Source organism: Lepus europaeus, chromosome 7 (assembly GCF_033115175.1).
Source record: "Lepus europaeus isolate LE1 chromosome 7, mLepTim1.pri, whole genome shotgun sequence".
Taxonomy (NCBI): Eukaryota; Metazoa; Chordata; class Mammalia; order Lagomorpha; family Leporidae; genus Lepus; species Lepus europaeus.
The window spans coordinates 109,543,408-109,825,042 of NC_084833.1; the positions used below are offsets into that span (position 1 = coordinate 109,543,408).

General features: G+C 48.6%; 1 protein-coding gene and 1 pseudogene across 1 annotated transcript; one reads left to right on the forward strand and one right to left on the reverse strand.

Annotated features, from left to right (window-relative positions):
* Positions 1-14,375: 14,375 nt before the first annotated feature.
* Positions 14,376-189,680, forward strand: SORL1 (sortilin related receptor 1). Its single transcript, XM_062197223.1, has 48 exons — positions 14,376-14,660; positions 31,130-31,246; positions 36,613-36,738; positions 44,448-44,609; positions 48,162-48,229; positions 56,017-56,197; positions 69,143-69,244; positions 70,018-70,187; positions 76,100-76,292; positions 78,690-78,807; positions 79,285-79,358; positions 87,354-87,442; positions 96,980-97,158; positions 98,384-98,570; positions 103,611-103,736; positions 104,198-104,283; positions 108,521-108,693; positions 109,683-109,814; positions 112,036-112,127; positions 113,330-113,576; positions 114,599-114,737; positions 120,390-120,563; positions 122,685-122,798; positions 127,246-127,368; positions 129,868-129,987; positions 137,579-137,704; positions 140,552-140,659; positions 142,153-142,284; positions 143,181-143,312; positions 143,945-144,079; positions 145,517-145,672; positions 148,985-149,134; positions 156,774-156,905; positions 157,507-157,633; positions 157,796-157,965; positions 162,198-162,310; positions 162,505-162,609; positions 163,402-163,474; positions 166,228-166,310; positions 168,063-168,159; positions 170,063-170,247; positions 174,235-174,354; positions 175,149-175,313; positions 177,000-177,174; positions 178,306-178,412; positions 181,148-181,340; positions 183,378-183,590; positions 185,560-189,680. Exons 1-48 carry the CDS (start codon positions 14,376-14,378, stop codon positions 185,625-185,627), a joined length of 6,642 nt encoding a protein of 2,213 aa, XP_062053207.1. The 3' UTR covers positions 185,628-189,680.
* An 18,019-nt stretch (positions 189,681-207,699) lies between these two features.
* Positions 207,700-215,875, reverse strand: LOC133763930 (large ribosomal subunit protein eL8-like; annotated as a pseudogene).
* Positions 215,876-281,635: the final 65,760 nt, after the last annotated feature.

The window sequence follows — 281,635 nt, forward strand, 5'->3', positions numbered from 1 at the left end:
CACTGCAATGTTTTTGAGATTCATCTGTGTCACTGCATGTGTTAGTAGTTTATGCTTTTTTTTGCAGCTGGGCAGTATCTCACTGTATGAATGCAACTCAATTTGTTTACCCATTCTCTTATGAATGGACATTTGCATTGTTTCAAAATCTGGCTTTTAGAAATAAAGCCACAGAGAACAGTCTTATACAAGGTTTTTGGTAGACATATGGTTTCTTTCGGGACTCCTAAATTATAAGGTAAGTGAATAGTTATAAGAAAATGACAGTTTTCTAAATGGCTGAACATTTTATGTTTTCTACCAGCAATGTATTAAAAATTCAATCACTCCTCAGCCTCACCAACATGTGGTATTGTTAGAATTTGTATTTCTATTTTTTAAAGTTCATTTATTTGAAAGGCAGGGTATCAGAGAGAGGTGGGCAAATAAGAGAGGTCTTCCATCTGCTAGTTCACTCCCTAATGGCTGAAACAGCTGGGGCTGGGCCAGGCTGAAGCCTGTAGCCAGGAGCTCCATTCAGGACTCCCATGTGGGAGGCAGGGGCCCACGTACTTGGGCCATCCATCCACTGCCTTCCCAGGCACATTGCAGAGAGCTGGGTTGGAAGCTGAGCAGCCTGGATTTGAATCAGCTTTCAAATGCCAGTGTTGCAAGTTAGTAGTAGCTTAACCTACTGTACCGCAATGCTGGCCTCAGATTTTTAAAATTATAGTCATTCTAGTGGGTATGTAGAAGTATCCTCTTGCAATTTTCATTTGGCCAAAAATACTGAGCATCATTTTGTATGTGTTTATTGGCCATGCCTTCTTTTTTGCATTTACCTAATTCTTTTGCCTGTTTTAAAAATATTGTCTTTATAATACTGATCTGTGTGGTTCTTTGTGCATCCTGCTTATGAATCTTTGGCACAGTGGAGAATATTTCCACTTGGAGCCAAATACCCAGGTGTTTGAATCTTGACTCAGTGTTGATGTCTGTGATCTTCAGTGCCTTTGCCAGTAAAATGAAAACAGTTCTCACCATACAGGATTGCTCTGAGAACTTGAGAGCGTGCATAAAAAGCACGAGTCCAGTTCAGGTCTTGGCATATATTAGACATTCAAAATAAAACTTTAAGGTAGCAATTTTTATTATAAATGTTTAAAGATAATGGCTGGATTCTCCCCCTTTCAAATCTCCTCTGTGTAGGCTGGATGCCTCTACTTCTTCAACTTCTTCATAAAATGATTGCCAGATATTGATGTCATGACTTATATTTGAAATATTTGAAAAATCATTAAGACAGGGGCACTGATCAATGAGGATGGACACAGGCTTGTGGGCTGGATTAGGATCTGGAAGACTCTTGATGGTCTAGGCATTAATTAATCTTTATTAGATCCTGGCAGATTTCCATTGCATCCAAGGGGAGGGGCCTGGGAGGCTGGGACAGTGGGGGTGCAGAAGTGACTACTTATTAATGAATGCACAAGTCTTCCAGTGTCATTAGAACTTACCTATTGTTTCCTAGCCATCAATACTGGACGCTGCCTTTTGATTCCAGGAGTATCCACTGGTTGTTCCCCAGTATTTTCCACTCCAAAAGGGAAGAGAGCTCTTGCTTTGTGGGTGACATGTATGTCCTCGGAATTATGCCTCTATTTCCCAGCATCCCTTGCAGGCAGGTATGACCAGGTAACAATGTTCTGGCCAATGGGACGTGAGCAGAAGTGATGCATCCACATTGGTTTGTGCCCTTTCTCCTTCCTGCTGGCTGGATGAAGGATGTGCTAGTAGGCCTGTGGACCATGCAGACAAGGAGGTATTCTGGGATGGCAGAGCAATGGGGTGAATGTTCGGGACATCTGAATCCCTTAGAGTACCAGCATTGCTCCAGATTCCAGCTTCCTGCTAATACATATCCTGGGAGGCAGCAGATGATGGTCAAGCAATTGGGATCCTACCATCCAGGTGGGAGACCCAGGCTGAGTTCCCGGCTCCTGACTTCTGCCCAGCATTTGGGGAGGGAACCAGTAAATGGGAGATTCCTGTCTATCTCTGTCTCATTTGACTTGCAAATACATTTAAATTTGTGTGAGTTAAAAATTACCTACAATCCGTCTGTTCCTGCACAGTCATTGTTTTTTGATGGATGCAGGCACTGCCAAGTTAGAGCAGGTGAAGGTAAGTGACTCTCCCCAGAGCTTCACCAGCAGATTTTAATGATAGCAAATCTCACAGCAGATTCTGCTCCATCTCTATACGTGCATTAAATAAACACTAATATCAACAGGGCATATGAAGTCCCTGCTGTCTTCCAAATGCCTCCATCACATCTGACTTGAATGCACTTTACTCGAAACAGACACTACATTCCAGAGGCAGTGTTAGTTAGACCTACGGTCGGCCCCCAGAGTCTCCAGACTCCAAGAAGGACACGGAGCGAGCTAGGGATCAAGACTTGGTTGTCATCTGTGAGACTAGAGGACTTGTTGCACTCTTTTTTTTTTTTAAGATTTGATTTGTTTACTTGAAAATCAGAGAGGCAGAGGCAGAGACAGAGAGGTCTTCTATCCACTGGTTTACTCCCCAGTTGGTTCCAACTGCCTGAGCTGTGCTGATCTGAAGCCAGGAGCCAAGAGGTTCTTCCAGGTCTCCCACATGGATACAGGGGCCCAAGGACTTGGGCCATCTTCTACTGCTTTCCCAGGCCACAGCAGAGAGCTGGATCGGAAATGGAGCAGCTGGGTCTTGAACTGGCACCCATATGGGATGCCGGCACTGCAGGCAGCAGCTTCACCTGCTATGTGACAGCGCTGGCCCCTGTTGCATTCTTATCCCTATTCATGCGCTGGGAAGGTACATCTAAAAAATATTTTTGACAAGCTGTATATCTTGAATACTTCTGAATTGACTGATGATAGCCCACTTCTAATACTCCTTAAGCTAATTAATGAGCCACTAATGAAAATCCATTCTCTACATTTGTTATGCTAATCAGTAAAGAATCACTCATATTGATTGAAATTAAGATAAACTAAACACTCTTAGTATATACCTTTGAGTGTGGGCTTTCTTTTTTGTTAAATATTTATTTATTTATTTGAGAGGCAGAGTTACAGACAGAGATCTTCCATCTTCTGGTTCACTCCCCAAATAGCCACAAAGGTCAGCGCTGGGCCGATCTGAAGCCAGGGGTTTCTTCCAGGTCTCCTATGTCGGAGCAGGGGCCCAAGCACTTGGGTCATCCTCCACTGCTTTCCCAGGCCATAGCAGAGAGCTGGATCAGAAGAGGAGCAGGTGGGACTCAAACCAGCACTTCTTATTGATGCCAGAGCCACAGAGCTGGCCCCAAGTTGGGTTTTCTAATGCTAGAGCCTACTGGGCCTACTTTTGAGCCTACTTGGAGCAAATGACTAACCCAGGCCTACAGATAGCAAGTATAGCTGTCTATGCTGGGAGTATCTGAAACAAATTCTAGACATCATAATACCACCTCAGACATGAACCTAAGGTACAAATATTCCCACTGAAAGATAATCCACAGTTTATACAACATTCCTGTTCCACTGTGTAGAAGCTTTTCCTTCTTCATAGTGGTGCTATTGTCTGTAATTGACGTTTAAATACCTTAATATAAATGGTATCATGAACATGTGTATAACTTAACTTTCAGCCATGCTGGGGGTAGACAGTTGACATTGACCAGTGCTTGAAGTGTGCTCAGCACCCTGGAAAGGCCCTCGAGCTGGACAGGTGGCTCCACCAAGAACACCAGATATCAGTATCTAAATTGGAATCAGATGGTATGCTAATCAGCATTGGGGATATGAGATATTATTTTTCCTCATGAAATTAATGCCGCTTAAGAAAGGTAGTCAGCTGGAGTGGGGCCTTGGTTAGACAAATATAAGAATCCAGGGGCCGGTGCTGTGGCATGGTAAGCTAAGCTTCTGCCTGCAGTGCCGGCATCCCACATGGGTGCTGGTTCGAGTCTCGGCTGCTCCTCTTCTGATCCAGCTCTCTACTATGGCTTGGGAAAGCAGCAGAAGTTGGCCCAAATGCCTGGGCCCCTGCACCCACATGGGAGACTGGGAAGAATCTCCTGGCTCCTGGCTTTGGATCAGCCCAGCTCCAGACATTGTGGCCATTTGGGATGGAAGATCTTTCTCTCTATTTATGTCTGTAACTCTACTTCACAAATAAATAAATAAAACCTTAAAAAAAAAAAAGAATCCAGCAAACCACCCTCCAGAGCCAGGTCCAAGGTATGGAGTTGGCTCTTTTGCGCCTCTGCTTCATGGGAATCTACTGTATCATTCGATCAGGAAGTGGTGGGTCACGGGCCTTCCGGACACTGCTCCACCTGCCTGGGGTCCAGATGTTTCTGCAACGGACGTGGGGAAGAGAGAAAAACCTGAGAGCTCCGTCTGCCCTGAGCCTCCTGGGACAGCTTGTCTGTTTGCTCAGAGATCTGTGTGTGTGTCTGTGTGTGTGTGCACCAGACCTGGGTCTGAGAATGGCGGTTGTTTTAAAAACTTTTTATTTATTTATTTAAAAGGCAGAGTGACAGAAAGAGGAGGAGAAAGAGAATATTTTCATCTGCTGGTTCACTCCCCAAATAGCCACAACAGCCAGGTCTGGGCCAGGCTGAAGCCAGGAGCCAGGAACTTCATCTGGGTCTCCCACAAGGGTGGAGGAACCAAAGCATTTGAACCATCCTCTGCTGCCTTCCCAGGCACATTAGCAGGAAGCTGGATCAGAAGCAGAGTGGCTGGGACTCAAACCAGTACTCCATTATGGGCTGTGAGCATCACAAGCAGTGGCTCAACCCACCGCGCCACACCTGCCAGCCCCTGAGACGGGTTCTGGTAGTAATATGTTGCCTGGCGGTGAGGCTGAAGAGATACATGCAAACCTGAATGAAACCCTGACAACTGCTAAGTGGCCAAATCCATGCAGCAACAGTGTTTAACCTGAGGTTTCCTCAATAACAATAGAGATCATTTGGCGACCAAGTCCTGTGTGCAGGCTTTGATCTAAACCAGTGAGGGGAGGGTTATTCACTTCGCAGGGAAGAACCCTGGGCTCTGAGAAGGTGCCGGAGATGACTGAGCTGGCTGGTGACAGAGCCGGAATACAAGCCCATGAGCGCCAGTGCAGAAATGCCCTTCCTCTAGTTCCCCTCCACGCGATTGCCTCCTGGCGTGCGGCAAGCCAGTTCCCACTTGCACGCTGTTTCAGGTGATTAAATGATCCTGGCAAGATTAAATTATGAGGAGGAAGAGGAGTGAAAGGGCAGATCAGCTCTGATTCTAGTTGGCAGGAATGAAAAAAAAAATAACGAGGACATAGTGGGTGTCCCCCCGCTGGGAGACTTACAAGGCAGATGGGGGAGCAGCAACCACACACCGTGCTTGGCGGACTGTGAAGTATTCCATGGCGTCATTATCACAGAATAGCAGCCTTTTAGAATTAAGAATAGTCTTCATTTGCACTTCGTTGGGTTTTTCATTTACATAATGTTAGAATGGAAAGAAAATTCATACACAAGAGCCACTGCTAATTTAGCCCTGAAGTTCTTGTTCCAATCACCCCTCAGAGTGAAAGGATTTTTTCACTCCCCCTCTCAACTTAGCTGGTTGGGCAGAATTCTGACTCTGGCGGGCGTCAAGCCCTAAATGAGATTGTATATGCCTCTGAGCAGGTCTCGTTCCGATCCAAACCTAATCGCTGTTTCAATAATTTATTTGGTGTGAAGGTTTTAATACAATTTGTTTAAGGGCTCGGAGAAAATCTATTCCTTTACGCCGAGTCTCATTAAAGAGGGCTTGCCATTTTGAGTCTGGTGGGAATGATGAGTTTAACAGGTTAATTCAGCTGATGACACCGTGTAAAATTTCCAGAGTGACAGATTTAGGGACAGCAAACAGCAGGAGGCCTACCTCTTGTGCTCTGTAGAAAATGATCCCCATGATCTGTGGGCGCTGCTTGGTGTTGTAGCAGGAGGGGATGGGCGTGGTATCATGCAGTGGGGGCAGAGGGGCACAGGCTATGGTCCTGATGAAATGGCTGCTCAAAGCAGCACTTACCTTTTTTATGTTGTATTTATTTATTTTGAAAGGTGGAGGGAGAAAAGAGAGAGAGAGAGAGAGAGAGAGAGAGAGAGAGAGAGGTTTTCCACCTGCTGTTCATTCTCCAAATGGCTGCAATGGCCAGGACTGGTCCAAGGCAAAGCCAGGTGACTGGAGCTCCGTCCGGGTCTCCCATGTGGGTGTCAGGGGCCCACATACTTGGGTCATCTTCTGCTGCCTTTCCAGATGTATTAGCAGGGAGCTGGATTGGAAGCACAGCAGCCAGGACTCAACTGGTGCTCTGATATGGGATACTGTTGTTGCAAGTGGCTGCTTAACCCACTGTACCACAACACTGGCCCCCCCAAAGCAGCACTTGCCAGGATTCCCTGGCTGCACAGTGCCTGGAAGTCCCCCTGCACACAGCACTGAGGTGCAGTAGATGGATGCTCCACTCCAAACCCCGCTGTCCCCAAATCTCTCTGGTTTCAGTCACCATTGCCCCTTCCCAGCTTCCGACAGTGGACACCTACCTGTTTGCTCCCCACCCCTTGTGGCCATCACCCTTGGTCCTCGAAGCCTTTCTTTGCTCTCTTGAGTTGCCTAAAATAATTTCTTTCTTCCTCCTGGACACGGAATTTCTGCCTTCCCCACTTACTGGCCCCACTTACACACACACACACACACACCTGAAACCTTGGCTCAAAAGGTCTTGTTTTCCTGAAGCTCACTTTCCCAAATGCCATTGATCTTTTTTTCAAAGCAGAACACTTTCTGTATGCACACACCTCTGTTAGCTTTCCCTTATCTGTCTGCTCTCTCTGCACGTTCCTTGCAGGGAATGGCTGCATTCTGTACGCACTCTTAGGTGCTGTTAACAGAGAGCTGATAATGACCAGGACATACATGAAAGTATGCTGCAACAGAAGGACTTGCTTCTTGGGCAGGTGGGCTCGCCTGGTGCTGTCTTCCCAGCCTCTTTTGAAGTGGAGGCCAGGAGAGGAAATTCTGCCTCCTAGGAGCATTCATTCACTATTGCTCTTCTTCAAAGAACCAACTGCCAAGGGGAGTAGATAGCAAAGTAGAGGTTATGCCTCCTCACCTGTCTCTATTGAGTGCAAAGCAAAGGAATAGGTCCAAAGATATAATTACAATTCAGAAAGAGCAGTTGGGGTTGGCATTCGGCACAGCAGTTAGGATGCTGTTTGGGACACCTGCACCCATGTCAGGCAGCCTGGGTTTGAGTCCTGGCTCCACTGTTCATCCCAGCTCCCTGTTAACATGAGCCCTGGGAGGCAGCAGGTGATGGCTCAAGTAGTGAGGCTCTTGACTGTGGCCTGGCTCAGGCTATTGTGGGCACTTGGGGGAGTGAAGTGAACCAGTGGATGGAGGATTTCTGTCTGTTCTTATGCCTTGTCTTTCAAATAAATTAAAAAAATTAAAAAGAAAAAGAGGCAAAATACCAAAATAGTTGTAATAATGGAAGGCAGAGCTTGATTGGTGTCAAGAGAGGCATCAAGCAAGGCTTTAGGGTTTCCTGGATGGGGCTGGGGGGAAGCTGGGAAGAGATCAAGAAGTGACTTGAGAAATTGATAGCAATTATATACTGCTACAGTAGTAAGATTGTGTGACTATTTTAAAATTTACTTGAAGTTGAACATCTTTTTTTTTGATTATTGTTTATGGCCCTTCCCAATTTTCCTGATGGACTCTGGTATTTTTACTTTTTATTCATTGAACTCTTTATCTAGTTGAGCCATTAAACCTTTGACTATAGAGATAAAAAATATGTTATCAAAAAAACACATTAAGTTAAAACAAAAGAAGAGGCCTTTTAATGAATAAACAATGGTCAGTGGCTGGGGCATTTTGATTTGCTTTGATGGGTGCAGAACAAGAACAGGGGTCTGGGGGACCCTAGGTGTCTGTTAGAATGTATCTGGGGGAGATGTGGGCCCAAAAACTCGCCAGAGCAACCATGGTTCCTGCCTTGCCAGCCCAAGGCAGCACCGGGCCTGGTAAAGTGAAGCATCATACTTTGAAACCAGGTTCTGTCCCAGCTGATTGGTGGCTTCCCCTAACACTTTCTTACACAAAGCAAGGCCCACCCACGTAATGCATTGCAAGGGCCCTAAGGTAAGGGCAGTCCTGGGTTTCATATTTCATTATTTGAGGATTTTCAAAGAATCCTCAGCTTAAATTCTTCCCATTCACTTGGAACCCAGGAGGGGGAGTCCTCCTCTTCTGTATTCACAGGGAAGCAGATCACTTCCCAGCCTCCCACAGTGAAACACTGTCTTACGTTCCGAGGTTTCGTCCTGTGTCTACATAGTAATAGCGATGGATTTCCCACGTTTTCACTCAACACACTTTATGAGAAAGGTCTAAATGCTTTCTTGTTACAGAAGTTCAAGAAGTTGAGCTGCTGAGAGATCAAGACCAGGCAAGAGCAAGCAATGGTGGCCAGCATCATGGCACAGTAGGTTAAGCTGATGCCCAGAAGCCAGCAGCCCATCTGGGAGCACTGGTTTGAGTCCCAGCTACTCTGCTTTGGATCCAGCACCCTGAAAATGCACCTGGGAAAGTAGTGCAAGATGGCCCGAGTACTTGGTTCCCTGCTGTCCATGTTGGACACCTGGATGGAGTTCCTGGCTCCTGGCTTTGACCTAGTATAGACCTCTCTGTTGTGGCCATCTGGGGAATGAACCAGCAGATGGAAGATCTCTCTCTGTCTCTCCCTCTCTCTCTCTGCTGCTCTGCCTTTCAAATGAATAAATAAATCTTAAAAAAAAAAAAAAGTGAGCAACAGACTCCAAACCTGAGGACAGTTTCTAAAACCTGTGCTCCTGGATAGGTTTGAATCACACAGGGAACCATATCCCTATTAAATGTATCTGCTAGAAAAGTACAGAAAACATTCTTGCCCTCTTGGCCCAATTAGGGTCTGAGGCCAGAGCAAGGTCAATGTCACATCGAAGCTTGCCTAGGTACCTAGGCCCCTGCAAAGGTATTGGTTTGCAGCGTGTCAAAGCAGGGGTGAGTAGGACAAAGAGGTGAGGACTTTCCCTTCTCCTTTCTTTCCTGGTTCTCACTGTTCCTCTCTACCCAGGACTTGAAATACCAGTTCTTGTCTTCCCAAGGAAATATCACGTAGCAGAAAATGTCAGAAGACCTAGATTTGAATCCATTCCGTCCTAATTATAAGTTAGCAAACCTGTAAGAGAAAATTAAGTGATCTTCCTTTCTAAGCCTCAAGTCTTAAACATTTGTGAAAAATGGAGGTGGCAATAATGCCCACTTGTGAGCTCTGGCCTATTTCAAAGAGTTGCTATGAGATGAAATGAGGAGATAGATAATGCTGTTATAATCCTATGCAAATGTAAATCACTGCTATGCAAAGCAAGTTACTGCTATTTCCAGAACCTCCTCTTTAAATTTAATTTATTCAAGAATGAGAATATAAGTTACTCTTCCATGTTCTCAGTTCGTTTGTATTTTAAACCTCATCAATTATCATGGACTTTGCCTTCAGTAAAGCGGTTGTTGGCACTGGTGGGAGAAAGATTTCCGTGGGGCGGGAGGGTGTTTCTGTGTTACCTTGGTTAGTGAGGTAAATGGTAATTATTTGGCTGAAGTTAGACACAAGAGGGTATCAAAGTTACTGCCCCAGTGCTGGGGGGGTCCCCTCTTCTGCTCTCAAGACTGGTCCAATTGAGACTCACAGCGGGCAGCTGTGGGATCAAGAAGTAGTGGGGAGCAGGAGGGGCTAAGAAAAGATCTGAGAGTCAACTCTATGGGTCCCTGAACCAACGCCAGTCCCCAGGGCGGAGGGGGCACCCCGCTTCTTCATGCATGTGCCTGCACTCATTGAGGCTTAAAGCACCTCGGAATATGGTCTTCGGCACGCTGAGCACTTTGAACTGAAAGATCAACAGGCCTCAGAAACAGCTCTCTCTCCTTTTCCTGCCCTCCCCACCTTCTCTGGGAAGCACAGAGGGACTTCCCAGGAAGAATGCAATTGGCCTAAGCCCCCTCCCTACCGTGTCATGAGATAACAGAAAAGACTAACTCCCAGGGAAGGGGAACAGCGGGACTCTCTGTGAGTAAGAGCCTTGCCATTTAGCTCCTCCTCTCACACTTCCATAACCTGTCACCATCTACCCCCAGCAACCCAAGCCCCTATTCCTTTCTATAGCTTGGGATGCTGTAACAACTTCAGCCATCTGGTCTTTCTTTTCCTTTCTTTTTTTTTTAAAGATTTTATTTATTTATTTATTTTATAGGCAGAGTTACAGACAGTGTGTGAGAGAGAGAGAGAGACAGAGACAGAGAGAAAGGTTTTCCTTCCATTGGTTCTCTCCCCAAATGGCTGCTACAGCCGGAGCTGCGCCGACCTGAAGCCAGGAGCCAGGTGCTTCCTCCCAGTCTCCCATGAGAGTGCGGAGACCCAAGCACTTGGGCCATCCTCCATTGCCTTACCCAGGCCACAGCAGAGAGCTGGACTGGAAGAGGAGCAACTGGGACTAGAATCGGCGCCCATATTGGATGCCAGTGCTGTAGGCGGAGGTTAACCTAGTGCGCCACGGTGCCGGCCCCTGGTCTTTCTTTAAGTCTCATTTTGTGTGGCTTCTGGATGCACATCCATGAAATAAATTTGTATACATTTTCTCTTGTTAATCTGCCTACTGTCGGTGTATTTCATGGACTCCAACACTGAACCTTCGGAGAGCAGGAGGAAGCTTCCCTCCGCCCCTGCACATTCTACCAACATCATGGAGTACCTACTGTGCACCTGCAATATGCCGGGTACTGGAAACACAGGCATGATTAATGATTAATCAACACGACTTGTCCTCTTGCTGCTTGTCATTTAAGAGGAAGTTGGAGTTAATTAATAAAACCAGAGAAGAGTACCAAAGGCTGCCCACAGTGGGGCTAAGAGCCTGACAGTGGGGGAGGTAAGCTAGCCTAGGTGCTGAAACCTCAAGGATGAATAGAGGTTGGCCAGCCATGGGTGGGGGTAGGGGTGAGCTTGTGGGAAGGCCACAAGAAGAAAGAAAGAAGTCAAATTAGGCTTTTGAGTTTTTCCCCTCTCTTCTTCTTGTGGATGTCCTTGTTGCTAGTTTAAATGTGATTCCACCTGGATAAAAATGCAAATCACTGTGACTTGTGTGTGGCTTTCTCCTGGCCCACCCGAAATGGCCTAGGACAGGCAGAAGGGCAGTGGAGGGTTGTAGGAAGTCACAGGCTCAATGCTTTTTGTGTTTTTTGATACACACCTGTGAGTCTGTCACTCAATTATCATGTTGATTTTCATCATGATGCAAGGGTAGAGGAGATCGGAGACCACCTCCCCCACCCCCCACCCCGTGCCTGCATCCCTCACCCCAGCTTTGGTGTTATTTTGGAGGGGTGGAGGAAGTGCTGGCTTGTTGACAACCCAGTGCAGGTTCGTGATACGGGGAGGAACTGCCCGCTCACGTGGCACATCCAGCTCCGACTCACGTCGTGGGTGACCTGACCTCTGGCCATTCCTTGCCATGCCCCTATGGAGAAGGGGAATGGTTAGGGATTCAAAATCTCTTCTTCACCATTTCATATGGGAATAAACCAATTTCCAGAGAGGTGAGATGACCAGGACAAAATAAGTTGATGGCAAAGCCAAGCATCATTGTCTCTCGTGCCACCTGCACATGATTTCCCTATCTGTGGGCCGTCACAATTTGCCCAGCTGTTTTACATGCGTATTCTCATCTGGTGCACTCAGTAGTACTGTGAGATTGCTAGGGATTCAGACTCTTATTTCACAGATGATAAAGTGAAAACTCTGGGGAGGTTCCTTGGCCAACTCCCCCTAGCTCACAAGTGGACATTCTGGCGGAGAATGCTGTGTGCTTCCCACCATGCCCTGTAATCACACAGCCCATCCATCTCCAGGGGTGCTGATTATCTGCCTGAGAATGGCCTGGGATAGAGATAAATGATGGCAGAGCCATGCTGGAGTGGTCTCGCCAGTTCCCCAGCTTCTGAGCTGCCAACCACGATCAACATGAGCAAGTAGCTAGCCCTGCCCTATTCGTCCTTCTGTGCAAATTGCCAACTGAACCTCAAGCCAGCCGTCTGCCTGAGCGCACCTGTCCCTTGTCTTCAAATCCACACTTTGGAGACACGTGTCGCTGTCTTCTCCTGGGACCTTGACAATGCTTCTTGCAGAGAAGAAGGTTCTCATTAAATACGTGTAGTTTGAAAAGCCAGTCATTGAGTCATCCACAGGGTGTTCTGTCTCTAGCCACGGTCCTTGCATTTTCCCCGGGGGACTACCCACGGTAGCAAAGTCTTTGCTGCTGGTCTCAGGCAACTATGGGACATCCACTCCTAAGAAGGCAGCATTGGCCTGAATGGGCTGTTCCAGGTGGGCAACGGGAGGTGAGAGTGGTCCAGCGGTTCTCCTAGAGGGTCTGCGACTGCTTGGTGGGGAAAACTGGGTGCTTTTGTAGCTGTGGGGCACGGACAGCAAAACACCATCTGATCAGGGGCGAAAAGTAAGGGTGGAGGAGATGGGAGGCTCTCCTGAATTTCAGGCTGAGGTCCCCAGCAAGTGCAGCACACGGTGGGGTAGGGTGGCTGCCTGCTGGACTTAGTGAGGCGAGGAAAGGTCGGCCCTCTGTCTTAGTTCATTTTCTATTGCTCTAACAATACTTGAGACTGGATGGCTGCTTTATGAGAAGAGGCTTTGGCTCCCGGTTCTGGAGGCTGCGAAGTCTAAGAGTAAAGCTTGGGCAGCACTGGCTCAGCTTCTGGCAAGGGTCTAAGACTGCCTCAACTCGTGGTGGGGAGCGGAAGGGCCAGCAGGTGCACGCAGAAGAGAAGAAACACAAGGGGTGGCCCTGCTTGGGAAGCAGCTCTGCGGAACAAGCTACTCCCGTGAGAAACGGAGTAATCCCTCCTAACATCTCACCAACCTCGGCAAGGCCCCACCTCCCAACACCACCGCAATGGAGTTCAGTTGCAACACAGATTCAGAGGGTTCACAAGCATTCGAACCCTTGCACCCTCCTTTGGCAGGGCCCAGGAGGTGTGAGGAAGGGGGAAGCCGTTGAGCTGGGCACGGGAAGGAGCCACACTGCTGTGCCTTGTTGAGGATGACAAGGGCTTTGGGGGAACTGGGCTGACCACCCCTTCCTTCCTCTAAAGCAACGGCTCTTACACCACTATGGAAGCGGTCTCTCTCTGAGCCCTGCTCTATGCTCTTTAGTCCTATCAACAAGGAGGATCTGAGTCCAGAGCCCAGGAGAACATACACTACCTAAACCTTAGTTGCTCCCTCCAGCCTGCAAAAGCCCGGTTTTCCCTCGACGTGCCGCGGTTTAACCTCCTAGTGGTTCTGATAGGCTCTGGATTAGAGCTCCCTGAAATGGTCCTTGCCCTTCGGGTGTCTGCCCCCTGCTGCAGCCAGCAGGTGCCTCTGAGCCGTGTTGGCTGCTGGCTGAAGGGACTGGTGAACATGCCATGGCGCTTAGTGCTTGGTCACCTTGGAGGGGTCACAGGCAAGCCACCGCGCTGCCCGGTGTGGTGCAGAGGAATTCAGGCGTGCGGGGCACGCATGCTGGGAGGGCGTGCTTGTCCAGGGCTGGCCAGTTCCTCCTCAGGCACTCTTGTTCCTGTTGGCTCTGATGCAGATGGATATTTACTGTGCATTGGGGCGCGGGGGGCAGGGCGGGAGCAGATAAGTTGATCAAGAGTAGTTTTGGGCTGTGGTCACTCCAAATACGTTTAGATGCTTGGTGTAGTTGAAACCATGCGGGTTCCACAACGGGTTCCACAACGGGCAGGCTCGGATCTGGACTCTGGTGGCATCCTGGGAGCTAATTCTGCTGTTCCTTGGAGGTGGAGATAGGGCCAGGGCCCAGGGAGGTGGTCGTGGGACGCACAGCGTGTGTGTGTGTGTGTGTAGCCAGGAAAGGGAATGGTCACGGGAGCCGCGGTTTAGGGTCACCTCGACACGACACGGGGCAACTAACTCCGGAGAGAGCGAGCGAGCGAGCTCCCCAGCGGGCGTCTTCCCCGCGGGGAGGGGGGCCCACGAGGCGTGCCCGCCGGGGGAGGGGCCGGAGCCGCGGCAGGGGCGGCCGAGCGGAGAAAGTGCGCGAAGGGGCCGCGCCGCGAGCCGCACACGTGACGGCGCCGCGCCGAGCGGGACCCAGCGGCGGCCCGGAGCCCCGGGAGCGGCGCGCGCGCGGCCCCGGCCCCGGCGCTCGGCCGGCGGCGCGCTGCACATTCTCTCCTGGCGGCGGCGCCACCTGCAGCCGCGTTCGCCCGAACATGGCGACACGGAGCAGCAGGAGGGAGTCGCGACTCCCCTTCCTATTCACCCTGGTCGCGCTGCTGCCGCCCGGGGCTCTCTGCGAGGTGTGGACGCGGACACTGCACGGCGGCCGCGCGCCCTTACCCCAGGAGCGGGGCTTCCGCGTGGTGCAGGGCGACCCGCGCGAGCTGCGGCTGTGGGAGCGCAGGGATGCCAGGGGGCCGAGCCGGGCGGACGAGAAGCCGCTCCGGAGGAGACGGAGCGCTGCCCTGCAGCCCGAGCCCATCAAGGTGTACGGACAGGTGAGCCGTTTTGCAACCCGCCCGCCTCCAGCTCTTCCCTCTCCCCGCACTTCCTCACCCCCTCATCCATCCTTTGCGGTCGCCTCCCAGGTGCAGGCACCGCTGGGGACTTTCCGGCTTGCATTTTTTTTTTTCCCTCCTCTTCAAATGAGTACAACCGACCGCGCTTGAATTGCATTGACCTTTCCTGCTTCCTGCCCCTTTGGACACACGTATTCCCCGTAACTCTTGGGGAGCCGTGCGTATTTCCCCCGGGCGTGTGCACGCCGGTGTAGTTTACGGCAGGTATGGGAGGCGGGCAGCTCCGGTCTGGATCCGGATGGCCAGCGGGCGTTCTCTGGTGGATGGCGAGGCGGCGGCGGCGGCGGCGGCGGGCGCCCTGCGGTTGGGGCACACGCAAGCCGGCGGCGGGAGCAGGGGGTTTCCGCGCTGAGCCGCCGGGAAGGTGGGCAAGCCTTGCCGCCTGCCTCCTGGAGGCAGCACCGGACGGGTGTGCGCGCCAAGTGGAAGGGCCCGATTTTCTTTTCCTTTTTTTTTTTTTACTTTGTAGGGTCCTCAACACCCCCTTCAGCATCCTGACTTTCTTTTGGACAAGAATGTCCCCCCTCCCGGCACTTGGGGATGTAAGGGGGGGGGGATAAAACTACAAGAAATTTGGTGGGCATGTATTACAGAATAAGTGATCTGTTCCTATCCAGGCAATGGGTTGATCAGGTCATAAGTCCTATGAATTTTCGCTTTCATGGCCAGACTTACTGCTAGGAATTGCAGGCTGGGTTCCTAGGTTAGTATCAGCTCTGGCAAAATTCATTTGACTGTGTATTGGCTCATGAGACTCCCAGTCGTGAGGTTAAGATTAACATCGGTGAAAGTGGAAGGTGATGGTGTGTGTGTGTGTGTGTGAGAGAGAGAGAGAGAGAGAGAGATGGGGAGATGGGACTAGAGGGTGGGGTGGTGGCATACAGGCACGTTTCTGAGACGCCTTTAAAACAGCAGTGGGGAAGATTCCCCTGAGCTCTGGCTGCCTTCACTGACTTAGCTTCAGCCAATCCTTCAGGACATCTGCAGAGTTAAATGTTCCACCCTTGGAGCAGGAAGAACCTTGTGAACCGTGTCACCTTATGGTTCGCTTTGCTGGAGAAGGCACCGCCAGTCTCCTCAAGGTGCAGTGACTAGTCCAAGGTCACACCGGGAAGAGTATCCCGCATTGTCCCTGGGGCCCTTGGGGGACCATTGTCACCCTGTCTTTATACAGTGCTTCTTAAATACCTCCTCGCTAAAGTATTTACACATTTAAATATTACATATTTACATCTGGCTACAGAGGGAGGAGGGGGATGGTGAGTGGGTGGGAGTGGGTGGGAGCGTGTGCTTTCCACCCACCCTCATCCTGGACCAGAGCTGGTGCCAGGGAGCCGGTAGCTGCTGGGGGTGGGGGTGGGGGGTGCAGGCTGCCTGAGCCCCTGTGCTCTGTGCCTCTGGCGCCCACATCCTAGTCCCCTCCCCACTCCCCTCTGAAACTTCTTTTTTGTGTGTTGTTGAAAAGAAGTCAGCAAGGTCCCTGCTCTCAACAGGGATGCCAGCCTGGGACGCTTGGAGGCTGGGGGAGGGGAGAAGAGAAGCTCCCTTGTTCCCTGCCTCTCCCCTAGCCCGGCACCACTGGGGCCTGGCCGTGGGGAAGGGTGGGACACAGGACCCCTGAAGCTGTCTTCTGGGGCGAGGCAAGGGCTTTCTGGTTCCAGAATTACGTGCACAGGTGCCCTTTCTTCTTTGGGTTTGGTTTGTGAAAGTCTCCCGGGGAACTGGGGCAAGCGAGAGATGAACTCTGTTCTCATTGGGAGAGACTCCAAAACCGTCTGCTTTTATGTTTCTGGACCAACCAGACAGTTGGGTTCTGCGGAGGAAGGAGAACTAGCTGTGGGCCTCATAATTTTCTTCCCTGTGGCTGTCTTCCTTCGCCATTGTTCTCTCTTGCCCTGAGGCTGATACAAAGTGGGATTAATTTAAATCATTAAGGATTTGAGTGAGCTAGAAGGAAGAACTTTCTGCGTGGCACAGCCCCTGCGACCTGCAGGCACCGAGGGGCCCCTTGGGGCCCCGGAGCGGCTCACCTCCATTTGCCATGGCCCGTTTTTCCCTGGGACAGACCTGGTTTCTACAAATAGCGCCCCCTTCACTCTGGAGAGTATCAGGGTGAGAGCTCTCAGTCATGGGCGTTTGACTTCCAGCCCTAAGCCGAGCTCCACTTTAAACTCTCCACTCTCCCCCTTCCAGTTGTAAACCCAAGGAGTTGCATTGTTTTCCAGTCGTACTGCTGGAATGGAGTGTGGTCCTATGGAGGTGCACATGCGGTGAGCAATAAACGTTCATCCCTGCTTTCAAAAACCTTAACATTTAAGGTGATGAAGATGCAGGTCCGGGCACACAGAGGGAGCCAGTAAGTGTAGGCACAGGACACCAAGGAGGGAGACTGGTGTCTGCCACGACTACTTAGGACCATGTTTGTAATGATAGCGTATGGCCATAGTGGTGAAAAGCAGGTATTAGAACTTCCTGCCCAAGTTCAGACTTTGGAAGTTGAGCCCTTTCTAGGAAAAGGCCAGGCTGAGAGGGGGTTTCCGTACTCCATGCTTCCCTGAATCTCATCCTGCGTGCCTCTGTGCTTGCGTTGTCATCTACCTTCCCAACTCTTGTCCTTGCCTAGAAAACCCCTGTTTCGTTCTTTAGCATCCAAGCAGTAGCTGCCAGGCTCCGGTGGGAAGAGTTCCTTGGCACGTGCTTGTATCCCCTACTGCTGGTGTTACGATTACTCTGATGGCCCCGTTTGCTTCTTGAGGGCCTGGATCTGTCCGTCCCCGCTTCCCTGGCACTGAGGAGGCCCTTAACTGGGTAACTATGGACCAGCTGCCCACCTGGAAGAAGAGAGGCCTTGAGCTCTTTTTCATTCTGGAGGAGGGTGGCGAGCCCACAAGTGGAGAGGGGCAGTGTGAGTTGGGTCCCTCAGTGGTGAGGATGCAGATGGCGGGGCTCATGGTAGTGGAGCCCCAATGTCCCTGTGCTCTCTGGGGGTCATCTGGAATGAAGAGCTAGGATTCTGTCTGATAGACCCGGCCCTATCCGGGCTATCATATTGGTTTGTCCTAAGGGTGTTGTTTCGGGGAAAAAAATCCTTTGGATGACGTGCACAGAGCTGGACGGGATTTCCAGGTCTATTTTCCTTCCAACAAGCTCTCTCTTCATAATTCCTGCATCTTGGTGGCCGGGGAGTATTCAGTGTCCTGATTGGAGACTGAAAATACAGTGTCTGTTACAGCACGAGGCCGCAGGACAAAGGGCCTCCTTAGGGGCTGGGCCTTTGGATCTCCCCTGAGCAGATTCTCGCAGGATACACTTGCTGGGCAAGGAACCGGCTGGTTGATTCTGAAGTTAGGATGTTTGACCTGGACGCTTCCTGAGGAAGACAAGAAGGCAAAGCCGTCCCCATGTCGGGTTGGCTCCGGCGTGGGTTAGCTTGAGAAGGGACGTGACCTTGGGGACAACGCCTCCTGGTTGCACCTGGCATGTCTTACAGAGCTCTGCTGAGTCTCTGGCCACTCTTTAGGGACCTGGAGACCTGGAGGGTGAGGCTCCGAGAAGTGGAAGGAGAGGAGGCAAAGGGCACAAGGAGAGAGTGAGCAGGTGAGAGGGAAGGGAGGAAAAGGGAAGCCTTCCGGTTTGTTTACTTAGCCTTCTGTGGGGAGTGCGTGGTCACCTAGGCAAGAAGGTGCACAGAAAAAGTGTGCGGGCCCTGCAACAGGTTCCTGGGAAATGGGTACTATGACAAAACTAGGCATGATTCCAAGTTTTTTTTTTTTTTTTGCACCAAGGCCAACTTAGCTTTTTGTTCCGTTTTCCATGAACTTTTTGAAGCCCCTCATAGTAGTGGTGAGTAAAATCGTTTCTTCTTGTGCCTTCCACTTGCCCAGAGGCCTTTCCCCATTGGCATCCGCTGTCATTCATTTTTTGTATGTCCTTCTGGAAATGTTTTATGCGTGGACAACATGTATATAGACAAGATTTGGAACTTCAATTATCAGTGACTTTCTGTTGTCTGTAGCCCCTGGTATCATGAGTCATGAGATTAACTTGAGCTGCACAATGCGTTTGTGGCATCAGGGAGTTACCAGAAGTTTCATAAGCTAGAATGGATGGCTGTGTTTTCTCCAGGCCAAGTGAAAGAAAACCCATTCTCATTCTCTCCTAACTTGGGGAGATGCTGAGAGCAGTCCTCTGGATTTGTGAGACTGTCAGCCTGTGGAGCTCACAGATCTTGGGTTCTATATTATGTCTCTGCAAAATGAAGTTAATAGTGTGCTTAAGAAGTGGCTCTGAGACCAAAGATCCAGGAGGTAGATCCTAGCAGGAGCAAACATCCCAGAGCAAAAGATGAATTTTGTAGGAGTATTTCATTGTCAGGTCTTTGTCTGTTTCTCCTTGGAGGTGACAGCCATCCTTGTAGTGTCATTGTTTAATCCCAGGGTAGAGATGGAGGGAGCCAGCCCGGTGCTGTCCACGGTAACCGAGGGACACAAGGGCATGCTAACAATCTGGAGAGCAGGAAATCTAAAAACATAATCTCTTTGCCTTTGCTATATATTTAGTCATTTTTTTCTTTAAGACTTATTTATTTATTTGAAAGGCAGAGTGACACAGAGAGAGAGAGAGAGAGAGAGAGCGATCCCATGCTCTGGTTCACTCCCCAAATGGCCCCAGTGGCCAGGGCTGGGCCGGGCTGAAGCAAGGAGTCAGGACTCCAAACAGGACTCCCATGTGAGTGGCAGGGACCCAAGGACTCCTGCTTCCCCGGGTGCATCAGCAAGGAAGTGGATGGAAATATAGCAGATGGGCCTGGAATCAGCACGCCCACATGGCTGCCAGTGTTGCATGCGTGCTGTGCCACAACACCAGCCCCTTCTAAAGCTTTCTTGTAAAGCATCAGTGTACCTGAATTAAATTTTGCTTAGCTGGGTATTAAAATAAGGTAGCATTCTCTGAGCTATTGATAGGAAACTGGCTGGCATAAATGTGTTAGGGAGTGCCAGTTGGAGTTTAGAATTTTTGACAATCATTCGGGAGGAAAGCTGACCCCTAGAAATGTATTAAAACCGGGGTATTCTGTTGTTTAGAAAGCAAAGGAGAGCCCACCGCCTCTGATTTGAATATTTGGGGATTAGTATTTCTCCAGGCGTGGTTTGGTGGGGCACTCTGTTTATAAGAGAGGGATCTTCCCATGCTTTCTCGTTTGCCAGAATCCATTGGCAGGTGGCATATTCAGTCCAGCCACGTACATGCAAAAATCAATTTCCCTCCGTTTAAAATGAGCCGCAGTTAATTTCGACCTAATTTATTGGTTTATCGACCTGTGAACCTTGGGCCTTCAGAGAGGTGGCCTGAGTGGCCTTCGGGTGTTGAAGGGGCTGATGACGCTGAGACCCAGACAAGCCGGGGTGGCTGCTCATCACCGCCATGATTCAGGTTTCATTTTGTCTTACTGCGGGAAGCTCAAGTGTTAAACGGTAACACGAGGAATGCGTTTTGGGCTGGATTCCATAAAAGTAGGACTTCATAGCAATTACAGCCACAGTAGTGAGTTACAAAATAATCACAAAATTCCGTTATCTGCCAGCTAATGGATATTATATTGGTAACATCCGTGCCCATATCTCCGCTCCCAGCCAAGAGCTGGAATCTCTCTTCTTCCTGGATCTTTCTGCAGGAACGCTGGTTTGCATCTGTGCTGTCCAGTAAGTCCACTAGCTCTATGTGGCCGCTGACCACTTGAAATACGGCTAGCGTGACTGAAGAATTTTTTTCATTTGGTTTTAATGGATTCAGATAGCCACGTGGGACTCTCGGCTGATATATGGACCGTGTGGCTTTGTCAGGTTGTAGGAAGCCTCCTTTGACCAGCTGTGGGCAGCCCCTGCTTCACCCAAGACAGCAGGCTTGCACTGTGCCTGTCACACACGGGCGTGGCAGGAAGAGGGGAGGGCTCTGCTCTAAACCAGCCTACCGACAGCTAAGTTAGGGCGTGGAAGACAGGGGCCCCTCCTCCCTGGGCAGGGCAGGGGACTGTGGAGGCAGACTGGGCACCGTGGTCATCTTTAGGGGATGCCTCTGCACAGGTACCGCCTTCTGTCAGTCACTCCACTGTTGCAAGCCGACCGTTCGCAGGGGCTAACCCACCCTCACTGCCTTCACTTCCGATCTGGCCCCGCACGAACAGCCCGCTTGCATCCGGCTGTGCTGAGGTCGTGTGCAGATCAGATTGTGCAGGTTGAGTACCGCAACGAAAGGTGTAAACAGCGCCTTAACAGCGGGGCCATCTCCCCGCCCTGCCCTTCGCTTCCTGTGCTCTTGTTGACTTACCTTGACGTCGCTGGGTCTGTCATTCGTCCCCTCACCTCTTCGGGCTGGCACGAAGATAAACAGTTGCAGGCGTGTGGTCTTTGTCATTGCATGTGAAGCGCCCCCCAGCCCGCCGGCCCTTTAACTTAGCATGCCGTAGCCGTTGCTGCCGCTGCAGGCTCTTGGCTTGGGAAATCGGGACCCTTCACAATGATTTATCTCCGGTCCCCTGAATTAGATTAAAAACACAGCTCCGCATTCTCAGAAAGGCAGGCTGATGTGATTATATCCCAAAGCTGAGTGGCAGACAAGGGCAATAAAAAGATGTACGTATATCGAATGTGTTTTGTGCTGTGTAGGGGCCAGTGTACTGTTACCCCTCCCCTCTGATATAGCTTCGGCTATTTAGAAAAGAGACTAGGGGCCGACGCTGTGGCGCAGTGGGTTAATACCCTGGCCTGACGCGCCGGCATCCCATATGGGCGCCGGTTCTAGTCCCGGCTGCTCTACTTCCCATCCAGCTCTCTGCTATGGCCTGGGAAAGCAGTAGAAGATGGCCCAAGCCCTTGGGCCCCTGCACCCACGTGGGAGACCTGGAAGAAGCTCCTGGCTCCTGGCTTCAGATCGGCACAGTTCCGGCCGTTGCGGCCAATTGGGGAATGAACCAACGGATGGAAGACCTCTTTCTCTCTCTCTGCCTCTCCTTCTCTCTGTGTAACTCTGACTTTCAAATAAATAAATAAATCTTCTAAAAAAAAGGAAAAGAAAAGAGACTAGCCTATTGAGTACAAACTTTCTTTCCCCAATAGCTTTGTTGCAGGGGGTCCTAGGAGAAGACCACTTATGTGATTAAAACTTTTTACAATTGATTTCAGAATGAGAGAGAGATAGAGAGAGAACAAGAAGCTCGCATCTGCTGGTTCATTCCCCAAACACTCACAGTACAGCCAGGAGCAGGGAACTTAATGCAGGTTTCCCAACTTGTATGGCAGGGGCCCAACCACTTGAACCATCCCAGCTGCCTCCCCGAGTTGGCATTAGGAAAAAGCTGGAGTCAGGAGCTGAGAATTGAACCAGACACTGGAATATGGGATGTCGGTATCTGAACTAACAGGAGTGATTCGTATGTGAAATAAAGCTGGGCGTGCACTGAGGAGTGGGGCCTCAGTTGGGTTTTAATCTGCTAGGCTGCTGGGGTGAGTTCCATCCTGCTTTGGTGGGCTGGCCAGCTGAGGGAGGGTGTCCTGCTGAACTTGTTTTTTTTAAATATTTTTTTGATTTATTTATTTATTTAGAAAGAATTACAGAGAGAGGGGGGAGAGAGAGAGAGAGATCTTTCATCCACTGGTTCACTCCCCAGATGGCTGCAATGGCCAGTGCTGGACTAGGCTGAAACCAGGAGCCGGGAGTTTCTTCTGGGTCTCCCACATGGGTGGCAGGGGCCCAAACACTTGGGTCATCATCCACTGCTTTCTCAGGCACATTAGCAGGGAGCTGGATCAGAAGAGGAGCAGCTGGGACTCGAACCGGTGCCCATATGGGATGCTGGCGTCACAGGTGGCGGATTTGCCCGTTAGACCACAGTGTCGGCCCTTGATGAAGCCTTTAGCTCTTAGGAAAGCTCTGTGCCCAGAAGAACTGGGAAAAGCTGGGATGATCTGGTTGTGCCTGGAAGGCTTGAGTTAAAAGCCACTTGGGGAGAAGCGCTGGTTCAGGGCCTGTTGCTAGGGGGCTCTAGTGGATGCTGTGGAGTGAGGGACCAAGATGTGGAAGACCCTGTTTCTCTGTGAACCTGAAGGACACATGCAGGACACGTCTGTGTGGGCCTGCCCCGGGGACCCAGCAGGAAAGGCCAGTGCAAATCAGGGCATGCATGTGGGCAGGTGGGTAGAAGCCGGGGGGTCAGCCGGCAGACGCACGCCCCTGAGGATGCCCTGAGGGTGCTCCGAGGGTACCTGTTGCCCAAGGACATTTCCTGTTATCCAGAAGTCTCTGTCCCCCTTCCCCCTTAGTCTCTGTACATGTGGGAGGGAAGCCCCAGGTGATGCCTTTAAAGACTTTGGTTCCAGACCTCAGGACCCTGAGGTTGGGTGGCCCCCAGGGTTCTGAGCTGGGCTGCGGAGCGAGGGGAAGAGTCCCGTGAGTTCCGAGCTGGACTCCAGCGTGTGGGCTCTTGGGCGTGGTGGAGATCTCGATGGCTCGCTGCGAGACCTCCGCGTGCCACCCCTGGTGACGCAGTTGCTATTTGGAAAAGTGGAGCCATTTTGTGCGGGGCGGCTTGTTTTGGCAGCGAGCCGTTTGGCCGTGGAAAGCAAGGATGTTGTAGCGCAGTGGAGTTTCTGGAACACATTCATGGGCGGATGCCATCTGGATCTGGTTCCGACAAGGGTCCTGAGGATCGGGAGGGATGGCCCTTCATCTCCCTTCACAGACGAGTACGCCGGGCTCGGCAGTGACTGCCCCGAAGTTAGGCCACCGGTAAACCCCGGAGATCCACTCAAACTGAGCCTCTGACGGGTTTCCAGTTGACTGGGGCTTGTTCCGTCGCAGTCTCTGAGACCCTGGCTCTCCGGCAGGGAGGCACAGCTTTGTGGCTGTGGACTCTTTTTTTGTTCCTCCCCACTGAAAACCTTGAGATCTCCTATCATTCCACCCCCTCCCAGCCCCTCCCCACTCTCCTTAGGTCTGGATCTCCCTTCTTTGCCCACTTGTGCGTCTTCGTCCTTGCACTGTGGGCACAGCCTAGGCCTTGTCTTCAGTGAGGCCTCCCTCGCCACCACTCCCCTGTCCCCCATGAGGTCAGGGCCCCTGCGGAACGCCGGGAATGCAGTCCTCAAGCATGGCGTTAGTCCATTCCTCTACTGATGTAAGAGCCGGAAGGCAGGACCTGGATTTCTGCTGTTTGCTTCCCCTAACACCTTGCGTGGCATCTGCTCAATAGGAGGTGCTCCGTAAATATTCATTAAATGAAGGAGTGGGGGGCTGCTTAAGGGAAAGCTGCAGAGCCTGGCAAAGTTGGGAGAGGGGTCTGGAACCACGCTAAAGAGCTTGTGGCAATGGCTTTGGGTTCCCGGGGGAAGCGTCTTAGAAGGCGAGCCCTAGCTTAGGTGCTCAGCAGTCGCTTAACTCTGGGGAAGGGGTGCCTGCTCTTCCCGCCCTGCCCCCGGGCCGGAAGGCTCTGCGGATGGACAACTGCCTCGAATTCCTTCCCCCTGCTTGATTTCCCCCCACCAGCTAGCACGCGGTTTCCATAGCCTGGCTCTGATAGCTCCTGTATCATACACACTGGTAGATTAAGGGGTGGTCATGTCGCTTGTTATGGGAGTAAAAGTCATTGCTGAGTGGAAGAGTGAGTTCACCAGTGGCCCAGAGATGGGTGCTGCCTGCCGTGCAAACCCTCGGGAGTGAGAGGTCTCTGGGATGACAGCTGGAAGTCAGAATATGAGTGTGGCTAGTACCCTTTTGGTAAAAAGAAAGGAAAAGGCCCCTCTCTCTGTCTCCCTCCCTCCTTCCCTCCCTCCGTGTGTGTGTGTGTGTGTGTGTATTAATCTAAAGAGACCTCATGGATCTACGGTAAAAAGCCAAGTTTTAGCCCAAGTCGTCCTCCCTTTGTTTCCTCATCCGTAAAATGGGCAGCTGAGTTCCAGCAGCGGAGTGGTCCACGTGAGTTGTGTGGGTGCAGGGAACGAGTTGAGCCCAGGCAGGTGCAGATGGCAGGGCAGTGAGCGGAGGTTCCGTGGGCAGGGGCTCTGGCTTCGGGGCCTCACGAACTAGATCGTGCTCTCCTCCTGGGGCGAGAGTCCACGAAGGGTAATGAGCTGCCTAAATATAGTGAGGACACCACCTTGACAGGGGACGCCGGGGGCGGGGCGGTCTGCATCCCTAGCATTTAGGTCGGACGAACACCTTGAGATTCCGGGGCCTCCGGAGGCCGGCTCTGGTTTCAGCAAGCCTGTGGCAGAGTTTCGGGGAGCTGAAGGGCCCGGGATTTGTTGTAGCCGTTGCTGTGGAATCGGCAGAGCGCCTCTTTGTCTTTCACTGCGGGTGAAGCAGAGAAAGGAAGCCGACTGCCTTCTGTCCTCCCGGGCTGTGTTCTGGAAGGCAGCTAACTGCAGCAGGCTGGGGGTGCCTGGGACAGCCCAAGCCAGGGCCAGGCCAGCTGGCAAGAAGGTGCGAATGGAGAGAGCAGCGAGACCCATTCTGTGACGGGGCCCCGTGTGCCCCAATAGGCTTCAGGGGCTGCACAGGCTTTGGGGGTTTTCCTGGAAACTTCTTGTGGGTTCACACTTGCAACCCTCATTTCCCCCATGCATGCTCTGTGCACTGGAACAAGGAACAATTAAAGTGCCTACAGGGTGCCGGCCCCTGGCGGCCTCAGTGCAGACTTCTCGGTTGGGGCCTGCGTGAGTGCTCAGCGGGTTCGCAGGTCATGCAACGAGCACTTTCTCTGCCCCACCTCTTCCCTCTGTAAAGACCTAGAGCGTGCGGGGTGGGGGCAGCAGGTTCTTCCTTGCACCCTGAGCCAGGTGAGGCAGATCACACACACACACACACACAGACACAGGGTCTGGGCCTCCCTGAGGGTGGTGTTTGATCCAGACTCGGGGTGTGCCCAGCTGTGCCTGGTGAGGGTGGCGGCGAGCCGCCAGTGGCCCCTGGCCCCCAGCCTGGGACCTGTTCTCCAGCCTGAGTCCTGGAGGCTTGTGGGGACGCTGCGGCTCTGCAGAAGCCGCTGACAGCGCTTTGAAGGATTGCCTTGGCTGGAGACCCAATCCCCAGCCTGCCTCCTCTGTGACTCATGCCAGCTGCGTGTTTGGAGGGCATAGGGCCCACAAGGAGATGAAATGCAAGAAACCCTGCTTGCGTATGGGAGCTGCTATTTGCCGGCTCCTGCTTGTAAGTGTAGTGCTTCACACAGGTAAGAGAGGCTGCTTTTTTTTTTTTTTTTTTTTTTACCCAGGTGAAATTCACCTAACATTCACCATTTTCTTTTTTTTTTTTTTTTTTTAGATTTATTTTTATTTGAAAGACAGAGTTACAGAGAGGTAGAGACAGAGAGAGAGGTTTTCCATCCACTGGTTCACTCCCCAGATGGCTGCAGCTGTGCCGATCTGAAGCCAGGTACCAGGAGCTTCTTCCAGGTCTCCCACGTGGGTGCAGGGGCACAAGGACTTGGGCCATCTTCTACTGCTTTCCCAGGCCATAGCAGAGAGCTGGATGGGAAGAGGAGCAGCTGGGACTAGAACCGGCGCCCATATGGGATGCCAGCGCTTCAGGTCAGGGCTTTAACCCGCTGCGCCACAGTGCTGGCTCCAGCATTCACCATTTTCAAGTGAGCAAATCAGTGACACCAGGTACATTCACATGTGGTGCAAGCACTGGCTCAGTCTAGTTCCATCAGTCCCCCCTGTCCCTGGCAACTCATCTACTTTTTGTCTCTGTGTGTTTGCCTCTCCTGGATATTTCGTACACAGGGAATCGTGCAACATGGGACCTTTCCTGTTTGGCTTTCAGATCGCTCATCCACACTGTAGCCTGTATCAGTTCATTCCAGAGGTTTGTTTTTTTAAAGAATTATTTATGAGAGAGAGAGAGAACTGCCATCTGCTGGTTCACTCCCCAGGTAGCCCGCCAGGAGCCAAGACAGCCAGGCTGAAGCCAGGAGCCAAGAGCTCCATCTGATCTCCCACCCAGATGGCAGGGGCCCAAGTATTTAAGCCATTACCTGCTGCTTCCTGGAATGGGGAGCGGAGCCGGCACTGAAACCCAGGTGCTCTGAGATGGGATGGATGCGGCTGTCCCAAGTGGCGTCTTAGTCCTTGTGCCCAGCGTCCGCCCCTCATTCTAGAGTCTTAGTAACCACTCAAGATTACTGAACACCACCTCTCTCCCCCGAAGGCTGAGATTCTCTGTCCACCGTGAATTAGCCCCAGGTCTTACCCGAGGGGCAGGGGAATGGATTGGAATCATGAGAAACCCCTGGGCCCCATCAGCGGGCTTCTGAACCGGAGTCCTCACAGGTGATTCTGATTGGTAACCCCTCAACCAGGTGACCTCCCAGCCTTATCTTGACTCCTAACAACCTGCCTGGGAGCCTGGCCGAGGCCTGGGGCCCCTCCCCGCGGCTGCGCACCGTTTAGGCTGCGGTTTCTGCATCCAGCGGTCTCTGGGGCATGGGATCCTTCTCTGTTTGCCTTCTGCGGTGAGACGTCCGACCCGCTCCCTTGCTGCCTTTACAGCTTTGATGAATCGGGTCTCATTTATCAAGCCGCAGCTGTGCCCTGTGAGCTAGAGATGGGAGAGGGAAGGTTGTTCACGCACCGGGTCTTGGGTTTAACTGGTTGTGTCTCAAGGTTATGTTCTTGGAAAAGCTACCCTCCCACCCCATCCTGGCCCTTCCCAGGCCACAGTCTCCTGGGTCTGTGGGACCTGGGTGAGACAAGAGTGACCTGGAAGCCTGCAGCTGCTTAGAGAGCCAGGGATGGGGAAGACTCCTGGGGATGCGAGAGGAACCAAACGCACTGGAAACCACTAATTAAGTCCAGGGACCTAGACCTGGGGACCCGTGGGTTGATGGTGATTACGGGGAGCTGCCCTGGGCTGCTGGTTTCTCGGGCACACATTCCCTGGGGAGCTAGTGGGAGGAGCCTGCTTTGCTGAGATCCCTGCGGAGGCGGGGGATGGAGAGAGGGGGAGGTAGGTGAGACCAGAGTGCAGAATGCATGTCTTGGCCTTAATGAAATTTATGGCCCGCCCGCCGCCTGCCTGCTGGCTCCCCGGGTCCTGTGGACGCATCGATTCCGGCTGCTGCCTCTGGGCCTGTGCTGTTGCGGGGGATGGGCACCTGGGCCGCCTCCGGGATCAGCCATGACTCACCAGGGAGTTATTCTCATGACCAGGATGTGCCTGACATCTCGCCAAGCCACGGAGAGGAACTGTTTGTGTGAGCGCCCGCCTGGTGGCCCTCGTACAAGCCGTTTCTTGCCAACGGTATTTTTTTTCCCCTCCACTGGGCTGCCCTTTGACAGTCTGCTCTTGGGAACCAGAGGAACCAGAGGACCAGCTGAAGGAAAAGGCTGCCTTTTCGTAGTGGGCGGGACACTGAGCCTGCCTTGGTGACCGGCCTCTTACAGGTTCTGATGCCTGTCCTTCGTCCCTTCCCTCTTAGGGTCTCAGGAGTCTCTTGTCGTCTGAGAAGGTGGGCTTCAGCCTGTTGTTTGCAGACCCCTTTCCCCTCTGCTTGCTGAAAGCTGTGTCCTGCTCGGAGCATCAGCTGATGGCTGCCTGCCCGAGGGAACATGTTCCCAGGGCAGCTTTGAGAATGCCCAGGTTGGACGGTGGAGGGCTTTTTCATGCCACACGGAGTGAACTTGCACCTTTCTGCTAGGTTCCTAATCCTTTGTTGTACCCGTAGTGACATTTGGATGGTTCTGTTCATTCCCTTCTGGTTCCAAGGGTAAGGGGAGGGAGGGGAGAAGACTTTGGGCTGGAATTCTCCCCGGTATCTGTGCTGGTGGGCTTTGCATCTGAGGGTGCCTCCGGATTCTTCCCAGAACCTTGGGCCGGAAGCAGAGAGGCAGAAAAGGGAAGGCAGGCTGCAGGGACCTGTAGAAGCCCTGAGCTGCTTTCTCACTGTGGCGTCCTGGGTGAAGTAATGTATTTATTTGTTTGTTATTTGCCCTTTGCTGTTGATACTTGCCTGGACTTACTCATCTGGGAATGAGAAGGGACATTTTAGAATGACAGCTTTCCCAAAAAAAAAAAAAAAAAAAAAAATCTCTTCCTTCCCAATGCTTTGCACAGGAGAGTTTGGCTCCTGGATCAAATTAGAAGCAGGTGCTTACAAACCAAAGCAGCGTCGTTACGCATTAGCTCCTTTGTCAATCTGTCTGCCAAGTTTGTGGTACAGGTGTTTCTCTTCTCCCTCGTGACATCTGAGCACCTCCAGGAGTGGGTGGGGAAAGTCAGGGCGTGGGGGTGGGGAAGGAAGGGAAGCCAAAGAGAAAGGAGCTATGGGCGGGGAGGCTTTTCTGCTGCAGAACGTTGCTAATACGGCTCAGAGGCAAGGTGGACTTGAACTTGCATCAGGGCAAAAGCTGGTGGTGGGGTGGATGTGGAGGCTCCTGGAGCCCCAGAACTGACTGCCTGAAACAGCAGAGGTCGAGGAGGCTGTCAGAATGGGCTTCTCTCTGGCATGGCTTGGCACTTGCTTCTCATTTGGGGGACTTTTTCCTGTTTCTGAAGGTTGCACCAGCTCTCAGAAATTTTGTTAGAACAGATTGAGTGTGTCCCTTATCCAAAATGCTTGGGACCAGAGTGTTTTGGGTTTTGTATTTTGGAAGATTTGCATAAACCTAATGAGCCATCTTGGGGATGGGGAGGCGAGTCTAAACACGATGACCTCGTACACATAGCCCGAAGGTAACTTTATAGAAATAATTTTGTGCATGAAGCAGGGTTTTGCAGTGTGGAATTTCCCACTTGTAGTGTCATGTCAGTGCTCCCAGTTTTGCATTTTGGACTTTCGGATTTTCAGATGAGGGATGCTCAGCCTGAGTTGCCATCAGTTTGGTGATCACACTGAGTGGGTGAAAGGCGTGACTCGGGTGTTCTTCAACTAGGGTCCTTCAGTGAACGGAGAGATAAGAAAAATAAAAGCAATGTAGGTTGTTATCATAAAGCAAGAGAATTGATTTTTTTAGGTTATTTCCTTTCTCAATATCAGATGTACAAATACAGTTTCTTTAAAAGATGGCATTGAGGCCTAGTGGTTAAACATTTGCCCATGCCCCGCATTGGAGCACCTGGTCACAGTTTCTGGCTGTGGCTCTTGACTCCAGTTTCCTGCTCTTCAGAGTTGGGGAGGCAGCAGTGATGGGGTCAGTTGGCTGGGTTCCTGCCATCCATGCGGAGAGACCTCGGATTGAGTTCCTGACTCCCAGCTTTGGCTCTGGCCTTGCCCCAGCTCTGCCTGCTGCGGGCATTTTGGGGAATGAGTCAGCAGATGCGAGCTGTGTCATGGCCTTGCTCTCTCTGTGTTTCTCAAATAAGTAACTGAATTAAAAAAATTGAAAAAGAGATGCTGGTCGCCATATGCAGTGGTCCTATTGCTCAGCAAGGTGAGCTACATAAGAGACGCATGCCGAATCGGTGGTGCAAATGTCCAAGTGCCCTCCATGGTCACAAGTTCAAGGTGAGTGGAGGGCCTCCTCAGGAGCATAGGCTCCCACCCTCCTGGGACTCTGCTGTCCTCTGGGACTTTGTAGTCTCCCAACTGCAGCCTGTGGATGGAGAAAGAGAATAGAGGCCTGTTTGGGACTAGGCCGTCATGGCCCCATGACCCTGTGTCACAGTCCAGTCATTGCACTAGGGGCCCAGGGCCACACCTTGCTACCTGCAGCCTGGGGAGGAGTCTCCCAGGTCCTCAGGGGGCCGAGGAGGCAGACAGAGATTCCGTGATCAGACTCCCATGGACGGGGTGTTTTTGTCCGTGTCCTTACTTGGCACATAGGTAGGTACTAAGTAACCTTTCTGCTTACTGGTTTTGATGGGAAGTACTGTTAGCAATAGTTCAGGTCATTTCTATGAGTTCTGGAAAGTGTTTTCCTACTCAAGATGCCTTCAAAAATAAAAATCTAAAAGAAGCAAAAAAAAGGTGCTGTGTGCCTTCCTTTCCTTTCTCATTATGAGTTAAAAGTGAAGACAGGTGCATCTGCTAGTTTGGACAAGAGTCTTGTTGAGGGAGGTATTTCAGTGGGTTTAAAACCTCAGAAGTGCATGCTGTCCTTACGTATGGAGTAAGGATCCGAGTCATCAGACTGGTGTCACAAATATTGACAATGCTTTGTGGGTGTGCCAGTGAGGGCGGGAGGAGGTTTCCTGCAGTCCAGTTATCCCCAAGTTAGTGGGAGGCTTGTGTTCGTGTGTGGGGAGGCGAGTCAGGTGGGGGAGCCTGGACCACCCTGGCCCAGGTGTGAGCTTCTTAGGCATTCCTGAGTGATGGATAACGGGCGCGTCTTGTTTCGAATGTGTGTGGCCATTGCTTCTTTGGCCTCTAATTTTCCTCTGCTGGTGTCTTTCAGGTCAGTCTCAATGATTCCCACAATCAGATGGTGGTGCACTGGGCCGGAGAGAAAAGCAACGTGATCGTGGCCTTGGCCCGGGACAGCCTGGCATTGGCCAGGCCCAGGAGCAGTGATGTGAGTATCTGTGTGGCTCTGGGTGCTCCTCGGTGCTGTTGACATGCCCTTTCCTGATTCTCTGGGATTCTTGTGCCAGGAAAAATAATGGGATGAATCTGATGTCTCAGGTGGCGACCTAACACCGGCCCTGATAGTTGGCTATAGAGATGTTTATCAGGGTAGGTGCTTTGCAGAGAAAAGGGTTACAAACTCAAAGGCCTGGGAGAGGCCAGGCAGGTAAAGCACAGGAGGGAGGCTACCTCTACCAAGGAAATTGGTCTCTCCCAATTTTTTCTAGAACTGGATTCTAGAAATAGTCACCTGATCTTAATTTGAATGTGGCGATTAACACTTGGTCTCTGGGTGGGAGAGGCGCTAGGGAGGGCAGGGGACTTTGACAAACTGTAGAAGCAATACTTTTAAGGGTGCTGTAGCTATTCTAGGTTGTTCTAGGCTGTTCTAGGCTCTGGTTGCCATGCTCATTGCAGGGCCTGGTGTTTTTCCAGATCTTCTGATTTATTTATTTTTAAGAGAAGTCCCGAGGTCTGGATTTTTATGTGAAAATTGCTGAGTCTTACAAGTTGGCAGCTAACGTATAGTTTTTGCAAACACCGTGGGAGCCAAGTAAAACATGTGTAGGCCAAAGCTGGCCCTTGGGTCCAAAGTCTGTGGCATCTGCCCCAGCACTCTTACGCGGAAGAGGCACAGCCCCTGCCTTGCATCGGGGGGCAGGGTGGGGCTGTGGACAGAACAACTTGCTGTAGCCCCTTGGTCATCTGTGTGATAGGAGAGGAAACCCCCTGCTGAGCTTCCTAGCACTTTCACATCAGCCTAAGGTTATACTTGTAGTTCTTAGCTCCCTGAGACCCTCCTCTGTCTGTCCACTGCTGGGGGTGGATGTGTTCGGAGGTGAGCGCTGGAGGGAGCCCCAGGGGTTGTTTTCTAGTGAGTTGGCTGAGGGCAGCCACGGAGAGGGAGGACGGAGGGGCTGGATGTGGGGTTGCGCAGGTGTTGGGGGGGCAGCCACGGCAGCTGATGGGCAGCCACAGGGCAGTGCTCCAGAGCAGCACAAGACTTGTTTGGGCAATGCCTTTGGCCCTCTTATCGATGTGACCCGAGTCTGCAGTCAGCAGCTGTGGCCGCAGCCAGCCACGTAGGACTCTGGTGGCCCTGTGAGGCTCTCTGTAGGCGCCTGTGCTTGGACTGGTTGCTGCCTGGAGTTCACTCTGTACTACCTGTGTTGAGGAGTCTTCATGGATTTTAGGCATTTAAAAAACTCGCTGCCATGGGGCGGGCATTTGGCCTAGCTGTGGGGACACCCACGACCCATATCTGAGTGCCTAGGTTTGAGTTCTAGCCCTTCCCATCCTGGAGTGCATCCTGGGAGAAAGCAGCTGATGGCTCAAGTGCTTGGGCCCCTGCCATGCACATGGGACACCTAGACTGAGTGCCTGGCCCCTGGCTGCTGCCTGGCCCGGCCTTGTCTGTCAGGAGCATTTGAGGAGCAAACCAGTAGATGGGAACGCTGTCTGTCTTCCTCTCAAATGAACACTTAAGATCTTTATCTTGGCAAAGTTGTTTCTAACGGTTGCCTTCTGGTGTTGTGGGCATACAGGAGCTCCGAGGCGCAGAGGATCTTGTGTGAGGGCATCCAGTGTGTCAGTGGGGGTGTTGGGGTTGCCGAGTGGGTGACGATGTGGCATGATCAGAAGGGCCTTGGAACTGAACGCCGCACCTCCTGGATCCCCCTGCATCCCAGATAAACCAGGGTTGCTGTTCCTCCTCAGTGCTGCCAGCCTGTCGAAACCGTCCTCTGTCTGGAGGTCTGGATATGGTGCACTGAGAGCCCGTTGGGCATCTGAAGTGATAAACTGTTCTGGAATAAAATGGAAAGCACACTTCATGGCCAGAGTTAATAAATCGGGTGGCAGACATTTCCTCCATGTGTACACAAATGGCACTGGAGAACTGGCAGAGGCAGCCAGGGAGCTCTGATGTGAAAAGTTAATGCAAAAATAAATGATGACTCAGAGGCAGGAGGAGGTGGTGCTGGAGCTGTCGCCATCCCAGCCTGCTTTAAAGAAGACCGAGAACCTGGGCCTCAGCCCAGAAGGGAGAGAACCTATGCTGGGAGGGCCTGTGTGAGTGCTGGAGAGTGGCCAAGGCCACGCGTATGCAGTGTAGGAAAGGGAGGGATGTGGAGGCTGGAATCCCGGAGGGTTTGTTCTTAAACAGAGGGGGAAGTAAAAAGAATAATCCTCACCTGATGAGCTTGTAGCCAGTGTGATCCTGTGAACAGTTCCTGTGTTAAGTCTATGAAAGGAAACAATAGATGTTGCTTATCTTGACTCTTCCCAGTGTCCTGCTGGGTCATTTGTTGCATATTAAGCCAGTGAGAGGCAGAGCCTGAGCACCCGGAACAGTGCCGGATGTGGAAGTGTTTCCTGTACCTTTTAGGCCTCCCCCCACACCTGCCCTCGCCCTGGGGGAGTCTGTGTATCTGAAAATTCCACTAAGCATGGATTGAAAATAACTGGGAAAAATTGCTTTGTGCTGAACATATATAGACACACCCATATATGTACACTTTAGCAACTATTTATGTAGTGTTTGCATTGTTTAGATATTATAAGTAATCTAGAGGTGATTTAAAGTATATGGGAGAATGTGCCCAGGTTCAATGTAAATACTTGGCCGTTTCTATAAAGGATTTGCTCATTCATGGATTTTGGTGTCTGGGGATGGGGGTCCCTGCACGCAGTTCCTGCAGCGTGGGGAATGCCTGTGTCTCAGTCACTCGTGAATCATTCAGCCCACTCATAGTCATGGAACACAGTCACTTACCCTTTGGTTTAAAATGGTACTTACTCCTTCCAGAAAGCCTTGATAAGTACCTGTGTTGTTGCTGGTCAACTGAGGGTGAGACTAATTCGTAGGGGTTTTATTGTCTATTTATTTGAGAGGCAGAGAGCCAGGGAGACGCCTGCCAGGGAGCCAGGGAGCCAAGGAGAGGGAGAGGGAGAGGGCCGGGGGAGGGGGCGGAGAGGAGGGAGGCGAGAGTCCTTCATCTGCTGGTTCACTCTCCAAGTGCCCACACATCTGTGTGGTTTGGGGTTGGGGGGGCTTAAAGCTGGGAGCTGGGAATTCAGTTCAGGTGTCCCACATGGGTGGCAGGAACCCAATTACTTGAGCTGTCATCACTGGCTCCTGGGTCCATGTTACCAGGAAGGCGGAATTGGGAACCAGAGCCAGGCATCAAACTCAAGTACTCTGCTGTGGAGCAGGGTGTCCTAACCTGGATCCTAACCTGGATCCACTTGCTGGGTCTTAAAGATGAAGAGAGAGAGTGTGTACAAAGGAGTACTGTGTACTGCAGAATGCTGTTGTCAATGTATCCTCACACTTGTGCTCTCAAAAGGAACGCATCGATTGTTCAGTTGGGAGGTGTTGGAGCTGGAGGGCGTCTTAGTTCCCTTCTTGAGAGGCCGTCAGCTTGCTCCACACAACGCCTGGACCAAACCAGGGCTGTTCCTGTCCCAGCACGGTCAGGAGAGTGGAAGTGAGACAGTGCACTCGGTCTTTTCCCCACGTGGATTCTCTCGGCTTCCACACTGCTGGATCCCTGCAGCTGCTTGTGTGGCAGCCCTGATCTGTGTGTTTCAAGGTCAGGAAGCTTGGCTGTGTGTCCCTCCCCATTCCTCCCACCGAGACCCTCATGAAGGCAGAGTGTCTTGCTGTTTCCGACTTGACACCTGTTAAATACATGTGGCCTCGGTTCCCTTCGTTCAGACCTGCTGTCCTGTGTTTTCATCGGGTCGTGTTTACAAACACAGGTTGACATGCCCAGCGTGCATGGCACGCTACCAGGCTCGCCGGAAACCCTCAAAACGTGGGCGCTGTTGACGCTAGGGGGGATGGCTGGAGACGCACCTCCTGAGATCAGTCTAATAGTTCCCATTGTTCCAGGGATTCTGCCACTTCCCCTTACTGCTTACCTCAATTCTCTCTTCTGTAAACCATTTGAGAAATGACCAGGTTGTTACTATATTCATCCACCAGGCTTGTTTTTAGCCTGCTGAGGATATTAATTATGTTCCTGTCTCACAGGCGGTCAAGTGTGGGTCCAGAATCTCTGACAACTGCCCATCGCACCATCCCGACCCAAGGTGGATTAGTGGCTTTGCACTGCTGATGTTGAAGGCAGGCAGCCTGGGCTGGGCCCGTGGCAGGTGACTGATCTCACCTGCCCCTATTGTCATAGCTGTAAAGGGATTTTTTTTTAAAGATTTATTTATTTGAAAGTCAGAATTATACCGAGAGAGAAGGAGAAGAAGAGATAGGTCTTCCATCTGATGGTTCACTCCCCAGATGGCCGCAATGGCTGGAGATGTGCCGATCGGAAGGCAAGAGCCAGGAACTCCTTCTGGGTCTCCCATGCAGGTGCAGGGGCCCAAGGAGTTGGGCCGTCCTCTTTTGCTTTCCCAGGCCATAGCAGAGAGCAGGATTGGAAGTAGAGCAGCTAGGATTCAAACTGGCGTCCATATGGGATGCTGTCACTGCAGGCAGCGGGTTTACCTGCTACACCAAGCACTGGCCCCTGCAAAGGGATTTTAATCACGGCATTTGCCACACAAGGTTGTAGGGAGAGTTGCTTGCCTGCCTGCCTGTCTTTGAAGAGGTTAGTTCTGCATCTGCACACAGCCAGCAGCAATGAGTGACGGTTGTGTCATTGCTGCTTTCTGCAGCAACCCGGGAAGCAAGGGAGCAGCCGGGTGTGTTGGCACTGGTCCTCCGGAGTCTTCACCCCTCCTCCCCGCGCGGGAGAAGGGATTCCGGCATGACATCTCATCACGCTGTATCTCATCTCCTGGACTGAGTGGTGGGGACACGGGAGGGTTTTCCTTTTGTGGGTAAGGACAAGCCTTCCCAGATGTAGGATGAAGGATTGGATTACCTTTTGGCGACATTTCAACAGATGGCAAAACAAATTCCCAACCCTTTTTCCCTTGGACGACCACACTCTCTCTGCCTCTGGTTGTCATTTGTTAAACAGTTAAGCGAGCGTGGTGAGGTTATTATCACTGTTTCTCTCCTTGGCCTCCTGCCCTGGGGACTCGCCTTGGCCTTGGAAAAGGGGCAAGTGTATCCCAGGCGGCGGTGGCTGTGGCGCTCCCCGCATGCCTGGGGCCAGCTGAGGAGGCGCGTGCTTCTTCTTGGGGGGGTTTCTGGTGATTTCTGTAATTTCAGGACATCAGGGACTAGTATCGCGGAAGCCACATTCAGAGTCCCAGGGTGTGGGACGTTTGGGAGTGGAGGCAGCGAGAGAGCTATTCTCCTGCTAGATTTTTCACCAACCCTTTTCTTTGCCTTCCCTTCTCTGCCAGGTGTACGTGTCTTATGACTATGGAAAATCATTCAATAAGATTTCAGAGAAATTGAACTTCGGCGCGGGAAATAACACAGAGGCTGTGGTGGCCCAGTTCTACCACAGTCCTGCGGACAACAAGAGGGTAAGGACGCGACTGTCCCCAGGGCCCTGTCTCCCCAGGGCGGGGCTTGGGACGCTCGCGCTGCTGGAGTGGGCGCTGGGAGATGCAGTCCTCGAGGTCTTCCTGGCGTCACTGCCTCCCAGAACTTTTTTGTTGTTGTTGCTAACCCGAGTGTGTGTGACAGCACTTTCTCGGGGTGGGTCTGTACAGAATCAGACCTGGTTGGGCTGGATTTCTAGACAAACAGTGACAGGTTGGACCCCAGAAAATCTTCCAGCTATTAAATTGCCTGACCCACAGGTGGCGAAAATGATGCCCAGATACAGTCAAATGTGTGTCTTCCGCGAGCAGCTGCTGCATGCCTGGTTGTGCGTGTGCACAGGTGTGCACGCGTGCACTGCTCCTCTCCTGCTCTCTGAACCTCAGTCAGTGCAGAAAAGAAAGGCAGGATGGCAGTGATTGCAGCGCCCCCTGCGTTGTGTTCCCAGCCCACTGCCCTGGGTGCTTCCTCTCCAGGGTTAGAACCTCCCGCCTGAGACGGTTGGAGCTGGAGGAGGCATTGACCTTGGACCCCAGGCAGGGGACAGAGGAGGCAGGCACTGGGCAGTCTTGGTCCAGTAGCTGTTAGGTCTGAGAGTTGTAAGGGGGAGCTTTGAAAGGTCATGGGTAATGCATGCTCAGAAAAGAATGATTTCAACATTGCTTTTGCGCCCAGATGAACTTACCTTCTAATTCCATTCTCTGTGAACTTTTTGAAGTATGCAGATGTTTGGCTGCTTTCTTCCCCAGTCTGTGTGGCCTAGCTCGTTTCCAGGGTTCCACGTCTGCTGCTGGTCGAGGTGGGGAGCCTTTTGTCTGCCAAGGGCCAATGGGATATTTGTAACATCATTAGCGATGCATATGAAATCACCAGTGTAAAAATTTGCCTCTGCAGACTGGTTGAATTTCGAGTCCCACCTACAGTTGCCTTGACAGGGCCAGAGCAAATGATTTCACAGGCCGGATAGGGCCCGTGGGCTGGACTATTGCTCACCCCTGTTAGGGAAAGACCCTTTGTAGAAAACCAGAAAAACACCTGAGTAGTTTAAGCTATCTGCATTGAGTGTTCCCCCAGAAAGGAACCAGCCAGCGAGACCCACAGGGTCTCTGTTGCAGGTCCTCCCGCTTGCTGGTGGTCTCCTAGCTGGGACTGCCTGCAGAATACAGCAGCCCCTGTCTGCAGGGAGCAGACATCCAGAGGTCCCCTGCTGGGCTGTCCAGGCTTAAACCTTCCAGTTGCGAGATTAGAGGACCTTCTGAGATGGGCCAAGCCTCTGTAGCTTTAGGAGGGGCTGCTCCCAGATTTCCGGGCAGCGCTGTGTACCATCTGGTCAGAACGATTATTTTGTAAGGATGGGGATAGTCATTAACCAGTCTGTGCCGATAAGTATCAGCCCTGCTTGGTGATCTCTGTGGAGCGGCGAGGAGGAGCAAATGCACTCTTGCCCAACTCTGTCATGAGCACTTTCTCTTCTGAGATGAAAGCAAGGAGACTGTGTTGGAGGGAACTGGGTCAGCAGACCAGAGGGCTAGTGTCTCCCCTCCCTGGCCCTGGGGCCAGCCAGGGATGGTCCTGGGGGGGGCTCCCAGAGGGGGTCATGCTGCTGGTGTGGGGGCTGCCTTGCCCACCGGCCTCTGGGCTTGGGAGAGGTGAGAGCCGTGTCCTGGTTCCAGCTGGCAGGCTGCTTCTCCTGTGCGTAGATTTTCTTGTCCCTTGCCTCTCAAGAGTCGGATCACACTTGTGTTACTCGCTGTATCAGGTTGTTCTTATCTCTGTTATCATCCCCCCCCCCCCCCCCCCCCCCGCTGAACCCTTGTTGACACTGTGGCCTTGAGTCTGCCTGGTTGTTTCTCTGCAAAGCGCCCCTTTCAGCTCCACCAGCCCTGGCCTCCCCTCCCAGCTCAGCGCACAGCTGTCTACATGCAGGTGCCCCTTCCTTCCTGCCGTTGTGCGTTGTGGTGAGTGGTGGCTGAGGAGAAGATGCAACAGATGGTGTTGGACCTCCAGGAGGAGGCTCGGGGCGGGCAGGGAGTCAGGGGCTTTGGCAGCAGCGGGCCTGAGAAGGTGCAGAGTTGTTGGAATGAGAGGGAAGCACCCAGGGATGAGTGCACCCAGGGAGCTCGGGGGTTGCATGAGGTATAGGCCAAGCAAGTGCTGTCTGTCTCGTAGAGGGGTACAGCTGGGATCTCCCCTCCTGGGGGAGAGGGAGAGGCCCCGGAGTGGGAGTGGGTGGAGGGTCAGGAGGACAAAGAGAAGCTGCTGTCTGGGAGAGCTTACTGACAGTTGGAGCTGGGGCGCAGAGCAGGCCGAGCGAACAGGGAGGTGGCCTCCTCTGGAGAGTTCTGATTCCCCAGAGATGGCTGTGACCCTCCCCGATGGCTCAGGAAGGAAGTGATGACTCTTACTGTGCTGATTGCTTTTGTGACTTTTACCTTTGTCCTCTGCAAGGCAAATTGCCCTACCAGACCTACCACTTCCTGAGAGAGCTCACCCGAGGCCGGGCGCCTTGCTGTCGGCAGCAGGGTGCTGGCCTCACGCGAGGCCCCTGGGTGCAAATGCTAGGAGCTGTCAAGGAGCCTTGGGAATGGTTGAAATGAGAGTTGGCAGCTGCTCTGAGTGGATCGGGTGTTAGGAAAGGGCAGTGTGGACATCCTAGGGGAACAAGTGTCTGTGGACAGGGAGAGAAGGTGGGAGGCGGACAGCCTGCTCCAGTCCCGAGGCCCTGCCTGGCGAGGGTATTGGCGTGCTTGGGTCTGTTTTCACGCTAGCCAGCAGTCCCACTTCCTTCTTCTCGTGCCCGCTGGGTGCTCTTCCCTGAACCAGAGTGCAGCTCTGGCCATGTAGCAGTTGTCCCAGTCTCGTGGAAGGACGCCCATGCTCAGTGAGGCAGTGTGGAGAGTTGTCTGGGGCTCTGGGGAAGAGCTGCTGCACGTGCAGTTGGGCTTCAGGGCCTTGACCGCTGCAGATGTGCGAGCCGATCCTGCCCTTTCCCAGGCAGAGTTTAGGCCTGGGTAAAGTGGTGAAGCTCTTCTCTTTCCCCTGCCCCCTACCCCAGTCCCTTCCTGGAGGGCTCTTCCCTGGGGCGCCTCCATCCTCCTCCTGGTCTCTCCACTCTTAGCTGGGAGAAATCCTGTCATTACCTCCTGTAGCTTCGATTGCTACCTTCTCTCAGCTATTTGTATTTTCAGAGGAAACACAGCTTTCAGCCAAAGGAGGAAGCTCCTCTGGAATACTGAGTGGCTGCACACAGGGTTGGGGAGGTTGGGGAGCGTGAGGATGCTCCTGCGGTTGCAGTTAGGAGGCACGTAGTAGACCAGCTCTGTTGGCAAACCTGTGGGCTTGGCCCTCAGGAAACTTGGCAGCCAGGACGTATGGGGCCTTACAAGCGGACTGAACATCCCGTGCCTTCCTCGTGTGCATGCTACATAACAGCATGAAGCATCAACGATGAAGCGAGCTTGCAGCTAATGAGAGCTGAGCGATGGGCACTCACATCCCACATCCCAGATCCCACATCCCACATCCAGATCTCACGCTGGAAAGCCTGGCTTTGATTCCGGGCTCTGGCTCCTGATTCAAGCTTTCTGCTCCTGCAGACTCTGGGAGGCTCCAGTGACTGCCTGCCTGCCACCCACGTGGGAGGCATGGACTGAGCTCCCCACTTCTGGTATTGGCTCAACCAAGCCTTAGTCGATGTGGCTTTCTGGGGAGTAAACCAGGGTGTGGGAGCTCGCGCTCTCATTGTCTCTCTGAAGAAACAAGGGAAAAATGAAACAATCAGAGCTGGCAGGTGGTGAAGTGAGGTTGGATCAGAGAGGCGAAGCCTCTGTGGGTACTTGTGAGTAGGAGTGGTGCCTCCAGGATGGGCACGTGAGTGCTGTAGGTGGAGCAGAGTTGGTGGGGCTCTTGAACAGGAGAAGGGTCTGGGCAGAGACTTCCAGGCACATCCAGGATGTGTGGTTTCCATGCAGGAAAGTGAGGAGACTGACTGCCCACTGGTACAGAGTTTGCACTGAGCTACTTTGCAAGGTTCATGGGGTCTATCTCAACAGGGAATAGCTTGTCTTACCTTGAGGGTCATGGGGAGCCATGGAAGAATGATTAGGGAGTGATGGAATAGTGTCTTGTTCAGAAATGTGTCTCCCAGCAATATGCATGATGGGATGGAGGGGGGAGACGAGAACGATCTAGAAAGGGGACTATGTGGCAGCGAAGTTGTTCAATCAGTCCATCAAACCTAATACCACCCTCCGAGTATTTCATAGCCTGAAATATATTCACTGCCTCGCTGGTAGCCCTGGAATAAAAAGGAAGGGGCCAATTTTGAAAATGAGTTTTGCAAAGACATTATTATTTAGCTGAAAGCAGAGTTAGAGAGAGAGAAAGAGAGAGAAAGAAAAAGCTTTCATCTGCTGGTTTACTTCCCAAATGGCTGCAATGGTTGGGGTTAGGCTAGACCAAAGCCAGGAGCCAGGGGTTTCATCCAGGTCTCCCAACTGGGTGCAGGGGCCCAAGCAGTTGGGCCATCTTCCACTGCTTTCCCTGGTGTGTTAACAGGGAGCTGGATTGGAAGTGGAGCAGCTGGGACTTGAACTGGTGCCTGTAAGGGATGCTGGCATGCAGGGCGGTGGCTTAACCTGCTGTACCACAACGCCGGCCCCTGAAAATGGTTTTAAAGGAAAACATGGCAGGGAAGGCGGCTGATTGAAAGGGAAGGCTGAAGGGAGGGAATGGAGTACAAACCCGACCTCAGTCACCAGTCACGGGGCTAGGAGAAGGTGCAGCATCGGTGGAACGTGGCACCAGGGAGGCAGTGTTGGGCCCTGGCGGGGAGGCGTTGGAGACTGCAGTTTTAGACATGGTGAAGTGTTGGGGGCCATCAAAGGGGAGACGCTGAGATCAGGAAGGTAAGAAGTAGACTTCTCACATGACGGGGGAGCTTGCAGATTTGAAAGTCAACACGGTGGTCTTTTCTGTTGCTGCAACAAACCCGCCGAGGCTGTGTGCTTTATGAAGAGGAGAGGCTCGCTGAGCTCACTCGCTGTTACGGAGGCTGAGGTCCAGGGCGAGGTGACTCCGCTGATTCAGCCTCTGCTGAGGGCCCTCTTGCCTAAATCAGTCCCTGGTGGATGGTGCTCTGCTGAAGCATGTGTAGCTGGAGACAGCTTATGGCAAGATGGGAGCCAGAGAGCAGGGAGCGGCTGCTCTTGCACTTTTAGGGCAACCTTCTCGAGAGAACTAATGTGAGCTCTTGAGAATGACATTAATCCTTCCAGCTGCAGAGCCCCCAGTGAGCCAGACCCAGTTACCTCCCAGTAGGCCCATCCCACCGCCTCCTGACAAGGGGGACAGACCACATCCCAACTACAGCTGTCATTGCAATGCTTGTTCTTAGAGGCGATGGGTGAAGCTGCGTGGAAGGATCAACCGAGTTATCAGCAGGGAATAGAAGAGCCAGGAGGCTACACCAGGGCAGGGAGATGGTGACAAAGGAACTGGCAAGGGAGACCCAGGACTGAGATAGAGGCGCTCAGGGTGAGTGATGGAGAGTTGAGGTGGGGTGGGTGGGGGGGGGGAGTGTTGGGGAAGGGAAGGAAGAGAGAATTTTCAGTACAAACACGTAGAGTAGGTAAGGAGAAGAGGCATGTAAATGAGTCAGATAGTCCCTATGAGACTCTCCCATAGGAGACCTATGAATTCAACAAATGCTGCCTTTTGGTTAGGAGAGGAGAGGTGGCACTGATGGGTGGTTCTGAAAAGGTGCCTGACCCAGCCAGCCACGGGTGTAAATGCTGCCTGTCCAGCATCACCCTAGGCACTGAGACCCTCTGGGCGTCGGGGCCCTCGGGTGTTAACAATAGTATCCCCAGCATCCAGTCACCGGGAGTCCTGAATGAACTAACCGAGGTAAGGCATGCAAAGCACTGAGCTCAGCGCTCGGCACAGACCAGATGCTCCTGCACAGATCGAGCCATTATCATAAATAACAGTAGGTTCTATGGCTGGCTGTGTGATTTTTAGATTCTTGAATGTGCTGCAGAAAACCATGGAATACATTTTTTGAGAAGTCTTTTTTCAAACAGAGTGCTCCATTTCCCAGTAACCAAGATGGTTTGGGAGCAGGAAAATGGGGCTGTGATATTTCTAGGGAGTATTATGATAGAGATCCTGAGAGGATCATCGTTGTTTTATAACCTTGCATTTGCATACAGTAGTGTTTGCTTTCAGAACATCGAGCACCTCTTCCAGTCAGACTTAATTAGGCTTCTGTAGAGTGCGGCGATTTACATTAGAGGCTAGGGAGGAAACACAGGAGAAAACGCACACCACACGTCCCTGGGAAGTTCACGGTCTGCGTGTGGGGAGAGAGTGCGCACACAAAAGGGAGTGAGAGCCTGTGGAAGCCACACGGGAACAAGTGCAGCGTTATTTGCCCACGTCAGGGCTGTGGGTGCTGAAAGGGTTCCAAGCTGGATCAGGTGGCGCCCACTAGGGGAAGTGTTCTTAGACAGACTCCATTGGATGGGTTCACTCCTGGGGTGGGAGCGGCTGCTTGTGGGAGGAGCTGGATCCCCCTTGCTCTAGTTTGGGATGCATGCCGAGTGTCCCCGGAGCCACCCTCCTCCTTGAACCCCCATGGTCTGGCCTTCAGGTCTCTGTGTGCACTCAGGGCTGTCCATCTGCATTTCTCAGCCCTGTTTTCTAATCTTTTCTTCAGGCCCTTGAGCCTGGCACGGACCCATGCTGTGTGCCCCCCTACCTCTTTCTTTGTGCCCAAACTCAAAATTACCCTAGACTTGGGATGTCCTTTGCATAGGGAAGTCTTGCCTGTCCCTCGAGGCCTGCCTCGTCCACGCAGTCCTTTCTGATGTCTCACGCTGGATAGGCCTTCACAGGACTCACCGAGTTCTCTCACTTAACCTTGCATCACCATTAGCCAGGGGCTTGTCTGTGCCCCTCGTGAGGTGCGAGCTCTGGGGGAAAGGATTCTGGCTTTCAGCGTGGCAGCCTCCAGCCCGTGGTGTGTCTGCAGTGCACATTTGGGAAACCAGATCACCTTGATCCCTGCTGCAGAGAATTCTCTAGACCGTGGCCAGTTTCCAGCCGAACTTGTTTAAAGCCACTCACCCATGCGAAGCAAAATAAGGTGAGGCCGCCGCTCGCCAGAGCCACTTCCTGCTGTGCCCCACAAGGCGTGTGGCAGCCCTGGTGGCAGCTGGTTCCCCAGAACCGCACAGGCTCCTGGCAGGGTAGCCGGAAGGAGAAGCTGTGACCTGGTGACTTTCCTGGGAGGGCGTGTCCTGTGGCTGGGTACGGGGTGCAGGGAGAGACAGCAGCCCAGTCTGCAGGCGGCCGGTTTGAGGCCGAGGTGCCTCTGTCCCAGCTGCTGCTTGCCTCCTTATGATTGGAACTGAGTGACTCTCCATGGAGTGAGAATGACCATGTTAAAAGAAAACACTGGAAAACTTCATTGCATGTTGAAATGTGCCCACTCCGTGGCTTCCCCTTGTCCCTTCTCCCTGCACTCGACTGGTTTGGCGTGCACGCGTCTTTTGATTGCTAGGAGATGGGGTGGAAGCCCCATGAGGCTGTGGCTGCACGGTTGGTGCTGCTCAGCCACTGCACGTGTGTGCACCTGCGCGTGGTTCAGGAAGGGCCTGGCCCTGAGCTCACCTGTTCTCTCCCACAGTACATCTTCGCAGATGCCTACGCCCAGTATCTCTGGATCACGTTTGACTTCTGCAACACCATCCATGGCTTTTCCATCCCATTCCGGGCAGCTGATCTCCTACTCCACAGTAAGGCCTCCAACCTTCTCCTGGGCTTCGACAGGTCTCACCCCAACAAGCAGGTAAGGAGCCACTGGAGCACAGCCGTGGCGGGCGGGCGGGAGGGCGCCACTCTGCCTGCGCGGACTGTGTGTCCTTTGAATGACCTTGCCTCCCCCGCCCCTCCCTTCTCCTCTCTGAGGCTCTGCCTTTGTAGCTAGAATTTCACCTACACACAGGTAAGGAACACAGATCCCCGGCACTCTGTCTCCCCAGCCGGCCATCAGCAGGCCCTGTTTGTGAAACATCACACCTTTCCCGGGGCGGGCACACCTCTGTCAGCCCTTGGGGTGAACCAAGGCTCTGGCGTTTCATCAGAGAGCCTGGTAGAGGTGTCTGGAGTCTTGGCCCTTCAGGAGCCTCTTGTCAGCTTTCTCTTCCCCTTGTCCATCCTCCACCTGAAACACTGGCTTGCTGTTTTCCTTGAAGGTACCATGGATTTAACACTCTGGCTTTGTGTATGGGTAGGTCTGCCTGCGTGTGTGTGCGACAGGAAAGTCTACATTTTCCTCCCTGAGTCCAGGTTCGAAGGAAAGCTAACGGAGGGAGGAGGGAGCTGAACAGAATTTAAAACGTGCCACCTCAAAAATATGGGCTGGGCCTGGTGCCGCGGCTCACTAGGCTAATCCTCCGCCTTGCGGCGCCGGCACACCGGGTTCTAGTCCCGGTCGGGGCACCGATCCTGTCCCGGTTGCCCCTCTTCCAGGCCAGCTCTCTGCTGCGGCCAGGGAGTGCAGTGGAGGATGGCCCAAGTCCTTGGGCCCTGCACCCCATGGGAGACCAGGAGAAGCACCTGGCTCCTGCCATCGGATCAGCGTGGTGCGCTGGCCGCAGCTCACCAACCGCGGCGGCCATTGGAGGGTGAACCAACGGCAAAAGGAAGACCTTTCTCTCTCTCTCTCTCTCTCTATCCACTCTGCCTGTCAAAAAAAAAAAAAAAAAAAAAATGGGCTAGGCAAAAACCAATGAAACTTGTAGGTGATGTGTGATTGGATGAGCGAAGGCCTGAATGTTTTGGCTTGGAGGAGCCTTGGCCTGGTTTTTTTTTTTGCAGGTTGTTTAACCAAAACACAGATCTGTTTACCTTTTGCCTGCTTTAGGGAATAACCCAAGAATGAGCTGGGTCAGTTTACCAGTGGAGGTGGATTTTTGTTATTTTTGGTCTCATGCTTCTTAATACCTGTTTGCTTCGGTGAGAGAAGCCCCCAGGCCTCTGTGGAAGTTGAAGGGCTTTTGCAAAGCTCAGCAGCAGATTAATTACCGATGGTCACGTCCAAATGTCCCACTGATTCCCTGTGGTGCTTTGGATGTTGCCAGCATCCTCGGCATTTAGTTTCAATGATCAAGTTCCGTTGTAGTCCCCCCCCCCCCATCTATGTATGTATGTATGTATGTATATATCTGTCTATTTTTAGGTTGTAGTAAGATAGATGTAACTAATTTGCTAAATTGCCCATTTTTTTTGAAATGATTTTTACTTATTTGAAAATCAGAGACAGAGAGATCTTTTTCTTTTCTTTTTTTTTTTTTTTTTGACAGGCAGAGTGGACAGTGAGAGAGAGACAGAGAGAAAGGTCTTCCTTTTGCCGTTGGTTCACCCTCCAATGGCCGCCGCGGTAGCGCGCTGCGGCCGGCGCACCGCGCTGATCCGATGGCAGGAGCCAGGTGCTTCTCCTGGTCTTCCATGGGGTGCAGGGCCCAAGCACTTGGGCCATCCTCCACTGCACTCCCTGGCCACAGCAGAGAGCTGGCCTGGAAGAGGGGCAACCGGGACAGAATCGGTGCCCCGACCGGGACTAGAACCCGGTGTGCCGGCGCCGCAAGGCGGAGGATTAGCCTAGTGAGCCACGGCGCCGGCCATGAGACAGAGAGATCTTTGATCCACTGGTCCACTCACCAAGTGGCTGCAGTGGCCAAGACTGAGCCAGGCTGAAGCCAGGAGCTGGGAGCTCCATCTGGGTTTCCCTCATGGATGGCAGGGGCCCACATACCTGGGCCATCCTTGGCTGCTTTTCCCAGCCCCTTCGAGGGGAGCTGGGTAGGAAGCGGAGTAGCTGGGACGTGAACCAGCACCTGTATGAGATGCCAGCTTTACCTGCTATGCTGCAACACCAGGTCCCACCTGACCCATTTGTTTTTAAAGCATATGGTTCAGTGGTGTGCGGTTCATTTGCAGAGTTGTGTGGCCATTGCCACCTCCCAAGTGGAGACTTCTCATCTGTGCAACTGAGACTCTGTACCCTTTCAACGCTAACTGCCCATCCCTCCCTCCCTCCCTCCCTCCCTCCCCACTCCCTCCGGCCTCAGACAGCCACTGTTCCACTTCCTGTCTGTGATGTCGACCGCTTTTGCTACCTTGTAGGAGTTGAATCATTGAGTATTTGTCTTGCTGTGACTGACTCAGTGTCATGTAGGATAATGTTCTCAAGGTTCATCCGTATTGTATTCTTTCCATCTTGTTGAACTTCCTTCATTTTTAAGGCAAATAGTATTCCATTGTGTGCATGCACTGCGTTTTGCTTATCCATTCACTCATCAATGCACACTTGACTTCCACCTGTTGGCTATTTTGAATAATGCTGCTATTGCAAGTTTTTTTTTTTTTTAATTAAAAAATCATCTATTTGAGAGAGGGATAGAGAGTGCTCCCACCTGCTGTTGCATTCCCAGATGCCCTCCCTGGCTAGGGCAGGGCTGGGACTGCCTGAAGCTGGAAACAGAATCCAGTTCCCCCCATGGTGTGTCAGGAACTCAGGCTATTACCGCTGCCTCCCGGGGTCTGCGTCAGGAAGCTGGGGTTGGGAGCCTGAGGCAAGCTCAAACCCAGGCACTTGGATAAGGACCGTGGGTGTCTTAACTGCTAAACCAAATCCCCACCCCACTGCAAGTTTAAGTACATTTTGCCGCCATCAGCAGTGCCATTACCTGGGGGCTCTTCTTGGTTGAGTACATTGATTTCTGATAATCCGTAAGTGGAAGGCAACTCACACTCAGCTCTCTTTCCAGCCACTGTTGAGAGCCTCAGGGCCTTCCGGGAGGAATGCGCAGGTGCAGGAGGGTGTTTCCTTGCTGCTCCTGTTCATTATTATTATTTTTTTAAGATTTACTTATTTATTTGAAAGGCAGAGTTACAGAGAGGCAGAGAGACAGAAGTCTTTCATCCTCTGGTTCACTCCCCAAATGGCTGCAATGTCTGGAGCTGTGCCAATCCGAAGCCAGGAGCCAGGAGCTTCTTCCGGGTCTCCCACATGGGTGCAGGGGCCCAAGGACTTGGGCCATCCTCCACTGCTCTCCCAGGCCATAGCAGAGAGCGGGATCGGAAGTGGAGCAGCGGGGACTGAACCGGCACTCATGTGGGATGCTGTAACTGCAGGTGGCAGCTTTACCCACCACGCCACAGCACCAGCCCCTGTTCCTATTCATTTTTGCAAGAACTGAGCTGGCTCTGGGGACCTCTGTGCCTGTCCTCCCAGATAACGTGCAGTGGAAGGCGGGATTTCGCTGTCAGGGGTGATGATGCCGGTTGGATTATATACACCTGTGATATCGTGATCACTCTTGTTTTATCTTTGCAGCTGTGGAAGTCAGATGATTTTGGCCAGACCTGGATCATGATTCAAGAGCACGTGAAGTCCTTTTATTGGTAAGAAATCTCCACGGACATAAGCTTCTGTCTCCTGTTTTGGCCTTTTCATAGTTGGACAGATGTATTCTCACCTGAAATGTGAAGCATTTGTGTAAGGAAATACATTTTCCAAATTGAGAGTTAGACAACACTGGAGATGAAAAAGGGGGCAATGAAAAAGGAAGGTAATATATGAAAAGAATGATGGTGATTTTGCATTTTTTTAAAGATTTATTTTTGGGGCTGGTGTTGTGGTGTGGCAGGTTAAACTATTGCATGCAATGCCGACATCCCATATGGGCACCAGTTCATGTCCCAGCTGTTCCACTTCTCATCCAGCTTCCTACTAATGCACCTGGGAAAGCAGTAGAAGATGACCCAAGTATTTGAGTCCCTGTACTCACATGGGGAAGATTTATTTTAATTTATTTGAGAGTAAGAGTGACAGAGAGAGAGAAAGACGGAGTAAGAGATCTTTCACTCTCTGGTTCATTCCCCAAATGGCTGTGATGATGAGGACTGAGCCAGGCTGAGGCCTGGAGCCTGGAACTCCATCTGGTTCTCTCCTGTGGATGACAGTGGCCCAAATACTTGGGCCATCTTCTGTTCCCAGGCACGTCAGCAGGGAGCCAGATTGGAAGCAGAGGAGCTAGGACTTGAACTGGGACTCTTGATATGAGATGCTGCCGTGCCACAATGCCAACCTTGGGGCTTTTGCATTTTTCAGTCCATTAGGGAAGCCCTGGGAGTCTTGAAGCTTTTGTACGAGTTCCTAAACACCTTCATCTTCAGAGCACTGAATCGGAAGTGGGGATTTTTCTCTATGTAAAATTCAGGCATTTGTTCATTTGTAACACATTTAAAAAAAAAGATTTCTGTTAAACCACTTAGGAGGTTTTATGTTTAGGATATAAGAAGTTGCGTGTTTATGGATGTAAATATTAAGGAGATTGCAGTTTGGTGGTAAGAAAACATATTCCGGGTACTAACACACATTGTGAAAGAAGCCCAAGAGTAGCAGTGTGAGAAGCCAGAGGAAGGACCCGTTCCTTCTGATGGAGGAGGGTGCGCTGGATGCAGGATGTGCACAACCAGTAGGAAGTAGCTGTGTGAGGTGTGCAGACAGGTGTTCTGCCCAGGGACAGGTAGCTGGAGGCAGAGACGTGAGCCGCTGTAGGACAGGAGCCCTGTGTTTGAACAGTGTATTGGGCACAGTGTGGAGAGGGAAGTTGCTATCAGTCTCTGGAGAATTTGGATGAATTCTGAAAGCAATGGGGAGCTCTTATAGGCTTTTCCGAATGGCAGTGAAATAACCGGTCCGCCTGTCAAGAAGTACGGTTGTTTTTGACCTTGTCCTGTTACAGTGCTGCACTCTTGGACCTTGAGTGTATGAATTTGCACGTGTGCAGGTGACATGTGGGACATTTCCGGGGGCAGGAGTGCGGGGCAGTGGGTTTCTCTAACTGCTCTCCCGCCCTTTCTCATGCACATTGGGGACTTGGTGCCTCCTAAACTCGCTCTCCATCCTCACTGCCCCAATCCAGCTCCACCACTTCAGTTTCTGGTTGCTCAGGCCAAAAACTGCAGTCATTGCTGATTCCGTGTTTGTTTTATTGTCACATTCAGTCTAGCAGGGACTCCTGCCAGTGCCGTCCTCGGTTTATGGCCAGAATCTACTGCTCAGCTCCTCGTCGGCTACAAGCCGCCACTGTCGCTTTCCAGCCTCCCGACTGGTCTTTCCACCTGTACTCTTGTCCTTCTGCAATTAATTCCGGGTTCACGGTCAGGTTGATCCCATTAAAAACAGGACGGGTCGTGTTGTTCCTCTGCTTTGAACTCTTTAATGCATTGTCATTTCTCTCAGATTGAATGCCAGGCGCCCAGGGCCTTTGCACTTGATATTTTCTCTGCCTGGAATACTTATACCCATGGTGTCCTTATTGATCACTGCCTCGCCTTGTTCAAGTGTTTGCTCAAATAACACCTTGGCAATGAAAATTTTAAGATACATTCTTTGTATTTAAGCTACACAGCATGATGGAACTTGATAACAAATACATACAGAGATAGGCAAATGCATACAGTAGTGAAGCTCATTAACATATCCATCATCTCACATGGTTACCAAAATGGTATGTGTGTGTCTGTATGTCTGTGTGTGTGAGGGAGGGAGGGAGAGAGGGAGAAAAGAGTAGCTACAGTCTAGCCATTTAGAAAATATCTTGAACAAAATATGCTGCTAATTGGGATGGGCGTTTGGCACAGTGATTATAATGCTCATGTCTGGGGCTGGCGCTGAGGCATAGTGAGTAAAACCGCTGCCTGCAATGCCAGCATCCCCATATGGGCACTGGTTTGTGTCCTGGATGCTTCCCTTCCAATCCAGCTCCCTGCTAATGGCCTGGGAAAAGCAGCAGAAGATGGCCCAAGTGTTTGGGCCCCTGTGCCCACGTGGGAGACCTGGAAGAGGCTCCTGGCTCCTGGCTTCAGCCTGGCCCAATGCTGGCTATAGAGGCCCTCTGGGGGTTGACCAGTGGATGGAAGATTCCTCTGTGTGTGTGTGTGTGTGCGCGCGCGCGTGCATATAGATGGAAGTATATGTCTCTCCTTCTCTTGCTGTCTCTATCACTAACTTTCAAAAATAAATAAATCCTACAAAAAAGATGCCTGTGTCCCACATCAAAACGCCCGATTTGAGTCTTGGCTGCTGTGCTTCCAATTCCAGCTTCCTGCAGATGCACACCCTCAGAGCAGCAGCTGATGGCTCACCGAGTTGGATCCCTGCCACCCATGTGGGAGGTCTGGATGAATTCCTGCCTTCTGGCTTTGGCCTGGCCTAGCCCGAGCTGCTATGGCCAAGTGGGGAGTGAGCCAATAGATGGAAGATCCATCTCCTTCTGTCTCTCAAATAAAATGGGAGAAAACCCTATTAATTATAGTCCTCAGGGCTGGTGCCATGGCTCACTTGGTTAATCCTCTGCCTGTGGCGCTGGCATCCCATATGGGCACCAGGTTCTAGTTACGGCTGCTCCTCTTCCAGTCCAGCTCTCTGCTGTGGCCCAGGAGGGCAGTGGAGGATGGCCCAAGTGTTTGGGCTCCTGCACCCGCATGGGAGACCAGGAGGAAGCACCTGGCTCCTGGCTTCTGGCTCTTGGCTTTGGATCGGCACAGCGCCGGCCATAGCGGCCATTTGGGGAGTGAATCAATGGAAGGAAGACCTTTCTCTCTCTCTCTCTCTCTCTCTCTCTCTCTCACTGTCTATAACTCTGTCAAATAAAAAAAAATTATAGTCCTCATGTTGTACCTTATATCTCCAGACTTATCAGTCCTATGTATCTGCTACGTTGTGTCCTTTGTCTTTTCTAACCCCATCCCTTTAACCAGTATTTGATTACATATATTTGACTTTGGCTTTAAATTCCAGGTATAAGTGAGACTGTAGACTATTTTTCTTTCTGGGTCTGGCTCATTTCACTCAGTATAATGTCCTCTGGCTTCCTCCACATTTTTGCAGATGGCAGGATCTCCTTTTTAGTGTACACACACACCCACACACACACCCACACACACACCCACACACACACACACTCACACACACTGCGGTTTATCCGTTTGCCCGTCAGTGGAGGCCTAGGTGGCTTCCATCTCTTGGCTGTTGTGAATAAAGCTGCAGTGCCCGTGGGAGTGCAGTATCTTGATGAGGTGCTGATTTCACTCCCTTTGGGGATGTACCCAGAATAAAGACTGCTGGGTCCTCGGGTCTATTTTTAACTTCTTGGGGAACATCCATGCCATCTTCCATAATGGCTGTGCCAGCCTGCTTTCCCGCTGACAGCGTGCGAGGGCTCCCTGTTCTCCACACCCTTGCTCCCTGTGTTACCTTTGGTCCTGATGGCTGGGAGGTGGTGTCTTCTAGTCGTTGTGGTTTTTATTACTAAGGATCCTATTTAAAATCCAAGCTATTTCCCTGTTATTCCGAATCTTCTCTACGCTGCTCTTCTTTTCTCTATAGCACTTTATCGCCTTCTGATACTGTTATTGTGTTTATTAATAATCTTTCTCTTTTCAACATAGCGAAGGTTCCCCACCACTCCTCTGCCGGGGGCAGGGACTTTGGCTACTTTTGTGCACTGATGAAATTGTAACTTTGGTAGAGGTTCCCAGATTTTCTGTAGAAAGTGTCAAGTTTGCACTCCTCTTAGAAGAATGGTGTCTCTCTGCAGCCAGTTTTCAGTATTGAAAAGTCTCAGTGTAGCTTTAATTTGTGTTTTTCTCATTAGGAATGAGTTTGAAAATCTTTTAAAAAAGTACTTTGATTTTCTTGAAAGGCAGAATGACAGAGAGAGGGAGACAGATTGACTGGCTTACTCTTCAAATGGCTGTAACAGCCAGGGCTGGGCCAGGCTGAAGCCAGGAGCCCAGAACTCCATCTGGGTCTCCCACATGAGTGGCAGGGTCCAAGCACTTGAGCCATCATTAGCTGCCTCCCAGGATGCATTAGCAGCTGGAATGGAAGTGAAATAGCTGGGACTCAAATGGGCACTCCAGTATGGTATGTAGGCATCCCAGGCAGTGCCGGAATGCCTGCCCTGACCATCTTTTCTTGAGAGTTTTATCTATTTAGTTATTGAAAGTCAGAGTGCAGGAGATGGAGGGAGAGAAGAGAGACAGAGAAAGGTGTTGATTTTCCATCTGCTGGTTCATTCTTCAAATGCCTGCTATATAGCTGGGGCCAGGCCAGGCTGAAACCAGGAGCCAGCAACTCAGTCTGGGTTGCCCACATGGTTGGCAGGGACCCTAGCACTTGGGCCATCATCTGCTGCCTCCCAGGAGCATAAGCAGGAAGCTGGATCAGAAGTGGAATGAATAAATGGGACTTGAACCAGGCACTGATACAGGATGCAGGTATCCTAAGTAGTGGCTTAGACTATGCATGCCAACACCTATCCCTCTGATTTTTATTATTATCCTCAGGCATAGTCCTCGGGTCTTAGTGAAATTATAAGCACAGTGTCATCTAAGGATAACTGTAAAACATACTTATGTGTTTGAAGTCAGAGTTACAGAGAGATAAGAAGAGATGGAGAGAGAGATCTTCCATCTGCTGACTCACTCCCCCGATGACTGTAGCGACCAGGGCTGGGCCAGGCCCAAGCCACGAGCTTCTTCCAGGTCTCCCACATGGGTGCAGGGGCCCAAGCACTTGGGCCATTTCCCACTGCTTTTTCCAGGCCATCAGCAGGGAGCTGGATCAGAAGTGGAGAAGCTGGGACACAAACTGGCACCTATATGGGATCCTGGGATGGAAGGCAGCCCCGTAAGGATAACTTCTACCCAAGGAATACTTCTGTAACTTTCTTTTACTTTATTTGAATTTTAGAGCAACAAACTTTTCATCTGTTTAAACAACTGTATATTAAGAGGACAAACCAGCAGGGGCTCCTAAACAAAGGAACTCCAAGTTTAGGAATTTGCATATTATACCTCTGCCTCCATGCAGAAATAGGGAAAGGACTAGCCTATGTTCTCTCAGATGGTTACATTTCTGGTGTTGGGATTTCGGGCCATTTGGGGGATTTTGCTGTAGGATTGTGCATAATAAATGAGAGTTAGAATCTAAATACTAGGAGAATAACATGCATTTATCTAAGAATGCTTGGCAGCCTGGGAGCAGCAGGAGTGAGGAAAGCCAGGAATCTGTGTTGTCCAGGGCTGGAGATTGTTGAGACAGGACAACAGAAAACCTGTGGGGAGGGGGACATGAGGAAGCCCCATGGAGCGTCCCCAAGGGGCTGTAGGTACGATAGGAGAGGCCCGGTGAGAACAGATGCCAGGGATTGGAGATTGAGCAAGGATTGGAACTCCCAAATGAAGGCAAAGAGAACAGGAAGTAAAATCTCAGAGGGCTAGGTAACTGCAAAGCATGGAACCTGCAGGTGGAGCAGCCTGCAGAAATGGGAGACCCAGATGTGGAGGATGAAAGAGAACTGGGATAAAAGACACAGTTGTTGCTATCTCTAGATGTTGGGGGCTGTGGCTGCCTTTGGCGAGGAAGAAATAATAGAGGTGAGCTTGGCCTCAAAATATCTCAATAGAAGTTTCTTCCTCTTTGCCTTTATAAAAATACCAAACAGCCTCGTTTTAATTTGCATATCCTCTAGGCTGGAGGAAGTACTTTAATCAGTACTTCTAATTGTGGAAAAGAAGAGAACATGCCACCAACCTCCCACGTGGGCACACGGTGCCCTTGACATTGAAGAACAGTGTTCTGCCACGTTAGGGCCATGGCCAATGGTTTCTCCGCTGCCTGCTGAGACTCCAGACGGTGGGGCACAAGTCAGGTCCTCCTCACTGTCCACAGAGACTCTGTTTCTTATCTTCCTCCTTCCTTCTCCCCCTTTTTTATCTTTTGCCTGAACAAGCAAAAGTCCATCTTTGAAGGGATTGGTGACGATCGTCGTGATTCCAGAGCTGTCCTGATTCTGAGAAGCGTGTAAAGGCAGTCACAGAAGCCGTGAGGCCTTCTGTCTTTCCTTGAGTCATCCTTTGCCTCCTCACTGGGAATCTCTTTTTTTACCTCCCCAGTTAGTTTTCCCATTTGCAGAGTGGTCTGCCTGGCCTTGGGCAGTGGGAGTGTTTTTTGAGTTCTTGTTCGTGTTGAGAGATCTGGGGTAGGTTAGCCATCGCCTCTCCCCCGGCTGCTGTGTGGGTCCCCCTCTGGACAGCACTAGTAGAGAGATCCTTCTCCAAGAGTTTGACCTAGCCGTTCTACTGTTTTCAGTTTGGTGCGGCTCTTGGATCTATTGCAGCAAACAGTACTTCAGCTAGGAACCCTGCAGGATAAAGAAATGCAAGATGTGGCCTTTCAGAGCGTCTGTACTCTGGCAGGGAAGCTTGGATAAACCCCCAATGGTGGGCAAAATGATATGGGGCACAAAACGTGTTCTTGTGCAAAGTCATGAGACTGATCCCCAAATCCACCCAACAAAAGTGGTCTTGTGCCTTCGCTTGGAGTTAACATTTTTTGTAAAAGGCTTGAAATTGAGTGCTGCAGAGACAGGTTGTTAGTGTTGGGAGAAGGGAGGAAGGCATTGGGGGAGGGCTTTTTGAAAGTCTGGGACTTGAACTTGACTTCAGAGGGAAGTAGGATGCAGATGGGAGATCAGTGTGTGTATAGAGGCATCTCTGCCTTGAGGCCTAGTGTGTGCAGAAGCACAAGGGGGACAGCGGCACGTGTGTTCTGGTGGGAAAGAGTTTGTGAAGGAGAGAAGAGGAAATGCACTCGCAGGGCCACTCCTGGCTGCGTGCACGGTGCGGTGGGCAGGGGACAGACAAGCAGGGTGGGACCTGCAGGGCAGACAAGCCTCAGCGGCTCCCTCCTGTGCTGCTCGTCTGAGGACACGGCACCTGGGCAAAGCGCCTCCATTTCTCTGAGATGCACGGCTGGAGGCCTGAAGCTGGCTGACAGCCTCAAGCAATCCATGACTTACTTATTTGGGAACTCTGCACCTTGTACGTTTTCTAGTTTTTGCGCTTTGCCAAGTAGGGCCAGAGCTTGCCTTGAGCTATACTCAAGATGCTTTGAAATAGCAGTGACAACAGAAAAACCTTACAAATGGCAATTCCTCCCCGCCCCCGCACTCAGCCAAGGAACAACCAAAGAGATGTTGGAGGTGCCAAGAGCATTGTTTGTGGGTCACACGGTGGTGGCCCTGAACTCTAGGTGATCGTCTGTATGGGAAAATCTTCCGTGCCTCTGATGATTAAGTATGGAAATGACGACACCCACTTCTCTCATCTCTTAGGGGAATTGATCCCTACGACAAACCAAACACCATCTACATCGAACGGCACGAACCTTCCGGCTACTCCACGGTTTTCCGAAGTACAGACTTCTTCCAGTCCCGGGAAAACCAGGAAGTGATCCTGGAGGAAGTGAGAGACTTTCAGCTTCGGGACAAGTACATGTTTGCTACAAAGGTGGTGGTAAGTTGAACGTACTAGACAATAAGCTGCTTTTGGGTCTCTTGTGAAGCTTAGCATCCTGTGCTCCAGTAGTTGTTTGCTTGACAGAGATTGGGTTGAGGAGCATGGGGTCAACTTCCAGAGGATTTTGCACATTGATGACTCTTCCCAAAAGGCGTGGAAGGTGCTGGGAGGTTGCAGGTGTGGAGAAACTCCGGACAAGCACCTGGAGTATCTCTAGGCTCCAGGAATCCAATTGTTGCATGGTAGCCAAGCATCCTTGACAAAAACATGTTTCCTTGAGATCCCAATGAAAAGAACACAGAAAGGCGAGTGGTGCTCAGTGGCTTTTCTTTTTTTTAATCTTTTTTATCCACTGCCTGATTTCCTTTAAACTTGGGCCGATTTCTTTAAGATTTTTCGACACATGTTAATTTACATGGCTAATAGGATGTGTAGTCATTGGCTAGTGGGAGTTAATGCTCTCTGAAAAGCAGTAATTAAGCCTCCAGCTGTCAGTAAGTGGCTTCACTCTCAGCCTTTGGGAAAATCTTCCCCTTGATTTGATGTGTTGGAGCCAGATGCGGAAATGGAGGGCTTACTCATTTTTTAACTGGAGTTGATTATTTTACGGGGCTTGCCTTGCATCTGTGTGGAGTTCTTCATCGCCCTGCTGTAAAGGGGAAAACCAGGCCTGGCTGCGTGCAGGCTGGGCTGCTGTTCCCGGGGGCCGTGGGCTCGCTTGCCTGATGGCGGCCACTCCCTCGCTGACGCAGGCCTCCCTCTGGGTACTGGGAATCTGCTCTGCTTTCTGTCACTGTTGACACTGGAGGCTGACATCCATTGCAAGGTTTTCTTCCAGGTCTTCGTGTATAATTTGTAGCACGCTGGGCAAAAGCAGGGCAGCTCTTGGTCGGAGTGTAGAGTAGAGAGAGGACTTCCCTACAGGGAAGATAGGGAGTAAGATTGGAACGGAAAGAGAAGATGTGGGAGCTAAAGGCAAGAGTGTCCCACTAACCCCGGGAAGGCTTTATTCTGCCAGGCCATCTGCAGTGACCCACACACGTCGGGTCACTGCCTTCCTGCTTTGCTTGTCTCCTTGCCGCCTTCTTACACCCTCACCCATACCTACCCACCCACCCACATGACAGCCCAAGAACACACGGGACTTTAAATCGCCTTGCTCAAGGATGGGGTGGGAGGGACAAACACTGGGCAGGAAATCAGGCCCAGGCGTTGGTGCTCTGTGACCACAAGTCCCTTGTCTTCTGTTCTCCAGTGGTCACAGGCCTTTATTGTTTGGGTTCTTTGGGCCAGGATTTGTTGTAAGATGTTAATTTCTGAATTCTCAGGCTCAGGGACTGATCCCTAGGCTTGTCCTACTTTTTGCCTGAGTTGGGGCTGAACGTAAGTAGCTGTGTGCATTTCTCTTAACCCTGTTATATTTGTATTTCACATGCAAAGGTTTCAGTTACATCCTGGTGAGAGCTTTCGGTGCTCACCGTTCTAATCTCACAGTAATGGCTGTTCGACAGACAGCTGATTGACAGAATCCACTGCACCAGACATCCACCCTTCATATTAGATCATCACTGGTATAGTACCCAGCGTCTTGCACAAGGCTTCATATTTACAAATGTGCACTAGAGTTGAATGAATGCCATCTTTGCCTATCTAATTTTATAAGCATAGATTAGTAGGTTTTTTTAAAAAACTGGGGATATGAAATCATTGGTAGTTTTTTAGTCAGCTTTCAGCTGACTGATTTATTTACCTGCTGTTGGAGGCAGAACTGTAGTTATATCTTGGCTTCTCCCTCCTGCATGCGGACAGGCCACCAGATTGCCAGGTCAGTGATGTCGGCCAGGGTTCTCAGGACATTGAACTAGAGCACCACCAGAAAGCATTCCCCACACTGTGGCCTTCACAGAACCTGCAGTGGTGCCATATCAGCACAGCTGGTACAAATGCAGAAAACAGGGCCCAATTGTACTTTTTGCCTGAGCATCCATCCCCAGAGTGTCTAAAAATCTGAAGTCTCAGAGACTCTGCCCTGAACCTGAGCATGTGGCTGCTTCTCCGAATGGCCAACTACACTGTCAGGGAAACACATGTCAAGGGTTGGGTTTTTGATAAGAAGAAACACAACTGTCAGTTGTCTATGCTTTTTTTTTTTTTAAAAAAAAAAAAAAAGATTTATTTATTTATTTGAAAGTTAGAATTACACAGAGAAGAGAGGCAGAGAGAGAGAGGTCTTCCATCCACTGGTTCACTCCCCAATTGGCCACAACAGCTGGAGCTGCACCGATCCAAAGCTGGGAGCCAGGAGCTTCCTCCTGGTCTCCCACATGGGTGCAGGGGCCCAAGGACTTGGGCCATCTTCTACTGCTTTTCCAGGCCATAACGGAGAGCTGGATCGGAAGAGGAGCAGCCAGGTCTTGAACTGGCACCCATATGGGATGCCGGTGCTTCAGGCCAGGGTGTTAACTCACTGCACCACAGCGCCAGCCCCTGTCTGTGACTTTTAATTCCCTTTCCCTCTGACTTACTTAGGTGCTCTCATTTTAAGATCAGCTTGTTCATTTTTGTAAAAATAGGAAGATGGGTTATTAAGACTGCTGGAGAGTATTGCCATTTTTTTAAAGATTTATTTATTTATTTGAAAGGCACAGTTACGGAGAGGAGAGGCAGAGAGAGAGAGAGAGGTCTTCCATCCGCTGGTTCATTCCCCAGATGGCCACAACAACTGAAGCTGAGCCGATCTGAAGCCAGGAGCCAGGAGCTTCTTCCAGGTCTCCCACGTGGGTGTAGGGGCCCAAGGACTTGGGCCATCTTCAACTACTTTCCCAGGCCATAGCAGAGAGCTGGATTGGACGTGGAATAGCTGGGGTTCAAAATAGCACCCATATGGGATGCTGGCACTGCAGGTGGCAGCTTTACCCACTACACCACAGCGCCAGCCAAATATTGCCATCTTACCAGAATTGTGTCTTCTGTGGCATGGAAAAGGGATATCTTTCTTTATTTTTGCTTTCTTTGGTTTCTTCACCATGTTTTCTGGTTTCCAGTGTACAAATCTTAGACTTCAGAATTATTTTTTAACTCCATTGCAACTGATTCTTAACTTCATTTTTATTGCTATTGTATAGAACTACAATTGATTTGTGTATGTTGACCTTGTTTTCTGCTAACTTGCTGAACTTCTTTATTCATTTGTTTTGCTTTTTGATGAATTCCTTAGGATTTTCTTTATACAAGACCATGTTTTCTACAAATGGATGGAGTTTGAATTCTTCCTTCCCAGTCTGCAGGTCTTCTATCTACTTTTGTTGCTTAACTGCCTTGGCTTGAGCCTGAGTAAGATGTGGCATCGAAATGAAGAGAGCGGCCTTCCTGCTCTTGCTCTTGATCTTAGGGGAAAAGCAAAAATGATTTACAATAATTTTTATCCTTTAATCTCTTTGGCAGGATTTATCACTGTCTGGACTTCTGGGCCTGGGCTTATCTTTGTGGGAAGTTTTTTGATGACTCATTCAATCTCTTTAGATTTTTACATTTCTTTGCGATTCAGTTTTTCTCTTTAGGAATTTGTTCAGTGAATTTAGTTGTGAATGTTTAGCCGTTCATAGTTCTTACTTTAATCCTTTTTATTTCTGTGAGGTCCCTGGTGATGTTAACTCTTTCTTTCCTGATTTTGGTAAATTGCATCTTTTTTCTTTGCAGTCTGGCTAAAGGTTTGTCAGTTTTGTTAATCTTTTCAAAGAAGCAGCTTGTTGCTGGGTGATTTTCTGTATTGTTTTCTATTGTATTCCCGTTCATCATTTTCTTTCATTCTGCTTGCCTTGGGCTTAGTTTGCCTTTAATTATCTAGGTCCTTAATGTGGAATGACAGGTTATTGATTTGAGATTTTTCCTTTTTTTAATATGAGGGGACTTCCAAAAGTTCATGGAAAAATGTAATTTAAAGATAAAGCAAGGGGCTGGCACTGTGGCCTGCCACTCCAGCATCCTATATGGGTACTGGTTTGAGTCTTGGTTGCTCCACTTCCAAGTCATGCCCTTGCTGATGCACCTGGGAAAAGCAGTGGAAGATGGCCCAAGTCCTTGGGCCCCTGCACTCACATGGGAGACCCAGATGAAGCTCCTGGCTCCTGACTTCTGCCCGGCCTAGTTCTGGCCTGTTTTGGCCATTTAAGGAGCGAGTCAGAAGATGGAAGACTTTTCTCTCTGTCTCTCTGCCTCTGTCTTTCGCTCTCTATAACTCTGAGTTTCAAATCAATCAGTCTTTTTTTTTAAAAAAATAAGGTGAATTTTGCTGTGGGCTTATTTGAAGCTCCCCGCCCCCATAGTGATTATAGGTATAAATTTCCCTCTAAGCATTGGCTTCCTGCGTCCCATATGCTTGATATGTTGTGTTTTTATTTTTCATTTTCTTGAAGTATTTTCTGGTGACTCTTGTGATTTCTTTTTGACTCATTGACAATTTTGGAATGTGTTGTTTAATTCCCACATATTTATGAGTTTTTCACATTCCTTTTTCTTATTGATTAGCTCCTTTAAATTTATTGAGGCTTGCCTGGCAACTTAACATGGATTTTTTAAAGATAGATTTTTATTTATTTATTTATTTAATATATGTGAAAGGTAGAGTGACAGAGAAGGTGAGAGAAGGGGGGGGGGGAGAGAGAGAGAAAGAGAGAGAATGAATCTTGCATCTGCTGGTTTACTTCCCAAATGCCCACAACAACATCCAGGCCTGGACCAAGCCAAAGTCAGAAGCCGAGAACTCCATTTGATCTCCCACATGAGTGGCATAGACCCTGGGCCATGATCCACTGCCTTCCCATGCGCATTAGCAGGAAACTGGATCAGAAGTGGAGCAGCTAGGATTTGAAACTATCACTTGGATATAGGATGTGGGTGTCCCAGGCAGCAGTGGCTTAACCTGCTACACCACAATGACCACCCAACAGGGTCTACTTTTGAGAATGTTTCATATACTTTGAGAGGATTGTGTAGTTGTATTTTGTTGTTTTGGAATGTTATGTTCTGTAGATGTTTAATGAATCTACTTAGTTGATAGTGGTGTTCAAATTTTCTTTTTCATTTCTGCCTGTTCTATTCCTATTGAAGGTAGGGTGTTGGGATCTCTACTATCGTTGAAGAATCCCTACCTCCCCTTTGTTTCTGACAGTTTTCCGTCGTGTGCTTTGGAGTTCTGTTGTCAGGTGCCTATATGTTTACAGTATTAACTCTTCCAGATTGGCGCTTAGGTCATTGTCAAAGTCCTTCTTTAACTGCAGTAATTATTTTTGTCTTAAAGTCTGCTTTGCTGCCATTGTTTCTTTACTTTTCTTCTGGGTACTGTTCAACTGGTATATAATTTTCCGTCCTTTTAGCTTCAACCTATATGTGTATTTGAACTCATAGATAGCCTAGAGTTGTGTGATGTATATTATGCCTTCTCTGAATTCCTGCCTTTTGATTAGAGTGCTTAGTGTACTCCTAGTCAACTTAATTACGAGTGGTAGGCTGCACATCTGCCATCATACTGTTTGCTTTCCACCTGTCTCGTGACTGCTGTTGCCTTCCTTTGTATTAGATACATGTTTTCTAGGGTATTAATTTTAATTCCTTTTTACCTCCTTTCTCAATGCTTGCTGTTGGGGTTATAATACACATTGAATTTATAAAATCTAGTATGGATTAATAACAGCTTAGTTTTAATAGTATACAGAATCCTTGTTTCCATAGACCTTTCCTGCACCTGACCCCTTGTGCCACTCTTGTTACATGATTGTACACTTTAAGTCCATCAACATATTTTTTTTTAATTGAATAGCTCTTGTATGCGCTGTCACTTTTATTTTATGCTTCAAGATTCTTAGTTTATCTTTGGCTTTCAACAGCTTTGCTATGAAATATCTAGGTGTGAGTCTCCCAGGTTTATTGTCCTGGGAGTTCATTATGCTTAATTGATGTGTGGGTTTAGTTCTTCATCAAAATTTGGTGAGTTTTGGTCATTGTTTCTTCGAGTATTCTTTCTCTTTTCTCTCTCACCAGTGACTTCTTAATGCATGTGTTGGGACACTTAATGGTTTCCCCTGGGTCTCTTAGTCTCTGTTAATGTTTAAAATTCTTTTCTTCCCTCTTTTCTTTGGACTGAGTCATCACAGTTGACACGTTTTTTTTTTTTTTTTTAAGATTTATTTTATTTATTTGAAAGAGTTACAGAGAGAGGTAGAGCCAGAGAGAGAGAGAGAGGTCTTCCATCCACTGCTTCACTCCCCAAATAGCTGCAACAGCCAGAGCTGAGCTGATTTGAAGCCAGGAGCCAGCAGTGTCTTCTGAGTATCCAAGCGAGTACAGGGACCCAAGGACTTGGGCCATCTTCTACTGCTTTCCCAGGCCATAGCAGAGAGCTAGATTGCAAGTGGAGCAGCCGGGACTTGAACTGGTGCACCTATGGGATGCTGGTGCTGCAGGCCAGGGCTTTAACCTGCTGTGCCACAGCGGCAGCTCCTTGACATGTCTTAAATTCACTGCTTCTTTTTCATGTTCATCTCTGTGTTAAACCCCTGTATTATTTTTTTATTTTCAACTCCAGGATTTCTATTTCTGTTATTTTTTTTTTTTTTGATTCCTGTTTCTTTATTGATGATCTCTACTAGATGAGACTTTGTGCTCATAATTTCCTTTAATTCTTTAGCCATGACTCCCTTTAGTTCTTTGAATGTATTCATGATAGCTGACTGTTCTGGTCTTTATCAGGGACACTTATTATTAATTGCTTCCCCCCACCACACCCTTGGTGTGGCCATATTTTGCTTGCCTTGTAAATTTTTGTTGAAAGTTGGGCATTGTAAATGGAGTGGCAGCTATTTGTATCAGGATACTCCTTAGGGTTTATTATGTTTTCTTGTTCAGTGAGTTTCTTGTACAACTCTGAAGTTTATATTCTTTAGCATATATGGTTATTACACATCTTAGTGATCAGCTAGTGTTTTGACAAGATTTCCTTAGATGCTTTGGGCCCATGAGTTTTAGCCTTTGCTGATAGCCTCTGGGTGTCAGTGCCTTCACAGGCAGTTTGAAGCTCTGCCCTAGCCCTCATTTCCTGCTTGTGCAGTGCCTTCAAGTCAGCTGGATGTGAGAGATTGGACCCTCTTCAGTTCTCACTGAGCATACTCCTAGTTCTTATGTGCTGACCTTGTAGATTCCCAGGAATATGGCAGAGCTTGTCCAGGGCTCTTATGGACATCTTCTTCCTCCAACTTTTCCTTTTAAGCCTTTTAGTTAGTTCCTTGTGAAACCCAACAGATAATGCCATGTCCAGCACCTACAACATGAACTCTTTGCCGATTGTCACTCTCTGTGTCCTATAAGTGCCCTGTCTGGCTGTGGAGCTGTTTGTCCAGTGAGCTGAGTCAGGTTGCACACAGATGGGGTCTGAGAGCGCAGCTTCCTTGTGAAGCACGAAGCAGGTAGCAGCAGTGACTTGTGTTCTTCTGAGTGGTCTGCTCCCTGACTATGCTGCTCGGGAGCTTTGGGCCTGTTTGGTTTTTGCAGTGTCACCAGGCTCCTGGTGTTGAGAGGCCATTGCAGTTGTGAGGCTGTGAATTTGCAAGGTTATTGCAGGGCCAGGGAAGGGGATGGGATCGGGGCGTGAAGACAGTACAGCGTTGGATACCCTTGCTGACATTCAGCCATTGTTCTTGATTTGGTGCTTTGTGGGTTTTTGCAAACTTCTCTTTAACTTCCAGAATTCTGACTAAGTAGATTTGGAGAAATCTTACTTTCATAGATGAGTGGAGTTTTAGAGTTTCCTACTCTGCCATTCCAAAAGTGCTTCCAGTTAATATTAATTGCATAAATTTTATTGGAAACATTTCCCCAGGAACCTAAAGGAACCCTTGGTACTGCTAGTCTACCTGGGCCTTGTGCTCCCTTATCCAGCTTCAATGTTACCAACAGCTGCTGATACCTCTGCTGATCTCCTTTCAACTGTTTGTCTACCACCTAATTTTTCTCTTGGAGCATTTTAAAGCTAATCCCAGGTGTCACGTTGCACCTGTATTTTATGTAAGGTGCCCACTGTGGACAGCATTGAAGTGAGTGAGTGAGTCTGCCGAAGCTTTGCTGCTGCCGCCGAAGGGCACGTGGCAGAGGTGCCCTGAGTCAAATGCTTCTGCGTGGCCACAGGCCTTGGGTGCCTCGGCTCTCCACCTGCTTTCTCTCACTTCTATGTGCAACCTTGACCTGAGGAACCCATCACACGATGAGAAGGTGTCATGTGTTTAGTTTCATTTGCTGTTGACAATTTCAGTTATAAATTGAAATTCAGGTTCTTTAGATATGTATGTTATTTTAGTTTTAATTCTCATAAGAGAAACACAAAATTAAAAAAGCATTGTCAGACCCTGTAAGAGTGACACAGATTAAAACATGTAAATAATTCCTAATTGTTGATGACACTATGTGTCACAGGTGGATATATTAATTGTCACAACCTTTCAGGAAGCCATTTCCTGATATCTATCAAAAATAAGAGTTTTTGGGGGCTGGTGTTGTGGCACAGCATGTTAAGCTGGCACCGGCAGTGCCGGCATCCCATATGGGTGCCAGTTTGAGTCCTGGCTGCTCCACTTCCGATCCAGCTCCCTGCTAATGTGCCTGGGAAAGCAGTGGAAGATGGTCCAGGTATCTGGGTTCCTGATACCCACATGGGAGACCTGGAGAAGCTCCTGGCTTCAGCTTGGCCCCGTCCTGGCTTCAGCTTGGCCCAGTCCTGGCTATTGCACCCATTTAAAGAGTGAACTAGTAATAGGAGATATTTCTTTTTCTCTCTGTAACTATGCCCTTAAAGTAAATAAATAAAATATTTTAAAAAATTTAAATCTTGGAAGCCTTGTAAAAATGTATCTTACAAATAGTGTTGCACAGGTCTGAGAAGAGTACCACCTACCATTAAAGAGTGCCTCTGAAAAGAACCTAAATGCCCCTGGTTAGCTCTTTTTTTTTTTTTTTTTTTTTTTTGACAGGCAGAGTGGATAGCGAGAGAGAGAGACAGAGAGGAAGGTCTTCCTTTTTGCCATTGGTTCACCCTCCAATGGCCGCTACGGACGGCGTATCTCGCTGATCCGAAGCCAGGAGCCAGGTGCTTCTCCTGGTTTCCCTTGCGGGTGCAGGGCCCAAGCACTTGGGCCATCCTCCACTGCCTTCCCGGGCCATAGCAGAGAGCTGCCCTGGAAGAGGGGCAACCGGGATAGAGTCCGGCGCCCCAACCGGGACTAGAACCCGGTGTGCCGGTGCCGCAAGGTGGAGGATTAGCCTGTTAAGCCACGGCGCCGGCCCCTGGTTAGCTCTTAAGTGGAAAGATGACTTGGATCCACTGTTAATGCAAAAAGTTATATTGTAGAGTAGAAAGATACACTGTTAAAATATCTTTCATGACCCAATTTGTCCATGAAAAATTAAATCACCCACATGAATTTGGAATGGTGTTAGGCTACGGATGATAGATTGCTGTTGTATAATCCCCACTAGTGGCTTGCGTTCTCTGGGTTGCCTTGTGGTCCGAGATGCCCACTTAGCCTTTGAGCCCTTACCCCAGTCAGGAAGAGTAAGGAAAGGCAGAAGGGTTGAACGAGGAGCTCCTCCAGCTAACCCGGTCCCTCAAGCAGCTCTCCCAGAAGCCCAGCACAACACTTCTGTTTGTCTCTCATCTCTCACTGCCTCATACTTAGTTGCAAGATCACACAAAGCAGCCAAGCCAGTGAGACCCTTTCTTCCTCTGCGTGGCTGTGAGGCTTCTTTTGCTCAGGGGGCCAGGGCTTGGGTCATTTGGCAATGTCTGTTATAGAAATAGGCTTGTGAGTGGTGGCACAGGAAATCCCTGAGAAAGTGCACGTGAGCTGTCACCCAGCGGGCATTCTAGGGGGCAGCAGCATGGAAGGTCTTTAGAATTATACCTGTCTGTACCTGGAGTCTTTCAAAAGTTTCTGGAAATTGTATATTATGGAAAAAACTATGCATGGGGTTCAGAACTTTTTATTATTGCTGGTTTATTACCTAACGGTCCGCAGTAGCTGGGGCTGGGTCAGGCTGAAGGAGTCCGCTCAGGTCTCCCATGTGGGTGGCAAGGGTCCAATTATTTGAGCCGTCGCTGCTGCCTCCCAGGATGCACATTGGCAGGACGCTGGGATCCGGAGCAGAGCCTGGAGCTCTGATGTGGGCTTGGGCATCCCAAGTTGTGCGTTAATTGCTAGGCCCAAGGCCTTCCCTCAAAACCCTTTTGCACAGAAATAAACTTATCTTTTAGTTCTGTTTCTCCATGAAGTTTTTAAAGTGATGTTTTCCATGAGCATAGTTTATTTTTAAAAGAATAGTTAAACACACACAAAGACTCAAAAACCAATTAGCAAAAAATCCACAATTTATTAAGAAAAGCAGAATCCGAAGTGTTATTGTTCTTTTTGGTGGCAGGAAAACAATATAAGAGCTTTTTATGAGTTACTGCACTTAGGAGCAAAAACCTGAATTGTCCAGTTTAGGAATAATATTCCTAGAAAGTAGTGGAATGGATACACTTTGAGATTTTTTTTTTTTTTTTTTTTTTTGATGACCATGGTATTCTGTGATTTTTGCATTTGTGGAATAAGACTGGCTTTGATATGCATTCTTAACACTAAGGCCTCTCAGTAGTAATTGTTAGGAATTTTAACCAATTATGGGCCTGGGCCTGACTTTACAAAGAATAAATCTTTCATTTTAAGCTGTACTTAGAAGTAAACAAAAGTCTGGGCCGGCGCTGCAGCTCACTTGGTTAATCCACCTGTGGTGCCGGCATCCCATATGGGCACTGGGTTCTAGTCCCGGCTGCTCTTCTTCCAGACCAGCTCTCTGCTGTGGCCCGGGAGGGCAGTGGAGGATGGCCCAGGTGCTTGGGCTCCTGCACCCATGTGGGAGACCAGGAGGAAGCACCTGGCTCCTGGCTTCGAATTGGCACAGCGCGCCGGCCGTAGCGGCCATTTGGTGCGTGAATCAATGGAAGAAAGACCTTTCTCTCTGTCTCTCTCACTGTCTAACTCTACCTGTCAAATAAAAAAAAGTAAACAAGTCACAAAAATGGATATTTTATCGATACTTGTATATTCATATATATTCATAAAGATTGAGTTGTGTGTAGGTGACAGACTAATTATCCAGCATAAAATTTTATTGACTTAGTGAGAGCTTTTGGAAGTTATTTGTAACAATGTATTTTTGCTGGGAACTGTTTTCTCATTCAGACAATACGTTTTCACATTTTTAATAAATCCGTCATGTCCTATGACCCTATCCTGAATACGAGCTATTGACGTAGTTTGCAGGGAATCATTTTGGAAAGTCAGGCTGGCTTTCTTCTCTGTCTGACTTCCTTAAAACAAACTACTCCTCACCATTTGGTCAGTGTGGTTTGATTGTGTGTACTCTGCCGGTGAATCACAAGTCACTTTGTATCTACTATTCACCAGCTTGTTCCTCTCCTAGGAATTCTCTGTGTGTCATCTATCTATTGATCAATGGATCTATCTGTTGATCTATCTGAGATCTGCTACACTTGTTCCCTTCCCGGATGCCTGCAGTGGTATGAACTGGTCAGACAGAAATGAGGAGCCAGGAATGCAGTCCAGGTCTCCTTGCCTCACGTGGTATCTGTGGAGCCTACAAGGGCACAGGGTACTCAGGTGTTATATGAACGGTCTTTTAAAAGTTCATGAAAATGCATATTATGCAAAAGTTATGCATGGATTTAAAAAACTTTCTGCACTAAAATAAACTTTTCGTTCCATTTCTACAAAACGTTTGATGTACTCTTATTTATTTCAGATAAAATTAATTTGTATGTTCTTACTCTATAGGAAGTTAACTAGTCAAGGATAGTGTTAAGTTAACCTTTGCTGGCTGCAGAATTCCAGAATCCCAGTAGGTTTGGTAGTCATTTGTGTGATTGTGTTCACATTGTCTTTCTTGTTGGCCTTGCACCATTGCCTTCAATCCCCGGTCATACACATTCAGAGCTGCGAAAGACCGCACGGAGCTCTTACTCTTTTAGGAGTCCTAGACCCCTTTGAGAATCTCATAAAAGGCTTGGACCCTCCATCACAAAATGAGTGAAAATTTACATACATATTTATGGGGCTCCGGGACTGGTTAAACCTATGCACAGGGGGATCCTGATCTAAATAAGTTTCTGATTTTATGGGTGAATTAACTGAGGGCTGGGAAGATTTCCTGATTTTCTCAGGTGATGGAGCTATGGTTTATACATATTTTCAAGATTCTAGCTGCGGCATAAAATCTCTAAAATGGGATGCGATGTGGCCGGCGTCATGTTGAATACTCTACCAATGTATGTGTATTCCAGCAGAAGACATTAGTCGGTAAGGAGTGTTCACAGGTCGGACTGTACAGTCAGTGAGGATGCCTGCAAGTCTGGGTGCAAACTAAAACCTGTGATTTGAGCATTTGATCTAAAGGCAGGAGTGGAAAGGAGAAGAGAACGTGTCGTGTGTGCGGAGTGCGTGGCCGATTTCCCCCGTGGTGGCGTGGAGGCTGTGGGCTCTGCTCTGCCTGCTTTCGCCCTCACCGCCCAATCCCCTTCCTCTCGCTCTGCTTGAGTGTGGGCAACCTCCATTGCCCTCCCCAAGGCCACGTTTTTCCCTCATGCCGTCATCCTTCCTCATCTAACATCCATGGACCTTCCAGGATGCATTCCAGTATCTAGTATCTGTTGTATCCAGGACGAAGCAGCGCAGCCAGTGATGGCAGATGCTGCGAAAGTAAGAATTCACTGGCCCGGTCTCTATTTTGTATGTGCAGTAGCATTGGATGGGTCTGACTTTTGCTTCCTTTTTCCACTAGTTTTGAGTGGCTGTTATCCTGCACATTTAATGAATTATTTTTCTTTCTCTTCCTTGGCAGCATCTCTTGGGCAGTCCACTGCAGTCCTCTGTCCAGCTCTGGGTCTCCTTTGGCCGGAAGCCCATGCGGGCCGCCCAGTTTGTTACAAGACATCCTATTAACGTGAGTGCGGTGTGCTTGAGGGTGGGAAGACGTGTGGTCTCCGTGTGGAGGTCATGGGGAGGGCGTTGGTGGCATGTCCTACTGGGGTACGGGTGGGATGGAAGTCCCTTGAAGTCGCTTTCCAGAGAGATCAGTCTCTCTCCAGCCATGATCTTGTTCTGTTATTGGCCACTTCAGTGTTTGAAGTGGAGCTGAACAGGAGCCTGAATTTGCTTTAAGAGCAACAGAATTGGCAGGGAGGTTGGAGCCAGAGTCGGTGACCTCATACGCCGGTACCAAAGCAGTGGGAAGTGTGTGCACATCGGCGGTGATTCATGATTGCTGCCAGCAGTGAGGTTCTATAAGGATGCGAGACTTGGGTCTCACCCTGTGAAAGGAGACAGATTAGAGGGACCAAGGACTCAGCAGAGGAGGAAACCGTGCCGTGGGAAGTGCTTGAGTGTGCAGAGCCATCACGTAGACGTCCACAGGGAAGAGTGGCAGGACTGGGCTGTGAGAAGACACGGTATTGGCAGGCTTCGGCGTTAGCCATTGGTTTGCTGGCAGGTAGTAGCTCAGAGGGTGGGTGGTGAGAACAGTCTTGCAAGTTCTTTGCTTCTTTCCTCATCTCGGGGGGAATAAAGGAAATGCATGTTCCTCTGCGTTGTACTTTGTACTACTGTGTCCTGGGGAAAGGAGGAGACATGATTAACCAGAGAGAGGCTTTCCGGTCATTTCTGGAGTGCAGTGGCCCAGCGTGCCCTTGTGCCTCACAGCCGGGTGTTGACTTGCAGGAATATTACATCGCGGATGCCTCGGAGGACCAGGTGTTTGTGTGTGTCAGTCACAGCAACAACCGCACCAACCTGTACATCTCGGAGGCAGAGGGCTTGAAGTTCTCCCTGTCCTTGGAGAACGTGCTCTATTACAGTCCGGGAGGGGCCGGCAGTGACACCTTGGTGAGGTAAGGACGCTGAGCCACACCCCTGCCTTCTTGGGTCCTCGCAACCCTCAACCTCTCTCTGGGCCCCTGGATTCCGGTCTCGGCTGCGTGCATGGACTCACCTGAGGCACGTTCAGAGGCTTCAGGGCTCGGCTCTCATGCCCAGAGGTGACAGTTGAATTGGGTTGGGGTGCGGCCCTGGTGTGAAGATTTTATTTATTTTGAATGTAATCATTCATTTTCAAGGTTCTTATTTATTTGAGAGGCAGAGAGAGAAAGAGATCCCACAAAATGCCCACAGCAACCCAGCAGGTGCTGAAGCTGGAAACTGGGAACCCAATCCAGCTCTTCCATGTGGGTGGCAGGAACCCAACTGCTTGAGTCATTGCCACTGCTTCCCAGGTTCTGCATCAGCACGAAGCTGGAGTCAGGAGCTGGAGCTGGGATTTGAACCCAGTTCTCCTGGTGGGAGATGCAGCCGTCCTAATTGACGTCTTAACCTGCCGTGGGGATTGTGAAAAGCCCTCTAGGTGATTCTTACTGCTTTAGCTAACACAGGATCACAGCCACTCCGTTATGCCCTCCCTTCATTTAGTTATCTGATTTTGTGGTCCTTGAGCCCGTGGGAAACTTGGAAAATATCAATGGGTCAAGGAGAGCAGGGAAAAGTGGCCCAAGGGCCCTGTCCCCAAGCGGCTCAGGTTAATTGATTGCCTTACTCTTAAAGGCATTGATGCTTTATCTGTAAATCCCATGCTTGGAGCTGTTCTGCTGGTCCAGTGAGGGGTGTTTCTCTGAGCACTGCAAGCATCCAGGGGATCCGGGATGGCTGAGCAGGTTCTTTCCCAAACCCTCCTGTTCTCATTTGTTGTCTGGCCAGACTGTGATCAGGAACACTCTGTGCTCTGGAAGGAGCCCTGTGTGAAGGTGGTGGGCTTGTGGGGTGAAGTCTGCTTTGGGGCTGTGACCCCCAGGCCACACCCCTGCTGTCCATGTCTCTCTTCGTGCTGGCAAGGCATTCCATCATTGATCGATTCAACGAGTGTGTTGCTGCTCCTTGCAGATAATATGTGGGGTGCAGCAACCAAACAGTAATGAAAAAACCCAAGCAAGTCCTTCATTTTCCATGGAAGTGCGTAAGACATACATGGGTATTAGGAAAGTGCATAAGACATACATGGATAGTGTTAATAAAATTAAAAAAATATATCTCTTGTTCATTTATTTGGGATGCAGTAAGACTGAGAGAGAGAGAGATAGAAAGAGATCCCCCATCTGCCGGTTCACTACTCACATGCCCAGTGGCCGCGGAGCCAAAGCTGGAAACTCAAACTTGGTCTCTTGCCTGGGTGACAGGAACATAATTAGTCGAGCCATTGCTGCTGCCTCCTAGGGTCTGCATTAGTGGGAAGCTGGAATCAGAAGCAGATCAGAGACTTGAACCTCAGCATTCTGATATGGGATGTGAGCGTCTTAACCACAAACACTTGCTCTGCAGTATTACGAATAATTTTGCAGGAACACCCGTGTAACTTGCCTTCCACAGCAATTACCATCAGTGCTGTGTGGAAATTGTAGAGGACAAAGGGAGGAACAGGGAGCCTGGTTGGGAAAGTATTGCAGGAACCTAGGCCAGTGGAGATTGGTGCTGGCTGGACCCGGGGTGGTTAACAGTGGAAATGACAGAAATGGTCAGATTCTAAATATATTTTGAAGGTGGGCTCCACAGGATCTACTGCTGAATTGGCTGAGGGGTATGGGAGATGGAGGGGCCAAGGGACCACTGCCTGGCCTAAACAGCTGTAAGAATTTGACTTTGGGGCCGGCACTGTGGTGCAGTGGTTTAAGCCACTGCTTAGGACCCTGGCATCCCAGGTCAGAGTGCTGGTTGGAGTTCTGGCTATTCGACTTCCAATCCATATTCCTGTTGATGCACCTGGGAAGACAGAGGGGGAGAGAGGCCCAAGTGATTGGGTCAATGCACGTGGGAAACCCAGATGGAGTTCTTGTCTCTTGGCTTCTGCCTAGCCCAGACCTGGCTGTTGTGGCTATCTGGGGAGTGAAACAGTAGATGGAAGATCTCTCTCTCTCTCTCTCTCTCTCTCTTTCTCTCTCTCTGTTTCTCTGTTTCCCTATCTCTGACATTCTGCCTTTCAAATAAGTAAATAAATGTTAAAAACAACAAAAAAAGAGCTTCACTATATAAAAAAGTGAGCAGGAATAATTCAAAAGTCATGAATTTGCTTTTGGACTTTCGGATTGGATTGTTAGACTTTCAAGGGTTGTACTTTTTATCTGGTCTCCAGTAGTGGTTTTCTACTTCCTGTGTCTTTTCCTTGGGAGACATTGTTGTCTTTTATTCCTTTTTCCCCTACTATAGACTCATGAGTTACTTACTGTTTAAAGTGTTGTAAACCATGCCTGCCTTGATTTATGCTGGGGCTCACTTCTCCTGGTTTGGTATGTGGCAATTCCTGGCTCCTTCGGGCTGATTTTTTAAAAAATAATTTATTGAGGTAAAATAAAATCCACGAAACATAAACTTAGTCATTTTAAAGGGAATAATTCAGGGGCATTGAGTCACCGAGTACCTTCGCAATGTTGGGCTACTGCAACCTCTATATAACCCCAAAACATGTTCATTTCTTAACAAATAAAAGTCCATACTGGGTCAGTAGTTTTTCTGCTCCCAGCCCCTGACAGCTACTGATTTCCATTCCATCCCTGTGCACATGGGTGTTCATATACCTGGAAACATACAGTTAATATGACCTTCTGTTTCTGGCTTCTTTCACTTAGGGAAATATTTCACTTAGTGTAGTATAAGGTTTATCCATGTGTAGTGAATATGAATGCCTCTTTGATTTCCTGGGTGACTATTACTCTCCTTACTATTAGTTTTTAATAATTAAAATTGTGAACCAGTATCCCTTGGGCCTTTCACTGACTTTTTTTTTTTTTGTTAAGATTTATTTATTTTTGAAAGTCACAGTTACAGAGAGAAAAGGAGAGACAGAGAGTGAGCTCTTCAATCTGCTGGTTCACTCCTCAGATGGTCACAATGGCCAGTTGCTGGACTAGGCCAAAGCCAGGAGCCAGGCGCTTCATCCAGGTCTCTCACATGGGCTCAGGGGCCCAAATGCTTGGGCCATCCTCTGCTGCTTTCTCCAGGTCATCAGCAGGGGAGCTGGATCAGAAAGGAGCAGCTAAAACACAAACTGGTACCCATACAGGATGGCAGTGTCACAAAGGCGTGGCTTTACCCCCTACACCACAGTGCCAGCCTCCTCACTGCCTCTTGTTTTCCTGTCTCTGAGAGCCTGCGACTCAGGTCACAACTTCTAGCAGTTCTTTGTCCTCATTTCTCAGATATTCAGGATGAATATCTCACGGTGGGCCAGAAGCTAAAGAGTGCAGGCTCCGCAGGACGTGGTGAGGTCAGTGATGTGACCTCAAGTGCACCTCTCACACCCCGACAGCCCTTATGTAACTGTGAAGACCTCTCCCACCCTGCCAGAGCACAGAGGCCTGTCTGGAAAATTCACATCAAGAGTCAGACCAACGTTGCGCTTGGCCTTTTTATTCTCTGATTTTTTTCCCAGCACTCTGGTGGTCCAGATGTACACAGTTGAGTGGCCTTGATTTGTCATCTGCGTCTCCAGCTCAGACAGATGAAATGGGTTAGGGGTCAATCAGCAGATGATGTGGACAGCAGGTTTGGAATAAAATTCTATGGTGTTTGAAATAATCTACCCTTTAAACTAAGTAGGAAAGTGTGAGAACTAGAAACTGGCTCTGATTTACTTAGAGGAATTGAGAAAGAGCTCCTTCTCTCTCTCTTTCTCTCTCTCTCTCTTTCTTTCTCTCTTTCTCTAAGATTTTATTTGAGAGGCAGAGCAACAAAGAGGAAGAGACAGAGAGGTCTTCCATCTGTTGCTTCATTCCCCAAATGTCCACAGTGCCCGGAGCTGGGCTGATCCGATACCAGGAGCCCAGAGCCGCCTCTGGGTCTCCCATTGCTGGTGCGGGGGCCCAAACACTTGGGCCATCCTCTGCTGCTTTCCCAGGCCATGAGCAGAGAGCTGGATCAGAAGAGGAGCAGCCAGGACATGAAGCAGTACCCACATGGGATGCTGGTGCTGTGGGTGGAGGTTTAACCTACCATGCCACAGGACCACCCGGAGAAAGAACTCTTAATAGGGCCTGGCCCTGGCATTGGTGAGATGTGGAAAGCAGTAGCTAGGTGTGGGAACCAAGGTGTCGATGTCATGCCAGGCCTATGGAGACACCTTACAGAGGAGCACAGGCCATGGATTCTGCGGAGTGTGGCTGAAGAGACCTGGTGAGCTGCCTGGCAGGTCTTGGCCCAGAGGACTCTGGGAAGAAAGGGAAGAGTGTTCTGTTGGGGGCCAGTGAGGGTGAGACTGGAGGAAATGGACTTGGACAGCGCACTGGGCAACGCGCATTGTTACCGGGCAAGTGAGGGAGCACCGGAAGTAAAAGATTGAACTCCAGTGGAGAGGGGAGGAAGCACCGGAAGTGAAAGATTGAAGTCCGGCGGAGAGGCCTCCCCGGTCTGTGGAGGAAGCGAGGGGACCCGGGACTGGCAGATTTCCTGCTGCTAGAACCCATAGCAGTAGAGCTGAGGTGGGTGGGAGCAGGAGGGTGACAGAGCTGATCCCCGAGGCCCCCAGGAAGTGCCTGGAGGATCACTAAGTAGACCCAAGCCGCCTCGTTCCACAGTTTGGTCTCCACTTAGGCGTTTCACGTAGGATTTTTCTCAGTCCCTCCATCCGAAGCGGCTCTGTCGGGGCCGCCCATCTCCCTCCTCCTGCCCCCCCCCCCCCCCCCGGAGGCTGTCCCGTGCGTCTCTGCCTGAGGGGGCTCGAGGCATTTCTGCAGCGGGCACCGGGGCAAAGCAGATCTGTTGTGTAGACCGCTGGCTCAGGACCCCTCAACCAGGACACATTTCCAGTTGTGTCGGCTGTGTGTGAAGCCCAGGTGTCTCGGTGATTGGCAGTGCATGTGCCCTTTAGTGCAAAGTTACTGTCCGGTGAAATGCAGCATTCGAAGCCAGGAGGGCTTTCTCCTCTGTGTCCCTGTTTGCGTGCATAACCTCACGCTTTCTAGAGCCGTGCTAACCTTTGTGCTGCTTTCCTGGGGGTGGCATTGACAGATTCCGCTGGGCTCCTTCACAGAACACCCTATGGGCTTCTACGGGATCAGGGTGTTGCGTAATTCGGTTGTGAGTACCTGGACAGGGCCCGTGTCACCCTGAGCTGTGTTCCTGCAGGTGCGGTTAGGTTGTAGGCCTCACCGGTGTTATGAGTCTGTCACTAGTGGTGTTTCCTGTTTCTCAGTGCTTTCTGGAGGATTCAAGGTCAACTTCAAGAGTGAAGGAACGGATGGGACTCCTACATCAGCTTTTCTGTTACTGCTGTTAGTCTAATCATCCTAAACCCCACTAGGAGTTGATGATCAGTTAAACATCTTGGCTTTCAGAGTTAAAAAAACAATGATCAGTTTTTTAAACAAGAGCAGATTATTTAGCCATAAACAGGAATTAAGTTTGGTACATCCTGTAACACGATAAATCCTGAAGGCAGGGCTCCAAGTGAGAGAAACGGGATACAATGGGCCATATATCACAGGCTTCCACTTGTCTGGAATGTCCAGAACTCAGGAACCTGGAGAGACAGAAGGCAGATCTGTGGTTGCCAGGGCCTGGGCAGAGAAGGGGGCCTGGAGAGAGGCTGCCTAGGGGGGCACAGGTTTCTTGTTGGGATGAAGAACTGGAACTAGACAGTAATGATGCTTGTAGAGCACTGTGAATGTATTTAGTGCCCCCAAAGAGTGTATTTTAAAGTGGTTTAAGTTTTCTTTATAATAAAAATATCTCAATTCGTGTTCATAACTGTTTTCTCTCATCATAGGTACTTTGCAAATGAACCATTTGCTGACTTCCATCGTGTGGAAGGGTTGCAAGGAGTCTACATTGCTACTCTGATTAATGGTTCTATGAATGAGGAGAACATGAGATCTGTCATCACCTTTGACAAAGGGGGCACCTGGGAATTTCTGCAGGCTCCAGCCTTCACGGGGTATGGAGAGAAAATCAACTGTGAGGTATAGACGCTTTCATCTTGTTTGGCTCTTTAGTGTAAAGAAAAGAACCCTGACCTGTAGTTGATATTCCCTATATCTAATATTTACTGGGAAAAGGCACAATCATAATGCTCCATTAATATTATATGGAATAAATTTTATCTGTGTTTCTACCCTTTCAGGTTCCCAACCTCTGTGCCAAGGTACCCTGGGTCACAATTGTGAATTCCATGGGGTGCTCTGGGTTATGTTAAGTTTTTAAGGGAAATGTCATGATCCTTGACATCTGTTAGGCTCTGTATTAACTTCTCTAGTAATGAGCTTGAGTTAGTTCACAGTTTTAGCATTAGGTCATGCTATATTTATTTTGATGATAACATCTTTGAGAAGCTGGAAACAGGTATGATTAAAAAAAAAAGGTGAGGAAAATCAGGGTTGAATAGGGACTGAGGGTGGTGGTATTTGATAGGATTCTAATGTTTGAGAAGTTGTGCCGTGCTCAACAGGTGCACACATTCCATTGGTAGGTAATTGTAGTTATTTGTAAGTAAAATTTTCAGCATTTTTTTCCAGCTTACTTATATATATTACTGTTTCAAACTGCTACTGAATTATTAGGACATGTATGCTCACTAACTAGGTATAAAATACACGTTGGCATTTCTTATGACCTGAAGCTGCTAGAAAACAAGTTAATGAAACATCAGTTCCATTTCGAATCAAGATTGTTTGGGAACCTCTGGCAAAAGCTGTTACCTCTCTGAACGTAATGAGGATTGTCCAGTTACCCCTGCCCATAGGCCCAGTGGGAAAGCTAAGAATACTGCATGCGTGCATTGTTTGGTCCTGTGAAGGGTCCTTCTGAGCCTAGGCCGCTGCTTCCTTTCCCTTCAGAGGAGTGGTGCCTTTATGTGGCACCCATGCCTTGATTTCTGCTTCCCCTTAAGGAGTCCAGAGGGGTGTCAGTAGGTGGGTAGAAGGAACTCGGGAGGTGGGGTGGGAACCTGTAATACTCAGCTTTGGAAAAACTGTAACATTTTAGTTCCACAATTTTCTAGTCTCTTGGATTTTTGAATTTTGTTTGTGTGTGGCTAATGATATTGACTTCTGCACATGTTGTGCCTGCAGCCCCGGGTAACATTCTTCTGGGAACTTTTCCCCTAGGTTGTACTTTTTGGGTTTTCTTTCCTTTGTGACAACTGGTGTTGATTTACTAGATTTTCATCTAGATACAGACAAATGCCTGTGGGCCCCTCCTTCCTAGTAGTGACTCGGACCCCGACAGATCCCACCTGGCCCTGGTGTGGAAGGGGCCATAGCGTTTTTGTGCATGCAGTGTGGATCGGAGCCCTGGGTAAATAGAATTAGTGATATCGTTAAAAGTCAGCTTTTTATTCCCCTGATTGGCCAATTTCCCTTTGAACCACAGGACGGTTTATCAACTTTCAGTTTCTACTTCTGAGTTTAGGCGACGAAAAGAACAGATAGGAATAGTAAAGTCCGACTGTCTGAGGCTATGGAAACACTTCTGTGAATAGGACTTCCTTGTGTGCAAAGAAGCATGTTTTTCAAAAGGGGAGTGGACAAACATATACATATTTCTTTGAGATTCAGCCTAATTTGTACCAGATTTTGGCCAAACTAGCAAGCTGGGTATTTGTTAGAGAGTCCCACTTGTGACAAGAACAAAAGACCCTGCAGACATTGTCACCGTTTTCCCCTATGCCATAGCACACGGAGTGCCTCTGTGCAGAACACTGGACCCCTCTGAGTGCCATTGAGCAATCACTTTCTCACCAGGCGTGTGGGGTGTGGCGGCCCGGCAGAGGCCTTGATCTGATTGTTTGCTGAGCTGTTGAAGCCTGAACATAGGGCACAGAGTTCAATGTGTGGGGCTTGTGGCCTTGCTTGGTACACATACATCTTCGCACAATTGTAGAACCGCTTCACAACAATCCAGGCGAATCCTTTTGTGTTCATTTCTTGTATGTCACCCTTCTGAGTGAGGCTTTCTGATGTCTCCTTGATTTGTCTCCACTGACTCAGAAAATAATGATCATTGTCTCACTTTGTTACGCCTGAGCTCTGACTCACTTGCAAGGTCTCTGGGTGATGCAGCCAGAGGGTACCTTTCCCATCTCCACACATCGATGCTGATTTCCAGTTGTTATGCCCTTAAAGTCCCAGAAGGTGTTTTGAAGTTACTTTTCCCTTTTCTTCGATGAGCACTATTTAGGTGGGTCCGGGCGACCCTCTCAGCCTGGGCAGAGGGCCAACAGCCAGCTGCGACTCTTCCCTCCTCTAGGCCAGGCCTCCTGGCTCTGTGTCTTGCTGCTGGGTCCCCACAGCCACTTCAAGGTTTAAGGACACCCCTAGGCTTGGTATCATGTGCTGACACCTGCAACTTGCATTCCGTAGCTGTCCGAGGGCTGTTCCCTCCACCTGGCCCAGCGCCTTAGCCAGTTGCTCAACCTCCAGCTCCGGAGGATGCCCATCCTGTCCAAGGAGTCGGCGCCCGGCCTCATCATTGCCACGGGTGAGTGTGCTTTCAGCTGTGGGGTGGTGTGCAGCCTCCAGCAGTCACCACGTGGTATGGTTTTCAGATGTTCTTAGTTCCTGCATTTTACTTAGAGTTTCTGGTTGAATGAGGTGATTATATGACTCATTCTTTCTTGTTTTAACTAACGTGTTAGAGAGGCAGAGAGATAGTCGAATCAGAGAGAGAGAGAACCTGCTAGTTTACTCCCCAAGTGCCTGCAGTGCCCTGGGCTGGGCTGAAGCCAGGAACCAGGAACTCAATCCAGGTTTCCCACAAGGGTGGCAGGAACCCCGTGACGTGAGCCATCGCTGCTGCCTCCCAGGGTCTGCATTTGCAGGAAGCTGGAACCGGGAGCAGAGCTGGGATTCAGACCTAGGCACTCTGATGTGGGATGTGGTTGTCTTAGCCGTGAGGCTAAGGGCCTACTCTTGACAATTCTGGAGATGAAAAATAATTGCTCCTTTTGTATTTTAGGCTCGGTGGGAAAGAACTTGGCTAGCAAGACAAACGTGTACATCTCTAGCAGTGCTGGAGCCAGGTGGCGAGAGGTGAGCCCCCCGACCTTGATTTTTGTTGGTGTGAGAGTGTGGACTGTGTGGTGATAATACTGCAGGGACACACCTGGTCACTGGTGGAGGCCCTGCCTGCCGGGTGTGCACCCCAAGTACCGAGAGATGCCCAGAGCCACACACAGGACATTACTGATTTGTACAAGGGAGCTCCAGATGGGTCATTGACCGTTCATGAAATCTTTTGATTCCTTTTTCCATGAACATTTTGGAGCACCCTGTTAATCACACCGAGTAATGTAGACTCCAGATTTTGCCCAAAATGGTACTTTAAATAAGACAGGCTCAAATTTTAATTTGCCAAGGTTGGCCAACTCCATGAGTGCAAAGACAGTGTCTGGCCTGCTTTGTATCCCCAGGACCTAATGTGTCTAGCCTGGAGCCAGCCACTCAGTCAGTATTTGCTGAATGTGTGAGCAAGTTAAAATGTAGTTGAATGTACTTGTGGTGTTCTTCAGGTGTGAGGCTGCTTATTTTAATTTTCTTTAAACAGTTTTGAAATTTTTTATGTAACTGGAGGTGAGAGTGATGAGGTGGCGGGGGAGGGGGAGGTGGGGAGAGAGAAAGAGAGAGAGGGATAGGGATCATCCATCTGCTGGTTTGCTCCCCACACACCCGCATAGGCCAGGCTGAAACCAGGAGCCAGGAACTCTGTCTGGGTCCCACATGTGGGTGGCAGGGACCCAAGTCTAATGCTGCCTCTCGGGATGCACATTAGCAGGGAGTTGGATCAGAAGTGGAGGTAACGCTCCATCCCAGGCTCTCTGATTCGGGATGTGGACACCCAGAGCAGAGGCTTCACCTGCTCGGCCACAGCACCCACCCATATTTTTTTTTACTTTGTTTTCTGTGCTATGGAAGCATAGACCACTTTTGCCTAAAGGATGTATAACCCATGTGGATCTGTGGGCACTGATCATACCGATTCCATTGTCAGGGATGGTCCTCTAGTCCCAAAGAGCTAACTAAGCTTTAACTTTGGACGTTAAAGATTCCCAAACTTGTAAAAATATTTTTCAACAGCCTCCCGTGACTCATGAAGGCCCAGCAAAGCACATGGGTCTCATTTGTAGGGGTTGCTGTCAGTTGTGCTTGTGTATGCCAGGAGCCACCAGGGTAAACCCAGCAGATCACTGAAGAAGAATGGGTGGAACACACGGCAGACTAAGCACCATGTCAGGGGCAATGCAGGCTGTCCAGAAGAGCTGGCAGATGTGGTCCCCATCCCCATCACGCCTCCGAGGGCCTGCAGTGTGGACACGTTCATATTTCCACCTGTAATGTGTAAAGCAGCCAAGCACCAGCGCTTGTGTGACTCTTTGCAGCTCACAGAGACTTGTCTCATGACCTTGGCTCGTTTGTGGGTGGGCTTCCCATCCCTCCAGCTGAGGATGGGAGCCAGACGCTGTGTGTGTGTGTGTGTGTAACTAAGGGCTGTACGGTATGGTAGACAGCAGAGCAGATCCCCACATGTAGGAGGTCAGTAAGGCCAAAATAGCCAAAAAGAGGGAATAGTTTGGAATTTTTTTAAAGATTTATTTATTTGAAAGACAGAGTTACAGAGAGAGGGAGAGAGGTCTTCCATCCACTGGTTTACTCCCCAAATGGCAGCAATGGCTGGAGCTGAGCTGATCCGAAGCCAGGAGCCAGGAGCTTCTTCCGAGTCTCCAACATGGCTGCAGGGGCACAGGACTTGGGCCATCTTCCACTGCTTTCTCGGGGACTTTAGCTGATAGCTGGAATGGAAGAGGAGTAGCCAGGACTCAAACCGGCGCCCATATGGGATCTCAGCGCTGTAGGCCAGCGCTTTAACTCACTGTGCCACAGCACCAGCCCCTAGTTTGGATTTTTTGAGTCATCCTTATGCTGCTCTCCTAGGAGAGATTCTGCAGCTGCTTTTGGAACTGGCCATGCCTATGGGAGTTGGGTGTTCTCCGCTCTGTGGGTGGCCCCGTGCCGTGTTTGTACCTTCTGCCATTGGTGTGATCTGTGATTTGAACATCTGCGAGTGAGTTCCTTCGCAGAAAGCAGTGTCTTGTCCTCCTCCAGTGGCAATTGCTGGGGCAGCTGTCTCGGCCCCCTCCTTGCATGTTTAATGCCTGCCAAGATGCAGCCAGTGCACAGGGGACCTTATTTTGGGAACCAGCAGAGAACTGACTAGGCGGTGACTAGGCGGAGACTGTCCCGAGTGAGTGAGCCTCTGTGTCCCCGAGGGCAGCCTCCCTTCAGAGGCACAGTCTGGAGTGTGTCACAGGTTTTGCAGAGCACGAGGGGGTGGGGCACAGGCCTGGAATGCTGGTGACTGTAACTCCGGTTCTCTTCTGTTGCTAATGAGCTGTGCAAATCCTCTGATCTCAGACTTACTGTCTTGTGCTTTCTTTTCCTTTAATGATTTTTATCGAGTGTGCCAACTAAGTAAACTGGACATATTTAAGGTGTTGAGTTTGATCAGAATTGATCTTCACCACAATTAAGGTAACAGTTTCATCACCCCTTCCCTAAATATCTGTATCTCCTTTTATAGCGTGTCCCTTTCTCCACCCTGGTCTCTGTTTGCTTCTGTCACTATGTTTTCAGTAGGTGGCGTGTCAAGTTCTGCGTGATTGGCCTCATGCCGTATCTACTCTTTTCCTGGCTTCTGTTGCCCATCACGAGGACTTTGGGTTCATCCATGTTGTTTTATACAACAACAGTTCCTTCTCTTTTTATTACTGATGTGTGTCCGCTTGTAGGGATGTAGCACAATTCGTTCATACATTCATCTTTGGATAGACATTCCGATTTTCTTTATAGTTTTAAATTTTATGATGTGTTAGAGAGAAAATATGACTGAATGAGAATGAGAATGGTTTATTTCCCAAATGTCTGCAGCAGCTGGGGCTGGGCCAGGCTGACACCAGAAGCCAGGAACTAAATCCAGATCTCCTGGTGGCAGGACCGAACTACTTGAGCCTTCACCTGCTGCCTCTCGGGGTCTGTGTTAGCAGGAAGCTGGAGTCAGAAGCTGGAGCCGGGTGTATTCTGATGTGGGATGCCAGCGTCTTAACCATTAGGCCCAATGCTGGCCCTGTCCTTGTGTTTTTTATTCCTGTAATTTCCTTTCCTGTCTTGATTTGTATTGATGCTTTTAATATTCCAGTTTTATTTATATACTGTGTTTATATATATGTATGTGTGTGTATACATAGATGTGTGTGGTTGCTGTAAAGAAAATTGCGACATACATATCAAATCTTTCAGTCTTTATTATTACTGCACTTAACCTAAAATGTTGAAACCTTGCAATGATATAAGTTTCTGTCTTCTCTGCCACCTTTGTGGACGTGCCATACATACCACTTCAACATACAGTGAGCAAACTCTCAAAATGATGTTTATTTTTGCCTTGAGTGATCACGTGCGTTTTAAGAACATAAGAGGATAAAGGCGGGTTTTAACATTTACCCAGATATGTGCCATTCCTGTTGTTCTTCCTTCCTTCCTGAGGACCCCTGTGTACTACTGGGGAATTTTCCTTCAACCTGAAGAAATCTCTTTAGGATTTCCTACAGTGCAGGTGCACTGGGTGGTACATCGCTTGCTTTGGTTTGCCCTCAGTTGAGCCTCTTTATTTCAGCTGCATTCCTGGAGGATATGTGTGTAGGATAAGGAATTCTGGGTTGACATTTTCTCCCAGTCTTAATGATACCCTGCAGTCCTGTTGTTTCCCTGGGTTCTGATGAGACGCGTGGGGTTATTTGTTACCACGAAGGTGTGTGATATGCCTTTTTCTGTTGATGTTCTTGATGTTCTCAAGACTTTTTCCTTCTCTTTGGAGTTTTGTGGTAATGTGTTTAGGATAAGTTTTCTTTGAGTTTATCCTGTTTGGGGATGTTGATCTTTTATTTTCCTGTTTTTTTCCCCTTTTTAAATTTTATTTTAAAATAGTTCAGATAACACAAAAGAGCATAAAGACTAGTTCCATAAACATACAGATTTAACAACTTTTGACATTCGCCATATTGACTTCATATGTAAACATATACACACATACATACTGTTTTCTTAAAAGCAGGGGTGGCTATGTTAGCAGCACATAACATGGCATTCCTAACAGAGATGATCAAGAGAGGAGAGAAGAGACATTACAAGTCATGTAAGGGCTGTAATTCAGTGAAGATGACATTTATAAATACCCATGTAGCAGATGAAATGGCATCCTATACGTATAAGCTTCCACACAGGAGAAAAACCATGGTATTTGTCTTTCTGTATCTGGCTTATTTCACTTAGCAAAATTATCTCTAATTGTGTCATTTATTTTGTTACCAGTGTCAGGTTTTCATTCTTTTTTTGGCTGAGTAATATTCCAGTATGTATCTATGCCATTTTTTAAATCCAGTCATCCATTGATGAGCATCTGTATTGATTCTATGTCTTTGCTATTGTGAAGAGGGCTGCAGTAAATGTGGGAGTGCAGGTATTTCATATGCCGATGTCATTTCCTCTGGGTATATTCCCAGAAGTGGAATAGCTGGGTCATTTGATAGATCTATTTTTAGTTTTCTGAGCAATCTTCGTACTGTTTTCCATAATGGCTATACTAATTTGCATTCCTACCAACAGTGTACCCTTTCTCCACATCCTCACTAGTATTTATTTTCTATCTTTTTTTATAATAGCCATTCTATCTGGAGTGAGATATCTTATTGTGATTTTTATTTGCATTTCTCTGAAGACCAGTGATACTAGGTATTTTTTTCATGTGTTCATTGACCATTTCTTTTACTTTATCTTTTTTTTTTTTTTTTTTTTTTTTTTTTTTTTTTTTTGGGACAGGCAGAGTTAGACAGTGAGAGAGACAGACAGAGAAAAAGGTCTTCCTTCCAACGGTTCACCCCCAAATGGCTGCTATGGCCAGCGCACTGTGCCGATCTGAAGCCAGGAGCCAGGTGCTTCCTTCTGGTCTCCCATGCAGGTGCAGGGCCCAAGCACTTGGGCCATCCTCCACTGCACTCCTGGGCCACAGCAGAGAGCCGGACTGGAAGAGGAGCAACCGAGACAGAACCAGCACCCCAACTGGGACTAGAACCCAGGGTGCCGGCACCGCAGGCGGAGGATTAGCCTAGTGAGCCGTGGCACCAGCCAGCTATTTCTTTTTCTTCTTTTGAAAAATGTGTATTCATATCCAGTTATTTCTTGACTGGAATGTTTGTTTTGTTGAATTTCTTGGGCTCCTTATATATTCTGGATATTAATCCTCTATCAGATGCATAGTCTGAAAGTAATTCTTGCATTTTGTCAGTTGTGTGTTCACTCTGTTGATTGTTTTCTTTGCTCTGCAGAGGCTTCTTAGTTTGATATAATCCCATTTGTATATATTTACTTTAATTGCCTGTGCTTTTGAGGTCTCATCCAAAAAATTGTTGCCCTTGTCAGTGTCTTGGATGTTTCCCCTGTTTTCCTCTAGTAGTTTTATGCCTTACATTTATATCTGATTCATTTTGGGTGGATTTTTGTATAGGATATAAGATAGGAACCTTTTTTTCAAGTTTCTGCATGTGAAATCCAATTTCCCCAATCCAGTTTTCCCAAAGAGATTGTCTTTTCTCTGGGAAATGTTTTTAGCCTTTTTTTCCAGCACAAGTTGGTTGTTTATGCATGGATTTATGTCTATGTGTCTGTCTTTATGCCAGTACCATGCTGTTTTGGTTGTAGTAACCCTGTAGTATGTCTGAAATTTTGTATTCTGATGGTTCCAGTTTGTGTTTATTGTTCAGGATCGCTTTATTTGGAGTCTTTTGTGTTTTCACATGAATTTTTTAAAAAGATTTTTATTATTTATTTGAGAGAGAGTTACAGAGAGAGAAAGGTCTTCCATCTGCCACTCCCCAAATGGCCTCAATGGCTGGAGCTGAGTCTTTCCAAAGCCAGTAGCCTGGAGCTTCTTCAGATATTCCATGTGGGTGCAGGGGCCCAAGGACTTGGGCCATCTTCCACTGCCTCCCCAGGCCACAGCAGAGAGCTGGATCCGAAGTGGAGCAGCCAGGACTCAAAGTGGTGCCCATATGGAATGCCGGCCTGCTATGCCCCAGCAGCAGCCCCCCTCCATGAATTTTGAGATTGATTTTCTAATTCTCTGAAGAAAGTCCTTGGTATTTTGATAGGGGTTCCATTGAGTCGGTAAACTGCTTTGGGTACTAGGACATTTTGATGTTAATTCTTCCAATCTGTGAACTTTTTGTCATCTTCAATTTCATCTTTGTTTTAGAGGAAGAACTAGCACCAATTTTCAAACTATCTCAAACAACTGAAAGAGAAGGGATGCTGATCTTGAATCCATAAATTTTGGTTTTCCAAATTTGGGAAAGTTCCAGCCATTATTTTCTCAGATATTTTTTTCTGCTTCACAGGTTTTTGGCACTTTCAGAAAAAGCACATTGTTCCTTTAGAATAGATAATTCTACTGATCTATATTTATTTTCCAGTTCACTAGCACCTCTGTCATTTCTGTGCTGATGTTGAGACTGTCAGTGAATTTCTTATTTCAGACATTGTGATTTTCCATTCGAAAATTTGTATTGAGTTCCATTTTATTTTCCCCAAAACATTTGCAGCTATCTGGGGGATAGCTTTTGTCTTTGGTTCATTCCACATGTGGTTCCCTCCCTACCCCATGGAATATGGTTAGCGTAGGTATTTCAGCATTCCAGTAGACATGTTGTCTTGGGATTTGTGCCCATCAATTGTCTTTTTCCTTGAGATGAACTTGTTTTCTAAGTGCATCTGCATATTGCATGGCGAATACTTGGTTCATAGTCTGGACACACCAGTGAAATGCATGGGGTGAACTCTTCTGGAGGTTGTGGGATTGTGTTTTAGGAGAATCAGCCAGTTTTAGCTCTGTCTGTATGCATAGTCTTGCTTCCTGTGGGTGGTAGCTCAAATGCCAGTTCAGTCTGCTAAGCCTTTGCTCTGCTGTTTGGTTCTGATTCATCCATGTATAGTTGAGGGATCAGGCTGTGAATTATGTAAATTCATACACAGAATTAGGGGGTTTATTTGTTTGCCACCCACCCTGCTTCTGGGACGCCATCCACACTCCCCCCAGCCTGCACGGCCTCCTTTTCCTGGTTCCTTTGGCGGAAGTGGTTTTTATAGAAGTTGGAGCTGCCTGGCTGTGCCTGAAACTCCATGACTGGGACCTTCTTTTGGGGCCAGGCTGCTCCAGGAAGCCCGTAACTGTGTGGGTGGCTTCCCTAGGATTTATGTCCTCTCTACCCACTGCCTGCCTCTGTGTACTTTTTAGCATCCTCTGGCAGCGGTTTTCTGTATTCTGTCCAGAATTTTCTGTTGTAATTAGGTACAGGGAGGTTTTACTCTTACAGTAGGTTGAGAACTCCAAAGTTAATTTATATTTATTTATTTATTGTCTGTCTATTTATGAGAGTACACACTCCCATCTGCCCCTTCACCCCCCAGATCTGCTTAGCAGCTGGACTGAGCTGATGGCCAGGAGCTGCAGATGCAGTCTCCATGAGTGGCAGGACCCATTTACTTGAGCCGTTACCACTGCCTCCCAGGGCCCACATGAGCAGGAAGCCAGGGTCAGGAGCTGGAGCTGGGTACACCGGTGTGGGAGGTGGGTATTTTAACCACTAGGCTAAATGCTCTCCCACAAAGTTAACTTTTAATCCTTGGTTGTTGTGAGTCAAGAGATTTGGGTGTGAGCCCAGCTTCTGCTGTTTAGAGTATTAACCCCTTGTTTCTGCATTTGGGAATAAAATTGGAATCCAAGAACTGGCTCTGCCTGTACCCAGGATTGTGTGGGCAGCTGAGATAGTAATGGAGGTGAACATGTGCTAAATTGAAGAATTGTATCCAGGTGGTGGCCCTGGCGCCGTGTCTGAGTGTGCATGAGTGTGGCTTTGCGCGTGTGTGTCTGCTGCACCGTGTGCTCGTACAGTGGCGTCACCAGCAGCTCTTCCCCTCCAGGCACTTCCTGGACCTCACTACTACACATGGGGAGACCATGGCGGCGTCATCATGGCCATTGCCCAAGGCATGGAAACCAACGAACTGAAGTAAGTGTTCCTGCTTTTCTGGTTCGAGCTTTTCTTTTGAGCAGCAGACTGTTCCCAGACGTTTCTGTCCATGATTACAAGTGGATTATCATGCACAGCCCTGCGTTGTGGGGTTTGTGACCTCTGGATAGGACAGAAGTTGTCTGTAAGATGGGAATAATAACATGCCCTTCCCGTCTCCAGGAAGCATAAGGAACAAGTGAAATCGTTCTATTGATCTGAAAAAGTATATTCTGTGTAAAGAATTAACCATGACTAAGACATTAACCAGTGACTCTTTAACTTGCCTTTTTATTTTTGCTTTGCACAAGTTGACATCCAGAGATACACCCATGGAAGGGTCATAATAAATCGTGATAAATATTCATAACACTTGAATGATATCAGTTACAGAGTGCGTATAACTTGACAGCTAAGTGCTTCTGCTGTTTGGTTTTGGGGGTTCTCAGAGCGGGAGGGGACATTGAACACTGAGGGTTAACCGCTTCATTTTACAGGTGAGCAGTCAGAGGCTCAGCAAGGTGAGGTAGCGTGCCTGAAGCCAGGGCTGGCTCTCAGGTCTGTAGATTGCGTCCTGGACTCCTCGCTGTCTGTTATTCTGCAAAGCAACACTATCAAGGGTTAGTAGCCTTGGTGCCCTTGAGTCCTGATTTTCTGAGAACCACCCCGTCTTCTGATTCCTTTTGCCTGAGTTACTGGATGATTAGTGAAAGGTCAGGGCAGACCGGACCTCACTGAGCTCAACCCATCTGATGGATGCTGGACAGAGTGGCAAGAACTGCCGTAATCTTACTGCGAGGACGGAACCTTTCTCTCCCTTGGCTTCCTTCGGAGTGAGGAGCAGCAGCAGGGGAGAGGTGGGCGGTTCAAAGAAGGTGATCTCAGCAGCCGACTTTCCCCCGATGGTTCATCAGCGTGCGCTGAGCTGCCTGGTCTCCAGGAAGCAGAGAGAAGCACATTGCTGGTGTGTGGCTGCTCTCAGTTCCATGTGGCACTGCGCAGGCGAGGCAGCAGCGCAACCCTCTGTCTGTATTTCAATTGACATCTGCTCAGCTGAGGACAGTCACCAAGCATGATGCTTCCCAATTGATACAGTGATTTATATATCTGTCCATTCAATTCCCTTCTTGCACAGTTAGCCAGCACTCGCTGTGCCTGGGGCCGTGTGTCTGAACAGGAAGCAGCACTCCGCCCTCTAGGTGTAAGATAGAGGAGGCAGAGGCTGTGGTGTGTGAGACGTGCAGGCCACGTGGTTTGCCTTCCTAGGAGTACATTTCATTCTTTGTGTGGCTTTCAGGTCTCGGAGTGGGCTCTTGATTTCCCTTGTTTAACTTCACTGCAGATTACATTAGCATTCCAGGCTGGCTCCCCTGAAGGACTTCGTGTGATTCTAGTCCTCTCACACCATCTGTCGGTGCGCCCGTGCTCCGGGAACACAGCGTCACTCTGTGCTAGCCGGAGCAAAACACGATCAGGAAAATAAAGCCGCTGCCAGGAGACCCCAGCGCCCTCCCCAGCCATTTCCGAAAGGACTCTGGGGTGGTAGCCGTTGGGGGTCACACACACTGCAGCCTTCCTCTCTGTACCGCTCCTTGGGAGATGTCTGGACGAAGCAATTGCACATATGAAGCTGGAGACGGGCTTCCTGCTGACAGGTGCCCGTGTCCCAAATACCACCTGAGCTTGGCCTACATCTGCTTAGCCACCACCTGGCGTTTCCCCAGTTTGTTGCCCACGGAGGTGTTTTGCTTCTCCTCCGGCTGCTCTGAGACACAGGAGGTAATATTCCTATCACCAGGCCATGGTGGGGATTACTGTGATTCCCCTGCCTGGGCAGAGGCTGCTCGTGATGGCAAAACTGGGTTTCTGTTGCTGGGTCTCGGGGCCATCGGCCTCCCTAGCCATGGCAATGTCTCTCCTTTGAGTCTCACAGCACTTCTCTGCTGTCTGATTAGTTAGCATTGATCACATTCTTCCTCGGTTCTTTTAATTACATGCTTGAGCTCTTCTATTCGTTAGCAAAGTCTTTGTAGACAAGTATTTCTGTTCTATACAGGTTAGCAGGCCTTTAGAAATATTTGGTCAATAAATAGATCATTCACACTTAGTCTTCTGAGATTGCTTGTAATTTTTTTTTTTTTTTTACTGATTTATAAAATTGGGAGGGATCAAGGTCATGGGCCAGTTGCATATCCCCCAGCAGGGACCACTGCTGTTGTGTTTTGTGTAAATGGAAACCCCTGGGGCACAAATGGGAGTGGCCACTCCCTGGAGGTGTGAAGTCTGGTGATTGGCACCTGAAGTGGCCCAAACCACCTTTCTGTTTTCACACAGGAAATTGCATGATTTAGTTATATGAGTTAGTGCCCAGGCTGGAGCTTAAGCTTCTCTCTCTTGGGAATCATTTCAGTTCCATTATGCAAACATTTCTTGCACATCTACAGTGAAGCCCACGTGCCAAATACCAAGGAGACAGTAGGAGTGAGGCCTTCCCCCCAGTTCTGTGGCCATGCTGGGGCTCTGTGATGTCTCCCAGCCAGGAGAGGCTGAGAGGAGGGGCTTGCTCTGAGGGGAACTCTGACCTGACACTTACTGGTCTTTGGAGAGGAGAACCTGATAGGACTGAGCCTGCCCCAGGAGAGTCAAGAGGTACTGGGGACAGAGCTTCTGTTGGAACGTGGTTTAATAAGTAAGAGCCAGGCACTTGTGTCCCTGGGTGGCTGTTTTTAAAAAAATTATTCACGTCTTTCTGTCCCTGATTAGCACCGATAACTAAGAGTTGACTGTTATTTGTTTCCGCTTCTGCCTTGGTTCTCTTCTGAGACCGGTCCCTTTGTTACTGATAATTGAAATTGAGAGCAAGAAGCAGAACGCTTTGTTTTGCTGTTGTGTCTGCATGTCGGAAATGAGTAAATCAGGGCCCGAGAGGGGGATGCGCGCAGGCCTTCATCCGGCTCGCTGCCGCGGAGCCTGCCTGCACAGGGCGCGTGTGCGTAATCCGTGCTCTTGTGTTTTGCTCCCTGACCGAAACAGTGCCAACACCGGTGAGTCTACCTGATCACAGCAGACATGCAGCCGTGTCTGTTCTTCTCGCCAGTCTGCTTGTCAGCAGGATGATACTGTTGGTGGACACGGATGATATTTTTGGGCTTGCCCCAGTTCATCTGACCTCTAAGGAGATTTTATTTTTTTATTTCACTGGGCTTCCCTCTGGGAAACCTGAGAAGCGCCTACAAAGGCTGCGTGCAGCAGAGCAGCTGTCTGGTCTGGACATGCGTTCTGGAAGAAGCTGTGCGGGGGACAGTTCCAGAATGCAGGGGACAGCAGTTAAGCTCTGCACTTGATGGCAGCACTAGGGTTCGTGTTGTCAGCGCTCCTAGTATCAGCACTGGTGGCTAACACTTAGTGGAGCACTTGCACAGTCGGCCATCCCTACTCCAGTCCGGCCTCTTAAGGTGTACAGGAACAGGTGTTTTGCTCACCTTTAAACTGTTGAGAAATTGAGCGACAGGGTGAAGAGAAACAAGAGGAAAGTCCAGTAGTGCTTATCTCATTTCCTCCCACAAGCAGTAATTAATGCTCCTTTGGTATGCCAGGAAAGATGCCAGGGACAGAAGTCGGTAAGAGGCCTTGTTCCCGATGAATGGCAGTCCTGTAGAACACGCTCACGAAGTTGGGTCATTTAAATATGAGAGGGTATGAGACGGAGGTGAGCATGGGGTGCAGTGGGAGCCAGAGCGAGGGCAGCCCGGTGGTGCTGTCTGGGACAGGAAGGCTTCTGGGAGGAGGTGAGACTTTGAGCTGAGACTGAAATGTAACAACCAAGGTCAGAATGGCACTGGAGAGCTAGAAAGGGTTTGCACCAATGTGGCAGCGTGACTCTGTGGAATCTTTAATGTTAATGGAATGCAAGTTAGGAGATGGGGAGAAGTGAGAAATGAGGCTTGGTGTGGGGATGTAGCCAGCAGCCAGGTCCTGGGAACCTTAGCAAAGAGATGAAACCATGCTTTTGAGGCAAGGGTCCCTCTGAGGGTTTTAACTAGGGGCATGAAAGGGCCAGCTTTGCATTGTAGGAAGACGGCTTTGGCAGAGTGAGGAGGATGAATTTAACAGGAGCAAGACTTGGGGTGAGTGGTGATGCTGGAGGTGTGTTTGAGGCCTCAGGCTGCAGGGGGCATGGGGGAAGGTGACCCTGGCACTCCTAGCAAAGCAGGGGTAGAGGAGTAGGCTTGCAGGGCCCTGTGATCAGCGCAGACTCGGGCACTGTGCATTGAAGTGGCTGTGGCGTGTCCAAGGGAGAGGTCCAGCAGGCTTCTGGATGCATTACGTCTGCTGGTTCAGCCTTCCACGCATCTTTGCAAGATATTTCTCTGCCCTAATTGATGGACCATCATCTAGTCTCTTCTTTGTCCCTGGAATGGGGGATTTGCCAGACTGAAAGGTGCTTCAGTTTCATTTTGAAACAATTTGTTGTTCATATGCTCATTGATTTATCCACTCATTTTATGAATGAACATTTTCTGGTGAGAGAGAGCCCAGATCCTCTGCACGCTGGCTTCTGTGCAGTGGGCGTGGCCCTGCTCCCTGGACACACACAGGCTGCAGAAAGCTTCCCAGGTATTTGAGGAGCCTGTCCGTGTCCTCCTGAACATGTGCTGTTCTGTGGAAAACATCCCCCGTTCCTTTCCTCATGATCTGTAGCATGCAGAATCCCCACCTCTGGGCTGCCACTTCCGCCCTGCATCGCCACGGCAGTGCCTTGTGTATGGGCCCTGGGTCTGCCTCCGAATGTGTGGAACACGCAGAAGACGTTGGGACCTATCCCTATGATTGGGACAGGAAGATAAGCACCCAAGTCTGCACCTGACATTTTTGATAACCCCCGCAACAGTGGCGGGTCCTGGAAAGTTTTATTCAAATCGCATAAGCAGTTCTAAAGGATGCATGTAAGTTGTGTAGAGCTTTCCCATTACTCTGGAAGATACCCACCTGTGCCTTCCCAGGCAGTGTACCCTACCCCCGCCCTCCCGCCCCAGTCTGCGGCACCCACTGAGCCGATTTCATTGTCATCCCTACAGGCCAGTGCTGCCTATTCCAGAATTCTGTATGTTTGTGTCTATTTGATGTCTGACTTTTGTTCAGCATATAATATTTTGGGATTTAGCCATCTTATATCGTGTATTAGTAGGCTGAGTTCAAGTTAACTTAAAAATTCAGAGATCTCTTTCTCTTGTGGATCTTAGTCAAGAGCGGAGGTTCCCCATCTAACACTTGAGCAGGTGGGGTTTGGAACTACATATGGAACTTTGTTTTCAGTCTCCTGTTTGCTTACTCTTTTGCTGTCAGAAAGCACTCTCAGTCCCGCGATTGACCGCTGTTATCTGTGCGAGTTGCCCAATACCCCTTCCAGATTTGGTACACTCACTGTCCAAATTGCTGTCCAGATCCCTGACAGATGTGCTGAGCTCTGTGAGACAGGGAGGCTTGCTGTGGGCTGAGATCAGACCATCTCGCAGCATGCTGGGGATTTGTTGGACGAGCTGTGAGTTTTATCTGTGTGGTCCACAAAGATTATCATAAAAAGAAAAATCTTCTGTGTCATCATCCTGTTCTTTAAGCATTTCCAGGAGAAAAGGGTATAGGGTTGCTCTGTTGTGACTTGTGTGTATGGAACCATTTAGGTCCCCATCCCTGGCTTCCTCCTTTAACGTAAGTGCTATCAAATCACCTGACTTGTAACCGTGCCAGAAATCACCTTTTCTTCTTTAGGAAAATACAATTATTTTCCCTCTTCTAATCTTTTTTTTTTTTACAAAAAGATTTATTTGTGTGTTTGAAAGGCAGAGTGACAGACATGGTGTGGTGGTGGTGGGGGGGGGACAGAGAGGCAAAGAGAGAGAGAGATGGATATATCTTCCTAATGTTTGTTTACTTTCCAAATGCCCACAACAGCCTGGCCTAGGCCAGGATGCAACCAGGAGCCCAGACCTCCAGCCGAGTCTCCCACGAGGGTGGCAAGGGTGGCAGGAACCCAAGTACTTGGGCTATCACCTGTTGCCTCCCAGGTACCTTAGCAGGAAGCTGGAAGAGAAGTGCAGAGTGGCGGGACTTAAATGAGGCACTCTGATATGGGTGCAGGTATCATGGCCATGGCTTAACCTACTGTGCCACAATGGGACCCCTCTTCTGGTCTTCTCTATGATTTTTCTAAAGATCGTTAAAAGATCTATCTTTAAGACTTTCCAGTCTCTAAAATTTATTTTGTAATAGTTTCCCTTTAATTCATATATATATATATATATATATATATATATATATATATTTTTTTTTTTTTTTGGTCTTGTCTAGTTTGACCATTCTCCTTGATAAAGATAAAAGCAAAATGGAAATTCCTTTGTGATTATTGATACCACTGGCTCTCAGAACAGTACTCGTATTTCTTTCTAATCCTTTTAGAACTTTCTAGAACACCATCCCATCCCTGTACCAGTTGTTTTGGTAATTTGCAACACATTCCTTGACTCATTTTGAACTGTGTCATAGGGCTACTGTTCCAACAGACTCCCAGCTGGAAGAATTACAGCTGGAATGAGTAATGAATAATTAGCAGATTACTGCTGCCCTGTAATTTTTTTTTTTTTTTGCTCCGTATCATATGACTTTTATCTTGAATGTATTCTTGAAAACTCTGGGCTCATTAGGGACCTTTCTATGCAGCCTCATGTTAGCCCCCTGAGTTGCACATCCACCGCTCTTTCTCCATTTTACAATATCTGTTGTTACATTGTGATATTGTGAGTATTGGTATCTGACCTTCCATCTTCTTGGGAGTTTTTGACCATGGGATTATGTCTATAATTTTACTTCAACAGTTTGAATTCTCTATTTTTAAAAGCTGGAATGTTTTATATTCCATGATTTATGAATAAAAAGGTGGCGTGATTTTTTTTGAAAGATTTGTTGCTTTCACTTCACCAACACAGTCTCTCCTTTAGGTTTCAGAATTCAGTCCAAAATAGATGTTCCCTTAACTGCTATGTCTGGGAATGTGACCATCCATTCCCCCACAATTCTGTTTTCTAAATGAGAATTCTATCCTAAGACATAAGGCTGTGCGTGACTGTGCACCTGCTGGTTAGTCTCATGAATGAGCTATTTTCAGAGTCCTCTGGAAACCTCTTGAGAATTGGGGTGATTCATTTCCTGAAGTTGTCTTGGGTTTGTGGAGCTCTTAAATGGAATTAACTTGGCGATGTACAAATAAATGGACTTTCAACATTATCGGAGAGCAGGAGGGTTGCTGCCATTATGTCTGGTTAATAGGCCAACACTGCACATCCAGTTTGCATTGAAAGTGGTACTAAGCTTTTGGCTCCTCACACTGGGCAAGGAAGAAATTGAGCAAGGTCACTTATCCAGATACCTGCTTCCAAATTCACAGAACTCCAAAGTCTACAAACAGATGAGAACTTGTTGTAGAACACCTCCCTTAGCCTCCTGGTGAGGTTCGTCACCTTGCTGCATAACTCTGCCGCTTGATGTAACTCCTGGCCTGCTCGTAGAGGTGTCAGTCATCTCAGTGTGAGAGGAAGTGTTTAGATTGAATGATGTCATGAAAAAGCTTTCCGTCAGTCCTAGAATCCAGAGGGAATAAAAGTAAAATTGCAAAAATAATGAGGAAAGTGAGAAAAAAAGTTTGTATATGATTAGAGAGAGCCCCAGAGGTCCTGTGATTTTAAAGAGAGCTCCGAGTGACTTCTCCTGGGTTTGTATCAAGCGGATTCCTCCCGCCCCCAGGCCCCTCAAGGGTCTCCTCTTATTCCTCCCCTTCTTCTTCTTCCTCTTCTTCAATACAAAAGGGAATTTAAAATTAGTTCACTTGCTTAAATGCTGCTTATTTTTTCAAGAGCTTGCTTCCTTACCTTCAGACTTTTCCCAGGATATTTTTCCTCTAACTTTTTACTTTCCTTTTTTTAAAGATTGTATTTATTTTTTTGAGAGGTAGAGTTACAGACAGAGGGAGAGATAGAAAGGTCTTCCATCCGCTGGTTCACTCCCCAGTTGGCCACAACGGCCAGTGCTTCACTGATCTGAAGCCAGAGGCCAGGTGCTTCTTCCCGGTCTCCCACGTGGGTGCAGGCACCCCAAGCACTTGGGCCATCTTCTACTTTCCCAGGCCACAGCAGAGAGCTGGATCGAAAGAGAAGCTGCCGGGACTAGAATCGGCGCCCATATGGGATGCTGGCGCCACAGGAGGAGGATTAACCTACTGCGCCACAGTGCCAGCCCCGCTTTTTACTTTCCTGATTTTTAAGATCACACAAAGTAGGAAGAATACCTGTGTAATCTTCATCCAGAGTCATCAGTTAATTTTTTGCCAGTTTGCCTTGATTCTATCATCAGTCTTTTCCCTCTTTTCTTTCCTTTTCTTCCTTTGTTCTTCTCCCCCCTCCCCCGCTCTATTTCTCTTTCTTCCTCTCTCCCTCTTTCCTTCCTCCTGTCCTTCCTAGCTTAATCATTTGAACAATAAGTTGCCTACATCATGTCTCTTCACAACTTAATATTTAAACTTGTATCTCTACTAAGGACATTTTCCTATATAATCATAATGTCATATCATGCTTAAGAAAATTAACGTGAGCTCAGTATTATTTATAGACTCTATTTTCTTAGTTGTCCTGTGACGTCTGGTTCCCTTTCTTCCCTCATTCAGGATTTGGTCAATCTCGAAGAAACCTGTATTGAATTTATGTATTATGAATGCATTTACGCCTTTCCTTCCTCTGTTAACCAACCGAACCTCTTCCTTTTTATCCGTTTGCTTCTCATGCCCTTGGTGTCGTCGAAGAGTCCAGAGCAGTGATCATAGAGAATGCCTTTCCTCGTGCATCTGCCCAGAGTTGGAGAATAGTGCCCCTCTGGTGCGGTGGTCCTCAGCCCTTTATTCAGGAGACACGTAACGTCAGGTTGTGCTGACGCTGCTGTTACGTTCGGTGAAGTTTACGACTCTGAGTGTCCACTGGAAAACTGCATTTCCCCAGTGTCGTGAATGAGTCTTGTATGAATAAGACTGTGAACATCCGAGTCCCTGACACTTCCAACAGGTGGTTTTAGCATCCAATGATGCACCTGAAGTTTCCTCATTCCTTTATTGTTTTTAATTTTTATTAGGTGGTATTCTCTGTTAATATAAGAACAAAAAAACCCTCCCTTCTTCAGTTCTCTCGCTTGCCATCATTAAAGACCCATGCCCTGTTTTCTTCAGTGGTTAATCTGTTACCATTTTTCTCTTTTGTGTTCAAATTTTTCTAAATTTGGCCAGCTGGAGCGCCCAGGAGGCTGGTCCCCGAGTCCTTTGGGGCTGGCTGTGCGAGTCTCTTGGGCTTCCTTTGTTTCTGGCGCAAACATCCTTGTGCTAGCCTAGCTCAGCCGTTTCTCCAAGCAGTCCTGCTTCCTGGTCCTGGTGAACGTGGTCTGGAGCCGAGTGCCTGCCTTGGAGACTTTCCTCACCAGGATGCTCTCACTTGCCTTGGGCAGGTACAGTACCAACGAAGGGGAGACCTGGAAAGCCTTCACCTTCTCCGAGAAGCCCGTGTTTGTGTACGGGCTCCTCACGGAACCCGGAGAGAAGAGCACGGTCTTCACCATCTTCGGCTCCAACCAGGAGAACGCTCACAGCTGGCTCATCCTCCAGGTCAATGCCACAGACGCTCTGGGTAAGCCGTTGTCTCTCTGCCCTTTGCCCGGAGACATTTACTGACCTCTTGTTATGGGCAAAGCTCCAGCTTGGACATCAGGTACTTGGATGAGTTCATGATCCATTGGAGGAGAAGGGCACGTGCAAGTTGGTGACAAAGCCAGGGAGGTACATGAGGATGCACTGTGTTATTCTTCATGCCTTCATGTCCTTACGCAGTCCCTGGCACACAGCAGGCACGTGTATGTCTGTTGATGAATGAATGAAAAGCACTCTCCCATATCAGTAATTCCAAGGGGACACAGTCCGTGAGTGCGCTTGACTGTCTGTGAAGCAGGGTGCTGGTGATGCAGAGGCCTCTCCAAGCCATCGAGGGTACAGCCACGACCTGCCCTTTCCTAACTCTGCCCTGGCTGGCGTCATCCCGGCTGCCTGCTCATCCCTTCTCCACTGGTTGAAATCCCTTTGTTGTTTCAGGGTCCATTCTGATGTCCCAGCTAAAAGACACCCCCTCTGCTCTGTACCCAGACCTAAGTACACTCATCACAGCTTGAATGACACAGCTGAATGATGTGTGTACCTTACAAACAAGAACGTGTGCATATCTTTGTTTTATCTGCTGGATAGCCGGATAGCCTTTCAGTAGGGATTTCATGAAGACTTGTGGATTTGAATTGCATTCCACTGGTAGCTGTGCTTCAGCTTCAGGGTGGTATTTGATCGTACTACAGAAACATAAGAAAAGACATGAAACACCCATGTAAACATAGGCACACTTTGCCCTTGGGGTAGTAAGCACACACTGCTTATGTTTCTAAGTTGAGTGACCATGCAAGTTGTCTTGCCGTGTCTCACCTTCCTGCTGTGAAAGTCCTGTCCCTTCAAGTGGGGCAGGTGAATTCTCCATTGTTCTGGGACCATGCTGCCAGGTGGAAGCAGGCAGGGAACAGTGCCCCTGACAAGGGATTCAAGCTTCCCCTGATGACTGTGGAAAGAAACACCCCAGGTTCGTGTTTCAAAAGAGAACTTCTGAGTGTCCTAAAGTAATTCCGAAGTTTGCATGGTGCCCAAAGGTGGCTCTCCTCTTCCCAGCTTTCTCAGGCTGACTCAAGTCCATTAGGGCCTTGGGACAGCTCCTGAGGTCTGTGGCTTGCTGGTGGCAACAGGATGGACAGGAAGTGATGAGCAGGGAAACCCTGCATGGGCCTGCCTCTCACGCTCTGTACTGTACTTCTCTCCCCCAGGGGTTCCTTGCACAGAGAATGACTACAAGCTCTGGTCACCATCTGATGAGCGAGGGAATGAGTGTTTGCTTGGACACAAGACTGTCTTCAAACGGAGGACCCCGCACGCCACATGCTTTAACGGAGAAGACTTTGACAGGCCAGTGGTTGTGTCCAACTGCTCCTGCACCCGGGAGGACTATGAGTGGTGAGCTCTTCTGCCATGGCTGGGGAATCACCGTGTGTTTTATTCATTTAGCAGTATAGGGGGAGAAGACTAAGGCATGGGCACTCTGTTAAGTAAGGCAAGGAATAGAAAGGAGCAAGTACCGAGTAAGCAACACGAGGCGCTTCTTACACAGGTTGTCCTTGGTACAGCCACGTACTGCGTGTTGTACGGCCACCCAGGGAGGCCGCAGCAACTTATTCAGGAGCAAATAGCTCTGGAGTGTCTGTCCATGAGCGGAACTGAGGGACGGAAATGTCTGAATTTTCCGTCGTGGGTAATTCTTTTTCCTTTGGACCCCTTTTCTAAGAGGATTTATGTCCTTGTCTGAAATGAGGGAGTGTTAGTATGTGTATTTTTGGCATCATTCATTATTTCTTGAGCAAAACATGCCAGGCACTGCTGAGAATGCTTAAAGTGGAAGTAGTGACATGGGAGGAAGTAACTGACAGGTGATGGAAAGCAGCAGGTGCCTTGAAGGGGCGTCGGTTTCTTCCCCTGTGATTAATGACAGGAAGAGGAGGGCTGTGATTTGCCGTTTGGGAACCGGGAAATTTCTAGATGAAGCACGTGGGTGTACAGAGAGGTTGCCCTGCAGCCATGTGGCAAGGGTGTGCAGGCTTGGAGCCAGGAAAGTGTGGCAGGGTACGAGAAGTGGGGCAGAGTGGAGAGGAGGCTGAAAGAGGGCCTACGGTCAGAGAAGCAACCCTGGAGGGTGTGCGCCTTATCCCGTCAGCCCCGTCGGCACAGTCAGCCTTGGAGGGCGTTTGAGGCAGGCCGATGGTCAGAAGAGAGCTGTGCTGTGGGCAGACAATTGTGGCAGTGGAGGATCTGGGGTCCCAGAGCCCCCGACTGTCTCAGCGATAATAACTCAGGAGATGGTTGTTGCAGGTTGGTCAGCGGTATCAGCAGAGCACAGGCACTGAACAGAGACACAGAACTCAATTTCAGTGGGAGCCGAGGCACAGAGGCAGCCATGCATACTGTTTCTGGCTGAAGCCAGAAACTACTCATGTGTTCTAGGTGAGAGGTTGGAACAGGGACTCGGAGTCAGTCTTTCAGGCTTCCTAGGCTGTGTGGTTTCTGTGGTCTCTTGTTGTAACCACTGAGCTGTGTCCGTGGAAGCTCCAGTAGTTGAGTGACGTCTGTTGTGGATAAATGGTCCTGGCTGTGATCCACTGAAACCTTATTTACAGAAGCAGCCAGCCAGGGGCAGCCATTTAGCCTAGTGGTTAAGGTGCCTGCATCCCACATCAGAGTGTGTGTTTGATTCTTGGCCATGGCTCCTGACTTTGACCTTGACTTTCTGTCAGACCCTGGGAGGCAACAGTGCTGGTTCAGGTAGATCCCTGTCCCTCAAATGGGAGACTTGGATTGAGTTCCTGGCTTCTGGCTTCAGCCTCAACCTGGCCCTGGCCATTGCAGGCTCTGGAAGTGAATCAGCACATGGGGGCTTATTTCTCTCTCCCTCTCTCTCTCTCTCTCTGAAATAAATGTATAAAAAAATTGTACAAACAAAAAGCCACCCAGATTTGGCCTCTGTCCCACACCAATGTTTCTGGAACTTCCATGTGCCTATCATTCGCTTGGGGTCTTAAAATGCAAGCGCTGCCTTGGGGATGCTGGATTGTGCAGTTCTGCCAAGCTTCATGCAGGTGCAGCTTCTGCCTGCCCTGTGAGCAGCAAGGCTTAATCCAGACGGGACAGTCCTTCCCTTCCAAGGTCACAGCACAGATGAGCCCTGGGGATGTCAGCCCAGTGCTGTTTGCCTTCCTATATTCTGCTGTAGACACCCTGGAGTTGTCATTGTCATCTGGGACTTCTTGGCCTCAGGTTGTCCTCCCTGCGCTGATGGACACTGTAGAGGCCCTGGTCCTGGAACAGGTATTTGTTCCCTTTTGCTCCCATTCTCCAACCCAATGAATACAGGTAGCCTCCACCCATAGGTTTTGCTTCCCTTAAAGCAGCCATCCAGGATGGAACAGATTAGAAAAAAAAAAAACAAAAACAAACAAACCTGCTACAGGCCACATGAGAGGGTGAGGCTGATAGCCCCCAGGAAGTTCATTTCAGGCCATCCTGCAGTTGATGTAGCTGCTAGAAAGAAGCCAGCCTGAGTGTGTGGTCTTGGTGGGGTTGGACTGGGCGGGGGGGTGGGGTTGGGAATGGAAGTGGTCCCCGGATGGAAGACAGGAACTGAGATGAAGACGAGTGAGCTTAAGAGTGTCTGCCTGTAGGCCGGCACTGCGGCTCACTAGGCTAATCCTCCGCCTGCGGCGCTGGCACACCGGGTTCTAGTCCCAGTCGGGGCATTGGATTCTGTCCCGGTTGCCCCTCTTCCAGGCCAGCTCTCTGCTATGGCCTGGGAAGGCAGTGGAGGATGGCCCAAGTCCTTGGGCCCTGCACCCGCATGGGAGACCGGGAGAAGCACCTGGCTCCTGGCTTCGGATCAGCGTGAAGCACCGGCTGCAGCGCGGTGGCCATTGGAGGGTGAACCAACAGCAAAAAGGAAGACCTTTCTCTCTGTCTCTCTCTCTCACTATCCACTCTGTCAATCTGTCTCTCTCTCTCACTATCCACTCTGTCAATCTGTCTCTCTCTCTCACTATCCACTCTGTCAAAAAAAAAAAAAAAGTGTCTACCTGTGACTGCAGCTTCTACTGACTGAAAACTGACTTGAAAATCAGGTTCTGTCCAATAGTCTTTCAAACCTCGCAGGGAAGCCCAGCTCTTGACCTGTGCAGTCCCAGATCTCAGTCCCTTATGTCCTTGTACCTCCCCACGTTGCCAGGAAGTGCGTGGCTTTCCGAGTCTTGACAGCGCCTCCTAAAAAGTGGTGTATTTTATATTCCATCCCTGTGCCTATGCACATAATGTGTGTGTCGATACGTACCCACCTGTCATTAGGACAGTGTTTTTATGGGACAGCATTTCCTTTGACATGTGGACTGCCTTGGGTAATCTCTTTGCGGGGAGGGGAGGGAGCTGGTCTTGGTGCTTCTCAGTCTGTGGGGTCATGACTTCCCAGGAGAGAGAGTTGCCTGAGAAGGGTGCTTTGCTCTTGGAGGAAAAGGAGTATTTAGCTAAAGCTCCACCCTGTCCCTGAAAAGATCAAAGTGGCTATTCAGCAGACGTGAACCGATTTCATGAAGGGGACCTGTTGGATGCAGTAGTAAAAGCCAGAGCATTTTGAACAGTGCTCTACAAATTGCTAAGTGTTGATTATGGTGTGCTACACACAAACCACTTTGCTCTGTGTCTAGTTCTTTCATTGAGGAAATGTTTGTTGAATTGCATAAAGTAAGCTTTTTCTGGTGGAGCACATGAACATAGAAAAAAATCCCTTTGGGTTGTAGAATTTATAGCTTGAACAGGGTTTGGGGAAATATGTGACACAGTTGCATTTTATTTTTTTTAAATGTTTATTTCTTTAATTTGAAAGAGCACGCACATGAGAGCGTGCTCCCATCTGCTGGTTTACTCCCCAAATGACCACAATATGGTCAGCAATGGGTCGGGCTGAAGCCAGGCCAGGGACAGAGACCCAAGCATCTGAGCCATCACCTGCTGCCTTCCGGGGTGAGCGATAGCAGGAAGCTGGAATGGAGATTGGAGCTGAAGCCTCCACCCAGGCACTCGAGCGTGGGATGCAGGCATCTTCCGTGGCATCTTAGCTGCTGACCGCACACCAGCCCCCTCTCCCTGCCTCGTGTCAGAGTTGTCAAGTGGGCCCAGAGAGGTCACGCAGTTGAGAACAGAGCTGAGATGCCACTGGGGTCTCCTCCTTCCCACTCCAAGCTGCTGCCCATTGAGCTGGAAGATGTGGCAGCTGTGACTCCCAAATCACAGGAAGTCTTAGGGTGAACCAAGCTGCTGGTTTGCAGTGTGTAGGATGAGGAACTTAAAATGATGTAAATGGCTTATGGACAGTCTGAAACAATGTTGAATCCTTAGTCAAAATACATTGTTTTTAAAAATATTACTCTTGGGGACTGGCACCTGCAGTGCCGGCATCCCATGTGGGTGCCGATTTGAGTCCCAGCTGCTCCACTTCCAATCCAGCTCTCTGCTATGGCCTGGGAAAGCAGTAGAAGATAGCCCAGAGCCTTGGGCCCCTGCACCCATGTAGGAGACCTGGAAGAAGCTCCTAGCTTCGGATTGGCACAGCTATGTCCATTGCAGCCAGGGGAGTGAACCAGCAGGCAGAAAACCTTTCTCTCTCTGCCTCTCCTTCTCTCTCTGTGTGTAACGCTTTCAAAGGAGTAAATAAATCTTTTAAAAAAAACATGTTACTCTTTAAAAATTTATTTTTTAATTAGACTGATTATGCTAAGCCGTGTCACTGGGTGCTTGTAACTCTTTAATATTTGCTGCTAATTTTTTTCAACAAAGAGAGGGCAGGCCCAGAATCTTTGGGTGGGGAATTGGACCTATCTAACATTTAGAAGTATTTGGGGGGCCGGCCACGTAGCATAACATTTAAGCTGTTGCCTGCATCGCCAGCATCCTATCTGGGCACTGATTTGAGTTCTGGCTGCTCCACTTTCAATCCAGCTCCCTGCTAATAGCCTCAGAAAAGTAGCAGAAATGAACTGAGTGCTTGGGCTCCCTGCACCCACGTGAGAAGCTCCTGGCTTTGGCCTGGCCCAGCTCAGGCTGTTGTGGCCATTTGGGGAGTAAACCAGCAGATGGAAGATCTTTCTCTTTTGCTCTCACTCTATCTTTTCCTCTCTCTCTCTGTATCTCTGCCTTTCAATTAAATAAATAATTTTTTTAAAAAGTAGTGTTTGGTTTTTGCATGATTTGTGTCATTTTTGTATATTTATAGCATATCATAGTGACTTTCCACTTGGGATTCTGATGGAAAGCTGCTTCTGAAGATGTATTTTAGTGCAATAAAGTGAGTGTTCTTTAAATGGCCATGTTAATAACTAACACAAGTGATAGGAAGGATGTTCTGTAAAAGTCAAGAGTTGTTATGAAGTGCCTGGAATCGTAAATGACGTCCAGTTGCCTTTTCAGTGACTTCGGCTTCAGGATGAGTGAAGACTTGTCATTAGAGGTGTGTGTTCCAGATCCAGGATTTTCTGGAAAATCCTCCCCTCCAGTGCCTTGTCCCGTGGGCTCTACGTACAGGCGATCAAGAGGGTACGTATCAGGCTCACAGGGGTTTCCAGGTAGTCAGGGAAGAGAGAACCACTGGGGATCCATGCATATCCCACATTCTAGAATTCCATGTTGGCGGGTTGCAAGTAGTTTGGGCAACATTTAGTGTTTCCTACCTGCAGTGTCCAAAAAGTTCTGAGTCTGTAAGCTTCCCGGTGACTCTGGGAGCGTCTGCAGTCCTGACTTGCATGGGGAGACCTCTTCAGGGGCATTTACTGAAGAGATGTGTGTCAAAGTCTAGCCCAGGCTACTGCTCTCGCTAGTCTGGGCCTGCTGATTTATCAACCCAGCTGATTCAGGAAGACTGCAGGGCCTCCCTCTGGGTCTCTTGGAAGGTGGATGGATGGAATGTGTTCTCCACAAGCAGGAAGTACCTCCCCAGTTGGGCTGCCTTTCTGACTGTTCTCTGATGTTTCTGACTTCTTGCTTTGGTGGGGTGACAGCTACCGGAAGATTTCTGGGGACACCTGTAGTGGAGGAGATGTTGAGGCACGGCTGGAAGGAGAGCTGGTCCCCTGTCCCCTGGCAGGTAAGAGAGGTGGTTTCTCCTCTTTGACTTAATTCACCACTGTAGCCCGGATGCAGGCTTGTAGCTCTAACCCAGCAGGGAACATGATGGAAATGACAAGCATCATGGAGATTCCTTTTCCCTAACCTGAGTATCCAAAGTCAACTTGCGCATAGCTTTCCACTTCTGCGGGAATGGAAACTAGTTCGCATTGGTTCAGTTTTTCCAGGGCAGTTCCTTGTTGAGGAATATTTGCTTAGTGTGTGTGGTATGGTAGGTGTGGGGGACTACGGGGTGCCCCCAGGCTTTTGTGTCTTCCTTGATTCCTTTGTCAAAGTTGAATATAAAGACACTTGTGCCTTCTTAGGAAGTAGCTAAGTAGTCTGTTTCAGTTTTAACATAATGATACCTTAATGGAATTTTACAGATTTTCATGTACTTTTCAGTATGTTGCCAATCCTATTCACAGCCCAGTGAAGTAGATATTATCAGCCCCAACTTTATTTTTTTTAATATAAGGAAGTAGGCATTTTCAGAGGACAAGGTTAAAGGACTTAGCTAAGGTGTCACCCATCTAGAAAGCGACAAAGTGAAGATTTAGGTTCTGAGCCCCACACTTGTCACTGGACTTCACCCAAATGGCAAACGAGTCATTCTCATTATTTTAGATGAGCACGATGCCTGCTTATTAAGAAACAGCTTCATTAGAGTGATTACACGTGCTCTGAAGATGGAGTGTGTTCCAAAACGTGTTTTAAGTTGATGTAGTGGTGATGGAACGCATTCAGGTATTTGTAACGTAGACGTGAAATTACTCTGCCTACAGGAGAGCTTGGGGCTCAGCTTCCGCTCCGTCTTCTCTGGGTTTCTACTTCTTATTCCGTGAGAGCCCTGTGTTCACAGCCCTTCCGCCCACTCACGTGGCTCCTGCCTCTCCATGGAGGCAGGAGATTGGCGCTGCCCTCCCGCCGCGGCGTGCTGTGGAATGGAGCAGCCACGGCGCCCAGCGGGTCACGGGGGACGTGCGTTGTCTTCCAGAGGCAGGGCCCAGCAGCCCTCTGCTTTGCTCACTGCTTGCCAGCTTGCCTTGGTGTTTTTCATGCTAAGCTCGTTAGTCCCTTAATTTAATCTTCCATCATTACCAGGGTAATTAACATACCTCACTGCGGAGGCTCCCAGAGAACCACGGCTCCCGCAGATTCCTTCAAATGAGCAGATGATACTCAAATCTCCTCCTCACAAGAGCCATTAGCCACGAGGGCTTGGGCTAGGATGCTGTGAGCGATTGCACCGAAGGGGCTAGAGTGCATCCTCTGTAATAAATATTTTTAAAGGTAATTAGCGAGGAACAAAAAAATTTTTTCTAAGCCATCTAAACTGGCAGCAAAGGGAAACTGACAGGAGAAACAGAACAGAGGATGAAGTGGAGAAGTCTCCCTTTCAGTGTAGGCTACCTCCTAAAGGTCAAAGAAAAAAAAAGGACATGGAATCGCAGGCAGGATTTACAGAGGAGGGAAAAGCTGGTTTCCTAGGACTACCAGGAATCATCACATCTGTGCAGGGGTGAAGTTATCTCAGCAACTGGAAGGATTTGAAAAATACAGTCATTTTTCTTCCCTTTTAATTACTGTAAAAACACGCATGTCCAGGCTGTGCTGTGCCTGGCCAGGGTTGGCCAAGAATTCTGTAGCTTCTCTAGGGTAAATGCTGAGACACGTGCATGCTCCTCTGTGCCCAGCCTTAAGTGGAGTATTTCTGGACGTAGGCTCTGCGATGGGGCATTAGTTTCTTAGAAGATACAGAGTTCACAGGGTGGGGTTTCTAGTTGCTGGAGAGAGATGGGGGCATAAGGCTGGCTTCTGTGGACGGAGCCCTCACGGGCCCTGCCTCTTGACTCCCCCTCCCTCCCTGGGAATGGCAGTGGGAAGGTTTTCTGGAAAACAAAAAGGAGAGATTGGTTATCATGTGGAGGTACCTTAGATGGCTTTGAAGTGAAGTGAGACCAAAGAAAAATGGCAAACTTTCACCATATTAAACATTTTAGGTGGATTTATTTATTTGTACATTTTGTTTATTAAGGAGAGAGAGGCAGAGAAAGAGAGAGCCCCTATCTGCTGGCTCGCCCCTACAAATGCCACCATGGCTGGGTTGGGCCGTGCTGAGGCTGGGAAGCAGGAGTCGATCCAGGGCGCAGGGGACCTACGCACTTGCACCATCGCCAGCTGCCGCCCAGGATGTGTGTTGGCAGGAATCTGGAGTCAGGAGCAGGAATCTGGAGTCAGGAGCAGGGCTCTGGGTGGAATCTGGTGACTCTGATGCAGGCCCTGACCAAATGCCCACCCCGGGCTTACCTTTTGGTGCATAATCTTTGTAATGCAGGTGACTCCTATTGCTTTCACTGAATGCATGGAGTGGGGGCAGGGGCGCCTAACCAGCCATGCAGATTTGCATCTTGGTCCCATGTGCAGCGTCCTGTCAAAATAGATGCTCTTTTGAAAAAACTTTTTTTTTTTTCTAATATCTTTTTACTGTGAGTCTCTCTAGGGAGATGACCCAAGTATCAAACATTTGGTTAGGAACACAGGCTCATACCAGCAGAGTGTTGCCCTGAGTTGTGCCCTGAGGCATGATGGGCCCAGCTGCTTCTAATCCTCCTTCCCCTGAAGCCCTGTCCTCTGTGATGGGATGGCGTTTCTCTAAGTCTTGCTTGTGTGTTCTCTGCCGGTTTCTCTGGGTCAGTGCTTGTTTATCCACTCATTGTAAACGATTTTGCCTAGGTAGGCATACATGAGGCGCCTAATAATGATAGACAAGCACAGGAGCGCAAGGGCTGGGAGAGGCGGGTGGAGGCAGCCACCCCCAGGCGTCTCCCCACATTCACGGTCTGCAGGCTTTAGAGTGGGTGCCCAACACACAGACGCTTGGGAAGGATCTGGGTGTCGGCCCAGCTGCGTCCTTGGTGTCCAAGGGAGAGCACTTCCTGTAGCCAGCTGGCTGTCTGACATCAGAGCAGGTGCTCTGGGCTTGTATTCCTGAATCCTGCAAGATGGTGGTGGCAGGATAATGCTGTGACTGAAACATAGCCTGTGGACCCAGACCGCCTGGGTTCCGATCTTCGTCTGCCACTGACTGGTTTTGTGACCTTGGCTGAGTTACTTCACCTCTCTGGTCTCAGTTTTTCTCATTTGTCAAATTGAATTCCATCACACAGCTGTTAGAGCATCAAGCCGTGCCCTTACTCACCCTAAGTATATTGCATGAGAATCTGTTGAGACAGGAAGTCTTTGTGAAGCTGATGTTGTGGAACATTTTGTAAAGAGTTGAGAAGAGATGTCTGATTACCGACTCGAGTATCTCTTTTTTTTTAACTTTTATTTAATGAATATAAATTTCCAAAGTACAGCTTATGGATTACAATGGCTCCCCACCCCCATAACTTCCCTCCCACCTGCAACCCTCCCCTTTCCCGCTCCCTCTCCCCTTCCATTCACATCAAGATTCATTTTCAATTCTCTTTATATACAGAAGATCAGTTCAGTATATATTAAGTAAAGATTTCAACAGTTTGCACCCATATAGCAACACAAAGTGAAAAATACTGTTGGAGTACTAGTTATAGCATTAAATAACAGTGTACAGCACATTAAAAACAGAGATCCTACATGATATTTTTTAAAAATTAATTAATTTTCTATGCAATTTCTAATTTAACACCAGGTTTTTAAAGGAAATTAATTTGACAAACAAAAAAGCCGACTCGAGTATCTTAATAGGTTGGAAGAATAGCCATGTGTCCTTGTGAACAACACGAGTGAGGGAGCCAGTTGGTTGGAAAAGTTCGTTATGAGTCTTCAGCCTCTAATGGTCTCCGGTCAGCCAGATTGTGGAGTTGCGGGGTGTGGGCATCACAAGGGAGTGTGGTGGTTGGTGTCGCCAACCACCTGACAACTTGAGGCTGAGCTCAGCAAGGTGCATGTTGAAGCGTGCGTTCTGCAGGGTCTTGATCTCTAAGAAGATGTACCAAGTGAGACACTTTCAGATGAAGAGAGGGATCCCCTGGAGCAAGTCACTTGCTCAAGGCTGGAATGTGGTTCCCCTGCACACCTTCCGACTCTGGATTCCTTGGCTCTGCCACGCGATCCCCACCACCAGTGGGCTCGAGGAGTTTGCGTGGGAGAAAAGAGTAGCTCAGAGGTGCTAGGATCTCAGTGGCATCCCCTGGGCCCAACCTCCCGGGTGTGTTATGTGTCTCTGGCAGAAGAGAACGAGTTCATCCTGTACGCCACCCGCAAGTCCATCCACCGCTATGACCTGGCTTCCGGAACCACGGAGCAGTTGCCCCTCACTGGGTTGCGGGCAGCAGTGGCCCTGGACTTTGACTACGAGCACAACTGCCTATATTGGTCTGACCTGGCCTTGGACGTCATCCAGGTGAGTCAGCCCTTGGTCTGTGCTGGGGGCTGGGCCTTGCTAGTACCCAGTACTGATGAGCTTTAAGCAGAAAGGCCGAAGGAAATGGGTGAGTGAGGGTTTGTGTGTGGTAACTCATCTCAGGGCTGGCAGTTTTCTGTCGTATTTTTCTTTCCCTGCTACCTCTGTCTAAATAGGAAGAATAAAGGAAGCCACGTGGCACTGGCCAGCTTGTAAATGAGGTCTCACTTTTCCTGCTGGAGAGGCTTGGGATTAGCAATGTAGGATTTATAGTCATTCCCTATTGTGCCTGCTGCCTCATCAGCGTCTCTTGCCAAGCCATGGCCTAGTAACACTTGCCCAAACTAGAGTTCATGCCATTATCTACTTGAGTGTTCTGAATTCAGACCAGAACCAGGAAGTCAGCATTTGAGATCCCTGGACAGGCCAGGGTAGAGAGACATAAACTGAAACCCAGGCGTTTCAAAGGAGGGCTGCCTGATCGTTATTGCTTGTCTGTGTCACCCTTCTGAGAAGCAGTTCCAACCTGCCTTATCTAGATTCCCCGCCCAGCAGACACGTTTACAGTGCCTGGGTGTTTAGGGGTGAGGTCGGGGTGGGGCTGTCGCAGCAAAAGCACCTGACAGCTGAGCGTCTCTCGAGGGAGGACGATAAAAGCAGACACAAGAACTTAAAATTCACAGCATCAGTTGCATGTATTAAGAGCAGACCCATGCCTGAGTCTGGCATTCTTGCCTCGCAGCTCCTAGTTGAGCAGTCAGTGTTCCTAATGACACTGCAGAGGAGTATCCATGAGTAAATTCTGTTTCAAGCAGGAAGTCGTAATGCATTCTGGAAATGCTTTTGTTCAAACGCAGCTCCGTGACCAGGAGGGCCCCATCCGTTGCCAGTCCAGCCGCTTGAATAAAGGGTTGCTGCCCCAGGACTGATTTGGCAGGAGGTCATTTGAGCATTTCCTACTGTGTTTTTTAAACTTTTTGTCTCTTTAGCGCCTCTGTTTGAACGGGAGTACAGGACAAGAGGTGATCATCAACTCTGACCTGGAGACGGTAGAAGCTTTGGCTTTTGAACCCCTCAGCCAATTACTTTACTGGGTGGACGCAGGCTTTAAAAAGATCGAGGTATGTGGATTCCCGGGCTATTCTTAATGAAGCAAGCAGGTGGAGTGTCTGGGCTTAGAGCCAGGCTGATGCAGAGCTGGGAGCCAGAGGGTCAGAAGAGGCTGGACATTTCCAGAGAGTGGCCCCGGTCGTCTTCTGGAAAAGCAGGGATGGTGTCAGATGATGGGCTGCCACAAAGGGCCCACGTGAGAGAGGGTGCCCGGATCCATTAGGGATGTCATTGCGACACCTGAGAGTTTCTGTTTTTGGCTGGCAGGAACATAGAGTAATAATGGTAATGATAATGCCATATGATGCTGTAACAAGAAGAGTCTAGTGCCCCTGTCTTCACTCAGAGCAGTGATGGTGATCTCTTCATCACCATGATTGTCAGTCCACACTTCACCTGTCTGCAACCTTGCGACTCAGGAACTCCCGCTCTATGTACCCATGGCGACACCAGGGAAATAAATGGGTCCAACCCAGCAAAATCATTGTCTCGAGGAACAAAAGGACTTTCAATTGCCATAAGTCACTGCTGGGGCCCTGGGCACGGCCACAGTGCGTCTTTGTAATGCTCCCCTTGGAGATAGGGTGCTGAGGCGGGGGTGGGAGGACGGAGCCGCACAATGGGAGCCAGGAGACACAGGGTGCCAGGAGGAGTTGTAAGATACCACACTCAGCCTTTCGAGGGAGACTGGGGTTGGGCTTTACTGTGCAGGCTACAGTAGCAGGGGCCAGGGGTTCATTCCGTCCAAGCTTTGGATTTTACGTCCAAGAGGAAGGTTCATTTGTTCACTCAGCCGTACCACCAGGGCTCGCTGAGTATGTGATCCGTGCCAGGTCTGTCCTCACGTTCTGATGCTGCAAGACGCGCCAGCTCCTGGTCAGAGTGCGGACCTCAGCCGAGGAAGTAGAAAACTTCGGAAATAAAGAATGGGGCTCAGCGCTACAGAGAACATGGAGCAGACTGTTATGGCCATGTGCTTGGGGAGTGGGCAGCGCTAGGAAACGTGGGCGGGGAAGCCTCCTGAGGAGGTGGCCCCTGAGCTGAGCCTGACCCAGGGAGGATAAGCACAGCCTCTGCTGGCGGGGACGTTGCACAGCTGCCTGAGATGCACGGTGCCTGGCACCCACTAAACACTGCCTTAGGGGTCTTGCTATTGCTAGTCTCTCCTTTCTTTTTAAAGTTTTTATTCATTTTCTTTATTTGAAAAGCAGAGAGAGAGAGAGGTTGATTTTCCAACTGCTGGTTCCTTCCCTATATGATCACAAAGGCTGGCTAGGGCTGGGTTGAAGCCAGGGGCCCAGAACCATATCTGAGCTTTCCCTCCATGGCAAGGATCCAAGCACTTGAGTCATCATCTGCTGCTTCCCGGGGTGCATATTAGCAGGAAGCTGGATTGGAAGCGGAGGCAGGACTTTAACCTAGGCACTGCGATATGGGATGCAGGCATCCACAACGATGTCTTAATTGCTGCACCAAACACCTGCCCCTCTCCTTGCTTGTAACTGCTTGAGGCCAGGGCTTTGCTAGGCGCTAGAAAAGGTGCACAGGAGGCCTGAGGCCTGTGGGGTGACCACTGTAAAACCCAAGTACGGCTTGTGCCAAGTGCTCTAAGATGTCTGTGAGCAGAGCTGCTGCTGCGCTTTGATCCAGTGGCTCAGAAAGCTAGGAAAGGATGTGGGCCTATGGGGAGTTGGGAAGGAAAGTTACCATTGATTTGATTGGGCAGTGGCTAGGGCAGGTCTGGCATGGGATATGGCAGGAGCTGTGGGGAGAGAACGTGTGTCAGGCTTGGAGAATCACGAGATGGCCCCCAAGTTGAAGCAGGGGAGAGAGAGTAGGGACTCTGCAGTGCAAGGCTGGGGCATGGAGACTTTGTTTTGTGGCCAGTGTGGAGTCCTTGGTGGCTGTGAGCATGGAGTGACATGGGCTGGATAAGTAAGTTCATGCGGACTGAGCACTTACCGGCCTTGGTGCAGTTCCGATTGCACCTCGGACTGGGGCTCCCGTCTCTCCTGTGCTTTGTGGTAAGGTGGGGAAATTGTCACCTGAGCCAGAGAAGGGAAGAGCCCTCCCAGACTGGAAGCAGGGACAGTTTCTGGCTGCGTCTGGCCAGGGATCGGACAGGTGCAGAGGGAGTTTGTCCACAGGCAGGCTGTGTGCAGGAGCCTTTGGCCGTGCCGGTCTCCTGGGAGCTCGGATCCGTCTTACCCTTTTGGCTTCTCTCTGTGCCAGGTGGCCAATCCAGATGGTGACTTCCGACTCACCATTGTCAATTCCTCGGTGCTGGATCGGCCCCGGGCCCTGGTCCTTGTGCCCCAAGAAGGGTAAGTGTGCCCACCCTCAGAGGGAACCAATCTGTGACTGACACTGCAACAAAGGATTCTCACCAGATAGGAACTGAAGCATGGAAACCTTGTTTCTCCTGAGGTGTGGTCGGAATAATCCGCTAACTGAGAGTTTTTGAAGTCCTTGCTTAGTCATCGCAGTCTGGTGACGCCATTCATTTTTGTTAACAAACCGCGGAAGCCCTTTGGCATCCCTGTGTGTTGCATCTGTAGGATGGTTCCGTAGAAAAGGTGCTGCCTGAAGAGCATCTCCGGAGACACAGAGAGCCACCTGGGTATTGGAAGGCCTCGTTATCTTGAGCTTCTGTGCAGTGCAAACATCGCAACGGCTCCATCTTTCCCAGCCACCCCTTCTCCGTCTTACTCACAATTAGGACCTAGTCACAATTCAGTGACTGAGGGAAGCGTAGCGAAGAGGGAGATTCTGGACTAGCTTTCCTGGCCTGGCCCCTCTCATAGCAGTTCTGACTGAGCATCAGCGCTGCTTTTGAACTCTGAAATTACCACGTATACCTGATTGAAGGATTAGAACAGGAGTTTTTGAAAATGTTTCCTCCGTTTTCCTTCCTCATGTTTCATGCTTAATGCTTCCTGGAGGGAATCATTTCCATAGTTTCCTGTGTGTCATTCAGAATTGTTTTTACCCATTTTGAGGGGACATCAAAGTTCATGGAAAGTAGAATTAAATGGCGTTTGTTTTGGTGCAAATAATTTTGAAGTCCATGCATAGTTTTTCCAAAATACGCATTTTCCGTGAACTCTTTGAAGACCCCAGTAGGAGCATTATCCTTAAAACACACACGTGACTGTCGGCATCATAGTGTGTTTACAGTCTGTACTTTTACAAAAACACGTCCATGTTTGTCTCATGTGAGCACCAGGAGATTCCATAACAAAATCACTTTCTCTACCGAGGAGCGTGGAAATGAATACACACATGTACATTTCTTTGCACATTATCGTTGCATAATTAGATTTTGTCCATCCATAGATGAATTCCAGTCGTGGAATTTCTAGGTCAGGGGATTAAGTTGTTTCAGGCCTTACAGCTACAGATTATAATAATCATGCTGTGCTAACTGGTCTGATTGCTCGGGAGGGCTCTCTTCCCCGGGGGTTGGTATTTGAGCCCCCACGTCTCTAGCTTTGATGGGACGTATGTTAATCCCTGTCTTGACCAGGATCATGTTTTGGACCGACTGGGGAGACCTGAAGCCTGGGATCTATCGGAGCAACATGGACGGATCTGCTGCCCATCGTCTCGTGTCAGAGGATGTGAAGTGGCCCAATGGCATTTCCGTGGACGATCAGTGGATCTACTGGACGGATGCCTACCTGGACTGCATTGAGCGCATCACGTTCAGCGGCCAGCAGCGCTCCGTCATCCTGGACAAACTCCCGCACCCCTACGCCATTGCTGTCTTTAAGGTGAGTCCGTGTCCCTCCCCACCTGGCCGTCTGCCAGGCAGGTGAAGAGTATGCTGGCCTCCAGAGCCCACTACCCCTGGGTTTTTACAGAGATGCTGCCTAGCTTCCAGAAAATTAGCTACTTTCTGAATTTGAGGTCATATACTCAGCCCATGTGGAGGGGTGCCAAGGGTTCAGGTTCCCACCACTGTTCACGGCTCAAAAGGTTAAGGTTATTTCCCATGAATGTTCTGGGTTCACCCTTCAATGTTGGCAGCCTCGTTCTTAAACAGTATCTTCAGGGGCCAGCGCCGTGGCTTACTAGGTTAATCCTCCACCTGCAGCACCAGCATCCCATATGGCACCAGGTTCTAGTCCCGTTTGCTCCTCTTCTAGTCCAGCTCTCTGCTGTGGCCTGGGAAGGCACTGGAGGATGGCCCAAGTGCTTGGGCCCCTGCACCTGCATGGGAGACCAGGGGGAAACACCTGGCTACTGTCTTTGGATCGGCGCAGCGCCGGCCATAGTAGCCATTTGGGGAGTGAACCAACGGAAGGAAGACCTTTCTCTCTGTCTCTCTCTCTCACTGTCTATAACTCTACCTGTCAAATAAAAACAACGACAATAAACAAACAAGAAAACGGTATCTTCATCTCCTGTGAGGTGCGATTCACTCATTTCTTTGTGTCCTGATGGCTTAACTTGAACTCTGTGCCATCTGCATTGCCTTTCAGTTCTAACAAAACAGATCCGTTTGGCAAAATGCACCTCCCCCATATTGGAAAGCAGGTGGTGAACTGGGGGGCCGGGCTTGTGGTCAGGCTCCAGTGCTTATCAGATAGCATAGTTAGGGGTGGTTCCTTCCATGTGGACACTTGGTGAGGTTTGGAGAAAGCCACCGCCTCTTGGATTTAAGAGGGACCTTGATCAGGCCGGCCATGGAGCTGCTAAATGAAAATTGTCTCCTGCTTGGGGGAACTCTCATTCTTACAGACGGTGCAGATGCAGAACTAAAGAGCTGGGCTAATGGAGGTCTTCTTTCTAGAATGAGATTTACTGGGATGACTGGTCACAGCTCAGCATATTCCGAGCTTCTAAGTACAGCGGGTCCCAGATGGAGATTCTGGCCAGCCAGCTCACGGGGCTGATGGACATGAAGATCTTCTACAAGGGGAAGAACACGGGTAAGGCGGAGCCCCTCCTCGGTCTCTGCAGAGTTGATCCCGGGGAATGGGCTGCGTGTGGGCAGTCTCCGTTTGCAGCAGGCCCTGGCAGCCTGCGTCTGTGTTGTCGCGACAACATGCACATTATTTAATTTCTTCCTAATGACATCTTAATTTCTTTTCTAATGATACACAAACAGCTGGAAAACAGCATGTTTTTGCCTGCCGAGAGTGTTGGTGCTTGGTGGGTAATTACAGCCTCCTCCTGCCCTTGGCCCCTTGCTGATGGGTGCTGTGGCTGCTCTTGCAGCTGGGAGAACCCCAGCCTGTGCCTCATGCCTGCTTGGCATCCTCGCTGTGCGTGGTGCTTGGACGGTCGGTGCTGCCTCGCAGGGCTCCTTTCTTGTCCCCAGGTTGCCCGGATGACCCATGGTTCTTTTATCTTACCTCCCTCTGTTGCAATGCTGTGTGTCTTTGTGTGTTGCTTTAATTAACCCCATGAAGGAGGAGGTTGCCTTTTATTCCCCCTCAGCTTTACCAGCAGCTAACACTCAGTAAATACTCAATTCATGTGCTTGTTCAGAGGAAGAGAGGATAAGGCAAGGGAGGACTTGCCGTGGGTGTGGACAGTCGCTGTCTTAAAGTTCTGCTGCGTATGGCTTCAAGAACTCCAGGTCAGGACTTTGAGCTGCAGGCCCTGGAGGCTGGGACTGTCCATCAGAAAGCCACCTTCCTTCCTGGACTGCCCTTATGCTGCGCTCCCAGCCGGGCCGTGAACTCGGGAGGGCAGCGATCCGGGTATTCCCAAGAAGAACCGTTCCTGTAAGAGTCGCCCTCTGTATCTCAGCAGGATTAACTGGCAGCCTGGGAGGCCGACACTCCTTTGCTGATGAACTGCTAGGCTTCTGTTTTGAACTAGAATGTTGATGTTCTTTCTTGGTTCTTGGCCGAACGTGTGCCAAGAGAAAACAAGGGAAATAATCCAGTTTCAGATAACACTGTGATCCTTTTGGGACCCATAATGGTGAGTCTGTGGACCCACAGATGTGAGTCTGTGTTCTTGTCCATTGCCCTAGCGCCCGGTGAGGTAGGGCTGACTTGTTAGGAAGCATGGTTTGCAGATTAGGGGAGGAAATCCTGGGGATTAGTTAGCTTTCCCACAGTGCTCTCACTAGTAGAGGATCTGGGCTGTTGTTCCAGTTGTGCCACTATGTGGTGAAGTCCAAGTTCTCTCTTAGAGGAGATGCCTGCTTTAAAACAGGGAGAGATGGAGGAAGCGCACTTCGCGGCTCCAGGGTCTGAAATCTGGTTCTGTTTGCAGGAAGTGACGCATCCTTGCTGATCTGCCTTGCTAGGGTGCAGAGTGGATTTGCAGCATTTCTCTAAGTTATCACCAGTCCAGAAGAATGGGTACTTGTAAGGAAGTGTGTGCTGTGCGCATGGCAGCTCCTAAAACACTGTGACCAGGGAAGCTGGTGCTCCCCGGGCTCTGTGCTCCTGGTCTTGGCCTGCTGCTCCTGCAGCAGTGCCAGCACAGCTGATGGGCATCACACCTAGGCCCCTGGAGCTGGACAGGAGGGACTGCGTGCTCTGAGCACGCGCAGGTGTGGTGTCCTTGTGCCAGACGACAGGGCTGCGATTCTCCAGCTTAGCTGGGATTTCTCCTCCACGCCTCAAAGATCCCTTGCGATTAAACCAGCCAGAGGAGTTGTGGGTTGAGGTGGGGTCTGTGTAGAGGAAAGGCTGTCTCATAGGTGACATGTGTGCTGGCAGGTGCAACAGACTTGTGGCTGTGCAGGATCAGCTGTGGCCACCCCTTTGGTCCAGTTGTTGCCTTTACTCCTTTTGGTTGTGAACAGGGTACTTCCAGGAGACAACCTGCCACAGATACAGGGCCAGAGAGGAAAGTGTATAATCCCAGACAGGCCAGTTTGGCATTGGGGTGTCAGCTCCGCCTGTGTGCACTGTGAGACTCTTGGCCTTGAACTTATCTACTTTAACCTGGCTTCCTTTTTAGAACACTGAGAGGGTGTTGCAAATTCATATTGTGTATTGGCAACCCCTGGTGTCAGCTATTTTTTTCTGCTCCTAACACATACAGGAGTTTATATTTTCCAAGTACAAAATAATGATGATGATAATGTCTACCTTTATGAAAGGGTTATTCTGATGTAAGCACCACTAATATACTTCATGGGCTTGGGTGACCTCCATCTTCCCCAATCCATGTATACTATGAATACTCCTATTTTTATAGATGAGAGTGTGAAAGGTTCAGTAACTTGTCTACATCACACATTTATTAAAAAAGATTTCTTTATTTATTTGATAGTCGGAGTTGCACAGAGGAGAGGCAGAGAGATAGAAAGAGTTCTTTCATCCATTGGTTCACTCCCCAGATGGCTGCAATGGCTGGAGCTGCGCCCAATCTGAAGCCAGGGAACAGGAGCTTCTTCCAGGTCTCCCACATGGGTTCAGGGGCTCAAGGACTTGGGCCATCTTCTACTGCTTTCCCAGGCCTTAGCAGAGAGCTGGAGCGGAAGTGGAGCAGCCAGGATTTGAACTAGTGCCCATATGGGATGTCGGCACTGCAAGCACTGGCTTTACCTGCTACTCCACAGCTCTGGCCCCTACATCACTTGTTCAGTGAGTGCTAAGGATTTGAACCATAGCTGAGTTGGTTTGAAAGTTTGAACCTCTAACACCTTTAGGCTGCCTTTCTTTCATCTCTTGTTGTACTAATAGTGCCTTGGTCATATGACAGCTTTTGATTGATGCTGCTTTGTGATAAAAAAATTTTGTTCATTTGTAACAGTTATCAGTTTGTGGTGTTTGGTTATAAGTGAATCAATCAATCTCTCTCTCTCTCTCTCAATTTATTTTCATCTGCTTGAAAGGCAGTGCAACAGCAAGAGAGACAGAGGAAAAACATCCTCCACCCACTGGTTGAATTTCAATCAGAGCTAAGCCAAATTGAAGCCAGAAGCCTCGGACTCCATGTGAGTCTCCCAGATGGGTGGCAGGGCCCAAGCACTTGGGCCGTCTTCTGCCGTCTCCCAGGGGCAACAGCAGGAAGCTGGGTCAGAAGCTGAGTAGCCAGGACTTGAACCAGCGCTCCAGTGTGGAATGCAGTCTTTCCGAGAGGCAGTGTAACTTGCTGTGCTACAACACCACGTGGCTGATTTTTAAGCAGTGCTGTGGGATTTATTCTTCGGGAAGTGTGTTTTTTCTTCAGCGAGGTTGCTTTGCACAGTGATTGATATCTTCAGTCAGTGGTGTTTTGGAGCTCTTGAAATTCTCCTGCGGAGCCTGCAGTAAGCGTGTGCTTTATGATCAAGCACAGTGAGGGCAGACGTCATTTGGGGTGGATTTGATTTTGACAGCTGCTGTGTGTATAGATCCTTCAGTGATACACTAGCAAGTTTGGCTCCCAGTGTGCTTCTGGAGGAATTTTCCAGAGAGGAAATCTGAGAGTGTTCAGACTTCCGAGAGAAGGGAGACCCCATGGGGCTGTTTGGTCTTCCCAGGGAGGACTCTCACATGTCCATTCTTCACGGTGGGGATGACCTGGTTCATGTTGCTCACGTTCCCTGGCAAGGCAGATGGCATGTCGGTGGCTCCTGTAGGAACTCTGCTGAGTTTTCCTTCCATCTTCTTCCAGGTTCTCTCTGAGGTCACCCTCCTGTTTTCCATATTGTGTCTTTCTACCAACCAGGACACTCCGGCCCTCCCCGCCTGTTGCCCTCAGTGGCTCGGTTGGCTTGGTCTGTGCTTGGCTCCTGGATGGCACTTCTCTCAGTTTCTGCCTCTCTGCCTGGATCACCCTCCTGAAATAGGACACCCCGTTTTGGATGCTGTGCCCTTAGCTCTTGCTTGTTTTGGTAGGAACACTTGTGCTGTGTGTGACAGTGTTATTCATGGTACTTTAGACACAATCTCTATGAAAATATCATCCTGTAATTGAGCATATTTAAATAACCTCCTTTTCTGTTATTGCTCCATTTCTTGGAACATCCAGTGATACATTGTCCTTGGAAAACAAGAAACATGTTCCACACCTCTCCGAAAGGGCTGTCATTCATGGCAGCTCCTTGTCGGCTCTGCTTCCCCTCTTCATAGCCAGTGCCTTGTGTATTTGAGCCAAAGGAGCAGTCTGTACCCAGTAGATTGATCAGGGTGAACCGATGCCTGGAACTCCTGCTCAGGCCAAGGTTGTTTCACTGATGTGATTCAGCTGTTGAGTTCTTTGTGGGCACTTTTTCCATGTTCATTGTGTGAGTGTGTCTTTTTGGGTGTGCATCTTTTATCTGTTTGGCAGTGGCTCGTACTCCCTTTTTTAAAATTATCAAAATGACTGTTGCTGTCACATTGTATCTTCGTGTTTTGTTGTAAGACCACTTAAAAGCTGAGGAGGCACCAACTCCTCCACTGCTACAGAGCACACATGTTAACCCCCTGTCAATGCTGGTTTTCATCAGTGGACCCAACTTTCAAACAAGCTGGCCAGCGTAGACATGGCTTAGCTGAGAGCTTGGCTTCATGGAAGCCAATGACTTTGGAAAGAAGTTTCTGTCCATGAGATGGCACAGCTGAGGTTGAGCAGCTGAGTTTCATCAAAGTTCTTTTTGGTTATTTTCCCCATTTTCATGATTAGTAGCCACAAGCAAAAGAATATAACATATTTTACCATTTTTATGGCTCTTGTGTTACTCTAGAGTTGTTCTGAGTTGCCTTTTGGTTGTTATGAAATAGCACATGCATCCTCTCCCTCCCGTCCCTGGGAAGATGTAGGGGCTGGAAAAACACCTTGCCACCTGTGCCCGTGAGGCTCTCAGAAGCACAGTGGTGAGTTTATGACTGCCGCCATTAAGAAAAAATGGGAAGTATGAGTGGGACTGATGGACATGACCCAGCCCTTACGTAGGGTTATAGCAGCTGATGAGCCGTATGGTTGGCCCCACAGTTAGTTCCTCGGCTGTGCTCTGCCACAGAGGAGTTGAGAAGGGGGCACCTGGAGTTTTGTCCCAGCCGCAGCATTACAAGCGTGCATTCTGATTAAGGGCTTTTGAGTCTGAAGGAACAGGAACCCACTCGGGCTGGCCCACGTGAAGAGAGCTGCTGAGAGAATGAGGAGTAGTGAGGAGGTCAAGGTCAGGATGGGCTTCTGGGTGAGACTTATGTCAACTGGAGCTCGGAGTGGCCCAGCCTGCCTTCCCCGCGCCCGGTGCCGGCCTCTCCTCTCTCTGCAGACGGACCTTGTCTGTGTGCTCAGAATTTGTTTCTCTGTAGCTTTGAGTTGCACAGGTTCTGGCTCACCGTGTACTACCTTTGACACCCATGCTCTGTAACCCTTCTCCTGGCTCCTGCTCTCTCACCCTCCAGGAACCAAGGCCCACATTCCAGAAGGCACCTCTGTGGCCCAGTTTCTCCTCAGGGCAGTCCCAGGGAGGCAAGTCTGGGAGGCGAGTCACTGGTTAAACCATGGCTGTGTGTGTTCAGCTCCTGGCTCTGAGCCGAGGCTGTGGGCACAGGCAGGATGCCAGGGTGTGCCATGTGATCTTTGTGAGCTTCTCAGAAAGAGACACATTTGCTGAGGTCTGCACCTGGGGTGCCTCCCTTATGGCTCCTACTCGTCCAGATGCTGTGGAATTAACCTGCATGTCTTCTCTCCAGGAAGCAATGCATGTGTGCCTAGGCCGTGCAACCTGCTGTGCCTGCCCAGAGCCAACAACAGCAAAAGCTGCAGGTGTCCAGATGGCGTGGCCAGCAGTGTCCTCCCTTCCGGGGACCTGATGTGTGACTGCCCTAAGGGCTATGAGCTGAAGAACAACACGTGTGTCAAAGAAGGTGCGTCCCTTTTCCCTCTGCCTTTGGCTCTCACAGTGTTCCATGTTCCCTAACCTGGTTGAGTTCACTGGGCAGAGTCCAAGATAAAAACCAAACCCCCTTGATAGTTGAGGGCTGCAGCCCTTCATTCAGAACAGGACTGAGCTGTGCATATCAAGTGAAAACAGTGCCTTTTGGTTTAATGCCAGGTGACACAGGTTTTCTTCGGGTTCACCTGTCGTCTTCTCCTATCCTGCCCCTCCCAACTGTGTTCTCCACATTCTGCTTCCAAGTGGGACTCGCCTGACTTTGGAAACGAGTTTGACTCCTTCAGACTTGACTTACTATCCATTCACATCCGCCAGCCCTAAATGTCCCAGACTCGCAGACCCATGCTTACAAGAGGTTTTGAGCCGTGACTTCCAAGCTGTGAGCAGGTGGCTCCTGCAGTCTCATCCCCCTCCCTATTTGAGTTGGAGTACGTAGATCTTGGATGCTGGCTGTTGAAAACCTGTTTTGTTTGTCCTTTGTCTCCAGTTTTTCCCCTCATCCCCTCCCAGTCCCAGCCTCCTGCTTGCGCCAGTGAGGTGAGCCCCTGGAAGGGGAGCTTGCCAGGAACTACCTCCACCCAGGGCCAGAACCCTTGCTTTTCTTTCTTCCCAAGGCCATATTTGCTTTGTAATCCTAGCCTGGCTTCTCACAGCAGACTCCGAGTCCGGGACGGGGCAGTGCACAATAGAAGCCCTGTAGTCTATCTTTCTTAAGAAACACAAGTGGAAAGCGATGAGCCTTCCTTTCTGAGACACGGAGTGCTTTCTTTCAGGCCCTGGATATCATCTTGAAGCTGTTTGGGAAGCAGTGGCGTCAACAGTGAATTCCAAGAGGAGGGGAAAGGCTTCTCGTACTCTGTCAGAATCCTTTATCCAAAGCAGAAGCCAGTCATGTGTCCTTGACCCAGTTTGCTAAGCAGTGCATTTTGTTTCGGTATAAATACTTGCTTTGAAGAAGTCATAAGGCAGAAAAGAGTCTCATAATAAAATCTTTTAAAAAAAGATTTATGTATCTGAAAGGCAGAGTTACAGAGAGAGAGAGAGAGAGAGAGAGAGAGAGATCTTTCATCTGCTGACTCACTCCCCAAATTGCCACAATGGCTGGAGCTTGGCCAGACCGAAGCCAGGAGCCTGGAACTCCATCCAGGTCTCCCACATGGGTGGCAGGAGCCCAAGTACTTGGGCCATCATTTGTTGCCTTCGCAGTCAGTCACTTAAGCAGGGAGTTGGCTCAGAAGTGGAGCAGCTGGGACTCCAACCGGGATTAATACAGAGTGCCAGCAATACAGGCAGCAGCTTAACCTGCTGCGCCACAGTGCTGGCCCGCCTTAATAAAATCCTTGTTACCCACTCGATTGAATACTTATGGCTATATAAAACTGTACATGGTTGTCACTTAGTGTCCTAGGAGATTAGGGATTTGTTCCAAGCACCTGTCCCCACCAGTGGACATTAAAAGCTGTGGATGCTCAAGTCCCTTACATTACATGACATGGTATTTGAGCGTAAGCCATACCCATCCTCCTCTGTTTCAGATCATCTCTAGGTTTCTTACCATACCTGTTGCAGTACAAGTAGTAGTCATGCTATGTTGTCTAGGAAACATAGACCACACAGTCTATGTGTGTACAGTAGAAGTGCAGTTTTTGTTTTCCCTGCAGTGTCTGATGTGTAGTTATTGAGTCCATGGATGTGAAATCCACAGATGCAGAGAACTGACTGTTGATAGGGCATTGCCATAGATATATTGAATGTCTATGTTTTAGTACTGTGGGGTTCGCTTGGAGCCCCCCATGTTAGTGCATTTTATAATGTGGATGCACTCTGTTCGCTACCCAGTAGACCCAACAGCTGTCCTCATCATAGGTTCTCATTGCTGTAACCACCTCGTGAGTCCTCGGTCCAGCCTGTCCCAGGAGAGGAAGGGGGAGGCTGCTGGGGCCCCCTCCTCCCCTGTGTGCAGGCGCGCCTGGCAGCCCCGCCTCGGATGTCTCATTTGAGGAAGGGACACGGAGACTGTGAGGAGCGCATGCTGTGGTCCAGCCATCAGTAATTCTGGCTTTGTTTCCTCCCCCGCCCGTCGCGTGGGCAGAAGACACCTGTCTGCGCAACCAGTACCGCTGCAGCAACGGAAACTGCATCAACAGCATCTGGTGGTGCGATTTCGACAACGACTGCGGAGACATGAGCGACGAGAAGAACTGCCGTGAGTTGGCTGCCTCGGCCCAGTTAGCAGCACGCCTCGCACTGGCCGTGACCCAGGAGCCCGCAGCCCGGCTCTGGCCTCCATCGTTGGTGTTGCGTATCTGAGTTGATGTGGCTTGGATAGCGGAGAAGGCACACCACACTTCTTTATGTTAGACTGGATATTATCATTGTTTTCCACAAACCACATGAGCTAGATGACTGCTTGTTCCCAGGGGTTTCTAAATACTCATTCTGTGGCTGAAACTAAGCTGATTTGCCAGCCCAGACTCTGGTCTTGGCTTTCTCACTGTGGGAGAGCAGCTGACTTGGGACGAGTGACCAGGTGACATTCTTGGAGTTGTAAACTCAGAGATGGGAAACGGGTGTTATTTTGTGTGCTGCTCCCGTTGGTTGATGTCCTGTGCCTGGCAGGCTCAAGAGAGGGAGTTCTGATTGATGAGCAAGGCATAGTTTAACCTGGAAAGTGGAGCTCTAGGTAGGGATGGACTGTATGGATTCTAAGTAGACTAACTAGAACTTCTAAATTGAAAAGCATGTGACTTTGTTTAGGAAGCTTTTTTTAAAAAGTAACCACAGATCTTAGCTATCTTAGTTTTCCTAGAAATTTTTATTTACTAATTTTCACTTTACTTGAAAGGCAAGGAAGGAGTAAGAGAGGGAGAGGGAGAGGGAGAGGGAGGGGGAGGGGGGAAGAAAAAGAGAATATCTTCCATTTGCTGGTTCATTTCTCAAATGCCCACAATAGCTGGTGCTGGACCAGGCCACGGCCAGGAGCTTGGAACTCAGTCCAGGTCTTCCATGTGGGTGGCAGGGACTCAAGTACTTGAGCCATCATGTTTGTCTCCCAGAGTACGCAATAACAGGGAGCTGGAATTGTTAGTGGAGCTGGGACTCAAACCCAGGCACCGTGGTATGGGATGTGGGCATCCCAAATAGCTTCTTAGCTGCCAAGTCAAATGCTTACCTGTGTCTTTACTTAATGTGTGAAGCTTTGACATCATCTTCTAAGGAGACGCTCTGCCCTTCTGACAGTCACACATTCACTCGACAAGTGTGCATTGAGCACCTGCTGTTGAGGCTGTGTGCCAGGCCTGGGCCTACACTGGTGGTCCAGGCAGGAACAGTGTTTGCATAGTCTGTAGGGCATGGGGGCGGGGGGTGGCAGAAGAGTAAATAGGCAGTTTCAGTACAGTGCAGAGTCCATAAGAGGGGGTGCTATGTGCCTCTAGGAAGCACACCCACATCAGACTCGAGGAGGCATTGATGAAGATCTCTGAAGGGTGCATAGGGCTACACGGAGTGGAAGCAGAGAACAGAGTGCATGTGGCACGGTCAGGACTTGAGTGGCTCATAGAGAACGTGGGCACAGTGGGGCATGGGAAGATTGGGTGGGCAAGTAGGCTCTGATCAGCAGGGTCCATGGGAACTTGACCAGAGCAGTTGAGGGCCAGCGTTGTGATTCAGTGGGTTAAACCACATCCTGCAATGCCAGCATCCCATAAGAGCACTAGTTCGAGTCCTGGCTGTTCTCCTTACAATCCAGCTTCCCGCTAATGTGCCAAGGAAAGCAGTGAAAGGCAGACCATGGCCTTGGGCACCTGCCTCCCACGTGGGAAACTTGGTTGATATTCCTGGCTCTTGACTTTGGCTTGGCCGAGCCCTGGCCTTTGTGGCCATTTTGGGAGTGAACCAGAGGATGGAAGATCTCTCTCTCTCTTTCTCTTTGCCTTTCACATAATATGTCTTAAAAAAAAAGAGAGAGAGAGAGAGCTACTGGGGACTGCTAAGTCATGTGGAAAGACATTGCATTGGGAAAGAGAGTGCAGCAGAATTAAGGGCAAAATGAATTGGGTGGGAGAAGGACCAGAATCGGGGAAGCCAGATACCAAGTCAGAAGGCCTCTTGTTCAGCTGTCACTTTTGGCAACCGAGAGCCTTGTTTGCAATTTGTACTGTAAGGACAGATTCATGGGCAGCCCTGGATACTCACCTGGTCCCTGGCAGAGGGACTTAGCCAGTCTCTTGCAGCCTGTGCCAGGTTCCCATGACACTTTACCCAGAAAGCAACTGTAGAAATATCCGCTCATTGTGTTCGTCTAGGCCCAACAATACCCTGCACTGCCCTTATTGGCCTATAGGACGTAGTTATGAAACCCTGGCCTGACCATTTTTCCCCTGGCTTCCATGGGTGCCTTTCATGTTTCTTGAATGGCAGGTTTGGAGAGGTCCTAGCCTCCTTTGTCTCTTCCGAAGAGAGGAAACTGATAAGCCTTCTGTGCCTACCCGAGTCTCAGGAAGTTAGGATATTTAAAGTTCTTTAAAAACATTAATGAATATCATCAACAGCATTGACTCGGACAGTGGAAAGGAGTTTATTTCATACTGAGGTCGGGAAGGAGATGCTTCTTGGAATTAACATGTTGCAAGAAAATTGCCAGACATAACTAGGCGTGGTGGAAGTAGAGAAATACAAATTAAATGACCTCATGTCCAGTAGCTAGGGATACCGGCAGCAGTGTGTTGTTTCCTTGTGCCCCTGGGCTCAGTTTCAACTAGATGGATACACTGGATTTCATGTTGGCTCTGCATTTTGAGAAAAATGAAGACATTCATCTTTTTGGAGGAACTATCTCCCCCCAAAGCCCCTGAGCCCCGGCTGACCTACAGCTTTCCCTGCAGAGTCCAAGAGCCTGCCCTGGGTGAAGTGTGGCGCTGGCTTGGCCCCTCCTCCTGGGCTGCTGTGGATGTAGCTGGGGTTGGCTTTCCCCAGACCCCAAGGGTTGCTGTCTGCTCTGTATCAGTTCCACGTGCTGGGGTCTGTGCACCTGGGATGTGGCCGAGGCTCGGGACTACAGTGAGGTGGCTGCCTCTCTGCCCTCACACCTGTCTCTCTTTTCAGAGAGGGGGAGGTGGAGGAGAGTGGTGCTTAGCAAGATGGCAATGGGCAGGGCTGCGGGCCTGGCTGGGGCCAGGCTGTGACTGACACTGCTGTGGGGGTTCAGCCAGACGCGCTGTCAGATGCCAGGCAGAGAGGAGGAGCTGAGAAGGCTGTTGTCAGTCGATTTCCGTGCCTCCGAGGCAGACTCCTGCAGCTGGGCGGTTGTCAGGCCCTGGGGTTTCTACATGAATCCCCTGCAGCCTTGTCATTGTGCGTTCATCCCCTGCCTCCCCCGGGAGCTCAATTACAGAGAAGAAATGGAGCCTCCAATAAGAGCTGCCGGCTGCCGACCAGCCAGGTTGCCCGCTGGTGTTTGTTCCGTCCCACCCTCTGTGCCAGGAGTCAGGGCTGCCATGCTCCACCTCCCACCAGCCCCCCAGCCACTCGCGGGAGCTGCCTGCCTTCGCCACACCTCCCCCGATGCTCTGTCCTGGGTCCAAGGGAGACCATGCGTAGCCCAGGAAATTTCATTTGGGGAGAGGGAGAAAATCGAATTCCGTCCTCATTCTGACTCCAAGTGACATGAGCCGTGATGAGGAGGGGAAGTGACATCTGTTTGGAGCCCGTTATATTTTTCACCATATTTAACAGGCTCTGTTGCTGAGCTTGTTTTATTATTTAACTTCATAACAATGCTACCAGGTATGAATTCTTTTTATTTTATGGTAGAGGGAATGGAAACACAAAAAGTTTCGTTTATTTATTTATTTATTTATTTGAAAGGCAGAGCCCGAAAGAGAGAGGAAGAAATTTTCCATTGGCTAGTTTAATCCCCACATAGCCACAATAGCCAGGGCTACTCCAGACCTGAATCAAGAGTCAGGAACTCCATCTGGGCCCAAGCACCCGGGGCATCCTCCACTGCCTTCCTAGGCGCAGTAGCAGAGAACTGGATTGAAGCAGGGCCGCTGGGACTCGAACCAGCACTCTGAGGTGGGATGCCCATGTCGAAGGTGACAGCGTAACCCACTGTGCCACAACCCCAGCCCCCCAAATCTAATGTGTTTGACTGCAGTCCCAAGTGTCTGCCCACATCAGCTTACCCTGAGATTGCCGTTAAGGAGGCTGAGACTCAGGGAGGGTAAAACCAGTTGCCCCAGGAAGAGGGAGAACCGGTGTCAGAAAGCCAGTCTGTGTTCCCGCTATGGAGTCCTCCCCCTGCCCTGCCATTCTCATCCAGACAGTGTGGTGCCGGCTGCTTGGGTGGATGTGGGCTTCCCTGATGGCAGCTTTGTGGATAAGGGCATTTGGAAGATCAGAGCCTAGCCCTCCATTCTCCCTCTCAGCCAGACAGCCCTTGCTCGCCTCTCCCAGCCCTGTGCTGACCTGGAGATGCCCCATCCCCCTTGGCTGTAACTTTCAGCTTCTCACGCAGTTTATTTCTTCCAGAAGCCTAGCTTTCATTTCCATGCCATCCGTGGAATCTGCTCCCTTCTGCTTGCTAATTGGCTTTCCGATGGGGCATTTGTGTCGGAGGGGATTAATTAATTCGTGCTTTCCCATTCTAGCTACCACCATCTGCGACCTGGACACCCAGTTCCGTTGCCAGGAGTCTGGGACGTGCATCCCGCTCTCCTACAAATGTGACCTCGAGGATGACTGTGGGGACAACAGTGATGAAAGGCACTGTGGTAAGCGGAAGCCATGGGCAGAGGCTGCGTTGTGGAGATGGGGGTCACCACGCATGCTCACTGGGCTGTAAGAGCGGGTTGGCTGGGCTGGAGATGGAGGCTTTCTGATGCCTCTTGGGGATTTGTGATAGGCCAGCTGAGCTGCCACCTCCGTGCACACGGTGGGATTGACTCACTTCCCTCTCCATGCCATTCCAAGAGCACCTGCCTGCTGTTTCTTCAGGATTCTTTTCCACCGGAAACATTTGCTCTAGAGCTAATGGTCAGAAAACGTGGAGCCTGGGCTCTGCTCCCCTGCTGCATCTATGCTTTGGTTAGCCTGTGTGTTGCCTTTGTTTCCTAATCTGTGAAATGGGGAAATGGGCCCTGCGTCCCCTTGCAGAGGTGCTGCTGTAAGCGTGAACTATGAGTAAGGAAGTCAGATTTCTGAATGAATGCCCAGCTGTACAGACTCGACCCACCCCCTGTGAGCAAGTGTGACATTAGCTGCCTAAGGATATGGACCTGTACCTTTATGAGCCGTTATTTTTTTTAACCATTCTAATTGAATAAGCTGTTAGAATTTAGCAGGTGGTATAGGCGCTGGCTAGCATTTGTCTTCCTAATGGGAATTTTTACATTGAGAAAAGTAATGTGTTGTGATTACGGGAACTGGTAGGGCTTCTCCTGGCCAGAGCCTCACCAGTGTCCACATTAAGTGGCGCAGGTCCGGACAGGTCAGGGAGCTCGTTCAGGGTGGCACAGTTAGCTTGAGTTGGAATGAGGAACTGGAACCCTTGCCTCCCTCTTCTAATTCCGTGCCCCTTCTCTTGCATAATGCCACCCTGTCAGTTTCATGAAGACCTCTCTTAGTCTGTCGGCTCTGGCCCCTAACTGAGGGTTGTAGGTCATCCAGGGAGACAGTTGGCAATACGCATAGTGCACTACGTTGCAGGAGCCGCAGGCATGAAAGGGAAGTGAGAATGGTGGCCAGACACTGACCCAGACATGGTAATGAGTGGGGTGGCCCTGCTGAGACCTCCCTCCCTGTCTGGGGGGCAAGTCCAATGCCAGCCAGGGTGATTTGACTCATAGGCACTGAAATAAGGGGGGCAGGTGCTGCACACAAATCATTTTGGTACGAGGAAACTCAGGGAGCAGATGCATGGCCACCTTCCCACGGAGGATACCCCTGCCCTGGCTCATGCAGAGCGGTTTTATAATTCCATAATAAATCTTTGGGATTCACAACTTCTTTTTTTCCCCCATTCCCCCTGGTTTCACCCCTTGGAAAGCTGAGGTGTACTTCTGGCTTCACTCTAGTTGGAAGGAAACCCCACATGGCTTCTTATTTCCAGCTCGCTCACTGGGCTCACGTTTGGCCATTCAGCAATATCAGTCTCCCCAGATTCTCCGTTCATGGCCGGCTTCAGCTAATTCATCCTGAATCCCCTCCAAGATGCCAGTCAGTCCCTGCTGGGACAGGTCCTTTTCCTGCCTCTGCAGGCTTTCTCCTCGTGAGTCTCCCACTCTCCAGCTTTACCACCAACGTGTCTTCTCGGTAGAGTGCCCAGGATAGGGACGCCGGGTCCCAGCTGTGGCTATTTCGGTGTCCAGCAGCTCTAGAGAGTTCCATGTGAAGGCTGCATGTCTTGTTCTGTTTAGTAGTTCAGTCTGGATCATTTATATACAACAGAGCTGTGTTGCTGGCCGTTCTGGAGACTGGGCAGGCCAGCATCAGGGTGCCGGTGGCTTTGGTGTCTCGTGAGGGCCCGTTCCCCTTGGCAGGGCCTTCTCTGCGTTCTCCCACGCCTGAAGGAGAGAGCAGCTTCCTGACACCTTTCGGAGGTCACTCATCTCATTCTTAATCCCCTCCTAAAGTCGCCACCTCTTGGTGCCATCACGTTGGCAACTCAAGTTTGAGTGTCGGATGTCTGGGGGACACATTAGCCCCAGGACTGGGGAGAGGCGCTGCTGGGCAGCCTCCCTTCATGGCCTCGGTGAAGCTGCCCTCCCTGGGGCCTTTGTCCCGGCTCTCATCCTTCCAGAAACTGTGCATCCCCCAAGCACCCCGGGGGTTCCACGCACAAAAAGTCCCTGGCTGTTTCCTCCGTTGTAGGAGCTGCACTCGACATCTCACAGTGATCAGCACTCCCAGGCCCTCGTCTCTCCTTTCCCCAGACTACAGCTCTGTCTGCAGGAGTCCTGTGTGTGTTGAAAGGCCTGCTGGTGCTTCATCACCTTCCTGCCGTCACAGCCAAGTGACAGTGTTTGGGGAGAACGTTGGGACGGGGCAAGGGACCACCTGCTGAAAGTCTGAGGGTGCCAGGGTCTCGGTATCACACGCATTGGCAACTATCCCAGATGACCGATAGTCCTGGTTTTAAAGGTCTCTTCCTCCACCCTGTCTACAGATAATCAGTGATATGGACCCATCACGAACTCTTTAGAGCTTTGGCACCAGAGACAGGATTCTGAGCAGGGATTTGTCCTCACATCTCTCTTGTTCCTACCTTGCAGAAATGCACCAGTGCCGGAGCGACGAATACAACTGCAGCTCGGGCATGTGCATCCGCTCCTCCTGGGTGTGCGACGGGGACAACGACTGCAGGGACTGGTCCGATGAGGCCAACTGCACAGGTCAGTTCTCCCTGGACGCGGCCGGCGACACTGCTCTCTTCCTTCTAGCCCTCGCTGCCCACACCAGAGAAGTCTGCCCGGCCAGTGCTTCTCAAAGGGCTGCCCTGGGATGAGATAAGGAGCTTGTGCCCCCTTCGCTGAGAAAGGCTCAGTAAGAACAGATGAGAACTGCTAAGCAGTGTTGAGTGATGGCTTACGCTGGGGCTCAAGCTCCTCCTTTCTTCAGGACCAGTAGCCTGTAGTTTGCGGCGCAGTCCCTGATCTGGGGAACTGCTCCTAGCAGCACTAAACTACTTCATGTTGCTCAAATGGAGCCCCAGAGGGTTCCCCGAACAAGGAAAATGTAAACTGTGCTTGTGCCTGTTTTTGTAAGATTTCTTTAAACATGAGCTTGGAAACAAGTCAACCCATTGTGGATGGTTACTTGTGACCGTTATGATATTATATTTTTATGAAGGGTTGAATGGTTGTCGTGTATGTTATAGTGGGTGGCAGCGGGTAGACCAAGGAGTCGGGAAGCTTATAGAGGAATAAAGCCGAATTCTGTTTAATGATCATTGCTGTGTATCCCATAATTATACAGTATTATAGTATGTCAAAAACTGAAAAACAAAGCCAAATCCTATTACATGAGAAATACGTCTGCCCGCAGCTCTGGCTGTCTTCACTGGGTTCAGCCTGCCAGGGAGGGAGGTGGTAGCATCCAGATGTTTCATTCTAGCAGAGCAGGTCTGTTTTCAGGTCTCCATCATTCAGGCTTCGTTTTGCAGTTCATAGTTGAGTCCACGTCTCGGTCGTCTGGAGGCAGTCACTCATGTTGAGAATGATGGGAGTGATGCCTGATCCTGTGTCTCAGCCCTCGTGCCCCTGCTGTCTCCTGGCCTATCCTACACTGCTAGTGTCTGGTGGTTCACACATGCCTGCCGATTGCAGAGAGCCACGTCCAAGCAGGCAGATCTCTTCTCTGCCGGGCCTCAGTCTGAATGACTGTGTGTTGGGCTGGGGGTTCGATTTGGTTCCCAAAGGGCGGAGATGTCTTGTCTCTTGGCCTGTTGGAGTGCCCGCGTGGCCATCACACAGGTTCCCCCTGCCCAGGGAACCTCTGTGGCTCGGGTAGGCATACACAGCGGGCTCCACTCTGTTCATTTTCCTTTATGGGTGACTGTGTGGCCTTAAGGAAGTGAGTGGGCCTCCTGGAATGCCCTGTGCATCGCAGAGGACATGCTGTGCTGCTCGCACGTTCTGCCCCGGTACAGTTTGTCCAAATCCTTCCGGCACAGACGCCATTGTCTGTGCCCATGCTTCCAGAAAGGCCAAAGGAAAATGCTTCCATTGTAAGGTGGGCCTGCAGAAGCAGGGAAATCTGGGGTCGGCGAAGGAGCCACCCGCCGCCCAGGAGATGCGTGACTGCTGTTTGGAGGCTTGGGGTCTGGGTGGATGACCAGTTAGTGACTTGAAGGATGCACTGGGCGTTTCTGCCTGTTGATTGCAGCATGATTGAACCTCTTGTTGGCGCAGTGGTGTTCGCCAGGCTCGTGTGTCAGCAGCACTAAAGGAGTTCGTAGCTTCATTTCTGGGAATGGCCTTGTCACAGGTCTGGGTTTTATCTCTGGTTTTCTTCTGGCAGGGCCAGCTAGGGGAAACAGAGCAGCTTCTGCTCAGCGGCGGCCTCGCTCTGATGGCTGCCCCTTCCAGGCCTCGCAAGGATGCTTCTCCCTCTGTGTCCTTGTGCAGGGGTCAGAGGTCAGATGTGAGCTCATTTTGATGTGGGGCATGCTGCTCCGTTTCTTGATCTCTTAAATTAAGCCACCTACACCGCCAAAGAAAATAGGTCAGTGCAAGCTGGCCTCCCGTTGCCCTTACACTTCACCCTCTGTGCTGTGTGCGCGCCTTACTCTTCTCTTGTGCTTGCTTTCCAGGGCGCTGTTTCCTTTATTCCCTTCAACCCACCCCACACACTTTTGGTTTTGAATTTATGGATTGGATTTCCTTTCTTTTAGCTCTTCCCATTAGGCATTTTGTGCATATTCCTCATAACTGCCTCCTCTCTTCCATGTGCAGGGACTTTGCTGTGATTCCAATCGGCCCACAGTTCCAATACTAAAATATTAGAAAAATACTTAGTGTTTTGAAACACTAAATAGTTAGCATTTTAGTTTTACACTTCAAAAATCCTAAAATGAGCCCTTGTTTTTTAATTGCCAAACTTTTTCATAGGTCTGTAACTCTTGACTTTATAAATGTTTTATTTTTATTTGAAAGGGGGAGAGAAAGTGTGTGTGTGACACTCACTGTTTTATCTACTATTTCACCTCCCAAATGCCTGCAATAACTGGGGCTGGGCCACGCTGAAGCCAGGAGCCCAGATCACCTGGGTCTCTCTTGTGAGTGGCAGAGATCCCAGCACTTGAGCCCTCCAGGGTGTGCATTGGCAGGAAGCTGGGACACAAACCAGGCCCTCCGACATGGGATGCAGGCATCCCCAGCAGAATCTTTTTTTTTTTTTTTTTTTTTGACAGGCAGAGTGAACAGTGAGAGAGAGAGACAGAGAGAAAGGTCTTCCTTTTTGCCGTTGGTTCACCCTCCAATGGCCGCCGCGGTTGGCGCGCTGCGGCCGGCGCACTGCGCTGATCCAATGGCAGGAGCCAGGTGCTTCTCCTGGTCTCCCATGGGGTGCAGGGCCCAAGTACTTGGGCCATCCTCCACTGCACTCCCTGGCCACAGCAGAGAGCTGGCCTGGAAGAGGGGCAACCGGGACAGAATCCGGTGCCCTGACCGGGACTAGAACCTGGTGTGCCAGTGCCGCTAGGCGGAGGATTAGCCTAGTGAGCCACGGCGCTGGCAGAATCTTAATTATTGTGCCAAATTCCCGCCTCTTACTAGCAACTTTTGCTTCCTTGTCTCATGCCTCCTCTCCATGTGTGTCTTTCAGTGGAAGTGTGGGAGTGGTAAAGTCTTCCCAGGTGTTATTAGTACAAACTTATATTTAACCTTCAATCTTTTTTTTTTTAAAGATTTTTTATTTATTTATTTGACAGGTAGAGTTACAGACAGTGAGAGACAGAGACAGAGAAAAAGGTCTTCCTTCTGTTGGTTCACTCCCCAAATGGCCACGAAGGCTGGTGCTGCGCTGATCCGAAGCCAGGAGCTTCTTCCTGGTCTCCCATGCGAGTACCGGGACCCAAGCACTTGGGCCATCCTCCACTGCCCTCCCCGGCCACAGCAGAGAGCTGGACTGGAAGAAGAGCAACCAGGACTAGAACCCAGCACCCATATGGGATGCTGGTGCCGCAGGCGGAGGATTAACCTAGTGTGCCACCGCGCTGCCCCCTAACCTTCAATCTTAAACTCAGATGGGTCTGAGTTTCTAGGTTCATAGTAATTTTCCATTAGAATTTTGATAGAATTGTATCATTTCCTTCTGGTTTCATTTGTGCCGATTTGAATTCTGTTCTGTCAGATTATCTGTTCAGTTAGCAACAGGTGTTCTTTTCCCTTTAGTTGTCTTCATTTTTGTTCTTATGCAATTTCACCCATGTAGGTATGGGATTATTTTTATTTACGTTGCTTGATTTTTTTAAAAAAAATATTTATTTGAAAGGATGAATGGCAGAGAGAGAGAGAGAGAGAGAGAGAGAGAGAGAGATATCTTACATCCACTGATTCATTCTCCCAATGGCTGCAACGACCAGGTCTGGGTTAGGTCTAGTCAGGAGCCAGGAGCTCCATCCTGGACTCCCACATGGTGGCAGGGGCCCATGTACCTCCCAGGCACATCCACAAGAAGCTGTATTTGAAGCAGAGCACCTGGGACTTGAATGGACACTCTGATATGGGATGTTGGCATTGCAGGCGGTGACCTAACCTACCCTGTGCTACAATGCTGGCCTCTGTTTTCTTTTTCAAACCAAAGGGTTTATATTTTTCATCAGTCCTGGGAAATTATCGCTATTATCATTCAGCTTTCTCTGTTAGCTACTTTCTGTGTTCTGGTCTTCAGCAATTAACCATTTATTGACTACATCATTCTGTTGTTATTTATGTTTCCTGTTTTTGTATTTGCTGTTTCTTTATAACTGTGTTAGAAGCTGAGTTACTCTTCAGACTTACCTTCTACTTCAATAATTCTCTTTTCAACTGAATCTAATCTACTGTTTCTTATGTATGCATTGAGGAATTTTATTTCTGTGACTATATTTTTGGTATGTAAAATTTTTATTTGGTACTTTTTCAAGTCTGCCGTTTATTTTTTTAGTGCTCTTTCTTTATGCTTTACACTTTTTTTCTTTTGTATCATTCAGATTGTGTTTATAGTTGCATTTCTTTTCCCTCATGCACCTCATAGCGGTCCATGCTTTGTAAGAAATGAAGCAAAACTTTACTCCCAAGGTACTGATCCTTTTTGCCCCACTCATGTTTGGATAATGCATGTGGTCAGGTGTTGCAACAGGTCCTGATGAGTGAGGAAAGACCTGTCTAGGACAGTGACACAGATTAGGAACTGATGGGATAAACAATTATGGAGCAGACCATTACCCCACCATTCTTAGCAGTTTCAATGAACCCTATTACATGAAGGAGTCTCTAGACTGCATGAAAGGCAATCTCTTTCATCAAATGTTAGCATTTCATTCATGCTTGGCCACTTGGTTGAAAAGCCTTCAAAATGAACCCAGCTTCTGTGGTGGAGACTGGCGGCCTCAGACACGCCTCCCAGCTTCTGTGGTGGAGACTGGCGGTCTTGGACGTGTCTCCCAACACTGTCATTTGGAAGCTCCACTAGCACGCTGGAATTATTTTCCATTAACTGTTGTTCTCAATTAAATTCAACATAGGCTGATTAATAACAAGTAGGTTAGTATGATAATCAGTGTAGGTTACTTTAGATTTTATATATATGAGCAAGGCTCTGATGAGAATTTCCTAAAAAGGCCGTCAAACTTGTGACACCAATAAATCAAAAGGATTCCAGGTGATGGCTGTTACTGGAGCAGAAACTCATGTAACATGCATGATCCACTCCTCCTGCTGCCAGGGGTCAGTATATTTTCGAAAGCTCTTTAATGGACTCTGCATGCCAAATGCCATACATATTGGAACTTCTTGTACACTTACTTACATGTTACCGTAGATAGCCTTGGTCTCGGGAGATGTGAGGGAAGACACAGGTGATGGACCAGTGCTTGTTTGAAAGTGGGCTGAAGAGTCAGGTACTTTGTATTTCCAACCATTGCAGCAACATTTAACCTCACATGCAGTAGCAATTCTAGAGGACATTGCAAGCCAATTTCCCCAGCCCTTGAGCAGCTTCCTGCTAACTGTCACATTTGAATAAAAACTATAGTTTGCTCACAACAACCCAGTTTCGTTTGTTTTACCTCCTTCTGTTGTGAGGACCTCTGGTCCTCACAGTGAAACTCCGTGGTCGATCATAGCCGGATAATATTAGATGGAAAATTCCAGAGATAAGCAGTTCAAAAGTCGTAAATAATTTTTTACTGCAGTGCATGGTTGCAGCGTTTCTGTTGGATTACTAGTTGCTGTTCCCCTCTCTCTGTTGGATTACTAGTTGCTGTTCCCTTCTCTCTGTTGTCTTACTAGTTGCTGTTCCCCTCTCTCTGTTGGATTACTAGTTGCTGTTCCCCTCTCTTGGTTGGATTACTAGTTGCTGTTCCCCTCTCTCTGTTGTCTTACTAGTTGCTGTTCCCCTCTCTTGGTTGGATTACTAGTTGCTGTTCCTCTCTCTGTTGGATTACTAGTTGCTATTCCTCTCTCTCTGTTGTCTTACTAGTTGCTGTTCCCCTCTCTCGGTTGGATTACTAGTTGCTGTTCCTCTCTCTGTTGGATTACTAGTTGCTATTCCTCTCTCTGTTGTATTACTAGTTGCTGTTCCCCTCTCACTGTTGGATTACTAGTCGCTGTTCCCCTCTCTCTGTTGGATTACTAGTTGCTGCTCCCCTCTCACTGTTGGATTACTAGTTGCTGTTCCTCTCTCACTGTTGGATTACTAGTTGCTGTTCCTCTCTCACTGTTGGATTACTAGTTGCTGTTCCCCTCTTTCTGTTGGATTACTAGTTGCTATTCCTCTCTCTCTGTTGGATTACTAGTTGCTGTTCCCCTCTCACTGTTGGATTACTAGTTGCTGTTCCTCTCTCTGTTGGATTACTAGTTGCTGTTCCCCTCTCTCTGTTGGATTACTAGTTGCTGTTCCCCTCTCACTGTTGGATTACTAGTTGCTGTTCCTCTCTCTGTTGGATTACTAGTTGCTGTTCCCCTCTCTGTTGGATTACTAGTTGCTGTTCCCCTCTCTCTGTTGGATTACTAGTTGCTGTTCCTCTCTCACTGTTGGATTACTAGTCGCTGTTCCTCTCTCACTGTTGGATTACTAGTTGCTGTTCCCTTCTCTCTGTTGGATTACTAGTTGCTGTTCCCCTCTCACTGTTGTCTTACTAGTTGCTGTTCCCCTCTCTCTGTTGGATTACTAGTTGCTGTTCCCCTCTCTCTGTTGGATTACTAGTTGCTGTTCCTCTCTCACTGTTGGATTACTAGTTGCTGTTCCTCTCTCACTGTTGGATTACTAGTTGCTGTTCCTCTCTCCCTGTGCCTGTGACTTAAATGCATCGTAGGTATACATACTTGGATGTTTGGCTCTGACGCTGTTCACCATTGCAGGTGTCTGTGAAGCATCTTGAAAGGAGTCTCCTGTAGAAAGGGGAGGGACCACCGTGTGTTGCCAACAGGACAAGCCTGCTGTCACTCAGCAGTGCACGGAGCCGCTTGCTGCCTCCGAGGAGGAAGGGCAAAGCCGGTGGAGGAGGCAGCCAGTAGTGCTGGTCGGACTTCAGGCAGGTACCGGGTATCTGAATGAGTCTTGGACCGAGATGTTGAGAAATGTCTCGGTGACTTCCGGGTGCAGCGGTCATGTGTGCCGGTGAGGCTGCCCAGTGACTGATTAGCTTGTTTGTCCCTTGTAGTGACTGTAAGGGACACGAAGTGTTATTAGCGGTGGGTGGCTCCTGACTGTACAGAAAGTTAGTTCCATTTAATGGGGCCTGGCTTCTTTGCAGTTTAGGATACATCTTGTATGTTCTTTGGGTCTGAGGTGCTTTTGGTTTTTGTTTTAAACAAGGATGAGGTCATGACCTTTCAGAGTGGAGAAGACTCATTAGATAGCATTGGCTGTCCAGGTCCAGAACGCCGTGTGCTGAGCACTCGCCACCCCTCCTTACTGCACGCCCTCTGCATGAGTCAGGATTTACGGGAGACCAGGAAGCAGCATGTGCTGTAGGGAAACAGCAGGTGTGGGCTCAGCCTGGTGCTGTTAATTATAACTTTCCTAATCTCTCTCAGCCTGGTTCTAGTGGTGAGAGGTAAGTAACCCTCAGCTCGTGGGTCGTGGAGAGCGAGTGGTTTCTCAGCAGGGTGCCTGTGCGTGGCTCCTGTGACGCCACATCACCCACTGACCCGAGTCGCTGCCCTCCACGCTAAGATCAGCAGCCCCAGCAGAGCAGGAGCAGCAGCCGGCACCAAGCTGCTCTGGGGCTGGTGATGACCGAGGGGTCACGGTGTCCCCCTTCTCTGTCGTTGGCAGCCATCTATCACACCTGTGAGGCCTCCAACTTCCAGTGCCGCAACGGGCACTGCATCCCCCAGCGGTGGGCGTGTGATGGCGACGCCGACTGCCAGGATGGCTCTGATGAGGATCCAGCCAACTGTGGTAAATGCACTCGCCCCAGCTCCCACGTGGAGCCGCCCCAATGTCTTCTGTTCAGGAAAAGGAGCAGCAGATGGACCAGGAAATGAAGCCCCATCCCACTGTGCCCGTGTGTCCTCCCTGGCAGCCAGCACAGCCACTGTCTGCGCTGTGTTGCCCTAGGACGTGCCGGGGCGAGCTCCGGGGTCTGGCTTCTCGGGCAGGCAAGCTGTGACCCCGCAAACAGAACACACAAAGCACCCTCCCACGACCAGATATCTTTGAGAATTTCTGTCCGTGTCCTTCGGCCACACATTCCAGATTCCCGTGGGATTGCACCGGTTGTCTGCGTGTTGTCACGCATTCTGCTCCTTTCCTGTCGCAGTATCAAGCGTGTTTCCCTATCTCTGTGTGTTCCTGTAGTTGGGGTTTTTATGGAGACGCGTGTTCATGCTGCCTGGTTAGGCACTCGAGTGCTTTTCGTGTTACTCTGCCATGGCACTGCAGCCGTTCACATCCTTGCACCTGACGGCTTGTGTTTCTTTTGAGATGTTTCCTGGGGTGCACTCTTCCATCTGGAGTGGTGTGGGGTCAGAGGCTCTGATCACTTTCCATGATGCAATCTGTTTCCAGATCGCTTTTCCAAAGGAATGTGCCCAATAGGTCTCCACCAGCGATAAATTGCATGTTCCCCACATCTCCCTTGATACCAAGCTTTATCTTTTTGGTTGTTTTCACTAATTAAATGAGTGTGTCTGTCTCATGTCATTTTTGTTATACCTTTTTTTTAGAAAAATTATTTATTTGAAATACAGTTACACATAGAGAGAGATCGTCCATCTGCTGGTTCACTTCCCAAATGTCCACAATAGCCAGGGCTGGGCCAGGCTGAAGTCGAGCCTGGGACTCCATCTGGGACTCCCATACACATGGGTGCAGGGGCCCAGGTACTTGGGCCATCTTCTACTGCCTTCCCAGGCTCATCCCTAGGGAGCTGGATCAGAAGCAGAGTAGCGGGGACTCAAACCAGTGCTCAGATACGGAATGCCAGCATCTCAGGCAGCAACTGTACCCACTGCGCCACACCACCAGCCTCCTGATTTGTATGTTTTTAAAAGCAACTTAGTATTCCTTAGAGGCATTAATCATTTCTTTTGAGTCACGTTACTAATTTGCTATGTGACTCTGTGTTTAATGTCTTCTCACTAATTTCTTAGGAATGATGGCTTTTCACAGCACTAATACCCGTTGTGTAGCCTTATACCTGATTCACCAGGAGCTGGGCTTGCAAAGGCTAAGCCTGTGCTGTTGGCACAGATTTTTAAATCTGATGTCTGGCATAACTCTGCCCGGGAGAGGGGTGACCTGGCCCTGAGGATTCAGAGCTGAGCATCGTGTCATCTCGCTTCTGGTTTAATCTGTCCTGGAACTGGTTGTGAAACCTCAGGCTTTTAGCACTTGTAGGCAAGCTTTCTCCAAAAGGGCTTTGCTTTACAGTTTCTGAAGAAATAAAGTGGCGAGTGATTTAAAGAGCTTTAAGAAAGTAGGATTTCATAGTCAGGATTCATGTCCTGCTTTTTTCTGTTCACTAGAGCTTTTTCTTCTAAGATAAAATCCTGTTTTGAATAGGTAATTCACAGGGTTCACAATGAAAAAAAAATACAATAAAAATAGGTTTAGGAGCTGATTCTGTGGCACAGCAGGTTAAGCCATGGCCTGCGGGACTGGCAACCCATATGGGCACTGGTTTGAGTCCTGGCTGCCTCACTTCTGATCCAGCTCCCTGCTAATGGCCTGGGGAAAGCATTCTCCTTATCTCTGGTTGCATTATGTTTGAAGTCCCTGGGGTCCTGCCACCCATGTAGAAGACCATGAAGAAGCTCCTGGCTTCGGCCTGGCCCTTCAGTGCAGCCACCTGGGGATGAACCAGCAGATGGAAGATCTTGCTCTTTGTCTCTCCTTCTCTAACTCTGCCTTTCAAATAAATAAATATTTTTTTAAAGAGAGAGAAGGAGAGACAGAAAGGTCTTCCATCTGCTGGCTCACTCCCCAAATGGCCACAACGGCCGAAGCTGGGCTGATCTGAAGCCAGGAGCTTCCTCCCGGTCTCCCAAGTGGGTACAGGAGCCCAAGCACTTGGATCATCCTCCACTGCCCTCCCAGGCCACCAGCAGAGAGCCAGATGAGAAGAGAAGAAGCCAGGACATGAATCAGTGCCTGTACAGGATGCCTGCACCACAGACAGAGGCTTAGCCTACAACACCACAGCGCTGGCCCCCAATAAATAAATCTTGGAAAAAAAAAAAGTTCAGTGAAGGTTTTTCTTCCTTCCTGCCCAGTTCCCACTCTGTCCTCATAGTAAACTATGATTGTATGTTCTTCAGAATATTTTTGTACATACATAAACATTTAAACTTACCTATAGTCTTGTCCTATTTTACCTACATCATATGCTATGCATGTTTCTTTGTGTCATGTTTTCTCACATAACTCTATCTCTGGGACCTAAGTTTTTGTAGAACACTTCTTCAGTCTCTTTGGACTTGCCTGGTGGTCCAGTGTACAGAAACTAATTAAGCCCCTAGAGATGGACATGTGGGTGGTTTTCAATCTGTCACCCTGTTACAGTGTAGCGAATGCACTCCCACTGAGTACAGGTTGTGGCCTGGTACTGAGATGATTTATTTGTAGACCTGTAAGTAGACAGTATCTCTGCAGGTGGTATTGCTGGGCCCCAGGTATCTACATTTGTCATGTTGCTAGCTATTGCCAGACTGCCCTGGGCGTGTACCCATGTATTCCCCATCACCAGTGTACATGAGCACCTGCTGTTTCCACTTCATCCTTCTCTCTGACCGCACTGTGTTTCAGAGAAGAAGTGCAATGGCTTCCGCTGTCCGAACGGCACCTGCATCCCCTCCACCAAGCACTGTGACGGTCTGCACGATTGCTCGGATGGCTCCGACGAGCAGCACTGTGGTGAGTCTGCTCCCAGCTCCCCGTGCGCTGGGGCCCTGCTGGTTGTGAGTGAAGAGCAGTGTATTAGTCTAACTCTCTCCAGTTCCAAGTTGAGCCCCGAGTTCCCGGCCAGGGCTCCTGGGGGCTGATCATGGCTGGGAGATGTGGTTTGGGCAGAGCAGATGGTGGGGGACAGGTTGGGGTGACTGTGTGGTTACTTGGCACTTTGGTGAGTGTTCCTGTGTACTTGCTGTGTGTCCTGGGAGTTGACCAGCTGCTTGGACTGGGAGGCGTCCCCTGCCCGCCAGGTTTTGCTGGTGCTGCCAAGTGCCACTCAGGAAAGCGGGGGATGGGGGACAGGTGACTTCTTGATCCTGTTTTCTTTGGATCCAGAATGAGTGTCTTGGATGTACATCCACGTCACCCAGGGAGTGTGAGGGCTGCTGTTGCCCAGGAGTCTGAGTTAGCTCGAGTGCCCTTGGGCGTTGGGAGTGTGTCCGGCGCTCCAGGATGACAGTGAATTTACTGGCAGGGGTGGTCAGCTGACCTGTGGGTGAAACCGAGCCTGTGACCAGCTCTGAGATGCAGTGGGCTCACTTCTGGTGGCAGGATCTGCCTTCTGTGCCTGGCCTACCCGGCGGCTCGCGTGCTCTCGTGGTGGAGTTGAGTAGTGCCGAGGCTGTGCTCTTTGCTTGTGTTAGTTGGGGTTCTCCAGAGAAAGAGAGCCAACTGTGTGTGTGTGTGTGTGTGTGTGAGAGAGAGAGAGAGAGAGAGAGAGAGACAGAGAGAGAGAGAGAGAGACAGAGAGAGACTAACTGTGACTCACGATTATGGAGCTGGCAGGTGCAAACTCTGCTGGTGAGTCAGCAGGCTGGAGATCCAGGGATAAGGTCAAGGTTCAAGTCTGAAGACGGTCAGGCTGGACACTCAGGCGGGAGCCGATTGCAGCTCCGACCCCAGGGTTGTCTTCCCGCTGTGCCTTCGCCCGGCCTTTTGTCTGCACATGCATCCCGAGTGTCCCTTCCTCTTCCTATGAGGACACCAGACCTGTTGGATTAGGGCCTCACCCTTGTGACCTCATTTATCCCTCATGAGCTCCTTAACGTCCGTACCCCAAGTACAGTCACGTTAGGGGTTGGGGCTTCAGCAGGTGAATTTGGGGGAGATGCAGTTCTGTCCACAGCACTGGTCCCTTACAGGAAAGGGTTTATCAGAGAGCCAGTGTCGTGTCGGTCGTGGCTGGGGTCATGGGCTTTGGTATGGGGCAGCTCTGAATTTCAGTCTTACTTCACCCTCCCCATCTGCTGTGTGCTCTTGGAAAACTGCTGAAGGCGTCATTTTCTGTCTTCTCACTCAGAACACGGGGACACTGGGGGCTCTGATGAGAGTCCAACCGTGCGCTTCACGTCCCGGGCCTCAGCTCTGGGCTTGGCACAGAACACGTGCCTGGGAGTGGCGGCCAGGGCTGCCGTGCGAGTGCTCACAGCCCTCTCCCCTCTCCTGCCCCCTTGCAGAGCCCCTGTGTACACGGTTCATGGACTTCGTGTGTAAGAACCGCCAGCAGTGCCTCTTCCACTCCATGGTGTGTGATGGGATCATCCAGTGCCGTGATGGCTCCGACGAGGACCCAGCCTTTGCAGGATGCTGTGAGTGGGGCGGCTGTGTGTGGAAGGGTCACCCATGGTCACGGCCGTTTGGCTGCCGTCACGTTGCAGGTCTCAATTGGATGGCTGAGCCCGCCTTATCTATTACAGACCTAACTTGGTTGCTCTTCATTGGTAGTGTTTGGGAAAGATGGAGAAGGACCAAGGCCTTGGCTTACGTGTCACTGATGCAAGAGGCCTTCTTGGTAGTGCTGTAGTAAATACCCTGCCCCCCATGCCCGAGACCCCCCTTCCTGGTCCCAGTGGTCCTCCAGTGCTTATTTCACCATCAGCCTCCCCCGCCAGACGTGAGCCTCACAGGAGCAAGGCTTCATGGAGTTCATGGCCACGGCCCTGTTTCGGAAACACTGCTCTGCTGGAGCAGGAGTGTGGAGTTGCCCCCTGAGGCTGCCGCAGCAAGACACAGCACAGGCCTGTTCTTTCTGCCAGTTCTGGAGGCTGCAAACCCACGATCAAGGCGTCGGCAGGGCTGGTTCCCTCGGAGGCCTCCCCTTGGCCTGCGCACGGTCGCCTCTCCCTTGTCCACCCACGGGCTTTCCTCTCCCATCAGCCAGATTAGATTACAGCCCATCATGATGGCCTCATTTTAACTTTAATCTCCTCTTAAAAGACCTTATCTCCAAGTTCAGCCACGTTCCTGAAGTCCTGGGGTTAGGACTTCAACGACAGAGTCTGGGGAGGGGGGTAGAGATCTGTGGACTGAATCACTTAGCACCCATGGGCTCCGTGCTGCAGCGCTTGGCTTTTGCTTTGAGGAGTCTTTCAGCCAGGCGACCTCTGAGCAGAGGGCATTTGCACATCCCCCTCGCTACGGAGCAGCCCCATCTCCAGCAGGGACGGAAGCCGTCTGGCCTGACCAATGTCTGTTCCCTGTGTAGCCCAAGACCCCGAGTTCCACAAGGTGTGCGATGAGTTCGGCTTCCAGTGTCAGAACGGCGTGTGCATCAGCTTGATCTGGAAGTGTGACGGGATGGATGACTGCGGGGACTACTCCGACGAGGCCAACTGTGGTAAGGAGAGCTCAGATCTGCTTCCTCCTGTCCCGGGCTGCAGGGACAGTGACACCGGCAGTTAGGCAGGGGCGCCAGCCGGCGCTCCCCTGAGCAGGCGTGGCCTGCTTTCCTCAGCAGCAGTGGCCGCCAGCCCTTGCGTGCCCACAGGAGGGCCCGAGTCGTGAAGTGGGAGCCTGGTGCCTGCAGGTGCTAAGCAAGGGCTTTTCCCGTCTCCTCCTCTTTGCTCAGTTGGGAAGACATCATGTGTAGGAGCCACATTGGGGAAGGAATCCTGGGAAATGTGATGGAGGGTGCCCTTGCCCCACCAGAAGTTACAGAGCGCCCTGTTGGAGAGCTGTTGGCACCATCAGATTGTCATCAGCAGTTAGGGCGTCCCTCTGATAAAATGTCACAGTTCAAACTCACATGATCACTCTCAGGATGTGGAAGCGTAGGTCAGAATGAACGGGCAGTTGGGGCCTTTTGGACTTTGTGGGTGTATTTTTGATGCCCACGGTCCGTGATGCTGCCTTGGGGAAGGTGCTGCAGGTCGTCCTGGGCCTTGGGTCCTGAGCAGGACACATACAGCTGCAGCTTTGTGTTCGGGCTGGTGCAGGGGAAATGACTGATTGTGTGCTCGATCTCCCCAGAAAACCCCACAGAAGCCCCCAACTGCTCCCGCTACTTCCAGTTCCGGTGTGACAATGGCCACTGCATCCCCAACAGGTGGAAGTGTGACAGGGAGAATGACTGTGGGGACTGGTCCGACGAGAAGGACTGTGGAGGTAAGAGGCATCAGCATGTATGCTGGGCCAGCAGATGGCAGGCTGGCGAAGCCAGGGCACAGCCGGGCAGTCCCTCCTCTGTCCCCATAAAGTCCTACATTGTCTCTGTAGTATCTAGCTCATTCCATATGGTCTTGGATTTGGGGGCAGGTGATCCTGTGGGGTTTTTTTTCCCATCTACCTCCCCCATTTTGGAGTCAGTGTTGGTTTCTTCCGTTTCTAAGGTTACTCATTCCACTTTTTTTTTTTTTCCAAAAAAATGTATTTATTTGAAAGAGTTACAGAGAGAGAAGGAGATCCAGAGAGAGCTTTCCATCTGCTGGTTCACTCCTCAAGTGACCACAACACCTGGGGCTGGGCCAGGCCAAAGCCAGGAGCCAGGAGCTTCTTCTGGATCTCCTACATGGGTGCAGAAGCCCAAACACTTGGGCCATTGTCTGTTGTTTACCCAGACCATCAGCAGGGAGCTGGATTGGAAGTGGAGTAGCTGAGACTTGAACTGTTGCCTATATGGGAGGCCAGCACTGCAGACTATGGCTTAACCTGCTGCACCACGGTGCTGGCCCCAACTCATTCCATATTTTGCAGGCACAACGATAAGTCTAGAACCTTGCAGGCTGGCAAGAACATGTTAGAAATGCAGTTTCTGACCCTCCCCACACCCACTGAGTCAGAATCTGCAGTATAGCAAGGTGCCCAGGTCCCAGATCCGCCTAATACATTTCAGAAGCACCAATGTGCTTGTCCCTTTCCTTTTTATCATTCTTATCTCCAAACCAGGTTTTGGGGTAGATGGGATTGAATTAGCCAGAACAGTGTTTGACCTCAATAGGAATTCTCTTAGCCACCATGTGACTTCCGGCAGCCGTCTCAAATTCCTTCAGAAGTAAATCTGTTTTAATATTAGGCAGGGTGGGTGTTTGGCTTAGCGGTTAAGATGTCCATGTGCCACGTCCAAGTCTCCTAGTTGGATACCCACCTCCAGCTCCTGACCCCAGCTTCCTGCCAGTGCACAGTGCACACCCTGGGAGGCAGTGGTGACAGCATACAGAACTGGGCTCCTGCCACTCACCTGGGAGCCCTGGACTGTGTTCCTGGCTCCTGGCTTTAATCCTAACCGGGCCCTGTTGCAGGCGGTTGGGGAAGTAAGCCAGTTAATGCTAGCTTTACCCTCTGTTGCTGCCTCTTAAAATAAAAACGAAACTAGAAATTACTAGCCCAAGTCAATTACAACACATGCAGCGAACTGGCTCCCTCCAAGGGCAGCTCAGAACGTATGCTACATAGCATTGTTGATGATTGTTAATGAGCCACTGTGCTGAGCTGTGCCCCTCTCTGGCCTCCCTTGGCTGGTGCACTGGGCCACCCTGTGGGTCCTGTTTGACCTGAGGTCAGCTTATAACCCTCTGGATTTCCTTGCTTGGTTTTTTTTTTCAGATTCACATGTACTTCCGTCTACGACTCCTGCACCCTCCACGTGTTTGCCCAATTACTACCGCTGCGGCGGGGGGGCCTGCGTGATAGACACGTGGGTTTGTGATGGGTACCGAGATTGTGCAGATGGATCCGATGAGGAAGCCTGCCCCTCACTCCGTGAGTCCTGACCCTGGCCCTGGCCGGTGGCGTCTGCCATTGTAGGAGGGACCTCCTGGGGGTCTGCCCTGGGGCACAGCCTCATTGGCCCATCTGTGGCTAGGCTCCTTGTCACCAGCCATGCACCTGCAAGGCAGGGAGACTCCCAGCACCGCTGTTTTCATTGCAGACTCAAAGGGAGTATCTTGTCTGTGACTGCCCCGTGATCCTCCTGCAAGCGCAGGCCGGGGCCACCCTGCTTCTCGCCCTGCTGCAGTTGAGCCGCCTTTGCTTCCTTCTCAGTGGGAAATTACAGTTGGAATGATGGACTGGTGTGTGTGTGTGTGCGTGCACGTGTGCGTGCAGGGGAAACACAGTTGGGATGATGGACAGGTGTGTGTGTGTGTGTGTGTGCGCGTATGAAAGAGAAACTCTGGGGAGGCCCGTTTTCCTGCGTAGGGCCTGTCCTACTAAAAGAAGGGTGAGCACTGCCATCTAGTGGCTGAGCACAGAGGTGGCTTGGAGGGCAGTGCGGCAAGCACGCTGCTCCAGGCCGCGGTAAGGTGTGAAACCCTGTCTGGCACTGCATCTCAACTGCAGACTGAACAGAGGTGAGGATGCTGTGTTCTCTCTGACACAGGAGTCTGTGTCACACTCACTTGGAGCAGGAGAGTGTGCCCAAGTCCCTTCCCTAGGAAGCTTCTTGGTCACCTGCCCGATTTTCCTCTTTTGTGACTGTTCACCCCTTGGCCTTCTGTTTACCATCATCAGTGGTCTCTCTCATCTAGAAGATCGCTGCTTGCCTTTAATTCCCATTTCCAAAGCCCGGTGTGAGCTGAGCCCTCCTGGGCTCCCCTTGCTCTTGTGTCTGCCATGCTGGGCTCTTCATGCTCACCAGACAGACTGGCTTTTAGCCCACCTGCTGTGTGCCTGCAGCAAGGTTTTTGTCCTCAGAAGCTCTTGTGTCTTCAGCCCTGTGCTCCTCCTTTCCCTGTGTGTGAAACTCGCCATTCATCACGGCAAAAGGAAGTATGGGCTCTAGAGCCAAAGACACACTGATAAGTCATCGGTGTCTCCAAAACTAAAGGACCACCCAGAACGGAAACACCTGGGGTGTTCATAGAAATGAGAGTTTCTGAGTGGCACCCAGGAGATCTCCATAAGATTCATCGTTCTCCTGAGGTTTGAGATTTCTGCTTTGAACAAGTAGACCACGACTCTCCCTCGGAAGTCCTGCCTCCCGGGAGCTTCCGTTGCCTCCTGTAGCCCATGTATGTCTCCCTGTCTTCCTTGACCTTCCCAACTGTCCTTTTGATGAGTAACTGAGATGGGCCACTTATTACTCCCTGATCATCTCACGGATCTTTTCTTTGCATAATTGTGTAGATTTTCTGTTTGGGGGTCACACTGTGCAGTGCTTTGAATCTTCAGTTGCAACTGCCACAATAATGGGCAAATAGCCGGTGCCCAGAAACGCTTTCTGCTCCTGTTGGTTGCCTCCCTTGTCTGGGTGGAGCACGCCCTTCAACAGCTTTGTCAGATGACTCCGATGACGCCTGGTGACAGCCTTGCAGCATACTTGCCTCCTGAGCTTCGGTGCTGGGCTTGTCCCGTGACCCCGTGCTGGGGACTCGCTTTACTACTCAGAGTTGCTCACCATCATCTTAGGAACTCGCATTCCCTTCCCTCTTGGATTGGAGCTCTGTTTTCTGTATCCCAGTTCACTCACTCATTCGTCTCTTCCTTCCTTCTTTTTTTTAAATTCAGTCTCATAATTTGGTAAATCACATTTTCTAGAAAGTTCCTGAAAAGAGTGTATGGGGAAATATAATTGAGAGGTAACTAATATGCAAGTGTTTTTGTGCTGCCTCCAGATTTCCTTGGCACTCGGGCTGGAGTGCTGGTCATAGATGGTTTCCTCTAGAATCCTGAAGGCCGTGCCGCTGTGGTCGGGCAGCCTTTGGGAAGTGCACCGTCGTGGTGATCTGATCTTCTGTGTGGAACCTGGGAGCTTGTAGAGTCCTCCTTTAGGCTCCCATGTTTTGAAATTGCTGTCCCATTGCTTTCCATCCAGTGCGGTGGCCACTCAGAGGTGCTTTTATTTTTTTTATTTGAGGAGTTTATTTATTATTTTATTTGAAGAGTTTGCTTGAATTATTTCATTAGTAGAATGTATCCTCCCCGGTCCCCACTCCCATTTTCTCTTTCTGGAACTCAACATTCATATATTGGCTCTCCTGATCTGGTCCTGTTACTCTATTTAAAAAAATTTTTTTTCTATTTAAAAAATGTATCTGTATTTCCCACTTTGGGGGACATTTGCTTAACTTAATCTTCCTACTCTTCCTCTGGGATTGGCGTGTCTGTTATCATGGCTTTCATTTTAAGAGCTTTTTCAGTCCTTCACCAATAAGTACACGGGCTTTTGTTTTGAGTGTATTAGGAATGTTTCCGAAGTTCACTTTTTGCAAAGTCTGTATTTTTTCCAAATGGTTTCTTTCTGGGGGTGAAGTGGGGCTGTGTTGTGAGTTCCTACCGGGGACTAACTCGGCTCAGCGGTTCTGAACGAACAGCTGAGCTCTTTGCACGGGAACCTTAAATCCGGTAACTGTGGGGTTTATGGCTGAGGCTGATCAATATCTCTGGAGGAGATTCCTACCATCTCCTGCCTGGGCAGTGAAGGGCTCGCTGGTGGGCTTCTCGGGAACAGGGCCGTGGAGTCCTTGCTAACGGCTCTCTGTGTATCTCTTATGGTCTTGCTCTACCTGTCCAACAACTCATCTTCTTACCCTGTCCAAGGAACAGGGTCCGTCTTCCGTTGGGAGGGTGGGCAAGGTGCTGGTTTCACGGCGCTGGTAGGAGACAGGGAAGTAGCTGCTGCTTCAGCGTCTTTCTCCCCATCCCCTTGTTTTCATTGGCTCCTTCACGCGCAGCGAAGAGGGAGCAGTTTCTGGGCGTTTTGCAGATTGCACAGCTGGTTCTCTGGCAGTGTGGGGTGGGACACAGCCCTTGCCAACTCTCCCATCGCTGAACGCCATCTCCCCAGTTTTCAGATCCCCAAGTTTCGTGGCTCTTATCTCCTTTCCTGTAACTCACACTCTGGTGCTTTAAAACCAAGCTCTTGACCATGGCTTTGGTAGAGTCCTGCCCAGGAGGGAGCAAAACTCGTGTCTGAGTTCAATCTGCCATGTTTACCCAGAGCTTGCCTCTGTCTTTCGGTCCCTGGTGCGGTTCCCAAAGCACTGTCCTCTGCTAACACATGGGTTGGTTACTCCTCCAGGCCAGCTCTCTCCATACTAAACACGAATTTAATTTTTTTTTTTCTCTCTCTAGCCAATGTTACTGCCACCTCCTCCCCCTCCCAGCCTGGGCGATGCGACCGATTTGAGTTTGAGTGCCACCAGCCAAAGAAGTGCATCCCTAACTGGAGACGCTGCGACGGCCATCAGGACTGCCAGGATGGCCAGGACGAGGCCAACTGCCGTGAGTAGCTGGAGAGCCCCTCGCCCCAGGGCGCATTCCAGAGAGCGTGGCACCCCACGTGGGCGAGCCCGCACTTGTGTGTCGCCGTGTTTATCACCGTATTCTACACAAGAGCACCTGGCACATATCATTACGATCACCTTCTTTTTAACGTGCTGGCTGGGTGTGGCATGCCAGGATTGTGCCCAGGAGACATACCTTCCCGATGACTGGGAGGGACACGTTTGAATTAACCCTGAAAATCATCACCTTCTGTGTGTGTGTGTCGTTTGTCCTTTTGGAAGTATTTAGTGAGCACCTAACCAGGCATAGAGACCATGTTATTGGAGGGGTCACCTCCAGTACTCCATTAAGAAAATTCAGTCTCAGCCTCTAGGGTGCTTCTTGTTTGTGGGGAACTGAACTAGTGGGAAGGCAGGCTGGGCCCCGTGCAAGATGGGGCCTGCACTGTGTGCATTTGGAGTGAGCAGTCTTCCAAACTGCTGGGTCCGGATGCCTGCTCTCCTGGTGAATCCAGGGGTATAATCTTTGGCGTAGGAGTTGGGAGGGAGGCACTGACTGGGGTCCGCAGGGTCAGTTCCCTGAGGGTGCCCTGCTGAGTGACCCTCCGGAGCCAGTGGGTGAAGGAGTGTGAACCGTAGGTTATGCATTTGACCCTCTTGCCCTTTGGTCTGTGGCCACACTCATGCCACCTGTGGCCTGCCCAGCACTACTGTGGCGGCCTGGGGAGGGTGTGGTGGACAGCTGTACTCACGTGGGACTCCCTGCGGGGTGGGGTCTCCCCTCCATGCAGTCACCTAGGACTGCGGACGTCCTAGCCGCTCACACAGCCTGTACTCTCAGAGGGCTTCCTCTTGGGCGTCTCCCTTCTGCCGTGGTGAATGTAGAAGGAGGGTGGCCAGGCCTCTGTCTCCTCCCCACTCAGAGCCCCCTCCAGCCCCCACCCCAGGCAGCAAGTGCATCGATGCCTCTTCTTTGGTCCCTGTTCTGGCCCCACTGCTTTCTCTTAAAGTAAAAGCTCTGCTAAACCAACGAAAAACGAGCCTCAAGTGAAACCTATCAAACCTTCCCACCGAGAGATGGAGAGATGGAATAGGGTCAAGGCAGGAGATTAGCCGTCCCAGAATCCTTGCAATTCAACCAGTACAGAATGTAAGTGACTTAGAGGGATCATAAGGGAGATGCTCACAAAGCATGTAAATTTGGTGATTTCATCTCAAACTCCAGAAACAATGGGGGAGGGGAGGTGCTTAGCATCAGAAAAGGGTGGCAGATTTCACCCATTGAGGCTTAGAGAGAAAGTGAAGAGGGTTGACTGTCCCTTCTCTGTAGCATTGATCTCCCCACAGGACTGACTGGGGTCCACCCAGGGAGTCCAGTGAAGGGGAAAGGCTGTGTGTCAACACCTTCAGTCAGATGGGACAAGTGCTTGCTGGTCACATGGGATGTGGCTGGCGTCACTCAGGTTGCCGGGTCAGCAGCTCTGATGGAGCGTGCTGGAGGCAATAGTTAACGTTTACCCAAGGAACTGACATGGTGCAGAGATGGACCTGACTGTCTTGCTGGAAAGGCAGGTGCAAGCGGGGAAAGGCATCCCAGGTGATGCTGCCTGGGGGGTTTTTCATGGAGAAGGGCAGGGTAGGGTGGCGGATGCTGGGCCTCCTAGGCATAGCCAGCGGTGTGCCCCAGAGGTCTGTAGAGGGGCTGGGTGGGTGCAGAGAAGCAGGTAGGGGAATTGGGTAAGAAGGCCCTGCTTGGATTTGATTCTCCTGATCAGTGAACATCTTAGGAAGGAGTGTTTATATTTCCTGTCACTTGGACTTGAAGTCCAAGAAGGTGGAGGTGAGGCTGGAGGTCAGGTGCCAGTTAGAAGATGGGCCTATGAAGGAGAAGGAAGAAAGGCTTCTTGGTGTGTTGGAGGTCACGTTGACAGCTGTCTGTGATTCCTGGGCCGTGGGGGTTTTGGTCTGGAACCTCCAGGTAAATGCTGGTGCTGCTGGCTGAGGTGGCAGTGCTGAGGCTGGGGCTGTGCAGGTTGCCCGGGGTGTGGCGAGGGATGATACTGGGTTCACTGACTGCTTGTAGAGTCCAAGACGGTGTGAGGCCCCCTGGTAGAGAATGGAAAAGGTGGCTCAGAAACTGCAGGAGGCATTTTCTCCCTTTGCATTTGCAATGTCAGCTGTGCTCCTGGTGGTCTTCACTCAGCTCGCTTGAGACCCTGCCTGTTGTCACACTTTCCTGATCCTATATAGTGATCTCTATAGTTTTGGATTTTGGAGAAAATGTTCAGTACATCCTTTAGGTCTTGTGATGGCTCTGATTTGAGAGAGAAAAGTCGTCTTGGCTAAGTCCTTAACTTGAGGTATGAACCTGCCTGTTTTCCCGGTGTATAGGTTTTGCCACTAATGTGTTCTTTTGCTTTGGGGGTCAGAGGGCCCCCATCGTTTATGCCTCCTGTTATCTCCATAAATGTCCCTTCTGGTGTTGTCTTGGCTGTCTCAACGATACTTCCTTCATCCAGGAGGCAAGGAATTTGATTATGTTGCTGCTAAGAGTATTTTTTTCAAGAAATAATCTTGGAATCTTTGCCTTTCTTCAGTTTCCCAGCTAAGGTGATGTCTTTGTTGCTGCTGTTTTGTTTGCTTGTTTTGTAGTTTAGGAAAATGATAGGGAGTCTTTTCTTGCTGAGCCCCTGCTGTCTGAAATCAGGGTGGGAGAAGACACAGGTGTGCTCTTGAGAGGCCTTCCTTTCTTGGAGCCACTCACTGTGATGCAGAACTCAGGAGCCGAGGAGATGCAGGTGATCTGGTGTCTTTTGATTCTTGCATGTAAATCCATATAAATACATGAACCAAGTTGAGTGAGGCATATTTTTATTCCTTGGTAAACACTGTCAGATGATAGCCCTGTCTTTGTTCTTTGTCAGTTCTAGAATTTGCAAGGCTGAGATTGGGAATTTGTTTTCAAAAGAATAATTTTTTGCGTGTTTCGAGTTTGCTGATGGAGTTTGTCTGCGACAGCATTGATTTCCCCGCCCTGTCGGTTTCTGCGCTGATTCCTTGGCGTCCAGCAGCTGTGGCACAGGGCGCTGCCTTCTCTCTCTGTTCCTTACACGTCCCTCATCACCATGCCGCCTGCTGGCCTTTCCCCTCCTTTTGGCTGTTTGATTTTCCTCCTGGCTGTATCACGCGTGATCTTTAGACTGCTTCTGCGATTCTGCTGCTGTTGGGTTTTCTGACGCTTTGGCAGTGGTCCTACCTTGTTTAAAATGTCAGTCAAGGCTTAGATGAAAACCTGGAAAGTGTTCTTGTCATAGGTGCAGCGCAGTACCAAGTTGACCAGATAGCTTCTTTTCTGGGGAACTTATCAGGATTCACAAAAGGAAATGAACATTGGATGATGGATTTTTATGTGCATTGGTTACTCACAAGTAAATCATATATTCACCTCCCTGAATTCTCAAAGTAGCTTGTGATTTTGGTATTGTTTCCATATTAAAGAAGGGAAAGTTAAGGTTCACGGAGGATCTGCTGGAGTGTATTTATCTGGGTTTCTTTTGTACCAAGTTGGGATCTCTATTGTGCTGTGTTGTATGGTGTATCAGGGAGGAACACACAAAACGAATGCACAGAAATTAAATAGAGATCAGTGCAAGGCTGGCACTGTGGCTCACTAGGCTAATCCTCCGCCTATGGCAGCTGCACCCTGGGTTCTAGTCCCGGTTGGGGCACTGGATTCTGTCCTGGTTGCTCCTCTTCCAGTCCAGCTCTCTGGTGTGGCCCGGGAGGGCAGTGGAGGATGGCCCAAGTGCTTGGGCCCTGCACCCGCATGGGAGACCAGGAGGAAGCACCTGGCTCCTGGCTTTGGATCAGCACAGCACATCTGCTGTAGCGGCCATTTGGGGGGTGAACCAACGAAAGGAAGACCTTTCTCTCTGTCTCTCTCTCTAACTTTGCCTGTCAAAAAAAAAAATAGAGATTAGTGTAGAATTCTAGACTTATGTGAAAGAGTGAGCAAAGGGGCAGTGGAGGGGGGAGCTTTGGGGTATTAAAACAGTAGGGCAGGTGACCCCAAACTCTCCAAAGTAATCGTGGGAACATCCAAGCCAGGAGAGCAAGGATGTAGTAAGATGAACATGGAAAGTCATTAACAAAGAGGAAAGAAATTGCTTCCCTCCTGGGCCATGTTCATTCATTAATTGGCATTTTTTAAATCAGTGTTTTCAGCCCATCAAGGCTGTTTTATACAACAAGGATGTTGCTTACTTAAGGGTCTTTAAGTCAAGATGCGTTTATATCCACAGTTTTCCTCAGCCTATTAGTCTGATAACCTTATTAAAAAAAATCAAATGAGGTTGGCATGGTGTGGTTCTCCTTAGAGACGCTGGCCCCTGGAGGCCACGGCATTCTGTCCGAAGTGGCCGTCACTATCACGTTTTTAATAGCTCAAGAATTTTCAGAGATTAATAACAACTTTATTCTCAGATTCTCAAACCTAGGTTTTCCTGGACACAGCAGAGAGCTGGATAGGAATTTTTTTAAAAAAAAAATTTTGAGATGTTTCATAAAGAAACCTCAGGCTTCTCCCGCTGTACTCCTCAGCTGTTGTTTGATTTTTTTTTTTTTTTTTTTTTTTAGCACATTCTTACTTAGTGGGAATGCTTCTCTTTAAAAACAAAAGATTTATTTATTGGAAAGACGGAGTTAGAGACAGAGCTAGAGAGACCACGCATCTACTGGTTCACTCCCCAATTGGCCGCAAGTGCTGGGGCTGGGCCAGGCTGAAGCCAGGAGCAAGGAGCTCTATCTGGATCTCCCATGTGGGTGCAGCAGCCCAAGCATTTGGGCCGTCTTCTGCTTTCCCGGGTGCATTAGGGGAGAGCCGGATGGGAAGTGGAGCAGCTGGGACTTGACTGGCACTCATATGGGATGCTGGTACTGTAGATGGCAACTTAACATTAACGCCATACCCCAGAGCTGCCCCCCAACCCCAGTAGATCCCAGTGTGGGGATCTTGGTGTTTTTCATAATAGTCCCCCTCCAAGCAGAGAGACCTTCTTTGACCGTCCTACATAAAATGCCATAACTCACCTGTGTGTCCCCTTACTGTTAGTCTTTTTATGTTCCTTTCTAGCTGTTTCTGTGATCTGAAATGTCACGTTTGCTTGCTTGCTTGTGATTTCTGTCCATGCGAGATACGGACTACAAGGGCAGGTCCCTTGTTCTCACACATCACCGTATTCTTAGTGTCTGGAACAGGACCTTGCTCATGGTGGAACCTCCAGGAATGTTCTAGCTTGGATGGATAAATTCCGCCTTGACCTTCTGAGACTATCACGACAGTGGTTCTCACAGTCTGTAAATACTCAAATGTGCTTTTATTTCTAATGGAGTCCATCACTCCCTACCTCCCCAAGGCAAACCAGTTTCAGCTCAGCATATAAAAAAATTAGGCACTAGAATGATTGTTCTGGAGGTGGAGGAGTATCATGTGTAGAAGGCCTCGTAAGTGGTATTGATGGTTCCTGTCTTCCACTGCGTATTGCTGTTATCAGGGCTCTTTTCTACAAGCACTGGACTGAAGAGTGTGCCTCCATCTTGGAGACAAGGCAGGCTGGTCTTCATTCTTCTTTTGCGTGGCAGTTCCTCAGTTGACAAAGTCTGGTAGAGAATTCTGCCCGCCCTCTCACTGCCCCCCTCCCTGGTTCTTGTATCTCGCCGTCTCCTGGGAAATAACCCTGGATCCTTTACCCCTTCCTCTTGGCCATCCTGGGGAAGGGAGATCAGTGTGGCCTGAGTCTTCTTTGGGAGAACGACCTCAAACATTTTCTGTACCCACATCTCCAAGTGTGACTCTCATCAGGAGATGCGATGCTTCAGGTAGAAAACATGATAGGGGCCAGCACCGTGGTATAGCAGGCAAAGCTGCTGCCTGCAGTGCCGGCATCCCATATAGGCCCTGGTTTGAGTCCCGGCTGCTCCACTTCCTATCCAGCTCTCTGCTGTGTCCTGGGAAAGCAGTGGAAGATGGCCCAAGTCCTTGGGCCTCTGCGCCCATGTGGGAGACCCCAAAGAAGCTCTTGGCTTCAGATTGGAGCAGCTCTGGCCATTGTGGCCATCTGGAGAGTGAACCAGTGGATGGAAGGCTTCTCTCTCTCTGCTTCTGCCTCTGTAACTCTGCCTTTCAAATAAATCTTCATTCTTTTTTTAAGAAAGAAAAAAACAAAACAAAACAGGATAAGCTGTTCCAGAGTGTTGGAGAGTGTCTCAGTGTGAACTTACATATTAACGGGTTCCAGGGCTCAGGATGCAGGCATCTTTGACTTAGAGAATTGTAGATTTTCCTCCCTGGTGGGATTGGGCTTCTTCTGTAGCCCTTCTGAGCAGGATGGATGCATACTGAGTCTGTGTGATGAACATCTGAGGAACCTGCACTGGAGCCTGGCCCACACAAGAGCCTGGGACAGCAGATGTAGTGTCCAGTAGGCTCTCTCTTCTCTTATTGTAGTCAGTCATTCAGTCCATCTCTCGGGAGTGCATTTAGTAATGGATCCCACTATGATGTTGGCCTTGGACTTGTATCCTTCCTGGGTTTCCACTTCCTTTTCAGAGTCTCCTGTGCATTTGAAGTCTACTTTCAGAACAGGGGAGAGATAAAATTTTGGTTCATAGCCTAGCCATAGAGTTGCATAACTGTTAACTTACCAAAGCTTTCCTCTTGGGTTATTTCATTTTCTGTGATGATACATCGAAAACTGATACAATTAAAAACGCCACCTAAAATGAGCATGCCTCATTGCAGTGTGCAACGCAGATCTGAAACCCGAGCTTCCCTGCACGCTGCAGACTGATCGTAGTAACTGAAGGGTTTGCCGTGCCATGGGTAGTGCTTTGCTGGTAACTGCTGGGGCCGGGCCCAAGGCACTCTTCCAGGCTCCTGAGCTCATTAGATCGTGCAGGTGGGAGTGGTGGAATTGTTACCCAAGGTTCATGCAGGGGAACTGCCTGGGCTGATGTGGAACGGTTGGCTCAAGCTCACACAGAGCCACGATTCAAGCCCTGGTTGGTTTGACTCCAGAGCTCGTGCCCCTCCTGAGTGTGGATGCCAGTTGTTAATGTTAAGTACGATGGCACCGCTGTCCCAGGTGGATTCGGCCACTCCTCATGCCAGAGGCATGGGCATGTTTTGAAGCAAAAGCCAGTTAGTTCAAAGTATGTAACCTGCTGTTCTCTTTCTTTTTAAACTTTTTAAAATTTATTTGAAAGGCAGGGAGAGAGAAATCCACACAGAGGACTGGCAGAGATATCTTCCATCTGCTGGTTTGCTCTTCAAGCACCTGAAACAGCCAGGGCTGGGCCAGGCTGAAGCCAATAACTAGGAGATCAGTCCAGGCCTCCTGCATGGGTGGCTGGCCCCCAAGTCCTTGAGCCATCACCTGCTGCCTCCTAGGGTGTGAACTAGCAGGAAGCCAGAATTGGAAGTGGAGCTGGGACTTGAACCCAGGCACTCTGATACGCAATGTGGGAGTCTAAGGCCTGCCCCAAGCTACTTTTCTTAAATAGAAGTGAACCTAGACCCAGCCTTTCATAAAACACAGCCCCCTCTCCCTGAGGGTTTCAGCAGGTTCTTTGTGTTTCAGCCACACACAGCACCTTGACCTGCATGAGCTGGGAGTTCAAATGTGAGGATGGCGAGGCCTGCATCGTGCTGTCAGAACGCTGCGACGGCTTCCTGGACTGCTCCGATGAGAGCGACGAGAAGGCCTGCAGTGGTGAGTGCTGGCCAGGCTGAGACCTCCTGCACGCGGGCAGGGGGACCTTTAGCTAGGACCCTTTTGAACATCTCCTCAATCTGAAATGGAGTGGATGTGCTCCTGATTTTGGCCCACCAAGTGAGTGAGGGTTGGCCAGACTCTAATGTAATTTGTAGCTTCCTCCTCCCTGTCGGTGGAATGCTAGACTTGGGTTGGCCTTGGACAGGCGACAGGCGTCCCACTTCATACCACACCCTGCCTCCCGCAGAGCCTCAGGCTGCCGGTGGGCTTGGCTCAGTCGTTCCTCTGGGGTGCATTTAATAACAGATCCTGCTGTGACACTGTCCTTGGACGTGTAGTCATTCTCTATTGAGAATCAGGCTTAAATTGCCATGGGAAAGAAGGGGGTGAAATGCAAGGAAAAATATCCTAGGAGACCCTAGGAAAGGTCGTAGTGGAGGGTTTCAACTACATTTTCTGGGGTGTTTTCACATAACGACTGTGGCCTCTTGGCAGTCCACATCCTGGTAGTTCTGTCTAAAAGCAGGGCTCTGTTTGGGTCCCTGGAAATCCAAGGATTTGTAAGGCTTGACTTGCTCTGATGTTTTCCTCTCTCTAGATGAGTTAACTGTATACAAAGTACAGAATCTTCAGTGGACTGCTGACTTCTCTGGGAATGTCACTTTGACCTGGATGCGGCCCAAAAAAATGCCCTCTGCTGCTTGTGTATACAACGTGTACTATAGGTGGGTCCCATCCCTGCCATGGGAGGAGGCAGTGATGTCTTCATTACCATTGAATGCTCCATGAATTCTCTTGAGATATGCATGGTTGTCTCTTTACTGAGTCATATGTCTCAGCTACCCCTTCTATTCTGGTGTGACAATATCTTTGTTCTTTTTGGCCAGAGTTGTTGGAGAGAGCATATGGAAGACTCTGGAGACTCACAGCAATAAGACAAACACTGTATTAAAAGTGTTGAAACCAGATACCACCTACCAGGTTAAAGTGCAGGTTCAATGCCTGAGCAAGGTGCACAACACCAATGACTTTGTGACCTTGAGAACTCCAGAGGGATGTAAGTGTCATGATTTTTTTTTTTTAACTTTTCTAAGATTGATTGATTTGAAAGGTAGTTACAGAGAAAAGGAGAAAGAAACAGATCTTCCATTGCTGGTTCATTTCCCAAATGACCGCAGTAGATGAGGCAGGACCAAGCCTAAACCAGGAGCCAGGAACTCCACTGGGTCTCCCATGTGGGTGCAGGGACCCAAGCACTTGGGCCATCTTCCACTGCTTTCCCAGGCCATAGCAGAGAGCTAGATTGGAAGTGGAGCAGCAGAACTTGAACTGGTGCCCATATGGGATGTTGACATTACAGTCATTGGCTTAACCTACTGCACCACAATGCTGACCCCATGATTGATTGATTTATTTTTTGGCATATGCAAGACTTTATGTGGGATTTTGGGAGAGTTTCCTCAAGGCTGCTCAGGAATGTGGGAGCATAATTACATGTGTCTGCAATTTGACTCTTTAAACCATGTGTATGTCTTTATATATAGAAGTACTGGGCTATGTTTTATGGTCTTGCCTGAGTTGTTGAACATTTATTCTCCTTGTGATAGCAGAGAATGTTCTTGTACCTTAAGAAGTTAATTTCAGGGATGGATGTGGCAGTCCAGCAGGTTGAGCCACCACGTGGGATGCTCGCACCCCATAGCAGAGTGCCTGGTTTGAGTCCTGGCTGTTCCACTCCTCATTCAGCTTCCTGTTCATGTATCCTAGGTGGTAGTGAATCATGGCTTGGGTGCTTAGGTCCCTGACACCCACATGAGAGACCTGAATGGAGTTCTGGGCTCCTGGCTTCAGCCTGGTCCAGCCCTGTCTGTTGCAGGCATTTGAGAAGTGAACCAGCAGATGGGAGATCTGTGTGTGTGTGTGTGTATGTATGTGTGGCCTTTCTCTCTCTGCCTTTCAAGTAGATGAAAATAAACATTAAAGAAAGAAGATGCTTGTGTCCCACATGGAAATACCTGGGTTCCATGACTATCCCCCACCCCCCAAAAAAGTGAATTTCAGATTCTTACCTTATTTCCCCTTCTGCATTTCTTGTGTAGTTTCTGCCTCTACCTTCCTTCTCTAAATATTTCCCAGTGCTTGGTACTTATGAATCCATCATCATTGAAATATGAGGGACTTTAGAAAGTTCATGGAAAAGGGAATTAAAAGATGAGTTTATTTTGTGCGAAAATTTTTGAAATCTATAGCATTTTCTGTGAACTTTTTGAATCCCTTGTAGGAAACATCTCAGCAATTTTGTGGCTAAGTTTTTAAGAACTTTACTAAATCTATGTGCCTAAGAAAATTCCCTGCTTCGTCTTCCTTCAAAGTAGTTGACATGGGTGACTTTCTGCTTATTCTAGTCGTTTTTTCCCATTGCCCAAAGTGTCTTGAATATGCCAGAACTAAATTTGTTAAGGAGTCTGCTTTGAAAGTGATCACATTCATTTGGATATAGCATTTCTGTGATTTAGAAAATTAGTCTTCCTCCTCGGTAGGCATGCCCATGGTCCTCTGTTTTGTCGTACGAGAGGTTGAGGCAGCAGGTGCTTTCATTGACAATTAATATCTCAGCATCAAAGTCCCATGGCCAGCTGTGGCTCAGCCTGCCCAAGTGAGTCCCTGCTCCACCCTGGTGTGCCACAAATTTACATCAGACTCAACTGAGCCATGATCTGATGGGTGAAGAGCCCATTGTGCCTTCTGGAAGGAGAAAAAAGGTGTCTTGGCAACAAAGACCAAATCAGCAGCCCTTCTAATGGGTAGATCCCAACCTGGCTCTGGATTCTCGTCCCAGGAATAGTACCTCAGTTAACCAACATGCAGGTGGATTTTAACTGCAATTTGACTCTTTAAAACATGTGTATGTCTTTAAAAACATTTTAATTGACATGTAATAATTGTACATAGTGGGTACAATGGAATATCTCAATACATATCTATAGTTGTAGTCATATCAGGGTAATTGGTGTGTTCATTACCCCAAACATTTATCATTTGTTTCAAAAGCCTTTCTACTAGCTGTTTAGAAATAATTATTGCCAACCATAGTTACCCTACTGTGCTATATAACTTTGACAGCTATTTCTCCTGTCCGCTTGCACCCTTGTACATATTAACCACCCTCTCTCCATCCCTCCTCCTCTTCCCAGCCTCTAGTAATTGTTATTCTATCTACTATGAGATCAACTTTGTTAGCTTCTACACAGAAGTGTGAATGTGCAGTATTTGCTTTCCAGTGCCTGACTTATATCCTCCATCTTGCTATCAATGACAGATTGCATTCTTTTTTCGCGACATAATCTTCAGTTGTGTACATATATTGCATTTTCATTATCCATTCATCCATCAGTGAATGACTAAGTTGAGTCCATAGATTGGCTATTGTGAATAGTGCTAAAATAAACATGGAAGTACAGACCTTTTCAGGTTACCGACTTCCTTTCCTTTGGACATATGTCCAGTAGTGAGGTTACTGGGGCACATTGCAGTTCTCTTTCTAGTTTTTTTGTTTGTTGGAGTAACTTCCATAGTGTTTTCCCTAATGGCTGTATTAATTTACCTTTCCCCTAACAATGTAGGATCCCCCTTTCTCCGAATCCTCATTAGCATTTATTATGTTTTGCTTTTCTATACAAGCCATTCTAACTGGGGTGAGATTTGTTTGCTGATTGATTGCTGTTGGTTGAGTTCCTTACATATTCTGGGCATAAATCCCTTGTTAAGTGAATGAATGGTTTGCGAGCATTTGCTCCCATTCATAGGTTGTCTCTTCATTTTTCACTCTGTTGATAGTTTCCTTTGCTGGACAGAGCTTTGTAGTTCATGAAATCCCATTTGTCCATTTTTTGGTTCTGTTGTCTGTACTTTTTTGTATCATATCTACAGAATCTTTACCCAGGTTAATATTCTAAAGCATTTACCCTATATTTTCTTCTAATGGTTTCATAGTTTGGGGTCTTACATTCAAATTGTTGTTCCATTTTGAGTTGATATTTGCATATGGTGACAGATAGGGTCTATCTATCTGCATGTAGATATCCAGCTTCCCTAACATGTTTGTTGGGAAGACTGCCCTTTCTCCAATGTAGGTTCTTTTGTGAAAAAAATATTTACTTATTTATATGAAAGGCAAAGTTACAGAGAGAAGGGAACACACACACACACAGACACACACTCACCCAGATAGAGAGCGATACTCTTTCTGCTGGTTTACTCCCCAACTCTGTAGTGACCAGGGCAAGGCCATGCGGAAGCCAGGAGCCTGCATTCCAACTGGGTCTCCCATGTGGGTATTATCTTCTGCTGCTTTCCCAGGTGCATTAACAGGGAGCTGGATCAAAATTGGAGCAGTTGAGACAGACTGGCATCCATATGGAATGCCGATGTCACAGACGGCAGTTTGACCCACTGCACCAAAACACTGGCCCCTACTGAGAGATAGAGAGATCATCCATCTGCTGATAAATGGCCACAATGGCCAGACCAAATCCAGGAACCAGGAACTCCATCTGGTCTCCCATGTGGGTGGCAGAGGCCCAAGTAGTTGGACCATCCTCCACTGCTTTCCCAAGCACATTAGCAGGGAGCTAGATCAGATGCGGAGCAGCCGGGACTTGAACCAGGGCTCCAATATGGGATGCTAATTGGCAAGCAGAGGCTGAACCACAGCATGGACCTCTTTTACTATAGCTTTTCAGTATGTTTTGAAGTCAGGTAGTGTGATGCTTATAGGTTCCCCCAACTCCCACCAGAATCGCCTTGGCTATTTTGTGATGCCACACAAATTTTAGGATTGTCTGTTTTTGTAGGAATGTCTTTCATATTTTGGTAGAGATTGCATTGATTATACAGATCATTTGGGGTAGTATGAACATTTTAACAATATCAGTCCTTTCAATGCATGAATATTGGCCATCTTTACATATGTTTTTTGAGTCCTCTTCAGTTCTGTTCATTGTGGTTTTGTAGTTTTCATTACAGACTTCTCTCACCTCTTTGTTACATTTATTCCTGATTTTTTTTTTTGTAGCTGTGGTAAATGGAAGTGCTTTCTTGATTTCTTTTTCAGCTAGTTCATTTTTGGTATCTAGAAATGTTCCCAGTTTTTGTTGGTGGAACTCTCATCCTGCAGCGTTACTGAATTTGTTGGTCATAACTGTTGGTGGTGTCTGTAGGTTTCTCTATATGTAAGATCATGTCGTCTGCCAGCAGGCTGGTCTGACTTCTAAGGTGCCTCTCTTCTAGTGCCAGACGCCCCTCAGAACCTCCAGCTGTCGCTCCATGGGGAAGAGGAAGGGGTGATTGTGGGCCACTGGAGTCCTCCCACCCACACCCACGGCCTCATTCGCGAATACATTGTAAGTGCCCTCCAGGAGCTGCTGTGTGTGTCATGGTGCTGGGAGCTCCCTGGGTGCTCTGTACTGTGGAGAAAGACCCATCATCCGTTAGAATGTTCTGCCCCTACCTTCCCTCCTCCCCTCCTGCCTCTTGGTAAGGCATCGGGTGCCCTGTGATTACCTTTTACAGACATTTTTTTTCCCTCTCACTTTAGGTAGAGTATAGCAGGAGTGGTTCCAAGATGTGGACTTCCGAAAGGGCTGCTAGTAACTTTACAGAAATAAAGAACTTGTTGGTCAACACCCTGTACACCGTCAGAGTGAGTATTCATGTCTGTTCCAGCCGTCTGGGCAGCTTAGCCCTTAGCAAGGGAGAACCCTGTGCCTGCCTGTGTGGGACACATACTTGCCATCTGCCAAATACTCAGCATCTTGCCCTGGGAGAGTGGGGGTGGGAGGATCACAGCTTCTTTCAGTCTCTTACACTGATGTCACCAAAAACTTAAAATAAGACTTTGGTCCGACACCTGAGGACTGACAGCAGTGCAGCGTCACCTGCTCGTGAGCCAGCTCCTCGGCCAGCTTTCCAGTGCCTGCACTTCGGCACCTGCTTCCTTCCTGCTTATCTTTAACTCTGGGGTAAAGGGAAGCAGTATTCTCCTGAGTGGTGTTTATAAGCTGATTTCGTGACATTCTTACGAAATGTGTTAGTGATTTCTCTAACAGAAAGGAAATAGGGTGTTCGTTGAGACCATTAAGTGCGCATGTCCTGGAGACTCCCTTACACTGATAATTTCCTCGATACCCATTTTATCTATGTGTGCATATGTGGGCACACGCACACATACCTACCTCTTAGAAGAACATTGACATCTGTCAATCAAGAGCAATTTCATAATCTTAGTACTATTATAATCCCCCTTTCCAAGCTCCTTTGCTGTGTTTGCTTCCCCCTTTATTTCAGTTGCTGGGGCCACTGAGTATCCTGGATCACTCCTTATAATTTTTTACACTTTGATTGCCAAAATCTTCCCCCCCTTGAACTCACTCAGAATTCTGCTGTCTGGAGTATTTCTTTTATCTCATATTAATTCTCACTCTGATTTGAAAAGGTGGCTGCGGTGACGAGTCGTGGGATAGGAAACTGGAGCGATTCCAAATCCATTACCACCGTGAAAGGAAAAGGTAAATGATTCCAGCATTTGCAAATTTAGAGAAGATAGAAACCCTGTAGAGGCGGCTTTGAATGACTACTAAGTGGAGAAGCCTAGATTAGAAAAGTCACATCCCTTCCTCCTTCCCACCGCCCCCAACACACATGCACATTTCTGAGTCCTTCCGCAGTGCTGTAGACACAGAGTCGTTCTGGCTGACCGCCGAGTGTTTGCCTCCTCTTAGAACTGAGTGTCTCTTCCAGGGCAGACACACAAAAGGAATTCCAGAGCCCATCAGGCCCAGGCCTCTGTGCACATGCGAGTAGGAGTCCTTCCCACTAAAGATGGGCATGATGTGGGAGTGCTCACTCGTGCGGTTCTAGAGAAAGCATCATGTCGACATTGGCTTCTTCTCCAAGGGCCACCCAGCAACCACGTGTAGGCAGCGGGTTCTAGCACTAGAGCTGATACCCAGGCACCCTGTGGTGCTTACTGCCTTGCATACATCAGCTCATCTCGCTGAACCCCCAGAACAACTACGGTGACTGATAAGGAACCGGAAAGAGGTGCTGTCATTTGCCCTAGCCACACGATCACTGACCAGCAGAGCTGCGACTGCCTCTGCTCAGCTCTGAACCTTGAGGCTGCATATTTCCCCCTGGACTGAGACCCGTGTGGCCCCTGGGCCACTCTGACTGCCAAGGGCACTGACTCCTCATCTTGCGTGTGTGCCTTGCTGGGGCAGAGATCTCAGGTTTTCTTCCACGCTATCACTTTAGTTCTAGTGGGAACTAAAGAAGGAGCTGATGAGCAAGTGTGTGGAGGCGATTACATGAAGGGCTCTGCCTCACTTTGGGCGCGGGGCTACCTGCCACCCATCTTCCTGAGCCAGTGTCCAGATCTGAGTCTTGGTCCTGGGAACTTTCATTTCTGGACTTCTGGGTATTGAAAACAGAAGAGCACTGTGGCATGGAGCATGATTGGGGGTTTGACTTTAACCTGAGCCTATGGGAAGTAGGCTGTGGGTCACAGAGAGTCACATGAAGAAGAATTCAGGTCAGGGCGAGAGGCGGCCAAACCTCGTGCTGCCCCTCAGTCTATGGGGGGCAGAATACTTTGCAGGTGTTAGAGAAAGTCTGCTGAAGTCACATTCTCCTGGAGGTTTTTTTTTTTTTTTTTTTATTGTTGTGTCATGTCTCTTTTCAAAATCTGGGTCAAAACATAAACAGACCATCCATCCATCCCAAAAAGGAGGGAGTTTGGAAAGTCAGCAGAATACAAGTGTGTTATATTCTATAAGCTCAAGTCAGGACACATCTGTGCTTGAAAAATCTCTGGTTGCTTCCCTTGGATTTGGCTGACTCCCAGCCCCTCACATATACTTTGGTTGGGGAAGAGCAGAAGCGAGCTGTCCCATGTCGGAATGCACTTGGTGCGAAGTATCTGTGACCTGGCGTGATGCTAACGTAAGGAGATGAAGGGTCAAAACAGCAGTGGCGTCAGCTAGAGGGACCAGGTTCATGAACGAATGTGGTGGATTCCTAATACGCAGAAGTGAGAAGAGCCACCCTTCATTCACTGAGCACTTCCCACATGCTCAAGCACTGTGCCTGCTTTACACGAGTCAATCCCTTCTTAATCCTCGTGACTCCTATCAGTATTTTCATCCTTTGAAATCCTGGGCATTGGAGACACCTGTGGTCTGTCCCAGGTTGCCAGGATCAGAACTCAGGCTGGCCTCCCCCGTGCCACAGCAGCTGTGCTGTTTTACTCCGAGTTGGCCGTCTGGGGCTTTTGATCCTCTCTCTTCTTCAGGTTGAGTGTTCCTGAAGTCTGGCTTTACTGCAAGGCTGATCCCCTGGAGGGGCCCCTCCAAGTTTTGACACAGTTCTTTTGCACCCAAATCTTAACCCTCCCTTGAGTCTCTCCTGTCTGTGCAAGGGGCACACGCCCTGAGATCCTAACGTACAAGTTGTTGAAGTAGTGTCTTCACGGACTACTTACCCTACCAGGCCCTCCCAGATGACGCCCAGCTGAGCCACGTGGGCTTTCTTGGGAGCAGAACTTCAAGGTGACTAGTGCGACCACCTGCTTCCTCATTGCTTTGACCAAGAGGGGTCTTTGTTCACCATCGTTCTCTCCCGGCCCCTCCATTCTGAGCTGGAGCTCTGGACACACCGATTACTTGGTGGGAAAGAGAAACAAGGGGAATGTGAATTGAGTGTTGGGTACCGCACATGCGTTATTTTCATTAACTTTCCCAGATCTGGGAAGTGTGGGTCTCTCTAGGCTCAGGGAACATAAACAACTTGCGCCGGGCCACAGAGCTGTTAGAGGTCAGAGAACAGGAAGTTGAACTCAACTGGGGGCCGCCTCCTTCCCATCTTGCCCCGTGTGCATTTACGACTTAGGATGAACCTTCAGAGAAGACTGGAGAGCACGGGGGCCCGGTCAGTGCCAGTAGACATGGTGCTGCACCTTTAAGGACCAGCCGAGCCAGGCTGTTTGGAGAATGTTCCCGAAATGGAACCTCTAATGCTCGACCTCATTGTCACAATGGCTGGCTGAGCCGAGACAGTTGTGTGTTCACCAAGCAGCTGTGGGCCCAGCCTCAGCCGCAGGAAAACAGTGGTAAAAAAGACAGGAAAAAAACCCACCAAAGAAATGCCCTTTCTTCCCCAGCTGAAAGATCACTTTGTCTATAGAGCTGATCACTGTTGAGCGCTGCCTGCCTTGCTTTTCCTTGCGTGGTTTCTCCTTTTGAATTCCTTTTTTTGTTTGCAGCAATCCTGCCACCAAATATCCACATTGACAGCTATGATGAAAATTCTCTGAGTTTTACCCTGACCGTGGATGGGAACATCAAGGTAATGTGGGAACTTGCAGACTAACGGTTGCGTGAGGCTCGGCTGTGTGCAGAAAGTGATAGGGCCTCGTCCAAAGCCAATGACCTGATTCTAGTGAAACTGCAGTGCCAGAACTGGGTGGAATCCCTCCTCGAGGAAGAACAACTTGAGTCTCCACATGTAATTATTCTGCCTCAGTCTGGTGCCTTTTTTTCTTTAACCATATAATTAAATGGTTCACAGCTACGGTGCAAATAAAGAGTTGGTGTTAACAGAATATGTATGCCCTGTAATTTTGAGCTTTATTGGATTTCCTGGTGCTAAGTGCTAATGCAGAGGTTCCCACAGTGGCGGGGTAACCTTGTGAGAGAGCCGGGTAGTGTGGAAACAGCCCCGCCTCCTATCCAGCCCAGCGTCCTCTCCCAGCACCATGGGCCCCTCTGCACAGCCGACTTCACCGGAGATTCTGTGTCCGTGGGCTGTCTCGAGTGGAGACCCACTTCCCAGTGCGTTCTTCCCTGTCTGTTCCTCCTCTATGAGTTTGTGCTGAGTCAGACAGCCCTTGGAGTCCTTGTGCCATTTACTTAACCACCATATAGTCTCATGCCCTTGACCAGAGAGAGCATATGGAAAAACAAAGCAAACAGCCAGTCCTCGACAAGGTCCCTGTCTGTGGCTTTGGTCTTGACAGTGTTTTTATTGTGATTGTTGTCTCATCTTTCAAGATCTCTGGATCAAATCCTCTGTGAGCTCAGATGGGGGAAAGGCGGCGTTTCCGGGTGCGGATGTGTTTGCCCCCCCTCAGACTGTGCCAGCCCACCTTTGTGTTGATTTGCCCTTGACCATGAGAACAGTTTGAGCTGAGCTGTATCCTTAATTACCATTAGCCTGATTATCTTCATTTTTTTTCCCTTTTTCTACCTTTATTAATGAATTATTGTCCTTTTAGTCTATTTTTTGTTTCATTGAATCTGTACATTCTAAATGGTTTCACAATTTTTTTTTTAAAGATTATTTATTTTGAAAGAGTTACAGAGAGAGGCGAAGAGACAGAGAAAGATCTTTCATCCACTGCTTCACTCTCCTCATGGCCGCAACAGCCAACGCTGGGCCAGGCCAAAGCCAGGGGCTTCCTCCTGGTCTCCCATGTGGGTGCAGGGACCCAGGCCATAGCAGAGAGCTGAATCAGAAGAGGAGCAGCTGGGATTAGAACCGGTGCCCATATGGGATGCCTACGCTTCAGGTCAGGGCTTTAACCTGCTGTGCCACAGCGCCGGCCCCCTGACATTTGTTTTTAAAAGTAGGTGGAGGCAGATATTTGGTGCAGACATCCCATGTTGGAGTGCCTAGGTTTGAGTCTCAGCTCTGCTTCCAATTCTAGCTTCCTGCTGACATATACCCTGGGAGACAGCAGGGGATAGCTCCAAGTAGTTAGGTCTCTGCCACTCATGTGAGAGGCCCAAACTGAGTTCCAGGCTGCTGTCTTCAACCTGGCCCAGCCTTGGATGTTGCCAGCATTTGGGGAGTGAACTAGAGAGGAAGATTTCTTTCTGTCTTTCAAATAAATAAAAATAAATGAAAGTAGGTGGAGTATAGCTATTACTTAATGGCAGTAGAACTTGTCCATAGCTCAAAATAAGCAACCCATCCATCATGAGAAGCAAGATACCCGAGGAAGCAGCAGAAAGCAGGTGGTTTTCCATCCCGCCTCTCGTGTTTGGTGTGCCTAGGGTGGACCACTCTTCATGTGACACGTTGCTTGGTTCTTGGCAGGTGAATGGCTATGTGGTGAACCTTTTCTGGGCATTTGACACCCACAAACAAGAGAAGAAAACCATGAACTTCCAAGGGAGCATAGTGTCCCACAAAGGTAACACCTTGGCGGTAGCCCGTGTGGGAGGGGGAGGAGTAAGACCACGGTGACGCTTTGCTGGCCATGGAGGTGATGTGTGTGGTTCCTGGGAAGCCATTCTGCACACGCAGGTTGCTGTCCACTGACTTGGGGTAGAGGGACTCCCTGGGGGCATTCCCAAGCCCCCTTCTCGTGCAATGTCCCTTAAAGGGAAGGACTGCCTGGCAGAGGCCTGATCAGTGCTGTGCAGGTGATTTTTGGGACTCGTGCAGAATTCCTAGGGTTAGTCTCCGTCTCTCCCCAGTTTACTCGGCTGCTCATTAGAGGTAGCACAAGGCCAGTTGCATAGTTGGCACTCAGTAAGTGTTGACTGAATAGATAAACGAAGGAAGGAAGGGTCCAGTCCCTTCCACCGCATGGCAGAGAGCGAGCCTCAGTTACAGTTCTTAGCTCTGAAAATGGCTTTGAGGATAGACTTTATTTCTACAACAAAACTTCCATGGCAGTAGGTGCTGCATGCTGAGAATGACGTGGGAGCTGCTTCTGTCCCCTTTCCGGCCTGGTGGCCAAGGACTGTCAGTCCCCTTTTATTGCATCCTGTGTAGCTTTGTGAAATAGAAACTACAGGTGTCCTTGTATGATCTTTTTGTTTTCTGAAACTGAAGGTCTGGTAGGCTAAGAGATTCACCCAGGGAGGTGGTTGAGATAGAAACAGCCCTGAGCACCAGGCATTCTGCGTGCATTGTTTTACATCAGCCCTGTCAGGATTCCGTGAGGTGTGCTCAGTTCACGGAGGCCGCGTGGAAGTTCGAGAGTAAATGATTCCCTCCGAGTGGCAGAGCCCAGATTGGAACGCACATCTTTCTGATGCCAAAGCCTGTGATGTCATTCACCGCCTCAATGTCAGACCCGTGCAGTCGGCAGTCAGGAACAGAAGTGTTATTAGCTGTTGCCTGCAATCTATTAAGGGCTGGCTGGATGCAAGGCGACGTTCCAAGCCCTTGACAAGCAATTTCTTTCTTAATCCCCACAACAGCCAGCTGCTCTAAGTGCTGTTACATTTCTCCATCTTGCAAGCAAGGAAATAGACTAGCTGCTTTCCCCAAGGCTATGCAGCTACAAAGCAGAGTCAGGCCTTGAACTCCCGTCCTTCTCACTCCAAAGGTTAGCCGCTTAGCATACCTCCTCCCTGCTCCTCCCTCCATTTTAGTACTGTTTCCACCAATTAGGGAAGGTGTACCTGTTTATTTCAGGAAGTTTAGGAAACAGAAACGTATAACAAAAGTTAAAGTTCCCTACCACTTCACTGCTGTATTTTAGATATCTCCAAGTTTACTTTGTTGTGCATTGATCTCTTTGTATCTATTTTTTAACAAAATGAGAATATAAAACCACGTGTAGTTGTATCTCTTGCCCCTGTCTAGTTAACATATAATCATGAGAATTTTACAGAATCATTAAATATTCTTGGGAACAACTGTAGTGGTTGTGTAGCCATTCATGGGCCACATGTTAATTATTGTCCTGTTACTGGACACTTGGGTTATGTCCACTGTACCACACACGGTGATGAATGTCCTTGGAACTACATGTTTTCGTCCCTCCCTCATTTCATGGTATAACCACATAGGAAAGGGTAATTTTCAAGGCTCTTGTTAATGCCAGTGGCTGTCGGGGAGTGTTGTATCCTACTTGGTCAACTTTAAGAGAAATTACCCGATGCTCACGAGTACGGTACACATAGTAGTCATCGCAAAGAAACGGCAAGCCATAAACCAATCAAAGTTCTACAGCATGTGTGACTCCACTTAAATGGGGAGATTACACTTAAAAAAAAAAATCAGAGTGAGCATACTGAGACACACACGTTCCCAGCTGACACCCCGCTTTCCCCGACCTCTCCTTGTCCTTGTTTTCACAGTTGGCAATCTGACAGCACAGACGGCCTATGAGATTTCCGCCTGGGCCAAGACTGACTTGGGCGATAGTCCTCTGTCATTTGAGCATGTCACGACCAGAGGGGTTCGCCCACCTGCTCCTAGCCTCAAGGCCAGGGCCATCAATCAGACTGCAGTGGAATGTACCTGGACAGGCCCCAGGAATGTGGTGAGTCAGCCAGAAAGACAGACAGCAGCAGCGTGGTCTCTCCCCTGGTGCCAGGCCTCCGGACTGTGTCGGGGCTCTCTTCCTTATTGATGCTGCTTCCCTTCTCACCCAACGCGTAAGCCCCCATCCTGCTCTGTTCTTGGTTACCTTCTGGCTGCACCTGACTTCCCAGCCCCAGCATCCCTCTGTCCACACCTGGCCTGGCAACTGAGCGATAGATGGTACCCTTTGCTGTTTGCTATTGGTTGGACCTCATGGATTAGATGGTGGCGTATTCCTGTGTGCAGTGACCCACCATGGCTGTGGACTTGGTGGGAGGGCGGCAGCATTAACAGTGAGTTCTGTATCAGTATCTTGGCCCCAGCAACTCCAGTCCCTTCCTGATGGACGTGATCCCCCCAACCTCAGGTTGCCCTCTTGGGTCATTCCTCCCACATGTGCCCCTTGACTCGTCCCAGTGTCTCTGCTGCACTTGGCTGGAGGACTTTTTTCTTTGATGCTTATGTGTGCGTTTGTGACACATTTTGAGTCTGCGTTTTGATTTCCTGCTCCTCCCCAGCGTGAACCTCCCTGTGCTTTTAGATCAGCCTTGCCGAGGACGCGGCTCGTCCACCGCTCTCTGCCTCTGCTCCTCGGCGTGTGCTCTTTCTCTTCCCTGGAGTCCTTCCCTCTGTCTGCTACGCAGGCAAATCCTAGTCCCTTCTTCCTGATCACTTTCCCTTGTGAACTCCCCGAATATTTATAGGGGGTGACATGCAGCCCGAGGTTCCCTTATATACTGCTTTATCCCATTGGAGGTTTTCTGTTGTTAGCCTACCCCTGTAGCTGGTTTATTTGAAGGGAGGGATTGCTTTCTGGCTTTTCCAAATGGAAAAGCATCTAGAACTAATTCTGATCGGGACTTAACAAATCTTGGTGATTCTTATTAGAGGAAGTAGCCTGTGTCTTGTCTTCTGTCCATATCTCCAGCGTGCATTTGGTGCAGGCTGATTTATTGGGTAATAACCAGAGTTTTCACGCAGTGGTTTGCAAGATCAGCAGTGAAGAAGGAAGATTTACTGAGCACCCTCTGTATGCCAGGAACAATGCAAAACTCTTGAAACACATTCTTCCATGGAATCCTTTAACCGGTTCTGTGGGGTAAATATTCCCGTTTTACCAATGAGAAAACCAAGGCATAACAAGCATAAGTAATTTGCCAGAGTGTGAACTCAAGTAAGCTGTGGGCTGTGTTTGGTGCTCAGATCTGGCTAATGTAATGGCCTTAGCTCTGTTGTATGCCTGGGACCCAGTTGCCTGAGGCAGGGTCAGTGGGAGAAGCCCTGAGCCATCCCCAGAGCACCCTGTGACTCCGAAGTAGTCTCTGCTCTCAAAGAGAACTTTCTGTTAATGAGAGGGTGCTTCAAAATAGTCATGGAAAATTGAATTAAAGCATACGTTTATTTTTTTAAATTTATTTGACAGAGTTAGATAGTGAGAGAGAGAGACAGAGAGAAAGGTCTTCCTTCCATTGGTTCACCCTCCAAATGGCCGCTACGGCCAGAGCTACGCCAATCTGAAGCCAGGAACCAGGTGCTTCCTCCTGGTCTCCCATGTAGGTGCAGGAGCCCAAACACCTGGGCCATCCTCCACTGCCTTCCTGGGCCACAGCAGAGAGCTGGACTGGAAGAGGAGCAACCAGGAATAAAATCGGTGCCCATATGGGATGCCGGCGCCACAGACAGGCGGAGGATTAGCCTAGTGAGCCATGGCACCGGTCCCCGTAAGTTTACTTTGATGCAAAAGTATTTCAGAACCCACATATAATTTTCTTCATAATACACATTTTTCATGAACTTTTTTAAGGAAAAGTATTCATTTTAATGGCAGACAGGTAGATCAAGAGGGAGGAGGCGGAGAGAGAGTGAGAAAGAGAGACAGAGAGAAAGAAATATCTTCCAGGTCCTAGCTGATTCTCCCGATGTCCAGAGCCGCTGGGGCTGGGCCAGGCTGAAGCCTGAAGCTGAGAACTCGGTCCAGGTCTGCGATACAGCTGGTGGGCACGCGAGCACTTGAATCCGTCACCTGCTGCCTCCCAGGGTGTGCATTAGCAGGAAACCAGAGTGGAGATCAGAGCCAGAACTTGAACCCAGGGACTCTAACGTGGCTTGCAGGTATCTCAAGTGGTGTGTTAACCACTGCACCAAATACCCACCCTCATAAGCTTTGTGAAGATTCCTCGTGTGCATGGATTTCAAACCTTTTTCGCCAACATAGACTTTTGTTGAAATTCCATTTTCCATGAACTTTTTAAAAAAAATACATTATTTATTTGAAAGGCAGGGTTACAGAGAGGCAGAGGCAGAGAGAGAAAGAGAAATCTTCCATCCACTGGTTCACTCCCCAGATGGTCACAACAGGGCTGGACCAGGCCAGAGCCAGGAGCTTCTTCCAGTCTCCCACATGGATGGCACGGACCCAAGTACTTGGGCCATCTCTTGCTGCTTTCTCAGCCCATTAAGCAGGGAGCTGGACTGGAATTGGCACAGCCAGGACAACAACCAGTACCCATGTGGGATGCTAGCATCTTAGGCAATGGCTTAACCTGCTATGCCACAGTGCTGGCCCCATGAACTTTTAAAATTATCCTCATGTAATCAACTCAGGATGTGACCACCTTGTCACAGCCAGCTGTCTTCCCAGAGTAGGACACAGTGCACAGAGCTCTGGAATGTCCCTCGATGTTAGTTCCATAGGAACTTAGGTGGCATTGCTGTCGCTTCTCTGGGCCGGTGCTGGGCCCATCACAGCTCGTAGGGGTGAGATCACCTGTAAGCAGCTCACACCTGCTCCTGCTCTTCAGTGCACCAAGGACATGAGTAGAGTGACGTCACCCCAGTGCTGACCTTCCTTACACCTTGGCTCTGTGGACTCTTCCCTGCCCAGAGCCCCCCCAGCACTGGATAGCCGCCGGCCTTACCCACTGGGAGATAGATCGTCACTGCTTCTGGGCCCTGAGCCCCTGCTCTGGTCACATCCTGGTGTCCTGCTTTGTACCTCCCCTGTTCCCCTGGCCCTGTTCCCTGTGCAATTGCTTTCTGATCCCTGTGAGTCCCGTAACTACTGTCACTGCACTTCCTCCCAGGTTATCAGCCCCCCGCAGGGCTTGCTTTCTCTTTCTCTGTCAGTGCTCTCGTCCCGGCACTGCTGCTGGTGGCTGGACCAGGAAGAGATCATACTGGTGTTGAGAAGGGCCCCAGACACCCCTTTATGTACCGCTGATGGGCCTGCTCTCCACGCCCGGGGTACCTGCTGACGCACACAGTTCTCCCCAACCCCATGGTGCCCGCTCTGTTGTTCTCTGAGGAAACACTGTGCTCCTCCCTTACACGGAGAGCCACCCCCGCTCCTACCCTCCCATCATCATTTACTGTTCATCCCTGCTCCCTCGCTTCCCCACGTGTGCCCCCAGTTAGGAGAAGACTGGCTCCCAGCCCTGATGTCCCCAACCTGTGGCATCCATCTTCCAAGGTCACCTTGTGGTCCAGGAGTCCTCCTGGAGCCACAGCCACTGCCACTACTGCAGCCAGTAGGAGGGGAGCAGGAAGGACTTGTCCTGTTGCTCCGCTCTAGGGGACCTCCCCAGGCCGTGCTACACGTCACTTCTGCTCGCCTGTCCTTGATGGAACCTTGTCACGTGGCCTCTCCCAGCCTGCTGGGGACTCTTTTCCAGGGAGCAGTCCCCACTGAGAGCCAGGGTTTCAGTAAGGAAGGAAGAACGGGCATCTGCTGGTCAGCTTTCAGTGGTGTCTCCCCCACGACTCCATCTTCCCACCCCCTCCTCCCAGCCTGCTCAGCGCATCCGCTCAGCTCCCTGTCTGTGCTCCACGGATGAAGGGAGACTTGGAGTTCCTGAGAAGTGAGCGTGTGCGGGGTCTTCAGTGAGGGATGTCAAGACAGTGGGGTGGTGGTCAGGAGCTGACGGCTTCTCCCATCTGCCTTCACCAGGTGTATGGCATTTTCTACGCCACGTCCTTCCTGGACCTCTACCGCAACCCAAGCAGCCTGACCACGCCGCTGCACAACGCAACCGTGCTCGTCGGTAAGGATGAGCAGTATCTGTTTCTGGTAAGTCTCTCACCCGGGAGAGTCCAGGGGAGGTTCTCTGTGCAAAGAGCCCTCCCAGTTCCTGGGCCCAGCCTGGCACCTGGGGAGTGTGGGCTTGTGACAGGATGAAAGTTCCTCTCTGTCGGCCTCAGGGTCTTGCGTGAAACAGCCCAGGGACAGCCAGCCGCCCTCTGCAGCCCTGTTGGGGGGGCCAGGGACTTGTCAGGTGGGTCACAGGTGCAGAGAAGTCTGAAGCTTTTGTCTGGTTCCACCTCTGGGAAGTTAGGCCTCATAGTTCTTCGTGTGCACTAACACACGCAGAACTGGGGATTTCTGGGGAAATCGGTGTGGTGTTGTAACACACAGGTTTGAAACACCTTCAGTGTCTATCGAGAGAGGCCTGCTTCAGTGGAAAGCACCTCTAAATACACTGGTGTGGTGCACTCTCTACGTCTATTTAATGAGTGAAAGAAGCCAAGAGTGTGCTCTGGTTTTCAGATGTGTAAAAATGCTTGAGAAAAATAGGCCACACACTCATGCATAAGCACACAGTCGTGTAGATGTGTGTATTTACACACTACACACATCTGTGTTTGCATAGGCATAGCACATTTCTGGAAGGACACACTCAAAACTGTCACATCAGTGGCTTCTCTTGGAAGACAACCTGGGGACGGGTCAGGAATTATTTTGTTTCGTATCTTTTGTACGAATTGGATTTTGATTGTGTGCGCATGTCACTGTTTTGTCGACAACGTAGTTTAGCAAAGGTCGCCTGAGCCGTGTGGCAGTTCTCTCCCATGTGTGGGTCCTAGGTCCGGGTGGTGATGCCCTACCAAGGGCCGTCCTCGGACTACGTGGTCGTGAAGATGATCCCGGACAGCAGGCTTCCTCCCCGGCACCTGCACGCTGTTCACACCGGCAAGACCTCAGCCGTCATCAAGTGGGAGTCGCCCTACGACTCTCCCGACCAGGACCTGGTGAGCAGCCAGCCGACTGGCAGCCCTGTGTGTGTGGATTTCATCACACACACGGGAAAGCGATTTGGGTAGGGTGGGGTGGGAGGGAAGGGGGTCTTACAATGGAGCAAAAACAGAGGCCTGGTGGTCGGCACTCAGCAGGAGGTCTCCCGCTCTCTTGTTGGTTGCCACTGCTCGGTTTTCCCAGCTGTTACCTGAGTGGGGGGTGGTCCCCTTCCCTGCTGCTCACAGTCCCTGACCCTCTACACTGAGGTCAGCAGACAAAAGACCTGTACACCAAATCCCAACCATTGCCTGTTTAAAAAAAAGTATTCAAGTTTTTATTTATTTGGGAGACAGAGACACAGACAGTTCCCATCCACTGGGTCACTCCTCCCCAGAAGCCTACAGTGGCTGGGACTGGGCCAGGCCGAAGCCAGGAGCTAGGGACCCGACCCACATAGGTGGCAGGAGCCCAGTCACTGGAGCCATCCTTGCTGCCTCCCAGGGTCTGCGTTAGCAGGAAGCTGGAGGCAGGAATTGAACCCAGGGACTTTGATGTACGAGGCAGGCACCTTAACATCTAGACCAAACGCCTGCCCTTATTTTTTAAAATAAAGCTTTATTAGAGCCGTGGCATACTGGTTGGTTTGCGTGTAATCTCTGGCTGCCATCATGCTGCGAGCAGCAGGACTGGGTCGTGATGTGGGAAGCTCTCTGCCCTTAGAGCCTCAAATAGTTGCCACCTGGACCCTTTCCAAGAGGTTGCTGAGCCCTGCCCTAAGAGAAGGAGCATCCGTGTGGGAAGCAGCGTTTCCTCCCGCGCTCCCTCTCCACGCCCCTCCATCACAGGGTGGCTGGCTTGCTGGGATCCCACCTGCTGTCCTCAATACGTTACCGTCCCTTGATGTTTCCCTGCGGTCCCATGAGGAGCAGCCTAAGGGAGAGCGAGTAGAGCTTTTTACCCTTGGGGGCTAGCATTGGCCACTTCTGTTCATCGCCTCCCCACTGACCACGCCCACAGATGGTGGCAGGTGAACATGGAGGAGGTGAATTCTGAGTTTGGCTCTTCATGCTCGTCCCACCTACCTTCCCATGCCATGATGAATGTGGCTTTCCCTAGAGGCTTTTTGTTTTTGTTTTTGTTTTTGTTTTTTTCATTTACTCTAGCTGGTAATTCTGTGTGCAGTCCTGGGAGGGCAGACCTGTTACAAGGCTGGCCCCAGCCACCCAGAGGTTTTCCCAAGTTAGGGCTCGGAGTTTTGCCACCGTGGGTCACGGCCACTGACATGCAGTCGGCTGCCCCGTATTCACAGACCCTGCACCTGCAGAGCCAGCTAACCCCAGAGAGAAAATATTCGAAACAAAATTGTAGCCGTGGTGAACATACATAGGGTTTTTTGGTCACTATTGCCCAAACAATGCAGACAGACCCTTGTTTACATAGGATTTGCATGGTGTTGGGAACTGTAAGTGATCTAGGGGTGATTTAGGCTGTGCAGGAGGATGTACAAGGTTATATGGAATCCCTTGTCATTTTACGTGTGGGCCCCGAGCTCCACGGCTTGTGGGGTCCTAGTGGGGTCCTGGAGCCGGTCGCCCTGGCACCCAGGGGACAGTTGTATTTACATTGTCCCCCACTGAACTTCAGAGTTAGAAAACGCCAAGCTTGTGGTGACCACAGCGGTGTGCTTTTCCTTGTCCTAGTTCTACGCCATCGCAGTTAAAGATCTGATACGAAAGACGGACCGGAGCTACAAAGTCAAGTCGCGCAACAGCACCGTGGAGTACACCCTGAGCAAGCTGGAGCCCGGAGGGAAATACCACGTCATCGTGCAGCTGGGGAACATGAGCAAAGATGCCAGTGTGAAGATCACCACCGGTGAGCAGGAGACACGATGCGCTGCTTGCGCGGCCAGACGCCCGCAGGGCTGCTAGACCTCGCACCGAGGGCTGTGCGGGGCCTGAGGGCACTGGCCAGGCTGGGACAGAGCAGTGCAGGGCTTCCTGTATGGGCTCTGCAGGGTGGTGGCCAGGGGACACTGGGCTGGTGAGTGGCTGTTCTCCATATTCTCTCAGTCTTCTTTACTCCACTGTCCCCTAACAGGTGCCTTCTTTCTCTTCTCCCTGTCTTGCCCTTCCCTCCCCTACTATGGGAGAGGCAGAGAGAACTCCTTTCTGCTGGTTCACTTCCCAAATGCCCACAGTAGGCAGACCTGGGCTAGGGCTGAAGCCGGGAGCCAGGAACACAATGCAGATCTCCTGTGTGGGTGGCCGGGACCCAATTACTTGAGCCATTGCCTCTCTTCAGGGTATATATGACAGGAAGCTGGAGACGGGAGCCAGGTATCCAATCCAGTTACTCCATAGGTGTCTTAACTTGTGTCTTAACACTAGACCGAATGCTGTCTCCCCAAAGCTGGCTTTAACATTACTAGGGAAGAAGAGCTAGGAAATTAACAGTATTTAAGGCCAAGCACTACGTGGACCTGGATTGAAGTCACAGAGGTGCGTTGTGGCCATTTGATCTGACTTGTACAGATGGCAGGAGACCAAATAGCTGTGCGGTATAACACTGGGAAGTCAGCTCACGTGCAGAAAGCAAGCAGTAAGCTGTTACTCGGACAGCAGCAGAGCGCATTGGGAGTTTCAGTAGAGGGGGCTCAGCCTCATGCAAGCTGGCAGTGTGGGCAGTGGGCGTGGACCATCCTCTGCTGTCATTCCAGTGCCTGATCCCATCCCGGCCCTTCCTCGTCACCCTGCCCCCACACCCTGCTTGTTTCTGTCCATCCTTGGGGCGAGGGGCTCTTAACTTAGATACTGTCCAGATTCCCTGGCCGAAGGAACAACAAAAGAGGCACCACTTAGAGAGTCCCCACATGTGCTACACACTAGACCGAGCAGGGTTTCATCCTCTCCTTCAAGGCGAGCATCGTTTTCACTTCTCGAGAGACAGGAACACTGACGTTCAGCTGTGCGTCCACTAACCGCCTCCTGTCTCCTTAATTTTCAGTTTCGTTATCAGCACCCGATGCCTTAAAAATCATAACAGAAAATGACCACGTCCTTCTCTTCTGGAAAAGTCTGGCTCTAAAGGAAAAGTATTTTAACGAAAGCAGGGTAAGTGTCCCCCTCACTCTCAGTGACTTCGGAAATCTAATGGAGATGCTGTTTTAGCGATGAGCCCGTTAACAGCATGCTGGCGTAGATAGTGTAAAAAAAGCAGGCAAGGAAGACTAGGGCCTGGAAGTGAACTTGAGAATTATTTTCTGTGGGATCGCTGATGAGTGAAATGTTTATACTGCCCATTAAAAAGCTAATCTCTGCACCAAGCGCTTTTCAGTCCTGAACGTGTCTTCTGCTGCAGAGAGGGAGAGGGGCTGCAGCCCTCGCTGTGTGTCCTGAAGCAGGAGCTCTGCACAGAACCCGGAGCCACACCTCTCCCAAGCCCTCCGAGGGCCTGGCTGGCGCTTCCGTGCTGGGACACTGGGCTACAGCCTCACCCCGGCAACAGTCTCGCTGTTCTCGTTCCAGGACACTGGAAGGGGGCGGGAGAGCACACGGAGATACTCTGTAGGCTGATGAAGATCGCCTTTGCTTTGTTGGGATTCGCTTTTGGCAGCCCAGTGCAGTGTCACAGCAGAGATGGGGAAGGAGAACGAGACTAGGGATGAGATTGGCCACTCGGGTGGACAGAATCCTGAGTGGAAGTGGCTTTATTGAGCAAGCATTCGCTCAGCAGGAATGCCATGGTGCACCACCCGTGGCCACCTGGAGGAGCAGGGCCTGTGGGCACAGGACCGAGGGTTCCAGACAGACATGGTGTGATGGAAGGAGCCATGCTCAATGAGAATCAGAAAACTCCCACTCCCTGTGAGAATTCTCATAATTCTCATGACTGTGACATACAAATGGTTAAGATCCTTAATTTTTTTTTTTTTTTTAAAAAAAGCTTTCAAATTAATCCAAAATAGAAATACTCTAATTTTGGGAAAGGGGTGGATAACATAGTAACAAATTCCAGAAGTAGTAAGCAAAAGGAAAAAGCTTCAATCTCAAGTAGTCTGAACAACAAAGACAGGGCTCTCACGCTGCACCTGCCAAGGCTTAGGAAGAGTCGTAGTAGCGTGCACAAGGGTTGGGGGAGTGGGCACGCCGGGAACAGAAATTGGCTCAGCCTCCTGTCAGGCTCTGTGGTGCTATGTGCAAAAACACTGAGCATGCGTTCACCCTTTGACCCAGCGGTTCTAGGATTTTACCCTCAGGAAAACACACGCCAAAGAATGTATGTGGGTTGTTTGAGAGCAAGGGAGTGGGAATAACCCAAATGTCCAGTAGAAGAGTACTGGTTAAATAAGTTATGGACATCTGATGCTTGTACAATTTAAATTATTTTCTTTTTTTTAGATTTTATTTGTTTATTTGAGAGGTAGAGTTACAGAGAGAGGGAGAGACAGAGAGAAAGGGCTTCCATCTGCTGGTTCACTCCCCAAATGGCCACATTGGCTAGAGCTGAGCCCATCTGAAGCCAGGAGCTTCTTCTGGGTTTCCCGCATAGGTACAGGGGCCCAAGGACCTGGGGAATCTTTCACTGCTTTCCCAGGCCATCAGCAGAGAGCTGGATCAGAAGAGGAACAGCCTGGACACAAATCAGTGCCCACATGGGGTGCTGATACCATAGTGAGATTCCTAGCTGACTACTCCTCAGGGCCAGCCCCTAAGTCATTTTCTTTATAGCCTGGTGTATTTTAGAAATGCTCTATGCCGAATATATACTAGGTATAAAATAACCATTCCTAGGTAGTAAAAAGAACACCAGGCTGGGATTCCAGACTGGTGTTGAGAAGCCCGGTTTGGTCGCTGGTTGTCATTAGGGTACCCTTCCTGGGTGGCCTAAGTCCAGCTTTCGGACTGGGATTGCTGGCTGACATTCCAGTCATGGGGGGAGGCTCTGGAATGTGCATTGTGCGTCCTTCTTCCTTCCTCCAGGCTTGGCACTCAGATTCAGAGAGCTGGCAGGTCAATGGAGTGGGAATCAAGAGACCGAGATTGTGCAGTGGAACCCAATATGAAGGGAGAGATAAGGATGGAGTTGTCTGGAGGTGGGAGGAACAGCAGTGGCTGTTGGTAGCTTTGACACTGGACAACCTGGAAATGTGCGGAAAGTCCTAATCTGGGCCAGCATCCTGGGTGAGGTCGACTTTCCCCAGGGTGACCCCCAGCACAGGCGTCCAGGACTGTCTGTGACAGTCGAGGAAGATTATTTCTTCCAGTGCCAAGGAGCCTGAGCCTGCTGACATGCTTTTTGTGTCAAATCCAGGTTGGCTGGGGGCTAAGATCAGCTTAGGAAAGGTTGGAGCAAGGAGACCGGAAGTGTGCTGATAGTGGTGCCCCTGCACACTGTTCCTAGGAGAAAGGTCCCCTCGTGTCCAATCACGAGCTCCGTTTTCTTAGCCATTGCTGGAGTCCCCTGCAGCCAGGGTCTGGAGTCAGTCCAGCCGTCACTGAGTGGTGCAAATCCTTGGTGGCATTCGTACTGTCTGAGGTAAGTGGACACAGAGCAGGCCTTCCCCATGCATTTGTTAAGGTGGCTCCCCTTCGGGCCATATTCCATACTGCCACTTGGCAGCTGGTGGTGAGCATGGCAGTTTTTGAAGCATCGAGATGGGAAAATTTCTATTCCCTGAGTCCAGCATCTCAATGGTAATGTTAAAAGAAGTTGTAAGAGGGCCACAGCGCTTTAGTGTCTATAAAAGCCCGCAGTAAGGAGTGCACGTAAGTTAGAACCCATAATAGAAGCTGTCAGGTTCCTCATTCAACTTTCTGAGCAAGCTCCTGTGTGTGTATCTTTTCAGGGCTACGAGATACACATGTTTGATAGCGCCATGAATATCACTGCATACCTTGGGAATACTACTGACAACTTCTTTAAAATTTCCAACCTGAAGATGGGTCATAATTACACGTTCACGGTCCAGGCACGATGCCTTTTGGGCAGCCAGATCTGCGGGGAGCCTGCCGTGCTACTGTACGATGAGCTGGGGTCTGGTACGTCGCTGCTGCTGCGGTCTCTGTCTTCAGGTCTGGGGAAGGGGGCAGCAGGGCAGTATGGTTTGACGAACGTGGCTCTTTCCAAAGCGCTTCTGGAATATTCCTTCAGCTCAGTAGGTAATTGTGTATGTGTCAATGCACTCATGTACTGAATGAACATTCCCTGAGCCGGGCACGGTGCAAGGAGCTGGGATTATGAGGTGAGTGCATTCCGAATGTAAGGTGCAAGAAAGGCTGTGGTTAGAAAGGGGGTTCTATCCTTGGGAAGCAGGAGGCTGACGGGGGCTTACTGTTCACGTGATAGGACTCCTCAGAGCCTCCCCCACCCTCTGCACCCCGCGATTCTCCACGTGGCAGATCATCGCCCCATTATGGAGTGAGCGCCTCTACGGCCCTCCCGTTCCTCTTAGCTGTCAGCCTTAGCTGAATCTGAGATCCATGTCTTGTGGGCACTCATGGATGTCCACGTGGACACACCAGAGGTGGGGAAGGGGCCGCTTCCATTCACACAGAAAGTCTGCTTTTGCAGGATTTCAACAGTCGTTCACTCCTGTTTCCTCCCAGCCAAAAACGAACCAGTGCTCCTGCCAGAATCTTGTGCGGTTAAATGTTCCATCACACACTGCTTCCCAGGGTGTGAGCTTGTGGAATACTTGGGCTTGGCGTCCCTGTAGAAGAGGGAGACACTACCTTCCAGCGCCCTTGGGAGTGTCGTGGTGTGGTAGACGTCCTGAGAAGGTCCTAGAAAAAACAAACAGCAAACCTGGCTAACGTCATGTTTCCTAAGTGGAGCACCATTTTTAAGCATACCCGGTTAACAGCCTCTGAGAAATGCCTTGAGAAGGAGCGTTGTGAGGACCCCTACCAGCTGCCTTTATGAAGCCCGTGCTGTTGGGAGCGGGCTCTTTCCTTCCTATCATCTCCTTTGAGTTCCAGCCGTGAGCATTCCGTTCATTTACCACTGCACGGCAGGGGTAGGCTGGGACGCATTAAATAAGGTCTTGCTGGAGTTTGGTTTTTTGTTTTTGTTTTTTTTTCTGGCAAGGAAGTAATGGAAGAAATTTAAATACAGACATGAATATTGAACTGCTAGATTAGGCTTACAAAAAATGGCCGCTCTCCCGCCTGTCTTTATGAGGGCCCTGGCAGGGTGAATCCCCAGGTAGCCTGAGCCATCTGCATGAGGCCCAGACCGTGCCTGTACCATCTCCCCTACCCTGAATGCTTCCTTTGCTGCAAACTGATGCCTGAGTTCCATTTTTCTGCCTCAACTTCTATCTTTCCTCAGGATTTTTAACATAAAAAGTTGTTCCTGAGGTCCCAACAGGGCAGGAAATGGGGCCGAGAGCCCCAGTGGTCCAGATCTGTCATCACAAAGCCAGCATCCGTTTGTAACGATGGGCAGGGGGCATCGTTGTTAGGTTATAAACACCTAAATGGCTTTGCAAAAAGCTTTAAAAGATGCTAAATGTATATGGGATGGTTGTTTCTCTTTTTTTTCTTTTCACTAAGTGAAAAAACCTCATAAAACTTCATGAGCTGTTAAGTCGGTATTGTAAAGGAATCTCGTTTGTATCACTTAATGGAGCTTCAGGTAATTGTAGTTCAGAGTGACTTTGGTGCCAAGTAGGGGGAAATAATTGCAATCTCGTTAATTAGTGGTCTGATTTCACATCCTCTTATGTAAGGCAAGCAAGTGGTCTTAAGTAATAATGCTAATGAAATCAATGTTGATACCCCAGCAAAGGTCTGCCTTCCAAGAGATGATCTAAATAACCAACAAGGCAGTGATTAGGGCGCTAATGTAATTACCGTATTTGCATGCACGAGGCCCATGGTCTTTCAGCACATAGCAAGTAGTCGGGAAACATTCCAGCATCACACACATGTAGGAACGTGTCGCACCAGAGAGGAGGTCGGGGTAGCTCCTGTGAAGTAGCTTCTGGGGTGAGAGGGTGGGGCCTTAAGGACTTGCCTGGTGCACTCTCCTGCCCTCAGATAGGAGGCTCACTGACGGGAGTCTCGTGTCTGCAGGTGGCGATGCGTCGGCGATGCAGGCTGCCAGGTCTACTGATGTCGCCGCCGTGGTGGTGCCCATCCTGTTTCTGATATTGCTGAGCCTGGGGGTCGGGTTTGCCATCCTGTACACGAAGCACCGGAGGCTGCAGAGCAGCTTCACCGCCTTCGCCAACAGCCACTACAGCTCCAGACTCGGCTCCGCCATCTTCTCCTCTGGGGATGACTTAGGTGAGTCACCACTTCTTCCCAGGGCAGGTCTCCCAAAGCCAGTGACCTGATTCAGAACAGCAGCTCATCCTGGGCACCAGAGCAGTCATTCATTCAGTGTTCATTGCACGGCCTTGGGCTGAAGTGCTTGGAGCCCTTAGCTTTTTAAGATGTTCCGAAATTAAAATATCATCTTGGCTTCAGCTGTGCAGTACTGGGCTGAAACAGGGATAAGGAGCTTGCCTGGCATAGGAAAGATAGAAAGGCCTTGGGCTTTGGAGATGCCGCAGTGTCAAAGCTCCCCAGATTGTCAAACCCCTGACTCATCCTTTGCACTCCTGAACTCTGACATCTCTGGAAAATGTAGTCAAGAGGAACTGCAGTGCCTTCCTGGAGCTGGCATTGGGGCACAGTAGGTTAAGTCACTGCCTGCGATGCCAGCATCCCATAGGAGGGGCAGTTGCAGTCCTGGCTGCTCTGCGTCTGATCCAGCTCCCCTCTAATGAGCCTGAGAAAGCAGCAGAGGTCCCAAGTGCTTGGGTCCCTGCCGCCCATGTGGGAAACCCAGATGGAGTTCCAGGCTCCTGGGTTTGGTCTGGCCCAGTGAGACCGCCTTACTTTCCCTGTAACTTTGCCTTTCAAACAATAAATATTTAAAAAATAAATAAAATAAACGTAGTGCTTTCCCAATTGACTTCTAGCAAAAGATGCCCTTCTATCCTGTTTGTGTCTCTTTCCAGTTGCTCGCACCACCTCACCAGCCATTCTTGACTTATGTCTCAGTAACACATAGCATGGGGGAAAGGAAGGAGATCCTTTTATTTATTTATTTGATGAGTAGAGTTATAGAGAGTGAGAGAGAGGACAGAGAGAAAGGTCTTCCTTCCGTTGGTTACTCCCCAAATGGCTGCTCCGGCTGGTGCTGCGCCAATCCGAAACCAGAAGCCAGGTGCCTCTTCCTGGTCTTCCATGTGGGTGCAGGGGCCCAAGCACTAGGGCCATCCTCCACTGCCTTCCCAGGCCACAACAGAGAGCTGGACTGGAAGAGGAGCAACTGGGACTAGACCCCGGCGCCCATTTGGGATGCTGGTGCCGCGAGGTGGAGGATTAACCAAGTGAGCCACAGCGCCAGTCCTGAAGGGGATCATTTTATCCCCTTTACAAATCTTCACACACTGAAATTCCTTAACACCGACACAGCCAGTGTTACTGCTAATACATAATGCTAACACTAGCACAGCTAAATTAATTAACTTAATGCAGTGGGCATGTTAAATGACCTCCCCAAACTCAGGCTGCTAGATGGGAGCTTGCATATTGATGTTTTCTGTGGTCCTTGTTTTTCTGTTACAAACCACATTTATGTATTCCCGTTCACTGGTCGATATCTGCTAGTGCTGTTCCCTTTTCTTGCTTCATCAGCTAGCACCTTGCGGGAATGGGATGGCTCCTTTGCTTCTGCTCTCAGGGACAAAAGGAGCGCAGCCCTGCTGGTGCCACGCAGTGATCCCCGAGTGCAGATCAGCACTTGGTTGCACAGGGCTTTGCAGGAGGGACAGTCTGTAGTGTGGGGAATTGTCCTTACACCACCTAAGCCCCACAGAGCCTGTCCCTTCGAGCAGTTTGGGTTCAGATGAGAATACACACTATGCAGTTCACTGGGCTGAGGTGGGAGGTGGGGTGTGAGGGACTCCAGCCGGGGAGCCCAAACTACCCATTTAGCCTTTGGGTAGGCAGGTGAGGAGATTTCTCCTGGAAAACTTTACTCTCTGTATTTGACTAAATGCAAACCACCATTAAAATAAGCCTGATCGCCCATGTACGGGGAGGTTGACCCAGGGGGCAGAGGGAGCCTGGGCTGCTTCCCTGCTCTGCCTGCCTGGCTGTGGTGCTGACGTCCCTAGCCCGGGGGCTGTGAAGGACTGGGGCGTGGGCAGGGCGGCGGGATGTGGGCACTGGAACTCACCAAGCCTGGCTGTTTTGTCTCCAGGGGAGGATGATGAAGATGCTCCTATGATCACTGGATTTTCGGACGACGTCCCCATGGTGATAGCCTGAAAGAGCTTTCCTCACTAGAAACCAAATGGTGTAAATATTTTATTTGATAAAGATAGTTGATGGTTTATTTTAAAAGATGCACTTTGAGTTGCAATATGTTATTTTTATATGGGCCAAAAACAAAAGCAAAAAAAAAAAAAAAAAAACACAGGAAAGAAAGGAATGAATAAAAGTCGTAATAATCAACTGTGAACGTCAAGCCAGGCTGATTTTAGTCACCAAATTGCTTTGATTTGACATTAATGTAGTCTTACAGGGCTGTGCTTGCTGGGCATGCTTTTAAGTCTGTGAGATAGTTTTGATTTGATAAATTGGCCGTCCTTTTATTTTTCTAAGACACAGAAATGTATTTAATAAAAACTACAAGAGAGGGAAGGGTGGGAGCCCTTCCCCTTGGAAGTATGCTCAACATGGACATTTTGTTTGGGTTTAGTTTCTGTGAAGGTGTTGGGCGTACGAAGGGGGAAAGTCCGTTTATGTCATTTTGTTAATTTATTGGGACCCTGGACACGGCCAGGCTTTAGTGGTCATCTGGCACTGGGTGTGGGAGCCCCTCACTCCGAAGCCGCGGCTGGGGAACAGAGCGGGCGTTGCTGGCATTCCGGAAGTGGTCCGCTCTCATTCGTTTGCTGTCACGTGATGGTTTGGGCAGGCGCGCGCCCTGGGCCACTGCTGAGTCTCAGAGCTGTGGCGCGGGAAGCCCTGCGAGCCAACAGTCTTCTCTTACTCATGGACGTTCACTGTGTCTGCCTCTGTACAAGATGTGGCTTTGAAAGCTGCAACATGATAACACTGCTCTGTAGTGTGCTGGTGTCATTGGCATTGCCAAGACGTATTCTGGTTGTGAGAGGGAGCTCTAGATCTGTGCCATGATTTAGATACACTGGCAAATGTAGCGCGTAGTTTTTCCATTTTCAACTTTTTTTTTTTTTCTTTTACTTGCCAACGAAGAATCCCAAATACAAAATTTTATATTTGAGTTGAGGTGGCCACTTAATTGTCCTTACAAATCCATACTAACATCCACGGTCATTTTGAATTGGGTCAGTGCCTTCTCTCCTCTGTCTCTCCCCACTTCCACCCCCTTGCCTGTGACCCTCCCTATGTGAAGAGAAAGTGCTGTCTGACACTCCCAGAGACCTCGCCATCTGCCTGCCCAGGCCGGTGAACAATGGCAGCAACCCTGAATGTGTTCAGTTATTTCGCTCTGTAAAACAAGCTGTGTGTGTGTGTGTGTGTGTGGGGTTCCCCCCCCCCTTCTGCTATTAACATGCCACCCCTGTATCAAATCATGGCCACTTGAGAGTTACGTAGAAGCCACTGGACTGATGCCCACCTGCAGGTTTGGTGTTGCAGGCACCAGTGTCTAGCATTGCTGTGACGTGTACTGTAGGAGCATCACTGTGGAATTCCCCCAGCTGAGCAGCAGTGCGCCCAGGGCATCTTCCAGAGGCACTCCTGAGAGCGTGCGCCCTTGGTATGCAAGCTCTGTAAACCCCATCCCCGTTGAGATACAACGCATCCCTTCTCACAAGCGTTGGGTCTCTCCTAACCAGAAGTATCATGCTTGGGTAATAATAGAGTTTCATTCTGCTTAGTGATTGTTTGGGAAACCAAGAAAGAGCCAATTAAATTTCTGTTTAGCTTTTGAAACTTTTATTTATGTATATGTATTAGATGAGGAGTATTTTAAACTGTAGCTATTTAGGATGCTGTGTGGATAGGGCTCTAGTTCATTTTAACAAATGACGGTCACGATGAGCCTTCTTCCAGCATATTTTTCTCTTCTTCCCTAGCACGCTCTTCTTAATTTTCTTGAAGACTGGAATCTCTTTGGCTTTATCTTGTCTTGCCTTGGAGTTTTGTTCCAAACACCAAGCCCCACCACCTCCGCTTTAATAAGCTCTGAAGCAGCTGAAAGATTTGCAGTCTGGTGGGAGGCAAATCGAACCATGAAAAAAAAAAGTGTATTTTCTTCTTTTCTGTTTCTGCCAGCTTTCGGGTGGCATTTGTGAACGCTGATATAAAAGGCACCGAGACGTTATTTTCAATTGTTCCATAGGCAAGCCTTTTCCAGAGCACTTGTCTCCAGTTGGCAACTGAAGCTATTTGAGCCTCCTTCCTGGTTACAGTGCCTCCCACTTTCTGCACAGTACTGTACAGACCGGCCACCACCCCTCTCCCTGGGAAATGTCACTGTGCTGTTTGAAAACAAGCAGCCTTTTAGGGCTAGAGTATTTTATATAAACAGAAGAGCTAAGTTCCGAAGACTAAGCTAGATAGATGCAGCTATGTGTAAATTGTATATTTTTATGAACTCTTGAAGCACACACTTCTCCTTCCCTCTGCGTAGCTTTGTGGGGTTTTGATGTGTATTTGCCATCTGCCAGAGTCCAGAAGTTGTGGTGAGAGTCGAAAGTGAAAAGAAATTCTGTGTGCAGCCTCGGAAGGTGACCAGATGACTGTCTTCCCTGTGACCCTTTGGAGCCCCTGGTTGCTCATGAACAAGCGGTTTTTGCACCGTGTTGACAGTGTCACCTCAGCAGTTCGCACCGTACAGGGAGAAGTCTTCTCTGTCTCCCAAAGACCGTCCTTCACGTGGCCAGCCTGGGGCGGCTGTGAATTCTCTGTAGATAAAGCTGCTAACGGCTGCTTTCAGTACGGAATGCCCCTTGGGCTTTCTGAGTCACAAGTGCAGGTGGATAGAATGACAGTTCTACAGAGAACCCCAGGGAGAGGCCGTGTCTGTGCAGACCTGGACAGAAGAGGGGCTGCACCAGTTGCTGGCTGCCCTGGCCAGCCGGGTGGATTCACTGTGCTGCTGGGTGACGGAAACGTCAGCCTTTTGAAAAGTCATCCCTGGGGTTCCATCGCTGCTCATGTCCCGGGGGTATTTGGGCAGGCTGAATGGGGACACAGCTGCACGTTCTCTCCTGCTCATCCTGGGTGGTCCACAGGATGAACTCTGGGGACACAGTGCTGCTCAGAGCGGTGGCCACCGGGGGTGGTATGTTGAACCCGTTCTGGGTGAGCATCCACTTCCCAATGCCCACCCTGCACTCACCTCACTGAGCAAGATTCCGCTTCCAGGACTTCCTTAAGGCAGGTTTGCTTGAGCTCTTTCCCACCACGGGGCTCATGGTGAATTCCTGAGACCCCGCTTCCTTTAGCAGAGAATTGGGGGGCGGGGAGGGAGGTGACCCTCAAAGAAGACCCAGAGATAGAGCCAGACTGAATAGGAAACCCCAGGCTGATTTTAGGAGTCGACTCTCAAACTCTGCAGAATTTGTCGTTGGGATTTGTGTTGGAGTTCTATCTTGACATTCCTGTTAATGTTAGGTTTCCTACTTGGAGTGTGTGCTGCTTTTCAGGTACAATTTTTTGTGTAATAAAAGCCAGTGCATTAAGTTTATATAGACTACTTTCTATGCAAGCCTGAGATATGGAACAGATAGCAAGAGGTATGTAATGTTGCGTGCACAGACGTTTTCAGAAAGAGTGCCGCTGCTGAACATGGGCCGAGGGAGGGTGGGTTGTGGGAAGGTTCTGCCCACTGATTCTGAGCAGCCATATTATGGAGTACATCAACAGAGCCAAGTAATAACCCAAGAATGCTGTTAGTTTCACGTGTAGTCGTGCAAATGAAATAAGCACGAAAGCCGAAGTGGAACATCATCCTCACATCTTCCATGTCGCTTGTCATGTAAAGACTCTTGCTAGGAATTATTAGAAACTTCTAGGCAAAACTCAAAAGTATCTGCAGCAAAATAAAGGCCGAATCTGCTCTTATTTAAAGTGAAACACTGAATACGCATTTCTCTCCAAAGTGAAATTAGGTATTTATAATTTCAATTGCCTTGATAAGTTTCGGAGTCACTGATTTCTGCTGAAGATTTTACTACATTGTTGCACAATTTCAAGATAATTTTTGTCTCAATGTCAACTTTTTTCACTGAATAAAAATCTAACTGGGTCAGGAAAACACCTCTTCCAAAACCCACTCTCTGCGTGTCTCACGTTGTTCTTCTGAGTGCAATAAAGATGGCTGATGCAGTCCCCGAGTACATTCGCCGTGTCTGTTTTAGAGGGTTGTCTATCTCAGAGATGAGAGAACACCAAGACCTGGCATAATGTTGAGACTCACAAACTGGTCTCCGATGGCGGGGCCTCGAGGAACGCGGCGTCTTTGGGTTGGCTGAGGAGTTGGGGGGATGTGGTGGCAGATGTTTTGAAGTGAATAGAATTATCCCATAGGGTTGAGGACGACAGTGGCTCCCTTAAAGCTGTAGCCACCTTTGCTACGAGACCCTTTGCTAAGAAGGCAGTTTTCAGATCTGAGAGACGGCAGCACAGCACAGAGGAGCTCTGGGCCTGGATCACTTCCGGGAGGATTCCGTGGACATGGACACATTCCTGGTGAGGAACGTTGCCCTTAACTGTTAAGGGTAGGCGGATCTGTAAGCCAGGATTGGAGGGTGCAGATGGGGGCTTGGAGGGGCAGATTTTTTAAAAGGCTTATTTTATTTGAAAGGTAAGATTGACAGGGAAGGAGAGACAGAGAAAGAGATCTTCTATCTACTGGTTCACTGCCGAAATGGCCCCAATGGCTGGGGCTGGGCCAGGCTGAAACCAAGAGCTTGGAACTCCATCCAGGTCTCCCACGTGGGAGGCAAAGGTCTAAGATCTGGAGCCAGGCCATCTTCTGCTGTTGTCTCAGGCTCGTTAGCAGGGAACTGGATAGTAAGTGGAGCAGCTGAGATTCATATGGGATGCCTGCAAGCATATGGGATGATTGCAAGCAGTGGCTTAACCCACTGCACCACAGTGCTGGCTGCCAGGTTATTGGCATTATTTTTTAATTGAACCGCCTTCCAGTATGGTGCTTGTGTTTAAACACTAAGTCAAAACAAAACTCTTAAGTATTATTCAGTTTTGTGGCCGAGGAAGAAGGCACACAGAGGTTAATTGGCTTCGAGAAAATGAGTCTCAGTCCCAGTTATTTCTTGCCCCAGATCCTGCTTTGCATCATTGTGCTACACTGCCCATGTCACTACTCGGTGTCAGAACTCAGTCCAAAACTTGGCACCAAGAGAAATGCCAAGGGGAGACCATCACCCAGGTGAACTTACCTGTGCATTGTCTCCTTCCAGGCTTTCAGGCTTAGGGAACTTTTTATGTCACCACACGACAGTGAACTCATCTCTCGTGGCCAGACATGCCTCAACCAAACTCATGAGGCTGTCATGCGACATCATCACGTCCATTGATTAGCTCCCTGTGGGAACTAGTCCCTTGCCTAGGATGTCAGCATGACCAGGGCACCCTCCCCTGGAGGGGAGGCAGAGCCTCCCTGGAAGCCAGCCACAACCAGCAGGTGGTTTGGAGAGAATGAAGAATAAAGGAAGTGGGAGGGGTCCAACTAGAATAGTGCTTGCCTGACGAATGAATGAATGAATGACAGTGCACAACACGAGTGATCTCCATATGAGATTACAACTGCCTGTACCCATTTCAATGGAAGAAGGTCTAGTGGTGGGGTCTCATGCTTGGAAGTTCATCCCTTATGGTTCTCTGGACGGGGCTGGGCGCTGGCTTCTCCTGTGTTGCCGATCAGACTCCTCACGAAGGCGTCTCCTCACCCATGTTAATGCAATCTGGTCTTTCTGGCTCGTGAGCTGTTGTGTCTGCCTGGTTATAGGCTGCCTGTATGTGTTGATTTTAAAGTTAGGTTCCAGAAGGAGACTTTTTGAGACCCAGGAGATGCCTTGATGTAGCCCCCATTTTAGAACCATGCTGTCAGCTGGGATTCTCTGGTTTCTGAGCCCCCAGCATTAGAAACAGGAAGAAGCTGCCCAACACCAATGCCCTGGGCAACAGAAGGTCAGCTAACAGCCTCAGCGTGTGTTAGATCACAGGACTCCAGCACACAGGATTTCTTAAGTCATGCAGCATAGGGACAGAGTTCTCCCCATTAATCAGTGCGTGTGATTGAAAATAATTACAGTCCCATTCTATTGAGTTTATTTTCACTGGGCTAATTGCTTTTTAAAAATATTTATTTGAATGAAACAGGGAGAGACAGAATCTTCCCAAATGGCTGCAATAGGCTAGGCTGGACTAGGCAGAAGTGGGAAGACCCAGGCCAGCCTGCATTGTAGTGCAACAAGTTAAGCCACCAACTGCAACGCCGGCATCCCATGTGAGCACCAGTTCAAGTCTCGGCTGTTCCACTTCTGAGCCAATTCCCTGCTAATGCACCTGGAAAAGCAGCAGAGGATGGCCCAGGTCCTTGGGTGCCTGCATCCAGGTGGAAAACCTGGGTGAAATTCCAGGCTCCTGGCTTCAGCCTGGCCCAGCCCTGGCCATTGCAGCCATTCAGGTAGTGAACCAGCAGATGGAAGATGTCTCTCCCTCTCTCCATAACTCTGCCTTCCAAATAAATAAAAGTCTTTTTAAAAAGTGGGGAGCCCAGAACTCGGTCCAGGTCTCTCATGTGGACAGCAGGAGTCCAGGTAGTTGAACCTTCTTCCACTGCTTTCCCAGGCACATTAGCAGGTAGCTGGATCACAAGTGGAGCAGCCAAGACTTGAACTACTGCTCATATGGGATGCTTGCATAGCAGGCAGCAGCTTAACACACTGCGCCACTACACTGGCCCCTGTGCTAAATCTCTATATAAAACTTTCTGAAAAAATTCTGTGGCTTATTTATTAATCTTTGTTTTAAAAGAGAGGAATTAGTTTTGATATGGATTGAGATGCTTCCCTAAGATCTCACATGTAGCAAAGTGACAGAGTCAAAAGAACTTCTATGTATTCTGTTGTCGGGCTCATGCTGTTAACGCCATGTGGTTTTGCCCTGTTGGTCCAATATAGGGATCTACAGTCGTGACGCTGCCTGCTGAGGGGATCCAAGGCCACACGTAATACAATTTTACAGGATTCCCACCAGAAAGATTAAAACTGATGTTTGGAGACAGAGAAGTGTGCTTAGATTTCTTTGCAAAGTCATTTTTGCGGAACATGATATTCCCTACTGACGATAGATCAGTGAAGCCTGTTTTTTAAATTGGAAAATGTTTTTGCAAAGAGCTCAATAATTAGGAACATGGAGAATTCTTTTGCTTTTCAACAACGCACTTAGATTTTATCAAAATACTTTGCATCTTGGGAAAAAAAACGTTCAGTGTGTGTTTTATTCACCTTTACCTATGTGCACAGTGCAGCACAGCCTTGCAGCATGTTTTATTTGGGCAAAGAGGCAAGCACGGGACTGTGAGGGTCCCAGGGAAAGGAGGTGTCTGCCATTCTTTAGATCCAGCCCCAACCGGCTCTGATGCCAGGGCCCCATTAACTTTTTTTCTTTTTAAAGATTATGTGTAGGGTAATTTGAGCCTGCAACAATTTGCAGAAGAACAATGATGTTATGCTTTTAAGTATGCTAATGGTATAATTGTAATGTCGCAACCCTATTTAATGCCAAAATGACGACTGGTAATGTTAGGGAATATTTGTATGAAAACAATGACATTTCATACTTAAAATTTGGCATCAGCAAACTTTGCGGAAGAAGAAAGACTTGGATTTAAATGTAAATCAGCCTTTGATGAAATGTGCCCTTGGGTTGTATGCCAATCCATAAAGCCTTCGAGATCTACCAAATGAAGAATCTTCATAAGTGAGGCTTATCTTTCAATCTCCTGCTAGCAGACACAGAGCCTATTAGTTACCCAGGCAGTGATCAAGTCCTAGATGGTGCTAAGTTGTGTGTGTGTGTGTTTTATGAAATTCTTCATGGGCAGTAGGTAAACGAGGCAAGGACATCAACCCCTTGGCTTTATAAGTGTGCCCTTTTCTGGATCCCAAACCACTTGAATGCCCCTAAGAATTAGCACATCTTCAAAGGAGGAGGTTCTATGTGCATTGAGGTGACTCAAACGAATGTGTTTAAGATGCTGCCCTGGTCCATTTAGTGCAATACTACACAATACCTGAGACTGGGTACTTTATAAAGAGAAGAGGTTTATTTAGCTAATGCCTCTGGGGTTCCAAGAGCATGGCACTGGCATTGACTCCTGGTGAGGGCCTCATGGCCGATGGGCTCACATGATGGAAGCATGCACAAGTGGGTGGAGTCCTGGGCAGATGCATGTGGGAGTGGGGGCTGAGAATTAGAATTCGGAGTGGGAGAGGGAAGGAGGGAGACACACACACACACACACACACACACGGAGTCTGGTCACATGACACATGGTGGAAGGAAGCAAGACAGCAAACAGGAAACTAAAGTTGTAACAACCTGCTCTCATAAACTAATCCAGTCCCTGGGAAATCAAGAGTGCATGAGTGAGGCCTGACTCCCTCCTGTGGGAAGAGCAGCAATGCCTCTTAAAGACCTGTCCACCACCTCCTAAAGGCTCCCCCACCCCCCACCTCCGCACCGTTACACTGGTGACCAAGGTTCCAGCCGATGAACCCTTGGACAAGCTATGTCCACATCACAGCAGACTCTGGAGACGACGCTCCCCAAAGGAGATCCGAAAGTGCTTTGTGCAATGATGGGACTGTTAATAAGCACTCAGAGCAAACGGGTGATTGCCACATGCCAGTCACTTCCAAGGACTCTCATCTGTGATTTCATTTAGTGCTCACAACAGCCCTTTAAGGAAGGTGTCATGAGTCTTGTGTTATAGAAAAAGAAACTAAGTCACAGAAAAGCTAAGACATTTTCCCAAGGTCACATCAGCTGGTCAGAGGCAGAAGTGAGCTTTGAGCTCAGTTCCTTGGCCCTGGAGGTGTTTAACTCCCTGCACAGCCCCTGATAGTACAGGTCTGCACGTATACTTTAGGAATTTACTTTACCTAGATGTTTTGTCTTTGAAAATAATATTTTTTGCTGGTGCCGTGGTGCCAGCATCTCATATGGGTGCTGGTTCTAGTCCCTGCTGCTCCACTTCCAGTCTAGCTCTCTGCTTTGGCCTGTGAAAGCAGCAGAAGATGGCCCAAGTCCTTGGGCCCCTGCACCCGCATGGGAGACCTGGAAGAAGCTCCTGGCTCCTGGCTTCTTATCAGCGTAGCTCTGGCCGTAGTGGCCATTTAGGTAGTGAACCAATGGAAGGAAGACCTTTCTCTCTGTCTCTCCCTCTCACTGTCAGTAACTCTAACTCTCAAATAAAACAAATGAAATCTTTTAAAAAAAATAATATTCTTTGGGGTAGGGTAGGAGATTCTAAAATGAATTCTAGAAAGTTTGGGAAAATAAAAGCACCAAGGGAAAAAAAATTCTGGTAATCCTAGAGATAACCACTGTGCACAGTTGATAGGTCCTTTATTCACTTTATGCGATTGGAGCAAGTGCACCTGCTTGCAGTTCAGTCATTGTAACCATGACTTAAGTCCACGGTGGGTATGTTCCAAGCCTCTGTCCCTTCTTTTAGGTCTTGCTTCTCATTACCAAGGCAAGACTTGGATCAGATGTCAGACACGGATGGCTCCCTTCTTCCTCTGTCCCTGGAAGCAGGTTCCCACAGACTGACTTGGAAGACCAGGCTGTCCCTGTCTCCAGCTCCACTTCTCTTTCTAGCCTTACAGTGCAGTGCAGAGTCAGCTCCCCCACTAGTGGTGCTCATTGGAGGAGTCTTTCAAGTCACCTCGTTTTCTCTGGCTCACCAACTGTTCCCCATCTGGTGTCGAGCTACTTAGAAGATGGAGGACGAGCTCTTGACACCTCCCACCGAGGCAAGTAGAGAGCCTAAGTAGATGTGAGAGAGCAGAACACGGCACACTGGTACAAGATGGGTGGCAAACATGGTTGTCACACTCAGTGTGTTTAGAACAAAAGGAAGCTATAACAGGGATATGTCTGAACTGCAGGAAAGAAAAGAGTTCTAAAGGTGAGGCGGTGGGACCCGTTTGCATATGTCTGTGTGATGGGTTGGGAGGGACTGAAGAATTAGAAGGAGCTTTAGAGATATTTAGTGTTGAGTGGCGAATACTTTCTCCATTTCAGCGAAGCAGGGAATGTATTCAATAGCAAGATGCTTTCCCTAAGGGTTCAACTGCAGTACAAGGATGTCAGACGTCATTATGTTAGAGCTAGCGGATAGCAAATGCAGTCAGAGCTGGGTATTGAACCCAAGCACTCTATTATGGGATGCAGGTGTCTTAACTGACAGCTTAGACTAGACCAAACACCTACCCCATCAACTCTGTTTGTTGACGGAGCTCAGAAGATATGCCCATCTCAATCATTTCATCTTGAACTCTACGATGTAATTAACACCAAAAAAGAGTCCATAAAATAGTAATTAACCAATTGCTGTTTCCTTCTTTCTCCCTGCTTTGTCTGTTAACCCTGAAAACACTGGGGCAAACAGCTGCCTCTTGCACCTGTCTGTGTGCCTATGGGCCAGACTGAGGCTGGCCACTGGGGCTAGCTTCCTCAGGACGAATCTGAGCCTACGTGCAATGGTTCCTCACCAGCAATGGGAGAGACGGTACAAAATGGGAGGAGCACAGGTCACAGCACCATCCAGGTGCTGAGCCTGGGTGGGGGCGCGGGGGAGGGCACACAAGTGAAGAGCATCATCCCCCAAAAGTGCGTGGGCTGCTGTGCCATCAATCTGTCACTCATCAGCCTGGATCCCGAGTTAGGTTTGGAGCCAGCTAGGATAAGAAAGTAGGAAACATAGGCTTTTCTTTTTCACTTTACAAGGTTGATTTTATTTATTTGAAAGGTAGAGTGACAGACAAAAGGAAAAAGACCTTTCATCCGTGGTTCACTCCCCAGATGGCTGCAACAGCCAGGCCTGAGCCAGGTCAAAGCTAGTAGCATGGAACTCCATCTGAATCCCCCACGTCGGGTGGCAGGGGCCCAAACATTTGGGTCATCTCCTCCTGCTTTCCCAGGCACATCAGCAGGGAGCCAGGACTTGAACCAGTAGAATCATAGAGGATGCTGGTGTTGTAGGCAGTGACTTAACCTGCTGTGCCACCATGTGTCAACAAAGCTTTTTCAATTGGAGATCCTCATGTGTTGTATCTCCATATAGCTTATAATAATCCTAGACAGTAAACTTGTTAAGGGAATGAAGGGATGAATTGGCCTGTTCTTGAAGAATGAATCAGTCTGAAATGTAGCAACATATGACCTAAATTCACATAGCAATGGCTTTAAAAAAGAGAAGTGTGTATGTTTTCATGTACAATGAAAGAGCCCTGACCGGTATAGAAGCTTCAGCCATTAAAGGTGCAGGTTTGGGGGCAGGGTTTGGCACAGTGGATAAGATTCCATTTAGAACGTCTGCATCCCACATCAGAGTAACTGCGTTCCGGTCCTGGCTCTGCTTCTGATTCTAGCTTTCTGTCCGTGCACACTGGGAGGCAGCAGGTGGTGGCACAAGTACTTGGGTCCATGCCACACAATGGGAGACCTGGACCAAGCTCTGCCATCTTCAGGGTGGCAGTCTTCATTTTGGTCCCAGCCTGTAAGATGGAGGGTTTGGTTGATCCCATTGACCTGGATAGGAAAGGCAGAGGGAGGGTGGGGCTGGGGAGGGTGGGAAATGCTGTTCTGAGCATGAGCTTGAAGGGCTGGTGGCACATCCATTTAGCAAAACTTTATGGGTGCCCATATACCAGGTGCACTGCAGATGTCAGACGCCATGGGAGAAACAAAGACTTCTGTCTTCAGGGACCTCAAGACGAGGGTACAACTACAGTGAGCAGAAGAGAGGTTGGTTGGAGGTGGGAAGGCTATGCTGGGGAAGAGAGCTTAGAAGGGGAAAGGGGCACATGGGAGGGCTGGGAAGGGTGCTTTAGTGGGATTGGGAGCTCAGAGACAGAACTTAGGTGCAGGTGTTTGCTGGAAATTTCTATTTAGGATGGCGTGAAAGGATTTCTATTTAGGATGGTGAGAAAACACTGGAGAGACGTGTCAGGAGGGAGAGGAGATCCCAGAGCGTACCTGAGCATGTCTCGGGGTTCTTCCAGTGTGGAGGAGTCTGGAGCAAGCTGTGCCGGGGACCCCAGAGAGGCAGGGAGATCAGGCGAGCTCGGGTATGGAAGATCAGAGAGAGACTGGAGGAGGCGGCGTCCAGTTCTGTCCGATATCGCAAGGGAGCCCCAGGGACGGCGATGGAGCGCACTTCCTCCCTGCCAGACACTTCTGCACATTCTTCATGCAGAATTGCAAGTGGGTAGGGTCTGGGCCCTGGAGTCTGAAGGCCTGGGTTCGAATCCTGACTCAGGACTCCCATGACTCTGCGTGTCTCAGCCTTTTGTGCACTGCAACTCCCTCTCCTGGAAATAAGGAGAGTTTAGCCCCTCACTCACGGGGCTCTCGGGAGGATACAATTAGATGATCCAATCAATATGCCGGTGCCTGTTACATGCCAAGGCCATGACTGTTACCTGGGAGGATGTCCCCCTTCCTGCAGCCTGCGTGAGGCATACCGCGTCGGTAATCAGGGGATGCCAAATGTCTGAAAGAGAAAGGGACTGCGGGTTCAACGTGACTGTGGTTCAGTTCCTAGGACTTCACTGTAGCACAAAGAGGCGCCAATTGAGGATGGGCACAAGACTGAGAGGAGGGGGGACGGGCCTGGATGTGCCCTGCATCACCACCATGCTGTGCAGAGCGGAGGGACCCCGTGCCACTTCTCCCAGCATCCCGTAGGAGCACGCAGTGGCTCTGGGTCAGGACAGGCCTCGGGGAGGGAGGGATTGCTGGCCCTTGACCACCCCCCACCATCTCTCCTCCCAAGGGAATGGAGGGAGCCCTGCTCACAGATATTGCCTTCTGGCCCTTCTTCAACATGCACTCAGCTGTCAGGTCCCCAGGGGCACCTGTGGTACAGGCACAGAGGTGGAACCCACATTCTGCAATTCTCAAGCTAGAAGGAGCCAGCATTGCCAGGGACAGGAGGCTATGGGTATAATAGGTGTGCGGGGTGGGGGTGGGGGGAGCAGTACGGACTGCCTGTTGTTGCGGAGGTTGTATAAGGCTTCAGGGCAGAATTGGCCTTTGACCTTGGGTCATGAGGAATGAGTAGGAGTTTGCCTGCTGGGGAGAGGATGAGAGTCCGTGGCAGGGCATCCAAGTTTGGTGTGGCTGCTGCAGGGCACAGGTAGGGATGGGGTGGGGCTGTGTGGGGTGCCAAAGCACCAAAGGGATTCTGGGGGAGAAAGTCTTCCTCCTCACTTCCTCTGCCATCCTTTCCCAGTACTTCCGGAGAACAAAGCTCATCACAATGGCTGGCAATCCAAGGTGCTGGGACTTTGCATCTGGCTTGGATAATCTGCTCCTTTGTTTTACACCTGCAGAAACCAGAAACCTGCCTGCATAGCATGACGTAGTTACATGTGGCTGAGCCAGAACCTTCTGGAAAACCAGCAGCATCTTTGATGTCCAGAGGGCATCATGTTGAAGCAATGGTCTGCTATCCTCTCGGTCCTTAAGCAAGGCAAAACTCTGGACCGAGAGGACCTTGAACTTGCCTAAGCATTCCAATCCTACATCCAGCAGCTCTGACCTCGCCTGCGTCTCTTGGTCAGGCTACCCAGGAGGCTTTCAGCGGGGGAAATGTGTGTGGGGAGGTGCAGTAGGGCAGAGTGAGTACAAACGTATCATGTTTTATGCCACAGGTGCATTCCGGAAATTTGTATGTCAGCCTTTTTTTTTTTTTTTCCCGAATTCAATAGAATCTTAAAGAAATGAGGCGGAGTTGTCGTTTAATGGAGTTCAAACCTGCTTCTTTCATCAAGTGAAGGGTCCTTTTCTAATGCAAATCGCGTCTGCATTTTGTGAGCTGAGATTCTGTCTTGGCTTTCTCCGTAGGAGACACACCTCTGTGTCGCAGAACATGGGGCTCACAGGCAGCTTTTGAAACGCGGGCTGGCGTCCATCCTCTTTGTTGTAAGACTCGCTTTGGTGGGCTTTGTTTATACCAGGTATTATTTCGGCCACTGGAGGGCCCTCCAGATAGAGAACGTCGGGAGAATCCCAAATGTGTTCCCTGAGCCCAGCCTTCAACTCCCACCCAGATTTTAAAGCATGCAGCATTTCTTGCAAATCGGATTTAACTGGGGAGACTAGCAGTAGCATTGATGTTTCTTTTATTTAGGAATTTAAGCATAAAAGAAACCTCTATTTAAAAGAGCAGCTTTTGGATTATAGTCTATTTGGAGCTGGAAGGGAGGTGCTAATCTTGTATGTGGGGAGTGATCTTGCAGAATTCAACAGAGCTTAGGCGAGCAGAGCTTTGAACAAAGGTTATTTCTCTGTGTGAAGAGAATCACACCAGGATGTGTGGCGTGAAGTGGAGCAATAGAAATTATTTTTATAATGAGGAAAAGACAGTCTTGGGTAGGATTGGCCAAGGAGTTTGGGAAGTTGCTATCCTACACCTCGTAAAGCACAAAATCACCAGTGTTTATCTTCATGCCACATTTTTTTTTGCCTGTATTTTTTTTTTTCTATCTGATTATCGGAGCCCAGTTCAGTGATTTTGTGTTGATAAAACAGCCTACATTCTGAGCTCAGCCATGCCAAAGCAGCATGAAAAATTTCATAGCCAATCCTCAATGGGGCCAAACACAGACCTGTTGCAAAACCAGGTAGAAATGAGCAAACGTGTCCAGAAGCACAGACCATGGAAGAAACGGAGCAGCGCCCAGGTTTTCCCCAAGTTTATAAAGTAAGAACTCATCAGAACGCTCCCCCACAGACCAACACCTAACCACACTCAAAAGAGGTCTGTCCTCCTCATCGTGTAAGGCCTGAAGGAAGAAGGGAAGCTGAGCCTGGTGGTCTGCCTGCTGCCTGTTCCCCTGGACCAGCAAGGGCACCACAGCTGCCGGCCGCAGGTGCCAGGCTGACACACGGACAGCTTGCGGGATGGCTTGGGCTCTCAGGGTCGAAGAATGTGGGTCCTCACGATGCACACGTGGCCACAGGAGCCAGAGGCAGTAGCAAGAACCGCGAGGGCTCCGCCGGTTTTCCTAGTATTTGTCCTGCTGGGAAACAGAAAGGACCCTTTCTCCAACTCATCCCTTCACAGGTGGGTTCCCAGACCCATGAGAAGGAGAAACACTTTTTTTTTTTTAATACTTGCTTGGGGGTGAAATGGAAGAAGGGGGAGGATTGGGCATCCATGGACAGTGTGTTTCCTGTGTGCACCTGGGAGTTTATAGACAATGTAGGCAAGAACTGAGCAGGCGCCCCGACTCTCTTGGGAACTTCCACTGTGGACCCCAGAGAGGGTGGGCTCCGCAGCTGGGAGCAGAGCGGGGGCAAAGGGCCCCAGGAGATCTGCAAGGCTCCCTTTTTTTGTCCACCCAAGTCCTTCCTCCTTTTGCTTAACCCCTCACCGCCCGTGCTCCTGGATCAATGTTCATGCATTTGGATCTCAGAATTTTGCTGCAGGCCAGAAATATCTGTAAGTCAGGTCCCAGGCCCCACCTCATTCTGTCTGTGGGTTTTAGGCGTGCTTTGGGTAGCACACTGAGGGCCGTGCATCCTCAGGAATGACAAAGACGGGTTCAACTTGAAGGCCAGGGCACTGGCGGTCAGCGCTGAAGCAGGCCGGCAGGAATCGCTCACTGGGGGATGTTGACTGTACCACCCAGTGACTGGAAGAAGCGCGCTCCCCAGCACTGCCCCCAACCCAGGTGTCTCATGCTCTCCGTGCGTCTCAACGCAGAGCTGTCATTGTCTTCACCACTCCCTCGACAATAAACATGCATTTTCCTCTGGCATATTTGTATTTTTTTAAACCGGGTGACAAATAGCTGTGCCCAGCGAGTGCCGGGCACCTCGCGGGCAGGCAGTCAATATTCGCAGCACGTTCAAAGCGCGCCGTGCACTGGCTGGCAGTGTGGTTCCTGTGCAGAACCCGTGCCCAGCCCTCGGCTCCCGAGGCTGGCTGGATTTCGCGTCCAAGTGCCGGCGGAGCCCTTCGTGGCCAGGACGGTCTCTGTGGATCTGCACAGTCTCACTTTGGCTCGGTAAAAGCCACCATGGCGGGGAAGAGGGACGGCTGGGGGAAGCGCAGCGGAAGCTGCCCGTCCTGGAGACGTGGTTCCTTTGTTCTGCTAGGTTTCAGCCAGAAGGAAAGGCAAATTTTTACTATCTGCAAACCACCACGGAGCTGCTACCCTCCCCCTCCCCCTCTTCCTGCCCAACCTGGAATCCACTTGCTGCTCCTCCTCCTCCGCCCCAGAGCAGTCCCCAGGGACAAAACTCTTTGTTGTGAACACTACCAGACAATACGGAATTGTGCAGTCCCCAGGGCGCAATCAGGGCTGTCCTCCTGGAGGAGTGATGGCCCGAGCCGAGACCCTCCCTCCCCACCCCCGCCCGCCCCACCTGTGGCTCTCCGCCTCCTGGGGGCGAGTGGCAACCTGCATTGTGCCGGGGAGACGCCCGCGCTTCCACGGCAGGCTCAGCAGAGGGCGCGCGCGAGCGAAGCCAGCCCCGACCCTCCCCGGCCCCTCCCCACCGCCAGAGCCTCGGCTGGTCTAAAGCAAAAACAGATGTTTTCATCATTTCTGGATCTGGCATGTGACTTGCAGTTCAGCAGTGGGCCGACATAAGCCAGAGTTGTGCGTTCCCTTCATCCCCCACCTCACCTCCCCCTGCAAAATAAAAATCCTCGCCTAAAGGGGCCCTCCTCCGACGTGCGCCACCGACACGGGGTCTGCTGTTGAGCCCAAGGGCGCACGCAGGTTTGATGCAGCTCCAGCTGCAGCGGCCCTGGTAGTCAGCCCAGGCTCTGTAATTGGGAGGATGCTGTTTTCCAGGGAAGACTCGGGGCAGCCAGACCGGCTATCTTTATACGCGGGGCTGGGGCGAGGCGCTAGCCTTTGAAAATAGCCCGGGTCTGGCTTGGCGGGCGGGCGGGCGGGCGGGCAGAGCTGTGTGCGTGGGAGCTTGGGGGGGGGGGGGGGGTTGTCGAGAACAAAACAGGAAGGCCGGGGCGGCGCGCCCTGTTCCCTGCGCCCGCGGCAGGTGGCAGCATTGGCCCGAGCTGGCCTCTGCCTGCGGCCAGCCCCAAAGCGGGGCCCTTTTACTTTCGGTGGCCTCAAAATTATTAGTTCCAGATGAGTTCTTGCAATTGTAATATTTGGTTTAACCCAATCCGCCCGATTGCGTCAGTGCACGTTCAAATACAGCCGTCTGAAGTCGACCCAGACATCAGAGGGGTGTCAACATTCCTTACCCTTTGAAAGAATTAAAACAAAACCCAAAGGAAGGCTGATTTATCCCCCAAACGAAAGCAGGGTGAACAGGCATGGGGCTGGGGTGCCCGCGAGGGAGAGTCGAACAATAGAAGTTTGTCGGCTGAGGCCTGCCAGAGTGGAACTGCATTTATTTGTTGAACTAGGAAGGGACCTCTGAGCTCTTTGGAGGTTACAGCAAATAAGCAAAACTGGTGGGCATTTCATTTACTAAGAGCAGGGTCCTTGGAGCCCTGGCGGCTGACCCTCTCGGCTCAGCGCTCAGCCTGGCTGCTATGCGGACAGCCAGGAGGCCAGCAGCCCGCAGCAGGCAGGGGCCCTGCGAATCTGCACTCTGGGTTTTCTAAGGACACCAGCCCAGGTCCCCGGGGACCCTGGAGGATGGCAGGGCCCGCCTGCAGGCCCCCTGGCAGGGAGTGCAGCCGCCTGAAGTCCTCAAGTGTCTTGTAAACAGCCCTGCTGCTGTGTCAAGGCCACACCCCGGTGCTCGACATGGCAGACGCGGAGAGGGTGGCGGAGGGGGCTCATTCTGGGGCAGCCAGATGCATCAGGTGAGCTAGGAACCTCTGAGAGCCCTGAGGCAGAGCTCCCATCCTTGTGCAAAGGGGGCCCAGAAATGCTGTTCCAGCCACCGGACAAGAAAGGGTGTCTTCCTTCCCGGAGCTGAGCTGGAGGAACCTGGCAGACAACGGCTTCCGCTGCCTCGCAGTCCCCCTGTCCCCTGCCTGCACCCCACTTTCCAATCTCTGCTCAAATTCTCCCAGCCCCTCCCCCAAGGCTGTGAGACAGATTCCTGCTGGGCCAACCTCAGGGAGCCTGGCCGTTTCCCTGTAGGTCTCTGGCTCGACATGGTTCTGATCAAAAGCCGGCACCCGTCTGGCAGATGCTTCAAGTCTGCCTGTCGAGAGCCGGTGGCTGGGGCTGGCGGCGGCAGGGCGGCCATCTTCTTCCATGCCATCCGGGCTTCTCCCTCCTCTGGGCCTGCACCCGTGGGTGCCCCACTGTGTGCCCTGGGGCAAGGAGTGGTGATTGCACCTGCACACAGCTCCTCGGGACTGTTTGGGAGTCCAGGCTGCCTGCTGTCTTCCGTTCAGTCTGAAAAGTCCACGTGAGCCCCACAGATGGCTAGGAAAGTGCTGGTGGCTCCGTGGGAGCCAGCCCTTAACCCCAGAGACTGCTTGGTCTGGAGGGAGGCAGGATAACCGAGACAGGCAGATCCGAGAGCGCGGTGCTTAAGGCCAGTTGAGAAATGCCGGAATTCCTTTCCACGGCCACACTTCCACCATTCCCCTCTGAAAATCAACTTTCAGGCATCCCGTGATCCAGAGGCTCTGAGTCTTGGCATCTTAAAAACCTCAGGCACCTCACAATGGCCAGGGGCAGGTGGGCGGCACAACCATTTTTTTTTTTTTAACACTTGCCTATCACCTGCAAGTGATTGTTCTGTGTAGCTCGAAGTTTAAAAAAAAAATCACCATAATCCGAACCTATTTTCCCTTGTTTCACAGACTAGTGTCCTAAGAGTTAAGCTGCTCAGCCCGGGTCACACAAGTTCAAGTCCAAACCTGGAATTTCTGTATATAACCTCTGGCTCCTCTGTCTTCAGCCCTGGGAACGGCTGAACCACTCACCTCTTCTCCCTGCTCAGTGGAACTCTCCCACCACCACCGTGTCAGGAATGTGGGAAGAACTCAGGCCTTTCCAATTAGAGAAATGCTTCCACTCAGACAGACCCGGCATCAGCCCCCGGCCTGAGTTCCCCGTCCTGTCACCCGTGTTTCCGAGAGGGCTCTGCACCTGCAAACGGCCATCCGGGTCATGAGTGCTGTACAGAGACCTGTTTAGATGAGGCCTGTGGGCTCCAGGCAGCTTCAGTGCCACACCTGGGCTGGGGTGGGAGGCCAGAGCAAAGTGTACATACAAGGGTCCAGCCTTCCAGCCTGGGGAGATCGCTGGCTTGATTCTCACTGTCCTTGCCCCCAGGGCTGCCTAGGGTGCCCTTTGCTTCTTTGTCTTTCCCCATAGGGGGCCAGGAACATTCTCAGCAGTAACCATCCTGCATGGCCTGGGAGCCTCCGCGGCCAGCGCCCAGGTTGCTGCGACTCCGTTTGCCTTGAGTTTGAGATTGCTGCAATCACAGGCTAGAGACACAGGGCCCAGCCAGCGGCGCGGTGGTCTGGTGCAGTGGAAGAGACTGCACAGGGAGCTGGGGCCAGTGTTCTGGGTGACCCTGGGAAGGTCATTGTACCTTTCTCACCTGGAAGTCCGTGGAGTCCAGGCCCGAGTCCCTGTTCTCCAGGGACTTCCTGTCTTCAGCCAGTGACGGTCCAGAGTCCCTTCTGTCTCCAAATCAGCTACTCTTGAGGCATTGCCCCTGTGGCCAGAGGAATAGCTCGAGGTTGCAGAGTGCGGCTCTGGGAGTCCGTGTTCAGCCTAGCCGAGACGTCACCTGCATCCCCATGCCGTGCTGGAGTGGCCTGGGTTCCACCTCCGTCTTGGACTTCCGGCTCTGGTTTTCTGCTAGTGCAGGGGTGGAGGTGATGGCTCAAGGAGTTGGGTCCCTGCCACTCATGTGGGCCACTTGCATTGAGTTCTGAGCTTCAGGCTGTGGCCTGGCCCAACCTGCGCTATTCTAGGCATTTGGAGAGCGAATCAGTGGGTGGGAGTGCTGTCTATCTGTCATCCTCCTTGTCCCTCTACCTCTCAAAACACAATAAACAATAAACTGCCAGCTATCCAGCATCTGGTGATTTCATAAAGGACACAAAAATCTGTCTTCTGGAACTGTCCCTTCTTAGAAGGACTCGTCAAGGATCTTACACCACTGGGGCTTATTTGTCTATCCACCCACATCTTCCAACTTACTCGGTGCCTTCCCCTTAAAAACATGGGGAGGGGGGCTAAGAAAAGCTCATTCCCAGGAACGTCTCTTCTAGATTAAAAGAGACTAAGGAGGAATTATAACTAAAGGCGATGCCTGGACCTGGATTAGATCCTCAATCCAAGGGGCCGGGAGGAGGGCGTGGAGAAGACATTTCTTGTGGAGATGATTGTGGAAATCTGAATGCAGCTCTCCTAATGGGATTGTTGCTAGTTTCCTTTGGTTTGATAAAAATGTGGTTTTATAGGACAAAGTTCTCACTGCTAGGAGAGGTATGTGCACATATTTAGGGATGAATGTCATGATGGCTATAACTTTCTTTTTTTAATTTTTTTAATTTTTTAATTTTTTTGACAGGCAGAGTAGACAGTGAGAGAGAGAGACAGAGAGAAAGGTCTTCCTTTACCGTTGGTTCACCCTCCAATGGCCGCTGCGGCCGGCGCACTGCGCTGATCCGAAGCCAGGAGCCAGGTGCTTCTCCTGGTCTCCCATGCGGGTGCAGGGCCCAAGCACTTGGGCCATCCTCCACTGCCTTCCCGGGACACAGCAGAGAGCTGGCCTGGAAGAGGAGCAACTGGGACAGAATCCGGTGCCCTGACTGGGACTAGAACCCGGTGTGCTGGCGCCGCACGGCGGAGGATTAGCCTATTGAGCTGTGGCGCCGGCCTATAACTTACTTTCAAGTGATTCAGGAAAATAAAAAAAAATTGCCAGAGTGTTGGTAATTGGTAAATCAAGGATGGGGCGTGCCAAGTGGTCACTACTAACTCACTGTTCTGTGGATGGAAATATTCAGAATAACAGCCAAAAAAAAAATCCCTGTCCACAAAGAACTTATTTGCTGTTTACTGTTTATGAAAGTTAGGACTTCAGGTGGATCGCGGTGAAGAGGTGAATCACCTGTTGAAACCAAGAAGAAGGGAATGGGTGACCAGAGGAAGTATGAGTGACAGATTCTGCAGGCCCCACAGAGAGAATAGAGAATGGTCCATTTCTCCCAGGTCACTGTTGGTGCTGTGGGAAGGTTTCCAAGATGGGACGGTGTTTGAGGTAGGTGTAGAAAGGTGTGTATGGTTTCAATAGGAAAAGGGCTGACCAGGGGATAACCAAGCTGGGAGTGTGATGGAAGCCAAGTCATAGAGCCAGAGGTTGTTTAGAGAACAAAGATTCATCCCTCGGAGGGAGGAGGGGGCGTGGCGAGGAGTTACAGGGGTGTAAATATTGGCTGGTGTCTGATGATGGGTAGCCTTGAATGCCATGCAAGCAATTCCAACTCTGACCTTCTCCAGAAGAGATCAAACAAACAAGTACTTCATCCCGCGCCCACAGCTGGCTGCTTTATAACCGTCAGCACTCCGTTGCCTAATTAATGCATCTTCTGTGGCATACTCCTACTCATTCTTCAAAACCAGGACGCGTGGTTCCCCTCTCAAGTTTCCCCAGCCGCTGCCGAGAGCACCGGCCACTCTGGCCTTTTCTGTTGCTCTTCTTCCTGGAACTCACACTCATGGCCAATGTCATGGGGAGCATGTGAGGCCAAACTCACAACAGCTGCTTCGGACGACTTCCCCTAGAATCCACCGGCTGCTCCTTATTCTTATCATTCTGGGATTTCCAGTCCTTGGTCTCCACAACTCATCTCCCCACATCTGCCCCAGGCTCTGCTTGCCACTGACCACAGAGTTCTTTGGTTTCTTCATGTTCGCTTGGTTTGCCAATTCCATGGGTCCAGGGCTGCAGGAAAGGGGCCTGGCTGCCACCCAGCTGATGCTGGGGACCCGTACCAACTGGACTCTTGTCAGTGGGATTTCACTAGTGTGGAAATACCAGCATTTCCTCTTCCATGGTCCCAGACAAATGTCATGTGCCTCTGTTGCTTTACCATCGTGCACTGTGACTGTTTTCTTGGAGAAGAATCTTTATTGTTATGTACAGGGAATGCAACAATGCATTTTTATCCCAGCTTTGTGGCAAATTCTTCACCCTTAGCCTTTTCCTGCTTGGCAATGCGAACCACAGATTTGGGACCTCTATTGAAGCCTCCCCCGTGGCGGGGACTCTCTTTGTCTGTCTGTCACTGTGGATGGTCAGGATGGCTTCCACAGCTTATCCAGAACTCCTTTGCTTTCTGAGTCCCCCTGCAGGAGGGTGATAGTGGTGCGGGTCTTTCTGCGGACCAGGTACCCCAGCCTGGCCTTTCCCTTGCTGATGCCGTAAGGGACCCCCGTCGTATGACGGCAAGGCAAGGAGACGGCCAGCTCGTGGGATCCACATCAGGCACAATCACCACCAGCTGAGCCTCCTGATGCTCCCAGAGGGCAGGCCGGCTCTTGCTGGGGACGTCCGCTTGGCCAACAGCTTTCTTCTCGGTCTGGCCAACAGCCTCTGCTTCTTTTCTCGTTTCATCTCTGGCTTGTACTAGTGGGCCAGCTTCGGCAGTTGAGTAGCTCTCCTCATCCGGGGCCTGGGTGAACTGGTTAATAGGTGGAGGCACTGGATGTACTGGGGCTGTTTGACAAAACGTAGGAGGTCCCTCCTGGGCTGGGTGTCCTGTGCAATGCCAAAGTTCTTAGGCCTTTTCTCAGACAGGATATTTACCACTTCCTTGGCCTCCTGCTGCTTTCCTACAGCAGGGACCTGGGCTACCTTCCTCCCTTGGCCTTCTTTCCTTTCAGTATCTTGGGCAGCTGGAGGAGAGAGCGCTGTGATTATTTTTCTGTTCGTTTCTCCTACTAGACTATGAATTCCCAAAGGGTCAGTCCCCTTTCCTCATCAGCTGCGACTCCCCAGGACTTGGAGCACTACCTGGTACCTAGTAGTTGCTCAGTAAATGCGTGCATGACCAGAGACGTAGCCAAGTATCTTTTTGCTGACATCCACATCCATCTCTGAGCTATTAGTTCCTTATTTGAGCACATAACTGAGAATTGTCTAGTTGTGTGGAAACCAACAGCCATAAATAGTTCATGGAGAGTTTTCCTGAAGCTCCATCTCTGTGTTTATTTGTGTTAGCAATTTCTAAGTGTGTCTCCCTAAGGCAGCAAGAGCCTCTAGTGGTTCCTCTGGGAAGCTGTTTTCCCCATGCACACATGTAGAAGAGATCAACCTTGCCTTTGAAATCGCAGTGGGGATTTCAAAATGTAGCAGCACAGAGCTTGGGCAAAGAGTTGAGTCATCACCCATAATAATAAGATTTCTGCTGCTAACTGTGGCCCTTTTCACCAGCAGATTCACCAAATATGTAGCAAATGCTAATTAAGCCAAAAGACGCTGGAGTCGCATTGCTGCCCATTCTGCACGGCAAGTGCACTGTCCTCGCGTGCACAGGGCATGGCCGTTTCACCTCTGTTTGACACACCAGCAAACTGTTATCTGAGAGACAAAGGCACTGGCTGCAGAGCACAAAGGAGTCTCCACGAAGTGCCCAGGCCAGGAACCATGGGGTCTGTTCTGATCACTAAATAACCACCCCTCGCCCATGGAACAGATGGTGGGTAATTGGGTTGGCTTGTGTCTTTAGTCCTGGCTGAGTTTCCTTGATGACTGCTTTCAAAATATTCTCTCTGTCCCTGTTCCCCAACCTCCAGGCCCCTATTTCTAAATGAAAAGAAAAAAATAAAAGTTGCCAGTTTCTTTTAGGGCCAAGCTAACCATATTTGAGAGGTTTTTTTGTAGAAAGAAATATTTCCAACTGGACAACTGGAAATGGCTTGGGTGACGGATTCTCATGTCCTGGAGTGGCCACCTGATCTTGGAATAGAGAAGCCTTGTCGTATCTTTATTCTTTCCTACAGATGACAAAGTCTGTGACCAGGGAATCACATGTCACACTCTGCTAAGCACCGTTTTGCTTCAGTTCAACTTGAGCAAATTCACCTAGCAGATTTCGTGTGCTAGGTGCTCTGGGTCCGTGGTGCTGTGAGTTAGCCCCGAGGCCATCTCAGTCAATACCCATCTCAAGCCCAGCTTCTTGTAGGACCACAGAACTGCTTTCATCCTCAGATTCCATTAACTTGTGTATAGCAGAGGGAGGCAGCAGGAAATAGGAACATAGGTGGAGTGGACGAGATTATATTCAGTTGAGAGTCTTAAATGAAACTTGCCTATGCAAAAGAATATAGTCTGTTTCTGAATTCAATTTCCTAAGACTCTTTACCTCAGATATGGCATCAAAATTCTCCAGCTTTTTTGGAAACAGCCACTCTTGCACTTGCTACTCACAAGACTGGCATCCAGAAGTCTACCCGTGGTCTACTTTGAATACTCTGAGACTTTCCTCTTCTCTTGTCTTTGGGGTGCAGGGTGCACAGCCATCAGAACAGAGAACTGGAACTGTGGGCCCATTAAACCAGAGACAGACACGGGTGAGCAAGATGTTCAGAGGGGCTAAACGAAAATACTAGTGGACTTTATCTCTGGGATGTTAGGCAACCCCAGGTGAAAGGCAGTGATAAATGTGCAATTATTTTTGCTCAAGTTTCCCAGCATTCTCTCTTGCAGGAGCCATTTCTGGAGTCATGGTGGCTCTGGAGAGTTCTGTGTTCTGTGTAGCGGATGGCCCCCATGCCAATATGTCCCACTGCAATCCTGCCGCCCATCAAACCACTGACTCGGGCTGCGTGTACTAAATGTCTGCCAGGGACTGAGCACTGTGCCTGTTGCCAGTGGTAAGGGGACCCACCCCATGCCCAAAGCAGGTCTTACTGCCTATTTCTTCATCAGCAAGTCATGAGGGAGCTTCACAATGTTCGTGGAAAGTGGAATCAGGAGATAAATTTATCCTGGTGCAAAAAAAATGTGGAACCCACATGTGGTTGTTTGATAACACACATTTTCTGTGAGCTCTTTGGAGACCTCTCTTATTGAACTTCTTGGAACCTCAGCGTCTGAACCTGTAGATCAGCAATATCCATGCTGTTCTGTGACTTTTTGGTGAAGAACAAGAGATAAGTGTTTGACAAACCCAGGTACCTGGTTGGTGCTCAGTAACTGGAGTCACCGCTCCCTTTTGTCTCCAAATCTGAACCTACTCACTGCAGACAGAGCTCTTTCATAACAGCTCTTTCACAGGGAGGTTTAAAAGATTAAGTAAGATAATACCTGTTAAAGTGTCCTGTAAGCTCTTAACTACTGCAATAATAGTAGCTGTTGTGATTATAGTCACCCTCAAGAAGGCTTATAGTCAGGCTAAGAAGCAATGACACGCCCCTGAAACACACACCCGTGAAATACAAATGTTTACATTTCAGAGAGAGAGAGAGAGAGAGAGAGAGAGAGAGAGAGAGGTGTTCCATCCGCTGGTTCACTCTCCAAGAGGCTACAACAGCCAGGACTGAGCTAGGCTGAAGCCAGGAGCCAGGACCTCCATCTGTGTCTCCTACATGGGTGGCATGGGGTCAAGTACTGGATCCATCTTCCTCTGCTTTCCCAGGCACATTAGCAGGGAGCTGGATCAGAAGCAGAGCAGCCAGGACTCAAACCGCTGCTCTGATATGGGATGCTGTATTGCAAACAGTGGCTTAAATCACCGTCACCCAATGCTGCCTCCCCCCCCCCCCCCCCGAGGTCTTGGTCCAACTCATTTTGTACTTTCTATCTTCCAGCACGAACATAGTGAGGCTGCTCAATGTCTTCCACTGTCTTAGAGAGTTTTGAATGGTGCCAAATGACCCTTCTTGCCAACTCAGCCATGGGAATGTGTCACCTACATGTTGTTTTCGCCTCTTCGCCTCTCAACCTTGGCTCCCTGGAGCCCTTCTAAGCCCTCTCTTCTGGCCAGGCTGGCTTTCCTTCCTTCTCAATAAACTCATCTTCTCCTGGTCCACCTCTCCATCTTTGCTAACGCCAGAACCTGAGGTGAGAACCCTGCATCCCCATCCTGTCCATGCCATCCATTGTGTTGTTGATGAACTTTCTTTGTACGTTTCATCTAAGTCTTTGTGTTTCCCCATAACAACAAGCACAGGACATTGCACATGCTACATGTTCAATAAATATTTGTTAGGTGGGATGGTTAATTTTCTTCCCCATATGATATTCAAAAAGACTTAATTAAGGGATTAGCTATAGGAGGCACTGTGCCAGGTGCCCTACCGAGATAATTACATGAAGGATCCCTGTCCCTAAGTAGCCTAACATCTAAAATTGTTAAACAGATATAAATACTCATTTATAATAGTCAATGACCCAGGTACCTGGGTTCTTAGCCTGGAATCTACTGACAGCTCCTCCCCCAATGTTTAAGTCTATACAACCTCTGGAATTATATAGAAAAGGTTGCATCCATGAATTTCTGAAAGAAAAGGTTGCATCCATGAATTTCTGGGGATAGGATTCACAACGAGCTTGAGAGACAGAGCAGAGGAAATAGTGGGAGGCAGTAGATGCTGCAGTTTGTTTTAATTTACTGATGAATTGGACAAGGTCTTGAGAGTAGGGGCAGAAGCGAAGATAATTCTTGGATTTTCTATTTGAGCAATTGAGTGGATATCCTGACACATCTATGGGGGTAATGGTTTCATAGTAGATGTGCAAATGGACTTGGGGGAGAGGAAAACAGTAAGTAAGCTTGAGCTATCTATTTGACATCCAAGCATGGGTGTCAGAGAGCAGAAATACAGCCCAAGGCTAAGTAAGTTGAGGATACACATTTAGGGAATGCATAGATAGTGCCTGGAGCCATTGGGCTGCATATAACCTGGAGGAGGGGAGGGCCAGGGAATGAGCCATAGGACTTTCTGAAATATGGAGATACCTGGAGGAGGGGAGGGCCAGGGAATGAGCCATAGGACTTTCTGAAATGTGGAGATACCTGGAGGAGGGGAGGGCCAGGGAATGAGCCATAGGACTTTCTGAAATATGGAGATACGGAGCAGGAGCCAGCCGAGCATGAAGCTGGGAACACACCCAGAACTTTCTCATTGTCTAATTCTGCATTACTTCCCAAGCCCATTCAAAACAATCTCAAAGGTTAAGCAGGAGAATAAAATGTCCCCAAAGCCAAGGCCTCTGGCTAAGATGGGCACTGGGGAAGTGTTGGAGTGGGTGTGGTGTGGCATGTCTCCACGCAGCAGGAGGCAGGACAGTGACATTGCTGTGTCTAAGAGCTGGAGCCCTTGGTAAGACATGTACCCAACAATGTCATCTGTGCACAAGGGCACTTGGCTGGGGAACAATTGCACTTCCACCTCCACCATCTGCTTAGTGAATTCCCAGCCCACTGGCTCCAGTGTCACTTACCTCTTAATTACCGGCCTTGGCTCCCACCCGGCTCAAGAGACCAGCTTTGCTTCCCTGCTGCATTTTAAGTAGTGACCGGAAGACGCCCATCTCTCCAGGCTGATTCCCCACCTGGGATGTCCTGACCTTGCCCACTTTGTGCCCGGGGCAGTCCGACCTCCTGGTGGCCCTGGTAGCTCTGAGCTCTCTGTCCTCTCCCGAGCAAGTCCCACAGTGCAAACTGGCAGTTCAAGCCTCTGAGAGCAGTTGGAACAATGAGAGCAGCTGAGAGATGCCCGGATCCTCTGGCCCCATCTCCGCTGGGGAACACTCCAAGTCACGGTGATGGTGACTTCCTAAGTCTCCGGATACTCAGTGTGAGGTTCTGACATTCTGGAAGGAGTGCAGTGCAATGGGTTCATCTCGCCCCAGAAATGTCTTGTTCTTTAACCATTTAAAGAACTTTGGCTTTTTTTTTTTTTTTTTTTTTTTGAGGTTGCATGACCTTGGCTGGATGGGATCTTGGGTGAGAGTATTAGCCCAGGGTGGAGAACTTTCCCCAGCTGAGTTGACCATGTCTGTCTCCTCTTAGCCCTCTTAGCTTCTTACCTGGACCCAGTCAGAAGGGAAACTTCAAAGTCTGCTCTGCTGCCGAACTGAGTTGCCGAAATGCTGTAGGCATGCCAATCTTTCTGTCAACACTCTGTGACCCTGCCTGGAGAGGGGAGCGTGAGGGCTGGCTCTTTGAATGTTACCTTCTCCACAGGAGCTAGACCCCATGCTCAGATGCAGGTGAACGTCCCCAGAGGGAGAAATTTGGATTAGCGGCTTAGGGATTAGGGGCTTTTAAAAGAGCACTCCACTAAGTTCACGGAAAACCGGAATTTAAAGGAAACTTCAGTTTGGTACTGGGGCTTTTGAAATCTGTGCACAGTTTTGTCACAATGCACATTTTCATGAATTTTTTGAAGACCCCTGGCGTGCATGGATTTGGATTTTTTTGAACCAAAATAGATTTATCTTTTTCACAATGTTTCTGAAGTATTAAGAATTCAGAGGCAAATGTTCATGTCTACTTGTTTTAAAGCACTTTCCCATTGTATCTCATTTAATCTTTACTACAACACTCCTATGGGGGAAGGAAAGAGAGAGGAAGAGCTCCCCTTGCCCTTCTTACAGATGGTAACCAAGACAGAAGGGATGGGTATGGGACTTGAACCTGGATCTTCAGATTCCCAACTGAGTGGGACCGGTGGAAGTTCTCTGTCGGAGGGAGAAGTTACCTCGCCTTGAGTCTTCCATCTGGGATGAAGACGAAGAAAACCAAATTGGGAACAGAGTCAGCTCTCCACTCATCTGATGGAAATCAGAATATCTAGAATGGGCAAAGGAGTGAAAAGTCAAGTTCTTTTCAGAACTTTATTTTCAGAAATCTATTGCTTACATTGTCATCTTTGGAAGATGAATGTTTACAATATAAGCTGCCTAGCAGAAATCCTGACAAAATATTAACTAATGCGATAGGGACTAAAACATTGAAAAACAGCTTTATTTCCTTTGTCCTCCGTCTCAACCAAAGACCTGTGGTGTCTGGATCCTGGACGGCCACTGCAGGGCACAACTACCCTGTCACTAGACACGGTGTGGAGTCGGAAGTAACTCCTGGGGAATCAACCATCTCTGGAGCCCTTACCAGCAAAGTGTGCTCTCAGATGGAGTAGACTCCTGAGGAGCTGAGGCTGACCATCAACTGCCAGGGAGAACTAGGCACACACCTCAAAGGGTGTATGTTCCAGGGAAAGAGTCAAAATTTAAATTGCATTGGGCATCGTGAACTATTAGACATGCTCATAAAATTATTTCCTTACTCTTTTTGCTGAGTGGAGTAATTATCCACTCCGTGTTTGAATATTAAATACTCCCTATGTGTTAAATTCTTTATACTAGGTACTGAAGAGGTGGGCAATGTAGAAGTCAGGATAAGCTAGGCTATGCTAAAGTAACAACAGTCTGCAAATTACTCACTTTTTTTTTAATGAGAGAAAAAGAGCCAGGGAGAGGGAGAGGGAGAGGGAGAGGGAGAGGGAGAGGGAGAGGGAGAGGGAGAGGGAGAGGGAGAGCTCCCATCTGCTGGGTCATTGCCCAGATGCCAGCAATGGCCAGGGCTGGGCTGGATGAGGCAGAAGCTGGGAGTGGGGAGCTCAGTCCAGGCCTCCCATGGAGGTGGTAGTAATCTAATTCCTTGACTATCATCGCTGCCTCTCAGAGTCTAGCATTTGCAGAAACATTTAATCAGGAGCGAGAGGCAAGTCTCAAACCCAGGCACTCTGATGTGAGACGCAGGTGCCCCTAACTGCTAGGCTGAACACCCACCTCCAGTCTTCCAGTTCCCAAACTTGAATACCACAAGGATTTATTTCTTGCCCAGGCAACGCATCCAGTAAGGCTTCTCAGGGGTTGGCAGCTCCACATGGTCACTCAGGGACCCACAAAGATGGAAGCTCACCATCTGTAGTGGTGCTTGCTGGGACATATGACATCCAAGGTTTCTGAGCGAGGAAAGGGAAAGTGGATGACATGCACTAGCTTTCCATCCTCAACCCAGAAGCAACATCTTTCAATTCTACTTGCACTGTGTTGGTCTAAGCTAGGATATTCCAGGGAAACTGGATGATATAGAACGAACATGAAGTATTTGCTACCAGCGGGGAGTGGGTATCAAGATGTAGTCACTAATCTCCATTCTTGTTCCAAACTGTGATACACAGCAGATGGTACTGAGAATCATCAGAGAGATACGACAAAGTACTGAGGGAGTTGAGGGACTGGACAGATTGGTAGGGCTGAGTCTGGGACTGGATTTTGGAGAACATAGCATTGCAGTGAGGCCGGAGGGAATGCGAGGTTGCCATAGACTCTAGGAGCAAAGACAGGTTGGTTGGAAAAGCGAGAATGATCAGCCAGAAGTTTGCTGGAAGGCAGGATTTGTGATGAGGAGCAAGGAGGCTACCGACAATGATGAGTAGCACTGTGTGCCGAGTGTTTGCCAAGCCCAGCTCTAAGCACTTCACGTCTATTAGCTCATTTAATCGCCTCAACAGTCTTTGGTTGAAACTGAGGCCTGCAGAAGTGAAGTCCTTTGTCCAAGGCCACACTTGTATATGGCAGAGGTAAGGCTGATGCTCAGGCTGTGGAATGGTTAGTGACCAGCTGGAGGAACAGGTGAGGGCAATGAACTCAAGGCTAACACACCTGTGCATTTACGAGGACGGCAGAGAGTTGAGTTCAAGGTTTCACAGCGGTGGGAGAGACATGATTAACTTCACAATCAAGTCATAAAACAGCCCAGTCCTTATAATGCAGAGCTGGGCCAAGAAGAGGGGAAGGGGATTATATGGAGCTGGGGTCGTAGCCATGTGAGGGCACTAGAGGAGGATGCTCCAGGCAGGGGACAGTGCTGACCGGGGATGTAGAGGTAGGAATGACAGTGGCCTGGGACAAGGTAATGAGATTTGTCTGCCTTGGGAGTAGGTTTCTTGGGGGGGAGACAGATGGGGCAGAGTAATATGGTGAGGGATTTAAAGAGAGACCAAGGATCTCAGGTGTTTCGCAGGAAGGAAGGCGACGTGGTTGGCTCAGAAACCACAGCTGAGGAATGTGCTCAACGGTGCCTCTTAGCCTTTCGCTGTCCCTGGTGCGAATCTGGTCTAGAGTCCAACACACCTGGCAATTCAAAGCCTGGAGGCATTTTCAAAGCAAGCCAGAAGGCCTGATTGCCATTCTTCAAAAGATCTCCCCTTCTCCACAAGCAGTAAAATAATTGAAGTCAGGTTTTTTTTTTTTTTCGTTTTTCTTTTCTTTTTAAAAAATTTTTTTACAAGAGCCATTACAAAGGTGTGAAATATTAGACACTTACGCATCTGTGAATAGGATTGTAGGCTAAAACGTGTGAGTTCCCATCTCAGCTAATGAACCAGGATATGGTTTTAATTTTTGAACTGCAAAAATGTTCTGCCTTTTTCGGTCATCCCTACAGAAGACTTCATATTTTAATAATTCAGTGCAGCCTAATTACTTTAATTAATCACCTTCTTTTCAGAGATGTCAGTGGGCTTCGTTATGTTCTTGTTACTGTAGGTACTGTTGGGACTTTTAAGGAATTTTTAAAAATATACGTAATAACCCAGGTTAACCCTTTCATGGGGGTCTGGGCTGTCTTTTACACATGGTAGACCTGTCGTGCCCAAACTCCTGTCCTGTCTGTCACCTTCTCTCCTTAGGACAGGTTTACAAAACCATCTCTGGCCATTCTGTGCCTTAAAGGCTGCTGTCTGGGGACAAAAGTAAAATGCTATTTAGAGCAAGTCAATATTTTTGCATCTTTCTGAGTCATGATGAATATACTGGCAATGACAATAGCTTTTATTGTACAATCAATATAATCTGCTTCCCTTTCAGGGAAACGTAATTAGCCTATAGTTCATGCAGTGGCAATGGAAGTGTGCTCATTTCTGAAGTCTGCCTTTCCTGATCCCAGCATGGGATGCTCCTTCCTGGCTCCTGACCCAGGCTGAATGGGTGTCACTGAGAAGACTTCTTACCTTGTAGGGCCTTCATTAATTCTTTGCACTGAGGAGTGACAATGGCTTTAAACAGAGTTCATAGTACAAAGTTGGATATTCAGAGGTTTGAGGTTGGAACCTGGCTTTGGATACAATCTATATTGCTTAAATGTCAGGTTTCTCATATTCATTGTTCAGCTGGCTGCAAATTCCTTCTCTTTTTTTGTTTTTGTGTTTGTTATTTAATGAAAGGGAGAGCTCAGATCCTCTGATTTTCACCCATTTCCTCGAGTAAATGTAACAAAGGTCCCTAAGTGATTTGCAGTTAGATAATACATTGGGATTTAGGGAGAAAGACCCAGTGTCACCCTCCTGCTTTCCTGGGACCCTTTGTCCCTGTTGGCGGCTGCTGGGCTCCCTGCTCGCCTGTGCGGGCTGTCTGCGGCAGCATCATTCCTATGCATCTCACACTCTCTGGCACCGGTCTCCGAAGCCTGCCCTTCCCCTGGGTGGGGCAGCTCTGCAAGCACTCTGAGGCTTTAGGAGCCCTGAGAACAAAATGAGGTTTGCGTGGAGACTGCGGTACAGCTTGTACAACTCCCATCTGGGTCTCAGGTGGAATGCTTTTATTTTGAAATCCCGACTGTCTGAAATCAGATCTATTCAACCGGGACTTTGGCTCTGAACTGAGGCACACATGCTACCTGTCACCTAAAGGGTGCAATTAGGGTTTGCACTTGGAGCTGTGTTTTCTATCAATGCTGAGGGGTGGACGTGAGCAGAGCCTGCGATTTGTTGGCAGCAAGAAAGGCTATTTTCAACTCCCATTTTGTTTAATATCCTCCCATTTTCTGTGCATGCTCCACCCTACCCGTCTCTGAATTTTCAACATCCTGGGAAGCCATCGAAACCAACACCAAAGAAATCAATAATCAGATCAATTCCTGCCATGGATCCAAAAAGAAAAAAAAAAAAAGCCTTGTGCTTGAAAATCCTCCTGGTTCTTCTGCGTCTCCAACAATTTTTCTGTTGCAATCAGAGATGTTAATTGGTTGAAACTGCCTGTGGTCTTAGGAAGTGCTCCGATTACAGGGAGAAATCCTTTTATGTTGCTGGACTCCTGCCACAAAATCTCTGAAGTTAGGAATCTGGCAGAAGTTGAGCCCCCTCGAGGGTGTAAATAAACCGTCCAGGTCTATAACCCAATAGAAGTCAATTTATTGTGTGAGTTTTCAAGTCACTCAGCCCAAACCCTGCCCATTTATTAAAGAAAAGGTGTGGGTTACAGCCAGAGCCCAGACAATGGAATAAGCAAGGGAGGCCCTGCAATGGTGCTGAGGTCTGCATGGTCAGTGGAGGAAAGACAGGGGCTCTGTGGGGCTCAACAGCCCTCTTCCTGGCCCTGTTTGTTAGGAACTGCCTAGCATCAAGCACTAAAGCATGGCTGGTGCATACGACTGCTTGCCCTGCTAGCTGGGAGGCTAAGACTCAAAAGGCTTAAGTGGGTGAATGTTTTATAGACCTGGTCTGGAAACCTCAGTGACATTTCCTGCCGCACTGTGTGTCCATGTGGATATGATCAGAGCTGGAGGTTTGGCTGGACCAGATCTCCCCGTGACCCACGGAGATGCCCAGGGCAGCGTGCGGTAGGAGGCAGCGCCCAAGCCTAGAGCAAGGGAACACGGTGAGCCTCTATTTATGCACGGGAAGCAGTTTCACTTACATTGCAAAAAGGTTGTTTTGGATTCTCTTCATCCGATCAGGAAGAATCCCAGTGCCCCTCCACCGGCAGCCCTGCCAACAGCTCTGGCAGAAGTGAATGCCCCAAACCATGTGTGGCAGCAGGGTAAGGGTGTGAAATGTGCCTGGCCTCGTTTGCATACTGCTGCAGAGTGCTGGTGATGCGGAGTTATTAGTGAAACCCAGGACGGTTTGCACGAAGCTGCCCTTTAATTGTTCATTTTTCACTATCCATCTATCAGGCATCGCTACCCACCTGCATCCTAAAACAATAGACTTAAACATCACTCCCGCACACACATAACTTCCCAATACCACACTTAATTTTAACATGGGAAATGCAATAATAGTCCAGCCAGTCCTTTTCTTTTTTCTTTCTTTCTTTCTTTTTTTTTTTTTTTTTTTGGTGTGGCTTTTTTCTCCCCTCCAACTCCTCTATGTCCATTGGCTCCTGCCAAGTCCTAGAGAACCAATGAGATTCCTCTTCTTCATTCATGTCCTAGCAACAAGCCCTGTTCCAATCTTTCTCTGCCAAACTAACACCTGAAAAATTACATCATGAATAATGGCAAAAGCAGCAATGGCCAGAGAAGGGCTCTCTCTCTCCCTCTCTCTTTTTCATCTGTCTGATGCAGAGTTCATTTAAGGTGTTTTAGTCTAGATTCTTAAAGTGACAATGTCCTAGATTTTTTGCTAATCTTTTCCAGCACATCAGATGAAATATAAAATATAGCAAAACAGTAACCCGATATTGCAAAAGGCCACCGGTGAGGTGTGGCCAGGGGAAAACATTTTGTTAAAGGTGCTCCCTGCTCATTCGCTTCAACAGTGTTTGTTCAGGGAAGCCCCCATGGTGAAGTAGATTGTCCATGCAGTATGTTCTTTGGGAAAGGGCGAATATACCCCAAACCACAAAGCCACCCTCCCACTCTGTCATACAAAAATGCAGCAGCCCCTCTTGCTGCCCCTAACTGTCCCCAAGGCCCTTTGTACCCTGCTTTGGAATAAAGGACCTATTCTGTCTTAAGGAGGTCCTGGAGCCAGCGAAGAAATTGCCTTGTGAATTTGCCAAAGGTGTGGGGTTGTCAGGTTACTGGTCACAGGATGGGGGTGTGCGAGCACGTGCGTGTTCCCGCTGGGAAATGCGGGAACAACGAGATCCAGATGACCAGGGAGGATGGGGGGTGGGAAAGACAGGAAGGCGAGGCACGGTGATGGGGAGTGGGCTGAGGGAGGGAGGGAGGAGGCCAGGGAGGGGAAGGGCGCTGCCCACACAGACTTATTCTCTGCAAACGGCCAAAGGTTGATAATGAAAATGTCCACCCTTCTAGGCATTTTTCAAAACCCAGACGCTGATTTGCCGCTTCCGGCTTCCCCCACCCCACCCAGGCTGGTGCAGACAGGGAGCGGAGACTCAGACACAAAGAACTGCAGCCCGGCGCAGGGAGGGAGGGGGCGGGGGCGAGCACCTGCAGGGCGGCCACATGCACCGCGCTCAGCCAGGCCCGCGCCAGGTCCTCCCCCCACCCCCCACCCCGCTCCCGCCCCCGCCCCAGCCGCGCCCGGGTCGTAGGCACCGAGCCCAACACTGTGGCATTTTGGTGTCCTTGCAAGCACTCATGCTAGGCCGGGGGCATCGGTTGGGAAGGGGGTCCCAGAGGCTGTCTCTGGGCGCCTTGCTGGAGGAGCAGAAAATGCTCCGCCGCGAGCCTGCAGCTCGCTCCAGCCATGGCCTTGGCAGCAGGGTGGTTAGAGGGGCTGGCGCGCCGTCTGCCTGGGTACTTGCGAAACCGCATGACTATATAAGGCCGGAAGGAAGGAGGAGGATGCCACCCTAAGCGCCGGGAGGGTGCGTGGAGCCGAGCCGGAGCTGTGCGGGTTCCTCCATCTCCCACAGGTGTTAGGCCACCGGCTGTGAACTGGGGTGGCAGGAAGGCAGAGCTCTTTCCCTGGGGTCAGCTGGCTTCAGGGTGCCCTGTCTCCGGTGTCTTTGGCGACTATCCCATCCCTGGGAGGGGTGGAGATTTGGGGGGAGGTTCTGCAGAAACAGAGGGGCAGGCCATGAGAAGGCACAGTGGGAAGGGGCACTGGAGGAGTCAAGAGAGCTGGACTGCTCCTGGCTTTGGCAGGGATGGGGTTCCTTTTCCTACCCCGTGCTACAGTGGTAGGGAAGAAACGAGGTGGTTGTCCGTGCTTCGCCCAGCATTTCCCATGTCCCGTGTCCAGCGAGTACTCACTCCTGCCCGCAGACCTATGCATGGGCCTGCAACCTTGGATTAGAAGGGACGCCGCCCTTCGCTGCACCTGCCTGCCCTGCCTTGAGCTCTGTGGCATACCAGTTGTCTGTTTTTCCTCCCGCCTCCCGCGTACTCCTGCTCACTGTGGAAGCTGCTTCCTTGGCCTTGATGGTGGGTTCCTGCCCTGGGCTCTGTCCTGGGCCTTGCACTTCTCTCATACCTACCTCTGTGTTGGGATCTCACTCTCTCCAAGGTTTTGATAACTTCTTCCCTCCCCATGGCTCTTGCTCAGCTGTCCCGGGCTTCAGGATTGGTGCCCAGCAACCTGGATTCCCCCCACCCCCAGTGCCCTCCAAGTATGTTAGGTGCAGTGTGTCTTCTACTGTCTTCTCTTCCCACCCCAGGTTGCGTCCACCTTTGCCTAACTGTCCCAGGGAAGACTTCTCCCTGTTGAGTTGTCCAAGGTGGAGACCTGGCTCTCCTTCCTGGCCCTTCCTTCATTCTCCTTCCCTGTATCTACCAACAACTGTAGATTTTTCCTTCTGAGTTTTCAGAATTCATCTACGATCGCCCCTGACCCACCCCCACGTCCCTCCTCTGGAGAATGTCGCCAACTCCCTCACCAGGCTGATGCCTTGCTGCCTGCTGCCCCTTCTCAGGGCCCCTTGGAGTTTCTTGCTGCTCTTAGACCAAGGCTTGGCCATGGCTTCTTGTCCATGGTGCTTCCTTGTTCTTAGGACTCCAGCCATACTGATCTTGTTTCATTCTGTCAAAGTGCTTTCTTCTCCCAACAGGGACTTTGTCATGCAAGGGGCACCCTGTCAATTAGATCAATTCTACCTGCTCATCTTTATGCTCTCAACTGGAAGACTTCCATACGCTCTAGCCCAGGCCTGTTCCCTTTTTATGGGGTCTCATGGGACTGTTCCACTTCCTTCAGCTACAACACTGTGCATTTGACTTATTGGATGAATTTCTGCCTCCCCTGTAAGACTGGAATGGTTGGCCGGCGCCGTGGCTTAACAGGCTAATCCTCTGCCTTGCGGCACCGGCACACCAGGTTCTAGTCCCGGTCGGGGCACCGGATTCTATCCCGGTTGCCCCTCTTCCAGGCCAGCTCTCTGCTATGGCCCGGGAAGGCAGTGGAGGATGGCCCAAGTCCTTGGGCCCTGCACCCGCATGGGAGACCAGGAGAAGCACCTGGCTGCTGGCTTCGGATCAGCACGATGCGCCAGCTGCAGCGGCCGTTGGAGGGTGAACCAACGGCAAAAAGGAAGACCTTGCAAAAAGGAAGACCTTTCTCTCTGTCTTTCTCTCTCTCACTATCCACTCTGCCTGTCAAAAAAAAAAAAAAAAAAAAAAAAAAAAAAAAAAAAAAAAAGACTGGAATGCTGTAACACTAGGAACCTCCTCTTTGTTCTTCATCACTATATTCTTGAATGTTTAGTCCTCAGAAGGTGCTTAAAGACCATTCATTGAGGGGATGGGGCTGTGGCACAGTGAGTAAAGCTGCCGCCTGAAGTGCCGGCATCCCATGTGGGCACTGGTTCAAGACTTGGCTGCTCTACTTCCGATCCAGCTCTCTGCTGTGGCCTGGGAAAGCAGTAGTTGATGGCCCAAGTCCGTGGGCCCCTGCACCTGTGTAGGAGACTCAGAGGAAGCTCCTGGCTCCTGGCTTCAGATAGGTGCAGCTCCAGCTGTTGCAGCCATTTGGGGAGTGAACCAGCAGATGGAAGACTTCTCTCTTTCTGACTCTGCCTCTCTGTAACTCTGCCTTTCAAAATAAATAATAAATCTTTTTTTAAAAAGACCATTCGTTGAATAAGAAAATAAAATCAACTCCCAACTATGTCCTGGCAATAAATTGATAAATAGGATTTTTTGTTGTATAAAAATGAGGAAGAGGGCAAATTTTTAATAAATTTGAACAATCCTTTTTGATTATTTAAAATCAACATTCTTGGGGTGTAATTGACTTGTATATCACATACATTAACATGGACCCATGGAAAGCGTACACTTTGATGACTTCTGACAGTTGTAAGCACCCCTGCAAGCGCCAGCACCATCAGGACAAGGAAGGGAGCTACTCTGCTCCCTTTCTGCCGTCGTCACCCCTCCCTGTCACGTTGGTTAGTACGGGGTTGCCTGTTCTAGAATTGCAGACGAGTGGAATCGTGCGATATGTACTCCTTGCCTCTGGCTGGTTTTGCTTGGTGTGCTTTTGAGATTTGCTCATGAGGTAGCATACGTTGCAAGTTTGTTCTTTTTATTGCTAAAGAGTATCCAGTTGTCCCCGTTCTCACAATGTGTTTATTCATTCACCTGGTACTGGACACTTGGGCCATCTCCAGTTTGGGGCTATGATGGGTAAATCAACCTCGAATATTTCTGTGTAAGTCTTTGTGTTGATATGTTTCACTCCTCTTGGATGAATGCCCAAGATTGGAGTTTTTAGGTCACAAGGTAAGCAAATGCTTAACATTTTAAGAAACTGTCCAACAGTTTTCCGAGTTCATTGTCCCATTTTACCCTCTGGCTAGCAAGTAGGAAACTTTGTTATTCTACATAGTTTCCAACATTTGTTATTGTGTGCAGTAGTATTTCATTGTGCAATTAATTTTTTAAAAGATTTATTTTTTATTTATTTGAAAGAGTTACAGAGAGAGGTAGAGAGAGAGAGAGGTCTTCCATCCTCTGGTTCACTCCCCAGATGGCTGCAACGGAGCTGCTCCGAGCTGAAGCCAAAAGCCAGGAGCTTCTTCCAAGTCTCCCATGGGAGTACAGGGGCCCAAGGACTTGGGCCATCTTCTACTGCCTTCCCAGGCCACAGCAGAGAGCTGGATTGGAAGTGGAGTAGCCAGGACTAGAACCCGGCACCCATATGGGATGCCAAAGTTTCAGGCCAGGGCGTTAAAGTGCTGCACCACAGCGCTGGCCCCATACTATGAATTTTTATTTCCATAATTACTAATGAAGTTGAGCTTCTTTTCCTATGCTTACTGGCCGTTCATAGATCTTCATTTGTGAAGTATCTGTTCAAATGTTTTGTGTCCATCTTTAACCTGATTTGTTTGTATGCATGTTCTTATCATCAATGTGCCAAAGTTCTTGATTTTAGATATACATCCTAAATATATGAAGATATGTGAATATATGTGTATATATATGTATGTGTGTGTGTATATATATAGTCTCCCTACCCTAGTTTTCAGCTCCACTTTTTATTTTCTTAACAGTATCTTTCATAGAGCAGAACATAACATTTTAATTTTGAGAGAATTAAATTTATCATGATAATAAAAAGATTTTCTCCTGTGCTTCCTTCCAGAAATTTTGTGGGTGTAAATTTTGAGTTGAATTTAGTGGATCCATTTTGCATGTGAAATGAAGTAAAAATCAAGATTTATGGTTTTCTCTACAAATATTCTGTTATTGTCACACTATTTTTTTTTTTAAGATTTATTTACTTATTTGAAAGACAGAGTTACTGAGAGAGGTAGAGACAGAGAGAGAGGTCTTCCATCCACTGGTTCACTCCCCAGATGGCTGCACCGATCTGAAGCCAGGAGCCAGAAGCCTCCTCGGGGTCTTCCCCGTGGGTGCAGGGGCCCAAGGACTTGGGCCATCTTCTACTGCTTTCCCAGGCCATAGTAGAGAGCTGGGTTGGAAGAGGAGCAGCTGGAACTAGAACCAGCGCCCATATGGGATGCCAGTGCTTCAGTCCAGGGCTTTAACCCAACCGGCCCCTGTTACAGTAATATTTTTAAAGAGATTGTCTTTTCCTCCATTGGATTACTTTGGCAATTCAGCTGGTTAAATTAACTGACCAAGATGTTGAAAAAGCAGCCACCCAGATCTGTGGGGGTCTGTTTTTAAACTCTATATTCTTCACTCATTTGTGTGCCTATCCTCACACTAATACTACACTGGGCTGTTTAGGCTGGTTGTTTAGTAAACCTGTTATCAGATAGAATCCTTCAAGTTTGGTCTTCTTGATCCAAAGCTACGTTATATATATTATGATTCTTTGCATTTCCAAATAAATATTAAAATCAGTTTGTCAAATTCTGTGAAAAAGTAACTTTAAAAAGTTTGAATTATTTTGAGTCTAGGGATAAATTTGGGAGAGAATTGATTTCTTGACAACTTGTAGTCTTCCAATTCATGCACATGGCATCTCTTGGAATTTATTTAGATTTTCTGTTAATTCTCTTAGCAATGCTTTTGCTTTATGGTTTGTCAGTATAGAGGTCTTGCAAATTTTTCTGTACTGTATCTGATTATATTTTATGGTTTTCAATGCTATTGTGAATTGTTTTCGATTTATTTTCCATTCTTTTGATTGCTTGTGTATAGAAATATCACATATTGATTCCTATACTTGTACATTGATCTAGCATCTTGTGACATGTCAAACTCAATTGGTTCCAGTGATTTTCTGCAATTCTTTTGGATTTTCTATAAACGTGACAATTATGAAGGTACTTAAAAACTTCGTGGGATTTGGAGTTGAAAGGTAGATTTATTTTGGTGTAAAAAAATTGAAATCTATTCATATTCATAATATGTATTTTCCATTAACTTTTCAAGACTTCCCATAATGTCTACAAATAAAAATAGTTTTTGTTTCTTTTCCAATAGCTACTATTTTTAAGTATGTTCTTGTATCACCAGCTAGTACCCAGTTTATTAAAAGTAGTGAGAGCTGATATATTTGCCTTATTATTAATCTTAGGGGAAAACAGTCTAATGTCCAACATTAAGGATGAGTTAGCTAAGATTTCATAGTTACCCTTTATGAGGTTGAAAAAAATACCTTTGCTGAATATTTTTTTAAAATTATGAATGAGTTTTAAATTTTGCTAAGTGCTTCTTCTATACATTCTTAGATGGTCATACCATTTTCTCCTTTATTTTGTTATTATGGTGAATTTCAATGAATGGTTTTCAAAGTTAAACTAACATTTATTCTTGATATAAACGCTGTTTGGTCATGATGCACTATTATTTGTATTCATTGTGGAATTTAACTTACTAATGCTTTTGAAAATATTTTAGTGTTTGTATTTATGAAGGATATTGATTTGAAATTTGCTCTTTTTCTAATTTCATTATTTCATTTTGGTATCCCACTATTGCTCTCGCGTAAAATGAGTGGCAAGTGTTCCCTGTTTTTTCAGTTTTCTGGAGAAGTTTTCTTGATTAAGTGTTATTTCTTCTTTATAAGTGTGAAATCCACTGGGTTGCAGTTTACTTTTTGGGAAAGTTTTGGTATTATTTCAGTTTATTCAGAGCTAGTTTATATACTCATACATTTCCATTTAGGTTCTTCATGTCTTTGTGTTGATAAGAGTTTCCTTTTGATATCATTTTTCTTCAGCCTGAATTCCTATAACTTTTTCTAACATGTAGATATCTTTCAGAGTTTGTTCTTAAAATGTCTATTTTGCCTCCAGTTTTGAGATTAGAGTTCTGTGTTGACTTTTAATTTCAGGACTTTAATGGTGTCATTCCATTTCCTTGTGGCTTGCATCTCTTCTGAGGGAAATGTGCAGTCATTACTTCTTTGTGCATAAGGTCCTTTCCTCTTTGATTTAAAGCAGTTGTACTATGATAAGTCAGTGTTTTTTTGTTTTTTTCTTTCTTTTCTGTGTGCTCCTTGTTGAGCATCTTGGGCCTCTGCATTTGTAATTTTCATCAAATTCGATACATTTTTTTAAAGATTTATTTTATTTATTTGAAAGAGTTACAGGTAGAGGTAGAGACACAGAGAGAGGTTCTCTATCCGCTGGTTCACTCTCCAGATGGCCGCAATGGCTGGAGCTGTGCTGATCTGAAGCCAGGAGCCAGAAGGCTCCTCTGGGTCTCCCACATTGGGTGCAGGGGCCCAAGGACTTGGACCATCCTCCACTGCTATTCCAGGCCATAGCAGAGAGCTGGATGGGAAGAGGAACAGCCGGGACTAGAACTGGCCCCCATATGGGATGCTGGAGCTTCAGACCAGGGCTTTAACCCACTGCACCACAGCACCGGCCCCCATTTGGTACATTTTTGACCATTATTTATTTAAGTATTCTTTTATGCTGCCCATTCTGGGACTCCTATTACACGTATAGTGGATTGCTTTCAATTGTCTTGAAAGTCACTGATAAAATCCTTATTTTTTAAGACCTCTTTTATCCCCTTGCTTCAATTTGGATAATTACTATAACTTTATATAATAGTTCACTGTTTTTTAAAAAAATATGTATTTATTTATTTGAAAGGCAGTGTTACAGAGAAAGAAGGTGAGACAGAGAGATCTTCTATCTGCTGGTTCACTCTGCAAATGTCCGCAATGGTCAGAGCTGGGCCAGGCCAAAGCCAGGAGCCAGGAGTTTCTTCCAGGTCTTCCACGTGCGTGCAGGGTCCCAAGCAGTAGGACCATCTCCTGCTGCTTTCCTAGGCACATGAGCAGGGAGCTGGATCTGCAGTGGAGCACCCAGGACTTGATTTGTTGTCCATATGGGATGCTGGCATTGCAGGTGGCAGCTTTATCTGCTATGCCACAATGCCAGTGCCTCACTAGTTATTTTTTTCCTGTAGTGTGTATCTACTTTAATTAAGTCCATTTGGTGAATTTTTCATTCCAGATACAACGTCTTTCCTCTCTGAAAGTTCTATTTTGACTCTTCTAAATCTTCAGCTTATCTTATTATATATTCCTTTAAACCATCAACTATATTTATAATAGTTGTTTTAAAAACTTTTTTCTGCTACCTCCATCATTTCTATTTGTTCTGTCATTGCTTTTATCACCTAATTTAATAAAAAAAATGCGCCTGCTTATGGTTTCCATATCTAACAGTTTTTGGTGTTGAGTATCCATTGGGTGTTGGACTTTGTGGATATTGCATTGTTGAATGTGTGAATTTAATTGTCTTCTTTAAAGAGTGGTAAGTTTTGTTTTGGCAGGCCATTAAGTTACTTATAGATTGGCTTAATACTTTTGAGAGTTGTTTAAAAACATTTAAAAGTGCATCTAGAATAGCCTTTACCCTCAGGAAAAAGGAACCTCTGCTAAATTCTCCCAGGCTCAAAGAACTCTCTCTATGGTGGCTGGTTGCAGCTTGCCTGTCTCCCAACCTAGGTGAGCTCTAGAAATGACTTCACCTGCAGTTCTCTGATGTGTTTCCTTGCCTGGCCTCATAGAGTTTCTCTTTGAACATGTGCAGTTTCATAGCTAGTCAAGGGGAACCTGGGAAATTTCTGGAGCCTTTTCCTTTGTAGATGCCCTCTCTGTGATATCTCATTAAACAAATCCCGGCTTCCTCCGACCGATCAGACTCGGATTTCTGCCTCCTTAATTTATTCAGGTTGCTGAACTTCACCTGGGCTGCTTCTCCCCATACTGTGCCCCTGGAAATCCTTCCACACTGGATGCCTTGCCTTCCCTAGAACTCACCTCATTTACTTCTCCTTTTCAAAGACCACAATCCAACCTGTCTTATTTTCTAATGTCAGAAGAATTTTGTTTCTTTTGTACAGTTTTCTAGTTATTTACCACCGAATAGCAAACCTGGTATCTCTTATTCATGGTCATTGGTAGATTTTTAACCAGAATATATAACCAAATTCTCATTTAGACTAAATTTATTTTAAAAAATGACCAGAGGGAGTATAAAACCTAATAAAAAAGTGAGGATGCATGACTTTTGTGTGGCCACATGGATTCATCTAATAATCTTTTACTACCAGAAAATCAGATTAGTGGACTTGACTTAGTCTTAATGAAAACATTCTAGCCTGCAAGAATCACCTCTTTCTCTTCATAAGCCAGCTGTCTAGCAAAATTTTCTAGAATTTTGCTGAAGAATGAAGTGCTCATCATTAAGCAATTTTCAGAATTTTCCTTTTTTAGAAACATGAAAGCATCCATCTTTTCTGGTCTTTGACACAGTGTTTGTTGCTAACACTTACTTCCCTATAGGGTGCTCATTAAATGTCTGAAAGTATGACGAGTATTTTATGTATATTACCTTTTTGAGTCGTGGCAATATTAAGAACTTTAGGTTCTCACAGTAATATGAGTTCTTCCATTTTTCTCACTTTATAGATAAAGACACTGAGATTTAGAGATGTAAAATAATATGTCCAAGGTTATACAACCAGAAAGAGATGGAGATGAAATTTGAACCTAGGAGTTCGGTTAGAAAATTCCGGTTTAACTATTCTGCTATCCTTAACATCATCTTTCTTGATCTTCATGATTGCTTAGAATATACACCATAACCAAGCATCTGAACAATTCTTTTGTCTCTGAATACCCAAGAAACAGCAAATATGAGCAATAATATGGGGTCCTTCAATGTGTATTGAGTATGTCTTACACACAAATTCACTTAATCTCTTTCTAGGGCATTTTATTTCTTAGGACATTCCAGGCAAATGGAGCAATGTGTAAAACAACAAAGAGGCATGAAACTATAGGACTCCTTAGTTCAAATGCAACGTGGGAATGTTCCAAAGCAACTTCTCATGGATGTTGTGAGCGCAGAAAAGGAGGAAATGCATTTTATTTGCATAAGGTACTGGCAATGAGAATGTACATTTAAAGTTCATAGATATATTTGGTATAACACCTGCATGGATTTAATTAATGTTTTTCATGTGAAGAATGCAAAATTCTTGTATATACCATAGAATATTATTGTTAGAGGCTTTGGGGGGAGGAATCACTCACCAAACAAGATGGGAAAGAAAACCATGAGGAAAAGAGCTAGACAAGTGCAATATATCAGGAGTAGAGCACACCCAAAGGAGGGAGATTTCAGCCTACCTCCTCTACTTAAACATGAGTCTGAATTTTGCTGACAGATGGGAATAATGAGAACTAGAGAGAGGGCATTCTAGGCAAATGGGACAATACATACAACAACGCAGAAACACCAGTCAGGCCACAGTCTCCTGGATCAGTGATTTCACGTATGTATTGTGCATATATAGAGTATTTACATAAATTTAAAATCTTCATTTTCTCCTCTAAATAGTTCATAATTGATTAGATAAGGTAAACCATGGAGAAACTATTGATAATATGTGATAGAGACCTGATAAATATCTATTGGTGAATGAGTTGATGCGTGAATGAATGCCAGGGTGTGCTAAATGCCAAATGACTGATGCTAGCAGTAAGACCCACTGGAGAACAGAACAGGCGATGTCAATTTTTGCATGACATGACCTCAGAATCTTTGAAGGGGAAGTGGGGAGTTAATTTAAGCTTTGGTGGTAGGTGCAGGTTGGGTAAATGGAGGAGAGAAGGCATCCCGATGGAGTGAAGAACAGGATGGACAGCAGCAAGCAGCAGGAAGCAGGAAGGGGAATTATAAAAAAGGGGCTACCAAAAGATAGACACTGCCACATTGTGACGGCCACCATCGTCGGGCTGAGTTTGAACCCTGTCCTGTAGTTTATGGGGGAAATCCTCAAAGGCTATAAAGAAAGAACTAACAAAACTAACTTTGAGACTTTGGGAACTACAATGAGCTATATACGTAATCTGACACATTAGAAGAAACATTTCTCACAACGCTAACGCACCCACCGAGTGATACACATGCTACACGTGGTGTCCCAAGATAAAGAAGACCTACTGTTTGCTTGTCAGACACTTTAAGAGTGAAATTGGGTGCTGAGAGGAATTAATCTGGCAGTGATGAGCAAAATGCAGAGAAGTTAGGAAGCAAATTAAGGTGCTTTAGGAACTGGGACCTAAGGGGGGGGGGGTGAAAGACATAGAAAACACAGAGAGGACCCCAGAGCTCTTACAGAGTGAGACACGGCAGATCCTGACACTGACCAAAGATGGCCGACAGAAGCGAGCAAAGAGAACTCCAAGCTTTTAAGCTTGGTGACTAAGATGGTGGTGGGACCAGTGGCAGGAGTTTATTGGGCATCAACTGCATTCCATATACCACTGCAGGTGTGAGGATACAGCCATGAAGAGACACAGTTTCTACTTGTGTGCAGTTTAAATAAAGGGTCTTCAAAATGTTAATGGAAAATGCCTATTCTAGAAAAAGCTACCCCTGAATTATTTTTTTTTTTTTGCACAAAAATACACTTATCTTTTAATTCAAACTCCCCTGAAGTTTTTGAAGAACTGCTGTATTCTAGGAGGAGAAGGGCCACTATTGCAGTCTTACTGTGTTTTATTCTTTCTTATATGCTTACCACTATTTGACATGTTTTGTCCGCTGAGTTGCTGCTGCTCAATAGAAGTATAGAGCCACATCTGTAAGTGAAAATGTTCATTTGTAAAGAACTTTTTATTTATTTATTTCCATTTCAATTGAAAAGGGGAAGGAGAGAGAGAGAGAGAAAAAGAGGGAGAGAGAGAGAGGAATCTTCTATCTGCTGGTTCACTGCCTGTGTTAGCCCATGGTTGGGCCAGAATGAAGCAAGGAACTTGGAACCGAATCTAGGTCTCCCATGTGGGTGGCAGGGACTTAGATACTTGAGCCATCGCTTGCTTCCTCCAGTGGCGAACATTAGCAAAAAGCTGGGTCATAAACCAAGGAGCCGGCATTCAAACCAGGCACTCTGATGTGAGATGTGGGTATCCCACGAAGTGTTTTGACTGCTGTGCCAAATGCCTACCCCTGTAAGTGAAAATTTCCTAGTCGCCACCTAAAATCCATTCAAAAAAAGTGAAATAATTTCATTACTGTATCTGGTTTCATGCAAAATATTAAAGATAAAGCTTAGCAATCAATAGTGAAAATTTTTAGAGATAGTTTAGATTCCTTTCTTATATGGAGGTTTTGATATCTAGTGCGTACTTTAAAAACTATACTCTTTCTCAATTTGGAAACTAAATTTTCAAATAAAATGTAGCCCTACCAAAACAATACAATTGTGTTTAGCAGAAAAATATTTCACAATGTTTCAGTGCTTTAGTTACTCTGGACACTGTAGCATTAGTCAGTGGGCTGGTTAGTTGATGGCTACCTTCCTAGGGTTTTCTATCTCTCTTTATTCTATGTTTCAGTGTGTCCCCAGGCATACCTGCCTCCTGTAATCAGAGCATTTTCGGCATCACCTCAGGATCACAGCGCCATAATTGAGGCTCGGCTTTCTCATCTGTATAATGGCGATACTACAAATGGCTGCCTCACAGGGATGTTGTGAGGAGCCGATAAGAATACATGTATGAAGTCTCCTGCCACAGTCCCTGGTGAAATAGTTGATGTCAGCAAATACAAGTTCTTCTTTCCTGCCTTCTCCCTTGGATTTCACAGATAGATGTCTATTTTTCCGAGATTTTGCTTAATCTCGATTTTCCATAACCTCATCCATGGTTATTTTGAATATTCACAACCTCTCACATTTCATCCCTGTAGTTTGGCCCTTGGTTATAGCCACAGTTTCATCCTTTGCATTTTTCAGCCTCGTTGTGACTTCCTCAGCTGAGGGCCAGAGCGCTCCATCTTTCAAGTGTTTGTTTTCCACAGTGATGAGTCTACATTTCAAAATAAATACATAGAGTCATATTTTTTGATTGACTGATAAACCGAAGTTGTCTCAGAGGTATCACTGGCGACCAGGGGAATTCCATTTGGATTCAAAAATTGACTGTAGACAAAACCCTGCGAATTCTTCAGCACAAGGATAATTAAGAATTGACTGCAACTTGCACTCCTATAGCGTTCATCAATTTCAAGTCGCTTGATGTTAACGTTTACAACACCTTAATTTTTTCTTTATGTGAACTATTATAATCACATTTCAAAACTGTTGAAAAATAAAGGAAAGAAAAATCCACCTATAAACTCTCGTACTCTTTTGGTGTTTGTATTCTTCCCTCTGCATTCAAGTTACAACAATATTATATTATTGACATAATACATCGATGGACTGCTAGACAGAAAATGTGCTGATTTTCCCCATTTGGTGAATCTGAGGCTGAGTGAGTCCAGAATTTTGCCCAGTTTTATTTCAGAAAGCAAGGTGAAGACCCCAAAGGAAGGTGGGTTTCTTGGCAGCCCCTCCCTGGATGACACCCACAGGTTAGGTTAATGCAGCTCCTTCCAGAAGCTTCCATGAGGGATAAGAATTAGAGTGCAAGGCATTACCAAGAAACTACATTGCTTTTACTTTCACTGCATGTCGCCTTCTAGAATTATGCCAAAGTTTTTTTTTTTTTTAAATATCAGCATAAAAAGAGGAATTTGTGAAAAAAAAAATGGCTGTGGTATTCAGTAGCATCATTGAAAGGAACCTGGTGTAGCTGTATCGGAGAGGCTTTGTTAGACCTTAAACAGCTTTGACAGTTTAAATTTGAGATTGCAACCCCTCTGTAAGGCTGTTAAACCAGCCAGAAAATCTGGAGCATTTGAGAAATATCACAGATTGAGGGGACACAAATGGAGTGGAAGGAGCCCAGTGCTGGAGCCCGGGGACCCAGGTGCAGGTGGAAGACAGGGAATTGTGCATGGCCCAAAGGTCAGGGCTCCCTGATCTTCAGCTTTCTCTTCCCCTGCCTTGGACCTGCCTTTCTGGACCTTCCCACAGAAAGGAAGCACGTTGGCATTCTGAGTGAGGGTCGGGAGAACATTACCCCAGAGTCAGACTGTTGTCCTATGGAGAAGGCAATGGCTTGTCCATTTTTTTAGTAAGTGTTTAAGAGCCTGTGGCTTAAGCAGGAGGCACACAGAGTGTTCAGTAGCAGATTGAAACAGCATCAGAGGCGGAAGGTGCCTTCCTTGTAATGTGGATGCAGAACGCGCTCAGAGCGCTGCTGTAATTTGCTTGCAGTCTCCTAACTGCCCGGCCTCGTGCTCTTTGAATAATCCCAGGTGCCCCATTTCAACAGACTTTGATTTGGCACTACCTTTGTCCAAGTTTACAGCTCGCTGTTTACAATCATCACACAGAGACCCAGGCTTCCTGTCTACAAAGGGGACAGAGGGAAACCTCAGCCAAAACGGCTTTTTCTGACCCACTCGGGCCTTGCCAATGCCTCTCAAGTCTAGTTTCCCAGATCCCTTTCCTGAGTTTTAGACTTTTATAGTATAGCTTTTGTGTTCCAGGGGTTTCTGCCGTGTCCCTCCAGCCTCCTTGCCGGGAGCCACGTCTCCAGGACTGCAGTGCGAGCCCACAGGCTTCTTTGTCCAGATGCAGCTTAGATCCAGTGGCAATGAATGGTCTTGCTCCCTGGGGCCCTCACCCCTAAACCCATGTGGTCCCAGATGAATGGGATTATGATGGCCATGATGTGACTGTGCAGCTCAAAACCCAGAGGGTAATCTACCGGCTCAGAGCACAGGCAAGGCAGGATTTGCTGTCCCCGCTGACTCCCTGCACGGATGTGACTGTGATAGAACCCCAAGCCTCGGGGCTTGGGCTGTGCAGCTCACTGCTGGCCTCTCCCGTGCCTTCCCTTTCTCGCCCTCCAGAAAGCTGCGAAGGCCCTCCACACAGCTCAGGTTTCACTGGGGACTGGAGTGGGAGGCAGGCAGGCCTGGCTGCGGCAGTAATTTGTCTGGTTTACTAGGTCAGTTTCCTGTCAAGGCTCACTGTGGTTTAAAATTATTGTGGAGCCTGGTTTCTTATTGACAGAGGCTTTATAAATCCCCGTTCGCCTGCTTTCACTTCCACCCTGGAAGGCACAGCTTCTCCACAGCCTTTCCAGGCCGCAAGTCCTGTATCGAGGGCTACATGTTGTCTTCCTGTGACCCACGATGCAGTGCAATATTGGGGTCCTGAGTGCCACATTTTGGGGGCCAGAGAAAGGTCATTGCCTGCTTTTCTCTGCTCCCTTTCTGGTAGAACATTCTATAATCCACTTTTCTCTCTTGCAGGGCATTTCATTTAGTTTGCAAACACACCCTAGTGTCTTCACCTCCCTTTTCCCTTGTCTGCCCACTGCTCTGTGGTGTGGACATTGGCCACCTATGGCTGTGGCTGTTACACATGGACGAGGGGCTTCCCCGTATTAAGATGTCCTCTAAGTAGAAAATCCACACTAGATTTTTCAGACTCCTATACAAAAATGAGGTAAAAAGAGCCCACTGAGTTTTTTTGTATTGACTGCATGTTGAAATGATATATATTTTTTAATAGATTGAGGTTAAAGAGAAAACATAGAAATTCATTTCACCTGTTTCATTTTACTCTGTGAACGTGGCTACTGGAAAATTTTAACTCACACGTGTGGCTTGCATTATAATTCTGTTAGACAGTGCTAGCCCATGCCAGTTCGTTCTTTCTTTTTTTTTTTTTTTTCTCGAATACTGATTGCTCCCATATTCCTATTACTGTTTGAAAAACCTGGGCTCAGCTGCTGGTTCCCACATGACTAGTTAGTTTGTCCTCTCCAGGGGTTACTCAACTATGCTTGGCGTCAGATTCTTCACCTGATGCGAATAGAATGCTGCCTGTGTTCCTTGTCTCCCATGGAATTCTCTAGAATGAAGGGAACGCTTTGCCATGTACGGCATTGGCTATACAGAATAATAATTGCTATTAGGTGGGAGCCGCTGCCACCGATGATAGACTTGTTCATCTGCCGCTTTGAGCGAAGTGGACACTACTCAGAGAGCCTTTACCCTCCCTCAGAGTTAAGGACAGCAGCTGCGGAGACGCAGGCCATGCCTGGCTTTTCGGGTCCCAGAGTGGATCTGAATGAGTAAAAACAAAAAGGCCCTGGCATCGGATGAGGGGGCACCGAAAGCTGCTGGCGTTTCACTTCTGTTGTTCTCATTCTTGGCCATCGGAATAGAAACCGATGGGCAGTCGGTGGGGCGGGCGGCCTGTGCAGAGTGGCCTGATCAGATTCCTGAGCCTCTAGGTCACTGGGCAGGATGGCGCCTGGCGGGAGCCACCACTGCTCCCTTCTGACCTGGAGAGGTGTGACAAGTGGATCCGCATTCATGCCTTTGCAAGCCTCTATTGAATAATGATGATGTGCTGGGCCCTGATCTTATCCTGTGAGAACTGGGTGAGCCCCTAAAGGAGTTGACAGAGGAAACGAGAGAAAAAGCACGTTGCCCATGAAAGAACAGCAAGAAAGAAAGGAGACAGAGACGGAGAAGAATAGAATGTACTCCTCCCTTCCTGTTCTTTGGTTCTTTTACTCAGAATCCCTGGCACTGATGTTTCTCCAGGAATGAATGAATGAGTGACTTGTATCAAAAATAGACAGAGTCATTTGTAAAGCAAAACCATTTGGGGTGTTGTGATTTACCTCTTTTTTTTTTTTAAGATTTATTTATTTACTTGAGAGGCAGAGTTACAGACAGAGAAAGGGAGAGACAGAGAGAGAGGTCTTTCATCTGCTGGTTCACTGCCTGAATGGCCGCAACAGCTGGAGCTGGGCTGATCTGAAGCCAGGAGCCAGGAGCTTCTTCTGGGCCTCCCACATGGGTGCAGGGATCCAAGGACTTGGGCCATCCTCCGCTGCTTTCCCAGGCCATTAGCAGGGAGCTGGATCAGAAGTAGAGCAGCCAAGACTGGAACCGGTGCCCATATGGGATGCCAGCATCATGGGTGGATGCTTAACCTATTATGCCGCAGTGCTGGCCCTGCCCTTTACCTCTTAAATTCCCAAATAAGCTACTTGAAGCTGTCAGGTATCAGTGTGGAGCAAAGAGAGGGACTCAGCAGATTCCTGATGGATTAACAGAGGTAACAGAGCCTATCCGGCCTCAGAGCAGATGGACTCACCATTCACTCAACTGATGTCATAGATTTTCCTAGGTCTGGATGGAATTATTGTTCCTTTAAACCATGCAAATAGAATTCCACACCAGCAAAAATGCAGTCACGTGTGTCATGAAAAAAGCTACGCTTGGATTTCAAGATTTTTGGCATCAAGATAGGTTGATTTTTAAATTCTGTTTTCCAAAAAATTTTTTGAAGCTCCCTTGTATATCACACCTTTTGTCGTGGCACATTTTAATGAAGTGGCATGAAATTGGAGTACTTTTCCATTCTATTACCATTCAGTGACATGTCATGGAGATTACACCGAGGTAGCTCTGACTTGGTGTTTTAAAAGTTATCTGAGAGGTAGCTAGAGAGAGAGGAGCTTTTGTCTACTGGCTCCCTCCCCAGATGCATAGAAATGGTCTGGGCTAGGCTGAACCAAAGCCTGGCTCTGGGAACTCAACTCAAATTTCTCACATAATTACTTGAGCCATCACCACTGCTTCCCAAGGTCTGCATCCACAGGAGCCTTGCGCCTGGCCCTGGAGCTGGTGATGAAATTCAGGCCAGTGTGGGAAATGGGCACCGTAGTTGCTAGACTGCATGCCGGCTACTCTCTGGTTTTTTTTTTTTTTTTTTTTTTTGACAGGCAGCGTTAGACAGTGAGAGAGAGAGAGAGACAGAGAGAAAGGTCTTCCTTTGCCGTTGGTTCACCCTCCAATGGCCGGCGCGGCGCGCTGAGGCCGGCACACCACGCTGATCCGAAGGCAGGAGCCAGCTGCTTCTCCTGGTCTCCCATGGGGTGCAGGGCCCAAGCACTTGGGCCATCCTCCACTGCACTCCCGGGCCACAGCAGAGAGCTGGCCTGGAAGAGGGGCAACCGGGACAGAATCCGGCGCCCCGACCGGGACTAGAACCCGGTGTGCCGGCGCTGAAAGGTGGAGGATTAGCCTATTGAGCCGTGGCGCTGGCCTCTCTGGTTCTTCTTAACGACTCTATGTTGTACCACTCTGCAGATTTGTCATTTCCCCTTAATGATGGGTGTTCACTTGGTTTTCAGGTGAGCACGTTTGACACGTGGACAACACTTGTTCATTTATACTCTTTTTTTTATTATTTTTTTGGTATGGTATTTTTGTTTCTATAAGTTAAATATCCAGGAGTGACATTACAGGGCATATACGCATCTTAAACATGTTACAAATATTGCCACAGTACTTTGTTTTTATTTATTTGAAAGTCACATTACAGAGAGAGAGGGAGAGACAGAGAGAGCTTGTCCACCTGCTTGTTCACTCCCCAAGTTACCCCAAGAACTCAGGGTAGGCCAGGCTGAAGACAGCAGTCAGGAGCTTCATCTGGGTCCCCCACATTGGTGCAGCCACCCAAACACTTTGGTCATCTTTTCCAAGGCTATTAGCAGGAGTCTGGATTGGAAATGGGACAGCCAGACACTGAACTGGTGCCCAGATAGGGTGCTAGTGTTGCAGGTGACAGCCTTACCCACTACTTCACTTTGCTGGCCTGTGCAACAGTACTTTCTAAAAAGACTAAAGTAGTTCTCACTTACATCTGCTGTGAGACAAGTACTCCTTTGCCATGTCTGTTTCGACTTCTGATTTTTAAGAAATATTATACCAAGATGATTGGTATAAATTAATAACTCATTGCTCCTGATCAGGATTCTTAACCATGTTTTCAGCCATGGAGTCCTTCTCAGAATACTGTTTTTTAATGAGAAAAATAAATTACATAGGATTATAAACAAAAACCAATTACACTGAAATAACATCAAATATTTTTAAAAATTCCAATTTGTGATATGGAAATATCTGTGTTCCTACCAACATATTAAATATCAAGGCCTAATTGCAGGCCTAACAACTACCATAAATTCATGAGTGATGAATATGATTGACATTTCAAGATAGATGCACCAAGTGCCACATGAAAATATCTATGATCTCTGTCGGTGACAAAGTTACGGGTACCGCTAATTGTACTGTGGTTTACTGCATGTAGTTGTCATTGAAGTAAATACTATATTTCAGATATTAATAAAAACAATGCAATATTGTTCTAAGTTCACAGGCCACTCAACATCATCCATAGTCTCCCGGGGATGCCCGTGTTTCCCTGTAAGCCTCTACTGAGCAGTGATGATGTGCTAGGCACCTTGCTCCAGTCCTACAGAAAAGAGACCTAGAGAGCATCTTAGACCACCTTTCTGCTCTCTTCTCAGTCTCCAAATGGGGAAACATTTTCAGGGACAGCATCCTAGACTTTGTGGCCTAACCGAGAGCAGAATTCAGCTCTCTTGGCTGCCTACCTAGAATTCTTTGCCATAAATACTACCTTTCACTAAGGAGGTGCACCCCAACAGGTAAGTTTCCTTGGCTTCCTCTGTTTGCCTCCAAATCCTGGTTAGACCAGGGTTTGAAAAACTACTGTCCATGGGCAAAATGCAGCCTCTCTTTTTCTTGCAAATTAAGTTTTATTGAAACACAGTCCTGCTCATTTGCTACCAATTGCCTGTGGCTGCTTCCCTGCTACAATGGAAGAGTTGAATAGATGCAGCAGATCCCAGAACTGACATTTACTATCTGGCCTGTTGCAGGAGGAATCAACCAACCCCTGGCTTAGACCCAGCGGAGCTGTGCACTGTTACAACCGTACTTTGCTGTTCTACCTCCCAACCGTGCAACTGGGGAAAGTCAGATACAATGGTCCCGCTTACCCAGCGGGGGGTATGGCCCCAGATCCCCAGGAGATTCCTGCAACTGCGGATAGTATTGAGCCCCAGATACAAGCACTGCACGTCTGCAACAGTAGATCTGATAAAAATGCCAGCTACTGCGTGGCTGGCGGTAGGTGGTATCCACAGCAAAGCTACACTGGGCAAAGGAAAGATTCGCATGCCAGGTGGGTTGGACAGCCTGAGATTGCATCACGCTACTCGGAATGGTGTGCAATTTAAACCTTATGAGTTCTTTACTTCTGGAATTTTCCATGTGATCTTTTTCAATGGTGGTTGGCTGTAGGTTACAGAAACCCTGAGGAAGGCAGGGCTACTGTATTCTTGTTTTAGGAATTACGCATGTGCTCGTCTCATTCCCAAGAATACTGAAGTTCACCCCCATCGCCTGCGATCTCACTCCCCCCTCTCTGAGCCACCCCTTCCCCCAGTCTGGTTTATGTCCCTCTTTTGTATGCCCCTCTGGGCTCTGTGCCCACTCTCACTGGCACCACTCATAGTTAACTGTGATTGTCTAGCTACGTGTCTGTCTGCCGCACTGGATATAAGCTCCTTGAGGGCAAGCCTATGCTTGTTCGCTGGTGCACCTGCAGGATCTGGCTCCGGAGAAGCACTGGAAATGCACTTGTCGAGTAGATGGAGGAGTGAGTGAATGAAGGAAGCAGATGAAATTTACGGTCAGTGGCTCTTCTGGTCCTTTCTGCTCTCTGCTCATGGATGCTCTCGCTATCGTCCCCTTCTACGGAAATGTGCTTTCAGGAAATAATTTGATAAAGTCTTTTGTTGGAAAAGTTAACAGCTGCATGAAAAGTGTACCTGTTTATGGTATACTATGTGATGCTTTGAAGCGTGTGCACGTTGTGTTAAGACCCAATCAGCAGTTTAAAATGTCCTATCAGACGGTTCAAAGTGCCATGAGAGCAGAACCCTTATCTGTTTCTACCCCATCTGTCTAGTTCCCACATAGCGCATGACACAAAGAAAGTGTTCAATAGATATTTGCTGAATTAATTGTTTATGGGAGTTTAAGAGTTGACTTAAGTCAAAGGAACTCATCTCTACCTGTGGAATTTCCACTGTCAGGGAGCCAAGTTGGGAAACATTTTTGGAAATGAAATGTCTCTATTGTCTTTCTAAAATATCACTCGTTCAGCCATCTCCTTCCACTAACTCTGTCAGACTGGTCCATGTGATGGACCAGTCTAACATCATTGGCATCTCAGGGGTCTGTGGAGGTGATAGGAAATGTTAGTGAAACCTGAACTAGACGAAGTGAGAAAATCCAAGTATTCTGTGAAGAAGCATATATCTGTATCTATATCTATATCTATATCTATATCTATATCTATATCTATATCTATCTATCGAATCTTTTTTTTTTTTTTTTACGGGCAGAGTGGACAGTGAGAGAGACTGAGAGAAAGGTCTTCCTTTGCTGTTGGTTCACCCCACAGTGGCCGCTGTGGCCAGCGCACCGCGCTGATCCGAAGCCAGGAGCCAGGTGCTTCTCCTGGTCTCCACTGCACTCCCGGGCCACAGCAGAGAGCTGGACTGGAAGAGGGGCAACCGGGACAGAATGCGGCGCCCTGACCGGGACTAGAACCTGGTGTGCCGGCGCTGCAGGCGGAGGATTAGCCTAGTGAGTCGCGGCGCCAACCCTATCTAATCTTTGAAACACCCACATTTCAAAAATCTTTCTGCCCCCAAACTACAGAGGTGGGTACTTTTAATGTTTAAGGGTAGCCTTGACAGTTCAGCTTCTGAACTCCAATTCGCCTCCGGACAATGGCCCAGAAAGAGCGCCCTCCCTCCGTGTCCCATGTGCCCTTAGTCTGAAGCTGCCCTTTCTTTCCCTGGGGCTCGGAGGCCCTGGGGGTCTGAGGTTTGGGCTGTTCCCGGCGGGCAGCGGGGCTGCAGGAGGACGCTCTAAGCGATGGCACGATATTCTTCTTGTGTCCCCTGCTCCTTCTCCACTGCCTGGTGCTGTGCTCTCAGTGTGCTATCTCTAGGGGTGCAGTGTTGGTAGAGATCCCGCCTCCTCGTGGAAGCCCCAGGGGCATTGGAAGCTCTCAGCCAGGTGCTCAGGTCTTCTGGCCCCTTCAGGAGGGCTTGAGAGCGGATCTCATCACCACTCTGATTTTCTGGTTGTCCGCTCAGAGCAAGGAGAGGAAGGACAGGTAAGGAGAGCAGGAGTGGTGACAAGCCTTTCTTGCCACATCCTCGCTGATGTGCAGGCTGCGAGGGACCAAGCGACTGAGTGCAGAAAGACCTTCTTCCCACCATCACCGACCCCCTTGGGCAGAACGGACAGAGTGGATTCTCTCTCTCTCTCTTTCTTCTTTTGTCCTTTTTGAGATTTATTTATTTATTTGTTTGAAAGTCAGAATCAGAGAGAGAGAGAGAGAGAGAGAGAGAGAGAATCTTTAATCCGCTAGTCCACTCCCCAAGTGGCCACAACAGCCAAGGCTGATCCAAGCCGAAGCCAGGAGCCAGAAGCTTCATCCGGGTCTCCCTCATGGGTGGCAGGGGCCCGGACACTTGGGTCATCTTCTGTTGCTTTCCCAAGGTGCATCATCAGGGAGTGGAGCAGCTGGGACTCGGACTTGCACCCATAGGGGATGCCGGCGAAATCCCTGGTGGTTTTACCTGCTACACCACAACGCCAGTCCCAGAGTAGATTCTCTTTCGATTGAAGGCCTCTGTGGCCCCCCAGGATCAGGGTACTTTTCCCAAGCTTCCCTCCCCCGGGGCAGCCTGCAGGAGAAGCATGCTTTATTCTGAACTCCACATAGGTCTTGCGGCCCTCTGCCCCGGGATGTGTGCAGATGAGTGAGGCTGTTTGGTCTTGACCTCTCAATGCCTCTTTCCCTGGGCAGCCAGCCCACCTGGGCCTGGACCCCTAAGGGCTTCATGGAATCTGCAGGTGGTCTAGCCTGCCAGGTTTCCTAAACAGCCAAAACACCACAGGTACCCAGTCAGGGCAGGGAAATTGTGTGAGAGCTGCAAACTGCCTGGTCCACTGGACCACCGCAGCCTCCTTCCTTTCTGGAACATACCACCAGTGTGGGGATGGACTGTGACGAATATTTGGCCTCAGGCGACGCTGGAGCCCAGGGAGAGCTTTCGCTGCATGTGTGTTTTCTCACAGAATTATAAAGCCCAGCAGCTCTCGGTGCCAGAGGCTGCGGCAGTCTCTGTGTTTTTCGACTATTCATTAGTGATTACATACCCCCCTGAACACCTGCAAGAGCGATTCATAAAGCAAGCATTCATGAACTTTGGCAAGGGCTTCATGGGAACTGCAGGGTACGGGGTGCAGTCATTGTATCTCCAGATAAAAAACATTCTCTTACCAAGGAGGCCTCTGAGAATAGAAGCAGCCTTGCACTTGCAGCTCAACACCACGGGGTATTAAACAGAGACGTGTTACCGCACCTCGCCTCTGTATGAAGTCAGCGCACTGAGGGGTTGTGGCGCTCCTGGACAAATCCTCCATCAGGACACTTTAGGGGCTGGGCAGGGGGAGTGGAGGGCACCACGCTGATGGTGACAGGGGACAGCCTGGCCCTTGGCCCGTTGTGGCACACTCTCCGGCGAGTTGTGCTGATTTATGGCAGGCTAACAGGAAGTAGGGAGCTTGGGTGGCCTGCTAGGTAATTCTGGGTGACAGATTGTTCCTGCCACTTACAAACACGCCGCCATAATTAATCCAAAAAGGCCAACCCTAATAAATAACCGACGGAAAAAATAACATCTTTGTACAAAATATGGGCTTGACCTTTCACATGATTCTTTTCCACCTTTATTGTTTTCTTTTGAGTGCTATTCAATGACAAAATGCAGAGGCTGGAACAGTTAGGCTCTGGAAGACCATGCGCGAGCACCGTGGCTAGACCTCCTGGGCTCAAGGGGCAGAGCGAGAAGGGTGCTCAGAAAGACTGGAGGACCATTTCACAGAACAGGAGCACTGAGACTTGTCTGAGTACCTGAGACTCTGGGGTTACTGGAATCACAAGCCATCTTTTATCCATTGAGTCAAAATTAAGTTTATTGTGATCCACTTAGATGACATTGGTCTACCTCGAGAATGGAGCCGGGTTTTCTTTCCTGTGTGTGTGTGCCCACGCTCTGCCAGTGTGGACTGCCTCCTGTGCTCAATTAGCCTCCTGAAGGGCCCCATTCTCTGGGAACATCGTCTACGTGGGGAGGAGCCCTGCTCCCAGTATGTTTTATCCTCACACAGATAAACACACAGAGTCCCAAACTCATTTAGGTTAGAAAGGACTTTTAATGGGACATCTGGCTCTCTTCCACTCCTTCTTGTCAAGGCAAAGTAGTTTCCCTTGTTAATATCTGCTAGCAACCCCACGCGTGGTTAGAAGCTGTGCTGAAGTAGTGTTTTTTTTTTTTTTTCTTCCTTTTGTCTCCTGTGATTGATTCAACCAGTACCAAGGAGCAAAAGTAAAAGGGTCAGACCTAAGAAATGACTGTCAGAATGTCCATCTACATCATTGCCTGGGAGGCCCAGGAAGCGGAAGTGCTGGCAAGATGAGGGAAGCTCTGGCCAAGGGCTCATGCAGAGAGAGGACAATGGCGAGAGAGTTGTGAAGTGACTTGCAACTGCCCCTGGGGAGGGTTGCTAAGATGAGGAACCCTGGAGCTCTACTCCTCGGGCTCAGACTGGCTCTGCCACCTGCTAGCTCTGAGCTAGTGGACCAGTGATTTGACTTCCTCATTTTTTTCACAGTTTAAAGAACTTGCTCAACTGTAAAATGGCACAATAATTGTTGTTCCCTTCACAGGATCAGGTCAAGGACACTCGGTCTCTGACTTACGATTTTTTGACTTTGTGATGGCATGAAAGTGCCATGCATTCAGTAGAAACAGTTGGAATTTCAGATTCGGATCTTTTCCCAGGCTAGCGCTTTGCTGTCCCATGCTCTGTGATGCTGGGCAGTGGCAGCGAGTGCAATTCCTGGTCAACCTTGCGGCCACGAGGGGAACAACCCACACCTGACCGTGTGCTGTGCTCCTGGGCTGGGGTGGCAGATAGGTTAGATGGTGATAGGATTCTGTGCATTTTCAACTTCACAATATTTTCAGTTTACGAGGTGTTCATTAGAACACAATCCCATCATAAGTCAAGGAGTGTTGGGTCTTAAACAAATTATGTGCAAAGCTCTATAATGTGCAGCTATACAAATGTTAACTGTCCTGTTAAATTATCTGGATCATTGGGTATTGATGAGTGGGGTACATCATTTATTGCATTCCTAAGAATGATCGTGCCACTACATGTTTAATAAGCACAATTATTAAGCCTTTATTTCATGTCAAGACATTGTACATGCCTCAGCTCTTTTGATGCCTACAATGGCCCTCCACTTTACCAAGAACATTGAGATTAGAGAGAATGACTAACTCAAGAGCCCAGTCAATAAGTAGTACATCTAGAATTCAGTGTAGGTTGACTTCAGCAGCATAGTTTCAATCAGTCAGCTAGCCTGCCTGCATTTGCCTCTGAAGAGTTCATAGCTATGAAATTCTTATTCCCTACTCTGTGATTCTTCTTTGTGTCCTGATGGATACTTTTGGAAGCGTGAGGCAGCCCATGCCGAAAGTGGGCCAGGATTCCTGTTCATGTAGCTGCACTCTATGTGGGCTGAGCAGGGCAGCAGGCAGCGTGCCCTCGATGGAGTCAATCCAGCTTAGATTTGGGGTTTGCCACTATCCCTCTTTGTCCGATTCACGCTCAAAATCTCTGTGCCCTCCTCAGTAAAATGGACATAATACAAACCTACCTTTTAAAAAAGATTTTTTTTTAATTTGAAAGGCAGGATTACAAGATACAGAGATACAGAGAGAGAGAGAGAGAGAGAGAGAGAGAGAGAAAGAATATCTTCCATCTACTGGTTCACTCCCCAAATGGCTGCAATGGCCAGGGCTGGGCAAGACTGAAGCCTGGAGCTAGGAGCTTCTTGTGGGTCTCCCACGTGGGTGCAGGGGCCCAAGCACTTGGGCCATCTTCCACTGCTTTCCCAGGTGCATTAGCAGGGAGCTGGATTGGAAGTGGGGCACCTGGGACTCAAACTGGAGCCCATATGGGATGCCAGCATCACAGGTGGCAGCCCACTATGCCACTACGCTTGCCCCATACAAATCTACTTTGAAGGGCCCTTTTCACGTTTAAATCAGGTACTGTACGCTAAAGACCTGGCCTATATTTTATGCTTAGTAAATGCTGTATTTCATTATTATGAGCAATGGCCAACTGCTCAAAGATCTTAGTGCATTGCTTTGGAGAAGTAGGAGCTGATTAATAAAATGAGAAGATTTCATTTGCTGCAGTAACTTTCATCACATCAGGTGTCAACTTCTATCTCCTAAAGTTAACCTGTAAGCAAAGATGTTTGCAATGAGCCATTATGTCAATCTGTGAAAGACCGGTGAAATCAGGTATCCACTGGAGCTGGTTTTCCCTAATGGCACGGCTTGTTTGCTTTGCTGTGGATCTTTCCCTCAGATGCCCCCAAGTACTTTGTATGGAGGTAGCCATGGTCTGTGATACTTGAAAAGAGCAGCTAGATTCTGTGAGATAATTCCTTATTGTCCTCTTCATGTCACCTGTTAATGGGAGGCTTGATTCCGCCCAAGCCACAGTGCAGCCTTCCCATCACACAAATGGAAATGGTTGTCAGTTACCTAATAATGATGAAACTCTGGATAATTTAGGCAGGATGAAAAGCTTGCTCTTTTTGGGATGGTCTGGTTAATTATCTGGTTAAATTAGGTTAAAACCTTTTTGTCGGGGTCTCTAATGATCTGGAAAACCAGGTAACTGTGTCCTTTTCAGAGCTTTTAGGCTTGAATTATTCATCGACATAACCCAGCATCCTGGGAAGATTCCCAATTGTTTCACCTGCCCTTTTCTGCATAGATTTGGATTGAGATTCTTGAGCTGTGCTATTTACAGCGTCTTGTAGACGCGAAACATTCAAACCATCTCCATTTTTCCTTTCTTACACAAAAGAGAGAACCAGCTCGGAGCTGGGAGGCTGCTGCTGCTCCACTTGGAAGATCGGGAGCAAATTTTCCCGAGAGACACAAACAAACACATACATAACTGGAATATCAATGAGCTCTTTTTAGAGGCGATGCATTAAAATGCAAGGCAGGGGATAATGAGATAAGCAGCAAGTTACAGGTTTCTTAATTCTAGCGTGAAAGGAGAGAGAAGAAAAGAAAAACAGAACCCTCCTCCCTTCAAGCAACTCAGCACAAGGATCTACTGAGCCTGGTGGGAAGCTTGTCTGGGGAGGGCACTGGTGAGGGCTTTCTTCAGTGACCCCAGTGACACAGATGGAAGCAGGCAGAATAATCTTCAAGGTGACAGGAGGGCTATTAAAACCATGCCGTATTTTTTCCTTGGCTATGTTTTTATATCTGTTTCCTACTGTTTTTTTTTTTTAAGGTTTATTTATTTATTTGAAAGGCAGAGTTACAGATAGGGAGAGAGAGATAGAGAGAGGTCTACTATCTGCTGGTTCACTCTCCAAATGGCTGCAAAGCCGGAGCTGGGACAATCAAAGCCAGGAGCCTAGAGCTTCCTCTGGATCTCCTGTGTGAGTGCAGGGGCCCAAGCACCTGAGCCATCGTTCACTGCTTTCCCAGGCCATAAGCAGAGAGCTGGATTGGAAGTGGAGCAGCTGGGACTCGAACCGGCACCCATGTGGGATGCTAGCGCTGCAAACAGAGGCTTAACCTTCTATGGCACAGCACTGGCCATGTTTCCCACTTCTGTGCGTGTCTTCCCGAGCCCACAGCTCTTTTGGCTGTGGCTTGACTCTTTCCTGACTGTTCTGGAGGAAAAAATTCCACCATTTTATTAAAAATTATGTTTGAAATTTTTATTTATTTATCTGAGAGGAGAGGAGAGAGAGAGAGAGAGAGAGAGAGAGACACCAAATCCAGGAGCTAGGAACTCATTCTAGGTCCCCCACATGGATAGCAGGAACCCAAGTTCTGAGTCCCATCACTGCTGCCGTGTGGGGTTTGCAATAGCAGGAGGCTGGAATCAGGAGTGGGCGATGGGCGTCCAACCAGGCACTCTGATGGGGAGTACGGCTGTCTTAACAGCCAGGCCAAATGCCCACCCTGTACCAAGCACTACACTGGGTGCTTGGATCCTATTTGACACTTAGAGCAACCTCACGGGTACTAATGCTGTCTTGTGCTAGGCGAGGAGACTGAGGCTATGGCTCCAGGACTCACATTCAGGTTGCTCGTCCTCCGAGCTGTCTTCTGAGCACCAGCGCTGGGATCACATGGCCTCTCCGATATGCTTAAGAAACAGAACAGGAGTGAATCCGGAGTTATCAGTGGAGGTGCTGCTGAAAGGGCGCTTGACTCGAAATCTGGTGCTAGGCTGGCTGCGGCTTTTAGCTGTGTGGCTTTGGGGCAAGTGGCTTAACATCTCTGAGCCAGTCTCCTGACTGGTAAAACAGGTACTGATAGCTATTTTTCAGGGATGTTTTTCACTTAACTGATATATACAGACACGCAGGAGTACTGCATAGAAGCTGAAGACACAAACAAAAAAGAACACCCACACTCCAGGAAGCAACTGGACCAACTACTGCCCTAATTTAAAGTTTGTTTTCTCTCCACCCCTATTGTCACCACGTTTCGCAGCATTCTCTTTGAACCTCCCCTACACCATAGTTTGTCTCTACGGAGGCATCCCCCAGCCTACTAACACAGTATGATCACGTGACTTCCAGCTAAAACTCCTCCTCTTGCCTCCCACGGAATAGCTTCCTCAATGCACTGGGGGATCTGCAGACCCCTTTGTAATTGTCTGGTCCTGTGAGGCTTTGTTTTCGGTTTTTGCATGCCTCCTATATTGAACCACGTGTAATCACAAGCTTCCCTGCCTTGAGGACTTTACGCAAGCCGTACCCCTTTGGAAATCTCCCTCAGCGCCAGCACCACCCCTGCTCTGAAGCCTTCTCTGATCTGATCTTTCTATCTGGAATTTGCCACACCTCCTCCTCCTCCTTTTTTTTTTTTTTAATAACTTGATCAAAACCTTACTATAGTGTGGCAACAGTTCCTTCCTCTATCTCATGTGTTGCATTGGGAGATGGTTTAAGGCAGGGCTGGGGTGGTTTGCTGAGCACGATGCCCCAAAGGTATCATTTGTTCAAGAAGGACTGGGGTGGGCAGTGGCCCGTGGACCCAGCAGGAGCCTGCTGCAGTTGTCCCAGGAGGAAACGATGAAGGAGATAAAGGAGACGTGGTTTCCTCTCTCCCTCCCACCCGCCCCCTCCCTCTGCTTGGGTTGGTTGGCTGACAAAGCGGCTATCCCATCTCTTGTGTGCCTATCCATAGACATCTCTTCCAAAGCACAACTTTCCCCAAGCATGGAGGACCCGAACCAGGGAAGTGGCAATGGGAATGGAAATGGAGAGCGAGTCTAAGAGACGTGAGATTATTAAAAATTAGACTTAGGAGAAGCAGCAGCATGCAAAAGTTTGAGGCAGAGAGAAAAATCCAGTACAAAGTATCCCTGTGAGCCAGGCCAACTAGTATGATATTCCCAACTGTAACAGCATGCATTTATCATTCAGAAGAGATGGAAACTGACTGTTTAAGTGGTTCATGGTCAAATTGATTGGAAAGATTCAGAACTAACATTGTAGCCACAGGGCTTCAAGGTGGCTTCATGGAGAAACCAGAGATCCTCAGTAAACTCACTGGTGAGCTCAGTTCTCTCCAGCAGAGGAAGGAATCGAGGCTCCTACCAGCAGGTGCAGATCTCTGGCCCAGTAAGGACTGAGGTAGCAGAGAATTGTTCTATTTTTGTATTGTCCAATGTCAAGGTGAAGATCCTGTGTCTGGAAGATTCACCCTAAACGTCCTCCAGTTTTCTCTCCAAATATGTGGCAGTTCTGGACAGGGCAAGGTATGTTTATTGATCAGTATTATTTTATTCCTTTTTCACTTAGAGGGGCTGTGTTAACGGGGGTGGCATCACCTGAGAGCCCTCAGATGAAATGCTGCAGTCCACCGACCTCCACACTGGCTCTACAGTTAGAACGCACTCAATCTCATCCACAAGAGTGTCAGAAACGGACTCTCCCGGACTTGCTCTATTGCCATTCGGCTCTTGTGCATTCTCCACCATTCCCTGTTAGCCTCCAGCCTTCAAGGACCAGGAAACTGATACTCCAGAAGTCGGCTGGGTAAATTTCCTGAGGTTTTGGCTGTATGCCTTGGTTGAGAGGACAAGCATGGTCTCTGGACTTAAAGGTTTCATAAATTTCAGTTTCAAAAAGGAAGTATTTTGTACTCATATTTCCTGCACAATTGTTTGGGGATAGGGAAAAAATGGACTTGAAAGCAATGTTTTCAATGTTGACTACATATTGGAATCACCTCAGGGCTTAAAACATACTTACGCTTTGGTCTCATTGCCAGAGTTTCCAATTTAATTGGTCTGGGGAGCAGTGTGGGCGCTGGGATTTTTGCAAGATCCTCATGTGTTCCCAGTACTCAGCTAAGGGGGAGAGTACACTCTTGAAAGCCTTGGCTTCCATTAGCTTTAAATTGCTCACAGGAGACATTGGGCTCACCTTGCACAGGTGGCTGTGCTGTGGCCTTGAGGAGAAATCAGAACAAAGAGAAAGGAAGTTCGCACATAACAATGTCTGAAGGATGAAGGTTCCTTATTAGCCCAACCCAGCAGAGGAGGTACAGATATTTTCGCTTCTGCCCAAGGCCATATGGGAGTGACTGTGGGGGAAGGCATGGCTCTGTGACTGCAGCAGTAGTTCATATCTGATTCAGAAGCTGACTTTGTTGGCTTACGGCTCGACAGCTGTTCTCAGTCTCAGTCCAGCCTCTCCCAATGGGACTGATTGTAGCAACACATCTCATTGACAGAACTCATATGCAGGGGCCTAGAGATTTAAATTAAAACCTTGTGTCTGTTACTTTGGTGAATTCAATGCAAAAGCATGTTGGCTTCTCCAAATAGACCACTTTCAGTGGCAAGGGGAGGGAGAAACACAATGGGGAGGAAATAGACCTTTTATATTCATCCCTCCTATTTTTGGTAGGAGGTCTTGACACAATGGCAATAATGAAGTGAATTCTAATAAAATGTCAAGGCTTTGTTCAGGCTTGGGAAGGACGAGGGGGCCGGAGGAGAGAAAGGAACTGGGAGATGGGCAAGTAAGAAATATGGGTCTCAGAGTCCGTGTATATGAGCTAGGAAATTCCTTAAAGAATATCTTCTGGTAGAGGACAAGGTCAAATGGGTTTCAGGTTGATAATAGAAAAAGAATCTGAGTCGGTGAGGCTAAGTTTCTGACCAATGCCATTCACTCAATTGGCTGCACAGGTGAACAAAGAACGCTGTGTCTGGGACCATGTTGCAGTGTGCCTCTCTCTCTTCATCTTTTCTTGGAGGGACTAGGGTGATGTTAAAAGAGACCGAGGAGGAGAGAACATGTCTCTGGTATCCATTTCTAGAACAGAGTGAGGCTGTGAATCTGAGAAAAGTTTCAGAAGTTCTGGGGAGAGAACTCACCCGGTGTGCTTCTGATAAGACGGTTGGGCTCAAGGATGATGGGAAATCGAGGAGAGTTGTGGGACACACTTGCAAGGTAGAATCAGTGACGTGACTGACTAGATTTGGAGAAAGAGGACCAAGGGACAGTGGACCAGGACACTAGGTTTGCTGTAAAAATTGCTTTGTTTTGTTGTCAGTGAGCTGGTCATCTCTGGTCATCCCCACTGTTTCGTTTTCATCGATTTCTCTTTCCTATGAGTCCATCAGGCTGGAGTAGGAGGAAGGCACAGAGCGCAACTACAGGCACAGATCAGAGGCGAGGACTTAGCTTGAGATACTACAGTGATGAGAGTGGATGCCCCACTTAATATGTGGTAAACCTGTGGCGAACACCTGTACCAGGCAGCAAGGAGATCGAGATAGGTAAGATGCAGGCCCCACTTCTGCAGGAGCTCAGTATAGAGAGACTAGGAGCAAATAGCTGATTGTCCTCTGAGAGGAGCCGAGGGAAGAGGCAGGGTAGAGGGTGGCAGTCATGGCTGGCGGAGCTTCCTAGAAGAAGCGCTTCTAATCCGGTGTCTAAGGGATGAGCGTGAGGGGGAGGAGCCAAAGCCTTGAGAGCGCCACGGGCAAGTGGAAGGGATACCCTGTGCTTGGCGCTCGGTGATGAGCTTGGTGCGCCTAGGGTAGAAGCGAGAGGTCAGAGGGAGAAACAAATGTACAAAAGTGATTTAGGACCAGGTCAGGAAATCATGCTAAGGAGAACAGACTTCGTGGTGAAGAGAAGGTGCTGGGGGTAGGAGTTTCATGAGGTCATTGTCTGCCTTGACAAGATCTATCAAGGAAAGAGAGTGGTCAGAGGGGTGGAGGCAAGATAAGAGGTCATGGGAATAGTCCAGAGGGAGGATGATCTAGAAATGGAGGCGGGGTGGAAGACAGTTCATGAGGTGATAAGACCTATGGCTAGCTGAGTTCTGGAGAACAGGGAAAAGGACACAGGCTCAGGAGATGAGGCATCTCTCATTTTAATGTTTCCAAGACCTAGGTTTCCCTGGCTATTTTGTTTTCTTGGAGTGTTTAGACAATGGCTTCAGTTTGGTGGAGAATCCTCCCTCTGTGTCCTGGTGGAGGAATATGGTTTCTTTCTGTGTGATACTATTAAGAAATAGGGACTAACACTGTTACTTCTCCTCCCACTACTGTTACTTCTACCACCAATATTCCTGACGCTGTTACAGATGTGCCATTTGGAAAAATAAGACATCCACATCCCAAAGTAAACACAGAGCAAAGTGTCAGCCCCCTCTTTCTAGCTACTCCTTATTCCCATCCTATGTGTTTGGAGTTAATTTCTTTCTTTCTTTTTTTCTTTTTTTTAAAGATGTACTTATTTACTTGAAAGAGTTACACAGAGAGAGAAGGAGCGGCAGAGAGAGAGAGAGGTCTTCCATCGGTGGCCCACTCAAGGTCACCCGAGCTCGCCTTCCTGCCCCTTTCCTCAAGCTCTCCTTCCTACTCGCCAGTTGGCCTCAACGGCTGGAGCTGTGCCAATCCAAAGCCAGGAGCCAGGAGCTTCTTCCAGGTCTCCCACGTGGGTGCAGGGCCCAAGGACTTGGGCCATCCTCTACTGCTTTCCCAGGCCATAGCAGGGAGCTGGATGAAAGTGGAGCAGTGGGGACTCGAACCGGTGCCCATATAGGATACTGGCACTGCAGGTGGTGGCTTTACCCACTACGCCACAGCACCAGCCCCTAGAGTTAATTTCTTTCTTTTTAAAAATTAATTAATTAATTTTTTTTTTGACAGGCTTGGTGGACAGTGAGAGAGACAGAGAGAAAGGTCTTCCTTTTTCCGTTGGTTCACCTCCCAGTGGCCGCTGTGGCCGGCACGCTGCGGCCGGCGCACCACGCTGACCCAAAGCCAGGAGCTAGGTGCTTCTCCTGGTCTCCCATGCAGGTGCAGGGCCCAAGCACTTGGGCCATCCTCCACTGCCCTCCCGGGCCACAGCAGAGAGCTGGACTGGAAGAGGAGCAACTGGGACAGAACCGGTGCCCCAACTGGGACTAGAACCTGGTGTGCTGGCACCGCAGGTGGAGGATTAGCCTAGTGAGCTGTGGCGCCGGCCCTAGAGTTAATTTCTTAAACACACATCTCTCACTGTAAACAAAGTACTGTGCAAATTCAAGGGAGTAATCTCAGGGCCAAAATGACAGGCATCATGCGTGTGCCAGGACGTCAGACAATGGGAACGCCAGGGCAACTGAGGCACCGGGAATGACCTTGTAAAGGAGTCAGGGAGTAAGGTTTATGTCGTGAACAAAGGAAAAGGTTTAAATCAGTGCTCTGCATGAGAAGAGTAGAAGGCCAAAGAGGTTGGAAAGAGAGCTTGAGCAAAGGGTCAGGAAGGCAAGCTCGGGTGACCTTGAGTGGGCCACAGATGGAAAGGCCTGGGGAGAAGGGACTAGATAGTGCCATGGGTGTTGACCTGCTTCCCAAGCATCAAGGTGTGACCAGGTTTCGGCTGTGCCATTTGCACCTCGCTGTGAACGATCTCATGACCTCTGCTATGGACCAGAGGGATGACTGGAGGAGATCCCACAGTCTCCTTTGTCCAGCAGATTGTGACTGTTAGCTACTTTTTGGTCTGGGAATGAATGGGTAGGGGATTGAACCTTTGAACTTGGTCGCATTAGCACCTTGCTCAAACCATCTCAAATAGACTTCACAGCCTCTCCTCTTTGGCCTGTACATCCTCATATATAAAAAGACTTCTCTGACATAGCCACAGCCAATGGAGTGGTTCTGAAGTGAGAGATGTGTTATAATTTCTCCCTGTTTGTCTTTGCTTACATGTTTCCCATTTGGAATCTAGTTGGCCATCCACACTGTAACACACTGTGAACACCTCTAGTTGGGAACACCATGCTGGGCAGCTGTGTCCTTTCTCCGTAGGACACCTGGTTTAGCTGGTGGGGCAAATGGGAATGAGAAGAGCGTGGCAAATAAAGGCAGGAGATTCTGAGTGGTTCTAGGTTACGGTATGGCCAAATGATTCCAAACTGAATCTCTATGTAATAGAGTGTTCAGGGCTTCTGTCAAAGTGTCCCGATGCGGGCAAAGTCTCTCCTCAGTTGGCTCTCAGACAGTACACTGCAGGAAGGGATGGTTTGCAAATCCTATTTCTTTATGCCTTCAGTTGCATATGGGTAGGAGCTTGGTTTGCTACTTTTTCCTGCTATCCATACTCGCCATTGCTATGGCTTGAATGTGTCCCCCAGAAGTTCATGTGCTGGAAATCTAATCCCCAGAGTCATGTGTTAATCAGCTTTGCAGGTGAGGTCTTTGGGAGGTCATTAGGATTAGATGAGGTTACGAAGGTTAAGACGTCCATAACGGCCTTGGCCGCTAGCCTTGAGCTAGCGGTTGTTCTGACTCGCCGTGTGATGGCTCCTGCCGTGTTGCCATGCAGCTGGAAGGCCCTCACCAGATGCCGTGTACACTCTGGGACTTGCCAATCTCCAGAACCACGAGCTAGGTTGCCCAGGTTGTGGAATTCTGGTCATAGCAGCAGATAATGGACTGAGACACCATCCAAGGCCAGATCCAGAAACTCTGATGTAATCACCACTCCAGCTGGTCGACATCGCTCCTTGGCTTAAACACACAAATCTTGTTGTCTGTTCCTGTCTCTGGCAAATAACCACATATTATGCTGGCAAGGCATGTACTGGGTTGCATTGTTTATGAGTTGATCTTCCGCTGCTACTTATCTTTGATAGGTTTATGCTTTGTTCCTCCAAATAAATTGCAAACTCCTTATGAGCAGGGGATAGACTCTTCTTTGTGTCATAGTGACACGTTGCGTGTCTCTGGCATTCGGAGCTTATAAATCCTCCCCTGTTTATTACTTTATTTGAGCTCACAAGAATTCTGTCAGTTTGGAAGAACTGGGATTACTAGAGTCCTGATTTCTCAGGTGGGGAAGCTTGGAGTAAGAATTAAGTGATTTGCCTCAAGTTACATGGTCCAGTGTTTTCCACAGAGCTGAGGATACCAGAGATGCTTAATAAGAATCCCTGATTTATCTGTTCATTAAACCCTAGCTCAGTTCCACAGGTACCCTGACGATTTAAACAACAGGATTTGTGTTTGGGGGAGATGATTGACTCTAAGACATCCTGAAGTCATTGGCTTAATAGGCAGCCTTCTTCCCCCACCCTATTTGAAATGCATTTGGTGAACCAAGACAACGCAGATGATAAATCAGAATTTTCACAGCAACTTCCCCCCACTGCCTTACTTTTCTCCAAAGTAAGTTTTTGAGGGCTCCTGTGCTGGTTCACCTCTCCCTTTCCTGCTGCTTATAAAGACACAGGTGGGGGCAATGAAGCTGTGGGTTTCATGATTCTTCTTTCCAGATGTCACCCATTTAGTTCTTGCAATATTAGTTGGCAGCCGTATTCAAGTTTGGAAGTGCAAGGATTACTTGAAACCATATGACGGAACTGTTTTCCCTATGGAACCAAATGCCGAAAGAGGCTTTGGTAGTCAACGTGGCACAACAAAAATGGAATTTGTAAAGAGGGGTTTTATACGTTTTATATTTCCAGAAGTCTGTCAACCTGGTGAGGACAGAAGTACGGAGTCCTGGTTACGATCGTCAGCATCTGTAGGGCACGTTTTCTGCCCGTGTATGGACCTAAAGGCGGCTCCCTCCTGCCTCCATTTCCTCACAGTGCCTCCTCCCACCCTGTCTGCTCCTGTTCTGTCCTCAGTGTATTTAGACTAAAGGCAAACTTTTCAATTTGTCTGCGTTACCTGAAAAGTTGTAAGGATAAACGAGGTGTGAAAGCACTTTGAAAGTGAAGTACGGCTTTGATGAACCAAACCCAATCTAAACAGAATCCTCCGCACTTTGTAAGCCAAGAAGAAAGAAGATGACAGTGATAACAATGACGTGGGGGACGAAGGAAAATAGAATTGGACTTCTAAGGTGTGCCCCTGGGTCAAAGGCGGCTGTGGCGAAGAAAAAAAACACCGCCGGGTTAGAAGGCCTGAAACCCAACTGTCAGTGGTGGTGTAAGCGTGAGCGTCCTTATCGGTAAAACGGTGATAATAATGCTGGTCTCGTGGGGTGGCTGTGAAGAGCAAATGAGATAAACCACAGGGAAAACCTTCGTAAATGGAAACGTGCTGTTCAAAAAGGTGAAGGGTTGAAGTTATTATTTGGAGCAGTCTCTCCTGCCTCTGGCGCAGGCATTTCTGGAAGTGTAGTGTGGTTTTGCAGGTTCAGGAAGACGCAGGTACCAAAGTGTCTCCAATCGGGCACAGACTCCATGTGGTCACTACTGGCTGAGTTATAAAGAGAATGAATGCCCCTGAGAAAATGTGCTCACTGCTCCTGAGAGACCCCTTGGAAGAAATTCCTTGACCCAGGACACTCCGAGCCTTCCTTCCTGCCTTCTGGGGGGCTTACCCCTCTTGTACTTAGCCTGGCTGGGATGCGGGGCCCCGGGGGAGGAAGGTTCTCCTCTTGTACTCTGTTGCAATCCTGTGTGTTCTTCCATTCTCTTTCTCTTTGGTCTTCTGTGAAGACTGGAGCTTGCCAGGTAGAATTCCTTCACTTCCTCTTCCATACCATCTTAGTCCCTTTGCACCTGGGTTTTAGATCGAATTGTGAAGATCTTTTTTGTTAGGGTGGTGAGTCCTGCCATGGCAAGGGATGGGGTGTTGTCTTATTTGGTCCCCCAGTGCTCTGGGCTGGCTAATAACATCCCCACAGAGCCCTGAATGAAGTATCCTCAATGGGTCCCCCAAAACCGTTGTTGCTGATTGCTTGGTTTTCAGCAAAGATTCAGAAAGGGATTCCTATGTAATCCTGTTTCTCACAACATGAAATCCACCAAAGCACTCCCTTCTCCTGAGCGTGCTGGTTCCTGGAGTTCTCACGATATCAGGAATCTTTCCTTTCAAGTTTTTAGTTATAGGAGTATTCTTCCCCCTTGAGTTAAAAAGTAGCAGATGCCCAATTTGGAAAATTCAAAGACTCCAAAAGTTTTAAAGAAGCAAATAATAATACTACAATATTGAGGTGCTTTGTTCTATTTTTATTGGCTATGTAATTTTGAGATTAAATTTTAACACATGATTTAATGACACTTTTTTCACTTAGTGGAGCATCAAAGACATTTTCCATGTCATTAAAAATTCTGAAAAAATATATTTTTAGTGACTACATACTGTACCATTTTAAGAATAGTTCATAATTTACTAAATTATTACCTTATACTGGTCACTTAGACTGGATCCAATTTTCCTTTATTATAAATATTTCATACATGAAGATCTTTAGTGAAAAAAAATCTCTGTTTCAGATTTTTCCTTAGGATATTTTAATAGAAGAGGAAGCATTGGGTACAGACATTTTTATGTCTCTGAGTACATCTTTCCAAATTTATTTCCGGATAGATTGTACTAATTACATGCATTTTCATTACTGGGTGTTAGAGTACCCCCATCATTGCACCTGATCTGTATTTTGTAACATAAGCTGCTTTACCCACTTTGTTTATTAACAATGATGTTCTTTGATGCATCTCATTTTAATCCATGAGCTTTATGTAAAGTGCATAATTTATTTTTGGAGGCTTTAGATGCTGTCTTCTGTATTGATCTAGTGCCAGTAATGTAACCTTGATGATCATGACCTAGCTTCAGGTAACATGGGCCATAAGGTGGTATACAAGTACAAGACATGGTTGTTTTATTTCCTTAATGTTTATTTGTTTAGCTTTTGTTTTTTCTTTCTGTATTTTTAGTTTTTTTTTTCAGTTTTTAACAGATTCAATATAGCTTATAGATACAATTCGAAGAATATAATCATATTCCATTCTTTTCTCCCTCCTTAACCATTTCTCTCTTCTTCCTTCCTTCCTTCCTTCCTTCCTTTTTTAAAGTTTTTGCGATAACATATTTTTTAGTTTACTTTACAGACAAGGATTTAATACCCCACCAAATAAAAAGTTTAACAAGTAAAAAGCAGAAAGAGTCTAGTTTAGCAGGAATATTTGTTTGTTTTTTCATTTACTTCAAAGGAAGGGTGACATTCTAATACACTCCCCAAATGCCCACAACAGCCAGCGCTGGGCCAGGCCAAAGCCAGAAGCCAGGAACTCTATCTTGGTCTCCCATGTGGGTGTCAGGGGCCCAGGCATTTGAGCTAGCGTCCACTGTCTCTCGGGACACCTTAGCAGGGAGCTGGATTGGAAGCAGAATGGCTGGGACTCGAACGCACATTGTGGGACACAGGCTTCCAGAGTGGCAGTTTAACCTGCTGTGCCACAACATCCACCTCCGTTGTTGTTGTTGCTTCCCAAGAACTATAGGATTTAGGCACTTGAAATGTCTGTGATGAATATACTGCAGCAAGGCAGAAAGGGAATAGTGGTTCTGGTAATATAAGAAGGTACAGTATGGGGCCCGTGCTGTGCGTAGTGGGCTAAGCCTCTGTCTGTGGCGCCGGCATCCTATATGGGTGCTGGTTCATATTCCAGCTGCTCCTCTTCTGATCCAGCTCTCTGCTATGGCCTGGGAAAGCAGTGGAAGATGGTGCAGGTGCTTGGACCCCTGCACCCACGTGAGAGACCTGGAAGAAGCTCCTAGCTTCTAGCTTCAGATCGGCCCAGCTCCTGCCAATGTGGACATTTGGGGAGTGAACCAGCGGATGGACGATCTCTCAGTCTCTGTCTCTCCCTCTGTCTGTGACCCTGTCTCTCAAATAAAGAAATAAATAAATATTTTTTTAAAAAAGAATGTACATTACAACTGAAGGAAAAATCATGCATACATTAAAAATGGGAGAAGGTACCTAGGTCTATTGTGTTATTAATATTATCATTTTTTTCCTGGGGTTAATTAGAAGTTCAAAACTAAAATAATTTTATGACATGCATGCACATTATTATTTGACTTTTCTCTGAAGCTCTTACATCATTATTTTAGTTTTTCTAGATAAGAAAGGGACAACTGCTTTCATAACGCATATCTTTATGAGAAAATTCACTGAGATGGAAAATTACTGAATTTGTATCTCAAACTTCTGAGCACTAATGTGGAATCAACGTCATGAAGGAACTGAAGGGATTTTGAGATAGGATAGTTTAATCTTTCTTTTTATACCTGAAGAAACAGATCCATTGAGTTACAATAATTTCTCTAAGGGACACTAGCAGGGTGGTGTCAGAGATGGGTCTCAACTACATGTCTCTTTGTTCAGGAATAGTGCATTTTCTACCAAATCCCTGCCTCTGAAAAGTAATTTTATTAGAAGATGATATTCGACAAAGATTTGGGAACTGCTCTTTCTTCCTGCCAACTCAAGACCTTTTGCTGGGATGTGTGTGAAATAGAAAATCCTTTATTTTATTATTTATGATGACAACGTAGGGGAATCAGTTGCAGTTGACTAAAGAAGCAGCAAAGCAATGCATGCAAGTGGGGAGGGGAAGAGTCCTCCACTGGCCCCCAAGAACTTGACGCGAGACCCACTAGACGTTTTCTAACTGTAATTCCATGTGTTGCCCTTCGAGACATATCAGCAGGAAACCGCTGTGAGTCATTGGGCCTTTTCTATCCACTTCAGTGAATAGCTTCCCAACTCCAAATGCATTCTGTGTGAATGTGCTGAGTAAGGACAAAGGTTTTGGATGAAATAGGTGTGGATTCGTATTCCAAAAACTCTAGGCATTGAAAGTGTTTGACAGGATGGTCAAAAGACTGAGACTTCGTTTGCCTGAACAAAGGGAAGAAGAAAAGCAGTGATACCGTGATTTGGGAAGCAGGCGGAGGTTACTCAACAAAAAAGCAACGTGAGTTTTTGTCCTCATAAAATCAGCATTGGTCAGTGTTATCAGATTATTTAGTTTGTGTATTCATTTTTGTTTATTTGAAAGAGAGACAGAGATGAGAGAGAGAGAGAGAGAGAGAGAGAGAGAGAATTTCCCATACACTGGTTCACACCCCAAATGCTGGCAACAGCTTGGACAGGGCTGGGCTAGACCAAAGCCAGAAGGTAGGTATTCAACGCAGGTCTCTCTCGTGGGTGTCAAGGATCCACGTACCGAGCCATCACTTGCTGCCTCACAGGGTATGCGTTAGCAAGAAGCTGGAATGGGAAGTGGAACCTGGTTTTTCAGTGCGATTTACAATCTGTACGTTGGAACTTTCCTTAGTAAAGTTAAGTAGACAGAAGTAGGTGTGTCCTCAGTTCTGGCCTTCAAATCTATTGCCCTTGTGTGCATAAGGAAAAATCGCAAACCTCCCTGGTGGAGGCCTGGCCTGTGGGGCTTGTCCATCCAAAAAGAGGGAGGGCGAGGAGACCGCAAAACACTAATATTTTCCTTTTCTCAAACTGGTTCAATTTCATTCCTGATCAAAGTAGATCAATCACCCTCATTGCCACCTTGAATTTTAGGCTGGCCAAATCTCAGGCCATCTCCCCCAGGCTGTCTGCTTATCCAGACATGGGAAGAATTACTCAAGTCCTAACTTTCTTTTTATTACACTTCTTAGGAGTACCAGGTAATAAATCAACGGGGAAAGGACAGATATGGAAAAGCAATATTTAAAGTGAGTTATGATGTAAAAGAGAAGGCTTGCTATTATGTTTTATCAAAGGCAGCCACTAACAAGCATAATGTAATTCACAATGCTTAAGCAGGGCGACTTTAATTGCAACAGTCATTAAGCTCACAGGATCATTAAATGCATTAAAGGAGGGAGCCAACGAGCTATCATGAATGAAATAAGGCCCCCCACTCACCCCGCTTCACCTATTTAACTGGAATTGAACTCAGCCTGGTCTCTGATAGAGTCACAGCACTTTGACTTCCTCTCCCCCTTTCTGTACCAAGCCACTGTGACAATCTTAGAACAGCTCCAAGACAGCATTTCATAGGAAACTAAGGCAGCTCGAGATATTGTCAAACTACAGTTTAAATTCACTCATAGATTATATTTTTCTTGATATCACATTTTATAGCATTCTGAAGTTTCAAGTCTAGCTATTTTTTTAATCTATTTTTGAGAAGTTTATTACCTTTAGAAGCTCACAGAGAAAAGAACTAACGGCATATAAAAAATCCAGTTTTGTCAGCAATTACAGAAATGAAAACTGAAAACTTATCAAAGTGGCAAAAAAATAGAAACAAAATAGTTTCTTTTCTTACTGATGGAAAATATGTAGGGAATCATAAATAACATGTAAAATGTTTTCTACTCTAGAAATTCTGTCTCCCAAGTCTGAATTGGACTCTCCTTAATGTACGTCTGTTCCATAGAGTACCTCTTCCATTGCTTTCAGTACCTGTCTACTGATTTACATCATCTGTTCTCTCTGTGAGAGCAGAGACTACACTGAGGTTTTTTACTGCACTGTGTGGGGGAGCTTCTTTCCAAGATGCCCGCCATGAAGCTGTCTGCCACACCCTATGCAGAACTGGAATCTACTGCTTCCATGACTTTGAATCTGGGTTGATCTTAGGAGCTCACACGGACTTCCAGAGTGTGGCCGGCGTGATGCTCGAGGACGTTCAAGGCTTCCACTTGGACTTCTTGCTATGGTGAAGGCAGTGAACTTGTAAGGAATACACCTACTGTGAAAACAGCCATGCTATGAGGAACCCAAGAGAAGTGGAAAAGCCCTGGACCGTGAGACATCATGCGGAGGGAAGGAGGAGGAAGGAAGAGAGGGTAGATGGAGCGAATACACCTACTGTGGAAACAGCCATGCTATGAGGAACCCAAGAGAAGTGGAAAAGCCCTGGACCCTGAGACATCATGCGGAGGGAAGGAGGAGGAAGGAAGAGAGGGTAGATGGAGCGATGGAGGGAGAGAGAGACAGAAAGTGAGAGAGAGAAAGAACAAGAGAATGACTAATGGACGTATTCTAAACACATTCGTGAAGCTGTGAAGACGCCATCTTGGAAGTGTGTCCTCCAGCCCACCTTCCCATAAAATACCAAATAGGCCTCCTGGGTCTGTCTCAGATTCTTGACTCTCAGAGTCACAAACAATAAAATAGGTGTTTAAGTGACAGTGTTTTGAGGCAGTTCATTGCACAACAGTGGACAACTGCAACATTACCCTTCTATATCTCATGTCCTCAATAAATGTTTGTTAAAGGAATGTGTGATGGGTATTTAATTTCTCTTCATGTGTTTTCCTGCTGCTTTCTGATTTTTCTATAATGTACATAGTCTATAAACCACAAAAAGTTTTTTTTTTTAATAAAAGAAAGAGGTTTTGGAAAACTAAACATGAAAAAGACATGAGAGATTCTGAGTGGTTGACCAGAGAGCATCTTTCTGATCTACCCCAATTCTGTAGCAATGCCCTAAATTCTTCCTGGAAGTGTAGCTTCTCCATCATGGCCTCTGTTTCACAGGAGAAATGAATAGTTATCTCAAAGACCAATGGCCAGGGCAGACAGAAATAGAAACATAACAAAGAATTTTTAATCTCTGTTTGTAAAACCTCAAATGATCATGCACAGCACCGACTCATGCAGCTTAGCCAAATCACTGCCTCTGACATTCCCTGTTATCCCCAGCAAGAAGAACATTGTACTTCCCTTTTCTTAAGAGTTGACTCAGGTTCTTAAGGTTAAGAGCACGGAGAGCCTTCAGTTTTCTTCCAGTGGATTGTCTATTGGTTGGGGTTGGGAGGTGGTGTGCCCACTGGCTGTGAATGATGTGGCAAGGGGAGGAGGCTCCATCCTGACATGCTTCATCTGGGAATTGCTTTACAGTCTGGGCCACAGCTAAATTTTGCTTATGAAGCCTAAGGAGAGAAATGACTGTCAGTGTTGATTCTAAGCAGTTGATGCAACTGTGTCTTGGATAAGTTAGGTGTTTTGGATGGATGGAGTAAAATATTCTTTAGTGACAAGTGGGGGATGAACTAGGTGGCCTGTGCTAACACTTGTAGCCCCAGAATTCTCTGGCATCACAGATTTCCACTTGGAGAGCAGAGTGCACTGGGCAGGATTCCAATCCTAGCACTTTACTTCTCCTTATTCTATAGATATGTCTATACAGTCTAAATTTTCTTTTGAGACAAAAGTCAAGTAAATGGTGAATGAGTGAATACATGAATGAATGAATGAATTAGATGCAGAGCCTTTTTTTTTGGTATGGGTAAAATATACATAGCATAAATTTACTTTTTCAATTATTTAAAAATTTTTCAATTAGTTTTTAATAGATTCAATGTGCTTTGTAAATACAATTCTAAGAACATAATGACATTCCCGTCCTTCACCTCTGCCTCTCTGCCTCCCACTCCCTCCCACTCTCCTTCCTTCTCCCTTTCTTTCCATATTTTGTTTAGGTTTTGAGATAACATACTTTAAATTTACATTACAGTAAAAAGGTTTAATACTAATGCTGAAGAAGAAATTAAAAAGGCAACCAAAAACTTTCTTGAAATAAATGAAAACACAGCATATCAAAACCTATGTAACATTTCAACTGTATTTAAATGTACAATTCGGTGGCATTTAGTACATTTACCAAACTATGTAGCTATCATTGCTATCTAGTTCTAGAACTTTTTAGTTATCACCTCTATCACTTAATTGTCAAAACAATCACCCATTTAAAGGCCTTTTTTCTTATTTCTAGATTTTAAATGATTGATGTAGTCAATTAACTTTGTTAACTGTATTAACTTTGAGATAGACACCTTGTTTCCCAAATCCTCCATGGGTAAAATCTTCCAGAAACACGTTCACCAGAGTAACACCAATATAGACTGTGAAGCAGTCACAACAGTGGTTTTAAATCCTCCAAGAAAACATTTAAAACCCTAACAATTACAATTGGTGGAGCATTCAGATAATTTCAGGTGTAGGGGATGAGTATTTCTGTCTGCCCTGCTCTATTCTTCTGCCTGTTCCTACTAATAGATTTCAGCTCTGCTCGCTAGAGGGCTAATTATGTGGTCCGGGCTGGGACAGTCTTAGTACCACCTTCTTAGGTTACAGTGGTTGGTTCAAGGGATGGGCATAGGACCAAGGTGATTGAAGTTTTCTCTTGGAATTTTTCAATTTCACATGAAAGAAGAGAACCTTTATTGTTTTCTCTGCTTCTGGAGAATTTGGAATATAGATTTGGAGTAGCTGGCTGTTATGTACCACACACTGTTGCATAAGATAATTTAGGAGAACAAATCTGTTATTCAGAGAAAGGAGAGATGGGAGCTGAAGCAAGATACTCCTCAAAGCTGATCCTAGCTTGGCTATCTGTAGGACTGTGTCTGCAACTGCCCCTTTTAGTTTTTGGGTTATTCTTCGTCTTCATCTTTTCTTGAATTATTTTGAATTGTGTGTTGGTCCCTGGTAATCAAGAGTCCTGATAAAAACAGTAAGATCTGCAATTGTAGCCAAGCTACATAGTGTGATTAGTCATATGTATGCCAAACAGTGTTGCTAACCTGTGAATGCTATGGAATAAATACAAAGCCAAGAAGACAGCATTTCCATGTCCGTCGGTATTGGTGCATCTTCTGTTGATATAACAGAATGACTGAAGTTGAATAATTTGTAAAGAAAGAGGTTTATTTAGCTCAGTCTTGGAGGCTGAAAGTCCAAACAGTCTGACGCTGGCTCTTGCAAGGTTTCCCTTGGCAGCACTGCATCACAGTGGATAGCTTTCTGGAGGGCAAGCGTGTAAGTGAGGGAGACAGGAAGCCAGAGAGCCACTCAGGGATCAGGCTCACTCTCTAATCACAACTCGCCTTCTTGAGAACCAACCGAGTCCTTCCGGAGAGCAGCACCCTCAACAACCTGACAACCTCCCACTAGGCCCCACCTCTTAAAGGTCCCACCACCTCTCAGCGTCACCACACTGGAGACCAAGCTTCTAACACATAGATCTTTGGAGGACGCACTCAAGCTCTATCCATACCATTGCACCATCTGTGAACCATCTGTCTATCCATTCTCCAGCCTCATGGTCATTACATACATGTGAATATAAAGTAACACCTCTTAATTACTATCATCTTTTCTGCCTTGTGAAATGTGACTCACTGTTCAAAATAATGAGCGTATAACGACAAGAAACAGAGAGTGCTCCATCCATTTGAAGTGGCAAGGTATTTAATATAAGGAATTAGGTACTTCAAAAATTGTTGGATGTGCCAGAGGAGCAGGCTGTAGTTAGTGCCTACAGGAATAGCTCTTGGAAAACCACCGTGGAATTGGGCTGCCAGGGAGAGTTTCTACAACAGGCAGGAAGGAGAGGAATCAGGAGGCCATGGAAGGAATGACTGACTTCAACACAGGGGTCGGGGAGCTCCTTCTGAGGTCTTCACAACTGCCATCAATCACCCCCAAAGCTGGCGATTAGGACCCACAGCTGTTGCTGCTGCTGCAGAGAATTGTCAGCTCTTGACAACTGCACCTGCCAGTGGCTGTGGCAGAACCTGGGACTGTGGGCTTCATTCCGTCTCTGCCTTCCCAATGCATGACTGTGCCGGATTTTTTTTTTTTTTTAAGATTTAGTTATTTGCTTGAAAGACAGAGTTACAGAGAGGCAGAAGAAGAGAGAGAGAAAGAGAGAGAGTTTTCCATCAGCTGGTTCACTCCCCAATTGGCTGCAATGGCCAGAACTATGCTGATCCGAAGCCAGGAGCCAGGAGCTTCTTCCAGGTTTCCCAAGCAGGTGAAGGGGCCCAAGGGCTTGGGCCATCTTCTACTGCCCTCCCAGGCCATAGCAGAGAGCTGGATTGGACGTGGAGCAGCCGGGACTTGAACTGGCACCCATACGGGATGCCGGCAGTGCAGGCAGCGGCTTTACCCACTAAGCCACAGCCTGTCAACATTTACAGCATGTTCAATTGGGTAGAAAGTAACATAGTGTTTGACTCAGAGATGACAATAAGTTTGTCGTCTGTATTGATCAGAACTCCTCTTTGCATCTTGTTTTGGATTGACCACTTTAAGAGAGAAAGAGACAGCAAATGTATTTGGGGAGAGTGAACATGAGGATGCTGAGGCAAAAAAATCCATGTTATGTGAGAAGTAATATGAGGATTGGGGACCATGCAGCTGGGGGAGAGAAAACTCAAGGAGACTTTGTCAGTTTTTTTTTTCTAAAATTTATTTACTTATCAAAAGGCAGAGAGAGACAGAGAGTCTTCCTTGTGTTGGTTTACTCCCCACATGGCTACAACAGCCAGGGACGGGGCAGGCTGAGGCCAGGAGCTAGGAACTCCATCCGAGGGATCCAAGTATGGGGTTATCATCTGCTCCCTAGCACATTAGTGGGAAGTTGGGTCAGAAGCTGACCAGCCAGTTCTAGAAGGGGCACTCTGATAAGGGATGGGGGGCTTACGCTGTTACACCAAAATGCCAGCCCCTCTGCTATTTTTGTCCATTTGTTGAAAGTTCTTTATGGTCCCTAAGTGTGGGATGAAAGCTGTAGGACCTAGGCTTAATGGAAACAGGAAGGAGCTTACACTTGCTACAAAATGACTGCGTTACTCTACAGTTAATACCCAAACATTGTTTGCATCTCTAGATGTACCCAGTCTCTGTTTGCATGACTAGGTGATGGGGATATTGTGGATAATCTTTTTTTTTTTTTTTTTTTTTTTTTTTTAGAAATAGTTGATTACGTATTCATTGTGAAGTTGGTTAATTTTGGCAAATCCCTTCATTAGTTTTCCTGGGTAACTGTCTCTGTGAATACTAGATTTAGAAAGCAATGGAGTAGAAGGAGTCAGCAGCTCTTTTAGGATCCTAAGCCACATGTTGTGGAGAGGTGGCAGCTCTGTGGAGCTTGGAGCAAGGGCATCTCATGGCAGATACAACACCTCTCAGGGGTTAGAGAGGAATGAGAAAGCATACCTATCCAAAGGCTATTTCAGGACTACGGCCTATGGGTGGAAGTGAGATTTGGCCGAAAGGTGTAACGCGGTTTGGTCCAAATGGTAACAGTTACTGATTATTGAACATACTGTGTATATAACATACATCATTTAACACTCATGGCATCCTGGCAAGAGCTCCTTGATTGACAACAAAGCTCACAAAGACTACAACACTTGTCTAAGGCAACAACAGAGTCTAGGCTATTTGGCCCCAAGCTTATGCATATTAATTCCATTACGTCATGCTCCATGTCCAAGTTGGAAAAGAATAAAAACTCAGCTGAAAATGGAGCCCAGGCTAAGGTAAGACAAATAGCAGAATCATTTGGGCAAGGAGCCACCTGCTTTTCTCTCAACAGTTAAGGCAACAGAGACCAAATGTATTCCTGGCCAAGAACTATTATTTCTGAGACACTTTTAATAAACGATTTAGGCACCATTTATCCCAGTTACAGTTTTTCATCCATGAAAGAGAAATAAAAATAGTTGAACCTTCAAAAGGCTCATGTGAGGATTGATGAGAATAATGTATATGAGATCACTTGCTTAGAATGTGGTTGATAACTAAGAGGGAGTTGACTCTGAATTTCTTAACCAGGAGTGTGGCCTTCAAGGCCACAGTCTCAGTCTTTGGATCCCTGGCCAGTTAGAAAAACAACAGGAGGGACATTTTTGAATCCTAGGGAGACTTTTATATAAAAAAAATTTCCTGTGGGCAATATTGAGTCTACCTCTGGTTGCACCTGAACCGGCAGGCAGGGGAAATCAGAAATTCAGTGTGGCGTCAGGTCAGAGCAGTTGAGTGTAAAGCCAGGTGATGTATTTGGGTGTGCAGTCACTCTTTCCGTCAGAGTAGGCAGCGCTGATATGATCTGATCCGAAAGGCACTGAAGGGCCTTCTGTCCTCAGAATGTCCCCGAGACATCTACTCTTGGGTTAACTCCGTGCCTCTCAAGGTGGCTCTGCAGCAGACTCACTTGAAATACTGACCCCAGAACTCCTAGTCAGAGGCTCTAGGGTCGAAGTCTGAGAAGGGTATTTTGGACCAGAGGAGTCTAATGTACAATAAAGTCTGAAAACACTAGAGGAGGGCGTTATGTCTACGGAAATTCCCTGTTCAATTCTGAATTTGCTCTCAGGGTGGTCGCACGGCTCTTGCCTTTGCCTCCTCGTTCTACTAAAACTGCTCCTGTCAGTATCGCCTGTGGGTTCTTTCTGGTCATCTCCCAGGTCCTCTGTGCAGCATTTGATGGTGCTTGCTCGTCCTCGTAGCAGCCTCTGGCATAGCAATCTCTCCGATTTTTCCTCCCGACCCGATTCACTGCTTCTCCACGGTCTCCTTTGCTGGCTTCTCTTTCCCATTCAGCTCCAAAGATGGCGATTTCTCAGGGCCTGTAGGCAGGCCCTGTGCTCTTCCCTTTCGTCTCTTTGCATCCAAGGGCCAACATTCAATTTGTGCTTCTTAGCTGCTCCTTCCTCTGAGCTCCAGTGTTACGTAGGCAGCCACCTCCTTGACGGAGCCACGATGATCTCAGTCTGGATGTGCTAAGCCGGATGCCTGGACATCCTCTGTCCCCACATTCTTCTTCAATTTCCACGTCTCAGAAAATGGTCCCATCGTCCAGCCAGTTACTCAAACCAGAAGCTAGGAGTCACGCTCCATTTCTATCACTCCCTCATTCCCACGTGTGCTCCATCAGCACTTCAAGGCAATGTCCTCCCCACACCACGATCCTCTTTTTGGGAATCTTCCTGGTAACCACCCCAGCACCTACCCACTTTACATCATTCTCAGAGCAGCCAGGGCACTCATACACAGAGGATCCCTGGCCTTGGATGGTTTGATATGACCTCTTGACTTTACAGCGGTGCCAAGATTGTACACAGTAGAAATTGTGTTTTGAATTTTGATTTTTTTCCTGGTCTTATGATTGATAGGCAGTGTGATAAATTCTCGAGATTCTTGGCTGCAGCGCAGTGAGCCAAAGTTCCCAATCAACCACACCATGTGATCATGAGGGGAATCCACCCACACATACAGTGCCCTGTGTGGCTAAGCTAGGATGGTTGGGAGGCTAGGGGGAGTCAATGCTTTTTTTACTTAATGAGTTTCTCGGGTTGTAGCCTTCCTGTCAGTCAAGGAGCATCTATAACTTGAAACACAGAAATGTAAATGAGATCATGAATCCACTCCCAATTCCACCAAACTATTCAGTGGCTTCCCATAAAACCAATTCCGTGTTGGGATCCATAGGACATTCACTAATATCTTCTTTGTCTTGGTCTAGAAGCACTGATTGATTGGGCTCTAGCTGCTGCCTCCTGGGGTGGAGCTGTGACTTGAACCATTCACTCCAACATGGGATAGGAACAGCCAAAGTTTCATCCTAAGTGCAGGGCTGAACTCTAGCCTCTAAACCAATATTTTCACAATGTGCATTCAAAATTTGTTTAATTCAAAGTCTGTTTGATCTGACACTGTTTTAGTAAACAAAAACTGGAAATCATCTCATCATTTGATAACAATGGTACATCCATACAAAGAAACACAACACAGCTAATAAAAAGAACAGATTTATATATTGCTTTTGGAATGAAATATTTGATACATAATTAAAGTAGATGGTAGGCATGGTAAATTCCCATTTAAAAATAAAGATTCATGTATTCATAAATTACAGAAATATGTTTGGTTGTGTATGGAAAAATAAGGAAAAATTGAAATGCTCAATGGTGGCTATATCTGAGTAACTGGATTTTGGAAAATTTTCCCTTTTCCCCTCATACATGCACATGTTTGAATTGTATCATGTATTTCCGTATTGCTTGGATTTTTGTAACCATAACATGTACTGTCCTGTCATTAAAAAAAAAAAAAAAGAGGGCGGGCGGGCGGGAAAGAGGTGAGAGAGAGGGAGAGGAATGTGCGGAATACAAGTGATTACTGTTTCATGCGTTTTGCCATCAGCACGGTTGGAGCTGCCCCGCTGGGCCTCCTGGGAGGTCAGATGCTCGGTCAAGGGTTCAGGGAATGCAGCCCTTCCCCTCTCCCTCTCCACCCCAAGGAGGAGAGGCACTTCAGCATCACATGCTTTTTGCAAGGATCAAATGAGATAAAGGTTGTGAGAAGCTTTTATCGACTGTAAAACTCTTAGGAATACGAGACCTTATTATCATAATCAAAGTCCACGTCCCAGCCCAGGCTGCACCGGCTGGTGACTGCAGAAAACCCTCCCAGTGTGTGTGCGGTGCCAGAAGCCTGCAGGCTCCTTTATCCAAAACAGCGTCGGCCGCAGCGTCCGCCCCCTGCCCCCCGCTTCTCGGGGAGGGAGTCCGGCCGGCCTCCCGCTCGGTCACTCCGTCCCGGGCCCCGGCCCCGCCGCTTCCCAGCAGAGCTTGGCTGTTCCCTGAACTCGCAGCGCTGGTTCGGTTTCCTCCAACAGAGCACGTGGTCCGGGCCAAACAAAGGAACATGTGTGCTGCAAACCCTCCCCCTATCCCGGGAGCGCCGAGCTCCGCCAGGAGAGGGCCCGGCCTGCGCGCTGGCGATTTGTCACCGCAGCTCGCTCGCACCCCGCCAGGCGCTCGGGAAGCGGCGGGGTGGGGGCGCGGCCGGGGAGAGGGGGCCTGCGTCTCCGCGAGCTCCCCCCCCCCCCCCCGCCGCTCGCCGCCCTGGGAGCGGCCCCCCGAAACGCGCCCGGCCCAGCCAGGCTTCCCTCCCCGCCCCCCCAAGCTGCTAAGATTTCATTTCACCTCCGACAGGCTTCGTGGGGACTCGCTGTTAAAAGATCACTCTCCCGGGACGCTGCCAGTGGGAGGGGGCCCGGGTCTGTATACAGCTGTCAAAACGTCTCCGACAGGAGGCTGCGCACATCTGCACCAGCCGGTCTCGGGCTGCGGGGCACGCAGGGAGCAACTCCAGTGCAGTGCCGAGCGGTAATTGCATTAGGATTAGTTATCTCCTGTGCTCTGCTCATTAGCCCGAGGATGGCGCGCATCCAGCGAGAGGGTGGCGCAGGCGAGGGCGGGATGTGCGCCGAGCAGGTCCTGATAATGAAAACCTCGCTCTCCTGTAGTCTGCTTCCCCCTCCCCCCTCCCCACCCGGCCCCCTCCCCTCGGCCCCCCTCTTCCTCCAAACCTCATTTCCTGACTTTTTCCTGCAGGTCTTATGAAATGTGCAATTTAGGAAGATTACAATGTGTGTGTGTGGGGGGGACCTAGGCTGGTTGGGGTAGGGGAAGGATGCTGCGGGCTGGGGGCTGGGGGCTGGCGTGGGACCTGGTTGCCGGAGTAGAGGAAGGGAAGCCAGCGGTTGGCAGTCTCTGCTGCCCAGGCCGGCTGCCTAGGGCCCAGGTCCTTTTTCTGGGACTGCTGGTTCCTGACATGTTGTAACTCTTTCCCCGGGGAGTGCAGTGCCTGCTAGCCAGGGTGCAGTAACGGAGAGGTGGCGATTTCCCGGAGATGTGGATCCCCAGGGAACCCTGGGACTGGGTGGACCCTCAGGACGGCCTCTGCCTGGTGAACTTGCTACCTTCGTGAAGCGCCACGGAGGACCTTCCTGGCTGCTCAGGGCACGGGAGCTCCGGCCATTTCTTTCTTCACCACACCCAGCATAAAACCTTCAAATGATCCCTTGAAAAGAATGCACGATGAACAATCATTTTTAAAAGGTCAGGAGAAGGCAGCATCAACCAGACTCTTACGGTGTTCAAAATGCGGTTTTCAGGCTGATAGATTTACTTAGCAATGTGACCACGGTCAGGTGATCTGGAAGTTGCAACAGGATTGATACTTTGCACACAGACTTATTCACCCCACGTGGAGCTGAACACACAGTAGGTACTCAGTGGATGTTAGTTCCTTTCTCCCTCTTGCTTTATTCATCTCTAAAATGGGGATTAAAAAAAAAACTCTTTGATGTCTCAGGAGGAGGTAATTAACCCATCTGAAAGGGCCAATAGAGTACAAAGTTGTTTTATAATTAAGAAATGTATCAAACCCTGGGCAGGACTAATTGCTGTGCAAATTTGATTGAGGCCTGTGAGGACAAGATTGCCTCTAATGGGTTGCAGCATAGGGGACTGCTTAATATTCTTCAGGGAAGTTGCACTACGCGAGTCTCCACATTGGAGACTGCATCACCAACCATTAAGAACACAACTCAATGGTTTAGAGTGCATACCCCAAGGCTTTGCTTAAATAATCATTTTGAAACTGGGAGGTTTATTGAGAGTTCAGGGTTCCGATTTAGAAATGTCAGAAATAGAGTTTTATTTGTTTCCATTGCACATAATGAATTGCCCTTTGAACAATGAAGCTACGAAATGCCAAGTACCAGTCACTCCAGTGGATTGTCACGTGTTGCGTTAGGCCCGTGTGAGACTCGGGCTTCAAGTCACACGTACCCCAGGGTCGGGGGGATTTAAAATTTTCACAAAAGTCAATGATCCAGAGGGATATCTGTGAGGACACACCCTCGCTAAGCCTACAATAGAAACTTTTCAACTTCTAGTTGGCGATCTCTTGTCATGAGGGCACTGAACAATATTTAGGGAAGGTGATTAGCTGAGAGAAGGACCCAGAACAGGCTTTTTGGATTCTGTTTATCGGTGTGGAGCAAATGCAGCCTTCCTTCTTTGGTAAGGCCATGCACATGCGTTTAGCTTGGAGCCTAGTGAGGCTAGAGACACTGTTTTCCCTCCTCGTGGCACGAGGCCACTCCTGTTTCTCACAGGTGAATACGAAAGACAATTTGAAGGGTCGATGCTTTAGCCTTGGGGTCACCTGTTTCTCTGCAGAGCCTCAGAACCCCAATGTCGTTTTTTCTACCTATGCCTCTCTGTCTTCTCCATCCACAATCAGGTAAGAGGTTGCCTTCTTTTTTCTCTGTCGGATTCATCTATATTTTCTCTGCACTTCATTACCCTCTGCCTCTCCTGGACTCTTACTGAGGCCTGTGAAGATAAGATGGTCTTTGCTGGGTCGCATCATAGAGGACTAGTTAATATTAATTAAGGACTACTCTTTTTTTGTAAAGATTTTGTTTATTTGAGAGGCAGAGTTACAGGCAGAGGGAGAGAAGGAGACAGAGAGAAAGGTCTTCCATCAGCCATCTCATTCCCCAAATGGCCACAACAGCCAGAATACGTACATGCCTCAAGACTGAGAGCTAACAGTTATTGATCCCTTACTCTGTATTCTAATATTCCCATCAAGCCAATAAACCTCGATTATTTCCTTTTATAGAGGAGGAGCCCAAAGCCAAAGTACATGGTGGGTGTTTCCTATGGTTTCAATATGGTTTATTCCTGCTGAAATTTGTTGAAAATTTTATTTTATTATTGATTGACACATAATTATGAAAATGTATTGGATGTATTGTGATGTTTTGATTCATCTACACACTGTGTAAGCGCCAGATTATTCTTTGTGGTAAGAAACCCTGTCTCGTAGCTACTTTGAAATATGCACTGCATTAACTATAGTCACCCTACTGAACCATAATTTGTTTCTCCTTGCTAATTGCAGCTTTCTATCTGTTGACTAACTTTTCTGTACCCCTTGTTCTCTCCCTTTCTCAGCCTCTGGTAAGTACTATTCTACTCGCAACTTCTAGGGAGTCAACTTTTTTGAATTCCACATATGAATCAGATCATGTGGTATTTGACTTTCTGTGCCTGGCTTATTTCACTTACCATAATGTCCTCTAAGTTTATCCGTGTTGTTGCAAATGACAGGGTTTTGTCTCTTTTTTATAGCTTAATAATATTTCACCATGTATATATACCTCCCATTTTCTTTATGCAGTTATCTGCTAATGAATACTTAGGTTGATTCTGTAATTTGGCTTTTGTGAGTAGTGTATAAACACGGGAATATAGATGTCTCTGTGACACACTGATTTCATTTTCTTTGTATATTTACCCAGGAGCAGGATGTCTGGGTCACTTCTATTTTTAATTTTTAAGAAATATTAAACAGCTATGCTAACAATTTTCTAGCATAAGTGAAGCACACATATTTCTTTAAAAACACAAATTTAGAAAACACTTGGAAAGAATAATTTTTAATACCTCTGTATGAATTTAAGAAATTAAATTCATTTAAAAATATTTTCCTAGATGTCACTAAGGTCAACGTAGTTTCATTTGTGAATTCTACTGAATATTTAAAGAATGAACAGCACAATAATAATTTCTTTTAGAAAATAGAGAGTGATTAAGTGTTTTTCAGTTCATTTTAATAAACCAACATATAGGGCTGGCGCTGTGGTGTAGTGGATAAAGCTGCCGCCTGCAGTGCCAGCATGCCATATGGGTACCGGTTTGAGTCCCAGCTGTTCCACTTCTGATCCAGCTCTCTGCTATGGTCTGGGAGGGCAGTAGAAGATGGCCCAAGTCCTTGGGCCCCTTCACCTGTGTGGGAGACCTGGAAGAAGCTCCTGGCTCCTAACTTCAGATTGGTGCAGCTCTGGTAGTTGCGGCCAATTACAGAGTGAACCAGCGGATGGAAGACCTCTCTCTCTCTCTCTCTCTCTCTCTACCTCTACCTCTACCTCTTCTTCTCTCTGTGTGTAACTCTGACTTTCAAATAAATAAATAAATCTTTTTTAAAAAAAAATATAACCCTGATATAAAAATCTAATAAGTAAAAAACAAAAATTAAAGAAGTATAGTCCTAGTGCATGCAAGTAAAAAAAAAAAAAACTCTAAAAAAAGGTAGCAAATCAAATCCAGGTAAACTAAAAATAAAAAATGGACTATTAAATTTTTCTTCTCTCTTTTGTGTGTCTGCTTTTCTAGTGATATTTGTAATCTGGCATGTTTTCATTATGGTAGTTACCATCATTTTGCTTCTAATACATTAGACTCCCTTAAGCATTTCTTATAGGGTAGGTCTGATGAATTCCTCCAGTTTTTCTTGTCGTGGGAAGTCTTTATTGCTCCTATTTCTGAAGGATAGCTTTGCAGGGTATAGTATTCTTGCTGGCATTTATTTTCTCTCAGGGCTTTGACTATTTCATCGCATTCTCTCTAGGTCTGTCAGGTTTTCACAGAGCAGTCTGCTATAAATTTACTGGGAGATTCCCTTACAAATGACTTGATGCTTTCTCCCACTATTTTTTAGAATTCTCTCTTTGTACCATATATTTGCCAATTTATCTATAATGTGCCTTGGAGAGGGTCATTTTTGACCAAACCTATTAGTGTTGATTTGGGCTTTCAGGATCTGGATGTCCACATATTTCCCAAGATTGGGAATTTTCAGCTATTGTTTCATTCAATATGTTTTGTATGACTTTTCCCTTCTCTTCTTCCAAAACACACATAATGCAGATGCCTGCACACTTAATGGTGTCCTATAAGTCTTGAAAGCTTTTTTAGTTCTTTAAGATATTTTTTCTTTTTGGTTTTCTGGTTATTTTAAAACACTTATCTTCAAGCTCAGAAATTCTTCTATTTGCTCAGTTCTGCTGTTGAGGCTCTCAAACATATATTTAATTTCATTTATTGAATTCTTTTGTGCTAAGATTTCTGATTAGTTCTTTTTTATTTTTGCCTCTGCAATTTTTCATCATATCTTGAATTGTTGTCTTCATTTTGTTGAATTGTCTATTTGTGTTTTCTTATATCTAATTATTTTTCTTAAAATCATTATTTTAAATCCTTTGTCAGGCAATTTATTACTTTCCATTTCTTTGTGGTCTAATGTTAAAAGAGTTATTGTGTTTCTTTGGAGGCACCACATTGCCTTTCTTTTTCGTGCTTCTTATGTCTCTGCATTGGTTTCAGCACGTGTAGTTGGTTGGTTGCTTCTAGTAATTTCATAGGATAGCTTTCCCAGTAAAAGATTTTCTGCTGGCGATGTATTGGATATACTGTGCTGGTTTTGGTTTCAGGTAGACTCTTCACTGTAGTATCTGTACCAATTGGGATGTAGCTCCTTTAGGGAGAATGAGTTTATTGGATTCCTGGGTGTGGTGCACTAAGCTGTAGGTAGAGAGTACTTATCAGTTTCCTTGGATCATGTGAGAATACCCTGTAGGCCCAGGTAGATGTGGTGCAGTGTGTCTTGATGATATGGAAGGATGCCCCTTAGTGTCTGAATGCCATTATTCAGTGAGCCAGACAGAGCACCTGTCAGCGTGCCCAGACGGAGCACCTGTCAGCATCCACGAGCCACATGGTAACTTACTGGGGTCCTGGGAGCCGACCTGCTTCAGGAAGTTGACCCAGCTGTTTCCTGGGGCCAAGAATGGATGGGTGGGGTAAGCATCTGCTTTGTAGGGCCGCAATGTGATGAATGAATTGACTGCTCAGCTGCTTCAAGAATGTGGGTGGGGCTGCTCAGTTGCTTCCTGGGGGCCTCCACAGGCCAAATCACTCAGGAAAGGCTGATCAGCTGCTCCTGGGGATTGAGGTGGGTGACGGGGAGGCTTGTCAGCTTTTCTGGGCATCTGTGGGCTGAACCACTCAAGTATGGTTTTCTCGGTTACTTCTCAGAGCCAACAGCGGATAGGTGGTGGCTGCCCAGCTGTTCTCTTAGGGCTGTTGCCAGCTAAGCCACATGGTGTTCTCCCCAGGGACAAGGGAGGGCACTGGGGCCTCTTGACTGATTCACAGGGGTAAGTTGGCAGAACTGCTAGCATCAGTTGGTCAGTGGTTTCATAGGACCTTAGATGGGCAAGAAGCAGCAAAATCCTGAGTGAGGGAGGTACATGGTGGGCTGGGCTCTTTCTCTGGGATATGGCAGCAGTGTGGAAACTCAACATCCCCTAAACTGGGCTCAGTGCATGAGTAGGGACCTCCAAGGGGACTTCTGTTTACTCCCCCACTCTCCCAGGTCAGAGTAGACCTTGAGAGAGCGAATGGAAGATGCTGTATAATTAGTTCTCTTTATGAGACCACAATGCATCTCTGTGTGCTGTAAGGTCTTGTTCCTGCCCCACTTCCCAGTGCACCAAGTGCTTCTGCAGACTGCGCTGCCCAAGATCGTAGGAGGAGTGATGGAGGCAGTGCCGGGACCATCTGGTTCTGCCGCTCCAGAGATACTAGTCTAGGGGCAGGGACTCTGATGCCCTTCCTGGCCCTGTGTTTTGCCACAGCAGGCCTAGCACTGGGTCTGGTACCAAGGCCTTTCCCTCCCCCAAGCAGGAGGCATGGGGTGTTGCCTGGAGTTGGGGGATGGATGAATGGGCAACTTTTCCTTTCACTTGTCTCCAATGTTTTTTTCTCATTATGATGCTAAAAGTAGACACAGTGATCTCTCACTTGGCTTCTCCAGCTCTTGTCAAGGCAAACTGGTACATGAACACATGTTCAAGTTAGTGTCCGTATGAGGAGACAATTGGAGGATCTTACTCAGCGGCTATCTTGCTCTACTTCTCAAATTGAAATTTGATTGCCATTGTGACCCTGTTGGGAGGTGGGGCCTTTAAGCGGTGATTAGTTCATTGAGAGAGACTAATGTCTTTCTCTGCCAGTGGGTCTGTTCTTGTGAGAGTGGGTTGTTTAAAATGAGGCTGCCCTTGTGTTTTGTCTTTTTCCATTCATCCACTTGCCTATTGCCTTCCACCATGTTATAGTGCTGCCACCCTCTGCCTTTGGCCCTCCCAGCTTCCTAGACCATGAGCCAAAATAAACCTGCAGCGTTCTAAATCAGCCAGTTTCAGGTTCTCTGCTATAGCGATGGAAAACGGACTTAAGACAGTGTGAAATCCCAGTATGCTATCTGTTACAGAACTCAATCACTTCATCAACTGCTTCTCTGCCCAAGGTTTGGGTCTCTGATCTCAATCCTCTGTTTTTTCACTGTTGTGCACCTATCATTACTTTACTGGATCACTGACCTCAAGTGTGTGGTACTGGTTAGCCACCTGCGCTCTTCTTCTTGTTCACCTTCCTCACGTCTGTATCAGAAAGGCCACTTTGCCCACGACCAAGGGTTCAACCCTAGAATTCTTCTCTTTTCTTAGCCCAGCCTTTTCAGTCCAACCTTCTCACTAGACACTAGGTCTTCAGCATATTTCTTTTATAATATATTTCAGATATTTAATAAAAAATTTCACTTTCATTTTTATTCCCTTATTTTAGGTGCTTCAGTGGAATCTGTTGGAACTAATATAGTGTCTTAATCTCACTTTACCTCATTCATATTCCAGCAGGAATATGATTCCCACCTAGCTCACCTTGTCCATCATTGCCAGGATGATTTTCTTAAAACATTCATTTTTTAAAAAAAAGATTTATTTATTAATTTGAGAGGCAGAGTTATAGACAGAGAGATCTTCTGTCCCATGGCCCACTCCCCAAATAACTGCAACAGCCAGAGCTGGGCCAATCCAAAGCCAGGAGCTAGGAGCTTCTTCTGGGTCTCCCACAAGGGTGCAGGGACCCAAGCACTTGGGCCATCTTCTGCTGCTTTCCCAGTCCATCAGCAGAGAGCTGGATCAGAAGAAGAGCAGCCAAGACTTGAGCCAGGGCCCATATGGGATGCCAGCATGGCAGGTGGAGGGTTAACCTACTATACTACAAAACAGTTCTTTTACTTTCACATGGTGTTGTGCTAAGAACTTAAATGACACTCCTTTACCTGTAACAAAATTGATACTCCTCTATTATTCTAAGATCTCTATGGTATGGCCCCAATTTTTCATCCTATATCACTTAAATTTTTCTAAATAACCCTTTTGGTCCTGTTTTACTTAACAAGTTAATCCTACCTTTGAGTAAAAAGGCCTCACTTAAGAGCCCTGTTGTAAGCTCATGCAGGACCTGCGGCAGTGAGCTGATGGTGTAGCTCATAAGCACATGAGTTGTGGACCTGTATACAAAGTCCAGCTCTGCACCTGCTAGCTGTCTTACCTGTCAAATGAGGCAATGCCCTGAACTTTAAATAAGGAATGAGATGTGAACTTGATGGTAAAGAGTAGACGTTTAGCCAGCAGCTTCTTAGCAAACGGTGGCTACAGTTAATGCTTTGTGCTTCCCCAACATGTTTGGTGCTTCTGTGATTCTGTGCCTTTGGTGATGCTACCCCTGTACAGAATTTACATCTTCTACCTCTTCACTGAGCAAAATTCTCCCAGTTCTTCAAATACAGTCATCCCACTGCCCCAGGGAAACCTTCCTCCTAACTCCCTTCAGAATAGGTTTTTCCTGAACTAGTGCTGCCACCTCACACAGGCCCCAGAGTTACAGACAGCTGTGTGTCATCCTCTGCTTGCTTCAGGTATGTACCTTCACTCACCCAGTAGCCAGAAGACAATCAAGCACCTGGGATGGAAGAAGATGGGGCGTTGCCGTGGAACTTCTCCACGGATATAGCAATGGGGTTGAGGGGGGAAGAAGGAAGTGCATTAATACAGGAAAGGGTGGGACAGTGTCAGATATCCTCTTTCTTCCCTACCTTCCACCTTTCTTGGACAAAGTAGACAGGCATTTACCCGATATCTTCAACAAACACAACAGAAGGATGCAAGCAAAGCAAAACTTTATTTTGTTTCCCAATCAAAATGCATTCAGTAGGGGTAGTTTCCCAGCCTTGAGTAGAGCTGAGTCCCATAACTTTAAAAATCTTTTTATTAAAGTATAGTTTATATATAGAGGGTCTTCAAAATGCATGGGAAATGCAAGTGATGGAAAATTATGCATGGATTTCAAATTTTTTTTACCTAAACAAACTTACCTTTTTGTTATTTTAATGAATGTGTTCATTTAATTTATTTGAAAAGCAGAAAGACAAAGAGGGAGAGAGGCAGACAGTGCCCCCATGCTCTGGTTCACTCCCCCAAAAGCCTGCAACCATTAGTGCTGAGCCAGGCTGAAACCAGGTCTGAGCCTCCCACATTTGTGGCACCTGCTGCCTTCCAGACTGCACATTACCTGGACGCTGGAATTGGGAGTGGAGCTGGGACTTGAACCTAGGTACCCTGAGAAGGAATGTGAGCATCCCAGATGGTGTCTTGGCTGCCAGATCAAATGCCCAATGCCCACCCCTAAACTTACCTTTGAATTCCCCTTCCACAAGCTTTTAAAGCTCCCTGCTACATGGTAACACTGAAATTCAGTGTTGAGTGTGTTGAGCTCAATAGTTGTATACACCTGTGAAACTGTCGTCCAAAACAAGCTATGAAGCATTTCCATTACCCCAGAAAGTAGCATCACTCCTCTTTCCATTATTTCACTTTCACACCAACTGTAAGCTCCTCTCCATTGCCTGCCAGACATAACCACTCTTCTGACTTTTCTCACATCACGCTCATTTTGCCTGCTCCAGAATTCAAATAAAAGGAATTGTACAATGTGTGCTGTTTTGTGTCTGCATTATTTTGCTCCACGTAATGTTTCCAGGATCCACCCTCATGATTTGTATTCAGTAGTAGTTTGTTGCTTTTTTATCTCTAAACAGTATTCTATTTTATGACTATGCCACAATCTGTTTATCCATTTACCTATTAATTAACATTTGGGTTGTCTCCAGGTTTTATGAATAAGCCTGCTATAAATACATTCATGCACGTCTTTTTGAGAAATGGGTTTTCATTTGGGCGAGCATCTAGGAGTAGAATTGTGGGATCAGAGAGGCGTTGTATAGGTGATGAAAAATACAACATTAGGAAGTTGGTCCTCAGAGCATTAGAACCATTTGATGAAATGTACTCACGTCATTGGTGCTCCATGTGAGCATCAGCTTCCTGTGAACTCTTTGCTAACAGGATGGTTGTAACCTAAATCCTCACATCACCAGCCATTTGTCTGCTTTTATTCACAGAGACTCTGAGAAGGATCTGGGTGATTAATGAACTTGACACTGTTTCTTACATATCTATGCAGGTGTCTTTAAAAGGTGTTGAGGGAGTGGATGTTTAGTGCGGCAGTGGATTTGTTGCTCTGGATGCCTATGTTTCATATTGGAGTGGTTGGGTTCAAGTGTCAGCCCCACTCCTGTTTCTAGTTTCCTGCCTTTGCGCATCCTGGGAAGTAGCAGGCGATGGCTTTAAGCAGTTGGGTCTCTGCTACCAATGTGAGCAAACCAGAAGGAGTTCTGGGCTCCTGGCTTCTGTCTGCCCCAACCCTGGCTGTTTAAGTCATTTGGGGAATGAACCAGTAAGTGGAAGATCTGTCTCTGTCTCTCTGCCTTTCCAACGAATTAATACAGGTGTGGAGAAGCTGTA

Coding starts and splice junctions, on each gene's coding strand:
- SORL1 (XM_062197223.1), top strand. CDS start 14,376: ATGGCGACACGGAGCAGCAGGAGGGAGTCGCGACTCCCCTTCCTATTC. Junction 137,705..140,551: donor TGAGGATCCAGCCAACTGTG/GTAAATGCACTC, acceptor ACTGTGTTTCAG/AGAAGAAGTGCAATGGCTTC. Junction 162,610..163,401: donor ACACCCTGTACACCGTCAGA/GTGAGTATTCAT, acceptor TGATTTGAAAAG/GTGGCTGCGGTGACGAGTCG.